At 37.6% G+C, this 220,000-nt stretch overlaps 3 protein-coding genes across 6 annotated transcripts; 2 read left to right on the top strand and 1 right to left on the bottom strand.

Annotated features, from left to right (window-relative positions):
- Positions 1-30,584: 30,584 nt before the first annotated feature.
- Positions 30,585-156,444, top strand: MARCHF1 (membrane associated ring-CH-type finger 1). Of its 3 annotated transcripts, XM_087724676.1 has the most exons (8): positions 30,585-31,396; positions 71,041-71,180; positions 94,100-94,150; positions 112,940-113,019; positions 113,270-114,004; positions 133,467-133,647; positions 150,349-150,496; positions 154,459-156,444. In XM_087724676.1, the coding sequence occupies exons 2-8, from the start codon at positions 71,079-71,081 to the stop codon at positions 154,755-154,757; spliced, it is 1,596 nt and encodes a 531-aa protein (XP_087580802.1). In that variant the 5' UTR covers positions 30,585-31,396; positions 71,041-71,078; the 3' UTR covers positions 154,758-156,444. The 3 variants fall into 3 exon arrangements, with proteins under 3 accessions (XP_087580802.1, XP_087580803.1, XP_087580804.1); XM_087724677.1 differs by lacking the exon at positions 71,041-71,180 and having other exon boundaries at positions 30,586-31,396; XM_087724678.1 differs by lacking the exon at positions 113,270-114,004 and having other exon boundaries at positions 30,712-31,396.
- Positions 156,445-157,431: 987 nt separating this feature from the next.
- On the bottom strand, positions 157,432-175,716 carry TMA16 (translation machinery associated 16 homolog). 2 transcript variants are annotated; one of them, XR_015697909.1, is made up of 8 exons: positions 175,573-175,716; positions 173,236-173,348; positions 170,001-170,038; positions 165,545-165,629; positions 164,710-164,858; positions 161,951-161,993; positions 160,478-161,200; positions 157,432-160,416 (listed from the first exon to the last, which is right to left on the bottom strand). XR_015697909.1 is itself a non-coding variant. In XM_087724675.1 (7 exons), the coding sequence occupies exons 1-7, from the start codon at positions 175,573-175,575 to the stop codon at positions 161,029-161,031; spliced, it is 603 nt and encodes a 200-aa protein (XP_087580801.1). In that variant the 5' UTR covers positions 175,576-175,716; the 3' UTR covers positions 157,432-161,028. The 2 variants fall into 2 exon arrangements, 1 of the variants encoding a protein (XP_087580801.1); XM_087724675.1 differs by having other exon boundaries at positions 157,432-161,200.
- Positions 175,717-193,958: 18,242 nt separating this feature from the next.
- On the top strand, positions 193,959-212,143 carry NPY1R (neuropeptide Y receptor Y1). The gene is made up of 3 exons (XM_087724674.1): positions 193,959-194,296; positions 207,971-208,819; positions 209,336-212,143. Exons 2-3 carry the CDS (start codon positions 208,124-208,126, stop codon positions 209,789-209,791), a joined length of 1,152 nt encoding a protein of 383 aa, XP_087580800.1. The 5' UTR covers positions 193,959-194,296; positions 207,971-208,123; the 3' UTR covers positions 209,792-212,143.
- The last annotated feature ends 7,857 nt before the right edge of the window (positions 212,144-220,000 follow it).

The raw sequence follows: 220,000 nt of genomic DNA, 5'->3' as shown, positions 1-220,000 counted from the left end.
TTTGAATTATTTTGAAAGTCAGAATAAAAAATAATAAAAATTGGAAAAAAAAGAATATTAAGTGTTATACCCATTTTAAAAAATAACATTTTTTTCTAGAGATCAAGAAACAATACGATATGGTTCCTTTGGCATAAATTTCATGATAATTTACAAAAGACTTTTTGTTCTTTGATCTGAAATTCTCATGTATTATTTCACATTTGAGAAATTGTTGTGATGTGTTTAGATACTTTATAATCTTTATCCATTTTGTTTTGTTTTTGTGGTTTATAATTATGGCATTTTAAAACTTTTGTTTATAGCTTAATTTTTGTAGGTTTTGTGCATTTTCAAAATTGTAATAGAATAAAGTAAAAAAAACTGTCTAGTTGTCATGGAATTCAGTTGAAATTCAGTTAAAATCATGAAGAACTATTTTAAAAATCCATCCCATTGGATTCAGTAGAAAATGTATCTCTATTTATGTATATTTGTACTTATTTAGAAATAGTTTTCTCTATAATAAACTTTGATAAATTAATTTAGCTTTGCAATTTGACTCATTGAATTAAGACCTTCGTGTTTTTACTAGTTTATATTGGTTTCTTTTAAATGAATGAGATTGAGAGGAAACATAACACTAAGTTTATGCTATGTGAATTAAAAGTGAAATTAATCCATCTTTTTGGTATCTACTGGGTACCGCCTACAATATTTCATAAAGAATGAACTAATTATTATTTGTGTTAGCATTTTAATAAACTAAAGGAAGTTTTATCTCATTTGTTATTGCCATGCCCTTCATTGTACCTGCTTTAAGTAATGTTTATATTTACAGAATCACTCAGAAAAAAAAATCTGTTTTAAAAAAACGTGTATATTGTATTGAATTATAGACTAACTACTTGGATTTAACATGCTTTACTCTATTACGTTTTTAAAAAATTGAATAAACTAAGGAAATTCATCCCAATTAAATAAATAAAGACAAATCATCAATCAGAATATGTTCAATTTTTGAAGACTTTGTTTATATTATTTTAAACTAAATAGTTTATTCTTAACTTCAATGTGGAACTCTATGGCAATTTTAATTTTCTTCTCTATATTCTACATACATCTTTGTGATCATAAGCTGGTATAAACCTGTCTAGCACATCAAAAAAAAAGTGAATTATTGTAAAGGTCTTCCATTTATTGCTTCATTATGTATTATACAGATTTTTATGCAGAATATAATGGGAATATAAAATGATATAAATAAATCAGTGACACTTGGAAATTCAACATCTGTCCCTGGTGTTCCTAAGTATAATTTAGTTTACTCAGAATATAATCTCATGCTTCATTAAAATACATGGAAATGATGACTTTCTGAAGGTGAAATGAGTGGATATGCTTCAATGGAGAAAACAATTTTTGTATACTTTAAGAACATTTGATCTTAACAGGAAGTGCATTTGAACGATGAGATATTGGAAAATTTTCTCTCCCTGAAATAATTATGGCTATTAAAATATAATATTTGTTGCAGCTCTCAGCTTCCAAAGTGTCCTTAATATGTTTAGAAATTCACTGAGCAACGATTCTTAGTACCTACAGAGACAGATTTCAACTGGGAGCAATGGGCCAAATTCAACAAAACTGAACAATTCTGCTAGGGGTTATTATCAAACATAATCCTGTTTGTATACTTGTAATATTAAATATTTGGGGATTATTTTGCTCTCCTTTATTGGATTCAGAAGAAAAGTTAGTATTTAGAGGAGAAAATACCAAGGAATTATGTGCTGCTTGTTAGAAAAAGAGGAGCACTTTTTATGCTTCTCTTATTTATCTCAGGGACATGCATAAGTAAGTAAGTAAGTAAATATAACCAAGGAAGAAAGCAGGGAAGTAAGTAAGGAAGCCTAGTTAATAGATACAAAATTGTGACTGTGAGGGCGGCATTTTTTAAAAATGGAAAGGGAGATATAATGGAGTATGAAGAATAAGGACATGATTAGCAAACTGAACTGGAATGTTATATATTAAAAGGTTGTGTTCCATTTGTCTTATGCCTAAAAGACACTGAGAAGAATTTATAGCTTTGTTTACATCTATCTTTTATTTCGCAGATATGGGCAATCTGACAGCAAAGGAAGAACCAACAATATTTTTACTTCAAATAAAGCAAAAGAAAAGAGAAGCAAGGTTCAAAATAATTATTTCTCAACCCAATTTATCTCATACGATTACTATTATAGAGATCAATTTGAGCTCAAAAATATGAGGAAATAGTTAAATAGAATAATACTAGTGAGTAATTCTAGAGGCAGACAAAGTCTTAATAGTAGACTTTGCCCTTAATGGGGCAGCCCTTGAAGAGCATTCGGAGACTTCAGCTTGTCCAGAATGCAGCCGCGCGAGCGATCGTGGGTGTATCTCAGTTCACCCACGTAACACCTATCCTCCACGAGCTGCACTGGCTGCCTATTGGTCTTCGGATACGCTTCAAGGCGCTAGTCGTCACTTATAAAGCCCTTCATGGTATTGGACCTGGGTACTTGAGAGACTGCCTGCTGCCAATTGCCTCCAATAGACCGATCAGATCCCACAGATTAGGCCTCCTCCAAATTCCATCCGCCGGCCAATGCCGACTGGCGACTACCCGGAGGAGAGCCTTCTCTGTGGCTGCTCCGACCCTCTGGAACGAGCTCCCCGTGGAGATTCGAACCCTCACCACCCTCCAGGCCTTCCGCAAAGCCCTTAAAACCTGGCTGTTCCGACAGGCCTGGGCTAAAGAGCTTTTGCCCCCCTCCTCGAATGGTATGGTTGTTGTGTGTTTTTAAATTGTGTATTGTTATGTTTGTCTTTTTAGCCCCTGTCTGTACCCCCTTCCCTGACCGAATTGTGAGCCGCCCTGAGTCCCCTTCGGGGAAAAGGGCGGCATATAAATGAAATAAATCCAATCCAATCCAGTATCTGCAAACAACCTCATATCCTATAGTAAAGGACTTAATAGCCCCACGTTCTATAGCATGCAGTCGGGAAGACCTAGTTTTCAGCCAGAAGATTGCAAAGTAACTGGATCAGAGCAGTGGTGGGATCCTACCAGTTTAACAACCAATTCAGTGATCACGCGCTTAACAGTCCGAACCGGTTGCAACCGATAGAATCCTACACCTGGATCAGGTTGAAGGAGACAAAGGAGAGGTTCTGCAGTGTACTATGCTCTAAGTTTAGATATATACCTTGCATTTCAATCCAAGCGTTTTTAGTTTTTTTTTTTTTTAAACATACTTTGGATAAGATTTGCATAATATAGCTGTAAATCAAATTGTAGGGTTTTCCATTTGGAAAAATAAGTGGGAAAGAACTATTGTAAAGCACTATGTTCAACAAAGCTGATATGTATCAGATAGGGGAGAAAATGAAATAACCTTGGCTGGATCCATGAGGTATATATTGAGCAGAATATATGTGTGCTGTAGGGCTAACAGAAGTATTTACAAACAGATGCTTAACATCCAAACAATCAAGCAAAGCTTATTAAGGATGTTACATGCTATTATCAAACTCTTGAGAGATTTATGTCCTTGTAATGAGAGATCACAACAATGAAACAAAGAAAAATTACAACAAAAACTGCAAAAGAGAAAAATGGCAAGCACAATAACTGAAGGACCTCACTCTCCCTCACTGAAGGCCTGAGTGAAGAGCCGAGACTTCACAGTTCTTGCAAACAACAAGTATAAACCAATGAATAATGGAGAATTATTAATAAATATCCCTAACTTATATGGTTGGTCTCAAAAGCTTTAAATGATAATGAAATGGGCTGTGGAAAGAAAAATATTGGCACCTGCTTTTTTAGTCTATTATTTTGGAATTGTGATTTGAAAAGATAAGGAACATAGTTGCATTTCTTTATTGGTTCTAATGATAGCAATCCATTTTGTATATAAAACTGTGCAGTGCAGATCATTTAAAAAATATTGAATCCATTTTACTGCCTAATTGGCCAGAGAAGCTTTCCATTATATCCAACTTTTCTATGCTTCAAATTTTTTGAACTCCATCCATTTAAAATACATAGAAAAAATTATGTTGGTTGGAAAATCTATCAATTTTGGTGATAGTGGGATATATTCATTGGTTTATTGAGAACATGTTTAAAGAAACCTATGATTTGAAATATTTTTTGTTATGCCTAATCAACAAATTAGTAAAAATCTAGCATTATGTCAAATAACATGATTTTTTTATGAAATAAGGAAATTAACTTCTTTTAGAGTAGTTGAAATAATCCTTAAAACCCAAATATTCTACTAAAAACAAAAATGGGATTATTTATTTTAGATGACATCTCAGACATGGGACTTTAAATAAATATAATTGAATTGAAATAAAATAGATATTTGGCTTCTTAGAAACAAACTGAAAAAGAGTATTTAAAGGAAAAGTTTCAAGAACAAATGCATGCCATCCCATTAAAGATACACAACAAAGCATGTTTCTGAAAGATCCACTCACTAAAAATAAAATTAAATGCCTACAGACAACATTAATATTTGGGCTTGGCTCACAAATGTTCCATCCAGGATTCGGGGATAGTGGCATCTAAATTGCTTTAACACAATGTTAAAGATATTTTAGAACCTTTTTAGTTGCTTTGGTTTAATTTCATGCATTACTTTTGGTGGTAGAAAACAAGTATTAAATATTGGTATACTAAACTTGACAAATCAGTAAGATATGCCAATTCTGATGGTTCAACTGAATAAGATTTTCAGATTGCTTATAGCAGAACTAGGACTGAGACTTGTAGGAGCATAGTAACTGTGAAATTAGCCTTAATGAATTTTTGGGTTAAATTAATCATCAAAACAATTGTGTTTTCAAAGATTTGGCTTTTATGTTTCCAAGTTGGCTTTTTTGTTCCAGTGTTGAAAATTGTATAAAATATAATACAATATGAAGTTAACAGAGATGTTTCCTACTTTTACTGGGAGAAATTAAACTGTGTTCATAGGTGCCTATATATGAAGTTTATATTCATTTCCATTTGCTTATTTGAACTTTGACATCATGATGATTAATTTTGGATTGTTATAATATTAAATGACAGCATACACATTTCATTTTTCTATATCCAAATAGAAAGTTGATTGTGTTCTCTGGAATAAGTGACATTTTATTGTTATTGATTTTGGCTTGCCTCTTTTCTTAGTAAATATGAAATAATCTGCACACACAGTTGCAGGAATATACATATATATTAAATCCTCTACACACACACACACAGACACATATATGTAGAGGATTATATATATAATATTATGTATATGTGTGTGTGTGTGTGTGTGTGTATGTATGTATGTATGTATATATATATATATATATATATATATATATATATATATATATATATATATATATATATATATAGAGAGAGAGAGAGAGAGAGAGAGAGAGAGAGAGAGAGAGAGAGAGAGAGAGAGAGAGAGAGAGAGAGAGAGAGAGAGAGAGAGAGAGAGAGGGAGAGAGGATGTCTAGATAAAACAGATACACATCAGATGAAGATGAAAGTCAGTATATATGAATTTATCATTCAAAATTTGACTCTAATTATTAGTATAAATTATTTTTAATAATATTTTATTATTTTAATTCATTAAGTAAGGTGCAAAATATTTACCATACTGTATAATCATTCTGTATCTTTTCTTCTCCATTTGTATTGTTTTCTTTTCTCTTTATTTTTCCCTATCCCTGTTTTTTTTTAAGAAGATAACCAGGCTGTGGTTTAGGGTGGGGTCAAACGGATCATTAGTCAAGAGTCCACCCATTCCTGAAAGGTAATTAAGTCCACCGCCCTCTTGAAGTCTGGTGAATCTTATCTGCTGCCAATTTGTCTTGATTATTAGATCAGATTTGTATAGGCTGCATCGAATAAACTTACAGGGCTTTTGAACTCTATAGTGGCTCCTGGCCAGACAGTTTTATGTTTTTGCTTTAAAAAATAAAGATGACCCTCACTCAATCCTAGGAATGCTCATCTCAAACAATCTGAGCCCCAGAGGTCACTGCAACAGCATTGACAAAAGGGCATTAAGAGTTAACCTAATTTTGAGAAGCTTCTTCTCTAGTAACATTTTACTGCAAATTAGGACATACAAAACTTTTGCCAGACCAATTTTAAAATATAGCTTGTCTGCCTGGAATCCACATTGTATTTCAGACAATCAAGCAAGTCCAGACATATTTCATGAGAAGAACATTCCAATCCTCTACTCACAATAGAATCCCTTATGCCATCAAGCTTGAAATTTTGGGCTTGGACAACCTAGAACTATGCCGACTAAGGTCTGACCTAAGTGTACTACACAAAATTGTCTACTACAATGTCCTACCTGTCAATGACTACTTCAGCTTCAACCGCAATAATACACGGGCAAACAAACTCAAAGAAAACTGCTCCAAACTCGATTGTAGAAAATACGACTTCAGCAACAGAGTGGTCAATTCCTGGAATGCTCTACCTGACTCTGTTGTTACATCCTCAAACCACCATAACTTGAACCTCAAACTGTCTAGTGTGGACCTCACCCTATTCCTAAGAGGTCTGTAAGGGGGCGTGCATAAGCACATCAACATGCCTGCAATCCCTGTCCTATTGTCCTGATTTATTCGTACCCATTTCCTTTGTTCATGTCCATGTTTATACTTATACCCGTCATCTCGTAGATGTTTGACATACTAAATAAATAAATAAAAACGTAATTGCTTCGCTTGCTTTCAAGAGCCAAGGTGGCGCAGTGGTTAAAATGCAGCACTGCAGGCTACTGCTAGATCAGCAGGTCAGCGGTTCAAATCTCACCGGCTCAGGGTTGACTCAGCCTTCCATCCTTCCGAGGTGGGTAAAATGAGGACCCAGATTGTTGGGGGCAATATGCTGACTCTCTGTAAACCGCTTAGAGAGGCCTGAAAGGCCTATGAAGCGGTATATAAGTCTACTGCTATTGCTATTGCTATTGCTATTGCTATTGCAATTGTTTAGATTGAAATTTATAAATCCTCTATTCAGTTGTTATCGCTGTTAATTTTACATACAACTTAGTATGAATTGTTAGAAAATGAGAAGAAATGGGATTAGTAAAGCACAGTTCAATTTATTCAAATCTTTTGGTTTACTAGCTTTTAGTAATGCTTTTAAACAATATCATGTGATCATTTTTGATTACACTTGCACTTTTGGTTTATAAAAATATGTGTTATAATGATCAAAATTAATGGTCAAAAACATGGTGATTATGGAGAGGAATACATACTTTCTGAACTAGTAAGAACAATTTCATAGTATAGCATTTGTCAGTTCCTTGTGTTTTGTCCTTTGTCCCAAATACTATCCTCTGAAATACAGGGTTATTCGTCCAATACTCCAGAAGTTACTTAAGAACTAGAATATGAGAGATACCTAGCTGTATATTATAAATGTAATATAGTGTGCAGTTTGATCATTTGTATTCTCATGCCCTGTACTGAATCTACGTGCCAGGACAGTTTATGGATCCTACTAAGTGGGAAGAGATATGTTCCTTAATTAAGCCTGAATTAATGTGGGCCTGCCTCTAATGTATGCTTTTTATCCTTTATATGTGGTTAGTTCGCCAATCCTGCATTTTGGTTTATAACAGAGTTACATATTTGTCTTTTCTTTCCCAATATTGGATTATTTTGGATTAGCAATGCTAAAGACTAACAAACAAATGGCAAAGCTACATAATTCCGTCCTAGGTTGGATCTCTGCCTAAAATGTGTGTGTGATGTTAAGCTATTGTGAAAAACTGAATGAAGGGCCAGAAGTGAAGTTTGAGATAGGGAATATAACTTTACTTTAAATGAATTTAGATCTTAAGGACTAAATGAGTTATAGCCCATGTTATGAAGGCTGATTCCTTAACCCATGGGTGTCAAATTCGCGGTGTCATGTTGCCATCATGTGCTATTTTGTGGCACTTTTATGGCACTTCATGGAAGTGGAATGGGTGTGGCCTGCAGGTGATGTATTTGGCTCGCAATTTGACACCCCTGCCCTAGCCAAACCATTATATATTATTTTTGAAAAATCCTTGAGAAACGTTGGAGTTCCAGATAACTGGGAGTGGGGATAGTTAGAGGAATGTTTTACCAAACTTCAAAATTGTAGAAAAGTACATCCAAAAAACTTTATGCCAACTAATCTGAGATTCACATTACTGTAGCAAAAAGTCTTCTTATGTCATCTTTGGATCTTAAATAGATTGTAGAAATACTGTAGGAAAACTATATATTGACCTCAGCAAAACGCATCAACAGACAACACTGATTGGCAAGCTAATGGTATATTGGTGGGATGGCATATGATTAAGTGGATGTATAGCTGACTTAAAACTGATTCCTTATTAATGATTCCTCCTGAACTGGAGAGAGGTCTTTGATCTTTTATTGATTTGGATGAATACAGGGAGGAAATGCTTATCAATTTGACAAACAATACAAAATTGGTTGTGATAGCTACTACCCTAGAAGCCACAGAATTAAAAAAAAAATTGTAATGGATTCAAGAAATGTGCTGAAGGCAACAGAAAGAAGATGTTAAACAACTGTTTATCTTTAATCTTGAAAAAAGATCTGAGTTACATATAATCCTGCAAGGCAGGTTTGAGACTTGTTCTTTGTTATTCCAAAATGTAAGACACAAAATAATGTATTTGAGATCTTAAATGATTGTTAGGTAAAATTTCTTAACATAAGAAAAGTTGGAGGTGTTACTCAGAAAGGCAGTGAGCTTTTCTTCCCTGAAAGTGTTCAAGTGGAAATTAGAATGTCAGCTTTTGGGGTTGCTTTAATTTTGATTCTTCGAGTCAGCAGGAAGTTGGACTTGATGGTTTGCACAGCCTCCTACAATTCTAAGATTCATAAAATCTGAATAGAAGTATGTTTGCGCAAACATATAGTATCCATTATATGAGCTTTGGTGAAAAGGGATAAATCATTACATAAAAATGCATGTCTGCCTCTAAGAGCCAAGGTGGCGCAGTGGTTAGAGTGCAGTACTGCAGGCCACTTCAGCTGACTGCTATCTGCAGTTCGGCAGTTCAAATCTCACCGGCTCAAGGTTGACTCAGCCTTCCATCCTTCCGAGGTGGGTGAAATGAGGACCCAGACTGTGGGGGCAATATGCCGACTCTGTAAACCGCTTAGAGAGGGCTATTGCTATTGCTATTGCTAAGTCATAACTTTATCCTTAATTTTGAATAAGGAAAGCATTCAAAGAGTATTACTGTTTATTGCTTTGATAACAGGCATAAAAAATAGCAGAAATAAAATGCCTCATGTTTACACAACAATCCACTGTAATCTAACTTGTCTGGTTGCTGTAGTGCTGAATGGATTGGGCCATTTAGAGATTTAGTTTAAAGATAAGAATTCTCAGCAACACTAACTTAGCTTAAGAGTTGAATCCTAGGGAAGGTGTTCAATAAGACACAAGGGAAGGAATGAAAAGTTCTCTTCTGAAGCATATAGCAGTGGCAAAGGTATCAGTGGAAGAAAGGGTCTACATCCTTACAGCTGCAGGCAGTGACCTCAAATCTCACAACTGATTGGATTCAGAATGAAGAGGCATCAAAACCATTCTTCCTCATTACTACCACAATGAAATCTAAAACAATGTTGCGTTCGTTGGCGTGAACCTTTGGCAGTGACATCTGAGTGAACCAAATAATGAATACCCAGCTCTGCTAGAAAAGTCACCACTATTTTTTGAGTGTGTCACAGCTGAATTATAGAAAAAAGCAAAATTGCAGTGTTTATTTGTCTGTAGTATTGTACTACCTGTAACTTTGAGATACATATAGAGAATTAATATAGAGATATGATACGCTGTGTTTTGACAAAGGCTAATCAATACTTCTTCTTTCCTGCTTTGGATTTCATTTTCTTTTGTATCATTTCCAATCTTTCTTACACAGTGTTTTTTCTCTCTCTAAAAATAACAGCCCAAAGACATTTTTATCTACTAGAACACTACTTTAGATTATTGCAGTGAGATAGGAAGAAAGCACTTCCCCCTTTCTTCTGCTTTTGTTATTGTTTAGCAGGGCAGTTTGAGGGGGAAAAAGTGACTCAAAAGCAATATTTAACACAGTAAAGCTACATGATATTTGATACAATTTGGGGAATGTTAATACAAAGCCGTGATGACTTAAATAAATAAAATACCTGAAGAAAACATGTGAGAAAATAATTTCCCCCCTTGTTTTCTTTTAATCAGGATTAATGGACCTACTTTGTTTTAGAGTGGTTTATATCAACACTGCAGTAATACTGGAGGAAAACAATCAAGTTCTTGAGAAATTGTTTAGCTGCAATAAGATTTCTAATACATAATGATGTCAACCATCATTAACTTATATACCAATAGATCAAACAATAAAAAAGACAGAGGGACAAAGAATGACAAAGCAGCTGTCAACTTCAAAATGACTTCGAAGCAGGGGTGCGTTTCAACTGGTTCACGGCGGTCCCCGTGAACCAGTTGGTCGGCAAACCCGGAAGTAAGTAATTTCTGGGAACGGTGAAGGGCCCACCCGCCTGCCCGCGCTCCTTACCGGTCTTTGAAGGCTTCTGCGCTTCTACGCAGGTGCATGACACATACAGCGCCTGCATGATTCTCCGCGAGCAGCTGGAGCATCGCGCAGGTGCTAAGACACATGCGTGAACTGCGCCCATGCATGAGGATGCCGCCAGCCTCATTCCAACGCAACCTCATTCCAACCGAACCTCGTTCCAACCCACCACTGCTTCGAAGCTATATTTTCTTCCTCTTCGTTTCTTAGTTGCCACTCTTGGGAGGAGGTGGGAAGTTAAAAAGGACTGGAATGTGATGATTGAGTCCACTAGACCAAACATCGACCAGCGATGTTCATGGCAACGAACATCTGCTGAGACGAGGGGGAGCTACTGCTGGACTGATTGGTTAATGTGACCCAAGACACCTGACGGGTGTATGGGAAGTTTCCATTATTTTTATTACTGTGAAGTGTGGGAATTACCTAGAGCTAGCTTCACCTTTCTAAGTGCCAATACAATGTACTCAATAAAGGTCCTTTCAAGCCTGAATGGAGCTTCTGAGTCCTGATTCAATTGGATTCATTGCTCAAAACCAGGACAGCAGCATGGGGAAAAAATGCTTGATTCTTTGCTGCAAATTTGACCTGACTGGTTTCAATTTTTTTTAGTAGGGCAGAAAACCTGCATCTTAAGCCCACCCAGATTTTTAAAAAGTCTGTTTCTAGAGTTACTGCATCTTTCAGGATTTTATAGCACCAACTGGGAAAAAAAGGAAATTCAATCTGCTTTAGTCAGCTTAGATCCTATATCCCTGTCCCTCGTTGGAAGGGACCATGCTTTATAATATCATTCTATCCCTAAAAACAGTGGTGGGCTGCTGAATGGTCGCGAAGTTCAGGCGAATCCTTAGCTTTGATCGCTGCCCTCACACACACCCTTGTGCTAAGCTATCCATTTTTAACTAACTTTCTAACTCGTTCCCTCCATCCTCTCTACCCAGCTGAGTTTCACGCCACCTCTGTTTTAGTCACCGGAGGTGCCTGAGTTGATTACCTGCTTCTTAGAAGCTGTGTTTCACTCCCAAAGGGGTGCGTCGAATGAAACTAAGCAAACTGCTTATGAACTTATATGCAGTCCACCTCTGCCTAAAAGGGCAGTTCAAAGACAAGGTTTTTCAGTCTCAAAATGAACCAACCTTCCTATCAGGCATTGCGAGGACATCTACAGTAGTCTTTGATCATGCTTTCAAGATTCTTATAGTTAACCTATTCCTATGTAACAGTTGTAGGCTGCAACAAGTAAGGTTTGTTTTGTAAGTACCCTTATATTATAAATGTTACCCATCCTGATTTCTTAATAAAGAAAAGGGATACTATCAACCTTTAATTTTATTTTATAGTCTTTCTCATTCCAAGTCTTTTAGCAGAGCTACAATGTTTTAGCTTCATAATTCAATGTGTTATTCTTTATTGTGTAAATGTAGTTAATCTTATTCTAAGGTCTTATTGTTCTTCACCATATCAAAGATACTGCCTAAGAAATTTAATGCTAATTTTTTCAAATTCAACCAACTTGCATTTTTTATTTAAGATCAGAGTACGTTGATTAAATATAATAGATAGTAGATAACATCAGCAGTTGTTTAAAAAGAAAAGGCACAGATTGCAGACCTAAATATATTTCCTTAGAAATAACTTTCTGTTATTAGGATTTGCATATTTTTAAATCATAGATAGACCTTAGGCAGCGCTTAACTTTTCAAGCTTTCTAACATGGCTCTATGTAGACTTAAATTTATTAAATGATTGTATCCTGGGGATGGAAGCATTACAAAAGAAAAAGAAAAAGCCCTCAAGGTGAGGTCAACTTCTGGTGATTTATGACTTGATTCTGGAGTCACCACCACCATCATCATGAGCCTTAGTGGTGCAGTTGTTAAACTGCAGTATTGCATGGTAACTCAGCCACATCTTGAAGTTCAATTCTGATGGGGCTCAAGGTTGACTCATCCTTTCATACTTTTGAGATTGGTAAAATGAGGACCCAGATTGTTGGGGGCAATATGTAAATAATAATGCTTCTACATTGTAAAACCACCTAAAGCACTATGGGGAAATATATGAGTCTAAAAGCTATTGCTATCATCATCATCACCATCATCATCATCATCATCATCATCAACAACAACAACAACATCAACATCAACATCATCATTATCTAGATTATGTCTATTTCATTTGAAAGACTGTGTATGGCTTACAGCACACAATAAACAATTTAAAATATAATAATAAAATATAATAATTCAGACAAAAACAGCTATAACAATAAAAAAATGACAGTAGCTCCACTAATGTCCTAATTCCAGACTTGGAGACAGTGCCAGGTCTTTCGATAACTTTAACAAGAATGGTGATAATTATGATGATGATGATGAATTCTAAGAAAATAAGTAGCATATTATTTATGGAAGGATGCTATGGAAATCTCCCCGGCACCTTACCAAAAATTTTAATGATCTAGACATCAGCCTGCAATTCTCAGGAAATCCCCCATTCAAATAGTTACTGGCTTCTGAAATTAGTAAAGGTCAAATAATCATATTGTTCAGATAAAGCAAGGAAACAGCAAATCACCAAAGGAATCCAAAATTCTTCATACTTCTGAAGTTTTTTATATATCAGCATGTGCAGGTGAGTCTGTTGATTAGAAGAAATTTGATTTATTAGTGCACAGGCCTGTGATGTTTGATTTGATTCATTTAATGCTTTCATTTTTTTGGGCCAATATCTCTACATGTGTTTTTCTGTAGCTGAGAAAATACATAATTTGGCCTTTGAGTCTTCTAAAAAAAACCAAATTAGGATATATGATATGGGGAGAGGTGTGGCTAGGCAGAAATTTAACCAATAAGAGTTTTCTCAAACATATGTCAGAGATGCTCGTGTTTTTAATGCAACATGGCTTCTTTTGTGACTACATACATTTACTTAACATTAAATACATGAGCACCTGTACTCATTTCTCCCAGTTTATTCAGTTACATTCAGTTTTAAAAGATTTAGGTATTGGACCTTCAAGAGGAAATATATAAAGAAGCTTTATAACATTCTCTTCTACTTTTCAATGAATTTTTCAATAACATATATCTTTTTTTTTTAAAATTTACTATTTATAATACATTCTTTTTCTTCGTATTATTATTCGTATTATTATTGCCATTATTCTTGGCTATATTAAGAACATTCTGAACTTTGCAAGAGGAAATTTAATATTCAATTATTCTTTGTCAAAATTCAATTAATATATGTCTACCCGGGAGCAAAGTTCCTGGAATGAGTGAAGTTTTCTACTGACTGTATGTGCATAGGCTGATTAGGGAATATTTTGCTACTACAATGGTCTTTCTAAATATACTATACCTCATCACTGTCATCATCTATGGTTTATTAATTATATCCCAGTGTCTCAGCTCAAGGGTGTCAAACTCACGTCCTCACGGCCGCATCACGTGACATCTCATGGCTTTTGTGCTAAACCGGGTGTGGGCGTGGACAGTGCATGATGCACCTGGGCCACAGGCTGCAAGTTTGACAGTCCTGTCAGATCATATATCACACTATATAGTATTCCATTTACCATTTAAATATAGTCTCTTTTATTTGTTAGAAATCATATTTTACTGATTTCAAAAATAGGTTAGAATAAGAATATATGCAAACTCTGTTTATTTTATGTTATCTTACACAGCTGGTAGGCTTGACTGAGGTGAATTGATTTGAATTTTTCAAACTAATCTTTATAGATATTTCATCCATAAATCCACTGCCGGAATTTATTATTGGAAATGTTATTCAACTGAACTGAGCGCTCAGGTTTTATTTATTTGCCAGAAGCAGTTTGAATATAATATTTGTAGATTCATTAAAGGCAGTAGAGTATCTTTTTTTTCACTCTTACATCATACTAACATTTGTTTTCTGTAGTTGAATCATAATGATTTATTTCTGAAGGGTTTTTAAAATCTATTTTTATCTCTTAGAAAAATAGTTCTCTGATGAATAATCAAATTATTATGCATGTTGTCCATAAAGTTGTTTTCCCAGTATTCAAGTTTTTATGGACACATCTATTAATTTAAGCAAGCTTTAATTTGAATACTTGTGCTATCTGACTTTTTTTCCGATTTGATGTTAATTCCTGATTATTTTGCACTTACATTACTTCCTTAGTTACCGTAGCTTGATTGGTCATTCAAGCAAAGCTGGAAGAAGGAAAGCAATTTATGTGTGGCATTTCAAAACATTAAGTCTCCTGATTGTTTTAATCTAACCAATATCTAGTGTAATCATGTTTTAATAGAAAGGAAACACCTGTTGCCTTTAATAGGATTAATGGGATGCATGTTCTCTTACATGAACTTTTCATATGTATATCGGATCACTGAAATCCTCTGACATGTTTAAACAATTCCTAAAATACCTTTCATTAAGCAAGGGAAGAAGCTGTGATTACCATTAACCTCTAGCACCTATGGGTCATCAATGATCTCAGTGCCTGTGACAGAAGATAAAGTTATATGTGGTGTCTATATATTATATGTGGTGTCTATAAATCATAGTAATGTCTCTTTCCCTCCTCAGTTTTTCTCTACCTGGACAAGATGTAAAGCGCTGGGAAAACAGGGTTCACCAGCAAATGCGCACCGACAAAACCGTGCCGACAAAACCGTGCCGTGATGAAACAAACAACATAGTGGGACGTGAAAACAACGTTATAACCCTAACCCTAACCCCTAAAGTTTCCGTGTCCCACTATGTTGTTTGTTTTGTCATGGCGCGGTTTTGTCAGCGTGGTTTTGTCGGCGCGCAATTGTCAGGCACACATTTGTCGGGTCACGGGAAAACAGGAGATTCAGCAATTCAAATGAGAATAAAGATTTAATGCAAACTTTAGCTTTCCACAAGAATCTGGCCAATGGACCATTAAAGAAAATACAGAAAAGATAAGATAGGCATTCAAGGTGGGCTGACCTTAGATTGCTTGTGGGCATGAAGGGACTCATGAATTATGATGCATTTGACCCCTCCTTTGGCCTCAGCCTGCCCATCTCTTGCACATGATGACAGAAAAAGAAATTTTCAACCGATGTACAGTATATACCTTATCTTATTCATTGCCTTTTGTCATAATGTATATTCCTGAATAAATTTCCCTAATGCATCGGTTGCTTAATTACTTATTTCTTTGGTTTATCTACTGAGTCTCTTACAATTTTAAATTATTATTATTAAAATATTAATATAAAATATTATTTAATATTTTAATTGTTTGGGGATAAAAATACATTATTAAATAGCAAATGAGTCATATTTCTGTCTTATTTTCTCTCATATTAATCCCTTTTCAGATCATTTTTTCTATATGGTGAAATAACAAGAGTATTTTGCATTTATTTATGTCAGGTGTCAACTATTTGGTTTTTTTAAAACCATAATATATTAATTTCCTTAACTGTACATTTCTGTTTACAGAAAACATTTTTCTTTTGCCATTAAAATTGAGAGTTTCACCACATTTTTTCCAAGAAGGAGCTGGAGTATGTGAGTGCACTTTAATTAATAAGATATGACATATTTTTTAAATATCACACCCCCACACACACACAAATATCATAAAATTGTTATAAAATGCAAGAATCATGCAACATTTGCATTTTATAGCAAAAGCCATGCTATAAAATTCACCATGAGACTACCTGTTCATACTGTATATATAATCAGTAAATTTGTATGTGAAAAATACAGCACTCAATAGAATGCAATAGGGATCCTGATTTATGTGATCTGTTAACAAATTAATTGATTTGCTTTTTGTTCACTTTAAATAGAAAATATTCATTTTTGCCCATTTGGACTGTTTTCCGTTAGTATTTATATATAGTGTAGATACAATACAATTAAATCACTAAATAATAAGGCTAGGGATAGTTTAAAAATAATTGTACCTCACATAATTGAAGATTATCTCTGCTATCCATTGAGTACCTGCAGGATAAAAGAATAACAGTGTTGAAAGGGACCTTCTAATCCAACCACCTGCTTAAGCAAGTGATCCTATACTAACGGTCCCCAACCTTTGTAGCTTGGTGGCCCATATGGGGGAGAGGGAAACTTGGCCACGCGAACAGTGGGCTGGTACTCATGTGCATGGCCACACACATATCCGCTTGTGCAAGTTGAGCTGCGCATGCACACAAGCGTGCACTCCATCCAATCAGTTGTGTGACCCAATTCTGAATAGGCCACAGCCAGGTAATGGGTCTCAGCCAAGGTATTGGGAATCCCTGCCGTCTACCATTCTAGACAAGAGACTGCACAGTCTCTTCTGAGAAGCCTCCAGGGTTTCCTGCTTCAACCAATATCAGTCTGAGTTTTTATTAAAAACAGCAATGCAGCCAAATTGCTCATTGACCCATATTTATGAGAGAATTGAAGGCTGAAGGTAGAAGACATTGTTTCTCTGTAGTAGTTAACACAGTGGAACAGCTTCTTGATAGAAATCAGGCAAGCCACATTCCTCACTGTCCCGTCCCCCCCCCCCGATATTGTTAACACTGATATTTCCAGAGGACATTCTCTTAGGCTTATAAATTATCTTTTTTCCCCTCCCCCCCTCTCTCTTGTAATTACTGTTTTACTTTGTTGTGAAACTTGCTTTCAATTTTTAATCACACACTGTAAGATTTAACTTGTTTTATATTCTATGCAAAGTACGAAGTGTAATTTGCATGTGGTGGAGGAGAAGTGTAATAAATAAATAAATATACCCTGATTTTTCCCTCCCGAGTTTCTGCAGAAGGATGAGAAAAGGGTGTTATGGATCTTAATGAAAAGATTCTCTAAGCAAAGGAAAGAGGATGAGCTACTTTAATTAACATCAGGGAGAAACTATGCCCATTCCCTTCAAGACTTGCTGTGTTGCCTAATAATGGCAGGGGAATAGGAGGTGTTTTCTGGGAGGATTAGTGAAGAAGCATGGCAGTATATGCCAAAGTATATAATTCCAGCAAGATCATCCAAGGTGTAATCCAGTGGTGGGTTTAATTTTTTTTTACTATCGGTTCTGTGGGCATGGCTTGTTGGGTGTGGTGTGGCTTGTAGGGTGTGGCAGGGGAAGGATACTGCAAAATCACCATTCCCTCCCCACCCCACTAACCTGCTTTCCAGCTCTATTCTCCTATTCAAGGCAACAAAAGAAGATCAGCTTGGAGGCAGCAGCCTATTTGTCAGTTCTCCAAACTACTCAAAATTTCCGCTACCAGTTCTCCAGAACCTTTCAGAACTGGTTGAATACCACCTCACCTTTCAGTTAAAGAAGGGGTATCCAACCTTGGCAACTTTAAGACACGTGGACTTTAATTCCCAGAATTATTCAGCCATGGGAAGTGAAAGGAGTAGCATAGAAAGACTATTGATGCTTTTAAACTTTGGTGTTGGAGAAGACCACCATATGTAAAATGGGCAGAAATATAATCTATTTAGGCCACAATTAAATAAATACAAAGAATTCTGGTCTCATGTATTACCATTATGTATCGGTGATAATACTGAACAGAGAATATTTATCACATTTTTGAATTGCTGCTCTCCCTCACAGATTATTTATCAATAATCAATTGATAAAAATATAATGAGAATATAGGTGCATTCCTAATTTTTGGGTAATATTTACTATGGATTGCAGTTCTATCTTGAAAAAGTGATGACCACACCTAGAATTTTAAAAGTGTACTAAAAATCATTACAAATCATTTGCTCTGGAAATTTGGCCTCTTCCATAACATATGCATACACATTAGTCTTTTGTTGGTTGCTTTTGACCTCTTGTCTTGTCTATTGTTTTTTCCTATGGTAGAGAAATTGTAAAGCACCTGGTTCATCTCTTAATTTTACCACTACATTTTCCCCTCCAAAGAGCCAAACTGATTGGCCTTACTACCCTGGAGGTATTTTGGAATTGTATATACAATACTGGAGAATCCTATCTGACCTTCAAGGTTCTGGTTGATCACTATTTTAATATGATGTTACCAAATCTCTTTTTCCCTCATCTTGTTTAGCTTTCCTTTTTTTTTGCCTTCCTTTTATTATCCATCAATTTCATAGCCAGGAAGCTCTTCCTTTTCTTGATTCAGTTTAAGCTAAAAGCAGAATTTCTACCTCTGTAGTCTTTTTTATTTTTTATAAATAATTCCTCTGGGCCTAAGTGAATCAGAGGCATTACAAAGAAAGGAAAGAGCCTGGGTTTTCAGGTCAAAGTTCTACAGAAATGTTTTAAAACTATAAGATATTTTAAATGTCACCAACAAATCAAACAAAGCATGATGTCTAGAGCCGAGGTGGCGCAGTGGTTAGGGTGCAGTACTGCAGGCCACTTCAGCTGACTGCAGTTCTGCAGTTCGGCGGTTCAAATCTCACTGGCTCAGGGTTGACTCAGTCTTCCATCCTTCCGAGGTGGGTAAAATGAGGACCCAGATTGTTGTTGGGGGCAATATGCCGACTCTGTAAACCGCTTAGAGAGGGCTGAAAGCCCTATGAAGCGGTATATAAGTCTAACTGCTATATTGCTATGTGACCATATGACTTATCATAGAGTTTAACAGGGACTGATAAAATTAAGCAGGAAGATCCTTTTAGAAACGCTGGTATTAAATTTTTAGAAGCCATCATCATTTGGAAGCGCTAATGTTCTCAGAGAACCTGACTGGTGTTAACTTTTAACTGTTAAATGTTTTGATCTTACTGCTTTTAAAATCTGGCAGGCAGGCGACAGCCAATTTAAACACCTACTGCTTAGATGGAATAGAGCCTAGCTTTGTTTTGTCAGTTGCCTACCTACTGTATCTAATCCCTGATCAAGTAAGGAAATATTGTTGACACATTTTTCATTTAAATATTTTTATTGAAGAATGACATGGCTGTATGTTAAGCTCTCTTGGTAGAAAGATTTTGCAAGACATTGCTGACACAATGCAATAAATATACTTTTAGGGATGTATTGATTTTTAGATTCAGATAGAAAGCTATTTTTCTTTCATAGGAAGGTCTCATGGTATATATTCCAAAGGCTGTTCCAATTTTATCTGAGACAGATGTATTCTCTACTCCCATTCCAGAGGTGGGTTCCTACCAGTTCGCACCAGTTCGGTAGAACCGGTTCGTCAAATCTACCGAACCGGTTAGAAGAGGTTCCACCAGTGGACCCGGAAAGCAGGCCACACCTACAGAAGAGGTTCCAAAACTTTTTGAAACCCATCACACACACACACACACAGACAGACAGACAGACTCACACAGAGAGAGAAAGAGAAAGAGAAAGGAAGGAAGAAAGAAAGAAAAAAGAAGAAAAGAAAGAAAAAGTGAGAGAGAGATAAAAGAAAAAAAGGAAAAAGGGACAGAGAGACAAAAGGAAGGAAAGAGAGAGAGAGAGAGAGAGAGAACACATGGCTGGCAAGCCACTCCCACCAGGTCACATGGGCAGCAAGCCACTCCCACAAAGGAGGACACACCCACAGAGTAGGTTCAAAATTTTTTTGAAACCCACCACTGTCCCATTTACTCAGGAATCTACTACATGAGATACCACATTTAAACATAAGCCTACTGGAGACAAATGTTCCTTTTTAGGTTGTTTGATATTAATTAATATGGTTTTTTAAAAAAAAATACATAACATGACCTAGGTGATAGCTAGATGCAATTGAATATATGCCCTACATAATACTAGAGAGCAGAAGTGTGCAAAGTCCACTGATTTACGGACCATGACAGGCTCTGGACAGGATGTCAGGTAGTAGAATACTGTTACTGTTACAGTATGGGCTGGGCAGGGGGGGATTGGGAGTGGGAGGGGACAAATGGATTTGAAATAGAAATATACAGTCCTGGAAATGAAATAGAATGTATTTTTATTCACCCCAAAAGTATGAAAGATATATGTCATTTCAAACTATTCAACCTCTCACTGGATGCATGTTGCGGCCTGTCCACTGCCAACCCTTCCAGCAACTGAATCAGAGGAGGAAGAGGAGGAGGCATGGGAATCAGGATCAGCATTAAAGCAACCTGAGAGCTCAGAGGGGGAAGAGGGAATGGAGCTGGCAAAGAGAGAGAGAGAGGGAGGGAGGGAGGGGGAGGGAGGGAGAGGGAGAGAGAAAGAGAGAGAGAGAGAGGCAGAGCCTGGGCTATCTGTCAGCCCTCAGATGGAGAGTCAACATCCCCCAGGTCTGGAGGTGACTGATGAGGAAGAGGAGGAACAGCTACGTCCAGTGCCTGATGTGTGGATGTGCAGAAGGCAGAGGAGAGGACATCATGGAAATCTGGGGATCAACCCTTGGGAAGGAAGAGCCATTGCTGCTATTGAAGCCCAACCCTAGTTCTGGTTATAAAAGATGGAGATTAATAGATATGGCAGACAACTATCCATCTTCCAGCCAGATGGACCTGTTAGCCTGTGTTGAGAGAAGGCCTTCCCTCATGAAAGCTGTGGGCTGGGGTACACTAGCCTCCCGCCACCACCCACCCCCTTTCGGCCATGCAGCATATGCCAGCTCATGGCTTTTGCGAAAGCCTGAAGGTCTTCCCTCATGGAAGACATGGGTTGGGATACACTAGCCTCCTGCTGCTGACGATACCCATCCCCTTTTGGCCACGAGGCATATGCCAGCCCACAGCTTTCGTGAGGGAAGGCCTGAAGGCCTTCCTTCGCAAAAGCCATGGGCTGGGGTACGCTAGCCTCCCACCACTGCCCACCCCCTTTCGGCCACATGGCGTATGTCAGCCCATGGCTTTTACGAAAGCCTGAAGGCCTTCCCTTGTGAAAGCCTGAAGGCCTTCCCTTGCAAAAGCCACAGGCTAGGGTATGCTAGCCTCCCACCACCCTCCATTCCCTTTCGGCCACGCAGCGTATGCCAGTCCACGGCTTTCATGAAAGCTGCGAGCTGGCCTATGCTAGCTTCCCGCCACCACTGCCATTGCCACTGCTCCCCTTTCAGCCACTAGCTGGCGTTCCCGCTGCTGCTGCCACCTCCCCCCTTTCGGCCATGTGGCATATGTCAGCCCATGGCTTTCGCTAGCCTCCCACCACTGCGCGCCTTTTGGCCATGTGGCATACGCCAGTCCATGGCTTTTGCTAGCCTACTGCCACCGCTGCCACACCCCTTTTGGCCATGCAGTGTATGCCAGCCCATGGTCTGAAGACTTTCCCTCGTGAAAGCCACTGGATGGCATACACTAGCCTCCCGCCGCCACCGCCAGCCCTCCTTGTGCTTAGTTGCTAACCGGAGGGAGGGAAGCAGCAAGCTGCTGGAAGGTGAAGCGAAGTGAAGGGAGGACCCGATCAGCAAGCCTGATGCAACAGCTGCTTGGGAACGAGAAAGACTCTTTAAAAAAAAGAAAGACTCATTTCAAAAGAGGAATGTTGACTGTTGGCGCCACGCTTTTAAATGGGTGTTAGAGGCAGGTCAACTCCAGCCCACTCACTGATTGGCTGTATTTCAGCCAATCAGTGAGTGCAGGCTGGGCTAGTTTAGTGTTGATGGACGGGGGAGCTAGCGAGCTGCAATGGAATAGGCGGGGCAAGCAAGCGGGCAACTTCCGGGTCTACTGGTGGAACCTCTTTTGATCGGTACGGTAGATTTGTGGAAGCTCTTCTTCTGAACCAGTTAGAACCAGCAGAAACCCACCCCTGAACAGAACCCAGCAACCATCGTAAGTATGAATTAGTTCACAAACATCTGACTTTTGATCACATTTTCATGGGGATGCTGCAAATGTCGCAACTCTGAAAAACGCTCATAAGTCATCTTTTTCACTGTTATAACTTTTGAATGGTCACTAAATGAAATGTTTAGTAACACTACTGGATATGAAATTTATGGATCTACTGTAACCTCAATGCTTTTGCCATCAAATGTTAAGTGAATTAGAGATGCTGGAAATCAGAAAAATCCTATTCACGAAGCACCTTGTTCAGAAGTATTTCAGTGGTAGTATCTTTACCATTTTAAAGCATGTAATTAAGTGTTATTTTTTCCTCTGCATAGTTGATCTGTTTCATTGGTGCTCCTGGAGCTGCTATTTGAAACTGTATGTCTTCAGATGTATTGGCATTAATTTATTAGATGATCTTTCTGTTATGCTGAATGTTTTATCATACATCCAATTAAAAAAATTAAATATATTGCTTTAAGTACTGATTTACTTTGTGAATAATAATATATCATATTTTTTCTATAATTTGTGTATTGATAGAATAAAATAATATTATATTAGTTGCTAATATTTATTATTTATAAAATACTCAAAAGAATCATTAACTAATCCATGATTTAATTTCAGAAAAAGGAGAAACCATGTCTTCAGGCAAATTAGGAACATAAAAACATATAGAAATAGAGAATAATCAGAAGAGCCAAAACAATTTTTCTATAACTAACTTTCTTTGAAGAATTCCTCTTTGTTAACTGCTTTGATATATTTTAAAAACAAACTTAAATGCAAATAAGATGTCATTTTCAAAATTTATTTTCAAGATAACGTACACATCCCAGTCCGACAAAATCTCAGTCCGACAAAAAAAAAGAGAGAGGCTATTTTAAGACATAAACAAACTGGGAACATCTTCATTTTCCACATGTTAAACACTAGTTTTAAACATGGCGCTTGATATCCTCATCTAAAATCACAGTCCAGTATATAATGGGATTTACTTAGGGCTGTTCAATGAATATATAAAATAATAGAATACTGTTTTTCATTAACTCAAACAGGCTGTTGATTTAAACCACCGCAAAAGAAGAAAACTGGTCTGTCTTTTTTTTTTTTTTCATTTTCCCCTTCAAAAGAAGCATTGATGTCATACATCAGGTACAAGCCAGTTATGAAGAGGATTTCTGTAGTTGTACAAAATATGTAAAATGTTCCTAACTCGTGTTACCTAAACAAAAATGAATAGAAGTTATTATAAACTTCTGCAGAAATGTTAATGTCTACAGGAACAAAAGGTATCACTGATGAAGTTCATTAGTATTTACAAAGTTGTATAGCCAAACAAATTGTGTTATGCTGATAAACAAAAGTAGAAAGCTTCTTGATATCATTGAAAACATTTGAAATTCTGAAAATGTTTCATGGTGGAGGGTTTGCCTAACCAGTACAAAACACAAATTATTTTTTAAAAAACCCCAACTTTTGAGACTGCTTGACTATCATTCTTCCATAATCCCTCTCCTGAATGTTCCCCACCATTTTCACATAACTTCATATTTTTTCTGGACAGTTGGAACACCCAATACCAAATATTTAAGTGCTGCTATCCACCCTTCTCATTATTAAAGAACGTATGTATGGCCAAGAAATATTATTATAAATTAAGTTATTATAAATAACTTTCCTGCTAGTGATTTACAGAGTCATCCAACCATCATTCCAAAATAACATTATAATGGAGGTTGTATTCAGAAGGTTCTGACCAGTTCTGGAGAACCGGTAGTAGTTCGGAGAACCAGTAAATACCACTTCTGACTGCCCCCACCCCCATCTATTCTCTGCCTCCCGAGTCCCAGCTGATCAGGAGGGAATGGTCCAGAATGCAGCCGCGCGAGCGATCGTGGGTGCACCTCGATTCACCCACGTAACACCTATCCTCCGCGAGCTGCACTGGCTGCCTGTTGATCTCCGGGTGCGCTTCAAGGTGCTACTTGTCACCTACAAAGTCCTTCATGGTATTGGATCTGGGTACTTGAAAGACCGCCTACTGCCAATTACTTCCACTAGACCGATAAGATCGCATAGATTAGGCCTCCTCCAAATTCCATCAGCCAGCCAGTGTAGACTGGCAACTACCCGGAGGAGAGCCTTCTCGGTGGCTGCTCCGACCCTCTGGAACGAACTCCCCGTGGAGATCCGGACCCTCACCACCCTCCAGACCTTCCACGCCGCACTTAAAATCTGGCTATCCCTGCTGGCCTGGGGTTAAAGACTCTAACCCCTACTCGAATTGTATGACTGTTGAGTTCTTAAATGATGTAGTGCTTTTATGTTGTAAATTGTTTGTCCTTCCCCCCCCCCTTTTGAACTGTGAGCCGCCCTGAGTCCCCCCAGGGAAAAGGGCGGCATACAAATAAAGTGGAAAAAAAAGGAAAAAAAAGAATGGTGATTTTACATTATCCTTCCCCTGAAGGAGACAGAATTGAGATTTTACAGTATCCTTCCCCTGCCACTCCCACCAAGCCACTCCCACCAAGCCACATTCACAGAACCAGTAATAAAAAAATTTGAATCCCACCACTGCATTATAAGGACTCACTTTTTATCTCCTCAATAATGTCTATGATGCTATTAACCATGAAATCACTTGAGCAAAGAGAGCCATTGTCCTCTGCCTACTAAAATATGTAAATAGAAATTCAGTTCAGGAGTGAGTAACATATTCTGGTGTGTGATTTAATTGCTAAAGCCAGACCTAGCTAGATTTAAGACTGTGCTATCATTATTGCCATACATGCATGGATTGGCTGTGATTATTCACTGTTCAGGAAAATACACATTTAGCATGTCCCAAAGCCCTTTCATTTGTGGAGTTCCACAATTCCATTTTTTAATTCTTTATTGTCCTAAGCAGTTCTTGAATTCCAAATTGTCTGAATTGTCAAAACATTTACAAGAACTGAATTACAATATGGAAATCAGCATCTAAAGAGCCTTATACTGAATAAAATGTAATGTTAATTAAAAAATGGCTGTAAATGGTCAGAGCTTTAGGCAATCCTAATTCCTGAATGCTGAATTCAGTTAACCACTGAACTCCAGAATCTATTTTCATTTGGGAACAGACCACTCTTTGGGGACAATGGTTCATTTTCTACATAAACAATGATATATCACTTGTTCCAATTTCTCTTTTTCTCTGGGCAATGCTACCTTTGCTGACTAGAGTATTTCTCCTAGAACTATACACTATCCTTTCCTTTTATGCATTGGTTGCCAGCATACCCAATTGGCTCAGTCATCCATTACAGCATCACTGGTTGAATATTGGACCAACCATCATAGCAATAAACTCTTGATACAAGAGAATCAAGACCAACAGGTCTGAATTTTTCTGCATTTTGCAACTGCAGTGAAGGAAAAGCAACAGGTTAGGGCATAAGTATAAGTGAGATCCTGGTGACTACTAAGATGTGATTGTGAAGAAAGCTGAGAATGGAAAGTGTTCTTTAATTTTTTTCCATTTAGTTGGAAGGTGTACAGCACATTTTTTTTCTCACAGGCTGATTATGGGGGAGCATGGAAGTTCCTTGGCTAACTCACAGCTACAACTGTTTGTATCCTATCTGAATACTTTTTCAATTTTCTTTTTTTTTTTTCAGAAGACTTTAAGAAGCTGCAAAATGGCAATATCACTAGCTACACTCCTAGCTTCCATTGAGTTCCAGCTGATCTTTGTCATGAGATTCTTGATATTGCCAGGAGTTGTGTTGTTGGGCTGGTCACGGATGAAAAAGTTGTATCAACAATAGATAGCAAAAATCCATTGCAATGTTAGGAAGCCATGAAAAGTGCCATACCACTGTTTCCACATCCAAATTGCAAGAAAAAAAATACTGAACAACTAATTCAAAATTCAAGATGGATATGAAGTAACCTAGGTGGGTGTAAGTTTGGTAGCTTCTTCTGACTTATATTCAGGAGAGGAATATGCCATGGTGCAACAGAGAAGAGTCAACATGCAAATGTTCAAGCACTCACAATCAGTTTCATTTGTCGAAAAATGGCTCTACTCCTCTCACGGAGGAAATGAGGCTGGCATCAATACCAACCACCAGAGAACTGCCACCATTTCAAAACCAGTAACAGTCAGGATGATGACCAGTCATCACTCTTTGAGCTACCGCCAAGGACTTGCTTCTGGCTGCAATTATTAGTATACTGAGAGCCTCAGTTGGCAATAGAGCAAGAGATGGAAGGCATGGTAGCAGCACTTGTATTCTGTCCTGCCAGGTGCAGGATTTTTGAACAGTCAAATCTTGGCATGAACATATTATGGCTGCATCCTGCATGGTATTGGATCCCTGCCAGTCTGTGGTGGTGGATATATCTGGCATAGAACTACTAGTAGAAAGAGGTGATGTTTAGGGTCAACAATGATTACTGTTGCCTTGCCAACTTCTAGAAGACACAGGCAGCTGTTTGAAACTGTTCAATACGTCAAAACTCTGTGACCATACCTTAACAGCAGGCTAAAATATTGCAGCCAGCAATACTTGTAGAGGAGTAGGTGTCCATCCCAGTTTGCTTTGGCAACATAGGCCAAAGATTGTGAATTTGTAATAGTACATTAATTCAGCCTAGGACTAACAATGGTAAGTGAGAGAGATTTTTTCGTGGCACGACATAACCGCGAACGTCAAAAGCGCGCCGACAACACTGCGGTGCTAAAACCGTGATGTCAAAAGCGCGCCGACAGAAGCGCGATTTAACTTAAGGTAAGGTTTAGGGTTAGGTTTAGGGTTAGGTTTAGGGTTAGGTTTAGGGTTATGTTACAGCGCGCTTCTGTCGGTGCGCTGTTGTCGGTGCGCTGTTGTCGCGCGGTTTTGACGGTGCGGTTCTGTCACCGCACTTTAGTCACATGCGCTTTAGTCTACCGCGGTTTTGTGGTGGAACCGATTTTTTACCTGGCTGTTGAGCACATTCTTACCCATGCAAAGATTGTTCTTGGAAATTACCACAAAGTAGGCCTAAGAATTAACTCTTTCTTGAACTTAATTGTAGCTATTGTGTGGTAGGGTAAGTCACCAATTCCTCACATAATGGTTGATTGGTAGTAATGGGCCACTGAAGAACATCATATCAGCTAAGATAGAGGGAGTTGCAAGTTGTACATATATCTTGTCATTCTTCAGGACTTGGCAAAACATGGACAGGACAGCTTTGTTGTTATGCCACTAATGAAGGAGGACAGAAAAAGGTCAGCTGGCTGTTCTGGGAATGGAAAATGAAAGGATGTTCAGTTAGTGGATATCTTTTGTGCCTGCTGAAAACATTGTGCAAGACTCAGTCTGCAGCAGTAGAAAGGTGATTCATGCACCAGAATGGGATTAAACACCTGGTCAAACATTCTGTCCTCATCCTGGCTTTAGCCAGATAGCAGCATGCCAGGAAAGAGACCAAATTAGCAACATAGCAAGTCCTAATGTTCCATGCATACCAGCAGCATCTTATATAGGGGCCATAGTGCAATATGAAAATAAAGACTAGGTAGGAACACCGCACTATGGGAATAAAAGGATGGGCAATAAAATAAAAGATTTCCATAAGCATCATGAATATGCTTGATGTTACATGGAACTATCGCATTACATAAAATACTTATTTTTTCTTCAAGTACAACTTTGTGGCTTTGGTTACACGAAATGCTGCTAAACGTTGAACTAAAATTTGGCCATGAAATAAAGTTCAGAGTTCAGCGATCTGGTCTTCCGTTGTTGGAGGAACTAAAGATGACAGCAGAGGGATGAAATGAACCATGAGCCCTCAGGTAGTGGGTGAGGTTTTCTGAATCTTATTTGGGCTGTCTTGAAGGAGATGGTAGTGCCAGGCAATGATTTCCAGGGCAGTGGGGTAGACCTGGGCAATCAGAGGTGACTACTAAAAGCCCGTGTCAAAATGGTGAACCAGATGGTAACTTGCAGTATTGAAGTAAGAGCATAAAACTTGTGCTTTGACCTGTAGGAACACTGTTTAGTTAGGTATGATTGCCTCCAGCACTCTGTGTGGAAGAACAAGCAGGCAGTACAGTAAGGGATATCTCTCTTATGTTCTCTTGTAAGTCTAAAGTAACCTATTTTGATCCTTTATATTTTTTTCCTCAGACCTGCTGCCTAGTTTCCACTAAGTCCTAATGAAAGACAATTGTCCACATTATGGCACAGCATATAAACTATTCCTGGAGATGGTGGGATACTGGTGGGAACTGGTATACCGTCCTTGTAATTAGAAGAGCAAACTAAATGTCTCTTTTTCTCTGCTTCCAGAAACTAACAACTTCTGCAACTCTTTGTCAGCGGTTTTGGAAACAGCAAGTTTCTCATAACAGCCAATAGCATTCACTAGATCAGGGGTGTCAAACTGGCAGCCTGCGGGCCTGGTGCATCACGTGCAGGCCACGCCCATCCCAGCTCTGCGAAGGCAAAAACCATCGTGGAACATCATGTGATGGTAACGTGACACCATGAGTTTGATACCTGTGCACTAGAGGATGGAAGAAACCATTTCAGGCCTTTGATGCTGTCTTCCACGGAAACCCAACAGCCAGTGGGAACCCTGCTTCCCCATACAAAGAAAGCTGTGGGATGGGGATCATAAAATAGGTGGCATTCTTTTCTGCATCACTTGAACAGTACATGTCTTCCCTCTGTAATCTTACTGAAGTTCCCACTAGTATGTGAAGGTAAAGCTCTAGCCATCTCCAGAAAGTGCAGGGATCTCTCAGTCTGTCTCCTGGTACTTGGCTTCAGTTCAGCTGCACCAGTATGAACCCAGTTGGAAGAGTTGTTGGAATCCAGAACAGCCTAGATCAGTGGTTCCCAAACTTGGCAACTTGAAGTCCACAAGTCTTAAAGTTGCCAAGTTTGGGAACCACTGGCCTAGATAGAATAACTTCCAAGGCACCATTTCCAGTTTGAAATTGTTTAAATTAGACACAGGAAGCTAAAAGAGGAAAAAAAAGTGATGAAAGAAATGTCCTTCTGGGTTCGGCTCCAAGTGGGGAAAAAGACACTGGAGACATGGAGGCTGCTTGGAAAGATAGTTTATTGTTGGACAGGGCCACATGGCTTGAGCCCTGAACAGAAAAGGTGATCACATGCTTGGTGGAGAAAAAGAGAAGGGCTGAGGGAGGGGCTTGCTAGGCTTTTTATAATCTATTCAGTCCCCTCTCTCTGTTTCCATTTCCTGTTCCTGTGTAAGAAATGTATTCTGATTGGTTGTCAGACTCCCATAGGGCCATGCAGGGGCAACTCTCTGGGCTGTGTTTTGAATCCAGGTTTAATTGAGTTCTCAGATGCCATGTGGTCAGTTGAGTAAAGGCCCAATATTATCATGCCTTTACTCCCATCCCCCGTGGAGCTGCAGTGGAGAAGTCTTTATTATGTAAAAGAGACTAGCTTGGCCTTCTTAATAGCCCATTGACAAAAGTGGGGATGAGCAGGAAGCTACAGGCAGCTATTCTGTCTTTTAAAACATGTTTCTTTCTTTTCATATCCAGAGAAATATTCTGCCCTTTCAATATTTCCTAGGATATTTCATTTTTCTGGGAGAGGGCTGGATGATAACCTCCCACAAAAGAAAGAAAGAAAGAAAGAAAGATTGATTCCACAGTGGGTATGGAAAGGGGAGAGGTGAGGTGGCATAGGTGATAGAAAGGTCTATCAAGGAACCAATGTGCCTTGCCCTAGCAAGGAAAAGCAATTGGCATTTCCCATCCCAGCATCAGTGGGATTTGAAATTTCACCAAGTTAGGATCCAATTCAGTCCACCACCACCACCACCCAAAAAAACCCCACAAACCCCAGGCACTAAGCTGCTCTATGGAAATTCCGGCTCAGTGTCCTGCCAGGTTCAGCAAGCGAGTTGCTGGTGAAACTGCACGGCTCCTGTTCTTTTGTTGCCATGGGCTCCCCTTTCCCAGAACTGTCCAGAAAGCGGCCAAGCGCCTCCTGTGTCCATTTAAATACTTTTGCTGAAGACGCGGAAGGAAAAGGGTTAAATGTTTTCCTACTGGTTGCCCCAGGGAGGCCCGTTTGCAATTGCTGCTCTTTTTCTGCCGGCACCACTTTTCTTATTTCAGGTTGAAGCATTCCTTTTTTTCCCCCCTTCGGGGCAGGTTCTTTGAACCCTAAGCAGATTACTGGAGGCGTGTGAAGGACAGGGCGAGGAGGTGCCTTCCGGGGAAGAGATTTGGCTCCAAAATAGGACGCTAAGCGCCTTTCGCCTGGGCCCTTAATTTGATTACCTAGGCAGCGCCAGCGCACCAGGCGGTACCAGCCGAGACGGGCTGCGGCTGGCTGCTCTCTCTCTCTCTTTCTCTCTCGGGAGGGGAGGCAGCAGCCGGGCGGCCAAACGAGGAGTCACCAAAGCGACTGTTGCAAAAATGGAAGCGCCCGCGAAGCCGTGAGAGGAAAAGGAACGCCTTTTTTTTAATCAAGACCCAGCTTTGCCTTCGTTTCCATGACAGTTATTAGGTAACAGAGACATTGAATTGTCTCCCACAATGCTCCGGAGAAACGACTGGGGGGTGGGGAAGAAGTTGCTCCTCCAGTGACAAAGCGGCGGAGTTCCGACTCCGGAGAGCAGGAACTCTGCCTCTTCAGAGAAATTACAAACTCCGGGAATATTCTGCCTTTTTTATCGGCCGCCTCTCCTGCGCTCTGCCTGAAAGTCACGGGCAGGGCTGCTGCTGCTGCTGGTGGTGGTGGTTGCTTTCCTTCCGCCCCCTCCCCTCGAAAGAAATCTTCAGAATCGCTGCGCTGCTTTTCGCAAGGCACCGGCTTCGGCGACGCGAGGGATATGAACAATTTTCCAGGTGGGCTACTGAGAGGGAGTGAAGCTGAAAGACGTCCAATCAGGCTTAGGCAACCCACAGCCTTGTCCAAATGCCTCTCCGGCGGATCTCGGTAATCCCAGCGCAGGAGACCACCAGCAATGGGAGAAGTTCCATAGGTAGAAACAAAGAGAAGAACAGGGAAGTCGAGGTAAGAGGAGGTTTTTGGTTTTGGTTGAAACAGGTTGACAAAGAATGGTTGGGAAGGGCGAGGGAGGAGGTGGGAATACCCCTGTTTACTCAACAGGAAGAATTGGGATGGGGAATATCCCTTCCTCTATCCAATATATGGTTGCAATGCTGAAATGCTGTCTTCGGGTGCTTTCCTAATAAGGGCTTCTCCTATGCAAGCTCCTTCCCCCCTCCCCACATTAAGGGGAGCAATAAGCACTTGTGTAGGGGACAACATTAAAAAAATGTGAACTGTCAAGCTTTGTTTGTACGTTTTGAAAGGACACTTTTGCAGGAAAAGGGGGGGGTTACAGAGGAAGAAACACAGACCGTTGGTTCTGCAAACAATAGAGACTGTTCTTTCTGTGTTTTCAGATGACATGCAAAAAGTCAACCGAGCATCTTCTTCATAGACGATAGGGGAAATGTCTCAAAAGAGGATTGTATCAAAATATCTTCATTGCAAGGATAGGCATTCAGACAATAATAGCATCAGTCTACCAAATTTTCTGAACCGCACAATTTATTATTTCTTCTGAGTTGCCCTTGTTTTTCATCCCATTGTTTCCTTTCTTTTAGAGGGGGGAAAAAGACACCCCCCTCCCCAATCCTGTCATTGTTTATTAGGACATTCTGGATATCTAAGTATCTAGCAGCCTATACATCATATTTGTAGAAAACATGTGTTGTAGCAATGATCTCGGTTCATCTAAGAAAAGTAAATTTTATAAAGGTGGTTCAGGCTGAAGGCTTTAATGCTATGTGGAGAAGAAGCTGCTTGCTTTTTTTTTAATTACACTGTCTTGTAAACATTCCTAATTGACCTTTAACATACATTTTCAATTGTGAATGAATGTGACTCAGAACAGAACAAATGGGGATATTTAATAGAAGAAGATTTCCTGCATTTTCTATTGGTGTCCTATTACAGCTCTTTTTCATAGTTTATATGATTTATTTCTCAATTCCAGAGAGCAATTTATGCACTAGTATAAAATAGCAGGTGATTTACTGACTCCTGACTTAAATTTTGTCATATGCCAGTTGGCTTGTTTCTAATATAGAGATTATGAGTCCCATTTTCAGCTACAAACATTCTTAGGTTTCTCACAAAAAAAAACCTGTTTTCCCCAGTTAGACCAGGTGTGGTCATGATATTAAAAAAGTACTGATGATTGTAAAGTATATTCGAGTTTCACTTACTGAGAATCAACTGAGAATCAACAAGGGAAAAGGTGTCTAAGAAAATAAAACAATTACACAGATCCTGATTGAATAAAAAGTTAATATCGTATCATACATTTACATAGATAATATGGAAGTACGAATTACATAAGTAATTTGATACCCATAAACTGTCTATAAGGTTCACAAAATTAGTATTGATCAACTTCCATTATTGAGCACTAGAACATTCCCCAAAAGTTTTTCCTTATTATTTTATTTTGAAAGGAACATTTAATTTGGAAATATTTATTTTGGGAAGCTTGAGATGCTTGTATACATATACAGTATAGCTATACTGTATCATCTCATGGTGGGACAACAGAAGTTATTCAGGAAGATTTAGAAATATAATGCAATAAAACATTGAAAATTAATTTTCTTCTTTTTTGTAGGAATGACAGGTTTTAATAAACTTCATCAATTAAAAAAATGTGTGGCAAGGCTGTCATATGGTATTTTGAATTTCTTGCCTGTTTACTTGCTGCACTACAACAATGTCTGTATAATATCAGTAAGAATAGAGAATTCTTTGTATTTTCAATCTAGAATTAAGTTTAGTTCAGGAATACAAAAAGCCTTTATACAACCTTTGTTTGAACAAATGCCACAATCTTGACTCCCACATTTTCCGAGAAGTAGCCCCTTTCTACCTTCAAAGACAAAGAAATAATCTTCAAGCTATATTATACTTTGCCTTACATAGTTTTCTAAGCTGCACCTCAGTTTATTCCTTGTGCTTGCAGGTTTAGAGTCTGTTTTTATGCTATCTCATACAAAGGAGTATATTTAACAAATCATTGCATTTTAACTGCATTAGAGAATGCTTAAATAAAATCATGTGCTTTTATTTTAATATAGGACTGTAACTGAAAATTGATGAGTTGCTTCTGCATTCTTACCCCTCAAACTCTTATCAGATTATGCTTGAGGCTATGTAGTTCAAGATCCATTTTCTTCACTGTCCCAAAGGTGCTTTTTCAAAAGGCAACTGGACTTTCTTGGTTTTTTCCCCCCTTGAAGATAGTCAACATCCAAGACGTTTCTTTAGTTCTGATTGAATGGTGGAGGATAGAAGATTTATGTTCCTTATTTATAAATCCTTCCATCCTCCACCATTCAGTCAAAACTGAAGAAGTGATGAGAAGCGAAATGTTTTCAAGGGAAAACAAAAAAGTCCAGATGCCTTTTGAAAAAGCATCTTTGGAACCACTGTGACCTGGTTAACTGAGAATCTCCATAGACATTTTTTTCAATGTCTTTATTTGGATGACATCAGTAGATTCCAGCTTGACCAATTTAAAACACTATTTTTTCATCGGTATAAATGATCTCATAGTCATCTTTCCGTTTCACGTTTTCATACTTTTAAAATATATATCATAATAAGGGTTCCTGTCTTTAAGTGAAAGCCTAATCTAGATTTTTTGCTTTCTAATGGATCTTAAACTTTTATCATCAGGAAATTCTTTCCATATAAATTTGTCTTCCAAAGAAATCTTTTACACTGAAAATTCTTAGATTATGCTCTAAACTGCTTTCTCTAATTTGGTGTCAACAAAATATATTAAACTCTCAAAAATCCCAGTCAGCAGAGATTTGGATTATGAAAATTGTACAGTAGAGGAACTCAAGCCTGGGGAAATGCCATGTCCCCAAATCAAAGAGATTTGCTTACTTTCTGGAGAATGTTGGAAAGCCTAATGGAACTTACTCTGATCTGAAGAAATTTCGAATAAAAATTATAATTTGTGTTTTCGTGAAGGATAGATTGCTTTCTTAGAAAATTTTTGTCTGAAATTAAAAATCTTTTCTTTGGGAAGTTTCCTTCAAGTCTCTCTATGAAACCTTCCTCCACTAGTTTTCTTCTACTTATTGTAAACATAACCATTTTAACAATTTGAAACTCAAAATACTTGTGCTTAACTTATGTAAGGAACACTTAAGTTTTGTTGCATATTCTCTCTCTCTTGGTCCTTTAGCTTCTTCTTGGATCTCAATCCCCTCCCCGCACCCCATGTGTTTGTGTGTGTTTATATATGCATGCTGTTTTATTATTCTTGCAAAATGTAGAACATTCTTTGATGGAGCTGAAGTAAGAAAATATTAATTGCTGCTCTTTAGTTTATGATGAACTGTAGCTTTTTCCCCCTAACTGCTTGGCTTACTAATGAGACCCAACATCAGTTACTGTAGATTGAATATTTTAAAGTGCCTTTTGAAAAGTAAATGATATATATTCCAGTACATGAATATTAACAAAATTCACCAATGATGTAGTTTGAATATAAAATACTGTTTGGAAAGTTTGTAAGTCTTACTAGAAGGCTATGCAAGACCTATTTGGCCAAATGTTTCCCTCAAAACTATGGCTGCTTATTTATATTTTGCAATTGGAACTTGGTGACTGAAAATCAAATTTCTCAAAATTTAGCAGAAGAGATTATACTTCAAGAATTCTGTAATTTACCTACCTAGCATGGAGAAAGAAATGATAAAAAGTCATAAAATGGGTTGAGAGTCATTGTCTCTCATCTTAACTTGCCAGATGGAATTACATTAAATGGAGTCAAGTATTAGTACTCAAAAGGTTACATAATGTAGGAGAAATTACATTTAAGGTGCATGATCAATGGTTTATTTAGCTTTCCCAGCATACACCATTTAAGATTTGTATCCCTTTACAACTGTTACTGAAAGTATGGGGAAAAAGTTTGAGACTTAAAAAGAAAGTACATGTCTGAAATATTTTGGGTGATATAATAAAATACTGATAAAACATTTGGAAAATAATCTTACCTTTTTCATTTGATAGAACGTTGGGTAGAATAATTCTGAAGGAATCATATAAGATATCAATTGATTTGAAGAACAGCAAACTTTAAGTGAAATATGTAGCTTAATTTACATCAAAAGAATTTGAAATTTATCTAATCTAGAAATAAATATATTGAATTGTTTATTTAAAAGTTTAGCTTTTAAAATCAGTAATATTAAATTTTTCATAACTTACTACCTGAGCACACCAATATGAATAATTTCAGCACATTGGACAGCTATCATGGTTTACTATGTATTGCAGTGATGTATATTGCGTTGTAATATTTCGAGCTTATAATATTTAAAATTTTGGTAAGCTTTTATTTATGAAGAAACCATATGTGAAAAAGATGGAAAAGGGCAGAAGGAACATTTCAAATTACTACAATTATTGAGAAAAGTATTTCATGAAAGTAGTTTATTGCAGAGCACAATTTGGAAAATAATTGTTTTTAAGGGAGGAAATTGGGAGTGATTTGACTATATGTTACATCCCTCTTCAAATATAACAATAGATGCTCAGCATTTTTTGATAATTGTATAAAATTTGAGAAACTTTCTTAAAGTTCCATCAAGGTGGTGATCAATGCTAGAGAGCTTCCAAAAAGATATATTTCTGTTCCATGCACTTCTGAGGAAGTGGGGTGGGGGGAGATTCAGTCAACATAAAAAATAGAATTTATAGTCTTGACTTTTGACTGTAGTAGATATTATATGTCCTCATAAGTCTATTAGGCTTTTTGCCTCTTAAGTTTTAGGATAAAGAACATCGATTCTATTTACACTTAGGTCTTTGTGTCTTATATTTAATTGGTGAATTTGTTCCAGTGCAATAACTGTTATGCAAAATATGGTAGAACAGAAACAGTATGACATTCATTTTTGCTAATGTCCTTTTTAGGTAATTTGAGCTGATGCAGATGATTAAAACTAGCACTAATAATTACAGTGCTTTTTTTTGTAGATTCTTGGTAGCTCATCTTTACATTGGATACTTTAGTGCATGTACTTAGTCTCTTCATAAAGAAATCAACATCTGTGTTCATTTTGTATAAGTTTATTGTAAGGTTTAAACAGTCAGTAAAACTACTATATAAAAATTAATGCAATTTTGCAGTCAACTGCACAACTTGTATAGAAGGAAAAGGAAACATCCATCCATTCCACCATTATATTATCCCAAGCAATATAAAGCAAAACAATTTATTCATAAATGTTCACACAAGGAAGCCCAGAGAGAATATACAGAGTCTTCAGTGAACATCTAAAGGACACTGGTTTAAAAGGGGTAAATATTCCAGACAGAAAGGAAGTAGTCACAAGGACTATCAATTTTTAAAATCCATGGAAATTGAACATCTGCATTGATACAATTCTTATGAGAATTTATAATCATTTGTTTTTAAAAACTAAAGAAATAGTTTTTGGCCAAGTGGTTGTAGGTTATGTTCATAGAAAAAGTTGTACATTGGTGTAGATATTAGCTATAAAAACTGCATATTTGGACACATATGTCTCCAAAACTGCATTTTGATAAACAAAATAGATAGAGGGAATATTACAGACTCAATTTACAGGTCCCTGGGTTAAGATGCTGTTGTAGAAACTAGGAGACTTGAGCTCTAGACCTCCCTTAGGTATGAAAACCAGCTGGGTGACTTTGGCCAAGTTATAAGAGGTTAATAATGTGGAAAAAATATTCACAATGCTGAATGATGACTGCAGAATATATTAGATCCATGATGGTGAACCTATGGCATGTGTGCCACAGGTGACACGCAGAGCCATTTATCCGGGCACGCTGGCCAGCTGAGTTTGGCCTTCTTGTGAGGCCATTTTTTTGCCCTCCAGAGGCTTCAGGAGCTTCCAGGGCAAACCGGAAGTTTAGGAACGTACTGCTGGTTTGCTTGTAGGGCCGCTTTTAGCCCTCCATAGCCTTCAAGAGGCTTTCCTGAGGGCTCCGGAGGGCAAAAAAATGACCCTACAAGCAAACTGGATGTCACTTCCTGGTTGCTCATAGGGCCAGTTTTAGCCCTCCGAAGCCTTCAGGAGGCTTCCTTGAAGGCTCTGGAGGGCAAAAAATGACTCTACGAGCAACCAGGAAGTGACATCCAGTTTGCTTGTAGGGTCATTTTTTTGCCCTCCGGAGTTCCGGTTTGCTCGTAGAGTCCTTTTTCTCCTCTGGAACCTTCAGGGAAACCTCTGGAAGGCCCCTATAGGCTCTGGAGGACGAAAAAGGGCCCTGCCCTCCGGAGCCTTCAGGAAGGCCTCCTGAAGACCTCTGAAGGCTTCAGAGGGCTAAAATTGGAAGCAAACCTACATAGCAAACCGGAAGTCTGTTCCTGAACTTCCATTGGGGCATTTTTTCACTCTCCGGAGGCTTCAGGGAAGCTCCTGACGCCTCTGGAGAGCCTCCGGATGGGGGCGGGAAGGCTGTTTTCGCCCTCCCCAGGCTCCTATAAAGCCTCTGGAGCCTGGAGGGCGCGAAAAAAGCACACCAAAAATGGGGCTGGAGTGCTGGCCATGCGCGCATGCGCACTGGGGTTGTGTGCATAGCATTATGGGTGTGGCACACCGGTGCACGACCCTTCTGGGCTTCCTCCACTTTTGGCTCATGGCTAGAAAAGGTTCACTATCACTGTATTAGATGATTATAATGGTGAATAAAAATTGTAATGGTAATCATGTGACAAACTGTTGGCTTTTTTTGTGTTTTCAAATATTTTCAGATTCTTATTTTAGACTGTCAATCAGAGTACATGTAGCAGATCGAAGGCTCTTAGCAAATATTGCTGGTCTATACTAGAGACAGAATGTGTCGGTGTTCTGGTCCCAGATTTCTTTGAGGCTTATGTCATCTTCTTATCTTCTTTATCTTCTTTCACAATTTACAACCTTCTATATCCTTGAAGGCTGTCTACATACATAGGGACTCCATAAATATATTCTGAATTGATGGATAGTCCCATTGGTATAGATATTTTCCACTGGACACACTCACCTTTTTAAAATGGAGAACCATATGGGGAGAATAAACTTCACAGATTGCCTGAACATGATTGAAAATCCTAAACATAATTACTTGAGGGGTTTTACTCAAGAGGGTGTTCATGAGGTCTCTTGTCCTTGTAGAACCATAGGCTTATAGGATGATCTACATACTAAACCTGTTTAATACAGCAGCATCTGATAGTAATAACACTTAGACTTATATACCGCTTCACAGTGCTTTACAGTCCTCCTATAAAGCCCTACATGGCATCGGACCTGGGTACCTGAGAGACCGCCTCCTGCCGATTACCTCCCATAGACCGTTCAGATCTCACAGGTTAGGTCTCCTCCGGATTCCATCCGCCAGCCAATGTCGGCTGGCGACCCCCCGGGGGAGAGCCTTCTCTGTTGCAGCTCCAGCCCTCTGGAATGATCTCCCTGTCGAGATCCGGACCCTTATGACCCTCCCGGCTTTCCGCAAAGCCACCAAGTCCTGGCTGCTCCAGCAGGCCGGGGGGCCTGTGAAACATCCAGCCCCGCGGAAATTGTGAATGTTGCGGTTTTGTTTTTAAAGTGTTGTCTTTGTCTAGTCTTCCCCCTTCCCTTGTCTATTGTGAGCCGCCCGGAGTCCTTCGGGAGTGGGTGGCATACAAGACAAATAAATACAATACAATACAATACTCTCTAAGCATATTGCCCCCAACAATCTGAGTCCTCATTTTGCCTGGTTTTGTCTTTTTTGCCACAGTCGGTGGCTGTGAACTATTTTTGCTTCCAAGAAGTGAATGAGAAGGTACATAGAAACATTAGTTTGATAAACACAAACACTGAGATAATCAAAGTCTAGAATTAGACTTTGTATCAGTATTAGACATTGTTAAGAACAGATTCTTTTCTTCTAGGGTCATCATCCTTTCTTTTTTTTCCCTTACTCATGTTTGTGTTATCAAACAATAGAGCTTGGAGCCTTTTAATGTACTTTTAAACTACTTTTTGGTTACTGTCTGAATGGATTTGCTTTTTAAAAAAATAAATAATACCTTTTGGGCAGGGTATTAATTTTTTCCATTGACGTGCAATATTTTATCTATGAAGAATTTTTGAAACAGACTTTTAAAAACCTTCAATTTTAAATCCACATCAGACAAAGTAGAGCTTTAATCTTAATATGTTAAATTTAATAATTAAATTAATTCCGTAGTTGCTTATCTTCCCAATAAACACTGTATTGTTGGCTAACTTACATAGAATGTGGTGGCTAACAGTTGAAATACTTTGATGGCACGTGATCATCACCATTAGCCGAGGTGGCGCAGTGGTTAGGGTGCAGTACTGCAGGCCACTTCAGCTGACTGTTATCTGCAGTTCAGCGGTTCTAATCTCACCAGCTCAAGGTTGACTCAGCCTTCCATCCTTCCGAGGTGGGTGAAATGAGGACCCAGACTGTGGGGGTGATATGCTGACTCTGTAAACCGCTTAGAGAGGGCTGAAAGCCCTATGAAGCGGTATATAAGTCTAACTGTTATTGCTATTGCTATTATATAAGAATCTCTTGACAATATAGCACTATAATTTGCTTATTTTGACATTGTACGGCAGCTGTCCCCAACCTTTTGGGCACTAGGGATTGGTGGTGAGCAGATACATTTTTCTGCAGACCGAAGGAGCTGTCATTTTGTATGCTGCCTGCATCCCACGAATGGGGCGTTGCTTGTTCGTGTGGCCTGGTTTCTGGAATGTCATGGACCAGTGCTGGTCTATGGACTGGGGATTGGGGACTCCTGTTGTACAGTCAATAATTTAGCATTAAAAAAAAATTGGAAACTTTTTACTATTCAATATTTAAATAAAATGTCAGTGAAATATCATCAACTCTATTGCATGTTTATGAGATTAATGCTTCAATCCTATTAAGTCATCTTAATAATAATAGTGTTGGAAAATTAATGTTATACATAAAAATGTCAAGGAAAGGGAAAATCAGTGCACAGCAATTACACTTGACTTCTACATTATTATTTCAGTTAATAACTGGAAATTGTTGCTTTAACCCTGGCTTCTTTGAATTTTCTGAACTTTGGATAGCAAAACATCTCTCATCCTCAATCACAGGAATTTTTTAAATAGTTTGAAGTTCCAAGTGAAAGTTCTCAAACGGAGGTGCAAAATGTTCTTAAGGTGATACATCTTTGTTACTTTTAAAGTGAGAATGATTCTGCACAGTCTTTTTCCCACATTGTTTTTCTTAAAAAGAAAAGCTTTATATTATGCAGTAAGATTACTCAGTTGCTATTTCAATGAGAATTGGTTTGCGTTCTGTTATTGCATCTGAAGCCAAGGCTGCATAAAGCAAATGGTTTTTTGTATATAGACTTATCATAAAAGCAATGTTTAGCAAGAGAAAGTGTTAAAAGAAGACCATGGGAGATTAAAATATCATAACTGTTTCTTCAAATAAGTGTGACTGTCGACTATGCTATGTTCAGCAATGGATTTCTTAGTCCACAAAGGTAGAGAAATAGCAGAGTGGGCATTGTAACTGGACACATTCAAGATACAATTGGTTAACAAATTTAATAAGCCATAGTTTTAACATATAGCCAGTGGTGGGTTTCAAATTTTTTTAGAACCTCTTCTATAGGTGTGGCCTGCTTTGTGGGAGTGGCTTGCCAACCATGTGACTGGGTAGGAGTGGCTTGCCAGCCATGTGACTGAGTAGGAGTGGCTTGGCGATCATGTGACTGGGTGGGCGTGGCCAACCTGTAAAATGTGGTGAAAGTCACTTAACAACGCTCTTGCTTAGCAACCAAAATGTTGGCTCAGAAACTCATTTGAAGCACGCTAGTCTTAAAGCTGTCAAGTTACAAGACCCTTGCACCCCTAATCCTTTAGAAAAAAACCCCAGGGGTGGGGTTCAAACTTGATAGCTTTAAGACTTGGGGACTTCAACTCCCAGAATTCCTCCTCTCGCTCTTCATCTTGGTTTGGTTGGTTTGGTTTGGTTTATTGGATTTATATGCCGCCCTTCTCCCAAGGACTCAGGCGGCGTATAACATTAAAAAAAAAAACATATTGCAAAAGTTTTTAAAAAAATTAGATAGAATATTCAAAAAACAAACCTGATTAAGATTAACAATATTTTTTTAAAAAAATGATTAAAATTAACAATAATCAATCATTTATTTTATTTTGAGGAGCCAAGGTGGCGCAGTGGTTAAATGCAGCACTGCAGGCTACTTCAGCTGACTGCAGTTCTGCAGTTCGGCTGTTCAAATCTCACTGGCTCAGGGTTGACTCAGCCTTCCATCCTTCCGAGGTGGGTAAAATGAGGACCCAGATTGTTGTTGGGGGCAATATGCTAACTCTGTAAACCGCTTAGAGAGGGCTGAAAGCCGTATGAAGTGGTATATAAGTCTAACTGCTATTGCTATTGCTATTTGTTCAGGCCAAGCCAGCTTGCTGGAAAAGCCAACTTTTTAGGGCATGTCGGAAGGACCGGAGGTCGGGGATTATACGAAGCTCCGGGGGCAGCTCATTCCAGAGGGAAGGCGCTCCCACAGAGAAGGCTCTCCCCCTGGGGGTTGCTAGCCGACACTGTCTGGCTGACGGCACCCTGAGGAGGCCAACTTTGTGGGATCGCCCTGGACAGTGGGAGGCTACCGGCTACTTGATGATGTGCGGACGGGCAGGGGGAGGGGAGCTGGAACCAGTTCTAAACGGCACTGTAGATTTGTGGAACCTCTTCTATAGAAGAGGTTAGAACTGGCAGGAACCCACACCTGTATATAGCCATTACTCAATAAATTATAGTGAACTTTTTCAACGTGAGAATTGATTGCCAGATACAAAGAGATTGTAAAAATGGTGCCACAAAAACAAGGATAAGTAGAACTGTCTAATTATAATACTGGAAATGCTTATACACTGGACACCTTTGAAGCCTCTGCTTGCTCATTTAAATGGATAAATTTCAGTTATTCCTGTGCAAGGATTAAGTATACAGGGATAAGTAACAGAGAACATACTTGTTTGATATTTGTCCACAGTGACTTGTAAAATATTCCTTGGATTCTCATTTGTAATCAAAATAGTTTTGAGTTGTGTGGCTCTGTCAAAACAACTGTAACATCCCAGGGAAAGGTGCAGCTGCTGCATGGAGTTGCTGAGAGGTAACATGTACACCCTCTGTAGGCCCCAAAGCACCTTTTCTTCTTTGAAGCAGAAGTGCTGCGTAAGCTCTAAAATACACAAGAATAAGATCAGTGGTGGATTAAGGCTCACTGGTGTCCTAAGCACTGACAAATCTTGGTGCCTCCATCTTTTGTACATACTGTACAAATCTTCATTGGTTTTTCTTTCTCAACTTTGTGGTGCCTAGTGCCCTAAGCATGTGCTTAGTCTGCTTAATGGTTAATCCACCAATGAATAAGATGAGATGAATCCCCTTAAATATCCTTTTTTCAAGCTACTGTACATAGTCTCTATCCCACCACACATCTTTAGTTGGAATTTCATGTTGCTTTGAGAATAAAGTGTGTGTGGGGGGGGGGGAGGGAATCCTGTAACAGACTCAAAATAGGTATATCTTAGTTAAGAAGTAAAGAATACTCTCTTAAAGCTTTTCCTAAACTTTTAGTCCATCAGTTACATAATACAGAATAATTTGCTTTGGTGGTATTCAAATCCTCAAAAATGTTAAGTGTAGTCCTTGGCTATTAAACAGTGACTTATTATATTATTGGGATGCAGTGGCTCAGTGGCTAAGATGCTGAGCTTGTCGATCAGAAAGTTTGGTAGTTCAGCGGTTCAAATCCCTAGTGTCGCGTAACCAGTGGTGGGATTCAGCCAGTTCACACCACTTCGGGAGAACTGGTTGTTAACTTTCTGAACCATTTGGTGAACTGGTTGTTGGAAGAAATCATTAGGGCAGAGAACCAGTTGTTAAATTATTTGAATCCCACCACTGCATATAACTGAGTGAGTTCCCATTACTTGTCCCAGCTTTTGCCAAACTAGCAGTTCGAAAGCATGTAAAAATGCAAGTAGAAAAGTAGGAACCACCTTTGGTGGGAAGGTAACAGTGTTCTGTGCGCCTTTGGCATTTAGTCATGCCAGCCACATGACCATGGAAAGCGCTGGCTCTTCAGCTTTGAAACAGAGATGAGCACCGCCCCCTAGAGCCGGGAATGACTAGCACATATGTGCAAGGAGACCATTTATCTTACTCATTATGTTAAAAATAGAATTTGTTTTTGAACCAGTTGATTTGTTAGGATTATGTTTAAGGTGAGATGATCAGGCAAAGAAATATGGTAGCAATTTATGGTTCCCTGGAAAAGTTCTTTTCTCACATTTGAAAAAAACATGGGATGTCTGAACAATGCTAATCTCTTCCCTGTTGCTCATTATTCTACACTGTTGCTGTTATAATTCATCATGCATTCCTGCCTTATTTAAAATACTTAGCAGAACCATGCTTCCTTTCTACCTGGCAGGGTTGATCCTCTTTAAACTGCAATACTGCACTAATTTTCATCAGTTTGAACTGATCATACTATTCAAATAGATGAATAATTGATGGACCATCTTTGGATGATCCATGATTCATTTTCTTTATTCAGACTTATTCTGTGTTCTATTCTGTGACTGTGATCCTGAATTTATATTTTTATACTGTCTCCTGGGTTTGTCTCTGGATTGCATGCCCCTCTGCATCAGTCTGTGTATTGGAGACACCCCTTCTTAATGCAACCTTGTGAACCCACTAATTGGAGCAGAGAGACATCCACATCTTTCAAAAGCTTGACTCTGACACTGATCCTTTTTCTTGGTCTTCTCAGTATGAAAATACATGTACCCAAGGCATTACTGCCTTGATTTCCTTTGATCCAATGGCATTCATGCTCAAGTAAAAAAAAACAACCCAGTAAATTACTGTGAAGCAGCCAAGCTCATCCTTTGAAAATTGTGGCTGCCTCAAAGCTCTGAGTTATCATTTTAAAGAAATGCTTTGAATGTTTTTCAAAAACCAACATTAAATACTGTATCTTTTGTTTCTACTATTTGCCATGGTCTCCATCCATGATGGACTGGACATGTTTTACATGTTACATTTGTATATCTGCAGTTCAGATAGCCATCCTTAACAAAAAGTAAATCACTTTGATTTCATGTTTCTTTTGGCTCAATGTTAAAAACAAGACAGATGATTACACTAAAATGTTTAATTAGCTACAGTGGTGTAAAATTATGCACAGCATACAAGCTGAGACCTTCCAAATTATAGCTTCCTTATAAAGTGTAAGATACACAGTGTATATTTATAAATTAAGAATTCTGTCATTGTGGTATAATTTGTAATTAACCATTTAAAAACTAGCATGAATTGTGACACATGATTTTTTTGTTCTTTTTGTTCGTTTGAAGTCATCTGCTTTGCTTTATATAATCTGTTGTTTTGAAGTGCTTTATAAACTATACAATTATAAATTGCATGCCTTTCTATAAATGTTTTACTATAGTGAGTAGTTACAATAAAAGAACCTAAAATACTGGTTTAGGTAGTCTTCAACTTACAATAGTTTGTTCAAAGTTACAATAGCACTGAAAAAAGTGACAATGACCATTTCTCGCTTATGAACAGCAGCATCCCATGATCATGTGGTCAAAATTCAGAGTTTGGCAACTGACTCATATATGATGGTTGCGGTGCCCAGGGCCATGTGTCCATCTTTTGCAACCTTCTCACAAGCAAAGTCAATGGGGAAATCATTTACTTCACAACTAATTTAACATCTGCAGTGATTCATTTAAGAACTGTTGGAAGTAGGAGCTGACGTCACGATGACACGATGTGCGATCTTAGAGCCGCCAGATGGTCCTGGATGGTCCTTTTGGACCTAAACCATCCCGTAGAGACAATGATAGAGTAGAGTACGTCCTGCTGATCTCAGGGACACCGCAAAGTCCCTGATTGATCCAGGAGAAGCTCTTATTTCCGACGACAGAAACATAGCCATTGAAGCTGCTAAAGTTAGGACAGCTCCGGAATGGAAAGAAAGTGGAAAGAGAAAGTGCGTCAAATTGGTGAGAAAATTTTATTATCAGAAAAGGAACTACCTTTATCTTTTTTTTTCTTTTTCTTTTTATGGATAGATATTTTGCAAATGTTTCCTATTTTTTAAACTGAATGGATTAGTTTTTCTTTTTATATTTTTATTCTTTTTTATACCTATGGTTTAATTATTTTTTTTACAATGCTTGATTGGATTGTTTTTTTTCTCCATTTAAGAATCTTTTTTCTTTCAGTTTGGAACATAATTTTTTTTTTCATTTTTTTTTTTTTTCATTTTATTGAAAATTTATATGCCGCCCTTTTCCCTGAGGGGACTCAGGGCGGCTTACAACAGTGAAGGGAAGGGAGTGCAAGACAAGACTTAAAAAAGGAATCGTGATTAAAAGAAAATTGATCGTAAAACACAACATTCACTCAACATTCGGGCGGGGTGAGAGTAATCCTATCCCCAGGCCTGACGGGATAGCCAGTTCTTAACGGCTGTGCGGAAGGCCTGGACTGTGGTGAGGGTACGGATCTCCACGGGGAGGTTGTTCCATAATGTCGGAGCAGCAACTGAGAAGGCTCTCCTCCGCGTAGTCGCCAGTCGGCACTGACTGGCGGATGGAATTCGGAGGAGGCCTACTCTGTGCGATCTGATGGGACGCAGGGAGGTGATTGGCAGGAGGCGGTCTCTCAAATAGTCAGATCCACTACCATGGAGCGCTTTATAGGTGGTAAGTAAAACCTTGAAGTGCACCCGACGATCAACAGGTAGCCAGCGCAGCTCACGGAGGATTGGTGTTATATGGGCGAACCGTGGTGCGCCCATGATCACTCGCGCGGCCGCGTTCTGGACTAGCTGAAGTCGCCGGATGCTCCTCAAGGGCAGCCCCATGTAGAGCACATTGCAGTATTCCAGCCTAGAGATCACAAGGGCTCGAGTGACTGTTGTGAGAGCCTCCCGGTTCAGGTAGGGCCGCAACTGGCGCACCAGGCGAACCTGGGCAAATGCCCCCCTGGTCACAGCCGACAAGTGGTGGTCAAAACTCAGCTGTGGATCCAGGAGGACTCCCAAGTTGCGGACCCTATCTGAGGGGGATAAGTTTTGCCCCCCCAGCCTGATTGGTGGAACGTTAGCCAAATTTTTGGGAGGAAAACACAACAGCCACTCGGTCTTTTCCGGGTTGAGTACCAGTTTGTTAGCTCTCATCCAGTCTTTAACAGCCTCAAGGCCCCGGCTCATCACGTCCACCGCTTCATTGAGTTGGTACGGGGCGGACAGATACAACTGAGTATCGTCCGCATACTGGTGGTATTTTATCCCGTGCCTTCGAATGATCTCGCCCAGCGGTTTCATGTATATGTTAAACAGCAGGGGGGACAGAACCGAACCCTGCGGCACCCCATAGGTTAGGGGCCTCGGGGACGATCTCTCCCTCCCCACCAACACCGACTGCGACCTGTCCGAGAGGTAGGAGGAGAACCACTGTAAAACAGTGCCGCCCACCCCCACCTCCCGCAGTCGTCGCAGAAGGATACCATGGTCGATGGTATCGAAAGCCGCTGAGAGGTCGAGGAGAACCAGGATGGACGCATAGCCTCCATCTCTGGCTCTCCAGAGATCATCGGTCAATGCGACCAAAGCGGTTTCAGTGCTGTAACCGGGCCTGAAGCCAGACTGGAAGGGGTCAAGGTAGTTAGCTTCCTCCAAGGTACGCTGAAGCTGTAAGGCCACCACCTTCTCAACAACCTTCCCCAGAAAGGGGAGGTTGGAGACTGGACGATAGTTGTTAAGAACTGCTGGATCCAAGGACGGTTTCTTCAGGAGGGGCCTCACCACCGCCGCCTTCAGCGCGGTGGGGAGGTGTCCCTCCCGAAGAGAGGCGGTAACAACCGCCTGGATCCAGCCTCGTGTCACCTCTCTGCTGTTGGCAGTCAGCCAAGAGGGACACGGGTCCAGTACGCAGGTGGAGGAACTCACAGCTCGCATAGCCTTGTCCACATCCCCGGAGGCAACATCCTGAAACTCAACCCAGAGATGGTCTACCAAGTTATTCCCCTGTGTCCCGGCTGGATCTGCAGGGGTGGAGTCCAGTTCCGATCGAAACCGAGCAATTTTGTCCGCCAAGAACTGACTATATTCCTCAGCCTTACCCTGCAGGGGGTTCCCCGTCTCCCTCCTATTTAGGAGGGAGCGGGTTATCCTGAACAGGGCGGCTGGGCGAGACTCGGCGGACGCTACCAAGGAGGCAATGTGTGATCTTTTGGCGGTTCTCAATGCCCAAATATACTCCTTGGTGCAAGCTGTCAACAGTGCTCGGTTCGATACGGACCTATCGGATCTCCACCGGTGCTCTAGGCGTCTCCTCCGGCGCTTTATCTCGCGGAGCTCCTCGGTGAACCAAGGGGGTCTCCGCGAGCCGCTGACCCGGAGGGGCCGTAGTGGCGCAATTCGGTCTAGAGACTCTGATGCCGCCGAGTGCCAGGCCGCAGCAATAGTCTCCGCCGAACTGTGGGCGAGAGCATCTGGAATGACCCCAAGCTCCGTCTGGAACCTAACAGGGTCCATCAGTCGCCTGGGGCGGAACCACCTGGTCGGTTCCTCCTCCCTACGGTGGGGGTTTGGCCTCCGGAAGTCTAGCCTCAGTAGGTAGTGGTCTGACCACGACAGGGGAATGATCTCATTTCCCCTCAGACCAAGATCATAACTCCACTGCTCCGAGAGGAATACGAGGTCGAGTGTATGTCCTGCCAAGTGGGTAGGGCCTCGAATTACCTGGGTCAGGCCCATGGCTGTCATGGAGGCCATGAACTCCTGCGCTCCATCAGAGTGTTCACCGAGCGAAGGCAGATTGAAGTCCCCCAGAACCATCAGTCTAGGGAACTCAACTGCTAGCTCGGCTATTGACTCGAGGAGCGCAGGGAGGGCCGCTGCAACGCAGTTGGGAGGCAGGTACGTTAGCAGCAAACCCGCTTGACCCTTGAGGTCCAACTTCACTAGCAAGGACTCACACCCGACAAGCTCCGGAGCAGGGATCCTACGAGGAGCTAAAGACTCCCGGACTACAATAGCCACACCGCCACCCCTTCCCTGGGCTCTCGGCTGATGAAGCACCTGAAACCCGTCTGGGCACAGCTCTACGAGGGGGACTCCTCCCTCCGTGCCCAGCCATGTTTCAGTAATACATGCCAGGTCTGCCCCCTCGTCTACAATCAAGTCCCGGACGAGGGGAGCCTTATGGATAACAGACCTGGCATTTAGCGACAGCAGCCTGAGACCAGGGTAAAGATATAAAGAGGAATACAAAGAGGGTAGTAACAACAGAGGGAAAAGAAGTAACACTGCCACTTAGAGGCTGGAGACTTGGAAACGTTGTTGTTTTTTCTCTTTGATCATTTGACACTTCAAGGCTTTTCAGCTTGTTTATTGAGAGTGATAATCGGAAGAACACAGGTTGTTTATACATGTGTTCTTCGGGAGTTTTATCAGTAACTGGATTAGAGGGAAGACAAAGCCTTGACTTGAAAGATTATAATGAATTTGCTTGAAATCTAATAAAAAGCCTTGAATGCTATAGTGGCAGTGTTTACAAGTTGGAAGAATGATGCAACAGGAAAAAGAAATTTTAACATTGCAAATGATTATATTTGAAATTCAAAAATTATTAGTAGTAACAGAGAAAATTGAGAAGAGATTGGAGAATATAGAACACAAAACAGAAAAATTTGATGGAAAAATTGAGGCTGTTTATCAAATGAAGAAAGTGGAGGACAGAGTTCTAAAAATTGAGGGAAAATGATCAAAGAGATAAGAAAACCATGGATACTGACCGCAAACTTAGTGTAGTTGGAATTGGCAAGAGCGGAATATGGAAAGGGGAGAGAGAAGGACTGGAACTCTACCCCAGATGGAGGTAAGGAGAGAAACTTAACAGAAGCACCAGTGATAACCAAAGACAAGTTGATGGAAGGAACAGATGGAGGGTTTTGAGTTTTCATAAGATATGAAATGAACAACAAATTGCGAAGAAAAGTACATACAAGACTTACCAAGAAAGTAATCAGAATATTAATGCTACAAATGGCAAGAGACGTAAGACTGCACTATTACTGGAAAGATATAGGATGATGTAATGAAAGTGTATAATAAAAATTAAGTTAAACTTAGTTAAATTTAGAGTATTATGTATAAAATGAAGTGATAATAGTTATAGTTAAATAAATGATTAATGATTATACACACACACACACACATATGTGTGTGTGTGTGTGTGTGTGTATTAGTTTGATAATATGACATTTTATATAAACTATAAATGGAGACTATGAGAGGAGATTTAAAAGCTTTAATAACAAATATAACCAATTTTTATTTAGAATATGTTATAAAGATGTAATGTGATTGGATGATTTTAGCAGGATCTATTGGAATGCCATTATATAGTTTTACTTTAAATTTAGAATATTTCATGTAAAAGGATGTAAAAACAATCACAGTCAAATGAAGGTTGAGGTACAATAATATATATATTAAAAATATGCGATTTGATATGAATTGTAAGTGATGACTATGGAAGGGATGCATAGAAATTTTGTAACCAAATGACACACTTTCTATAATTTGTAATGGAAGATTGTTTTAAATGTTTTTTTGTTTTTTGTTGTGTCCGTTTGTGCTTGTTTAAAAAATAAAAAAAGAACTGTTGCAAAAAAGTTGTATAATTGGGCAAAATTCACTTAAATGTCTCACTTATCAACATAGATTTTGGGCTCAATTGTGGTATTAAGTTGAGGACTACCAGTACTTCATTCCCACAGTAGCAAATAACGTGGATATATGGGGAGTAATAGAAATTGAAGAAATGACCTGGACTTTTTCAATCTCATTCTTGTAGCTGTCATTTTTAAATTCACTTTCAGGTCAGAAAGTCTCAGATAAAGCTTATTTCTCTTTTATAACATTTTTGAAACCCAATATATCTGTAGAGGCAGACACTCTTAAAAATTAACTTCTAAGTCCATTCTTAAAAAATATTCTTCAATATGTCCAATGTTAAAAAAATTTTTAAATTCTGTATTAGTTAATGAAAGGTGTTCTCCTTTAATTGCTTCTGGTTCCTTCTAGAGGCCTTAAATGTCTCATTCTATTATTTTTAAGAGAATTCAAAACAAAAACAGGAAGGATTTTTCCACAGGAAGGGTTCTTGTGGATATTAAATCCAAAATGTTATTTCAATCCATCTGGACCTTTAGCCCATTTGTAACTACCTGAAATAAAAGTTCTAATATCTCTTTTGCTGTATATTCCAAAGGATTTTTTGCTTAGTCCTTAAATTTGTATTCAAAATTTCTTCTGCTAAGGATTTAAGGAAACTTACCAGTGCTCCAAAACATATTGACCCCAAACCACTTCATAACTGAAAATCAGTTAACAAGAAATTACTAATTACAAAGGGACATATTTGAAGCAAACATACTTTTGAAAATGCCAGCTGTGGTTTGAACAAAAGATGGTTATTCCCATGTCTCCCATACCTAAACTCAATGTATACCGCAGCCTTGTGGTCTCCTTGTGAGCAAAAACTTTATGGTGTATTTGTGGGTTGTCTTAATTCCTTTCTTTGTCTGAAAAGGAATTAGATACTTGCTGGATCTTCATTCTGCTGTGATTGTTGGATTCGCTTTTAACCATTTCTTCTCCATAAATTCCAATGCTACACTTGACATGCCAAAAAACAATCAATAAAAAAAAAAACAACTCAATGTCTTAATAATTAAATGGGATATAAAAATAAGAAACCAAGAAATGACTTGGAAATTTTCCTATATTGAGTTTACAAAAGAAATTTCTTCAAGCTTTGAAGAATTTTCTGAGGTGGGACAAAGAAAAAGAAAGAAAGAAAGTTACTTGAAGACAATAAAGATTAGGATTGTTAAAAGTAAAAGGAAGGAATATAAAGCAGTTTTATTTGATCGAGGTTAAAATAGATATGTAAAAAATGTGAATTCTCCTGTGCGTTGCTTGGAGAGTCCAAGCATGTGTTAAATTAGTTGGTTGCCCAAGGACTGAGTTCAATTTTCTTAACCATGCCTCCTGTTCTTCCTTAAAGCCTGTTTTCCAACTCAGTTTGGCCCATCAGGACACAGTTGAGTGAGCTCCAGCTAATTAATTCAGGCTTGGACTCTCCAATCTCACACAATTTATTATTTTATTATCAAGGTCTGACAGGTTTTCTGTAACCATTTTTTTTGCTTATTTAAAGTTTTATTTGTAGTCTGTTTTTTATATTTTGATAGGTTGGGCTATAATTTATTTTTGTGTGAAGACTGATGCAAAGAATGAATTAAGCGTCTTTATTTTTTCTGTTCTGCCTGCTACTTCCTTGCCATCTTCTCTTTTTAATGGACCGTTTCCTTGACTTTTTTCTTGTTATTTATATGTTGAAAGAAAGGTTTTTTAAAAAATTATTATCTTTGACCTTTGTTGCAAGTCTTTGTTCATTCTGAGTCTTTGCTTTCCTGACTTCATCTTTGCAGATTCAGGCTATCTGCTGATATTCTGCCTTAATTATGTGTCCCTCTTTCCATCTTTTGTACTTATGCCCTTTGTCTTTCAGTTTATCAAAGAGATATTTGTGCAGTCATACTGGTTTCTTCTTGGATTTCTTGTTTTTCTTTTATCAGTAAGGACTGTAAAAGAAAACTTGTAGACTGTTTAGAAAACTTGCAGGTACTTGTGCGGTATCCCCCGCCCTCCCATTTGAGCCTTTTCCTAAATAAGGCACAGCAGAGTTGCCAATAAAGTCTCAACTTTTAAACAGGAGTAGAAGGAAACAGGAAACCCATGTTTTGAAAGCTCTGCAGCCATCAGCAAACATAGATGAATAAGAGAAGCAGATGAATAAAGGAAAGTATTTTTTTTTTCTTCAAAGGGAAACAACACCCAGAATCCCAGAGGGGGAAAAAATGTTTGCTTTTTCCAATTTACCCAATATGTCAGCCTTCTAAAAGATAATTTGTCAACTAGCTTGGGGATTCCCTGGTTAAGTAGAGCCTGTTAGATGGTTGAATGGAATGCACTCTGTATGTTTTCCTGCTTTTTTATTCATTTCTTTTAATTTAAATTGGTTGCTTAATGGTTTTTATATATTCTTGATTATAACATGTATGCCACTTAGTAACTGTATGATTGATGGCTATACAGATGTGATTGATTAAATACATGAGGTCTTTTGGCATTGAGTTTGACCTCTGGCTAGCCCTGTAGATTTCTACAATGCTACTATTATGTATAAAAATGAATTGCAAAGAAGTAATTGTAATAGGTGGCACATGAAAAAAATATTTTGGGTGGATCGATAAAATACAGTTACTGACTTAAGTATTTCCTTCCTTGTTCTCCAGAACTTTTGAGTTGCTGCTGACGAATTCTGGCAGCAAACAGCTTAGAAATGGCCCTGCAGTTTCCTGCTTTTTCTTTTTGTTCAGGCAAAAAGTCCAAACCAAATGTGTAAACTTTCCTTTTGTTATTACAAATGAAGAGAATATGCATATCTCAGAGTGGACTCTGCGGTTGTTTAGTTATTGCACACCAAAAATATTCAATTAAATACACATTTCAGCTAAAAGAATGCAAATGACCAGCTCTCTCCAAGGAATATAAATCCTTCCATTCCCCACCATCTAGTCAGAGCTGAAGAAGCTTCTTGGATGAGAAGTGAAACATCTTCAAAGAGAAACAAGAAAGTCCAGTTGCCTCTTGAAAAGGCATCTGTGACTGTGAATCTCCATAGACTTTCAGCTCAGAGTTTTTAAAAAGCTTATCCTCCAATTGGCAAAAGGCAATTCAGGTTATCCATGTGGACAGTGTTTGATGTATTCTAGAGATTGAACATGGGTCATGCAGGATTGACAGCAGGTACTGCTAGTTAATACTGTGCATGCCATCTCCCAAAAAGTTTCATTGCATACTACAACGACATAGGTTTTGTGAAGGCATAAATTGCTTTGGAATGTCAAATACACTACAGTGGTCTCTTCCTAATTGAGCTTTAAGTCTTGGAAACCAACATCAGTAGGCTTGAATGAGTTACTTGGCTTCCTTTCTGTTGGAGCAATAGTTTTTCTAAGACAAAATGAAGTTTAGATTTATTTCTCCTTTAATTACAAGGAAACAAAATAATTCTGCGCATTTGAGTCGAGAGGAAAAATATATAACATAAATCTGGCTCTAATTATAGAAGGTTATTTTTAATACTAGCATCTTCATCACAGCATGGGGATTGAGCAGAGCTGTTACCACTTTATCTTCAAGCAAACTAATGTGTAAATATATATTTTTAGGATGCTTGGGAACCTGGTTATTCTTAAAAGGGGAGAGCTGTTATAATTGGTTTTTCAGTAACCTATTTACTGGAAATTAGATTACATGTAATTATCCCAGGGTGAAGTAACTCTTCATCCCCATTAATATACTTATCTAATACGCATTTTAATGCCATCTCTCAGTAATGTACTTTTGCATTCATTGGAAATATAGGAACACCTGTTACTGCTTTTGTATTTGCTGGCTAAACTGGCCTGAAGGCATGTGGCTTGCTGTAGTAAGAAGAATGAAAATCATGTCACTTTGTGTCAGCAGAATAAAATATGGGATGGAGTATGGATGCAATAAATCATATGCCAGCAGCCATAACCTAAATAAAAGACAACATAAAATTTGTGTAGCAGTGAAGAAGAAATCAAGCATCTGTAGAGGGTAGAACAGATAAGAATCTTATAACTACTTGTAACATAGTTAACTTCATAACATTCTTACTGTAGTTTTTGCTAGATTTCACGCTTTTTCTGAAAATGTTGGCACCTCTGATCAGAAAGTAGTTTATTCCACAGTAGACTCTTAAGATACAATTCACTTAAAGTGGACTGTGTTACAAATAGGAATGAATACCTATACACAAATAAAATTTTGATAATTTTAGATGGATGCTTACATATTTGAAGAGATATTTAAGCGTGTTTGTGTGTATGTATGTATTTCATGTACACACACACACACACACACACACACACATCAATCAGTGGTGGGTTCCGGATCCTGTTGCAATCGGTACAGTTGCAATGGGGCCCGGCATCCTCCACATGAACGCGCGCAGCACATACACTCAGCGCGTGCATGTGTCTTACCACCCAGTGATGCCTCTGCAAGCCTCTGCGATGCTCCAGCTGCTCGCCGGAGCATCGTGCAGGTGCTGTACGCACCATGCATGTGCGTGGAAGCGCCAAAGGGTTTAAAGACAGGTAAGGAGTGCGGGCGGGCCGGTGGGCCCTCCAGAGCACCATACCAGAACGGTACTCGGTGCTCCGGGCAGGCTCCGGTACGCCTGTATCAGAGCGTACTATCTGCAACCCACCATCTTTTCAGCTCACATTCTTCTAGTTGGGAATGGTGAAATTCTATTTCCAGGTACAAATTGTCTTCCTCAATAATACATGTAAGGTAAATCAGTAGGGCATTATTTTGCTATATGTTTGAATTTTTATTATACATGAATACACACATACACACAGTATCTATGCATATTTTGTATGGCATTGTGTGTGAATGTGGGGATGAGTAGGAGACCTTTTTTACTGGTTTCATTGTGATAAATACATAATTAAAATTTGAAAATTGAAAGCTGAAGTGTCTTCCTAGGTTTTTCCTTGTTGTATGTGGCATCTACCTAACTCAGAGATTCCACACATTAAAATGCAAACCTGAATATTTCTATACTGAAATTCTGTCTGGTATGACATTTAAGCCTAAGAGTACCAACCATATATATTAGAAATAAATTCATGAAGTGAAATAGGAATTATTCAGTTTAATTACATTTACAGTAGGACTTGAAGACTTGTGGCAAATATTTTGCTCCTTAGCAGAAAATTTAAAAATTAATCAATTTATACAATAGTGTTATCCTCACTTTGGAGATAGAATTAAATTCAGAAAAAAATGTTGAACAATTTGAGCTACAGACTATATAATTAAATTGCTTGTATTATTATTACTAACTCACATATTTTTTTAATTCCCACAATTGATTTTTCCTACGATCCGTCTACTTTTGTTTTCACTATGTTCTTCAAATTCAGGGAGAGTAGTTTATAGCAGCTTTCTTGTTCTCCTATATTTTCATTTCATGATTCTTCGATAAGACATATTCATGTATGATGCTCTTCATATAGAGCTTTCCCATTTTATCATTTGTTCTTTCATGATTTCCTCTTCCATTTTATGCTTCAGGAGAAATTTAGACACGCCCAGCTTTGGTACGTCCCATGCATGACCTCTGTCTCCACCAACATTGGAAAAAGGGGTGTTGGTTCTTACCTGATATGCCCCTTCTTGAGGCAGATGGAGACAGCGGTCATCCCCACCCTTTGGTTCCTGGCCTAGTTCGCAGAGCGAGTTCTGGGAGCTAGGCTGGAGTTTCGGAGGATTGAAAGTAGTCAACTAACGCACAGCAGTCTCCTTTGTCACAAAAGTGGGAGGACACTCCTATGAAGCAATGACATCACTTTGGTAGACTCAGTTCTATTGGTTACTGACTGAGTTAACCCATGCATGACCGCTGTCTCCACCTGCCTCGAGAAGGGGCGTATCAGGTAAGAACCAATGCCCCATTCCGTCCATGATTCAGGCATTACTATGTTCTTCAAATTCAAGTAGAGTAATTTATAGCAGCTTTCTTGTTCTCCTATATTTTCATTTCATGATTCTTCGATAAGACATATTCATGTATAATGCTCTTCATATAGAGTTTTCCACCATTTTTCTAGGTTTGTGGTAATAAAATACACTCATTTTCATCATTAGCTTTATTCTTTATTCTAAGGATTAAACCATTTGCATTGAAATTCTCTTTTTGTAGTAGAGCATTTGTAGAGATTCATGAAAGTTGACTTACTTAAACGTTGGTCTTTTCTGTTGCATAATGTTTAATTTATTTAAACTTATTAGATTTTAAATCTTCCTTAGAAAACTTATACATGCATAAAGGCTAGATGAATAACAACAATAACAATTTCAATTCTATGTAAAAAATACAAAACTGTTTTATAAGTTACACAAAGTTTATAAAAATTAAATGCAAAATCATTCATATTAACTACTGAATACCTTACTTACTTTTAAATACTTAAAAATCTAAGGAAAAATATGCTTTGTGTAAATAATCTTAAGAGTTAAGGGTTTTAGCACCTAATTCTTATATACATTGCTTAAAAGTAATTCTTGCTCTCAAAACTCTTTTCTATGCTTCTGAAATAATTTGCATAAATATCAATTTTAGAAGCCAAGAATACTTTTATTAATTGGAAATTGTTTCTCATTAATTCAGTGTGCTTATAATGTAAACTTTATGAAAAATGAACAAATACTAAAAGTGTTGTTTCTAACTGTGTTGTCATAGGGTGAACATAATATTTAAATTCTGTATATTTGCTATAATTTTAATCTGAATACTGTATTTTGGAAGTCCTTTTTTCTGGAAGAGGGAGAAAATTCATTAATTTTTATATCACATTGGTACTAAGAAAAGTCTTTCTTAATGAGATAGGCCAGCTTTTTCCATAACACCAGCCTAATTATCCTGTTTTGATATATGTGCATGCAGTATAATGATATCACTGAAACTTGTAATTATCTGACTTGGATCACAAATTTTCTTAGCTTGTAAGCTTGGAAACAATTGAATTCAACATTATTTTTCTCAAAGTTGCTAACACAGCTTAAAAAGCAAAATGAGATTTAGTACATAACACAGATAGGAAAGTGGGTGCTTTTTATATTTATTTTTAGTACAATTTCTATACCTAAGTAGTCCCAAAGGAAAGTTTTCAAGGGATTAGTGGACAAACTCAATAAGATTCAACAAGCCCTTTCTAAATAATTTTCTAAGCCAAAGAATGAATAAATTAAATGAAGTATACTGCAGATTCTATTTATATGCTACATTTTGGCTTATAGTGAGAGGAAAGATTTTCTTAGAAATCTGTTGTCATAAGTGCAAATCCTAGCATTCAGTGACCTATTTTTAGAATAAGCTAAGGGAATTCAACTGTACCAAAGAACAAAAAGCCTTCTCATAGATAAAACTTTCTATTTTTCTCAATATTTTTAAAAAAGAAAAATGAAAGTCCCAAGGCATGTTTTTGCACAAGACCCAAGGGGAACTATCAAATCATTTAATTATGAAGCTAATTAGATTATATGGGCCAATGACATCCTCTCTCTCTTGAATCTTTTACATATATGTTATAAAAAGAATCCCTAATATTCAGAGGAAAACAATATAATGAAATAAGTTAATCATTTTTTAAAATGGCTTTCCAAATTTGTGCTTTGTTGGTAGCGTAAGTAAATATTCAGTGGGGTGCGCATTAAATGGAAAAAAATGGCTCATCCCAGAATGACATACTTTATCTAGAACAATTAATCAGTGGAACAACTTGCCTACAGAAGTTGTGAATGTTGAAACACTGGAAGTTTTTAAGAAGAGCTTGGACAACCTTTTGTCTGAAATGGTATAGGGTTTCCTGCCTGAGCAGAGGCTTAGACTAAAAGACCCCTAAGGTCCCTTCCAACTCTGTTATTCTATTCCATGTCGTATAGAGCTGCATTTTTATTTATTTTTATTTTTGAGCTGCCAAAGGACAGAAAAAATCAGCAACGAAGAAGCCAAACCAACCGCATTTTCACACACAATCAGATTCTGTTAGCAGGCACTGCAGCTGCTGGTACTACACTGTGCCTGTCAGATTGCCCTTCAGTTTGACCCACTATCCATGATCATGAAACCATCTTGGTTAAGATGCTGTGCTTATTAGTGGTATGGATGTCTAAAGTGAATGCAATTTAAATTGAGCACCCTGCTACTTAGAGCAAACATTTGTTCCCTGAGTAACCTATACAGTTAGATTGTTGTCAGCTTCATAAGGATGGTAGTACTAGAAATATGGTAGCAGTAACATCTGAAGACACCCAAAGTGTGAAGGAGTAAAACCATCCCTGTGCTATTGCAATGAAAGCCCACATTAATTGTAGATGTGACATTGCACACATGCCCAAAGAGATGGACTCTGCAGAATGGCTTTGTAAGCTAATTTGTAAGCTATATTTGTAACCTATTTTGCAATCTTGTATCCTTCACCATGAAGAAGGATTGGTTGTGGAAAGCCATCATCTGCATCACAGGTGACTTCAAGTCTTCACCGACAACCAGTCCTTGAAAGCTGCTTTATGCATATGAAACAAGACCTATATGGTTTGAAGTGATTATATGTTATACTACCTCCAGGCTTGCAGTGTGTTCTGATTCATGAAAATAAGCAGTCTGCTGGAATCTTTGGCTTATACCACCACCAGCAGCAATGATGGCCTTAAAGTTGTCCTGCACACTTCAGTTTTAAGCTGTATTTATATGTTTAATCAACTTTTAATTCATGGAAACCATGCAAAATTAGTACTTTGATGAACATTTCTGTAGTCGGATTGAGATGCATAATTTTCATTAATATAACCAAAGTCTTTGAGTGAGTTTATGTGCTAAAACAAACATAACTTGAATTTTCGAGAATCCAAAGTAGCCCATCATCAGCAAGCTTTGGCTGACCAATCAAAATGCACAGAGGCTAAATCTATGAGCCAATCAATGTTTTCATACTCTCCGACTATAAATAGGCATGAAAAGCGTCGAGAAATTTAATTTAGCTCTGGCTGCGGGCAAGGATGAAGGCCTTTGCTTTCACCAGTGCTGAGCAGCGGCATCCCATCATTGTGCTTCATGAAGAGGGTTACTTCTGTACAGAAATAGCCAAGAGAGTGGAATGCCAATGCATCACATTGAGCAGAGTGGTTGAAAAATACCAAATAACTGGTTCAGTTGATGACAGGCTCCGCTCTGGAAGACCACGAAAGTCAACAAAATGGCAAGATCGGGCTCCGCAACACATTTTGATGGCTGACAGGAAGCTCACCTCATCTCAGATTATAAGAATTTGGGGTGAAACATGTGATGTAAAAGTGTGCACAAGCACAGTGCGTCGCAGACTGCTTTCCAGAGGGCTCAAAGGTGCAGGGCTTGAAGATTCTCACAGCTCACAGATGCTCATCACTCTCATCGATGAGTGTGGGCCAAGAAGTATGCCAAGTGGGCCAATGAACAGTGGGCCGAGGTCATCTTCAGTGATGAAAGCAATTTCTACTTGAGTGGGAATCAGTGCAATAAGTGTGTCAAAAGATGTCCAGCTGAAGAATTTAGGCCGTACTGCCTGAATCTATCTGTGAAGCATCCATTGGACGTGATGATCTGGGGCTGTATCACTGCTTCTGGTATTCTGAGTCTGATACAAATCATGCAGGAAATCAAGAAATCCAAGCGGTATGTTGAAGTCTTGGAAAAAAACATGCTTCCTTCAGCTAAACAACTTGTAGGGAAGGACTTTTACTTCCAGGATGATAACGGTCGTCATCAGGCCAAGTCCGTCCAGCAATGGATGAAGAAGCATGATCTTCGACTCCTGGATTGGCCAGCTCAGAGCCCAGATTTGAACCCAATTGAGAATTTGTGGACCAAGATTGGTTACAAAATAAGCAAGAAGCATCTGAACACCAAGCAGGAGCTGATTGAATCCATTATTGCAGCTTGGCACCACATTGTCACCAAAGATCACGTGCAAAGGCTTATATAGTCTATGCCAAAGTGATGCCGCCTGGTGATAAGCAATAAGGGCTGGCCAATTTCATATTAGTAACCATGTTTAGTTACCTAAATGGTCCTTTTCAGGGCCACAAACAATAAAAATGTTAATAAAACACTAGCATCGTCCTTAGTAATTGCAACACGCATGCCACTGGGTATGCATCAGTTAATCTGTTTTCATAGTCATTGTAAGTATGCATTGTAAGCATGCAAGAAAATTCACAATCCCCATCCAAACAGCACCAAATTGCAAAAAGCTTATGCATAGCAGTTAGCATAAAATATCATAAAATCAATGGCCTACCAAAAAATGTCGTAAAGCGTAAAGCATGCAGGACTTTTTCACAAAGCTGTAGATTCATAAAGGATCACTGTTCCTGATCTCAGTACCTTGGTGGTTAACGGAAGGAACTAGGTTGACTCAGCAAAGAGTTCAAAAGTCCCTTACACAGCATTGTGCCTTTTCTTATTCTCATCATAATGCCAGATGACTGCACAATTCGTGACTGCAGGTCCTATGTCATCTTTTCTGCCTCCATGACCAGTTTCATAAGCAGACAATGAGATATACACATGAGTTTAAGAAGCCACACAAGCATCGACAGTGAGTCCAAGTCCAGTCATAGCAATTCCCTGACTTTATTTCTAAGCCTTTCATCAACAGCTGCCAGATGTTCAGTCCTCCATTGCTATATTCCAGCCTCTAAGTAATTCTAGCAAGATAAGCATTAGCTGCATATCTTGAAGCTAATTTCTCTTGAAACATGTTTTATTCTCAAAATTGTTCTTACTTGAACCATTTGGCATCTCTGTTATTTGGCATATTTATTTTATATGTATACCATCTTTCTTCCTTCATAGCATAAATAAAAGTTTGAATCAATTCTTTATTTGGAATTAGATCAAACTCCACACCAGTTAAATTCAGTAAATCAATCCTATTTTATACTCTCCAGCCTTGTCTTACAGCCAGATATTAAACTGGTTAATATCTGTCTTCCTATTGTTCATATTTTAAAATTACTTAATCATTTGTCAGATCTGGTCAAATCTCTGGTCAAATGTAGAGATGTGAGTGCTGCTTACAATAGAAGACAGACATGTATTGACAGAGTTAGAGAAATTTCCTAAGAATAGCTATAATCGCTACTGGATATTTTTCTCTGAGATCCGATTATAATTTCAAGAGTCAATTGCCATATTTCAGAAAGCTGAAATACATTTTGTTCTTTCAGTCCTTTGGAGCTTGGCTAATTAAAATTTTAAGTTAAAATAATTCAGCTACTCGATGTTTTCCATATATTGTATAAGCTAACTTTAATGATTGACATACTTTTATAACAATTTCTGAACAATAGTTCTTTTACTGTATAGCAGCACAAGAAAATAAAAACCTTTATTTCAGTCATGGACCAACATAAAATACAATAAAAAGTTATACCCATTTTAATACAGGTGATCTCCAGGTTAAGAGCATTTTCTTTAATGAACGTTCGAAGTTATGTGATAAGTGTCCCCTAGCATTTATGAACAACTCCTGAAATTAGTTTAGTTTAGTTTAGTTTTATTGATCTTGTATGCCGCCCACTCCTGAAGGACTACGGGCGGCTTACAATAAAACAAGGGAAGGGGATAATACACAAAACAACATATTAAAATACACAACAGTCACAATTTCCGAGGGGCTGGATATTCAGCAGCCCCCCCCCCCCCCCCGCCTGCTGAATATTCCCAATTAGGAATATTGCCTCATCACAGCAGTGGTTCGCCCTTACAAATGACCGCAGAAGTTCTGCAACATTTGCCTTTCATATTCCCCTGTTCCCGGTTGCATCTTCACAGGCACTTTGTCTGTGGAAACTCACTCACTTTGCAAAGATCTCTCTGTCATGGTTTCTTTGCCTGCTTCACTGCTTCGCATTCTTGGTGCATTCACAGAGAACAGAGGCCTAAGGTTCCACGAGAGCATGCGAGATCAGTAGTGTGAGATCTCGTGCTACTGATCTCATACGATCTCTATTCTCTGTGAATTAATGCCTGGGCATTTGCAAACAGAGGGAAGCTTTAGTCCTTCAGTTTTCCCCTCTGTTTGCCGTTTCCTAGCCGAAGCCTGCAGGGAGATTGCGTTCCAGAAGGCTTTGGCAGCCGTTTGCAAAAAGCCTTTATTGGCACCAGTGGCACTTGCGAGGGGCAGACACCTTCCTCTGAAGCTCTGTTCCTATCAGCAAAGGATTTTTGAAAAGCGCTGCCGAAGCCTACAGGCTTGCAATCCTCAAGTACTTTGCCAGTGAGAAAGGAGGCCCAGAGATCCATTTGTAGCTCTCTGGGCCCCTTTTCTAACCTCCTTTTTTTTTGCCAGAAGCCTTGACAAACAAATCTCTGGCGAGCTATTGAAACATTAACATAACTCTATAAAATTCTTAATACCATTACTAATACTATGGACTAAAGACAGACACTATGGAAGTCACAAAAAGAATGTAAAAACAGAAAAAGATAAAAATTAAAGAGGACTTTGCTAACTTTAATTGCTGGCAGGCAAAATCTAATGATTATAAATAGTTCCTGACTAGTCTGAGAGGATAAAATCAACCAAAAATCTTTTCATTATGACCTATAATATATGTGTCAATAAAGGAAGGACAAAAGTTTATTTAATGACGCTGGTAAACAGGAAAAGAGTAAAAGCTTATGCATGATGGTCAATACCATTCATGTTACATTAACAGGTTTTTGTAGAAATGAGGACTTTGGTAAATTTCTCCTTAAGGTAAAAGATCAAGTCTGCCTCTGAAAAATTCTGTTTGCCATGCAGCCAAGATTGAAGTAATCAAGTATCTTCCCAGTTCCCAGGTGAAGAAGTTGTGAAAACTCTTTAACATAGTTTGAAATATGACTGACCTCATTCTGCAATTCTGCTTCAAAGACCCCCATCTTTAATTATTCTTTTGGCTGAGTGCTTTCCAAAATGATCAATTGTTCAAGCAGTAACTTTAGCCAAAATTGCATGTTGCCATGAAGATATAAATTGATGCCCCAAATCTATCAGTATAGATGGACAACAGTAGCATTTGAAATAATAGATAAATCTTAATAGCCGTGCTCTCAGCTTCATTTTTGTTTCACCTTTTCCTTTCTGAACATCACATCACAAAGACTTCCCAAAAACATGTAGGCACTTCTAAAGACTTCCCAAAAACTTTTTTATAGCTTCAAGTGGTTTGTAGTGAGGGATTTATTCAACTGAATGTCATATGTATAACATTTTGGCTCCACCCACCCACCCAGATGTCATCATGGGCGCTCTGCACATGCCCACACTCCTGGTTCCAAACCGGTAGTGAAAATAAGAGGATTTCATGCCTGGTGTACATCTATACCAGAGCATAAATTTCATAAGCAACAAACTGCTAATTCTTTCTGTGTTCCCTATGTTGTTATGATCAGAATTCAAGCAATCTATTGCCTGACAAAAGCCTACATTAATAGATTTTCAGTGTATAATAGCATAGTTTAATAATTACACAATACATATATTTTGACCCTAAATTTACTAGTATCCAAAACATTTTTGTTCCTTTATTCCAGATGGAGTCTTTCAAATCTCACCCACTTACCATGTTCCATTATATTTTTCTAGATACAAGCATGTTTAATTCTGGATTTGGATCAATATGACATTAGTTTTGAATAAACTAATGGACAAAAATACACTTTTGAATATTAAATTTAAACATCTTGGTTTCTTTCATGATGGTAATAATGTAAAGAACTTTTTTTTCCTAGGGCAATATAATTAGCTTTATGCTCTGTTTATTTCCATTGTTTCTATGGAGAGTACTTTCCAAGGTTAATGTACAATGTTTATAACATGTATAACATTATAATAAATATTTGAAATGCTGACATTTACAATAAATGCTAACACGTCCCTGTCAGTATTTGAATATCCTAAACAAAAGAACAATGAATATGATTATACATGAAAATGCCAGCATTCTCCAGAAATGTTGAATACTAGTGGAATACTGGAATTCATTATACTTTTTTTCTGGTTTGCTGTTTAACATCTTGTGTTCCACATTTCAATATCAAAAACCTCAAATTAGACTTCTAGCAGTTTAGACAGGTAACAAATTTATGTTAATTCATAAATTAATTGCACAGATTAAAATAATACCAACAAATATATAAACTTCAGCAACAGAGAAATAAGCCAGGTGTCATGCAATAACTGGAATGCCAAGACTAAGGAAGAGGTAAAGACAGTCAGAACTCAAATAGTACTATTAAGTAGCATTGTTAAGTAGCAAAAGTAGCAATATAAGGAAGTTCCATTACATTTCCCAATGTGTTAAGTTTCTGAAAGCACAGATGCACAGAGCAATGCTACAAATAAGGAATATTCATTTATTAACATAAATTAATCTTGGGAATGATAGGCAGGCAGGGAGGCAGATAGACAGAAGATGAAGAGATTGGAAAAGTCTTCATTGAGTATATCCAATTCCTGCTGATTCCTATTGATCGTAATTCCAGAAGCAGATGTTGCTGCCTGTGGGAGATTTTAGAGTAATCTGTAGGATGTGCTCAAAGCACTAAAACCTACAGTTCAGAGAAGCATTTCCTTCCTCATCCTCCCAGCAGCATTTCTGCATGTGGATAAGTCAAATGCCTTGCTCTGTTATACTCATTTCTCATAAATCCTTACTTGACTGGTGTTATAAATATCTGAGTAATAAGACTGAATAGTGTCAAGTAGAGAAACATACTTGGGAGGTAGCGAATTGAGGTCAGGCAGACATGGGCTGTTGAGGCGAATGAAGTCAGTGCTGTTGGCTTTGCAGAGCAACCATTTACTACATGAAAAGAATGAAGCTTATGTGCACCCAAGGGCTATTTCATTGAGTTCCAACCCAGAACTTGGAGAAGGGGGCTTATATAAGTAACCGTGGCTTTGGAAAGTGAGCTAGATGGGAGAAAGTCTCAAAAGTCATTCTGGTGTCCTTTGCCTTTTGCTAACCTGACTCCCATGTGGCAGAGCAAGAAGATAATTCGTATTTCCAAATCTTTTAAGATATATAAAATATATGCTAAAAGATGATAAGTAAAAAAAAAAGTGCGCTGTAATGATACACAACATGCTTTAATGTCTATCTTTATAGAAACATCCTTGGAAAAATGCTGTACTGTATGTTTCAATATATTAGTATACTTCTATCATGGGTGGGAGTACTGAGTAATATATGGGAATGGAAAATAATAAATATTGAGAAATACTATTAAAAGTAATAGGTAATCTAGAGAACATATGATCTTTTGCATATCGGAAAAATAGGGAAAGAACCTCTTGGGTGATACTACTCTAAAATTGGTCTCTCTGCATCTCTTTGATAGTTCAGGATTGGCTTACAAATCTAATATGGTGGTCAAATGCAAATTGCGGCTGGATTGTTCTTTTTGAAAGATATGCTAGAGCAGGGGTGTCAAACGCGATTTCATTGAGGGCTGCATCAGGGATGTATTTGACCTTGGGGGACCAGGCTGGGCGTGGCCAGTTTGACATCACTTGTGTCAGGGTGTGGTGACCCAAGCACTTGGCTAGTGAAAAGGGCCTCTTGAGCTTTGTTTTCGGATGTGATGGCATCCTTGCAACCCTCTGCCAGCAAAAACGGAACTTGGGAGGGCTGTGTGCTCTTTTTTCACTGCCAGAGGCATTGTGGGCCAGTCCTTTGATGTCCCATGGACCAGATCTAAGCACCCCATGCACTGGATCCAACCCCGGGCCTTGAGTTTGACACCCCTGTGTTAGAGGGAATGTAATTTTACATAACCTTATATACCCATATATCTAGCTAGGTGGCCTAATTTTCAAGTTACTTTCAACTCCTAGGATGGATGGATGGATGGATGGATGGATGGATGGATGGATGGATGGATGGACGGACAGATGATATAGATAGATAGATAGATAGATAGATAGATAGATGATAGATAGATAGATAGATAGATGATAGATGATGATAGATAGATAGATGATAGATGATAGATAGATGATAGACAACCCTGCGTAACAAAGAAGCTTAATAGCTGAATTTCCACTTTTTATTTTAAATTAAACTTTAATTACAGGGGAGAATAATAAAATTAGAATATAATTTAAGACATCTGATCTCCTTTGAAAACACATATTGATGAAAACATTGGCTATAGATTCTCTCATACCCCAGAATAGCATATTCATTTTCATGCCTACTTCTAATAGAAGTGTTCATTCCTTTTCCTTTCATTTGCTATGAATACATTGAGAAATGTTAAGAGCTGAGGAAAAGCAGAAATGACATTAGCCTGAAAAGACTTCCGATTTTTATGACTACAATTTTAATACTGTTGAAATAAGTGTTAGAATATGAACATTATTTTGATAGTGTTGTATTTTAAACATATGTGCACACACGTCTTCTAAAATTGAGAAGAGAATACTGAAAAACCTTTAAAATTAGAAACATAAACTTAGTAAAAAATTTAGTAATCTTACAGTGGCAAACGCAACTGTTCCCTAGTTTATTACAGTATACTGTAATTTGTCTCACTATTGATCCGAAATTCAGTTTCATTAGAAAAAAGGTAGACTATTTCGGTGATATAACCTTATTTACACATTTATACAGGTTAACTATAAAACAAGTTATCGCATTTCTGCTTTTTATCTGATTTCTAGAAAAGCCAATGCTGCTATAGGACTTTCTGTCACCTTTTCAAATGCAGCTTTAGCACAGTCCTCTTTCCAATTATTTTCCCAAGGCAACAGAGGCCATTTCTCTCCATTCCTATTCATTGCAGTGTCCATATGAGTAAAATGCCATTAGGTATCAACTTCTCTTTGTCAAACCATGAATATGTATTTTGTCAATGAATATATTACTCATTTAAGTTCTCTAACTTTTATTTGGTAATGAGCCAGTGAAATTGTTCCAGTCCACTATTCCTAGCTGAAAGTAAACTTGCTGAACTTTATAGGTATTATTTAATAGTAAATATATGTAAGACTCTCTTTTTACAACCAGGCAATTCCTTAATTTGGAGTAGAATTGGGGCAGCTGGATATAGCTAAGTATTTACTGGCTGGGTGCTTTTCCTGACGTATAGTTTGCAGCAGATATATTTTCTTCGTGTCCTAGGAGAAAAACATCTATCTAGGATTGAACTCTCAACCTTTTGAGTAGGAGGCGAGCGACTTCACCACTAGGCCACCATGCCGCTCAAAATAGTAAATACATGTAGGAATTTATTTATTTATTTAGCCTCCCCTTTCTCCAAAATGACTCTGGGTGACTAACAACAATGAGATAAAAGGATATAAATAGCACAGAACATAAAATGTAAAACTCCATATTAATAAAACCAAAGTTACAAACCTTTGGTGATGAGAGAGATAAAAAAAATGCTAAACAATAGAGCTACAACAGCAAGTCTTTAATGACCTGGGAACTCCAGGCTGGATAACTGATCTGGAGGTCCTTCCAGAATATCATTGGAGGAATGGATCTAATATAATTTTAGGGAAAAGGATGTTTCATAAGCCTGATACCATGGCAGAGAAGGCATGTTCCTTGGACTCACCAAATGTTAATCCCTAGCCAGTGGAACATGCAAAATTCTGTCTCTATCAGATCTAATGGAGTAGGCCGAGGAGACAACACCAAACCCTATGGCACCCCACATAGATGGGGCTGAGGGGAAGATCCCTCTTCCTCAATCATCGCCAAATGGATGAGGTGAAAAGGAGGCAAACTAGAACATCACTGTGCCACCATCCCTAAATCTCTTAGCAGATTGAGAAGGATACCATGTTTGATGGTATTGAAAGCTGCCTAGAGGTCAAGTAGATGTAATGTGTTCTCTGCTGTTGTTATAGAACTTATTTATTTATGTATTTATTTATTTAATTGGTTTGTATGCCGCCCACTCTCGAGAGACTCAGGGCGGCTTACAGGTAAAAAAAGGAAGGGGGGAAGGACATACAAAAAATAAAAAACAACATTAAAAATTCCACAACATTCATAACTTAGAATGGGGCTGGATAAATCAACATCAATCCCCCTACATTTTTATCTGAGAAATTCAGAACTAAATCCAGGACAGAGGTGGGTAACTTGACGCTATCCAGAAATATTGGATCACAATTCACAACATCTCTTGGCTACTGGGTTTCTGACTAGACATGATGAGGAGCCCAAATCCAAAATGTTGCTATTTTGTGTAGTTTTTCTTCAGTTTTATCTCCATTATAACCTGACTTTTTCTTCATCATAAGAAATATTTAATATCTGCAAATGAATTAAAATTTGGAATCTTCAAGCAAAAAAAAATCTAGAAATTTTAAAACCTACAGTTAAATTAATTTATAAATCATTCATTTGTTAATTAGTCTTTTGAGTTCAGAACCTGTTCAATAATGCTATACTGCATGGCATTCACTTAGCTGCTACATAGAACAAGGCTCAAAAGCAATAATCTTCTGTTAAAATAAATATAGTGGGAATTAATGACAGACGGGATCAAAAAATGAAGTGTGTTTTCAGGGAGTTATTATATTTTGACATGCGCTATAATTTTATAAGCATCTAGGAAATGAATTAGAGATGTGACAGTAGTTCAGGGGCTTTTCCAAACAGTATTTGTTCATAATTTTAAAAATAGCTGTCCTAGTCTTCACAGACCACAAAGGAGGACCAGATGCCATTATGAAAGGAAGGAATCTTCTTACTCCCCAAAGAAGAAATATAGTAGCATTTAGTGATTTCCTATTGGAAGGCAGCAAGTTGACCTTCCAATTGTAGCAAAAGGATTACATTTTCTTTTAGTGCAATTTTGTATCATATAAACTATTTTATCCAGCTGTGTATGTATTGTATTGTTGTGTATTTTATGAATTTTATGCCCTTATTGCTAGAGAAGTTTTAAGAACCACAGGCTACAACAGAATCATATTGGCATATGATTCCATTTAATTTTTTAAAAAAATCTTGGGTAGAATTTACATTTCTATTTGTAATACAATTAGAACTGTACCTGGCAAATATCATTTATCGTGTTACCACACTGAGCAGCTGGAAAAGATTATATAGCTTGATGAAACAGCTGCTTTTTCTTCATGACACTTGGAGTCCCATTTTGACAGCTTACCATAAACTCAGCCCCACCAGGTAGAACAGAGCAGAAAATCAACCCCCCAGGAAACTATAACTATCTTTATTGAGATCAGCTACAATAACAGAATCTTTTGATTATGCTGTACCACCTCCTCCTTATAGTTCATTAAGAATTAGGAAGTCATGTGAAGAGCCGAGGTGGCACAGTGGTTAAATGCAGCACTGCAGGCTACTTCAGCTGACTGCAGTTCTGCAGTTCAAATCTCACCGGCTCAGGGTTGACTCAGCCTTCCATCCTTCCGAGGTGGGTAAAATGAGGACCCGGATTGTTGTTGGGGGCAATATGCTGACTCTGTAAACCGCTTAGAGAGGGCTGAAAGCCCTATGAAGCGGTATATAAGTCTAATTGCTATTGCTACTTCTGAATATTACCTTATAGTTCTGGACTTTAAAATTACTTCAAACTCTTTTGCCTAGGTAATGAAGCATACATATAATTATCAAAGTTATCTTCTTTATGTTCTGTAAGATCTTAGCAGTAAATCTCAGACCCCTGAGTTATATGGCTGAGTTAAATAACTTAACTCAGGGATCCCCAAACTTGGCAACTTTAAGACTTGTGGACTTCAACTCCCAGAATTTTCCAGCCAGGAGAGCTGGCTGGAGAATTCTGGGAATTGAAGTCCACAAGTCTTAAAGTTGCCAAGTTTGAAGACCTCTGGCTTAACTAATTTGCTAGGCTTGAACTCAGCAAAACCTTTATCAGGCACATGAAAAAGTAGGCTACATAATTTTTTTCTTGCAAATGAAGATAAAGTCATATCAAAATGTTGGTTGCCCTGTTATCATGAGGTTGTAGTTCCTTATTATCTACAGCAAGTGCTATTGCTCCATGGCCTTGAAACTGATCAGCTGTTAATATAATTGGCTGTCAACATATCTCTCACAAGTCATGATGTTTTGTTTCCAAACATACACAAGAATATATATCTGAAGCTATATAATTTATAATACAAATATACCAAAAATATGTTATAATTTAAAGACACATACAGAAATGTTATACACATTTGAAACAAATAGACAGTAATCTTAGATTCAGGTTCAGTTACCTGGAAGTAAGTTTTTTTCTTTCTGAAAAAAAAATGTAAAATTAGACTTTCAGATAAGATAATATGACTATAACAGAATTTACTTCTAGCAAATGTAGATTAGATTTTACTAAGTGGTTTTCCTTGCTTAGACTGGTGTCCCAATTTAATCTGACATTTTCAATCAGCGGAAAGTTTATATTTAAATATAAGTGTATTATTGCAATGTTGCATGCACAGTTTTTTGCCTGAGTATTTTGTCTCCTGGGTGTACTTCAACTACCTTTAAAAAATTTAACTTCTATAAATAAGTAGCTTCCGTTTTTTGAACACTAGAAATATGAAGGAAGCTTCTGTATCGTTTATTGGGGGTCTCGTTTCTGAACTGAGCTGCTTATGACTGATATGAATTCTGTTCTTTCTTGAAAACAGCTAATTTATTTGTGCACAGTTCAAATAGATGTAACTGCATGCCCAAGCACATATTTGCAAAGAAACTAAAGATACCATTGTTTCAGGGATTGTAAATTATTTTTTAGAATTTCAGAATTTGAAAAGGGATAAGTGGAAGGAGAAAATGTTGGGCTGGTGCCAAGCGATAGCTCGTAATCCTCACAGATTCCCAAACAACACAAGAACTCCCGAAGTCACAGGTGATGCTTCACATATCTCTGCCTTGGTGAGTGGAAGTTCTATTTCATGATGATGGCTTGTACAAAAAAAACCCCTCTAAATTGAAAATTCCTAGTGCCATCCCCTCTGTCCAAGCAACAGTCTTACAGCTTGTACAGTATCTGCGTCTACTTTTACTTTATATTCTCCTTTGTGTTTTGCTTGGAATGCACTGCAGTGGTTGCATGTTCACATTTCTAAGGTTGCTATTTTTTGCTCATTTATTTTTGGTTTGCCTGTCTTTTATGTGATGGCTGTTAAAGTAATTGGGGGAGGGTTGTTTTGCAACGTGGTTTCTTAAGTTTGCCAGCTAATATTTCCTCCTTTTATCCCTTTAAGAATATTGACAACATATATAGCTTTCTGTATACCTTTGCAAGTCTTTTGTGCATGATATGATGAGGATGGTCTTATTTAAAGGGACTATTTTGCTTGATTTGTGAAGTTAGTTGTGGTATGAAGAAGAAAATTGAATTTAACAAATAACATGCCTTTTTCACATTTCCTGCATGGTGTGTAGAGATTGAGAATATAACAATACCTGTAAGTTAAATTACATTTTAGTTTTAAATAAAATTTGTTGGGCATTTTTCCAGATTGACAGATATTTGTTGAAATAATATTGTTTTGAAACTTAACACTACACTTATAGAATATATGTCAAAATAAAAATTATTACAATCTGAATCCTTAGATTAAAAATCTGAAGATTTTTAAATATTTTTCTTTTTGTTATTTTACAATCTAATTTACTTGATGGATACTTTGAATCTCTTAGCAGTCATTTATATGTAACAGAAAGAGAGCAATCCTTCAGTTCCATTTTAATATTTCCATGCCAGGTTTATTAGAATTTTCAGTACAAGAAATGGAACCAAATATCCTTGTATCATTATTATAAACTTCCAGAATTTCTGTATTTATATTCCAACCTTTAAAAAAGGCTTTTATATAAATTTATACTATCATGGCTTGAAGTTTTGAATTTCATATAAGTTTTGTCTTCTAATTTTCAAAAAAGATATTGTCTCCTAATGTTTTTTCAATGAAAATAAAAAATCGACCATAACAAAATGTTGGTATTTCATTTTTGATTATTATGATTATCTCTCTTATCTAGTTGCAACAACTTATTTAACGGGATATAAAATGAACTATTTAATCACCAGCACATATTTTCCTCTAAAAGTATTTAAACTAAGTTAATGGAAGGATGAGGAATGCTAAGAATCTCTGTTCTGTTGTTGTTATTATCCATTTAATTGGGTCTATTGGATTAATTAGGATTTTGAAGAAAACTTAGAAGTATTTCTTGAAGTTGTGTTCTGACTGTAATACTATCCTATAATGTAATATAACAGTTACTACTTAACTGTTTCAAAAGAAATGTTTGGATCCTTATACATAATCATGTAATTTAATTACTTTTCTTTAAAATAAAGTATCTGTTGTGTAGAAAAAAGATTTCTATTATTTTAAGATACATAGTAGGCTGATTATTTTGTGATATTTTACGATATGGAGAATGACTGAAGTGTATATCATTTAAGCATATTGGCTACTTACTTAGCATTTAATAAGTTTAGATCAACAATATTACCAAATTCTTACCAAAATTGTGATGTTAAAATAATGGAGAACTTCTGCTTCAATATTATGTCAATTTAATACTTCATTTTTTTAACCTTTGGAAATGTTTAACACAGTGTTTCTCAACCTTGGCAACTTGAAGATGCCTGGACTTCAACTCCCAGCATTCGCTGGCTGGGGAATTCTGGGAGTTGAAGTCCGGACATCTTCAAGTTGCCAAGGTTGAGAAACACTGGTTTAACATTTTTAGTGTTTTACATGAGGTTGACATATTAAATCATGCATTACTAAAGAGCTGTCAAGAAGAAACATTAGGAACACAAAAAAGGAAATAAAGGAACAGTCCTTCAGTTATGAAACATGGACCTGAAATGAAAAGAGAAGTGAATAATTGTTTAAAATAAGGTTTTCAGCTAAGCTCAGATATAATATAAGGAATGGAACAAAACAAAGCAAGCTTTTTAAATATATTCTAAATTCTTCTCCTTGTGAGAATTTAAAAAAAAAATCATCAGAAAATTTAACCAGCACACACTTTGAATGGAAGTTGGTCAATCTACTGTTTTCAGAAGTTGAAAAGTGATTTTCACCCCCACCTAAAGGCCAGACAAGGAATAATGGATGGAAACTGATCCAGGAGTGATTCAACTTAGAAATAAGGAGAAATTTTCTGACAGTGAGAACAATCAACCAATGGAACAGATTGCCTTCAAAAGTTGTGGGAACTTCATCACTGGAGGCTTTCAAGAATAGATTGGACTGCCATTTGTCAGAAATGGTGTAGGGTCTCCTGCTTGGGTGGGAAGTTGGACTAGATGACCTACAAGGTCCCTTCCAACTCTGTTAATCTAGTCTAATCCTAATCTAATCTAATCTGTGGTCAGGTCCATCTGTGTTGGCAAACTGTGCAAACAACAACAACAACAACAAGTAGCAATAATACATAGTAGTAGCAAACTAGTGAAGAAGTAAAGAACTCAATGAAATTAAAGCGCACTGAAAGCAGTAGTAAAACATTATTTCAGCGGCTCTTGAAAGAACATTGCCAAGAATTTTTTATATGGAGAGGGCATCTACTAATAACCAAGGGAATGGCCATCTGACTGAACTCTGCCCCTGTCCCCGTTTCCTCATATAATATGGTGGGAAGAAGAAACAGTAACTTTACTGGAAAACCAATCTAGGCAAAGATTGGTTAAAGAATATAAGTGTCCACAGGTGTGTCAGGCATATCTGATAATCATGAACCTTCATACAATAATAATAAACTACTTTCCTGCTAATAGAAAAGGCTGCTTCATAATTCAAATGCTTTGCACCTTCCTATTTCTTATTTCTATTATAGTGTCAAACCAATTTTACACTCAATGACTAAGCTGTTTATCATAGATGAACTGTAGAGCTCATAGCTCTAAAATTTTATATTCCTAAAAGTAAGCATATATTTCCCAATTATTTTGTCTTATAGGATAATTATGAAAGACAAGCATAGTACTTACCTAAAAAGATTGGTTTTTCCCCCCTCAATAATTGGCATCAAAATGGGAGAATTGAGTAATTCTTTCATTTGTTTCACACACAGCATGTTTCTAGAATCTGAATTATAAGAACTGTGTTATGATGAGGAAGGCCAAATTTTGTGGGTTTTATGTCCCAAATCAGCCTTTATTGTTTCATGAAGTCACAGAACAGTCTTAATTAATTTGACACTTGAACTGCTTGATCCAAACTGGCAATTGCATTTTCACACTTCCACATTACATGTTAGATTATTATTTTACTTATGAAATATAAAACAAGACCCAAATGTTGATGCTATTTTATCACCCAAACTCCATTTGTATATAAATTAGATCCGCACAAAATTTTTATTACATAGTGGCAAAAATTCAGAAAATGTAAAAAGGGTTGAATCATTTTTCCCCCAGAACTGAATTTTCTTATCTAACATAGTTGAGAAGTCATTGTTTAGAAAGAATGGCAAGTTGGTCAGAAAGTGAGCAAGCTAGGACATTTTGAAAAAAAAATATTTTCCTTGTAGAATTATATAGATTAGTTAAATTAGATCAAAACAAATCTGGATATAAATTTTTGCACTAGACTGAAGTAAATCCTGAATTAATTTTCAATCACCGTATTCTGCAAACCTTTTGTAATGGTCTGAATATAAGAATCAAGTGTCACACATAATTGACTTAAAGTAATCGCCCTCCAGTTTTATTTAAATATTTAAAAAGTGCTTAATCAGCTCAAACTATAAGTATTGACTCTGCATGAGCACTGGGTTTTCTTCTAGTAGTATAGTTATACAAAATGATTAAAAATAGACAACTGCTCATTTATAAGAAAGAGGTTAGCCTCCATCTGCCTCCATACTCATTTCTCAGCTTAATTTAGTCAACCGACACTTTTAATGTAGATTATTTGCTGGACAAAATAATCTTCCTTTTAATGAATACGCTACTTGTATTTCTGGACTGTTCCATAACAACGTTGACTGGAAATAATGCACAAGTTTCAGGAAAGCTGGAAGATCTTTTTTCACACCAAATTGTAAGACTGATTATTCTGTAAGGCTGAATTTTTTTCCCCTTCCAAATCAGCCTAGGCAGAGCTGTGTAAATATTTAAAGAAACTAAAATAGCATAATATACACCTGAGTGGCAAGGCATTGCCCTGTCAGCTGGCCAGCATGCATGTGCGCGCTGGCAGCTGAGTTCAGCCTTTTTTAAAGCCATTTTTCGCCCTCCCTAGGCTCCAGAGGTTTTATAGGAGCCTGGGGAGGGCAAAAACAGCCTCCCCTGCCCCTCCCGGAAGCTCTCTGGAGGCTTTCGGAGCTTCCCTGAAGCCTCAGGAGTGCAAATAACTGGCCCTATGGGCAAACCAGAACTTCAACGACAGGGAAGCCTCCTGAAGGTCCCTGAAGGCTTTGGAGGAATAAAAATGGCCCTACGGGCAAACTGGAAGTGTCTTCCAGTTTGCTTGTAGGGTCATTTTTCGTCCTCTGGAGCCTTCAGGGAAGCCTCCTGAAGGCTCCGGAGGGCTTAAACCGGCCCTAGGAGCAAACCGGAAGTCCATTCCCAAACTTCCAGTTTGCCCATAGGGATGGGTTTTTTTGCTCCGGAGGGCCTCCAGGGGGGTGGGGAAGGCTATTTTCGCCCTCCCCAGACTCCTATAAAGCTTCTGGAGGGCGAAAAAAGCATGCAAAAGGGGGGAGCGCTTGTCATGCACGCAAGTCCGCTGGGGGTGTTGCACATTGCATTATGGGTGTGGCATGCCCACGTACGACCCCCCTGCGCTCCCCCCGCTTATGGCATGCGAGTCAAAAAAGGTTCACCATCACTGGTATAGATCAATGAAGATGGGGTTAGGGAATCATATGTAGTCCCAAACGTATGAAGCAACCCTTTCCCAATAATTGACAGAATAATCAGATTATCTGAGGACTTTTGAAGATGTCTTCTCATGCCTAATGGTACTATTAATAATTTAATGGTTGTTGTTTTTTTACAAATAATGTATTTGTATTTTTAATATGTGTTTTGGTTTTTATTGTTGCAAATTGCCAGGAATCTTTTTTTAAAAATTTTTTTATTCATTTGTCCTCTAACATCTTTCTACCCTTGTTTCTTACCAGTTTTATCTTGTAATATTTGTCTGTAGTTCAATTATCTTCAAAGCTCTTTTTCCCCTTTTCCACAAAAGAAAAACACTACATCTTCAGTCCCTCCATTCAAAGACATTTTGGGATGTTTTCTACTTAGTCCCACTTCCATTCTTTATTTCTGCATTCACCGAATTAACTTGTTATCCTGAGATGGAGTAGTTGATTTACACTAAACTAATGGTTTTTCATCTCCAATACTACATAATATATATTTCAAATATTTTATATCATTTGTAAAGTGAATATTCTGCAAGTCAGTTTACAAACTATTTGTCTGAAACAATAAAATATAAAACTTTCAACCCCTTTTTTATCACTTTGTCTTGTCTTCTTTTCACAATGAACTACTGCTCTGCTTTTAGGCTGTTTGTTCCTTCATTACATGTTGCCCTTATTTATTCTTTTCCAGTAAGTCTACCCCTTGATACTGTGCAGGAAAGAAGCTGCTATATCTCCCAACAAATAGATGGCATTAAAGGGAAGCAACTACACTGAAGTATATAACAAAATATTCCTCTGAAAATGTAGCTCATTGGTGCATCTTGGTCTACTAGCTTACAAGCCTACAGTCATAGAACTAAGAAGAAAGATAGCCTGTATTTGAACTTAACTGAAATACAGTTTCTTTTGCCTTTAAAACTAATTCAGTTTTCATCATTAACATCTTCAGCTAGTTTCTACTGAATTCTAAGCATGTTTCTTCTTTCAGAACTGTTAAGTGTAATTTAGAGAGACGATCTCACAGATATTTTCTTGGTACCAGAGGAGAATAGTTTTGCAGTTACTGATCGTCCTTAGTTTTGATATTCTGTTATCAAGTGTGTAGGTCTTTCTCCCCTTTTTCTTCTTCCATGTGTTTCCAAAAGCTTAGAAGTAATTGTTAGCATCTGCTTCCACTGATTTTTGCATTTTTACTCCTTGCTTTTTACATGGTTACCCCTCAAGTCCCAGGCATTGTGTTAGAACTTGACTTTTATTACTCACTTAACAGAGATGACAGAAAGCAGAATGTAATTTGCTACCTGAGAACAAAGGGTACCTGCCAAGAGCCTGTGGGCAAAATGAACAATGTAATGCTTTCTGTCACTTCTTTTTAATTATTTGGGGATTTGGGGAAAAGTTAGATAAAAAATTCTGAGAACAAAGCAAAAAAAAACATTTAGGGAGAACTTTGAATTCATAGGTCATTTAAAATATTTAAAGATATTATTTATATTTAAACACTTAATAAACAGAAGGGGACAGGACTTTGAAAAACTGCTAATCAAGTATGTATAATCTGCAGGAGAGACCTTTGAGGCTATTGCTAGTTACTGTCTATCATGAGAAAGTTAAATGATGTTCCCAAGTTGTCTAATATACTGTATGCAGAGACATATCTTCATACATACCTGTTCTGACACCCTCCTCCATCCAGTAACGAATGCTGAGACAAGCTTAACTGGAATATACTTTAATTAGCAAAACACCAAAACCTCGGTGGATGAAAGCCAAGCATAACAAACAGATAAGGACCTTGGCAGCAACTCAGACAAACTCAGGCAGCAGTAAACACAGATAAGCAGCAATCCAGCCTGCCAAGCTCACAGTACTGTCCTCCGACATTCAATCCTGCGTTGACTTCTACAAAGAGGCCCGTGTGCACACGTAGCTTTTATAATCTGGAGAGGAGCCTAATGACCACCAGCTGAGTACAATCACCTCCTGTAATTGCATAATTGTTCCTGACACCTAGTAGCTCTTCGATGGCGTGCATCCAGGAACAACTCACTGCTGGCTTCTGGATCACTCTCCCTTGTATCCTCCCCACTGGTTCAAGGCTCAGGCGCCACCTGGTGGCCAACCAGTCTCTCTGCGCCCTGCTCAGAGTCGGAACTCTGTCCAGGGTCCTCCAGAGCCGACTCATAGGGCCCCTTGCTGTCGGAGTCTGGTGGCAGCTCCAACGGCTCCTGCTGAGCCACAACACATACCAGGGTTGGGTTGCTGCTGGCAGATTTGGTGCACAATTTTGTGCAATTTTGCTCTGCATGGATGCACATTTGCCCATAAATGCAATTACAATTCTACGCATGCACAGAATTGAAAAACAAGATGGTGGTGCCGCCCATGCTGCCTAGGAGAACCACTACTGCATAAGCAGCATTGGTTACCCCTTTGTTTCCATGTGCAAAAGTGCTGATAGTATCTTTAAAGCTGTAAATAGACGGAGACTGGTGGTATTTGAAGGATCACCTTTGTCCAAGAGTGTCTTCCCATCCAACTAGATTGAGCAGAATAGGCATCCTGAAGATCCCATCAGCAAAAAAGTTTGGGCTGTTGGGGACTAAAAGATGAGTTTTTTTTTAAGTGCCCCCTGTTCTATGGAACATTCTTCCTTTGGCAATTAGAAATACCCCCCCCCCCCAACCCTTTCATAAGGACTCAAATGCCTGGCTATGATCCTGTGCCTAAGTGCTGAATGTGTTAAAAGCCATGTTTCCTGTCTATGTTGCTAATTGGTCAATAATCTTGGCTGCTACATATATATAATTTGTATGTTTCTGTTATTTTGTATTGTTTAAAATGTTTTAGTATTTTGATTATAATATATTTTTAATTGTAAGCTACCCAGTGTCATCGATTAAGATGGGTGGCTATAGAAATTGATTAGATAGATAGATGGTAGATGGATGGATGGATGGATAAATAGATAGATGTCATTATTTTGTTTTCATTTTATTCATTAATTGGAGATGCTTAGCTGTTTTCGTCTTCATTCAAAACATTTGTTTACTTTTTATTTGTTTACAGTCTGAATTTTCTCATTCTGTGGTTCTCAATTGTGCCTGTAGGTTGGGTAAAACATGTAAACAAAGAAGTAAATATGCTGCATATGGCACTACAATCAAAGTCCTAACTCTATACATGCATTGATGTCACATGCAACGTGGCAAGACGTTGATCACATTTCTCCAACCAACATCTTGACCTTTTCTTGCATGCTCTGTGGAGACTGCTGTTATTGCTTGCTTTTTTTGACTACATTCTTTGCAATCTTTTCTCTCTGCATACAATGTATTCCTTTGATCCATTTTATGCAGCAGTCTTTATCACACGTACATTTTTTCTCATTCAAAACCTCTTTAACCTCATCATTTCTCTATAGATCCTATCTTGTATTTTCCACTGGCAAAACACATTCTTCTCTGCTTTCGCTTAAAAAAAGGAGTAAATTTGCACACTGATAAAGAGGATAGTAAGTATTACATAGACTTTGCCTCTATGTAAATTAATCACAGAGGAAAGAAAAGGTACTGCTTGGAATTCTTGCATTGTCATCTTTTCTTAATAAATCTAAATAATGAGATTGGTTTCCCTAGGTGTTCATTTCCAGATCATTTGTTGAGTTTTGACACATCCACTTTCCAGTAATCTATCTTAAAAAGAATGTTTTCATACAGAACTTGAATTATTTCTTCTTACAATTGTCTTTTTTATACTATATCCTTTTCTCTCCTTCCCATTCTGATATTAATACTTTCAGAACTTCTCATTAGTCTTTAATCAGTTATATCAATCTTTCATGTCAAACAATTAAACCATTTATAGAGCCGAGGTGGCGCAGTGGTTAGAGTGCAGCACTGCAGGCCACTTCAGCTGACTGCTATCTGCAGTTCAGCGGTTCAAAACTCACCGCCTCAAGGTTGACTCAGCCTTCCATCCTTCCGAGGTGGGTGAAATGAGGACCCAGACTGTGGGGGCGATATGCTGACTCTGTAAACCGCTTAGAGAGGGCTGAAAGCCCTATGAAGCGGTATATAAGTCTAACTGCTATTATAGTTTTCAAATCATTTATATATTCACATATTTACATTTACGCCACGTATTGAATAACAATAACGGAGTTGGGAGGGACCTTCGAGGTTTTCTAGTCCAACCCACTGCTCAAGCAGGAGACCATATACCAGGGATCCCAACCTTTGGGTTTCAGTCCACTATCAGGTCATGGCTATTTCCTACTGGCCCACATGCGCAATGGGTCGGTGTCGTGCAACCCCGCTTGGACAAGCAGTAGGTGCATATATCAGTTGCTCATACAAGTGAAGCTATACATGCGCCTGTCCCTCACACAAAAACATTCCCTTTTTCTCCCCTCTCCCCCATGCCAGGTTGCCAACCCCGAAAGGTTGGGGAACACTGCCATCTTCCATTTTAGACAAATGGTTGCTAAACCATGGATACAAACAAATTTTTTGAAAAAGCATGTGTATGCTAAATAATCAATACTAATTCCAGAAAAATGGGAATAGTTCAGATGGGTATTCCTCAGAAGAGAACAAGAGAAAAACGACTGTTCAACTATTACTGAAAATATATAAGGTACACATTACATTACATTTTATTCAATTATACATTCAGTTACATCATACGTGTAAGAGATTGTTAATTGATATTTTGACTTACATTCAAAAATCTTGCAATCACTTTTATTGATATGTGTGTCTTTTATTCTGAAAGTGGAGTTCTGCCTATAATATGCAATTTGCACTTCATGTCTGTGGATCTTCCTGGCTATAGTTTCTTATTATTTCTGCTTTATTATTTCCAGTGCTTCCTTAATCTTCTTTGTTTTTATGTGATATTTCTCGATCAGGTGTTCTTTAGTCTTCAGCTTCTTTTATTTCATCTATTCAGCTTGCTTGCATCTCATTTTCCAGACTGATCTTCCATACTGGTAGTGCACTGCTTGGCTTTTTTCCTTCTTCGTTGATTTTGCGCCCCAGGTATTGAGTTATAACTGCAGCCATGCTATATATTAGTTGTTTCTTGCAATGAACTGATGCTTATATTTGATATTACAGCATTTGACTTATTTTGATATAAAATTGTTGTGGTTAAAGTGTTCCTAATAACAAAATTTATTCCCTTTATTATTAATATAAGAACTTACTGTGCAAGGTTCATTTGAAATCAGCTAGATCATTGTACTTGCTCTTTTCATATTATGGTGTTTTCAAGTGTGTCTAACTGGCTTATGGCTTTTGCCTCATTGAAATTCATAAAACCTGGAGGTTAAAGAACTTTCTTTGACTTGATGTTTTTGTGAGCAAGCAAATATCAAGAAATATTATGTGCTCCTAGCTTTAGGTTTGATAAGTATAACTGTGGATATGCTATTTTTGTTTTCCTCTATAAATGATGATTTCACTTCTACAGTCAATATTTTGCACCAATGCTTAATTAAGACTTTTATATTTTTTATGTTGAAATAATCTTTATCTTGTCCATAGAAATTTTTAGTAGAACTAAGAAAGTTTTTGGAGTTCAGAATGTCCCTTGATTCTGTAAAGTTTAAAGTTTCCCTGATAAAGAAGATGGATAAAGTGCAAACTTGCATTTTGGAGAGAAGTGTGGAAAAAAGTAATGCTGTAAAATAGAAAAGTGTGTTGATCAGGGTTAATGACAAAACTAAAGTGACAGAGTGGGTTGACAACCTTATTACCGATATAGAGCTGTCTCTTTTCTTCTTTATGCAAATACAAATATTTATTCACGATTATTACAACAGAACAGATGGGATTATTACTTTTCGACTGCTCTCATTGTTGCCTGCCTGCACTACTGGATTCCATTGCTGGGCTAGTGGTTGAGACCAGAGATTTCAGTTTCCCACTTGTCAATCTTGAGTCTGAACAACTTAGGAATTTGTGGTAATCACATAAATCATGGATTTTTTCCAGGTGTTTGGGTCTTGATACAAATTGGAGGTCGCACATGAAACCTTGTTCTCATGGCAGCTGAAATGTGATTTTGAAGGATATAAATAGTTGCTTAAGTCATTTTCTGATTGCTTTTCCACCTACTATTGCCACTCTTGTTAATTTGGCCCATATGACCGTGTAGTAATAAAGACAGGGTCTTTTTTCTTTTGCCCGAAATAAGCACTTGGCCTTATTTTTGGGGAGGTCTTATTATTTTTGAAGTGTGAGAGGCAGCGAGCATGGTCACCCCATGGCTGTTTCTATGTTGCAACATTTTCTGGCAGGGCTTATTTTCAGGCAGGGCTTATTTTCAGGGGAAGGTTAATTTTAGCATATGCGCTCAAAGCCCAATTGGGCTTATTATCTGGGAAGCTCTTATTTTGGGGAAAAAAGGGTAGACAATTGCCGGAGTTGGTTGGGTTTAGTGAAAATTTGGGGTTTTCACTGAGATCAGGTGAACAATTCTGAAATCTCATTGCATCCTGCAATGGGTATACAGATTGCCCCAATACCCTAGAACAGTGGTTCCCAAACTTGGCAACTTTAAGACTTGTGGACTTCAACTCCCAGAATTCTCCAGCTAGCTCTTCTGGCTGGAGAACTCTGGGAGTTGAAGTCCACAAGTCTTAAAGTTGTCAAGTTTGGGAACCACTGCCCTAGAGTGTATGTTAATTTTATGAGTAGTTCTGAGAAATTGAGCCCAAGAAGAGTGTTCTGGAGCTCCATTAGAGAAAAGCAATCAAGCACAAGTCATAACCCATATTAGAGATTGCATTGTAATGATAAGGGTAGCAAAAAATATCTATTGTTCTGCATTGATTGGGATTTTTCATAGCCACCAGGCAGTTCTAGTTTGGATATATAATTGCTATATTTCTAGAAAATACACTTAAAGAAATGTGTAAGTTATTGCCTAAAAGCTTGGATTAGCCATTCCAATGGGTACAGGCTTTGGGGAAAAACAAAATAGTTCTGAGAATTCTCCATTTGCTCATCCTAATATAACATATTTCTTCCTTTAATAGAAAACATCTACCATTTCTTCAGTGATGCACCGGAAGATTAGTGACAAGCAGTAGCAATAGCACTTAGACTTATATGCCACTTCTCAGTGCTTTATAGCCCTCTTTAAGTGGTTTACAGAACCCCAACAATCTGGGTCCTCATTTTACCCACCTTGAAAGGATGGAAGGCTTAGTCAACCTTGAGACGCTGAGATTCGAACTGCCAAATTGCAGATAGCCAGCAGTCAGCAGAAGTAGCCTGCAGTACTGCATTCTAACCACTGCGCGACCCGACTCAAGCATAAATAGATTCACACTACTAGAATACCTGTTTGCTTTGCTCATATGGTCTCCAATCAAGTGAGAAGAAATTAGAAAATTGTGATCATAGGGAAAATGCAGGTTGTTGTTGCACCTTTTCATACCATATTGAATGATGTATCACTGGTATATGACACTGGACAAATAGCCAAAAATGTATAAGGAAATTTCAAATATTTCTTGGAAATATAACTAAATTGAAGGTATTTTTTTCCATCTTTCGTAGACATTCAAGGAATCAATATGTATTTTGATACAAAAGATTTTAAAAGTAAATATACAATTGAAACCAATTGAAACATTTGTTTTGGGTTTAACTGACAAACAGATGCATCTTGTGAAACTTTCCTTTTATATGTGACTAGCCGATAACCCGGCGTTGTCTGGGTATTTATTTATAGGGACAAAAATGTCTGGACTAAATGTAATTTCTAATGTTGGATTTTCCCCCTTACCAGAGGGAGCCCCCTTGTGGAATACTGTGAAGCTATTACCATGGTAACTCCACTGATCTGTACAGTAGAAGCCAGTATGGCAGTATGGCATAACAGGCATTATCTTAACAGAGCACACACCCTCACAGCATTTTTCTCCAGAGAGTAAGTAATCTGTGTACCAAGTTTGGTTGAAATTGCTTATACTGGAACATATATATATATATATATATATATGTATATATATATATATATATGTATATATATATATGTCTAATATATATATATATATTAGATTTTACAACCCCCGGTATGCCCAAATATGGGAGGAAGATCACTACTTCCATTCTCTGTCCTTCGGCTCGTCACAAGAGACCATCCAGGCAGAAACCCAATATTTTTACTGTTGCCTTTTTGTTACATTTGTTATATTTGTGCTGATAAATAAATAGATAAATAAATAGATAAATAAATAAATAAATAAATAAATAGATCTATACTAGTCTCCCTTTATTTATTTATCAGCACAAATATAACATACATACATACATACATACATACATACATACATACATAGATACATATTCAGCAGAAATACTTTTATATGCACAAAGGTTGAAAGATGCACAAATACTACAGTGGAAGAATGGATGGTGAAGCTCATGGAATTGGTGGATATGTCAAAATTGTTAGCCTCGATTAAAGAAAAGACTTTAATGTTGTTTCTATTTGGAAAACACTTGGAATTTTTGCAACAAAAAGAAATGAAATGTTGATTTTCATATCTGATTAGAATTATATGGGAATATAGAACCAATGTAGTGATGATGATGATGTCATGTCTGTATTTTAGCAATTCTATGGCCAGGGGTCCATATTTTCCAATATTTCACTATTTCTTTGATGTTTTCCTATGCTCTGTCTGGTGCCACCTTTGATGTTATCCTACCACCATGTTCTTTGGTGGCCTGGTTTCCTTTTACTGCAGACTCTTCCAAACATGATTACTATCTCCAGTGAATGCCAAGAAGTTTTATGTATGTTACTTATACATATCTGAAGCAAAAAAAGGTCAGATATCATTCTTTTTCTTTACTTTTTATTCCTTTTTGTACATCTATTTCCTTTCTTTATTATTTCTTCTTCTTTCTGTTTATCTTTTAATTTTGTGTTTTTGAAAATGGGTAATGTTAAAAAAGAATTTACTAATACTTAACAGTATGTATTACTGAGATTAGAGTTTATCTATTAGAAAGATTTTAATTTAATTATATTCCCTTGACTGCAAAGATTGAGATTATCAGGAAGAATCAAACTACAATGATGTACTATTACATTTTCTGTAATTGAGTGTCCTAATCTTTCATTTAATGACATTTCAAGCTGTAGACATCTTGTTATTAAAGCTAATCTCACAACGAATTGCTAATCATTGAAGTTTTAAGCCTTTATTTACATTTATTCCAACTGTACAGATGGAATAACCTTGGATTTAGTAGTTATATTGGCAGAGTCTATAACCTGGTTGCCATGGAGATCAGCATGCAGTTTGATTATGTGACTCATTTGCTGAAATAGCTCAGTAAATGCAGCATCTTAATGGAAAGTCAGGTCAATGTTTGATCATAATAAATAGCTTTCACAAGCCATGAATGGGGAAGATAAGCTTTATTTGCATTTACCCTTCATCATACACTTTAGATGATAGAGACTGGAGGGGGGAGTGGGTGATGATGATATTGTACAAAAATGCATATAAGGTGTCAATCCTTGAATGGTTTTTAATTTGCCTATGCTATTTTCAAAATATTTATGGTAGGTAGGCAGCTTGTCAACCAATGGAGAAACATTACCAATGCCAGAAAATTCCTGGAAGCGTGGCACTAATCAGCCATTAACAGGCAGTAAGCCCGTGATGGACAACATATTGCACACGTGCTCGAAGTGGCACTTGGAGCCATGTTGCCTGGCACACGGGCATGAAGTGCTCCTTTTTTGCCACTTGGTGCCGAAAAGGTTTGCCATCACTTCACTAAGGCAAACTATATTCACATACCATTCAAAAGATTCAATCAGCAAGATAAAAAGGGAACAGAATGACCTAAACCTCACCAGCAATCCAAATGAGTAGAGATTAGCACCAAGATTGACTTTAGACTAACAATCAAGAAGCAAATCATGCCCCAATCAATGAACTTCCAAACAAGCTAACAGTAAAAAGTCAACCAAAGAACCACCAATATCACTCCCACTAACACAGGACAAGCCATTAGAATATATATTGAGAGCAAATCCCACTCTACTAGCACTGATGATGTTACTTAGTTTAGTAATGAAACATCTGCAAGAAAACCACTAAGTTCAGAGAACACCAAAGATCCCACAGCTTAACCCTGAGCTTCAAATAATATCTTCTAAAGAAAGATATAGAAGATAAGTCACTTCTGATTTTCTCACTATAAGAACATTCTCATTTTAACCTATCTCACTTATTGAGTTCTATAGAAATGAAATAAATAAATACTTTTCAAGCTTTCTTGTACATTCACCAAACATGATAAAATAATACCTCTTATTTGTCACCTTTTCAATAAAAAATATAAAGTATATTTTACTTAATTTTTCTGGTGTTATTTACCAACAGTACATTGTTTTATATATTTTTTAAAAAAATCTTAAATCAGTTTTCTTCATCAGTTCAGTTTGATCCTTCATTTTAATATTTTTGTTAACATTTTCATCTTTTGATGATCAATCTTAAAATTTTCTAGCATTTCTTGCTTCTGGTCTTTAGCATTCTTTCTGAGAGTTGTTGGGGCCACTTGGAGGTTTATCTCTGTCCTCAGGGTCACCTGAATAGTACAAATTGGTATGGAACATTTTTGAAACTGCTGAAAGGATTGCATTGTAAACAGGAGAAAAGGTGGTGTCATTTCCCTCCCCCTCTATTAAGGCAGGGCTGTTCAATTTTAATATAGATAGCCTCTTTGAGAAGTGAAACATCTTCAAGGAAAAACAGAGAAATTCCAGTTGACTCTTGAAAAAGGAACTTTGGGCCAACCATGACCTGGATGACTAAGAATCTTGATAGACAAAAAAATAGTGTGGTTGTTGTTGCTTGTTGGATGTGGAAGGTGTTTATGGATTTCTCACTTTGTATAATTTTAATGTGTAAGCCTCCTGGAGGTGAATTGTGTAGCCATATAAATTTCTTAAATACATTAATATATGGCAGCCCTTCCATATCTGGTGCCCCCAAATATGTTGTGCTACAACCATCACAATGTTTACCTTGCATGATCAATACATTGGTGAGAATGCTGGCATTGATTGTGCAATTCAGCAGAGGCATCAATTTCAATAAGAATTCTTCCTGGTTAGAAATCAAGTACTTCCAACGCTGTCATACAAAACATAGTAAACAATTTAATACCAAATTAATATTTGTTGATTTATTTTTATTTAAAAACTTTATAGATTGCCTACCTTACTTCAAGGTTTATAATGCTAAAAGAAAAAAACTATATGAACTAATAACATAAATAAATTAATACAAAATCTGATTAAGAGAAGGTGGGAGTGGGAGCCGGATGGGGGTGGAGGTGGAATCTCTTATTAATCGATCAAATACTTCCAATGTGATGCCCCCCCCAACTCCATTGGGGACCCAAACTGGCAGATCTAGGTCTTTAAGCTCTTAGGTAGGTCAGGAGGGTTTGGACCAACCATTGGTATCAAATATGGGGACATTTGAGATATAACTTACTTAAAACATGATGAAGACATACAAGGTCATGGGTACTTTTTAATTATTATGCTTACTGTATTTATTTATTTTATTAAAAATGAGGAAATGAGTTAAATAAAATTTATATACATTTGTCTGAAAGGAAGTCCAATAGAACTCAATAGAATAGAAATACTAAGAAGTAGAAATACCAAAGCTTTTTACTCAGTAACTGCTGGGAAGATATTCTGGTTTTTCATTACTAAAGGAATAATAGTCATATGAGTGCAAGCAAAAACATTAGCAGTAGTGATAGCACTTAGACTCATATACTGCTTTACAGTGCTTTACAGCCCTCTCTAAATGGTTTACAGAATCAGAATATTGCCCCCAACAACCTGAGTCCTTATTTTACCGACCTCGGAAGGATGGAAAGCTGAGTCAACCTTGAGCCGGTGAGACTAGAACTGCCAAACTGCAAGCAGGCAGCATAAGTAGCCTGTAGTACCACCACCATCTCTCAATAAATTAAATTAAATTAAAATGTTGATTCAGAGTTGCATATACATAAGATCGCCAAGACTGTGATTTTTACCTCCTTCTTTTTAGAATAAACATTCCTTCTAAGCCAATAGAAACATGTTCCAATGCTTATTTGGAATGAATATATAATCATGGAATGCATGGTACTTGCTCATTTTAAAAACTAAGTCCCACCATCCTCTGCCATTAAACAGACAAGCAAATTAAATTTAAAATGTGGGCAAAATTTTTACAAGCACAGTATATACTCATCAAAAAAGAGTAGAACAGATTGGATTATACCAATTTACATATCATTCTAGAATTTTCCATACTTCTCGTTACTATATGACTGGTGGCATGTCCCAATGAAGATTCTTTTCATATTTATATAACTACAGTGCAGATTGCAAAAAGCTAAATATGAATATTTAGATACCAGACTTTTAAAAACTGTTACAAACAATAATGCTTCACTATTTTGAAATTTGGAAGAATTTTATTGCCAGTCTCTAAGCCAGACAGAGAGAAGCCAAATAGATACAGATGGCATTGGGAAGATCTAGTATTAAATCAGTGCACATAACAAAAAATATAATGCTTTTTTTAAAAATATGTGCACAGGGTCACTACAAATGCAAAAGGTTCCTTGTCTTATTTCTTCTGACACCAGCTATTTTTGCTGCCAACTGCTCCTCTTCCCATTTGTTATAAATGAAATCAGTCTTCACATTTGGCTGGCTTTCTATGGAACCATTGGTTGCTAGAATAAAAAAAAAAGTGTATTCATGCTAAAGTCGTCAGACTAACTCCGCCAATGTTATTTTTGCATGGATATTTCTCTTTTGAACTTTCTTTTTACAATGCTAGCTTTCATAGAGTTTTCTTCCCCATGCTTTTCTGAAATAAATATGGTTCTTTTGATACTTCCAGAATTTGGAAGTAGGGATGCAGGAGATGCTGACCAGTAAGAATAGAAATAATTAAAGAAAAGAATGGTGAATTACTTTCTACAAATATTTTGTTAACAGGTGACAAGCATACAATTATTTATTTGTTTGGCGTATGGCATATCATACATTAACTTTCAATATACGTTGACATTTCACATAGATTAATAAAATACAAAGTATGTAGATAGATAGATAGATAGATAGATAGATAGATAGATAGATAGATAGATAGATAGATAGATAGATATAAAATTATATACTGGACTGGTATTTGCCATCAGCTTGTCAGTCACAATGTGATCTACGGTTTGACATGGGACTCCTGCAGTGACACTGAGCGGAGAATAATATGTCCCATTTATATACTGAATCCTGGCAGATGCTTTGTGAGGTGAGAGTAAAACAGGAAACTGTTTTATTTCAGGTGGTACTAAGAAACCACTGTTCTGACTTTATGTTCCACGGAGTTCTGTTTTATCTCCTGTGCAGTTTAACACTGATGTGAAATTACCGGAGAAGGTCATTCAGGACTTTGGAGTAGAAATCTATCAGTATACAGATTACATCCGGCTCTACTGCTTTCTACCCTCTATGTCTAAGAAAGAAATCAATACATTTGACCCTTCCCTAATCTCACTTTTGATGTTCAGGAAACTAATTAAGCCCTAGGTTTTGCAAGGAACATTTTGGAACTGAGAAATTTAAAGAATAAATAATACTTGGGAGAATTACATGTAATGTACATATCATTTTATATCGCATTAGGTTTTGATTTGATAAAATTTTAATCTGTATTTTATTAAAGTTTATATCAATAATGTTTTTATGTTGATGATCCAGTAAGCACCTTAGATTAAATTGGATGAAGTGGCATAAAAATATCTGTAATAAATCAAGAACAAATTAATTTAATCATTGTTTTTCTGTAGACAACTAACACAGATTCCTTTCCCTTTTCAATTGCTATCTATTTTTTTTTATTTCTAGTAAGTGCAGTACTTAATACTCAGGGAATCTGATGTAAAATAGATAATTTTTAAAGAATTGTTTTGGAAAGAGGATTTACTGAAATAAAATATCTCAAAAATTGAATTTAAACATTTTTTTAAAAAAGCATAGATGAAACATTTATAAATACTAAGTAGAAATATCTGTTTGAAATGGAAAATAATGAAAAGACTGAGTTTATTTTAAAAAAAACCCATGGAATTACATAAACACTTAATAAATTTTCATTGTCTAAAAGCCAAATATTATTATAGTTCTGGGAGAAAACATTAGTTGCCACTGTTTTAGTCCAGCCCTTGCGGCTTTGGGATGGAAGTACAGAGAGACATATTTATTCAGTCTCTACTCCTTGACTTTCTGATGTCAACTTAATCTTGGAATCATTTACTAGATATATACTTCTTCCCTGCAACCTTGAGGAAATACCATGCTGCTGAATAATTTAAGACTACAAGTGGCTTTCTTTCTCAACGAGAAAAAAATTGCTTTTCCTGTTATCTTTCTAATCTGTAATTATTGAAGGAATTTATTATTGCCTATAGTCAAGTTTTTTCAATGCCTTTATTGTCGTTGTACATCGTCTATACAACAAAATTGGTTTTGCCTCAACTGGTGCAGTCCTGTTTTGACCCAGTCTTAGCAGAACCAATAAACAGACTCCTTGTTCTGAAAAAACCCTCTTTGTTTAGCTACTGTGAATTAATGGCATTCACATACCAAAAAGTCCAGGCAATAATCCTTCAAAAGGTTAACTGCAGTAACAGATCTTATCAGTTCCTTGAGATAATTGCCAGGCCGGGAACTTCCAGTCACACTATGACCAAATCTTCCCAAAAAAATCCGAATGGTTGTCTCCTCCCCTTTCCTTCTATTTATTGCCCAGCTAGGGAGGGGCCATTAAGCATCACTGTGTGCCTGCCTTTCTTCCCAAATTGGCTCCTTGACCCCAGTTATTCTCCTTTCCTAACAGCTCTGCACATGTGGACATCTGGAAGAGGGTCCAGCTGTTCTTCCTCCCCATTTATCTCCGTCTCCGAAGGCAGCTGGGAAGTGTCAGATGGCTCTGTCTCTATCTCTGCTTCTGAAACAGAGTATCCATTAGAGCCTTCCCCAGACTCCAGGACTGGCCCAAGTTCCTCTCCAACCTCCTTATCATCTGAGTCTGCCACCAGTTCCATTGGCAGCTGGTGGGCCACAACAAGTCCATACAAGAATACAAGACAACATGAATAATATAAAGAATAATCCATAGACAAGTAGTTAGGGGAAAAAAAACTAGTCATACATTTCCATATGTAAGTCATATTTTGTGCAACATGTATGTTACTTAGGTGTATAATCTTATATCATGGTATATACATATTACACACTACGCTGGCACCAGTGAAATTCATCAATCCAGGACGAACTCCCTTGTCTCCTCCTCACTGCTCCAATGCATGATGTCAGAATCACACTCCCTTGTCTCCTCCCCACTGCTCCAAGGCTTGACTTCGGTAGCACGCTCCCTTTGGCTCTCACTGCTGCTCCAGGCCTCAGGTGCCTCCTGGTGGCCAACAAGCCTCTCTGCGCCCTGCTCGAGTCGGAACCCTGTCCAGGGTCCTCCACATCTTCCAGAGCCGACTCATAGGGCCCCTCACTGTCGGAATCTGGTGGCAGCTCCAATGGCTCCTGCTGGGCCAAAACACTTCTGTGTCTTCTGCCCGATGGTGAAAGTGAAAAGATACACTGGCCAGAGTGTGAATCATCCTTAAGTATCTTCCTTACTCTGCTGAAACAGCGAGTCCTGGTGAATCTCATCCACTGGTATTAGAGGGCAACCAATGGTTTCTTGTGCCAAATTAATCACTCTCTGTAGTGCCTTCCTGTTCTCAGTTGTTAAACCAGCATACCATACTGTTAAACAATATGTGAGGACACTTTCTATCGTGGATCGTAATAGTATGCCATCTTTTTTTTTTTACTGCCATCATTGGTATTTTTGGTTTGGTTTTTTTTGTATTTTATTAAGATTTATAGGCCGCCCTTTTCCCTGAGGGGACTCAGGGCGGCTTACAACCATTAGGGAGGGGGTACAATACAAAATAAACAATATATAAACAAAATAAGTAGTAAAAACACAACATGCATTCTACATTCAACACTCGAGTGGGGCAAATTAAGGACTTATCCCCAGGCCTGTTGGGAGAGCCAGGTCTTGAGGGCTGCGCGGAAGGCCTGGATGGTGGTGAGGGTGCGTATCTCAACGGGGAGATCGTTCCACAGGGTCGGAGCTGCAACAGAAAAGGCTCTCCTCCGTGTAGTCGCCAGTCGACATTGACTGGCGGATGGAATTCGGAGGAGGCCCAGTCTGTGCGATCTTATCAGTCGGAGGGAGGTAATCGGCAGAAGGCGGTCTCTCAAGTACTCAGATCCACTACCATGAAGGGCTTTAAAGGTGCTCAACAGCACCCTGAAGCGCACCCGGAGATCAACAGGTAGCCAGTGCAGCTCGTGGAGGATGGGTGTTATGTGGGCGAACCGCGGTGCGCCCACTATCACTCGCGTGGTAGCATTTTCTCCTCCCTTTGCGAATCTTCTTGAATTTCTTGACATTCTTGACCAGTCCAGGTAGACTAGACATGAGTTAGTATTGCTGATCCTGCTGGTGAAGATACTTTAGCAGGTAGTTCATCCATTCACCTGATTGAAAGTATGTAGTGGAATAACCTTGAGAAAAAAATAAGAGGAGGAAGAGCTGCAACCAACAACACTCAGATAAAAAAATCTTACTCTGTGACAGTTCTGTATATGAATCTCAGACAAGACCCTCCCTAGTTCTCATGAAGATAATGTGTGTGTGTGTGGGGGGGGGGGGAAATGTGTTCAGATTTGTTGTCAGTCCTCCAAAGTAGACCAGACTAGGAAGCAAAAAGTTATACATGCGAATCCCTCTTTTATTATAAGGTTATAGTAACCTAGGCTTTAACTAGTTTCATCTTTATTGGAACTCAGGTACATATTAGTTATTATAATTAGTGTTAAGTTTATGATGTGGGATAACTTCTATTCATAAGGCTGCTTAGATCATCTTCTCAGTTTAGGGTAATAATCCAACTATGATTTTATTTCTTCCTGTTTCAATGTCATCTACAGGTGTTTTATATAACTTCAATGAAAATAAGAGCTACCTTTTGTAACTAGCTTTTATTACTGTAGACCAGGCCAATTACATCTTTCACACAAAGAGTTTGTGCCAAAAAGACTTTCCTTTCAGTGGAACAGAACGCAAAACATCAAAAACTAGAAAACTGATATATGGAGGAAATTAGTTCTTACCTTATCTTGGACTATGTTTTGGGAAAGCCTTGATATACATTTAAGAAATCATATTTTATGAACATTAATGCAATATTTTCCCCCCTAAATGTGTTCTGTACAAAAGGCTTAATTTGGCATGAGTCCATGAATGGTTAAAGTAATCCTTCAACTGTGATATCTGTATGAGATTTTAGTCTGAATATGCTTTCTCTTCTTTGACATGCCCAGTGTAAAAGCTACATGTTCTTTATTTCTAGTTTGGGTATTTTTACCTGTTTATGTTGACTTTTTGTATCATTTACCTCAATTGTTAAGTCTGTTAAATAATAACAAGGTTCCAAAGAAATGCATAATTAATTTCATTGAACAAAGGAACCTTTTATTTGGTTTTCTTGGGCAGTAGCTCTCCATACCATGAGATGCCACTTCTGAACTGCAGAAACTTTCAAAAATAAGTTTAGAATGTAGTATAAAGATTTATTGTTAAAAGAGTGCAAAAGTAGGAACACTTGTGCTCTTCAGCATGCTGAAAGTATGTCATTGAATTCCAGTCAACAATCTATTAACAAACAAATTATATGAACTTCACAATGAAGAAATAATAATACTTGTAAGTTTTTTAAAGTCCAAACTAAACAAATCTTTTTTTTTTTTAACAGAATGAAAAATCTCCAGGCCGCTCAACAAGTCGATCAAGTAACATTTCAAAGGTAAGTTGTAAATCATTGTCAGGGAGTTTTGTTGCAACATGCATACCATCTTGATTAAACTGTAAGTACACATGAATTCTGTTGGATATAAATGGGGTGTAGTTCTGACTAAAGACTAAAGATGCATGAACATATGTTTTGATTCTACAAGAATAACCACATTTTTATAAGTTTTCTTGGCAAAATTTTCAGAAGGTTTGTGCCTCAGTTGAATTGCCTATTTTTAGTGTGGTGTCTTAACATCTACAGCAAACTAGCTTTCATTTAGTATCCGGAAAAATAATAAAACTTTAAATGGGAAATTTTAGTGCCATGTCTTTCAGTTTGTAATCTTGTTTATAATCTTGCATATGGCCTAGGTCTGTACAATTCAGTCACCAATTTGTGGGCTTAACCTGGCCTTACCTCTCAATGGCCGATAAGATCCCACAGATTAGGCCTCCTTCGGATGCCGTCAGCCAGTCAGTGTCGGCTGGCGGGCCCCCGGAGGAGAACTTTCTCTGTGGCTGCTCCGACCCTCTGGAATCAGCTTCCCCCAGAGGTCCAGGCCTTGCCCACTCTCATGGCCTTCAGGAAAGCTGTTAAAACCTGGCTGTTCCGGCAGGCCTGGGGCTGTTGACCTTATTGTTAATGGTCCAGCCCCGTTTAGAATGAATGTGTGTTGTGAATTTTAAACTATTCTTTTTATTTTTCCTTTTATTTTTTTTTCTTCCTTCCTTCTTTGTAAGCCGCCCGGAGTCCTTCGGGATTGGGCGGCCTATAAATTCAATAATAAATAAATAAATAAATAAATAAATAAATAAATAAATAAATAAATAAATAAATAAATAAATAAATAAATAAATAAATAAATAAATAATAAAATAATAAAATAATAAAATAATAAAATAAAATAAAATAGTAAAATAAAATAGTAAAATAAAATAATAAAATAAAATAATAAAATAAAATAATAAAATAAAATAAAATAAAATAAAATAAATAAAATAATAAAATAAAATAATAAAATAAAATAATAAAATAAAATAATAAAATAAAATAAATAAAATATAAAATAAATAAAATAAATAAAATAAATAAAATAAATAAAATAAATAAAATAAATAAAATAAATAAAATAAATAAAATAAATAAATAAAATAAATAAAATAAATAAAATAAATAAAATAAATAAAATAAATAAAATAAATAAAATAAATAAAATAAATAATAAAATTAATAAAATAAATAAATAAATAATAAGTAAATAAATAGTGTTATTCTTTTATTAGTAGAAGGGTACAGCATTTCCTTCATTTAGCCTTAATCTGTTTCTTTCTATTGGTTTTTGATATTAGATCAAGCTAAAAGAAGGAAATGCTGCCATTTTCTACCAATTAAAAAAAAACCCACAAGGGCAGTGATTTAATAGCAAAAACCACTAGTGAAAGTAGTGATTGTGATATTCACTCCAGAGTGTCCAGATTGGGTGCAACAGGCCCAGTAAAAATATTCCTTATAGAAACAAAGCTTTCATTTTCTTCCTTGTAGTTTTTCAGCAGCTGCATGTCAGAGAAAGGCCTTATTTTAATCAAAGGAAGGGGTAGCTGAAGTAGCATTCTGTCTTTTTTGTCCCCCATTCTCTTCTTTTTTTATGTTATCCATATCTCCATATTTTCTCAGCATAAATGGAAAAGTTACAAAATGTACACTGGGAATAAGTACTGGGGGAAAATGGCAAACACATTGTAACATAAATTATTGTTAATCTAGAGCACATGTATATATAAAATACAAAAACAGGTGTTACAATACGTTGTTCATAAATTATTGTATGCAATATTCCTTTCAAAATTATTTTTGTTTTAAATATATTTTAAGTTGCCTTTCCAGTGAGTTTTCTTCCTTGTAGTTTTCAGAAATGTTTGCTACTTGTTTTGCCATCTTTTGTAACTGATTAATGACCATTTATTCTCTTGCCTAGAAATCGTTAACTTTGCTCTGTGTGAACAGCTTGGTGACATTGTTAATGGGCAATTTATTATACTGATTTTGTTACAATAAGACAGTTACAATATTAAAGTTAGGAATATATTCAATTACTTTTCAGTAGTGCAAGACTGACAAAGATATATACTTATTGAAATCCAGACTGTTTAGGTTTCGTTATTGAATTTGGATTTACTCCAGATTGTACTTGCTATTGACTATTTCAAAAGTAAATGTTTCAGGTGTTGAATTATTGCATGAAGAAAAATGCTGGCATCTGTGATTGAAGAAATTGAGTAATAACTATAAAGGGGCTGACTATGCTCATAAGAGAGATTTTGACCATGCCCAGGGACACTGCTGTGAGGATATCAGCATATGGCATCTATTTGTGATACTGTATTGTAGAAAAAGAAACTTGTTTGTGTGCACACCAATCTCTTGTCCAGTAGGTTCCTCTCTGCTGTATATATCGTTGGGATTAGTAGTGGAGCACTATGCATTGTGGTGCTGAGTCACTTCAATTTGACAGCCTCTAGGACTTACCGTATTTTCACCCATATAACCCGTGGGTTATATGCGGTTTTTACATGCACAGCGCCCCCCTGCGGGTTATATGCGTGGGCGGGGTATACGGAAGATATTTTACACGATCGGAGGCTTGCACAGGCTTCTTTCTCCGTTTCTTCCCCCACCCCGATCTCAGCTGTTTCCTTCTCCTCCGTTCCTTTCCTCTTCCCCAGCTTGCGCAGGCTTGTTTCTCCGTTTCTTCCCCCACCCCGATCTCAGCTGTTTCCTTCTCCTCCGTTCCTTTCCTCTTCCCCAGCTTGCGCAGGCTTGTTTCTCCGTTTCTTCCCCCACCCCGATCTCAGCTGTTTCCTTCTCCTCCGTTCCTTTCCTCTTCCCCAGCTTGCGCAGGCTTGTTTCTCCGTTTCTTCCCCCACCCCGATCTCAGCTGTTTCCTTCTCCTCCGTTCCTTTCCTCTTCCCCAGCTTGCGCAGGCTTGTTTCTCCGTTTCTTCCCCCACCCCGATCTCAGCTGTTTCCTTCTCCTCCGTTCCTTTCCTCTTCCCCAGCTTGCGCAGGCTTGTTTCTCCGTTTCTTCCCCCCCCATCTCAGCTGTTTCCCTTCTCTCTTACTCGTCGCGGGTTATATGCGTGGGCGGGGTATACGGAAAATATTTTACACGATCCGGAAAACCCGCGGGTTATTTGCGTGGGCGGGTTATTTGCGTGGGCGGGTTATATGGGTGAAAATACGGTACATGGATAAAAGTTGAGTTCATGTTTTCCATAGCAGCCCTCGCTTGTGTCAGGTCATCTTGGCTTCAACACATGTTGGTGTTCATATTTTGGATCTCATTTTTTGTCTCAAAGCAATAGTTGATGGAAGTGAAAGGAATTTCCATCATCCTTTTGCCATGGTTAATCATGCTCTGGTCCAGTTGCATTTGGTAGCCATTAAGTGATGGGACTGATCAGTATAGTTTGTCCCTAAATGACCATCTGGTTTTTAGAGAGGGCTTTGGGTTTTCTCAGCTCTCTAGCGAGCAGTTTTACTCAGCATCTTGTAAGTGGCTGACATCAGTGGTGTCCAGGCATTATAAATTATTTCTCTCAAGTAGCTTGTTTCCAAGGCCCAGTTCTCGGTGGTAACAAGGTTTATGGAGGCCTTTTGGAAGGAAACCACACATCAAGTGGCTATGTAAGAAGTCTAGAACCAAATCAAATCAACCTGGATACATGCCCATATTTAACCTAGACCTTGCCATGAAGATGAAGTGTTTTGTTTTATTATTTTGATTCCCTTATTACATCAGATAACTGTTGTCCAGTAGTTTTCATCTCCCTTTTGGGGGTGAATTATTTCTGACATCTGCCACTGAGGTACTGTAATCAGTTTCTGTAGCATTTTGATAACGTCACTTGGATTTACTGCAGCCTTTTTTCTGCATAGACTTTTGTGTGTGTGTGATTGGCATACTGTTATTTGTGTCTGTCCTGGTCAAATTTTATACAAAGCTTGACTTTCATCTACATAAAATACTAAAATAACATTATTAGTAATAGTACGAAGTAGAAACTGACCCAGATGCAAGGCAGACGTTTGAGCTTACTGCTAGTTGCCAACTAAACTTGAATTCTTTTTACAATAGTGAAAAGGTAAATCATTAACTCCCTACCTCACGATCAATACCTAGCTCAGGGGTCAGCAACTTTAGGTTTGTTTTTTTTTGTTTTTTTTTATAGGCCGCCCTTTTCCCTGAGGGGACTCAGGGCGGCTTACAAAATATAGGGGAGGGGATACAAAACAGTACAGGTTTAGGTTTAAGTTTAGGTTTATTAGATTTATATGCCGCCCTTCTCCCAAGGACTCAGGGCGGTGTACAACATTAAAAGAAACACATAATACAAAAGTTAAAAAAAATTAAATAGAACATCCCAAACAAACCCAATTAGAATTAACAATAACATTTAAACAAAGATTGAATTAAAATTAACAATGATCAATAATTTATTTTATTCTTTTCAGGCAGGCTGGCTTGCTGGAAAAGCCAACTTTTTAGGGTGCGTTGGAAGGACCGGAGGTTGGGGATTATACGAAGCCTGGGGGCAGCTCATTCCAGAGGGAATGCACTCCCACAGAGAAGGCTCTCCCCCTGGGGGTCGCTAGCCGACACTGTCTGGCCGAAAGCACCCTGAGGAGGCCAACTCTGTGGGATCGCACTGGGTGGTGGGAGGCTACCGGTGGCAGTAGGTGGTCTCGCAGGTATCCTGGGCCTTGAGGCTCTGGAGCTGCATGTGGCTCTTTCATCCCTCTGCTGAGGCTCCCTGTCGCCAGTCAGCTCCACAATTGATAAGGCTTTCAGTTAGGACAGATAGAGAAAAAAGGACACCGCGCTAGGACAAGACTATGGTGGGGGAACTTGTGTTCCGATCGGCTTCAGAATTGAACAGGGAGCTTCTGGTTAGGACCTTTGTGGCTCTTTGAGTGTTTAAGTTTGCCAATCCCTGACCCAGCGGAATAATGTTTTGTTTTAAGAAATGAAATTGAAGATAGAAATAGCAAAAGAGGGGAACCAAGTAGGAAGAAATTTAATAAAGAAGCTAGAAGTCTTCATTTCTGAAAAGTTATATTTGTCCATTGTAAACAGGCTTTGGCAAGAATTCAACTGGCTATGTAGTGTGTTTTTAAAAGCTGTTCATGTTCTTTCATTCTTGATCCCTCTGAATCACATCTCACAGAGTTTTCAGAATTATAGCAAAAACAATGTAGAATGCCATTTAAATCAAACGAGGTGCTAAATAAAAATAATACTGGAATTTTATAGAGTTTTGTATATAAACTATAGGCAGTTAAAAGTTTATACACTAGAGGTAAAGCCAGTGCTGTGTAGGTAATGGTTATACCTTATATCAGAGTAGAGTTATAGAAGAGTCAGTGGTTGATGTTTCAACTGAAGGGTCCTTCAAGGTCTATGAGCTTTCCATGATTATCCAAACATACTGCCTCTGATGCCAAGCCAATGTTTGCCATTTTGGAAACATGCCACCATTACTAAATTCAAGAGCAAAAAGACAATTAATTTTATTGAATCTGATATTATCTAAATGTACACAACTCTCAAACCATCTTGTTCATATACAAGTTGGCTATATGATTTAATATGGCTCATTTGAATATTCTTAACAGACTGCTTTATGTATGCTGATATTGCTAGCTAGCTAGCTGATCATAGACAGACAGATAGACTCTGTCTGTCAGCTCATATAGCAGAAATCTCTGTATTAGGCACAGTGGTGGGATTCAAATATTTTTACTACTGGTTTTGTGGGTGTGGCATGCTTGGTGAGCGTGGTAAAGGAAAGATACTGTAAAATCTCCACTCCCTCCCAATCAGCTGGAACTCAAGAGGCAGAGACTAAATGGGGCGGGGCCAGTCAGAGGTGGTATTTGAGTAGTTTTCTGAACTACTCAAAATTTCCGCTACTGGTTCTTCTCAGAACTGGTCAGAACCTGCTGAATACCACCTCTGGTACTAGAGGTACAGGTACAGGAGATAAGAAGACTCATAGTAATAATCATTGGAGTCTTACGCTCAAGATGAAAATGGAATTGACCTTGGAAGAAGGAGGTGAACCACTGAAAAACTGTGCCACCCAACCCAGTCCAACTGGACACCAAGGACGATGGCATAAAAACTACTGAGACATCAAGGAGAGCATGGATGGATGTACTAATCCTGTGAAATACAGTGTCAGTCCCATATTTGACCCTAAAACCTGCCTCTAAATGGTCTAGATAATCCATTTCCACCAGGGTCCTTCTGAAGCTGCAATGTCACCACTGTCAGCAGTCCAAATATCATCCAATCTCTCTTTCCCTTTGTAGGAAAGTGAATGTAAGAAAAACGTCAGCGTTCCAAATATCATCCAAAATTAAATCAGAATCCAAGACAGAACTTTCTTCAAAATTCCAATTTATTAAGAGAGACATGTTGGCACCTCTGTGGAAAACCCGAATCTGAAAGCTTCCTGGGTTTTCCACCCAGTTGAAAGTTCATGATCTTGGCCCCACACCTACAAGTCCATCACATGGTCCGATCTTTCACTGCCACGCTGGCAGTTCCAACTATCCAGTTCCGGTCAGGCTCAGAGGTGCAGAGACAAAGCATGACCTTGGTCTTTTTTATTCCTTATTTGTACACACCCCCCCCCCCTTGACTTGGATTGTGAGCCGCCCTGAGTCCCCTTTGGGGAAAAGGGCGGCATAGAAATATAATAAATTCAATTCAATTCAATTCTCGGAAGGAATTTTTAATTTTGACAACACACATTCTACTCCTTACTATTCCCCCTCCCAATTCCCCACTAATGAAAAAGGACAGTAAAATAAAAGAGATTGTGGCAGGCCAAAGATCCTAAATTTTCAATTGGGTGGAAAACCCAAGAAGCTTTCTGATTCAGGTTTCAACAGATGTGCCAACATGTCTTTCTTAATAAATTGGAAGTTTGAGGAAAGTTCTGCCTTGGATTCTGATTTAATTTTGGATGATATTTGGAACGCTGACATTTTTCTTACATTCACTTTCCTACAAAGGGAAAGAGAGAGATTGGACAAAAACTTATTTAGCTTAGCTTAATTAGCTTTTTGCTGTTTGTTTCAAAATCTTTACATTCTTAAGCCTGTAATTAATTTTTCTTTTGTTTATACAGTGGGGCAAAAAAGCATTTAGTCAGCCACCAATTGTGCACGTTCACCCACTTAAAAAGATGAGAGAGGCCTGTAGTTGACATCATAGGTAGACCTCAACTATGAGAGACAAAATGAGAAAACAAATCCAGACAAGCACATTGTCTGATTTGGAAAGAATTTATTTACAAATTATGGTGTAAAATAAGTATTTGATCACCTACAAACAAGCTCTCACAGACCTGTAACTTCTTCTTTAAGAGGCTCCTCTGTCCTCCACTCATTACCTGTATTAATGGCACCTGTTTGAACTTGTTAGCAGTATAAAAGACACCTGTCCACAACCTCAAACAGTCACACTCCAAACTCCACTATGGTGAAGACCAAAGAGCTGTCGAAGGACACCAGAAACAAAATTGTAGACCTGCACCAGGCTGGGAAGACTGAATCTGCAATAGGCAAGCAGCTTGGTGTGAAGAAATCAACTGTGGGATCAATAATTAGAAAATGGAAGACATACAAGACCACTGATAATCTCCCTCGATCTGGGGCTCCATGCAAGATCTCACCCCGTGGGGTCAAAATGATCACAAGAATGGTTAGCAAAAATCCCAGAACCACACGGGGGGACCTAGTGAATGACCTGCAGAGAACTGGGACCAACATAAGAAAGGCTACCATCAGTAACACACTACGCCGCCAGGGACTCAGATTCTGCAGTGCCAAACGTGTCCCCCTGCTTAAGCCAGCCCATCTGAAGTTTGCTAGAGAGCATTTGGATGATCCAGAAGAGGATTGGGAGAATGTCATATGGTCAGATGAAACCAAAGTAGAACTGTTTGGCAGAAACACAATTCATTGTGTTTGGAGGAGAGAGAATGCTGAGTTGCATCCAAAAAACACCATATCTACTGTGAAGCATGGGGGTGGCAACATCATGCTTTGGGGCTGTTTCTTTGCAAAGAGACCAGGACGACTGATCCATGTACAGGAAAGAATGAATGGGGCCATGTATCATGAGATTTTGAGTGCAAACCTCCTTCCATCAGCAAGGGCAATGAAGATGAAACATGGCTGGGTCTTTCAGCAGGACAATGATCCCAAACACACTGCCCGGGCAACAAAGTAATGGCTTCGTAAGAAGCATTTCAAGGTTCTGGAATGGCTTAGCCAGTCTCCAGATCTCAACCCCATAGAAAACCTTTGGAGGGAGTAGAAAGTCCGTATTGCCCAGTGACAGCCCCAAAACATCACTGCTCTAGAGGAGATCTGCATGGAGGAATGGGCCAACATACCAGCAACAGTGTGTGCCAACCTTGTGAGACTTGCAGAAAACGTTTGACCTCTGTCATTGCCAACAAAGGATATATAACAAAGTATTGACATTTGATAACTTTTGATATTGACCAAATACTTATTTTCCACCATAATTTGCAAAACAATTCTTTCCAAATCAGACAATGTGATTGTCTGGATTTGTTTTCTCATTTTGTCTCTCATAGTTGAGGTCTACCTATGATGTCAATTACAGGCCTCTCTCATCTTTTTAAATGGGAGAACTTGCACAATTGGCTGACTAAATACTTTTTTGCCCCACTGTAGTTGAAGATAAAACTCATCTGATGCGGGCTTTTCATAACTGTAGTTCTGAAGATCTCTAGTACCTTTGGAACAGTTAAAAGGGAATTTCTGAAAGTGATTAGAAAATGAAGTTTGCAAACTTAGTACCCTATAAAAGGCTCCAACTTATGTTGTGGATTTATATACTGTCATCAAGATAGGATGACATTAAAATTGTTTGTGCATCCTTCTTTGAACAATGCTTCCATTATATAAATGATTATCCAGAAGAGCACATGGGGAACAGTTTTACAATTGCTCGTCTAGATTGATATGTTTATTTTAAAATGCTGCTAGTGATTGCCATGTGGCCAGGTGTAATAACTTATTGACAAGTTATCCTGGGATATAGTGTTCATCAGCCCCATATTTTTTTTCCATGGCTTAGTCAGGGATGTTTTATAACAACAAAGAATAAGTGATTTGTTTATTTCAAACTATTTTTTCACTTGTATAAAGTTGTTATAATCTCTGTTAATTGGGAGTGAGTGGTCCAGCCCATGGCGGGATGCCATAGGGCTCAACACTCTCTGCTTCTCTTTAACATCCACATGAAACTGCTGGGTGAGATCATCCATCATCTAGAGGTACTGAACACTCTTTCTCAGTGACAGGATACCTGGATGGGGAACAACAGGCTTCAATTGAACCCTATTAAAATGTGGGTGGGCCCCTTTGTGTCCCGGAAGTTTTGGTCCTGGATGGGATTGCAGTACCCAAAACAGATCTGGTGCATCACTTGGGGATCTTCTTGGATTCAGTAATGGACACTGGAGTAATTAAGGATTTTAAACAGAAAAAGATTACAAAGCCTGATGCTGTGAAATATCAGGACATACTGAATGAAACAAATCATTTATGATTTTAGGAATATTAAAGAAGATCTTTGAAAAATGGAGCCAAAGCTAGTAACTATACTATCAACCCTGTCAAGTAATGATGTCTGTTTCTTTGGACTGTCTAAAAGATATCAATAAAGGAATAAAAGATGTGGAACAAATTTTATCTGACAAGATAAAGTACAGAATGTAGAACTACAAATGAGAGGCTAAGAAAATGATTTATTGGATATACAAAAGAAACTGACTGAAGTTTTAAAATTTAAACAGGAAAAACAAGTTATAAACCAGGAGAATTATTGGTTTTGTAGCTCCTATAAGAAAATATTTTGAAGATCATTTTTTTCCATTTTTCTTTATTCCATCAGATTTTTTCATCTGTCTGATGGGATAAAGAAGAACGGAAGGAAAATCCAATCTTACAACAATATTTGATTGAATTAAAAATTAAGACTGTTATAAGTAAAAGAAAGGAAAATAAAATTGGTTTATTTAATCAAGATTAAAATAAGATTTTTTTGCAATGTTCTTTTTGCTGACATCAAAATTGAAAAGATGTTTTATTGGTTTGCTTATATTACGTCTATAAATGGCATATGGAATAAAAATATATATTTTATTCTTATGGAGGTGAATAGTTATTAAATTTATTCTAACTTATGAAGGTTGGAGGATAGTTCATTATATATTTGTTTTCTTTTTTATTATATTTTTCTTTTTCTTTATTGTTTCCCTTTTTTGCACTTTCTTCTTTCTTTAAATTTTCTTTTCTTACTCTAACTTTATGTCTATGGAGATTCTCAGTCATCCAAGTCATGGTTGTCCGAAAGGTGCTTTTTTCAAGAGGTAACTGGATTTTCTGTCTTTTCTTTGAAGACGTTTTGCTTCTCATCCAAGAAACTTCTTCAGCTCTGAAGAACTTCTCTGAAGAAGCTTCTTGGATGAGAAGAGAAACGTCTTCAAAGAAAAAACAGAAAGTTCAGTTGCCTCTTGAAAAAAGCACCTTTGGGATACTCTAACTTTACTTTATATTAGTTTTTATTGTTGTAATTAAAATTCTTAACAAAATTATATTTTTTTAAAAACCCTCAAAAGTTAAATAGTGCCTTAAATCTTGTTGCTTGCTGACCCAGAAATATAGTCTAATTATGACTGATAGTTTGTAGATAGGAAACAACTGGGAGTAAAACTAAAACTGCAGATAAGATTTTCATTTCAGAATTTAGGACCCACAAAATGAAGTGGCAGGATGCATTTTAACTCAGAAAAGGAGGGCAATGATATGTTAGCAAACATGATATTGGAGTGTTCAGATTTCTAAATAAATTAAAGTTCCTGAGTGATTCAAGATCACCAAAGATTAGTTGGCATTGGGTAGTATAATGCAGAGAGAAAAACAATACAATGTGAGTTTAATTTACTTGCTGGAGATGCTCAGACCGAAGAGGATTCAAGGCCCAAGAAGAAGACAGAACTACTGTTAGCCATGAAAGCATGAAACAGGCTAGATTCTACTAAAAATCCTTAATTAACTCTTTAGGGAATTTAATAACAGCTGCACATTTAACAATAGCTTAAAATAGACATACTGACATAGTAGCAGAAGTATAAAGAAAAATAGTATTTTTTTTTTCTGGACAGTGAGAATTTTGAACAGCTTATAAATATAGTAGTGGTTTGGCTAGACTGGAGCTTGTTGCTATGACAATAAATGCCATAGTAGATCCCACAAACTTTGCCTGCAACAGCAGCTAAATTTAATCTCACAATTTTCAGATAAAGCTGTAAAATCACAAAATCTCTCTCTCTCTCTCTCTCTCTCTCTCTCTCTCTCTCTCTCTCTCTCTCTCTCTCTCTCTGTGTGTGTGTGTGTGTGTGTGTGTGTAGCACATATAATACTTGAATAAACTCACTCTCCTGGTATAAATCTTTTATAGTAACCTGTTCTGACCCCCCCCCCGTTCCACACCAAAGGACACTCCGAGCCAGAGATAAATTACAGCATTTAATTAACAGACAAACAGGTCCTTGGCAGCGACCCAGCACAGACAAGCTTGGGCAGCAATAAACACAGATAAGGCTTGGCAGCAATCCAGCCTGCCAAGCTCCTACAAAGTTCTCCGACATTCGATTCTGTGTTGACTTCTGCAAAGAGGGGCATGTGCACAAGTAGCTTTTTATAGTCTGGAGAGGAGCCTAATGACCACCAGCTGAGCACAATTACCTCCTGTAATTGCGTAATTGTTCCTGACACCTAGTACCTCTTTGATGGCATGCATCCAGGAACAACTCATTCTCCGGCTCACTCTCCCTTGTCTCCTCTCCACTCCAAGGCTCAGATTCATAAAATCCTCCACTTATGACCGGGAGACCAGCAACAGTCTAGGCTGCGCCCTAATTGGCTGAGGCGCAGCATAGCCTGTTGCTAGCCAGCCGAGCCAACCTGATTGGCCAGGGTACTGCGTCAGCAGTTGCTAGACGCTACCAGGCCTCCCATTGGTTCCCCTGTTAACTAAAGCTAATATAAATACCTTGGCGCGGAATTGTTACTTTTGAATCGCTGTCAGCTCTCGCTTCTTGAATAAACTGTTCTTGTTTGGAAGTCCTGGCTGTTGCATCGTTCCTGCCTCGATCCTTTAAACCTCCTGGTGGCCAACCAGCCTCTCTGCACCCTGCTCGGAGTCGGAACCCTGTCCAGGGTCCTCCACATCCTCCAGAGCCGAAGCATAGGGCCCCTTGCTGTCGGAGTCTGGTGGCAGCTCCAACGGCTCCTGTTGGGCCACAACAGTAACCACAGGTTAGGGAGATGGCCAGCACATTGAAAGACCCGGAGTCCCATTTCCTTTAACTAATTTTTAATATTTGTTGCCTCTTTTAAATTTTATATATTGTTTTTCTGCTTTTAATATTTTATTGTACACTACCTAGCACCACCCAGACTCCCTCTGTGTGAGAGATAATTGGTTGTTAAATGTGATAAAATTAATAATAAAATAAAGAAGATCACCTCAATTTCAAACCTCTGGTAAAATATATGGTATTCAAAATATTTAATTTCCTGAACATGTCATTAAAACAATAGTGTAGGGGTGTCAAATGCCGATCCGGCCCACGTAGTGCTTAGATCTCGCTCGTAAGCCCACCCTGCAAACAATGAATGACCAGCCCATGGTGCCTTTCCCAGTGAAAATGGAGCTCAGGAGAGCTTCCCGGGCTCCGTTTTCAGTCGCAATGCTCCCCTGCAACTGTCTTCCAGTTGAATAGGGGCCTGTTATTAGTGTAATTTATCTACTTCAACTGCTGAAAAACCAAAATAGTTTTGATGTGCATTGTGTTTAGTAGAGCTATTATAATATATGCCCAGATACTTAATTTGACTAAGTCCAATTTCTGTTTGTGATAAAAGTACTATATCATCTGTTACAACAGGGATGCAATATATCTATTAGCTAATTTTAGGGAATAGTGCTTCTCCCCTTGATTTGTTTCCAACCATTGTTTCTTGTGCCTTCTGGTGCTTTGGAAAATAAGTTGACCCCCTCTTCTTTGTGGCAGCCCCTCAAATACTGGATTACTGCTACATTTTCACTCCTAATTCTTCTTTTCTCCAGTCAAGCCATACCCACTTCCTGCAAGTGTTCCTCATATGTTTTAGACTCCTGACTTTTAATCATCTTAGTTGCTCTTTGCACTTTTTCCAAAGTCTTTTTTGTAATGTGATCAAAACTGAAGGGAGAATTCCAGGTGTGGTCTTACTAACGTTTTATAAAGTAGTACTTATACTTCACATGATTTTGATGCTATGTCTCTGTTTATACAATCAAGGTTTTATTCGCTTTTTTGGCTGCTACCGCACACTACTGTATCATTTTTAAGGGCTCATCCATTAGGACTCCATGTTTCCTCTCACAGTTACTGTTTTTGAGTCAGGTTTCACCTAATCTGTACTTGTACCTTTGATTTTCCCTGCCTAAATGTGAAACCTTGCTTTTCTCCACATTAAATTTCATTTTTTTTGGATAGGGCCCATTGTTCAAGTCTATTAAGAGCTTTCTGGATCCTACCTTTCTCTGGGAACTAGATAAAATGTGGATCTGAAATCAATAAATGTAGTATATAATGATCAATGGCCAGCTGGTCTTAGGGTTTTTGCTGCGCATGCACGGGAGTGGAGCACATGCATGGGGCCACTCATGCATTGCATTTGGGGGGTTTGGGTGTGCACATGTGCATTTGCACACACACACACACACTTTGGACACTTGGTCCGCAAAAGATTAGTCATCACTATTCTAAGTCAATCCAATTGATTAATTTATTGGATAAATGTCTATCATAGAACTTACTTATTATATTTAAGACGCTAATCGGCCAATAGTTAGTGGAGCAGGTATTTTGTAAATAGGCACAATAATGTCAAGGCTCCACTTGTCTGGAATTTGTGCAAGTACGATCAATAAACAAATCTAAACAAAAAACAGTAATAGGGATCCATCATTCCAGATTATTTTGTAGTATTTCAGGTGTGATTAAATCATTGTCTTCAGCAATTATAGGACCCAATTATAACTGGGACCTGAATTTGTGTGCAGGTTGGTGCTGAGATCTAAATCGAAGTCTAGAAAATCTTCTTGTGAATATAAGGCTCTAAAATGTTCTTCCTATACAGAGGTAGGTAATGGGTGGGTGTTGTGGCCCAGCAGGAGCCGTTGGAGCTGCCACCAGACTCCGACAGTGAGGGGCCCTATGAGTCGGCTCTGGAAGATGTGGAGGACCCTGGACAGGGTTCTGACTCCGAGCCAGGCACAGAGAGGCTGGTTGGCCACCAGGAGGCGCCTGAGCCTTGGACCAGTGGGTAGGAGACAGGGGAGTGTGATCGGACATCATGCATTGGAGCAGTGGGGAGGCGCCAAGGGAGTTGTTCCTGGATGCTTGGCACTGAAGAGCTAATAGGCATAAGGAACAGTTGCACAGTTACAGGAGATAATTGCACTCAGCTGGTGGTAATTAGGCTCCTCTCAAGACTATAAAAGGAATGATTGTGCACATGCCCTTTTGCAGGAGTCAACGTATTCACTAAAGTGGGAGAACTTTTGTGGTCGTCTTGTCTGTGCTGGATTGCTGGCAACGTCTTGTCTGTGCTGGATTGCTGCCAAGGATTGGACTGTGCTGGATTGCTTGCAACATCTTGTCTGTGCTGGATTGCTGCCAAGGGCCTGTCTGTCTGTTAATAAAGTCCTTGAAGTATCTTTGTTCTCGGCGTGGTTTGGTGTAGGACGTGGGGGGTCAGAATAGGTGGGAGATTACGAGGTGCCAAAATTAGAGTAGAAGTCACTTGGTAGATAACAGTTTGGCATCCTGTTATCAATCACTGTCAGGAAATTCTAGAAATTTTGTAGAAGTTGTTTGCATTGTTTCTTCAGGAGCATAAGATTCAGAATAAATATTTGAAAATTTAAATAATAAAATTCAGATAATTTTTCTGAATTTTATGCTTTGCTGATCTCTTTCATAAGTTTAACAACTTTTAAGCAAAGGCAAGAACAGTCAGATTACTTAGTTTGTCATGTACATTTAGCATTCAGTACAAACTGTAAGTATAAAAACTTTGAAAATAAGAAGTGTATTATTTTCAATACTTTTCAAAATACTAGAACTAAGCTTGTAAAAGTGTGTTGTATCTGAAACTATATTGTGTCCCACAAAAAATAAGATAACTGGCTAATAAGTTAGTTTTTGTTAAACATAATTTTGTATCATTGACCACCTCTGATAAAATCCTCTTGATAAATTTTCAGAAATTAATATGTGGTGCAACTTCCTTTCATGTAAATGTCACTTTGAATACTGTTTTGAATATATTTAGAATTCTTTATCCTGTTAAATGAGCTGCCAATCAAGGAATCATAATATGGAAAATAGATTGTGTCAAATCCTCTTTGTATTGATTTTTTATTTTTGTGTTATGTTTCTACAGATTCTATTCATTTTTAATTGATATGATAATTGCCTATGGTATATTTTTAACTCTTTGGCATTTAACGAATGGCTATTATAGATTTTTTAAAGAACAGAAAATTTATTCCAAATTAAAAAGAAGTGAACAGGAACAGGAGCAAATACAATCCTTTGTCCTGGTGTCAGGTCAGATGCTTCTGCTGATTTACCTTAGCTGTCTTAAACTGATCTATCTCAAATTGGAAAACTTTAATTGTTCCCCATATATTACCTATAAATGTCGAGGTTTAGCTGGGCATAACTTACGTTTGTTTTCAGTAGTTATAAAGCTTAATCAATGCTAAATGTCTTTTATCCTCGGCTCAACTATGGTTTATTTCCAGAATTTACCCTAGTGAAATTAAACGGAATAGATTTCAATCTCTGCTTGCTGAAAATAGTGACATAATGTTTAATTGGAAAATTACTTATAAATTTTAAAACAACCTTGCAGTAGGATATCCTATGCTAGATTGGGACTAGCTTTCAGTGGACAAGATCCCCACAGGTGTTTGTATCATCTCAATGAAGCGTGTTTTACTCATGAAACTAAAAGCAAGCATTCAAACCAATCTATTGATGCTATTTTTTTTACCAATTATTCCATATCTTCATCTTGACTGAATGTATTATTGTTTGGAGACATTTTAGGTTTGTGTTACAGAACAAAATGCATATTAATAATAGGAAGGGCAAGCAGCATTTTTGTATATTAGGTTATTTTAAGTATCTACCTTTTGAAGAAGAAAATAAAACTTGTGGAAAGATGGATAAGAAAACATTATGTAGCTTGGAAAGAAAAATAGAATAGAATGTTCATTTTAAAGGAAATCATTTTGAGCAAAATAAACCAAATTATAACCAGTGGGACTTCTAGCAAACAATAGCAATAATTTAGTGAAAACATTTTCATCATTTTAGGAAAGAAATTATGTGTCTGTGATGTTGATGATTTACCCTAGTTCACATATGTACCATATAATGAGCTATATAGTATATTAAATTATAACTTGCAATAACAATCAGCAGAAGAATATCAACAATTAAATACACCCATGATAAAACTACAATGAAGACAAAGTGTATTTATATCTAGATACACTTAATTACTGTCATTTCCTTGTAAAATATTAAATTCCTAAATATTGAGAGGAATCAAAATAGCATGCTCACAATGTGTACAGCATTTTCTTATTGTCTTAAGCTTTTCTTATTATTTATTATTAAGCATTTATCTGAAATGTTTACATTTAGACCAGAACTAGGAGCAGGAAAGGATTCTTCAGCACCCATCTCATCTCTATCTGATTCCATGGTATACTGATTACACTTTAATATGATGAATCTTGTTAACAATGTGCAATGTATTTGGTCTGTGAATAAGTAATAGCAGCAAAAGCAACAGACTTGGAAGGGACATTGAAGGCCTTCTACTCCTGCTCAGCTAGGAGACCCCATATGATTTCAGACAAATGGATGTCTCTTCTTAAAACGCTTCAGTGATAGAATATCCACAATTTCTGAAGACTGGTTGATTGATTCCACTGGTTGATTGTTTCTGTCAGGAATTTTTTCCTTAATTGTAGGTTGCTTGTCTCCTTGGTTAGTTTCAATTCATTGCTTGTTTTGCCTTCTGGTGCTTTGGAAAATAAGTTGGCCTCCTCTTCTTTATGGAAGCCCTTTAAATAGTGGAACACTGCTATCATGTCTAAAGTGACCAGATTTTAAGATGGGTAAAGCGGGACACCATTGACAGGAGGGGGGCTTGGAGCACCTGGGCTGTAAAAGAAAAAAAAATAGAGGGCTTTTACAGCCCTCTTTGAACAGTTTACAGGATGGAAAAGGGAGGGAGGCGAAGGAAGAAAGGAAGGAGAGAAGGGAGGGAAGGAAAGAGGGGAGGGAGGCAAAAGGGAGGAAGGGAAGAGAAGGGAGGGAGGAAGAACCTGGCTTTCCCGAGAATGGTCTGCTCCGGGCCGGGGAGGTGAACCAAGAAGTTTAGATAGGACTTCGCTGGCAGTTGCAAAGCAGCCTTCCCCCGATTGCCTTCCCCCAATGCCCCCAACCCTTTCAAAAGCCACCCCCATCACCAGCTTCTCCCAACCGGATCCCCGCCTGCTTCCCCTCGGCTCACCCGGACCAGGTTGCGGACGATGGCTTGCACGGCATGGCTGCAGGGAGAGTGGTGCCCGAGAGAAGCGGGCAAAAAAAACCCTTCCGACGGCTGAGCCGCTTGGCCCGGGACCGAGCCTCCTCCTCGCCACGCTGCCGCCACCAGAAAGCCCCCAACTCGAGGCAGCCGGATGGCTGTCGCAAAAATATCACGCATCGGCACGCACAGAGGGGAGGGACCTTCGCCCCTCATCGGGCGCTGTGAGCAAGCCGAGCGGAGGGCGGGAAACCATTGCCCTCTAAAGTCCACATCAAGAATGACACTTCAGAGAAATAAAAACTTTTTTTTAATGGCGTCCTTTTTAAAATTGATGATTCGGCATCTTTTCTTTCTTTTGGAAAAATCAGGACTTTTTGAACATGCCACGCGACAAATTTTGAAAAACCGTGACTGTCCCACCAAAAGCGGGACATCTTGTCACCTTAGTCATGTCACCCCTGGTCCTTTTCACTAGACTAGAAATACCCAGTCACTATTGCTATATCACTATAGAAGGGGAAATATGAATGCAATAAATACAGACAATCATATAATTTATATATTTTCAAGAAACAATCTGAATTTCAAATAATCTCAAAATGCTGACAATTATATTTGAACTATAGGATATATATTTTTCTTTCTCATTTTTTTCATTGTATTTTTTTAAATACAGGAATCAGTTAGAACAATACTAGTGCCTGTTTGTCTTAATTTTTAAAAAGTAACATTTTAAAAAACTTTAACAGCTGGTTTTTATTTACACATTCACAACTGAAGCCAAATGAGAACAGTTTCTGAAAGCTTGTTCCTCAAAAATGAAAGAAAATATTCATGTGATTTGTAGCGTTGACTTCCTCAAAAGGGTTTTGTTTTAATAACAATTTCCTTATTTTACAAGCCATGCCTCTGTGAAAGCAGAGTGAAGAGCTCGAAATATATACAAATCATGTGGAAAAGTAATAAAATATCTATGTTTTATTTTGTGGACAAAGAATCCAATTTATGTAACTTCTTCCAACAGGCAAGTAGTCCTACTACAGGGACAGCTCCCGGGAGCCAATCACGGTTATCTGTCTGCCCTTCTACTCAGGACATCTGTAGGTATGTGCTAAATTAATATTCCTAATCTGTTTAGTACATGTTCTCTTTGTCAAATGAGCTATGGATATTACTTTTGTCTAATTACTTTCATGTATTTTCACCCATCTGTTTTTTTTATCATTTTCAATATCATGTTCATTTTCCATTTGACTCTTTTACTTTATTTATGTTCTCTCTCTTTCTCTCTCTGTCTCCCCTTCCCCTCTCTTTTTTATCACTATCCATCTCCTTGTCCTCTTGTTCTGTTTAGATCTTCCACTTTACATGACCTATCAGAGGATACATTTGAAACATCCATCCATGTCATGGGGCTGAGTTCTGCTAGGAAAAATCATGTTAAAAAGGTGAAACAAGGTGTTAGGCAGAGAAAGAAGGCCGAGGAGAATTCTGATGATATAGTAAAGCAAAGAAAAGACAAGGATGTCAAGTCACATCCCAAGATCACAAATCCTCGATGGAACGCCTTTTGTAAAACAACATCCGATTCTTCAACTTCAGATGAAAATTATTGGGCCCAAGTTAGAAAAAAAGATAGAGCCAAAATGCTTAGGAAAACGAGAAGACAGAACCCTCCAAATGTTTCTACAGATGAGCGTTGCAATAAGAACACTATTGAACTTGCCACTATGGGAATAAGTAAGGAAAAGAAGTCAGATCTTGAAAGCTATAATCTAAATAATAGGAAGACAATTAGAAGGTATAAAGAAAACTCCCTCTCGTTATCTTCTGTGTCCTCTGTGGAACCCAACTCCTTGAGACGGTCTGGAAAACACCAGAATAGCCATCAAGATTCAGAACCTTCCGCTTACATTAGGCAAGGTAGCACAAGCAAGGAGGACAGTAGTTCGGAGGAAAGCATAGGCAGAGATCTTTTTACAGTTACAGGAAATGGAACACCTGCTGAGACAGGGGCTTCTGTGACAGTGGCTGCTCGGAAACGTCCTGTGATTTATGATGACTTATCTGAGGAATTTGACGTATGCAGGTTTGTCTCATAAAACAAAAGGAATTGCTAGCTAGCTATCATAGATTACGCAAAAAGATGGGGTTATGTTTTCTTTTCTATAAATCATGTTCCTTTTTGGAGTTTATATAAGTATGATTACATGCTTGCCAACTAAACAGTTCGAATGGTGTATAAACTTTAATTATGAAATTGTAAAAAAGCTTTTGAGACATAATATCGAACCATCTCAGATTAATAATAACAGATGCACAGCACATTTCTCTTTTAAAATAACACATTCTTCTTCCTTTTCATTCTTTTTTATTTTTAACTAAATTGTGCAACAACAATTCAGTGAAAATCTTTGTTGTTATTATTTGTAAGAACATCTTTCCAATTCGCAAACTGTCATGTTTACAGACCTTCAGTTAAGTCTTTATAAATATATTCTTTGCCTGACCTAAATTTAAATGTTCCATAATTTATGCTGTCTATTTTGACATCCCATTTGGGGTCAAACCAAAATGCCCTTTATTAATATTTGTGGTAACCATCTCTGAAGAATTATAGCTGCAAGAGCAGGGTGTTAGAATTTATGGTGCTGAATATAATATAAACATTAATGATGTATTTCAATGATATTATTCTAGTGACAGCACTCATTAATGGGTACCATAAGTATATTTGAAATTTTATTATTCTAGATATATAGATATATAAATATTATTATATAAAGATAAATAGATATTTTCAAATTAATTAACACATTGTAGTGCCTGTGGAAATAAATATATTTTTTCAGTCTGATATCAAAACATTAAATCAACAAACAGCTCATCTCTAGAAATCAATGCTCTACAAATTTCCCCCAATGAAATCAATGATAATTGTAGCTTAAAGGCTTCAGGAGAAAACTAAGATCATTAGAAAACTGCTAGTATATTATGCCTGACAAATAAAGTTAAATACCGAAAATTAGTTTATTATTGGGTTTTCCAAAATGGGCATTGCTTTAGATCTTTCTATTTTTTTGTGACACTCTATAAGAATTCTGAAATTATTAATTATATCACTTTGGGATGAATAATCAATATAGTTTATGAATCTCTAGACATAATATGTCTCATAAAGTGATTTTATTATAGTCATATCCTTTCCTATGACTAGAAAAAATATGGCCTTATACTCTGAAAATGGAAATGATTTAAATGCAGTTGTTTTTGTTTTTTTTGTTTTTTTGGCATAACATCTTTGACACATTGGGAATTCATTTTGAAAAATGTGTAAAAGGCAACATTTTTATCCACATCCATCTAATTATTTTAACCATCATTTAAATTGTGGACAAGAATTATCATATAAAGATTTTTTGCTTGAAACAGCCACCAAGGGATTAGAGTGCATATGGATTCTTACATGTTTTGTCATATTTTCCCATTTATGGCCTAATAAATATTTCTATTTTAGTACGGTCAGTTACTCAGAAAACCAGGAAACTGACATGCTTCTATGAGGACATTTGGGAAAGATTAAAACAATGATAGATTATGCTGTCATCACAGAATTTGTGGCATTAGTCCTTGTGAATTGGGCTCCTCTCCTTTCCCCGTTTTTCGGATACATACATATTTCTTTTCATAAGTCCAATGTGTATAAAGTACATTTTAAAAACATGCTGCAAAATCTGTTGTTACTTTCTACCAACAATAAATTGCAGCTAAACAAGCTGAAAAAAACATTAGGAAAAAGATTTATAATACAGTAATCCTGAATCAGCCAAAAGTCAGCTTCCTTTTTTTATACTGAAAAAAAAAAAAAAAAAAGTTGCAATGCTCCAGTAAATTAAAGCCAATTTTGGTCTGTTTTTGGTTAGTCAGTTTCTTTAGAAAAGGGTCCTTGGTGTTTTCTGAGCTTGTTGTTTCCTTGCAGATGTTTCATTACCCAAATTGGCTCACATCATCAGTGCTAGTAAGGAGTGCTGTTTGCTGTCAATTTATATTCTCACAACTTGCCTTTCAATTTTGGTGAGAGTGGCCTTAGAGATTCTTTGATTAGGCTGTTTGCTGTTGATTTCTTTGGCAGTTTCCTGATTGTTTACTTGATTGTTGGTCTGATATTATCCTTGGAGTTAATCTACCCTGAACTGGGTGCTAACAGACTGGGGCATAGTCTATTTTGTATAGTAGTTTGTAAATGTTGTTAATATCTATCTGTCTATTGATTTGTCAGAGTTCCAGACATCTAGAAATTCCCTGCCATTTTTGGATTTGGCTTGGTTTATGATGGCCACTGTTAGGGGTATCTCCGTTGGGAGACAGAAAGTAGTGCAGTGGAATGTTGCAGCTAGAGAGAAAGAATGTTGCTAGTAGAAACACACGAATAGAGTTTCAGACACTGCTAGTAAAAACAAGTAGCTTTACTACTGATAATTGCTTCCCAAGCAGTGATAGTAGATAGTAGATATTAGTCCAAACACAATTCAAAGAACAAACAATAGCTTGCAGTCACAGTTCGCATTCCAGTCATCAAGTCATCAAGCATAGGACAAGCAGAGAGAGAGAGAGAGTGAGCTCTCTTGACTCCTTCTTATAGTAAAGTTAATTACACCTGATAAGTACATCCATTCATTTAAAGCAACAACGACCATTTGTTGTTGTACATACATACATACATACATACATACATACATCATATACATATATACATATATACATATATACATATATACATATATACATATATACATATATACATATATACATATATACATATACACACACACACACACACACACACACACACACACACACACACACACACACATATATATATATATATATATATATATATATATATATATATATATATATATCCTACCCAACTCTAGGAGTATACTCCCAACAGTCACATTTCCCTAATATATATAGCAATAGCAATAGCAGTTAGACTTATATACCGCTTCATAGGGCTTTCAGCCCTCTCTAAGCGGTTTACAGAGTCAGCATATCGCCCTCACAGTCTGGGTCCTCATTTCACCCACCTCGGAAGGATGGAAGGCTGAGTCAGCCTTGAGCCGGTGAGATTAGAACTGTTGAACTGCAGATAACAGTCAGCTGAAGTGGCCTGCAGTACTGCACCCTAACCACTGCGCCACCTCGGCTCTTCATATGTTATGAAATTAAAGAATTTTCATCATGTCTTCTGACAGCAAACAGCACTCTTTACTGGCGCTCATCTAGTTTGGGTAATAGAACTTCTGCCAAGAAACAAGGAAGCTCATGTCAACCCTGAGCTACAGATATTCTCCTTTATTGGTTTCTCCAGGAAGAATAAAAAATGTAATAAAATATTTAAAAAGACATGACAATAAGTAGTAAACAGACTCATTTGAATTTAACATGATTTACACTTGTATTCCCCATCTCAACAACTGCATCTAAAAGGCCTTAAAATAAAGTACATTTCACTATTTTAAATTGTCAGCTAGGTATTAAAATACTATTCATAAAAAAGCTAATCAAAGACGCTGTGTTCCAAACATTGGACAACAACAGGTTGATGATCCTTTATTCTCAGTACAATTCTGTTTGCTGAATTTGTCTGTAGTTTACAGAATCCAAGTTAGAAAATTATGTATTTCTTTATAAGCTCCAGTAATCATTTTAGTGTTTCAAGTAAGTATAGTATACTCTTAATAGCAGCCATGAACTTCATCCATACACTTATCACAAAGAAACAGCGGATAAATTAGAACTACATTTTAGGATACTGAAGATTATTAATTCTATTCTGTACTATGTGTTGCTGGTTTATACAAAATAAAGCAGAACTGTTTTGTACTATATAGTTTTTAGAGGAAGTGTATCATGTTTACACTTCATTTGCATATCCTGTTTGATTTTATTTTTAAGTCTCAAAGCTTCGTGAGGCTGCAAAACAGCGTATACTTTAAAACATCTACCCCCCCAAATACACCTTCCTTATATGTGCAGACCCTCAAGTTTTCTTTGTCAAACAGCATTTCCTATCCCAAAATTTCATAAAGGTTTCCATTCTCTAATGAAGGGTTAATGCTTTAATAATTATAAAATGTTTAACTTGAACTGTTAAAACTAACTTTTTATACAATATGGAAACTTGGTAGTTTTCAGAGAAAACTCTGAAAGAGTTTTTTCTAGAGAAAGAGCTTGAATCTGGGTGCAAATATAACTGAAATGTTTTTATTCGTCATTACTTTCTCATTAGTTTAATTGTTCTCTGTGGGAGGAGCAACCAAGCATGGCTGATTGCTTAGTTTCCCCCCCCCCCCACTTACACAGCATTTCCTAATCTTTACTGGAGGTAATCACAATCAGGATTATGGTAAATATAATATTTTCCTGGTCCTTCTGGCTTTTGAGGGAACTTCTTCATCCTGACAGGGTCCTTAATCCCTTAGAACAGAGGTCTCCAACCTTGGCAACTTTCAGCCTGGAATAAAGCTGGCTGGGGAATTCTGGGAGTTGAAGTCCTCCAGGCTTAAAGTTGCCAAGGTTGGAGACCCCTGCTTTAGAAGTCAGTTGTGCCCATTTTTAAATACTGAGAACAGAAAATGTCGTGAGGCAATCAGCCTTATCTCCAGTTGAGCAATAGAAGTATGCACAAAAAAGCATGATTCTGAACTTTTGCAGCTCCTTGAGTAATGGAACTTCTCTCCTACTTCCCCTCCTCCCCCCCCTCAAAGAAAATGCATGTTTGTGTTCATTTTTCTATTTGCAAAAAAATTTTTTTTTTAAAATGGTGACATGTGGATAGCCTAGCTGGTTAAAAATACATCATCCCTTCTGCAATTTAAAAGCTATTCGGAGACCAAATAAATCCTATGTTGGCATTTTTGTACCAGGTGCATTTTACAGTAAATTCTAATTATGACTTAGTTGTAGCAGAAGCAGGAAACAGCTAGAATTTAACAGGCTGTTTGTTTGCAGATTTTTGTCTCTTCACACTTATAACCCCGAGAGATTATATTAAAAAGATTTCTGTGGTTTCCTATTGTCTTTAGCCGGGGATCAACTAGCATTAAGGCACTAATCTATTACTTTTTTTTTTCCTCACCCCAAGTAATTTTCTTGATGTTATGTTTTAGTCCCTGCTTGAAATCTCTAAAGAAGAATCTAAAACCTAACTGTACTCAAGCAATTAAATATGAATACTAGGGCATGTTGGCTGCATTTTAGATAGAAAACTTTGTTCCTTGCTGCTGTTTAGTATTAAATGATACAATAATAAGACACATGTTCTTAATTATGGTTATTATCCTCACACTAGACCAACATCTTCAACCTACTTCAAACCATGGTTTGCAATTCTGCTTGGTCCAAAGCTGATAACCATAATTTTTCACTTTAGTTAAATGGAAAAATATAGTTAATTAGAAACTTGGTAACTTATTACAAAGAATTCAGGGAAGATGCCACATACAGAAAGAAAGAAAAAAATAGATACCCCCCCCCCCATTTACTGAAAGATTGTTGTCTAAAATGATCCAATGTTCTAGAGAAGGGGTGTCAAATTCATGTTTGTTTGTTTGTTTATTGGATTTATATGCCGCCCTTCTCCCAAAGGACTTAGGGCGGCGTACAACATTTTAAAAAAACACATATTACAAAAGTTAAAAAGGAAATTAGATAGAGTATCCAAAAACAAACCCAAATAATATTAACAATAACATTTTAAAAAATAGATTAAAGTTAACAATTAAATCAATCACTTATTTTATTTTGTTCAGGCCAGGCCGGCTTGCTGGAAAAGCCAACTTTTCATGTCATCACGGTGGTGTCATGTAACGTATCGGGATTTTTCCCCCTTCGCTAAACCAGGCATGGCCAATGCATGACGCATCTGGCCCGTGGGCCATGAGTTTGACACCCCTGTTCTAGAATAATTTCTCTATTTTATCATCTCCCTCTTTTAAATTCTATATTAGGTATGTTGTTACTATTTTTTCCATTTAAAATTTTACAGTTTTTCATTTATAAGAAATTCTAAGAGAACATGCACATAATTGTAACACATATGCATGCACATCAGAACAATAAACCGCATTAATACTACTATCTATATAGTACAGCTACCAGAAATTGCCAGGTAAAATCAAACAGGATCCAAACTAACAACAATCTACCTCTTTGGGAAGCCAGAATACTGGGAAAGCTAATTACATATTTGTGTATGTGTTCTGCAGAACCATTTGTGGAAGAATTCGCAAAAATGAAAGTTGTTTCTTATTCCTGATCATGGAAATGGAGAGAACTATTGTCATGACATGTGGAATGTGCCATGTTTGTTTTTGAAGACAACAAGAACTTTGCCACATCTATCTACCTTCCAATTTATCAGGGAGGATGTTGAATTATTTATCAGACACAGGAAGTTTTTGTAGATAGTCAACAAACTTGATGAGTTTTCCAGAAGATAAAAAAAAGACTAGCAAAGGATATAGCAGAAAAGGAAGAAGCCTGTCAAGATCTCTTTTTCTTTGGAGCTTCAGAAGGGAGTGTTGATTGTTCCACACGCAGGGGGTTTCTAGACTTCTGGAAGAGGTATAGTTGCACAGACTTGAGAAACTGAGGAACAAAACTTTTATAGGACCTGCAGATGAAAAGATCCTATGTTTATAGGATCTGTCACTCCTAAAAAAGAGGAATGACAGGCAATGGTGAAAAACTGAAGCAACATTCTGTTGACATGATAGATTGTTAAGAAAAATGTGCTGCCTTCCTGGGCTCACATTCAGGATGTGATGGAAGGACTCCCAATATACTTTTAAACAATTACCTTTTTCCACTGATCCACATCGGAACAAATGTCATAGCCAAAGACTTGAAAGAATCTACTACAAAGAGTTTTGTAGAAAGAGCTTGGAATGCGTGTTTGCAACTATAACCTTAAACTTTAAGTTACCTTATTAGGAAGGATAAAAGGAAAAATAGTGCAACAGCAATGTATATTAATGGAATAATCTGAAGGCACTTAATGAGCTGGTAAATATGGGAGGAAATAGGACAAGTAATAGAGTCCAAAGTTTGCCGGGTCCGCAGAAAAATGCACTGAATATGAGAATCAAGCAAATAGCCTTAATGTAAAAGAAATATGGGTATCATTAAACATGATGGGGTGAATTTCATGAATATCCTAAATGAATATGCCAGGCAAAACAGGCATGTCATTATATGTAAAGGAAGTGCAGACATATAGCTGTCCAGAATTTGAACAGGAGGATCTAAGTGAATACTACTTGGGATAAGAAAGAAGAAAAAGTAGAAAAAAATTGTGGTATAGATTATCAGGCCAGACAAAATATCTAGATAATAATCTCATGGATAAAATTACATAATGTTCAAGGTGAAAAGTTATAGTAATAATAGCAGACGTCTTTGTAAATCCAAGTTTATAAAGTTTGCTACATCCTCAAAATTTCTTGCAAATAATCCTGCTGACTGTTTTATTTTCCAGAAGGCTGGAGAAGCATCATAGAGATTAGCTTTCCTAGATCTATTTCTAATCAGTTCTAAAGAACTGTTTTAACTGGTAACAACTGGCTGTGTTGGGAGGAAACAATGATTTCATTGTGGATTTTAAGATACAACAGCAAGAAAGATTGCAGCGTAATCATACATGCATATTAGATTTTTTAAAAAGGCGAATTTAACAAGCATAGAGGCAGATTACCCTGTACAAACTTTGTGGGTTAAAATGACCACCACAGGACGGTGAGGAACTTCTTAGAAATGCGCTCCCAGAAGTAAAATCGCACATGATTTAAATGAAAAGAAATGAAACTTGAAGCTGCCGTGGCACAAGAGTTAAAAGAAACATGCCAAAAAAGAAGAAGAAATCAGAAAGGCAAACCCTAAAGTGTGAAAGGAACTGAAGCTTGCAAAACTAAAAGCAACCCCCATCTCAAAAAAAAAAAAAAAACCTTTTGAGGATAGTAAACAATGTGAAGGAGAGGATAGAACTCCCCAACTCCTACTGTGCTTTGATCTTCCACACAGAAGGGAATTGTATTCAGACAGTACTAAATAGAACAATTGACACAAGAAAGAAATGGGAACCCAAAGAAAATAAAGGGTTAGGGAGCTTCTGGCTAGGGTTTTGAATGGGTTTGTCTCCGGAACTCAGTCAGTTAGATCTGAGAGTATTGAAGAATATCAGAAATGTTGTTTTGGAGTCTCTTTCTGTAATTTTTGAGAAAACATAGTGCTAGAGGGTTGGAAAAGATCTTTCTGTCTTCAAAAAACATATAATTAAGAACCATTATCTTGAAGTTGATACCGGACAAAACTCTGAAATAGATTATTAAATTTATCAAAAATGAAATGATACTAACAGAATAACAGAATTGGAAGGGACTTTGGAGGTCTTCTAGTCCTATCCCCTGCTCAGGCAGGAAACCTTATAACATTTCAGGCAAATAGCTGTCCAGTCTCTTTTTAAAAACTTCCAGTGGCAAGCTATATCCAAGTGTCAGGAAATTTCTCCTTAGTTCTAGGTTGCTTCCCCCCTTGATTAGTTTCCATCCATTGCTTCTTGTCCTGTTTTCAGGTGCTTTGGAGAATAGGTTGACTCCCTCTTGTTTATGGCAACCCCTTTGATATTGGAACACTGCTATGATGTCATCCCTAATACATCTTTTCATTAAACTAGACATATCCAATTCCAGCAATCGTCCTTTATATGTTTTAGCCTCCAGTCCCCTAATAACCTTTGTTGCTATTCTCTGTACTCTTTCTAGCATCACAACATCTTTTTACATCATGGCAACCAATGCAGTATTCCAAGTGTGGCCTTATCAAGGCATTATGGAATGGTATTAGCACTTTATGTGATCTTGATTCTATCCCATTGGAGTGCATTGGCTTTTTTAGCAGCTGCAGAACACTGCTGGCTCATATTTAAGTGATTGTCCACTAGGACTCCCAAGATCCCTCTCAATTGCTACTGTTGTGCAAAGTACTACCTATACTATACCTGTGCATTTGTTTTTCTGGCCTAAATGTAAAACTTTCCTTTTTTTTACCACTGAATTTCATTTTCTTAAATAGTGGCCTGTTCTGACCCGCTCCTCTGTCCAGTAACGAATGCTGAGACAAGCTTAACTGGAATCTATTTTAATAGCAAGACACCAAAACCTCTGTGTCTGAAAGCCAAGCAGAACAAACAGATAAGGACCTTGGCAGCAACTCAGACAAACTCAGGCAGCAATAAACACAGATAAGGCTTGGCAGCAATCCAGCCTGCCAAGCTCCCAGTACTGTTCTCCGACATTCAATCCTGCGTTGACTTCTACAAAGAGGGCCGTGTGCACAAGTAGCTTTTTATAGTCTGGAGAGGAGCCTAATGACTATCAGCTGAGTACAATCGCCTCCTGTAATTGCGTAATTGTTCCTGATGCCAAGTAGCTCTTCGATGGCGTGCATCCAGGAACAACTCATTATTGGCCTCTGGCTCACTCTCCCTTGTCTCTTCCCCACTTGTCCAAGGCTCAGGTGTCTCCTGCTGGGCCAACCAGCCTCAGAGTCGGAACCCTGTCCAGGGTCCTCCACCTCCTCCAGAGCCGACTCAGAGGGCCCCTCGCTGTCAGAGTTTGGGGCAGATCCAACGGCACCTGCTGGGCCACAACAGTGGCCAATATTCAAGTCTGTCAAGATCCTAGTGTATCTTAAGCCTTCAGATATGTTGGCTATTCCTTCCAGCTTGATGTCATCTGCAAATACAATGAGTTTTCCCATCTATCCTCTGCTCTAATTCATTGATGATGATATTGAAGAGTACTAGGCCTAAAGTAGATCAACCACTCCTTCTTTTTGTTAAAAATGCCAGTTTCATTGATTGCAGGATTGCAACTGACATAATGTGCCTGGACTTCAGCAAAACATTTAATAAAGTACGTCATGCCAACTTCTAGAATGTATGGCTGCATTAAACCATGCTACATTAATTAGATACAGAACTGGTTGAACAATTATATCCAGCATGGCTAGAAGAGGATGTCTACTTTTATGCAACGGAATATGGTTCTGTATTGTTCAACATAGTTATATAAATGACTTGGAGTTATAAAATATTCTTGTCAAATTTGCAGATGATACAAAGATAGGATGGAAAAATTTAGAGGAATGATAGAAAATAACAAAATTTCAAAAAGGAAAATGCAAAGTATTTTACTTGAATATGAAAAATACAAAGAATCAATACAGCTTGATGAATATTACACATGCTTTACATCTAGCAGTAGATGTAATATAGTTCTAAGAATCTTGGTAGATAATAAGCTGGTAGATCATAAGATGAACATTAGTCAACAGTGTGTTCCAACTGCAAAAAAAAATGAAAAACAACACTAGTCTAAATAAAAAAAAATATGGTGTCAAGATGAAAATAAGCAATATCCCTTTTTATTCTGTACTGAGAAACCATGCCTAGAACATCGAGTTCTGGACCTTGTATTTTAGTAAAGATTTTTGAAGGATTCTTTCCAGAGGACAACAACCAGGATCTTAAGAGACCTGGAAGGACCAAAGAGGGAATGGTTAAAGAGGTGTTTGAATGGTTAGCCTGTGAAGAGTATACTGTGGACAAATGTGGTAGCTGAAGAATTCTTATATAGAAGGTAGGATGCATATTTGAGTGTTGTTTCAAAAGACAAGACAAAGTTTAAATGATAAGGAAACCAAGGTGGCGCAGTGGTTAGGGTGCAGTACTGCAGGCCACTTCAGCTGACTGTTATCTGCAGTTCACCGGTTCTAATCTCACCGGCTCAAGGTTGACTCAGCCTTCCATCCTTCCGAGGTGGGTGAAATGAGGACCCGGATTGTTGGGGGCGATATGCTGACTCTGTAAACCACTTAGAGAGGGCTGAAAGGCCTATGAAGCGGTATATAAGTCTAACTGCTATTGCTATTGCTATCTTTAACATTTAATAAAGTATGTCATGCCAACCGCTAGACTGTATGGCTGCATTAAACCATGCTACAAACTGGGCAGACTTAGTAAGGCTACACTTGGAATACGGTATCCAGTTTTGGTCCTCACATTACAAAAAAGATGTTGAGACTTTGGAAAAAGTGCAAAGAAGAGCAACTAAGATGATTAAGCCTGTACACTAAAACCTATGAAGAACGGTTGCAAGATTTGGGTCTGGCTAGTCTAAAGAAAAGAAGAATTAGGGGTAACATGATAGCAGTATCCCAGTATTTCCAACGTTGCCAAAACAGGAGAGGATCACCACCTTATTTTCCAAAGCACCAGACGGCAGGACAATAAACAATGGATGGAAACTAATAAAGGAGAGAAGCAACCTGGAATTAAGGAGAAACTTCTAACAGTGAGGACAATTAACCAGTGGAATAGCTTGCTGTCAGAGGTTGAGCGTGCTTCATCACTCGAGGTTTTTAAGAAGATCACTTGTCCGAAATGGTATAGGACCGTGATGGCAAACCTACAGTATGGCACGCAGGCCACAGGTGGCACACGGAGCCATTTCTGAGGGTACACGAGGCATTGCCATGTCAGCTCCAGTGCACATGTCCGTGCTGGCTGGCTAATTTCCAGCCTTGATTTTTATCTGTTTTTCGCCCTCCAGAGGCTTCACTGAAGTCTCTGGAGGGTGAAAAACCGGCCAATGCGCAAACAAGAAGTTTAGGAACAGACTTCTGGTTTTGCACGTTGGGCTGTTTTTTGCCCTCCCCAGGCTTCTGGAGGCTTCACTGAAGCCTGGGTAGGATGAAAAACGGTCCAATGGGCCCCACCGGAAGTTTGGAAACGAACCTCTGGGTTGTTGGGCTGTTTTTCTCCCTCCTGAAGCTTCAGGAGGCTTTCTTGAATCCTGCACAAGGCAAAAAACAGCCCAACGCGTCTCCCAGAAGTCCAGAAGCTTCAGTGAGACCTGCGTGCATGCATGGGGGGGATTGTGCACACATGCGGGGGGGGGAGGGCATTGCATTATGGGTGTTGGCACGCACACGTGTTACCCCCCCCCCCCACACACACACACTTTCCTTGCTTTTGGCATGCCTGTACAAAAAGGTCTCCTGCGTGGGGGTTGGACGAGAAAACTTCCAAGGTCCCTTCCAGCTCTATTTTGATTGATTGACATTGGAATGATTTCCAAATGGTAATAGTTGTTCAATGGTGGAACAGATTACCTTGAGAGGTGGGGACTCTCCTTTGTTGGAAGTATTTGATAGTGATTGGATAGCCATTTGTTGGGATGCTGTAGGAGTGGATTTCTTTATTAGGTTATGGAGGGACTAGATGTTTTCCAAATTATCAGCCTTTACCTTCTGTGATTTTACGATAAATTGCAAGTTTTCTTTGATGTTTTATCAAAATACCAGTTTATATTTTGTGTTTTGTCTTCATTCTGTTTTTCTTTACCATGCCTTCTCATGTCACTGAATAACAATATGCTTTCTCAATCCTCTATATCCGGAAATACTTCTAATTATAGGAGTCATGATTGTTCCCACAAATTTTGAAATGTTTTACAGGAATGTTCAGTTGTTTTAACCTTAGTCATCAGATCTTAATTGATTTGTAAAAATGACAGGATTACCCTAAGATTAAGCTTTCTTGCCCAAAGGCCAGTTTTCATGCAAGATACTTTATTCACTTGTTAATGCAAAATATACCTTGTATGTCCTGGTATATGCTTTATTTATCCAATCAGTTGGTAACATTTTGGGGCTGTCTGTTCCTTGTGTGCATGATTTAATAGTTAATGTTAGTAAAATTAAGCTTTTTCTATAAATAAAAATAATAGTAGCATTACAATTATCTAGGGTTTTGCTTTCTTGTTGTAAGTAAGAACAGAGGAGTAGATTCCATGGTTTCCTAGTTTTTCCTAAATTAAAGTTTACGTATCTCTTTATATTGCCAATACTAGCTGGCCTGAACGTGGTTATACTTATAGTATAGTGAATAAGAGCCGAGATGGCGCAGTGGTTAGGGTGCAGTACTGCAGGCCACTTCAGCTGACTGTTATCTGCAGTTCAGTGGTTCTAATCTCACCAGATAGCAATAGCAATAGCAGTAGACTTATATACCGCTTCATAGGCCTTTCAGGCCTCTCTAAGCGGTTTACAGAGAGTCAGCATATTGCCCCCAACAATCTGGGTCCTCATTTTACCCACCTCGGAAGGATGGAAGGCTGAGTCAACCCTGAGCCAGTGAGATTTGAACCGCTGACCTGCTGATCTAGCAGTAGCCTGCAGTGCTGCATTTAACCACTGCGCCACCTTGGCTCTTCAAGATCAAGGTTGACAGCCTTCCATCCTTCCGAGGTGGGTGAAATGAGGACCCAGACTGTGGGGGCGATATGCTGACTCTGTAAACCGCTTAGAGAGGGCTGAAAGCCCTATGAAGCGGTATATAAGTCTAACTGCTATTGCTAATATGAAGCCCATAAATTCCTATATCAATTAACACACTGTTGATTTAGATCTCAGCCTGTAATTGTTCTCAACGTACATATTTTGGACAGTAAGAGAGAAATTATTACACCAACAGTTTATTAATAAAAAATTCTACCCACCCGCCTACCCCCTTTTTTATTTTGGCCATATTAAAAGGTCTATCTAAAAATATTGACGATCCTTTTACTGGCATTATTTTATTCGCCCTTTCTTGTCTTCAAAATATGTGACATATGCCAAAAGGGCACTGAAAACAACACAAGAGGTAAACTTTCAAATTGTAGTGGTCCTTGTACTATACCATTGTCCACCTACATTTACATAGCCTGCTTAAACAAAGAGACAGCTCTGTTTCTTATGCAATCTCAAGTATTTAGTTGTGAAGAAAGAACTAAGAAGGAAACTACAAAATAGTTCAACCTTTTCGTGCAGTTTTGCCTTTCTCTATGCCCTGTGCATAAATATTCATAGTCAATATCCTGAGGCAAACTCCAACATTCTCAACCAATGGTTTTACGGAGAAATAAATTACAAAATAAAGCACAAAGAAGCAGAAGACAAGAGCAGTTAGCACATTTAAATTTATTTTCAGAGTCATCAACAGCTTTTACTCTTGTCAGAGCATTCGGTATTTTCATTGAATGTTTTAAATTATAATTCAGCCAGTGGTTTCTATTAAGTGTTTCTACTGAGGAATTGGTACATCCCATTAAAAGTAGCTCGGTCAATTTTATTTGCCAATCCCAATGGAATTTAGGTTGATATTTTAGCTTTTAAAATAATTTAAAACAATTCTGACTGTACTTAAAAAGGACTCCTGAGTATTAATTTATTTGTCGAAAGACTAAATGGCTTAAATACTTAAATCTGTAAATTATATTATAGTAGAAATTAAAATGAACAAAGCCTTGTATTTCCCCTCTGGAAAATAAGTTTCATTTAAAAAAAAAAATGTTGCCAGCTTCTTGTAATATTTGATGCGGAATTCAAAATTATGCCTAGCTTGTCTTAACTGATATATTACTTCAAAAGAAATAATACAGTTAAGAAAATATTCAAAAGAATTTATTATGAATAGTTTTCTTTTATAGATAACTAACTAATCATAGCTGATTTCATGATGCTAAACAGGACCAGTCTTTATCAGTACTATGATGAGAGACCACAAGAAAACCCTTGGGCTAATTTGGAGGACTAATGATGATGATGATGATGATGATGCCATTAAGGCCAAAATCGAAAAATCCTCTGATGATGCCAAATGCAGACTTTGCAAAGAAGTTGATGAAACTGTACTCAGCTGCTGTAAAAAAATCACACAGACTGATTATAAATTGCGGCACAATTCAGTAGCACAAATGATCCATTGGAATTTGTGCAAAAATTATAATATTAAAACAACAACAAATTGGTGGGAACATAAGCCTGAAAAAGTCACCGAAAATCAGATGATCAAGATCTTATGGGATTTTCATATACAAACGGACAAAATACTGGCGCACAATACACCAGACATCACACTGGTTGAGAAAAATAAGGCTACAATCATAGACATCGCAATACCAGGTGATAGCAGGGTTGACGAGAAGGAACATGAAAAAATCACAAAATACTAGGATTTAAAAATAGAAATTCAACGATTATGGCACAAACCAGCAGTGGTTATTCCAGTGGTAATCGGCACACTGGGTGCTATTCCAAAAGCACTGGAATTACATTTAAAACAGTTAAAAATTGACAAAATTACCATCAGTCAAATGCAAAAAGCCACACTGCTTCAATCCGCACGCATATTATGAAAATACGTTATGATGTCTTAGGGCCCTGGGTGGGGCCTGACTAGTAATCAATGCCAAATCCAGCGAAACAACTGGCCTCTGTGATACAATTGTGATGATGATGATGATGATGATGATGATGATGATGATGATGATGATGATGATGATGATGATGATATGGGAAATTGTGGGGCATTCTGAACAAGAGAAGTTGGGAATGGGAAAGAGAAAGAATGAAAATAATCTGCTACCTAATAAGAATAGATGGGTAGAAATGAGAGGAGAGAGCATAGACAAAGTCACAGGAACAGTTGGAAATAAAAGGGTGGATGAAAATGATGACTTAGAAAAAACACACATGCAATCACAACCACGTAAAGAATTGATTCTCTCACTAATTAGAGAATTAATGAAAAATATGAGGATGATAAACAGTTCTAAATAGGGGATGGCAAACCATTTTTTGATCTTGTTAAGAGTGGTTCTTAACCCCCCCCCCCAAAAAAAAGGCTTAGAAAAAAGGAAAGAAATAAAAGAAATGGGTGTGGAAGTAGAAACCGTACAGGAACAGAAACTATCACTTATGAAAAAGTATTAGAAAAGTGGACTTAAGAAAAGAGGATGTAGAAACGGTTTGAATCAAAGTAAAAAGAATTATGTTGCAGAGCACCAAAGTTGAATTAGAGGAAGATTTAAGAAAAGATGTTTGATTGAAGTTGAACAATTATGGAATATTTGAATATGGAGCTGAACATTGCAAGTAGTAAGAATAGTTTATGATGGAATTAAAGTATGTGCAGAAATAAAGATACTGATTAGCTAATAGTTTAGCACTGAATCTATAATAAGAAAAGGATGTCTGCAATAGATATCCAAGGAATATTTATATTGATTTTAGGGGTATGGCGTTAGACACTCTTAAGTGTACTTTTGTATAAGATAATGTCATATTGGTAACTGAGAGCTCAAATGATTTGCAGTGAACGTTAGATGAATCACATGAGGAATATGGATCTGAAAATTAGTCTACAAAGGCCAGGTTAGTTGTGTTTAGTTTTAGGTTTAGTTTTATTGGATTTATATGTTGTGTTTGGGATGAACAATTATATATTGTAAATTAATGGTGGAAAATCAGATAATAATAGATGCATTTCTGTATATGTGCTATACGGACATTCTTCCCCGAAATAATGTTCAAAATGTTGATTTGTTTCTCTAATTGTTTTGTCTCAGAATGAATGAGAGTCTTAATCGTTGAGGGATGGATCTGAAAAAATGTGCTTCCTACCGATCTGTTTAATATATTATATGCTCTTTTTAGAAAATAATATATTTCATATGCTATAGTGATAACATATTGTAATCACATTAAAGAAAGATGTGTAAGCAGCGCATAATGCGTCATTCACAGAATAGGCTGAACTTGTCAGTGAACCTTGTCAAAACAAATGAGAAAAGAACATCCTCAAATGGCAGTTCAGCCTAGAAAATGATATCTTCAAAGGGCAGGTCGCTTCAATCTTAAGTCTGAGTTTCTTTTTTGTATATATAATGTTATTAAGAATTTTTATTATAATAAAATCAGATACAAAGTAAAATGAATGAAAGAAAAAGGAACAGAAAGGAGAAAAAATATATGAAAAAAATGTTTTTACTGATTTTATTATGATAATTTTACTGATGAGTAAAAAAAAAATCATTCTAAGAAGCTAATTCCCGTATTAGGGTTCTTCTTGCCCTGGGGGGGGGGGCAGTTGGGTGTGACTGGGGTGGTGTGTCAGGGGGGTGCCTGTGGTGGTCTGGCTGGGGCTGGGGAGATCCTGTTTTCTGGGATGGTGGCAGTCCCTTGCTGACTCCAGGGCAGCCCCACAGATCTAAGGCTGACTGCGTTCTGGCCCAGATTGCTTCCACGAAGTTTTAGATCACTGCCCGCCCAACCTGGGCCGGGACTGAGGCACCGAGATCTCGTCCTTCACTGTTTCCAGGGCAATCTTGCCGGCCAGATCTAACCATATCGCGGGTCGAATCTAGGCCCCGGGCCTTGAGATTGACACCAGAGGTGGGTTCCTGCAGGTATGGATTGGTACGGCCAAATAGGTAGTAGAAATTGTCCATACTTTAGCGTACCATTGGTGATGGTGGCCTGGCCACACCCCTGTACCAGTATCGTCCCCTGGTCTGGGCCCACTGGCTGCCCCTAGTCACTGCTCACTCTCTTGCTCTGTCCATCCACACCATGCTTGCCCCGCCCACCCACTTCCTTTGCCTGCCCAGCCAGTGGGAGTGGCAGTGGCACTGCAGAAATCATGGTAGCTGGAAAGGATACATTTGGCTTTCGGGGCTGTCACTCGGCTTGGTCCTGGGAGGGCTTAGCCGGTGGTGGCAGTGGTGGCTCCTCACATTGCTGGAGAGTGAAGTCATTGTGACCGAGTCTCAGAGACACCCCAGAGGTAGCTGAGTGGGCACTGTGTAAGAGGTGTAGAGCGCAGTTATCTCGGCTGCCTGAGAAGGGACAGGTGAAGTGGGCGCTATGTGAGAAGTGTAAGGCAAACCACTGCTTGGTCTCCCCCTTCTCCAGACAACCCAGGCAGAGGGTGTGGGAGACAGATCTGGCAAAGAGGAAAGAGAAGATGGAGAAGGAAGAGAAGGGCATGCTCTTTTTCCTCCCTATTCCAAAAACGAGGCATGCAGAATCAACCTATGACCGAAGCAGCAAAGGCGCAGGGGCTTGCTGGAATGGGAGATGGATCTGGCCAGAAGGAATGCACGCCCCATTTTTGCAATCAGGGAGGAAAAAGAGTGTTTCAGGTGATGGGCAGTTCCAAGCTACGGGGATACATCACAAGACTGCAACAGATCTCACTTCCACTGCAATTATTAAGCAAATCACGGGTGGTCATTAAGCAAGAAATCATGTCACTGCAACCTGTGACTTCACTGCCAGCTTCTTCATTAACTCTGCTTGTTGAAAGTCAGATGTGAAACACACAAATGTTGTGATGCAGTGGTGGGATTCAATTTTTTTTTTTACTACCGGTTATGTGGGCATGGTTTGGTGAGCGTGGCTTGATGGGTAGAGGAAGGTTACTGTAAAATCTCCATTCCCTCCCCACTCCAGGGAAAGGTTACTGCAAAATCCCCATTCCCTCCTGATCAGCTGGGACTTGGGAGGCAGAGAATGGATGGGGGCGGGGCCAGTCAGAGGTGGCATTTACTGGTTCTCTGAACTACTCAAAATTTCCGCTACCGGTTCTCCAGACCTGGTCAGAACCTACTGAATACCACCTTTGCTGTGATTGTCACGAACACCTGCTAGTTGCAAAGTGCCTGACTCTCAATCACTACTAACTATGGAGTTATGCAACAGACGTAATGTGAGGACCCGTTGTAAAGTTACTTTTTCAGTGCTGCTCTAACTTTGAGCAGTCACTAAATAAGCAAGGATTAGCTGTATATTCTTTCCAAGAATATAGCTCTCTGCTTGTTTTAGCCAGAGATATAAATTTACACCGTTAGTTTATTACTTCTACAATACTCACTGCTCTCTCTCCCCTTAGTGATTCCTTCTTTCTATTCTGCTTTGCAAAATAAATAAATAAAAATATAAAAAACATATTTCAACCAGGAAAACAATATTTATTTTACTTGTACCTTGCAGTTATTATTTTTACAAATAAGGCAGTGAACATATCTACCATACCGTCCTCCTGTTTTTTCCACAACAATCTTGGTGTATAAGTGTATAAGGCTGAGATACAAAATCACCAGTTGGACTTGAATTCACAGTTTCCCATTTTCTACTTGGTGCCTTAATTACTAGATCAAAATTGAATTATTTTTAGGGAAAGCAGAAGGCAGAGGACTTGTTCAAAGCAGAACACTCCTGAGAGTATATGAAGTTGTTTGGATTACTTTTAATTATTTCCTACTAAAATCAGTATGCAGAAAGTGCCTTAAAATTAAAAAAGGAAAGCTTTGATCAGACATGCCCGTTTATAGATGCTACATATTGTTAATATGTTCAGTATGAAGCAGTTTACTCACAGAATAGCGTAAAATATAGAAAAGCAGCCAGACCCTTTCGGAAATACTAAAAGTGAAAAGCTATTCCATGAAATAGAAAGCTACAAAATGGAAAAGGGATTAATTTATGGGTTCCAATCTCAAAGGGGATATACTTAGAATGTTTTAAATGTCAGCGGCCACCATGAAAGTGGGTCTAAATAAACTTCAGATCTTCTCACTCAGTTGCTGTCCTTCTATCAGGATCTGTCACTGTGAGGGAGACGATGAAAGTCCCCTCATCACGCCATGTCGCTGCACAGGGACCTTGCGTTTCGTTCATCAGGCCTGTCTACATCAATGGATTAAGAGCTCGGACACGCGTTGCTGTGAACTCTGCAAGTACGACTTCATCATGGAGACTAAACTTAAACCTCTGCGAAAGGTAAGATGAAAACAGTCCAAGAAACTGTAATCTGCCGTTACTTTTTCTTTTCTATGTTGTCTGGTTAGTAAGTGTAGATTTATATGTGTTGTTTGGTATTGTGCTAGCTGTTCATTGTATTATGTTTTGTAAAAGGAAGCCAGCTGTTACTTCCAGTAAGCTGATACCTTATCGGACAGCTGTGGCCGTGCGGTGGTTAGAATGCAGTTGTCAGGGCTGCTTCCCTCAGTAACCAAGAAAGAAAACACTCAACTCCATTTTGCAGAATTAAGAGTACTTTTACTGGTTATGAATAGATAGTAGCTAGGCAGAGCAAGATCTGAGGCAAAAGCACGCGTAATCATAGGTATCAATATGTGACCCAACCCCCTCCCCTTGGTAACCCCATCCCATAGTCCAATCCAAACACCCCACAGGTGTCATCTGGGAGATATCTTCAAAAATCATCATCAGGTTGGTATAGCAATAGCAGTTAGACTTATATACCGCTTCATAGGACTTTCAGCCCTCTTTAAGCGGTTTACAGAGTCAGCATATCGCCCCCACAGTCTGGGTCCTCATTTCACCTACCTCGGAAGGATGGAAGGCTGAGTTAACCTTGAGCCGGTGAGATTAGAACCGCTGAACTGCAGATAACAGTCAGCTGTAGTGGCCTTCAGTACTGCACCCTAACCACTGCGCTACCTCGGCTCTTGCCGGACAGTTGGCCTTGGCAGCAACTCCTCTCTCTGCAGCCTGCGCAGTAGGTGGTGAGAACAACTGCCTTTTTTCAGTCACTCCTGAACAGAATACTTCCCTCACGCAAATACCATCCCTCCCCCTCCCGTTTCAATGGCAGCCGAAAGCAAGCAGCAAAACAGAGGCTGACAGCAGTATTACAGGCTAACTCATTGTTCACTGCCAGGAGTTCAATTCTGACTCAGCCCTCCATCCTTCCCAGGTTGATAAAATGAAGACCCAGAATGTTGGGGACAATATGCTGACTCTGTAAAACACTTAAAGAAGGTTGTAAAGCATTATTATGAAGAAGTATATAAGTCTAGGTGCTTATTGCTATTGCAAAAGGATTACAAATCTGATCACATTCCATGCATACAGAGATTGGATTTCTAGACTGAGTGCCACTATTGGCCTTTGGGTAATATATTGGAGGTTGTTTACCCTATAGTGGGGAGAAGATAGGATAATCTTAAACTAAGTTTCATTTTATTGATATTTTAAATATAATTTCCATTTAATACAGTAATATGATTACTACCTAGTCATGTATTCAAGCCTTCTTCCCTTCTGTCCCATTAAACATCACACAGAGCAGTGGTGGGTTGCCAATTTTTTTACTACTGGTTCAGGCGCACTCGCAACACTTCTGCGCATGCGCAGAATTGTTCGGGCGGGTGGGCAGAGCCTCCCACCGCCACTACTACTGGTTCACCCGACCAAACCTGGAGCAACCTGACAAGGAGACAACTGGTGTCTAGGAGTTATATTCAAACATTCTGATTGGAGGAAACACAGCCCAAGGATCTCAGATTGTAGGCTATAATCTGCTACTGCTATAATCTAGTGCACTGATAACAGTATTATTTTAATAGCATTGATTATATGATTGCCTAGTAAATATGCTTTAGATATAAGCCCCAAACAAACCCCTTCTAACTCATTCCATGCCACATACGTTTCTGCAGATTTTCCAGGACTTTTATCTATAGCCATATTTGGTGAAATATTTGCTATTATGGGAGGGTTCTTACTGTTTCATTTGATCAAATTATTTGTTCAGCAATTTAGGAAAAAGAAGTGCAAATTCTTTCATATATTGCAAAACCTAATCATGTTGTATAATATATTTAAATCTGTATACATGCCATGATGCATAGAACTGCAGAAGAACAACAGATAATATTAATGAAAAATAAAAGCAATTATTTAAAAAGATATATCCCAATGGTTATTTACATTGTTTTAAAACATGTTTATGGTTTATTAAAATAATTTAAACCCTTCGAAAGGTATGAATATGGAGCTTTGCCAAGCATTTTATCTATAGGAGTGTTAGAAGCTTTCTCAATTACATTTGTTAAGAAGAAAAAAAACATAATTTTTGCAAAATGCAGCCATCACTTATACCAAACCATTATTAAGAGAGCAGGAAGTCCTAGCAGACATTGACAAAGAGTGTAATGCATTCTATAATAAAATTTCAGGTTATAATATATAACCAGCATATAAAATTCTATTTTTCCATGACAATATAGATTACTCTACTATATAATTTTATTTTTTCTGTAGTTATGGTATTTGCTTGCTTGTTTATTTACTTATCTGCTTATTTATTACAGTGTTGAAATAGTTCTAGTTAAAAATATTCATCAGATCATCTAGAATATTTATCTTGGTGAAACCCTAGGATGTTCATTTATAAACTTGATGCCTTGGCATTGCAGAGGTTGAAATTGTGGGGTTAATGAATTGATCACAGTTTTATAATTTTGCATCAGTAACTCCACATGCATTCATAATTGTGACAGTTATACAAGCTGAAATTGACACCTACATGAACTTTAGATGTTCCTGATTTATTTCACTAATCTTTCTAAACTGATTACTAATCCCATTCAGCCATTTGAGCATGTCAGAGCTATAAACTATTCTGTGCTTTCTCTTCCACTCCTTTCATAATGTATATATATATATATTTTCTGTACTATTTTTTGGATAGTAGTTAGGTACTGAGAAAAGCTTAAAAATATGTTCATACAGATATCAATAAAACTGCTTTTATACTAGTTATGTTAATCGCAAGAAAATATCTGGGCAATGCTTTCATTGGTTAATTCCACTTGCAGAATGATTATAGAAAAAGAGTATGTTTAGTTGCTTCCCCTTGTTTTATATGTTATTCTAATTCTTCTACAATATATCATCAGGACAAATATTTTGCAAGACATTGAATTTACTGTGATGACTAAAAACCTTAACAGTTTCCCTGGTCTCTGACACTTCACATACATTGTCATTATTCTAGCACAAAGTATCAGAGCTTTGAGAAAGAGGGAAGAGAGGAGGAGAAGGGAGGAGGCCAGGCAACCAAGTGTAGACTCATAGGAGCAACAAGCTGAACTTTGTGATTATGTAAATTGCAGTTCACATTATTATTTCATCAAGTGGCATTACTTTTTGGATTGACTTTTAAGTTACTTCAAAAGTCACCTCATAGATTTAGTTTCTTTTGGGTTTCCCCCCATTTTTTGGTGTGGCAACATTCATTGATTTATGTTAGACTTTTCTAATCAACATATTGATTGGATATGTAATATGTAATAATTGTTAAACAGAAGAAGGTTTAGGTCAAACAGTACAACTATTTGTGAGAATCAGAATTCTGAATAGAATGGCTCTTTTGTCATTCATATTTCCTGAGCACCCAGATGAAATCTAAAATTTGATCAGCCTGAATATACATACACAGAAGTTTTATTTAAAGCATTATACATGTTTCCATATATTTTATTATTTGCATTTGATTAATAGCCACATTAATATTTATTAATGTTAATCTTGTAACTCTAAATAAACAGTTATGCCTTATTTTCATTTAAAAAAAATGAAAGTACCTAACAAATACAGCAACCTACCTTCTAGAATGGCCAAATTTGTATAAATGGATGTGGGTGGGTCAGTGGTGGGTTTCAAAAATTGTTCGAACCTACTCTGTGGGTGTTGCCTCCTTTGTGGGAGTGGCTGGCCGCCCATGTGACCGGATGGGAGTGGCTTGCCGCCCATGTGACCGGATATGAAGATGCCGACAACACTTGTCAGAACCACCTTAAATTACCTCACACACAGCACTGGCACGCATAAGAATATGATGTAAACTTGTTTTTTAAAAGGCATCTTTGGTTTGCGTTAAAACAACTTCAACACACGCAATGTTCTGATTGCACCACAAATGCAGTAGTCATCCTTACCTTTCACAGAGGCACTGAGTTTTATAAATATGAGCATGATAGTGTAGAATAATCATATCCAAGGACCAGTGGTGGGTTTCAAAAATTTTTGGAACCTCTTCTGTAGGTGTGGCCTGTTTTCCGGGTCCACTGGTGGAACCTCTTCTAACCAGTTCGGTAGATTTGACGAACCGGTTCTACCGAATAGGTGCGAACTGGTAGGAACCCACCTCTGGGGTGGGTATATGGATAGATTTTGGTGTTGTGGAAAAGGCATATTTTTGACATAAATGTGACTTATTTTCTGTATTCAGTGAAATATCATATCTACCATGTCATATACGTAATAAGCAACTTCCTGAAAATAATGATAAGCATCCAAAAATTCCAAATTTGTTATTTTGACTGTAACTTAGTCTGACAGTAAGTAAGTACATGTCCATATTCTTAATCCTACAAGAGGACCTGTACCTCAATACCATGGTTAAACAATGTCTGCAATATCTTTTGCAGTGCTACAGTCATCAATCCCTTGTTCCAATTTAAGAACCAAGTTGCTCGTTAACCCAAACAAGAATTATTTAACAACAATTAAAACAAAGTATACCATATAAATTCCAAACTATTCAACTGGAACAGCATCAAGTATTTTTTTTCATGCCTGGCAAGTATAGTGTGAAACCTAGCAAATTTTTAGCTTCCTTGCTCAATGTGAATGCTACATCTCTCTAAGGCCTGAAGATTTTCTCTTGGGATTAATAATCATGAATGGGGATTTATAATTGTCCTATAGTCAAAGAGTTACAAATACTCTTCCGATGGGCTGGGAGACCAATTCTATAAGATATCTGAAGGACAACTTTGATGATTCAGTAAACAAGTGACTGCCAATGGTAACATCTTCCACCTATGATTGCTCAAATGTCAACTCAGAAATATAATGCTGACTTTTCGTTGTTAGTTCTAATTCTGGCCTAAGGTTAAAGAAATTTAATGGACCTGCTTAAAAAAAGGACTATCAGAGAAAATAAAGGTCAAGCTCATTTGTCAGGGTTTCTCAAGACTATGGTAATAATTATGGGAAGATATGGGTGGGAATAGAAAACACAACTATCTTTTCCATTCTCCTTTTCTTTTTATACTGGCACATCAGAGACTTTGAAAGTTTAAGCGACATGTTTGAGAAACAGCAGAATTCCACTGCCTGCTTGACGAAGATTGTGCACCAGGCCAAGTTTGAGTTATATAGTGAATCTGACTACTTCATTGAAGTAATACTTCAATGTCGAGTCCATTGGAGTTGGGTGGCTTATAATGCAAATAATACTACTAAAATCTTTATGGTACAGATCAGAAAATTAAAGTGCTTGTAAGCACATTATACATTATACATGTTCAAAGTTTTCCTCAAAGCTTCTTACCATGTTTTTAAAGTGCCTTTCTTATTTAATAATATTTGTTTAAAACATTTTTTTTCTTAAATGCATGTTGTATTTTTATTAGTGCTTTGGAGTGAATATCCTGATTTTCTTTCTGTTCCTAAAATGCTGGCATGGTCATATTGAAACATTGCTAATTGTTACGTGACAAGTGACAAGTGTTTTTTTTTTTTTTTTTTTTTGAATTCTAAAGAAGCTTTAGCTTCTTCATTTTCTATTACTTTGTCTATTTTGTGGTCACAAAATAGTTTTCTTCTTGGTATGCTCTTAGTGTGGTATTCCTTGCAGATATTTCAGTGCATTATTGTTGCTCTTTTCTATTTTTCTTTCTTTTTATAGTCAGCCTCTGTGATCTCACAGAAGTAACCTGTTGGCCCATCGTTTCTTCATCTTACTTGCAGGAGAAACATTTGTCTTCTCAATTCTGGGTCTGTATCAGTGGTGAAATCTAAATTGTTTTGCCACCTGTGGGCGTGGCTTGGTCATGTGACTTTGTGGGAGTGGCCAACTTTTTTTCACTTTTCAAAACATTTTTTCCTGCTGGTTCGGGTGAATAGGCAGGAAAAAGATGTTTTAAAAAGTGGAGATGGAAAGCTTCCAACGATCACGCGGATCAGCTGTGAGCTGCGTGATCTTCAGAAGCTTCCCACACGCACACTTTTTAAAGCATTTTTCCTGCCTGTTCACCCAAACTGGCAGGAAAAATGCTTTAAAAAGCAGAAAAAAAGCTTCCAACAATCGTGCAGCTCACAGCTGAGTCGCACGATCCTCAGAAGCTTTTTTTTTACTACTAGTTTGCAGAACCAACAGCAATGGTCCCTACAGGTTCGGCCGAACTGGGAGGATTTCACCCCTACTCTGTATGTTTTTTGTTCTTAAGGCTTAATCTTAGGATTTATTAGCCAGAATTACCTTCTCTGTCTTTCTTAAACTTTTATCCTCTTAAGCACTAAGAGGAAAACCATTTTAACCATGTTGTTATCAATTGGTCTACTATGGTAATTGTTTTTGTTTAGATTAGTCATGTAATACTTTACTTTGCTATGTCTCTTTTCTATTCTTTTGTTTTTGCTTACAGGCAAGTTTGGTATCTCCAGTATACAGTAAGCTTTCATGGTGTACTAGCTTCATTGCATTGTCTTAATTGTCCTTCAGATATTCTTCCAATGCCCTTTCTTCTTCAACTTTCAACTTTCTAGTCTCCTTGCAACATTCCATGCCTACTTAATGCTGCTTGGTAGTTAGAGTCTGTCAATATCTCTGCCTGAATGAAGAGCTTTGTCCTTATTTTTCTGGGCTTTTAGTTCTGCTTGAGTCCAGTCTACCATTTCAGCTGTGTAATGGAATGACCCAGCTGTTAATTGCCTTGATGGTATTTCATCCACTAAGTTTGGAATTTAAGATTTTCTTTACTGTCATTGTATACTTAATTTTAACCTTGAATTCGGTGCTTGTTGTTGTCAGCTTGAAAGATGCCCAGGTATTTGTAGTGATTGGCTTCATTCAGATTTTTAATGTCATTTCAAATAGGGCATCTTGATTCCTTCATTTTCACTATCCCATCTCCCCCCCCCCCCAGTTAATGGTAAGGGTGACAAATTCTCCAATCCAAACTACCTTGAAATGTCTTGGCTGTTTATAGAGATGGTATTTAGCAGTGATTCAATTTCAAATGGTATTTTTATGTACAGTTTCAGACTGTGCATGTGTGTTAGCCTGGCAGATGTTCTTGATGTTTGATAGCCATGGCTGACTTGTTTAGTATTGTTGACGGAGGAATCAATTCAATGACAAACAATAGTGGTGTTAATGAGTGTCCTTGACATATTTCTCTCTTGATATTGACTTTTCTCAGTCTATTCTCGTTGATCAACCACTGTGTCTTCCATTCAGCCACTGAACTTTGTGCAAAGCTGTTGCTACTGATTCCTCTTATTTCTAGACATATGATTTTCCAGGCATGTGTTATGGAGTAGAATGCCTTCTTGTAATCAGTCCATGCAACATTCAAGTTGGATTTCCTTCTCTCAAAGTTTGCCAAAACCATTTTGTCAATTAGGAGTTGATTCTTCTATATTCTTCTGCTGTTTGGGTAATTTTCTTTCTGCTTTAGCTGAAAACAAGCTTGGTTTCAGATAGATGTTGTTGGATTGAATCAGCTACCTAATATATTAGCAATTTGAGACATTGGTTAACAAGTATTTGGTGTGCATTGCTTAGTTGTTAAACTGCTTGGCACTGAATGAGTGCATACCAGTCAAATGTTTCAGTCAAAAACCATGCCTTTCATCTTCATTTAGTGCTGATCAGTTCTTGATTTTCCTTGCCATTTTCTCCATCATTTTTGTTGTTATTAGAAGTTCTTTCATTTCAGCTTCTTTTCTATTCTTATCCATGTCCTTTATCCAAGCTCTATTCTTGTTGTATTTCTTTGTCCCATAGAACTACACTGTTTCTTCTTTATCGTGTTGACTGGTTAATTGCATTCTCTCCCATTGATGCACTGGTAGAAACATTTCTGATTTTACTGAAGTGCAAAGTTCTGTCCTACAATCTAATCTTCATATCTGATGATCTTCTTGATGTAACTTATTTGTTGCTTTATTATTTCCCATTCTTCCTTGATCTTTATTGCTCTAGGTCAGAGGTCTTCAAACTTTGCCATTTTAAGACTTGTGGACTTGAACTCCCAGAATTCTCCAGCCAGCCATGCTGGCTGGAGAATTCTGGGAATTGAAGTCCACAAGTCTTAAAGGGACCAAGTTTGGGGACCCCTGTTCTAGGTAATACATCTTGGTCTTTGGTCTTTAATTTATTTTCATTCACCTGTTGTAGTTTGCTTGCATTTGAATTATTATTTGCTATAATGTGTTTTAAATGTTTTAATCGGCATGGAAATTGGCAATATTTTCAGTAGTGATTTGGCTTAAACTCCTGTTTTTTAATGGCTCAATAACCTATTAATTCTTTTTAAAGGCTTTTCTTCAAAATTGGAAAGAATCTTAGCTGTCATGAATTATTGCAATCTTTCTTTGTACCATCTTCTGCCCTTAGGTTTAGAGGGAGTAAAATATGAAATCTGACAAAGAGGTTTTGACATTTCCTAACAGACAGATCTAGATGATATAGCCAGTGGTAGGTTCCAAGTTGGAAACATTTCTGGGATGTGAAGCTCATTCCAACTTTATTATGATCCCTAGCCTTAAGGTAGAAATTTCTCAATTACTTCAGTTACAATAGCCTGCTAAAATACATTTAATTTGTATAGTCTTCTGTGAAAACATATAATACTAAAAACATGGTGATGCAGTGCTACAATAGCTTAACGATGCTGGAACTTCCAGCCAGAAATGGTCTGCACTCCAGTAGTTTGAGCCCAGTTCTGTGAGAGGGTCTGAGCTCCCACCATTTGCTCCCTTCCAGCAGTTCAAAAGCATGTAATATTGCGAGTAGATATTTGGTACCACTTTGGTGGAGAAAACAAACCTAGCTGCATTTGTGTACGCTGAGAGCAGAACTTGGCGCTGAACCTGGCTGGATGCAACATGAGGCAAGTCAGTTACGTAGATGACCCTACACAAAAGGTGCCAGGTTTTGATCTTTCATCTTTGGTCAAATCTGAACAGGATCCGCATCCAATATCGTGTCTACCAGGACTCATTGTTTGAATGGAGTCTTGTCTCTACCCCTCAGTGTGACTGTGGAGCTCCTCAACAAAATATCCATCACCTTGTGTCCGGATGTCCATCAAGAGCTTACACCAGCCCAATGTCTGATTTTTTCTTCAACATAGACCATCCTGTCCTTGAATGGTTGGGTGGTCTGGACATTAACATTTGAACTACTATAAGTCCATGTATTTGCCATACACTAAATAAAATAAATAAAATGAGGCTAGGGGAGCCAAGACTGGCGGACGAGCCTAGAAGAGCCAGCAACCCGAGTGTTACTAGTCAGATGGTGTACGCTAGTTTGTCCCCTGTGATGCTCCAAGGCACGCAAGGGCTGAACAGAATGAACAATCAATATAGGCTTTCAGGATTTCATTGTGTCTATCATTTGTAGGTTTTGTTAGGAATATAATCTAACGGTTGGGTTGGCAATGTATAAATCATGTAACAATGTTATACCTGTTTCTTTAAATCATACTGTAAAATGTGATTGGTTGCTGTTTTCCTCAATCAGCCATAAGAGGGAGCCAGAGCGACTGTTAGCTCTCTGTTTCGTTAGATGCTGGGCTGATCTGATCTGAGTGTTTTTGGAAGCTGGAAGTGCCGTGAGCTATTGTAAGTTTTGCAACTGTTAGCAAACTTAGAGTACTGAACTGATTATATGATACTGGACTATGTTATTTGGATTATCCCTTAATTGAAAGACATTGATGACTGACTGTCTTATCCGTGTATGACTTGGACTGTTTGATGGACTCTGATATCTCTATTTCCACGAAAGTAAAAGCCTATTTAAACTGCAGTGTCTCTGTAAGCTGGTTTGTGTGTTCTCCAACACAACTCTCACAACGCTTCGCTGAACGTACTCGCTCTCCCAACGGGGAGCTTACCTAACAGATTTCCCTGACGTTGTCATGCCATATGCTAAAAATAAATAAATAACTAAAAAACGTACTTTCAACCTCAAGAGAATTTTAACAAGGTATGTAAAAAAAAAAAAATCAGTTACAAATCTGTGCACGGTATCATTCTCCATTTGGAACTATGTTCATTTAATATGCTGGTATTTGTAATAAACAGCAAATATTTACTGCTAGTTTTGCTTCATGTGAGCTACTCTCATAATTTAAAATTATGCCAGGCTATATTGACTCTTGAAAGCAGGATTCCCTGTGGAGACAGCGGCTGTGGAGAAAGTAGGACTTCTTGGTGTTCCCCCCCCCCACCTCTGGTTCAGCACTTTAAGCCGTTCTTAGACCTGCAGGCGACCTGTATAATTTCTTCAGAGAAAAAGGAAACTTCTGAACAGTCTTGACTATAATACATTGCTAGTATTGTTCTACCTATTGCGTTGTGCAACTATAAATCTCTGTGCTTTCTCATCAGTTTTATAGTAAGAACCATGATTAAAAAAATGACAGGTAATTTTGTTTGGGATGGCTAACACTGATTTTCTCTGGAGCAATTTTATTTTTTAATCAAACTGGTAGCATCTTTGCTCTTCTTTGCCGTAACTGAGAGGTCTGTGTTTCCTTTACTTCTCAGTGCAGCTCGGAGACGTTGTCAAGGTAACCTGCCTCAGCGTTTTCTTTCCAACAATAAGCTGTGGTTGTGAGACTGTGACATGGCTAACCTTAAATCACTGTCATTCTTGGTCACTTGTAAGGTCAAATGCTTCACCAGTTAAGCACAAAGGCATGACGCTGATTTTGTTCTTTATTTTGTTCTCATGTCATTAAAGAAAACAACGTGGGGGAAGTACACAGATTAGGCATGTTAAAGCTAAAGTAATTTTATAACATTTATAGGCAATTCAGAAAAAAGTATGCAAAAACCAGGGTTCTTTGCTCAGAGCTATATTTGGCTTCTTTTTATGCGTTCTTTGTAGCCACCTAAGTAGCATGCAATGTAACAAACGAAAGCAACGCATAGAAACTAACGTCGCCCTTCCTCCATTAATAACATTAGAACATATGGCATTCCTGCAACTTCCTCCAATCCCAAACAATCAAAATCAAATATAAGTGAATTCTTTTAGAACAAAAAACCGGTTACTCTGCTGGTTCTATGGATGAGAGGGGAAGAAGAAAAAAATTTAAAATATGCCCATCCTTTTTAATAATTTACATAATGGAATAAAGAAGAAAGTCAAAGACATCAAAACAGTTAACTAAAGCTTTCTTATCAAAAAGCTTAGACAAAGAAAGAAATGGAAATGTTTTTATTCAGATGGGCCTCTGGAAAATAAGACTCAAACAATAATCAGACTTACTACACCCTCTTGTGGACATTTTCATATCTCCAACTAGACAATAACACTTATATTTTCTTACTTGCTTGCCATATATTTCCTTTATACCTAAATAATTTATTTAAGTACTGACTCATCTGTTTCATTTTCTTTGCTTGAAAGAAATCATATATGACATTTTAACGGGAAAAAAATTCAACAATCCATGTGTTGTCTTTTCTTTTTCCTTTAAGAAGAGAAATAATACAGTACGAAAGGACAAACACAAATATTTTATATTGGTGTTTTTTACATTCAAGTTCCATTGTACAGCCTAAAAATTGTCCAAGTACTATAAGGTATAATACACCCAGCAAGATAATTTTGCCATAAATTGTTAATTGATCGATAGTAGTTAATTCTTGCAGAAAGCTGTTTAAACTGATTAATTAGAGATGTTTTTGCAAGAAGATAGAATAGTAAAATATAATCAAGACAAATGAAAGTATAAGCAGAAAACTTTTTGTGAATGTGTTACCCTACAAATGATCACAAGAGAAGCCACTCTTTTGCAGTGAACTTGAAACAGCAATAGCATTTAGACTAGCCGTATTTTTTGGAGTATAAGATGCTCCGAAGTACAAGACGGGGAGGAAAACAAGAAAAAAAATCTGTCTCTGCCTCCCAGCAATTTGCCTCCTTGCAACAAACAGACTGTTTGTTTCCATTTAGCCTGATTAGCACAAGCAGCTGATTTTCGGTTGGATTGGCCTACCTATGATCCGCTGTTTCAGGATGCAGGGATTGCCATAGCTTATTGCCGCCTCCACGTGCCACATTTTCTGCCCATTGTGGGTGGCGGGGATTGGAATGGGCAGAAAATGGGGCATGGAAAGGCCAAAAATGGGGCGCACAGAGGCCAAAAATAGGATGCGGAGGCCAAAAATGGGGCGCGCAGAGGCGGCAATAGGCAATCCCTGCAGCCTGAAACAGCTGATGGTCGAGAGATGATCTAAGATCAAGAATCTTGTCTAAAATCTTGTCTTCAGGACAGAAATAAGAAGAAACTAAGTCATTAAGGAAATAAAGGGAAAATGTCACCTAAACCAAACAAAAGAAGTTGGGCATATGGGAAATCTCTCCCTAAACCCCATCAACAGCTACCAGATTGTAACAAGACTAGCTGCCAGTCTTGTGAACCAACAAAGCAATGACTTTGGGGGAATAAAAGGGATCCTCGAGCCTGCCCACCTTTTGAATCATGTTTGGATCCAGATTTGGTGGCGTCCGGTCCGTCCCTCTGGTTAGCGCTTGCCAGCCTGGCTGAGGACTTCGCTAAGTGTGGATGAGTATATGTGTCCCTGTGTGTAAGAGCAAATAGATGTACATTGTAACCAATAAAAGTTCTGCTGTTATTTTAAATTCACTGGGTCTCTGTGTATCCTAAAGAATCGTTTGTGCCTCAGTGTTTGGTTGAAAGTAATTTGAGTGTGGCTATTTTCCAAGTCTATGAGTGAATAACCATAAGCCTGGGAGTACACATGTAATATCTATATATCCCATTATTTTCAATTGTATTATTATTTTGTATTTTTTGTTTATATTGTGGACCTTTTAATAAAAAGTTTTGTCATTGATATTTTTACTAATGAGAATCTAGCAATTTCAGTAGAAACAAATCCAATAAATAATTCAACAAAGACATGAATCTGCCAGTAAATATGCAGATTTCATTCCCAAGTGATTAAATTTTTCATACTATTAATATATAGTTTTAAAGCTTCAAATTATATACTGGATTATTAGCCTAAATTACTGCATGGTAATTCTTCTAATTTAGCTGAAAGTTGTAAAGAAGACAGATTTCAGATTTAATGCTAATAAATAATGCATTGCACTAATTTTCAACCTTTCTAAATTAGGAGAAAATGCTTCCATGGTCCTAAGGGGATTTAAACAAACCTAATGCAAATAATTTAAGGCAATTTAATTATAGAATGCTTTGCAAACAGAAATTAAATCCTGGTATGCCTATTAAAAAGAGTCTCTATAGGATTGGCAGGAGAATTCTGGGAGTTGAAGTCCACAAGTCTTAAAAGTTGCCAAGGTTGGATGTTCCTGCTCTAAAGCAAAGTTGGGGAAAAATACTGTTCCCAGTTTTTGGAAAGTACACAGTTTTCTTTCTTTATGACAAACAAATAGCATAATGTCACATTTGTTTTTGCAAAAATTACTAAATTACAAGTAAAGTTATGCAGATTTTAAAAAAAATAGGTGGAAAAACTATGAAGATAGTATTTACTATGAAATATTGCTTGTAAGAGAAAACTTATTATTCTGAAAGATAGACTTCTAAACTGATTCCATATGTTTGGCAAGCATAATAAGCCACGTTTTGGAATATACAACATTGTTCTTACTACGGTCAAGATTTTTTAGCAAAAACCTCTTTAACAAAATATGGATATAGGAATGGCAGGAGGATTGTAACCCAATTAATTGATCGTGAACATGTAAAGACGACAAACTCACTGTGCTAGATAGATACAATAATATTTTACATGTTACAGTGCCGATATAATAAACTACGTTTTCTTCTAACTTAGTTTGCATAATAAATTATTGTGGTTAAATTTACAGTAGGCTAAATCTAAACAATCCACATTATCATTTATTATACTTACACACTAATATATTTCTGTGAACTTAAGAGAAACTGTATGCCCACCTCCCCAGTTTTATTCTAACAATACTTTAAAATGGGTTGAAATGACAAAGAAAACTGATACAAGCTTTTGTCAAGGGAAGTCTTGTGAGCAAAGAACAATACATTGTACCAAACTTTTCTGAGTGAGTCCACAATGCTTGTGAGAGAGAGAGAGAAATATGTTGGATTTTCATTTTAAAAATATTCTTGAAAATCATTTTTTAGGGCATTTGAACAACTACTGCCCATATGACTTAAAAAAGATAATCTAATTTCTGAAGTTAGACCTTCTGAAGGGAGATTATTCTATAATGTGGGGGCCACCACTAAAAAAAATGCTTGTGGATTGCATGCCCTCTGACCTCAGTGGCCGACGGGATCACTACCAGACAATCTTGTGAACTCTATACTGAATGGGTTAGACAAGCTAATTAGATAAGTAAGTATAATCTTTATTGTCATTACAACGAAATTGGTTGCATGGATATGGACGGGGGTGGGATTCAAAAATTTTAGCAACCGTTTCTCTGCCCAGTTGCTCGCTGGGCGTGGCCATGGCCTATTTGGCTTCCTGCATCATGGCGGGGAGAATGTTTTCTCCCTTCCCGGGTTCCGGAGGCTTTCTTTGAGCCTCTGGGAGGGCAAAAATGGCCTCCACCGGGCTCCAGAAGCCAGAAACGGACCTATTTTCAGAATTCCAGAACTTCCAGGAGGCCTATTTTTTGCCCTCCCCAGAGCCTCTGTGCAGGCCCTGCGCTTACTTGGCATCCAAAAGGGGCCATATGGGGGGGCAGTGCGGGGTAGCCATTCAGTCCTTGCAACCAACTACAGGTTCGGTGAACCAAATGTAAAATTTGGATCTGGTTCGCCCGAACCAGTCCAAACTGGCTGAATACCACTCCTGGATATGGAGGAGGTCATCCATAAAGAGTTTTATAGGTGGAAACCACTACTTTGGATTGATCCAGCAATCTATTTGGTTGTTCATGCAAGTGGTAAATGAAGGATAATGAAAAAAAACAAAAAACCTCTGATCCACCAATATAGAAGTAGATATCATACTTGATTCATTAAACTTTAATGAATAACAGAAGTTCTGTAGGTTATGTAGGCAAAATATTTTTCTATTAAGATTTTTAACTATACAGTCATAAGAGCTTTAACTTATTGTGTATAATATAACAATATAATGTCACAATTCAGTATTGTTTAAAAGAAAACCCAATTTTAAGTAGGCTTACAAGTGTTGACAGTATCTAGACAAACATTGTCTGACTTAGCTGCTTAGTGCTTTGATTAGTGTTTTGGTGACAGGTCTTCAGAAAATGCAGGATTACAAAATAGATTGGAAAGTTTAAAAAGAAAACTATCTGGAAGAATGCAATGCTGTGCCATTTCCATATTGTGCAAAAGAAAACTACACAAATTGGTCCATAAAACCACAAGAGTCAAACTTGACTTAGGGAAGATCACTAATTTAAGATTAGCAGCTCTTGCTCTTTATTTTCCATTCTTATTTACAGGGTTTTGTTTTTTTATTTCTGTGATGTTCCTGCTGCCTGAATTTATTTGAAAGTTTACCTAAATACTGCTTGAGATCTGATGTTCTGTATCACACATTGCAGGCAGATGGCAGTGTGGCACCATGCTCAACCAAAGAACTATTTTTATAAGATACAAAACTAATATTTCAAATTATAAACTTTTAACAGCACATTTTTTAAAGTAGTTTATTAAGGATAATGACATCTATTTTTATAGAAGAAAAATATAGCTAAATATTTTTGTTAATTATTGGCTAGATATCTGTTATTTGAACTTAATTAAACTTTAATTACATGACTGGTCCTGGTGTGCCTTTTTATAAACAAAAATCATGCTTAATTGCTTATAGCCATAGCAGAAATTAAAAAGTGGTCTTTCTCTCACCCACCTTTGCTTCTGAAGAAGAAAAAGAAGAAGAAAAACAATGTCATGATTTAAATCTAGATTTGAGCAAAATAACACTTCACTTTAGGATAATTGTATACAGTGCTGCTTATATAATCCAAATATATTTCCTTGAGTACATATTTATCCTGCCAATATCACTTAGCAATATTTGTTACAGTATTAGTTTTCTAAAACAAATTTGGAAATACTCTAAAACATTAGGCTACTAGAGTATTTTTTTTATTAGAAGAATCACCAAGGAAGAAACTGGAGCAGTAGTATATATCCCTGGAAATCAAGAATGGAGGACGGAATAATACACCATGAAAATCTAGCCATGGTTTTGCTGTTTTTATCTAGGCAATATAGTTTATACTATAAATTGTAAAAATGCAAATAAGAACAATTAGCATTGTAGTCTAATAACTCTTGAGGACATCAAATCAGAGACATTACTTTGAACAGTTCAAACTGATGCTATGTTCTACAGGAGAAATTTCTATGTTGACCCACAGAAATATATGAGTCCATGAAAATGTATTCGTCTTTGTTTTAACTCCCATAGTAGGAGATATCATGTTACTATAATATACTTTACAAATAGGTTATTCAACATTATTGTATATCAAATAAATTCTGAGTTGTGTGTTTTGAAAAAGAACACCTACAGTATGTACTAAGAATGACAGATTTCCAAGTTATTTTCAACTCATTGCAGAAAAAAATATGACCTACTTTCTTTGAAGTCCTGTAAACTCTTTTTTTCACTTTGCAGTGGGAGAAACTGCAGATGACGACAAGTGAAAGAAGAAAAATAATTTGCTCAGTCACATTCCACATTATTGCTATTACCTGTGTAGTTTGGTCATTGTACGTATTGATAGATCGGACTGCTGAGGAAATTAAGCAAGGCAATGACAATGGTGAGTATATTATTTTCTACTTTAACATTATGCTACTTGCAGAATCACTAATAATATACTTCACTAAGTACACACACTCAAAACACAATAGCATGTTTTATTTGCATATCTTTTCTACAAAGATTGATTACCTAGTATAATTAGTTCTTGAGCAACATAATTTTATAATTGTATAAACATTTCCTTATCATTCCCCTTTTCACAGAATCCAACACTTTAAGAATACCCTTTATATTTTCATGAAACCAAATCATTACCTCTTATAGACCAAATAAGTAGTTCCAAACAGGTATTTTAATGGTTATGATTCCCAAGGATGGCATTTCCATGGAATTACCTCTTGAATTCTCTGAATAGAAATAGTTTCCTTCAAGTTGATTTCCTGAACGTTTCATGCCCATAAAGTTTTTTTTTGGCAAGAGTTGGAAGTAATTTGCATTGACTTCTTCCAGGATTTGTTTTGTCCAAGACTTACTATTGCCTGGTGACTTCTCATCCAAGGCTAACCAGGCCTAACCTTCTGCACATTCATACAGACAACATCTGCCATCAGTTGAGATCAAGGATAGAAACTTGCAAAAGAAATCAAAATAGAAATAATAAATCAATGATCCTATGTAGTTCTCAATCGCAACTATAGTAGCAGAAGCATGCAATGCAAATAATATTATTCTGCGTGTTTCATGCAAACACTGAATCCAGAAAGAGTCTGTGCTTTCTGTACGTGTTGTATACTGTAACTATTTGCAGAATCAAATGTTATTGTTCCCCTATACCCAATATTTGCCACAGGAAAATATAGCTTCTATAGAAAACTCTCTAAATACTACTTAGGACAGTGTATGTGCCTGCCATTATTTGCTTTATTAAATAAAACACTCCTAGATATAGATATTCAATTAGTGAGAGATATACAACTTTTTTACATCAACTTGATTCTATCAAATGGTTAGGGTTAGGGTAGATATGTAGATATACGTAGAGGAATTGCGTGAACACAGCTTGTTTGATCTTTCAAATTGTGCAAAGATAGAAAATAGTCAATTTAGTGATCTTAAATAGATTGCACAAATTCAGCTATTACTTTCAAGTGTACATGTTTATTTATTTGTTAAATTCATTTGTCTCCTATCACCTTGGGGGCACTTTAGGTGGCTCACAATAATAAAAAGGGGGGGGGAAATGAAGGGAGTGTAAACAGAAGTAAAATAATAGAACAATAAAATAAACAATGGGAAAGGAATCCAACTAGAATAAATACATCAGTATGCTCCTCTGGATATAACTTAAATAGTTCAAATTATTCTGAAAAAACTTTCCTTTTTTTCTTGTTTTCCACCATGTTCTCATTTATACACTTTTCACTAATAAAGCCAAGTATATGATCTTCATTTTAAAAAGTGCATTATTTTATCCTTTAATGATCCATGTGACAAATAAATGGTGTGTGGCATTTTTGAAAATGTCAAAAAAAAATCCTTCAGCGATAGATTAACAATGACAATCTGACAATAGGCAAATCTGATCTCAAAATAATATTCTTGCTTATTGTCAGGAAATATCTTTTGATTCTAAAAGTCTATTAAAATTGCAAAATCATTTATAGGTGTATATAACAACCCCACACTGGCTTTCTACCACCACTAGAAATAATGCTGTTTGCTCTTTTGACTGCTTCAAACATGGAAACTTGTACATCTTCAGTTGACCTGATAACATGAAGTTTTCTTTTTTTCCCTCTTGATCCATTCATTTGTCCTTCATATATTTGTTTTGAAATTCAGGCAGCTCTCTATACAACAATCAAATCCACTCAAACCATTTGTTTTGCATCATTGAATCACTTTGTATTCAGTGTACATTCATTCTTAATTATTTTTATTACAACACTTAACATCCATTCCTGCTATAGATAGCCATCTTGCAGACTTCGCCTCTCCAGCTCTCATTTCCTTATAAGAACGTAGACATAAACATATGCAAACCATTTCATTGTAACAGACTATATACTACTTATTACTAGCCTTGGATTAAAATTTCTCATCTTGAGTAAGCATTCCACACGGTGCATAAATGCTTAAAAAAACCTAGAGCAACCTAGAGCCGAGGTGGCGCAGTGGTTAAATGCAGCACTGCAGGCTACTTCAGCTGACTGCAGTTCTGCAGTTCGGCTGTTCAAATCTCACCGGCTCAGGGTTGACTCAGCCTTCCATCCTTCCGAGGTGGGTAAAACGAGGACCCGGATTGTTGTTGGGGGCAATATGCTGACTCTGTAAACCGCTTAGAGAGGGCTGAAAGCCCCATGAAGCGGTATATAAGTCTAACTGCTATTGCTATTGCTAATTGCTAGAAGTAGAATATCTATATCATTTACATTCATCCAATTTTTCTTGTCAGCTTAGATTGCTTTGATAGATTGATAGCGAGACCCATGTTCCGTATTGTATCATACAATATAATATTCATTGTAAATTGTTTAGGTTCACGGCCTGCAACATGGAATCTTAGGAATGTAAAGATACAGGCACATTCACTGCAAGCATTCCGTATAAATTAATTCATAAAAAGTAGTAAACAGTCTAATGAACACTACACAAACCTTGACTTATACCTTGAACCATAACTAAGCGTATCATTTATTCTCAAGTATGCTTTGCTTCTATCATATAACAGTTCTACTGCATTCAGCAATTGACCTCCCATTCTATATCCATGTAAAACACTGTATTATTTAAGCCTACTAAATCTAACCAATCATAAATGTTTTTGCACAGTCAGACATTTTTCAGTGACTCCTAAAAAGCAAAAATCTGTGCATGAGCAGCCTCAAATAAAGCTTCACTGCACTTCCCAAATGTTGTTTCTCCTTGCTTCTTGTATTATTTCAGACAGAATTCTGCCAAACCCCTCGCCAGATAAACTTAAGAAATTGTGCATTCGTTCAAGTCAGGTATTTGTTTTGACAGGTGCATAGGCAGTTGTCACAGGCACTAAGCAAATCTAACAGACACACCATAAGCAGGCCACAGTCGAGCAGTTATACAGTGACAGTCCATTTCTGCAGACTTATCATTGTTCCATATTCTCAGCAGCCTTTCTTTGTCTCATATTATTCACCAATTTTCTCATTATTTCATCAGAAGCAATCAAACTGATGATGCTTTTAGATTTATATTGGATGGACAGACAATAGATAGATAGATAGATAGATAGATAGATAGATAGATAGATAGATAGATAGATAGATAGATAGATAGATAGATAGATAGATAGATAGATAGATAGATGATTGATTGATATATATTCACTTAAACCATGAAAAATGAAGAACAATTTTTTATAAGCAGGTTTTTCACAAAACAAACAGAATTCTTATTCATTCCTGGATCTCTATATTCTCTCATTGTGTTTTTGTCACTTAATAAAAAGGATATATTACATACCAGTAATTGGAACTTGATAGCCACTAATTGCTCCTTTAATATGCCTGAAACAACCACCTGGTTGCTAATTCAAATTGTTTAAGCTATATTTTAGGCCTTTTATCCATAACACATTATCCATCATTTTCCCATGCATATATTTGGTCATTCAGGGCAACAATAAAGCAGAGATGGGGGAGTGAGTGGGAGACGAGTGTGCTCAAGAGAAGCATGAGGCCCTTGCCTAACAATCAAAGCTGCAATTACCAGAACTGCCATTAAATGATGCAATCATAAGAACTTTCACCTAACTACCACTTAATTAGTAGTGGAAATTCGTGTCTTGAATGATGTCATTGAGGATTACTTGTAACTTTTGTCTTTTTATGAAAATAGTAGGAAGTGTGCTTCTGAACCACTCAGCAAATATAGTTGATAGTAAATATTAGAGAAAGCAACAGAAATAGTCCTGATCAATTTAACATTAATCTCTCTCTCCCTCCCTCTCTCTCTCCCTCCCTCCCTCTCTCTTATGGAAAGGAGTCCTAGAATGGCCATTTTGGACAAAATTGGTTGTGGTAGCCATTGGATTCACTGGAGGCCTTGTCTTCATGTATGTGCAATGTAAAGTCTACATTCAGTTATGGCGAAGGCTGAAGGCTTATAACCGTGTGATATTTGTTCAGAACTGTCCAGATACTGCCAAAAAACTGGAAGAGAAAAATTCTTCCACCATTCAGAACACTGAAATTAAAGATACAGTTGTGGTTCCGGTGTCACAGACAGATACAAACTGTCAGCAAACAGAAGAAACTGTTCCTGATGTCATGCCAGTTTGATGGAAGTAGCATTTCTTTGGGGAAACAAAGTGAAACGTTTCTGTTAGCTACAAGGAAAAAAAAAATCAAATCCACAGATTATATTTGAAAAAAGAACAAATATAAAAAATAGCAAGGAAAATTGATAAGATGCACATTACCTCTGAAATGTAACTGAGAAATGTTTTTTCACCTTTCTTGCTAAGTACAGTTAAAAGTGGAAGATAGAAAAGCAAAAACTTCTAACAGGCAAAGGACATGCCAACACTACTACTGATGGCTTACAAGAACTGCGTTTTCAGAACTTCTACTTACGTTCTGTTTACAAGAAAAAAAAGTTTATGTGTATTTGCTACTATGGTCTTTTTGCTAATTATTGTAAACTTGGGGGGGGGGGAGATCAAACAACTTTTTAAGGTTCTTATAAAGGTATGCATCGAAGCACAAATTATCTGTTTGATAATGTGATATTTAATGCTAAGGTGATTACCCTATAACATTTCTGTAAAAACAACCACACTTATCAAGTAATAATGGATTTTGAGTATTTGTAAAGTAGAGTATTAGAATATTTTTCTTGGTCAATCATAGACACAGAAATAATTAACAAGAAATTCCCTGACAAATTGCTACGTTCATCTGGAATAGCAATTTAGTTTGTAATTATTCTTATATAGTAGAACATTAAAAATTTCCGGGCCACTGTAAGATTACTCTTCCAAAGGACAATTCATTAAATCGGAGTATTAAGACAACAGAGTACTTTTGTTAACAAAAGGCTTTATAATTTCTATTATCTTTTTATTTGGGTGAGGTATTGTTTTAAAAATAGCCTTGAAAAAGTCTATGTGGACAGCATTCACATTATGACAATATTTCTTCAATGTGAACTTAATTGGCAATGTAAATGCAGAAACTTCTATATAAGAAAGAATTTAACAGTCAAGGATTCAGTAGTTCATTTGATACTATTATTTTAATATATTAATATAAAATGAGGTATGATTAAATGAGATGCTTAAATTCAAATCAGTGTAAGAATGCAGCCTGCAGGGGATCCAAAGAATAATTTGGCATCCCATTTCAGAAGTATTTACCCAGGAGGCTTAAAGAAAGTAAGATATTTACAGAAAAATAAGTATCTTATTTCTATCGCTGTTATGCTTGTTGATTGTATTGTGAGTTGTGCCCAAGTAATGTGAGTTAATACGAGAAAACAGTAATAAGGGGAGCTTATGATGAAAAACTGCAATTGGTTATTTCTAAAAGAATTATAATTCATGCTGCAAATTTTAAAAAATAGTAAACTGCCCTGATATATTTGTTTGTTCCATTGAGAAATTGCAAAAGCAGTTAACTTCATTAAGATAAATGGGTATTTTCTCACTTGATGTCAGTAAGTTAGAGTTGTTTGTATTATCAGAAATCTAGCTTGGTTGAAAACATATTAACTGTAAAGTTAATATTATACAATATGATGGATATGACAAGAATTATAATGCTGGAAAGCTTTCTGAAATGAAAACTGGATAACTGAACTGTAAACTAAGTATTTCAGATAAAAGAAAAAAAATGCCATTATAGTATTTTGTGGGGGTTCAGATGATCCCATAATTTAATACAGATAATGGGACAAATGGAAAAGAAGTCTGGCCACAAGCTGAAATAAAACTCAAGCTGAACGGTTTGCTTTTTTTTCCCTAAGTGACATATAGCAATAGCAGTTAGACTTATATACCGCTTCATAGGGCTTTCAGCCCTCTCTAAGCGGTTTACAGAGAGTCAGCATATTGCCCCCACAGTCTGGGTCCTCATTTCACCCACCTCGGAAGGATGGAAGGCTGAGTCAACCTTGAGCCAGTGAGATTTGAACCGCTGAACTGCAGATAACAGTCAGCTGAAGTGGCCTGCAGTACTGCACCCTAACCACTGCACCACCTCGGCTCTTAATAAAAGATATAAGGATATAGTTTGGGTTATATTTATAATTTGGAGTGATAACATATGCTTCTTCTCCGACTATAAATATTTATGATTTTACTATGCTTTGCATAGAAGATCACTATGGCATTAAAAACTGAAAACTGAACTTATATACAACAAAATGCACTTTCAGAATAATACTGCAATGTGAATTTCTTATCATTATACTAATGTTAATGTCAGTCCAAGCAGTTATTTTGCCCAACTGCATATTTTGCAGAGACCGTACAATGGCGCCCATACAGAGCAACGTTGCGTAAAAGGATTATCATGCATGTGACAAAAGGCAAATGGCTGGTTATTCATATATTCGGTGGCAGTAAAATATTACAGTAGATTCATAGAAATGTTGGCATGTTTATATAGCATGGATGCATTGGAAGAAAAAGTCTACATGATTCCCATACCAAGATCTAGAAACAACTTATCATTATGCCAGCAAGCGTTGTAAACAAGATTTGTTTTGGCTTAATTCCATGGAATTTAGGGAATTATGCTATTTTTAAAACCTGATTCACATGGAACCAGGCATGAAGGGACAGCTTTCAGTTCTGTTTGAAAATTATATTTGTACCACAATTTGCAATATGCCATCTTTTATGCTGTCGAGTACCAGTTAAAGAAAAAGTGTATTACAGATACCAGAAAAAATGTGGAATATATCGTCCTTTAAGGGGAAAAAACCAAATTTTTAAATTCCAGTATTTTTGGGTTGGTTGGTTGGTTTATTTTTAGGCAGCATTCAATTCCAAATTATCCTGGCTATAAATCTAAAATACTATTAGTATAATTGCTACAGGTGGAAAGCAATCAATAGAAAAGGTGAGTATTGCATTGTTGCACAGATCCCCATTTATCTGAAAGTTATCTCTCAATTTCTGAAAACTGCACTGCAATCTATGATGCAAATATTTTATTATATATAATCATTGGACTTGCAAGTTTGTTACTTGTTTTCCCAGTTCTCTTTGGGAAGAGCTTTTGTGGGTGATTTGTGTATTAAAAAGGTTCTTGGGGTGAGAAAAAAAACCTAATTGTTGTGGAACAAATTTGTATTTGTAATAAACAGATGACTCTTAAGTGGCTATAAATTATTTATTTTTTTAATAGAAACTAATCATGTTTGCATTATGTAGTTATATTATTTATTTTGTATTTCCAGTCTGAAGAACTTCAGAACTCGAGTCTTAAGTTTCAAACTTGAGGATATTGTTGCCTTGTCAAATGCCCTTAGAAGCGTATTTTAAATGAAAGCTCAGTCTATGTGCTTCAGATTACATTTGATTAAGTGAGGAATGGCCTAGTTAAAAACAAATGTAGTCGTCCTTTTCCTGAGCAACAGTTTAACTCAAGAACTTCTTTCCCCATTCTTCAGGAATGTGTGACCCGACAAACACGCGCACGACAAAAGCACACCGACAAAACCATGGTGAGAAAACCGCAATGTCATAAATGCGCCCACAACAACGCGCCCACAAAACCACGCCCACAAAAGCGCAATTTAAGTTAAGGTAACGGTTAGGTTCAGGGTTAGGTTTAGGGTTATTAGGTTGTTATTACTTGTTTGTTGAAGGCGTGCTTTTGTTGGTGCGCTGTTGTCGGCGTGCTTCTGCGCTCATTCGTTGGCGCGATTTCCTCACCACGGTTTCGTCGGTCGCGCTTTTGTCGAGCACGCATTTGTCGGTGAATCCAGGAATGTAGTTTAATGTCAGTTCAGTAGCATGAATATGTGCTTCAGAATCTGATTTATAAATCAATGTTAAGGAACTTTGTTTTAAAAAGAAATCAGTACCAAAGTAGAAAGCCCACTAGTAGATTCTCTGAAGCCAAACTGGTGATGTCAAGTTATTTGCTTGTCCAAAAATGAGTAATTTTGAATTATGAAAATATTACAAGATTGTCAGTTATCCAGGTCATGGTTGTCCCAAAGGTGCTTTTCAGGAGGCAGCTGAACTTTCTCATTTTTTTTTCCACTTCTCATCCAAGAAGCTGCTTCAGCTCTCCATTCCCCACTATCCTGTCAGAGCTGAAGAAACTTTTTGGATGAGAAGCAAAACATCACAAAAAAACAACAACAAAAGTCCAGTTACCTCCTGAAAAAGCACCTTTGGGAAAATATTACAAGTTACCACGTAGAATATTACAACTGAAGAACCCAAAGATCAAATCCAAGAAAGAAAGCTTAAATATACTGGTTAGTATACTTTCTTCAGTACTGTTTTATAGCCCATATTTTACTCTTTCCAATTTTATTTTATAGCCTATATTTTATTCTTTCCAACTCAAAACAATATTGTAAATAAATTAGATACTGGGACACACAATTATGTACCTATGTATGCTTAGCGGGAAAGCTCTTTTTTTGTAAAAAGAAAAGAGCTAAAGGTGGTGTGTTAAGAGAATGGCAAAACAGTTCCTCCCATTATGCATTTTTACAATTTGGAAGAGTTCAAGGGGAAATATAGAATCCTTAATAGTACAGGTGAAACTCGAGAAATTAGAATATCGTGCAAAAGTTCACCTATTTCAGTAATGCAACTTAAAAGGTGAAACTAATATATGAGACAGACTCATTACATGCAAAGCAAGATAGTTCAAGCCGTGATTTGTCATAATTGTGATTATTATAGCTTACAGCTCATGAAAACCCCAAATCCACAATCTCAGAAAATTAGAATATTGTGAAATGGTGCAATATTCTAGGCTCAAAGTGTCTCACTTTAATCAATTAATTAAGCCATAACATCTGCAAAAGGTTCCTGAGCCTTTAAATGGTCTCAGTCTGGTTCAGTAGGAATCACAATCATGGGAGACTGCTGACCTGACGGTTGTGCAGAAAACCATCATTGACACCCTCCATAAGGAGGGAAAGCCTCAATAGGTAATTGCAAAAGAAGTTGGATGTTCCCAAAGTGCTGTATCAAAGCACATTAATAGAAAGTTATGTGGCAGGGAAAAGTGTGGAAGAAAAAGGTGCACAAGCAGCAGGGATGATCGCAGCCTGGAGAGGATTGTCAGGAAAAGGCCATTCAAAAATGTTGGGGACTTTCACAAGGAGTGGACTGAGGCTGGAGTCGATGCATCAAGAGCCACTACACACAGAGGGATTGTGGACATGGGCTTCAAAAGTCCTCTTTCCTGATGAGAGCAACTTTTGCCTCTCATTTGGAAACCAAGGACCCAGAGTATAGAGGACGAATGGAGAGGCACAAACTGCAAGATGCTTGAAGTCCAGTGTGAAGTTTCCAGTCTGTGTTGATTTGGGGAGCCATGTCATCTACTGGTGTTGGTCCAGCAAACTCGCCTGACCTGAACCCCATAGAGAATCTATGAGGCATTGCCAAGAGAAAGATGAGAGACATGAGACCAAACAATACAGAGAGCTGAAGGCCGCTATTGAAGCCTCCTGGTCTTCCATAACACCTCAGCAGTACCACAGGCTGATAGCTTCCATGCCACACCGCATTGAGGCACTAATTGCTGCAAAAGGGGCCCAAAGCAAGTACTGAGTACATATGCATGCTTATACCTTTCAGAGGTCCGATATTGTTCTATGTACAATCCTTGTTTTATTGATTGCATGTAATATTCTAATTTTCTGAGATTGTGGATTTGAGGTTTTCATGAGCTGTAAGCCATAATCATCACAATTATGACAAATCACGGCTTGAACTATCTTGCTTTGCATGTAATGAGTCTATCTCATATATTAGTTTCACCTTTTAAGTTGCATTACTGAAATAAATGAACTTTTGCACAATATTCTAAGTTTTCGAGTTTCACCTGTACCTGCTGCAAAATTTAGACCACATTTTTTAATCCCAACCTCTCAAGTGATGTTATGCGCTATGCTTCCAATCTTCAGCTTCTTCAAGAAGGAATAATGCCAGAATGCACTATTAAAAAATGTTGCCACTCTTGGGGTATGGAAAGATGCATTTAAGTTCACCCCTAAAAATACTTTGCTCCTATTGTAATGACAATCAGATCAGTACTTTCTCTTGAAGAACAACAACTGCCGGAAGGTAGTAGGTGAGGTGCAACATTATAAATTGGACTTTTTCTTCATGACCTTTAAATGTTGTTGCATTTTATGACTAATTAGAATAATTATTTTAGACTAATCAGAATTGATTCTATCAATATAATATCAAGTATTTTTTATGAACCTTACCCACATTGCACTGTTTTTAAAAAAGGCAATGCAATATTATAAACTGCAGTATAAATTGTCATAGTGATCAGAACTGCAGGCTCTCTTGGTTGATTAAAAGGAAGGTTTCTTGCTGCCAGTTTAAACACTGGTTTGTCAATCTGTTTCACATATCCCAACAATTTCTTTTTCATCCACATCCTGTGCGACAGGCAGTTCATTTCCAGCTTCAATGTTTGCACTCTCCATTCTATTTTTAGATAGATCTTTACTGGATAACTTTCTCATTTTAATATTTGGTAGCTTCTTCAAGTCACCATCCCAGTCTCTGGTAGAAATGGAAAAAAAGGCAAGCATTAGTTGATGGAAACCCTTTAATATTTATGTTGGTGATCAATCATTGCTCCTATTTAAAAAGAAAAAACTTTGATTGGAAAGGTCTTTGTAAAATAACCCTGGAATAAACCCACCTAATTGAAGAGATGTTTTCAAGAGACTTTACTGAAATTCCTATGATGCAGGAAAGACAGGAAAACTACTATGTATATTCTAAAATAGGCTTACAATATTTAAATGAATATAACCCCACACCAAATTAAAGGAAAACAAAAATATTTTGGGTCCAATTTATATACAAAAGGCTCTACCTACTTTATTAACTGATCCTATCTATTGTAGCCAATTTATATCTAAATAGGATTTCCCCAGGCATTGTGTCAAGCAATTAAAATAACATCAATATTAACATTTTAATTTTTATAAAATTAAAAATAGAGAAAAAGGCAAAGATACAAATATATAAACCCTCAATTTTCACTTGTCAGTTTATTTCTGAGTTATAATACATAAATTCCCATTTTATAATGTAATACTCAGTATAACACAAGCAATAATACAATATGATGTTGAAAATGTTTTATTATTTGAAACTGATGCATGCCATTGTTGGAAAATAGACTGTTCATACTAGATTACTTTGGACTAAAAGACTGTGTCCTCTTTTAAAAATTAACAGAAATTATGCTGGAGTAATGTATCTCTGCCCGCCCCATTTGGGGGTAGTTAGAAAATAACTCACCTGAAATATCGAAGATGTTTACAGTTTACAATGTCAGGGATTTCTATGGAAAGAAATTGAATCTAGATCAATCCATAGAGTAAGAAAATAAAAAGATTACTGATCTCCCACTGTCTTATTTTGTTATTGTAGTTGAAAGAGACAAACTCATCAGTTTTATTTTGCTTACTTTAGAAATTAAAACTGATTCATCAAAATATCTTATTTCAAATTGCAAGATACCCCAAAGAATATGTTCAAAAGGATGGCTATTAGATTTACTTTGTTAGCAATGTACAAAAAATATGTACATGCATTATATGTACTTTCTCAGGAGAAAACTATTTGCAACAAAGAAAATAAAATTACATGCTGCCATATCAAGGATATTATTTTAGCCAATTAACCAACTTTATTCAATTGGGCTAATTTAGTTCTTAAATGTTTCACATCAAATTTGGAAAAGCGCCTAATTTTTCCAGACAAAACTATAATTGTCTGGTAAGAAAAACTAATGAATGGTGAATACTGGGAGAGAAAGAAAAGTCACACCACTGGTCATTTCTTCTCAGTAAAAGGCAATAGAAATATGCATTTTAAAAATTAGTCAATTTAACTTTTCATTTTAAACTACCATCTCTAATAACACTGCCTAGAAGTATAAATCATTTTTCTCAAATTAGAACCAGTTAATCAAGAAATATGCAAATGATTATTTCTTCTTAAATATTTCACAGTAAAAAATAAGTGAAGTAGACTTGGATAATTTGAATACAATGTGTGTTAAATTATACATAGATAAAAGATAAATGAATAGACTATAGAGAGAGACTTGAAATACATATAGCATATATACTGTTAATTTTAAGTTGTTGCTATGTCAAAATTGAAGAACATTTCAAGTTCTTATGGATATGAATTTTTCAAGTAAACTTGTCTAAACTTGTAGCAATTCATCAGGAACAAGGTTACACTGACCATCTATTTATTATTAAAAATATTTTGCATGCATCAAATTAACTACTACAATTTATCCACCTTGCATCTTTCTTCATTAAAACAAATTGAAACATTGAAAGACAAAAAGGATAAATATAAAAAGTGGAAAGGGGGACATAACTAAGGCAGAATATCAGCAAATAGCCCGAGCCTGTAAAGATGAAGCGAGGAAAGTTATGGCTCACAGTGACAAAAGGCTTGCCACAAAAGTAAAAAATAACAAAAAAAAAGCTTTTTCCAACATGTTAAAAACAAGAAAAAAGTTAAGGAAACAACTGGTCCATTGCTGGGAGAAAATGGCAAGAAGGTGACAAGCAATGGAGAAAGCAGAACTATTTAATTCATTTTTTGCATCTGTTTTTACACAAAGGGGAAAAAAACAGTCCAACCTACCAAAAATAGCCCCCAAAAATCAGGTTAGGAACACAAGTTAAAATAGGGAAGAAAATCATGAGCATCTGTCTAACCAAGATCAATGTTAATATAATCAGGTATTAATCAGTGTTAATACCACTTTATAATGCCTTGATAAGGCCACATTTAGAATACTGCATTCAGTTTTGGTTGTTACAATGTAAAAAAGATGTGGAGACTCTAGAAAGAGTGCAGAGAAGAGCAACAAAAATGATTAGAGGACTGGAGACTAAAACATATGAAGAACGGTAGCAGGAACTGGATATGTCTAGTTTAATGAAAAGAAAGACATGGGGAGACATGATAGCAGTGTTCTAATATCTCAGGGGTTGCCACAAAGAAGAGGAAGTCAAACTATTCTCCAAGGCACCTGAGGGCAGAACAAGAAGCAATGGGTGGAAACTAATCAAGGAGAGAAGCAACTTAGAACTGAGGAGAAATTTCCTGACAGTTAGAACAATTAATCAGTGGAACAGCTTGACTCCAGAAGTTGTGAATGCCCAACACTGGAAGTCTTTAAGAAGATGTTGGATAGCCATTTGTCTGAAATGGTATAGGGTTTCCTGCCTAGGCAGGGTGTTGGACTAGAAGACCTCCAAAGTCCCTTCCAGGTTGGTTTGGTGTGGTATTGTATTGTATGTGATTTGATATGCTGGTACATGAATGTCAAGTTCAAGTAAAGTCCAACACCATAGAGAATAAAATATGAATAAGATGTGAGAAAACAATTAACTTTTATTTACTTCGGAAGTACCGTATTTTTCAGAGTATAAGACGCACCTTTTTTCCTCAAAAAAAAGGCTGAAAATCTGGGTGGGTCTTATACACTGAATACAGCATTTTTGCCTCATGAAACTCCGCCCCTTCACAAAAATGGCCGTGCATAGCTTGTAGGAGGCTTTCAGAGAGCTCCTGGGGGGCTGGGGAGGGCAGAAATGAGCAAAAAACAGCCAGTTTTTTGCTCAATTCCCCCCCCCCCCAGGAGCACTCTATAAGCTTCCTAAAGGGTATCCATGTCCTTTTTTTGACAAAATGGGCCCGTTTTTTTTCAAAAAATGGTCTGTTTTTTGCTTGTTTTTTGAGGGGGAGGAAAATCCTGGAGCACTCTACTAGCCTCCTAAGGGCTATTCATGCCCTTTTTTTAAAAAAAAAATCAGGCCCGTTTTCATGAAAAATTGGCTTTTTGGAGGTCTGAAGAATGCAAAAACTTTTTTTTAATTTGCCTCTTCAAAACCTTGGTGCGTCTTATACTCCGATGCGTCTTATACTCTGAAAAATACGGTAGAACTCATGTTACTGCTCTTTTATTTAGAGTTCTTATATTTGGGGCACATTTTAATAACAGGTTACTTTTTAACACAGCATACCTATGCCATAGCTTTCATACTGCTGTCTTTCACGTTCCATGGTCTGCTTGATTACGGTTTCCCTGGAACTATGCTGTCTGGACTGTCGTCCTTTGATGCTGTTGTGCAGTTCAATCTGTTCCAACTCATCACGAAATCGCTGCAAATAACTAAAACACAGTATACTGCCGTTTTAGGAACATTGGGGTTTTTTTTAAAGCAATACTTGTCAATTATTTAGAAACATTAAATCATCTTGAATATTAAAGAATAAAGAATATATACAAAACCACTAATATTAAACTAAATATCAGAGGCAAGGTTGTTCTCTATCTATCTCAGCTATCCAGATTTTAAACAGCAATATGACAACAAAAGAATAGCATAGTTTTCTTTAGCCAGGAAAAGATTTTTAAAAAGCACAAACTACAGTATATATTTTATCAAACTATTTTGTGCATGTTTCAAACTAAAGTTGCTTTTTTAATTTCAGCTCATATTTAAAATAAATAAGTTTGTTTATTTACAAAATCCAGAAACAGGATATTTGAGACTAAAAGTGTAATAATTGCATACAAATAGTACACAACAGGTATATATTATTCCAGAAAAAAAATAGATTAGAAGAGTTAATTTAATTGTTTCTAATTACTTATAATAATTAACATATATGAAGTTAAAATTACACTGCATGGATAAATACTAAAGATGGCCTATACCAACAGATGTTCTAATGAACTACATAGAACAGGGTGTTTTTATTTTGAAAAACATACCAAGCAGTTAAAATTATGAACATCAACTCAACATTCTTGTTCCAAACACAGAAGACTTAGGTAGCTTGCTATAAACCTACTTTTCTACTAATTCAGAAGCTTCTTTTTTTGTGTATTCCATTTTGTCAGGATCAAGGTGACATTGAAACCACAGCAATTTTTCACCTACCAAAAAAAGAGAACAAAAATAATTTTTGAGATATTTGTAAAACCTACAAAAGTGTAAAAAATGTATTATACAGTTTAATAATTTCCTCTCCCATCTTTAAAGTTATTATTTTCATGTCTGCTTGCTTCTAATGCTAATAAAAATGTAAAACAATACTAAATTATTAATCCCATAATATAACTAAATCTACTTCCATTGAAATTTCCTTTCATATGCTCATGGTTACTGTCTAAAAACTAGCATCTGTTTCAATCAGTAATTTGCTATTACTGCCAAGTAAAAGGTCATATATCATTTATTCATTTTTCCAGGATATTTTATTAAGAAAGGGCTAATAAATCTAGAGCTCACATCCCTACAGAAATTATGAGGAAAGAGCACATGAACCATATTTATGCAATTTAAAATCAATTTATAGAATGGATAAGCTGATAGAAAAGAACTGAATTTCATTCTAGAAAAAAACACCATCATAGTCGGGGATAGTCAGATAATTCAAATGCTTGGCATATACTTTTTAAGGATTAAAGATAACCCAAGAGAAATGGGACAATAAGCAGTGCATGCAAATACTATATAGCACAGTTAGATGTAAAACTTTTGGAATCTCCTAATCTAATGATGTTTTCCAATGAATTTGTAAGTAAAGCAAAACTTCTACATGATACAAAATTAAACCCATCTTTCTGCAAATCTGAACACATACTGAATTTAAATTTTTAATGCCATTTGTTTACAAATTCAAAATAAGAGTAAATACACAAGATACAAAAGTTTTGACAGGATTTCAATCAGGATTTCACCCAAAAACAGCTTCAAAGGGCAGCTTCAAAGGGTATACCCTTATGGAGGCTTTCAGAGAGCTCCTGGGGGCTCAGGAGGGCGGAAATGAGTGAAAAATGGACCCTTTATGTCTCCTCCCAGTCCCCAGGAGCACTCTTTAAACCTCCATAAGGCTATGCATGCAATTTGTGTGACATAAAACACCCATTTTCTTAAAAAACGGACTGTTTTCTGCTCATTTTTTGGGGGGGGACCCCTTCCCAGGAGCACTCTGCAAGCCCCCCTCCAAGGCTATTCATGCCTTTTAAAAAAAAAAAAGGCCCATTTTCGTGAAAAACGGGCCGTTTTGGGGAGGTTTGCAGAGTGCAAATACTTTTTTTTCCTTTTGGAAAGCTCTTTAACTGATTGGTGAAAATTACATTGATCAAGTGCTGTGCCAGCAGAAACACCTACCTATCTACTGTATTTCTCTCTATCTCTATTTCTCTATCTCTATCCCTCTACCTACCTACTGACCTACCTACTCTCTCTTTTTCCCTACCTATTGTATTTCTTTCTCTCTCTCTCTATCCCTTTATCTATTTACCTACCTACCTAACTACCCTTTCTCCCTACCTATCTACTGTACTTCTCTCACTCTCTATTTCTCTCCCTATTTTTCTCTCTATCCTTCTACCTACTTACCTACCTACTCTCTCTCTTGACCTACCTACCTACTGGCCCTTCCTACCTACTCGCCCTACCTACCTTCTCTCTCTCTCTCTCTCTCTCTCTCTCTCTCTCTCTCTCTCTCTCTCTCTCTCTCTCTCTCTCTCTCTCTCTCTCTCTCTCTCTCTCTCTCTCTCTCTCTCTCTCTCTCTCTCTCTCTCTCTCTCTCTCTCTCTCTCTCTATATATATATATATATATATATATATATATATATATATATATATATATACATATATATATATATATATATACATATATATATATATATATATACATATATATATATATATATACATATATATATATGTATACATATATATATATATATATATACATATATATATATATATATATACATATATATATATATATATATATATATATATATATATATATATATATATATATATATATATATATATATATATATATATATATCCCTATCTACCTACCTACCTAACTACTCTTTCCCTATCATATATCTCTCTTTCTCTCTCTACCTACCAACTTACCTTCTCTCTCTCGCGTGCGCATGTGCGCTTTCTCTCTCTCTCTCTCTCTCTCCCTTTATCTATCTATCTACCTAACTACTCTCTCTCCCTCCCTCCCTCCCTCCTGTATTTCTCTTTCTCTCCCTCTCTATCCCTCTATACCCTACTTACTAGCCTTTTCAAAACCTTGGTGCGTCTTATACTCCGGTGCATCTTATACTCCGAAAAATACAGTAACTGTATGCTGAATGATCACAAAAAGTGTTGCTACAATTGTCAAAATGCTGAGAAAATTTGCAAAAGAGAATCCTGCTAAAATGTTTAACTGATACTAGAGTCTACATGTCCAACTTTAACAAGGTTTTTTTGTAGCTCAAATGTGGAAAAGTTATCCAGGTCACTCTTTTGGTTTGTTGTTTGTGTATTTCCTTTAAATTATTAAGTCACCAGGCAGTTTAATTTGTATATGCAGTGCAACAACTTTTTCCACACGATCCTTTTAGACCAGTGAATGCTAACCTTTTTGTTGTCTTGTGTCGTAAGTGCGCACGCCCCCGCGCTGCCCCATGCATGCACATGTGACCCCTCAGTCCCCCATGCATGTGTGCACATCTCCCGCATGCACCCCACACCCCGAGCATGCATTGTAGAGCTTAGCTGGGGCAACAGCTCATGTGCCCACAGAGACGGCTCTGCATGCCACCTGTGACACACATGCCATAGGTTTGCCATCACCATTTTATACTGTCATTTTTAAATCCACTTTAAATCAATCTCAGTCTTGTCCAATACAACGTCTCTTCCATACCCTCCTTTAAAAATAGTCTTATCTATAATGCAAGACACTTATGGGACCACAGTTTTAAAAATATCCTTCATCACATCCAATGTTAAAGTACTTTTTTATATTCTATTAATAAATCAAATATGTTCTGTTCTTTTAACTGTAATCTTTAATTCTTTCTGGTTCCCTCTAGTATCCAGCTTTCAAAGTCACGTCTTTTCATGTTTCTTTTTTTAAGAATTCAAAACAACGGCTTTTTCCCCATGGAAAAGATTCTTATAATTTATTTTGAAACTCCTACTTTAAAAGTTCATCTGGACCTTCAATCCATTTGTAATTTTTCAAAATTAATGTTTTAATCACCCTTTTGCTGTATATGTCTTCCTTTGCTAAGAATTGCATATTGCTATAAGATGTAAGTAAGAAAGATCTTTATTACGGTCAAAGACCAGCAATATACATTTGTTTTTACACTATATTAAAAAATACTAACATTAAAATATAATTATAAGTATTGACAATAAAAATGAATAATAACATAATGGGCCAAAGATTGTTAAAGGTATGTCCAGATAATTGATACAAGATGGTACTATACTTCTGTAGCCAATTTTTTTCTTATGGACATTGCAGCAGCACAGAACTTTGCCACTGCATACGTGGTAACCGGGTTAGTGTCCTGGAGGAGAAAGCCTAGATAAAAATTGTCTGCCCTCATACTCTGGTTTCTCTTCAGATCGTATAAATCTTTCACTATAAGATGTGTAATTGCTTTGGTTCCTAATGACTAGAAAGCAGCTAAAAAGCAATTTCCAAAAGTGATTAAATCTAGGTGAGCTTTGGGTACACATGGCATATATATATCAGCTAAGAGCTTTTAGTTAGAATTCATCAGTTCTTTGCTCCTTGATTCCTGAGCCAACCACAAAAAATTTGTTCCTGCAATTTACTCACAAGAAGCACCTGTGAGAAGTACAAATATTTTGTCAGCCAGAATTCACCATCTGGTTGATCATCTGGCCGTAATGTCAAGTTCACTTTTTTGGAGATGTCTAGTACACAATGAATCTTCACCAGAAGTCCTCCTATTTGAAATATTATTTTTTTTATTTTTTAAAAAACCAGCTAGTGTATTATCTATTGCCAGGCAAATGAAGAAAAAAATAAATCTGGTTATTTCTAAAAATAATTAAACATGTAAATGTAATAAATGATTTTATTTACTAATGTAGAATATTGATGTTAATTACAAAATGTATTTAGTTTCTCACATGCCCAATTTCCAAAAGATACGCTTTACAAAGATGAAAAATTAAGTTAAGTTAAAGTTAAAAACTGATTAAAATTCTCTTTTAAAGAAAGTTTATGAATTATGCAAAACTTCCAAATGTTATAGAAAACATTAATAAAAAATCAGAACTGTATAAAGGAACCAGTATTCCAAAATTCCAAGTAATAGTAGCGTAGGATCCCTAATGTTAAACCGAATACATAGTTGATATAAAAGTTTTTAAAAAAATATTAGCAGTGGCTAGAACTTCTTCCAAGGAAATACAACAAAGATTAATTTTACAAAATCTGAAAATATAAATTACTTACCCACAATGCTGAGCCGAAAGGCTTTTTCATTTTTCAATCTGCAAGAGGAAAAAAATACAATATATTTATTTAATAACTTTATATTCTGTTGCAATCTCAGGACATATTTAATAGTTACAATAGCACAATCTAACTTCTAAAATATGTATAGCCAATTAGATAAAGTATATAAATTGAAGAAACTATACAAGAATTAATTTTTTTAAAAAACTATATGTAAACACAGAAGCAGATGAACTATTTTGCTCTGAAAGAGAAGGAATCTGTTTAACGAAGAAAATACCTACTTTATTTACCATGTGAATTCTTATCCCTAAACGCCAAGCAGGTGGATAAAGATGTTTACAAAATATATTTTAATATCTGTTTTAACATTAGCTTTTCCCTATGGCACACAAAAACTCTGAAATTACAGAATCTCATCATAACAAATCTGAAAACACCCCAAGCAACCATCTAACTCACATTTTACCATGTTAAAAAGTGATTAAGAACCCTTTATGAACCCTTTGAATATTCTATATTCCTATATAAATATAACTTAAGCATGATCTATTTTCCATTCGCCGTAGATAAAGAGAACACAATTATATAAATAAGGTAAACATTGTACTTATGCATTTATTATATCTAGTTATAATGCTAATTATAATTAACAATGTTAATTAGTTAATTAACTTCTGCATTTAGTCATGCCAGCCACATGACCATGGCGATGTCTTCGGACAGCGCTGACTCTTCAGCTTTGAAACAGAGATGAGCACCGCCCCCTAGAGTCGGGAACAACTAGCACATATGTGCTAAGTGAATCTTTACTTTTACCTTATAATGCTAATTATATTATACCGGCATATTTCTATGGTACTATTTCCAACAATACCTAATTAACAAATGACTCATTAATTGTGCCTCGAAATATAAGAGTTGTGCAGAATTGGACAACTGACAAGATCAGAAAGTTAGTAGACTAATGAACAGTAGAAAACATTTTAGAAATACTGAGCAGATTATTTTACTAGGAAAATTATCCGTTCCTATCTGCTGTGTGAAGATACAGTGACTTGCTAAAAACCTCTTCTCAGAAAAGATGAGGGAGAACTCCTGAACGTCGACAAGATATTTTACTGAAATGACACAGGAACAGGAACAGAAAGTGTGTTCTCATTATACCATTGATGGGTTTTTTATGTTAAATGAAAAGAAAGCATATGGTGACATAGCAAATATTTTGGAAGTAAAGGAGAAAATCTGGAGCCCACTATGCATTAACTAAAGATTAAGTTCTACATATCTGCCTCTAAATATATTGCACCAAAGTCTCTGATAAATATAACGTATAGGACACCAATATCTCATTTTATCATAAACCAGAGATTTAATACTAATACATTTTAACATATAATAGTGGCTATCACTTTTATTTCTAAAACACCACAGCAAAATTGTTTAAATCACTTGTAAAAAGATAATCTAAAAAGCAGGATTCAAAGTTAAGGTTTTATAATATTGTATTGCATTGTGCTGTTAATACTAAGGATTATTTGCACAGAAATTGCATCAATGTCATAAAGAATTCTATTTCCATTGTAAATTCCTGGGCTGGGAGTTACATACATATTAACTTCTCCTTGTCACTGATCTTGATCAGGAATGCTGGAGAAAGTGACCTACTTACAGATTAGAGTTTTAAATTTTTAGTAGCAGTGTAAAATCGATTATCTAGTTTCTACTATCAGAGCCAGATCAGTTTTTGGCAGTTATTCAAGACAATATTAGGCCTCCTCCGAATTCCATCATCCAGCCAGTGCAGACTGGCAACTACCCGGAGGAGAGCCTTCTCGGTGGCTGCTCCGACCCTCTGGAACGAACTCCCCGTGGAGATTCGGACCCTCACCACCCTCCAGTCCTTCCGCACCGCTTTAAAGATCTGGCTGTCCCGGCTGGCCTGGGGTTAAGATTCTAACCCCACCCAAATTGTGTGACTGTTGTGTTTTCTTTTTAATATGTTGTATTGTCTTCATGTTGGAAAATTGTTTGTCCTTCCCCCCCCCCCCTCTTTTTGAACTGTGAGCCGCCCTGAGTCCCTCCAGGGAAAAGGGCGGCATACAAATAAAGGGAAAACTAAAACTAAACTAAACAATTCAGGAGCATGCACTATGCAAGTTTGAGGTCTATCACATGATCAAAATAAAATAATGAAATACCGCATTTCCCCAAAAATAAGTCCTACCCCAAAATTACTCCTAGCCTGATTTTTTAAAGTGTGCCCAATATAAGACCTACCCCAAAAATAAGTCCTAGTGAAGTGCGAGTGTGAGTGTGTGTGTCCCCAGCACAGGAGGCAACAAGCGTGTGCGAGCCAATGGTGTCCAGCAGCAGCAGCAGCCCAGGCAATGCAGGTGAGTTGATTACCTGTCAAAGCAGCAGGCAGAGGCAAAGGTGGGGGGAGGCATGTGACCTGGATGCATCATGCAGGCCATAAGAAAGCAGAGAGTTGGAACCAGAGTGGCGGGCAGCTGCAGGACGCTTGTCTTTGCACAGCAGCGGATGTAGGCAGAGGTTTTGGAGGAAAAGCAGGCGATCCGGACATGCCGTATAAGCTGCAGGAAAGCCAAGAGTTGGTGGGCCACAATGGATGGGTGGCTGCAGAAGGCTGATCTTTGTCTCTCTTGGCTGGCCTAAGGCTTATGTGGGTCGTCGGGATCGCCTGCCTTCTATTCCTGCGCTCTGACTGGGTCTTATTTTTGGGGAAAACACGGCAGTAAGATCAATCATGGTTTATATCACTGCAAATGATGAAAGATCTTAAAACTGGACAGTAATGGATTGCTATCATTTGTGCTTATATGTTTATCTCATTTTTAATACATCCTTAAATAAGATGTCAGACTAATAAGATAAAGGTAAAATTTTCCCCTGACAGTTGTATCTGACTCCAGGGGGCAGTGCTCATCTCCATTTATTAGTCGAGGGAACCAATGTTGTCCAAAAATACTTTCATGGTCAAATGACCAGCATGACTATATGTCAAGGCATATGGAACACTCTTACCTTCTCACCAAAGTGGTAGGTATTTATCTACTTGCATTTGAATGCTTTCAAACTGATGGGCGGGAGCTGGGGTAGCTTTGTAGCTGATAAGCTCAGCATCTTTAACCATTGAGCCATCAATATTTCTAAAGCAAAAATATTATCCCAGATACCATTCAACATTAGAAAATATGTAAACACTTACTTTTCCTTTTTAACCTGTTTGTGTGCTTCTTTTGTAAGTTGAGCCGCTTTTCTGCTGTAAGGATGGATGGCTTTCTTCTCCTGCTCCCCCCCTTTTGCTTTGGCAATTTTAGGCTGAAATAATGAGTCAAAATAATGAAAACATTTAATAGAACTACTTCAACTATCCTCATCTGAAGCATAACAAAATAATTTAACTTTCAAGCATCAGTCAGCATCTACCATGTATTCATAACACTTAACTATAGAAGATGGTTATAAGGATCTTGTTTATATATATCTGTACTTCTATTCAAAATAAAAAGAGGCCGTCTAAAAAATATATAGAAATCAATACTGTTTCTAAATTATTATCTGACTCTATACCGATAATCAACTGATGTATTCTTTCATTGTAAGCTCATAAAACTTTTTTTACTTCAGTTTTTTACTTTTGTATGTCTTTCCCATTGGCAACCTAGAAGTGGCTTTAGGAATCATTTTAGATTTACTCACCAACTACAAAAATAATGAAATATGAATGCATTCTAATCATAGAACTCAAAAAGAATACTTGAAGAAGTGATAAAATACACACAAGAAAAAATAAAATAATCAAATATTTTCAATATTTTCAATATATACGTAATTTAGGCTGATAAAATTACATATGTAAAAAATCAGTGATATTTAATATCACTGTTTAAATATTACGGGGGTGCAATGGCTGAGCAATTAAGACACTGGGCTAAATAATAATATATACTTTTTCCCCATGCCCTACTGCAAACATCCAGACTGTACACTCCTTTCTATAAAACTTTCTTTTCCAATACAAATCAGCATTTGACTGCTATAGACATCAGCAGGAATTATATCCAGAAAATGACACAACTTACATATTTGTGTCAGATGTCAGGACACAAGTAGATAAAAACTTTACATGATATCACCATATGCACATTTTCACCAACATATTGATGTCACCATTTGCACACTGTCATCAGCATTATTATTGACAGAATACTCCAAAATGATGATGATCTTGCCTGTTAGTTTCATGTAATGATTAAATATCAGGGGATTTAAAAAATGGCACTCCACACGGAAACAACTGCACAGACCTTTTCATCCCTACCCGCAAACCTGGAGCTGCCTATTAAGTATAGACCTGAAGCATTATAAAATGCTACCTTTAATTCTCAACTCTTGATGCCAGTCCAATCTACTAAGAGATTCAAAGGGTATGCAGAAACCAAGTCAAGTCAAGTCAAGTATGCAGAAGCATCTATCCAACCTTGACTAATCTTGAAAAAACTAAGAGGGAACCAGACTGGGCTAAATTTGAAAGAGAGGCCACCAAGAAATTTAAGGACTATATTTTTTAAAAAAATTCTGAAAGTTTGTTAAAGCAAATTATATGTTTTACTACAAGAAAATTACAAAAGATATGTCCATGTAACCACCAGATGCCAAAAGGGTTTTTACTCTATAACTGTTAAATGAAGTACATGCCCTAACAGAAAGCTTAAAACCATTTATATATGAATTATTAAACACTAAGTAAACCAAACACAATTTTAACATAACATAAATTTTGTATAATGTAGTGTAATAGATCTTAATTGTTCAGATTTTTAAATGTTCAAAGTTTATAGAAAATATGTTCCTAAAAAGGATTTCCTAAATCCCCCCCCCAAAAAATGAAGCCTCTGTGTCCAATACACCTCTTTGATTTCCCTGATTACAATCCATCAAAAATATAAGTTTTATGTTGCTAGTTTATATAGAACACAGAACTCCGAATTCTTTATAGCGACACTATAAAAATGTAATAAGAAAACATAATCTTTGAAGTGAGATGTGCAGCAAACAAATCTAATAAATAATCTCAACGGAAAAGCCAATTAATTTAGTGTCAATAAATAAACTTAGTGAGTTAATAAAGACCATACCTAGTACAAAATCTCCGTATCATGCAAGCAGTCTTTTTGCCAGGGCTATGATAAAACTAACTTATCAAATAAACACAGGCATGTTGTATGCAGTTTCAACGTGGAAGTAGAATTTAAGAATTTCCATGGCAATCTCTAGTATGTTTACTGTGAAATAAGAACAATTTAATTTCTTGTTCACCACAAATGCCCGCACAAACGCACAATGCTTGAAGTACGTTAAAAACTAAACAAATACATTTCAGCATGGCTAAAACTAAACAAATACGTTTCGGCATAAAAAGTGTGCTTATTTAAAAAGCCATCGAAACTCCATCGTATCTGTTGACGAGTCCACTGCAATGCATGATTATGTTTTTCAGTTCAATCCTCCCCTCTCCCCGCGTTGCACCGGCTAAACTCACCATATTCACGAAGCGAAAAGCAGGCGCGTCTCCTTAAAGGGCAAAAAGCGCCCATGTGCTTTTCTGAACCCAGGCGAGTCCCACACTTTAACCCTCCCGGCTGGATCCACGGACAGCCAGCTGCTCCGTTCCGTTCCGTTCAAATAGAAAATATTTATTAGATCGACTTTAGTAAATACGTTGGATTAATTCCTGTTCCTAATTCAGAAGGGAGCGTTTACGGGGCGTATAGAAATCACTTCTATAAACCCTGCTAGGTTAAAATAAGTCTGAGGATGTCGGTTTTTAAGCTGTGTCCTGCTGATTCCTTCCGCTGAAAAAGGGTAAAAATCGCGGATGTCTTCCGAGCGTCTCTGTTTAGCTAATGAGCTAAATTACTCTTTAGGAAAAGAATCAATTGATTCGGCCATTGAAAGGAATGGCGCCTATAAACGTGGACATAGAATGAGTGACAGCCATCCCACCAACAATAATTTTAACATTAACACGCTTCTGATGTCACATGAAGCATTAACACCCATTTGTTTTAAGGGTACAGATTTTTTTGGAAGTAAAGGATAATAGAAACATGGAGCAATAGAATTCGAATACTGTTTATTTCATGTATGCATGATAGCAGGAGGTCTGAATTACAGCATGTTTAAAAGTAGAAATGATGAAATTATAATAATAAAAATTAGGCTTTCAAGACTTGCTAGCTTTCTCTTTCAATGACTTTATATTATATATTACCGTATATACTCGAGTATAGGCCGACCCGAATATAAGCCGAGGCACCTAATTTTACCACAAAAAACTGGAAAAGTTATTGACTCAAGTATAAGCCTAGGGTGGGAAATGCAGCAGCTACCGGTAAATTTCAAAAATAAAAATAGATACCAATAATGTTTTTGAATATTTATTTCAAAGAAAAACAGTAAACTAGCGGTGTATTCAATGAAATACTTCACTCACCTCATGATGCTGATGTCCCGCTGTGATGATGATGTCCCGTGCAGCCGCGGGAGCGATGTCCCGCCTCCTATGACACACGGCACAGTGATTCCTATCATTGGATCACTGTACCAGAGGAGGTGGGACATCGCTATGTGGCTGCTTGCCATAACAAGGAGGAGGTGGGACATCGTTGCAGAGCGGCAGGAGGGGGAGGAAGGGGAATCGTAAGACAGCCCTGCATTACATTAGAACGTGAGGAGGGGGGATGGTGCGGTGCGCGCTGCGCGGCAAACTGACACAGAGGGAGGGGAAACTCACAGGGGCACCGGGCCATTCACGAGTGTCACCCAGCGGCATGGCCCCGCCCCTTTTTCTCCTCCATTCCGGGCAAATTTTTCACTGACTCGAGTATAAGCCGAGGCGGCTTTTTTCAGCCCAAAAAGTGGGCTGAAAAACTAGGCTTATACTCGAGTATATACAGTATTTGTTAGATGTACTTTTCTTCAGGAGGTCAAAGGGAAATTTTTCCTCATTTTTTCCACAGAACAACACCCTTGCGGGGACGGTTCAGCTGAGAGAGAATGAGTGTAAGTGGAATTGAACCTTAGACATGTGAGATGTAAAACCCAACTAGTTTAATTCTCAGAATACAGAAACAAGTCTGGTTAACAATTCAAAGATTTACTTAAGAAAAATGAAAACGTGGTTGCAAGCGCGACCCCCTATTCTCTTCCCAAGTTGGATTGAGACCAAGAAGAGCAAAGAACAGTTTTCAAGCTATACAATGTATAGTCCCTAAGCCAGTGGTTCTCAACCTTCCCAAGCCTTGACCCTTTAATACAGTTCCTCACGTTGTGGTGACCCCCAACCATAAAATTATTTTCATTGCGACTTCATAATTGTAATTTTGTTACTGTTATGAATCGTAATGTAAATATCTGATATGCAGGATGTATTTTCATTATTACAAATTGAACATAATTAAAGCATAGTGATTAATCACAAAAACAATATGTAATTATATATTGTGAAATGGTTTGCTAATGAAAATAATAAATATAATATAATATATAATATATAATATATAATATATAATATATAATATATAATATATAATATATAATATATAATATATAATATATAATATATAATATACAATATACAATATACAATATACAATATACAATATACAATATACAATATACAATATATAATATAATATAATTAATATAATTAATATAATATAATTAATATAATATAATATAATATAATATAATATAATATAATATAATATAATATAATATAATATAATATAATATAATATAATATAATATAATATAATATAATTAATATAATATAATATAATATAATATAATATAATATAATATAATATAATATAATATAATATAATATAATATAATATAATATAATATAACCTTGTTACAAAAAGTCCATGAAACATTTTAGTTGTTAACCAAATAAAAATAAAACAGAGAAGAAAGACAGTAAAAAAAATGGGTCAAAGAGAAGTACAGTACTAGGTTGGATATCCCCTCCTATTTTTCATCTTGTCCTACTGGTTCTTTATGATTTATCAATTATTGTTTGTAACTTATGATTTTAACTATTATTATGACCTATGACCTATTTTTGCTGTTTATATGTACACTGTGATTTGGTGCACTGGAGACAAATTCCTTGTGTGTCTTATTACACTTCACCAATAATCATTTCTATTTCTGTTTCATTGTATTCCTATTTCATTCTTTCTATTCTATTCTATTCCTATTTCATTCCTATTCCCATTCCCATTCCATTTTTCTATTCCATTCCATCTATTCTAAGCATGGAAGCTTAAAACTAAAAAGATGTAGTGCTTTATTTTTTTTCAAAGCGGCTGCTGAAGATGTTTTGTGACACCTACTTTTTCCCCCTCCACCCTAAACTCCTGGAATCCTCTCGCTCCCCTCGCAGCTGGGGCGCTCTCAGGCGCTGCCTCGCCGGGGCTTGCATGCTCCATTCTCCCCCCTCCCCTCCCCTCATCAAGCACAGCCATCTGATCCATCCGCCGGTGCCTTTCATATCGCAATTGGCTGAGCGCTAGATGTCCTCGCACTGCTGCTCCTGTCAGGTAGCTCCTCCCTTTCACAAGGCAGCGCCCACCCCTGCCCCCACTCCCGCCGCTGTTCCCCTGGCTCCAAACACTGGCACGCAGGTTTCTCGGTTCCTAAGACCATCGAAAATATGTGTTTTCTGATGGTCTTAGGCGACCCATGTGAAAGGGTCATTCGACCCCCAAAGGGGTCGCAAACCACAGGTTGAGAACCGCTGCCCTAAGCAATGTATGCCATGCCTAAGAAGTCCTCCCCTTTTCCTAAATTAATCTTTAAGTTATTTTGCACTACAAAAGGTCAACATGACCCTTCCTGCAGAAACCCAGTTGTCTTATCTGTGTCTCCGTGTTGTTTTGTCCTAGGCAGCGGATGTTCCTATCTCACCAAATGGTGGCCTTGCCTCAGGTGTATGTTTCTGTTTTCAAACGAAGTTAGTTTTCGCAAGTCATCACATACTGTTTTACTGAGCACATTTGATGTTTAATTTGCAACAGGAAGAACTCTATAGCTTATTGATACATTTAACACTTTTATAAAATAGTAACTTATTACTTATTTCCTTCAGACCTACTCAAGTACCTCAGTGATTAGATCAAGACAACTGTTGACTGTCTAAAGTAGACAGAGAAAAAGTGAATTCTGGCAACAATCCAACTTTACATTAGCAAGATCATGTCACTTGCAGACACACTGCTGAAGTCCCATCAGACCATGTTACTGCTTATCCTAGAGAAGACAGCTATTATTTTTCCTGGCAGGATGGGACCAAATTCTGAAAGAGTTCCAGCTTTGGATACACAAGCTGGTTTATAGTGGTTCACTGTCAGAACTATCAGTCTGCTTGAATAATCTGGCTGCTAGTTTTTAAACTAAAATCTGAAAACTAGTTCTGAAAGGGTTTTAGCTTTGAATGGTTAGGTCTCCTGGAAGGTGGGTGGGGATGATAGAAAGTTTTGGCACTCAAGGTCAAAGTTTGCAAACCCCATTTCTAGCCAATAATCTCCAAAAGAGAACAGGAGGCTAAATTCATTAGTGACTATGCAGAATATTTCTTCATATGTGCAGCACAAACAACACTTCTATAGGGACCTGTAAAAAAGTGGACAGGCTACTGGCGACAGCTTTCAAAGGAGATGGCTACTTAAATGTTTTAAGAAAAGCTGATATGCACACTTTGCAAACACCTCTTACAAATGTTTTTACAATTGCAGGTATTAGAATATGTCTATGTCTTCTGAGCCGAAAAAATGCTATAGCTATAAAATAAGGCTATCCTGATTGATGCTTCATTTAAAATCAAGAGTTTTGAAAAACACATTTTCTAAAGGGCATTATGGAAATGTAGAGAATGACACACAGATTTCATGACTTCAAGTGGAAATTACTTTTGATTTAGTCATGATTACAATAAGTGTCGTACCAATCATGGAACTCTGGCTGAGTTATAGAAGAATACATTTGCAATATTTATTTCAAAATTCCTTAGACTAACTTCACTTCATGCCAGTGGAGATTCAGTTTTGTTCTGTTTCTTTTTAAAGCAGGCTGGAATTAGAGCTAATGCCAGCTTTCCGATTGGAATACCAAAGGCTCTTCTCTACAATTGCATTGTGTCACTTTGGAATAATCTGTGGTCCTCCAGATCTCACAAAAGTTTAGGCACTGAGTCTCTTGATACTGGGATATGTAATATTTTTGGGTTATATTCAAATGAGAGTCAACCATTTTTCATGTCTTTTGAAATAGTTCCAGCTTTCAACAAAGCTCATCATGTAGTTTTTTCCCCCTGCTTTTTGAATAGTCACTTCAATGAAGTTCCACTGCTGCCAAGTTCTTTTTCCTAAAGAACGTTTTAAAAAAATAAGTGGGTCTTTCATATTGTTTTGTTTATGTTCCCTGCAATTGTTCCTGTATTACTGTTTCTTTTCTACTGCAGTTGATGCTCAGAGCCATGCAAAACTCTACCTGTTCTGGTGTAACCTATATGTCTATATACTTAGTAACTCACGCCCATTGAAGATTGTCATTTCAGGCGTTGCTCCATAAAGCTAGAAGGCTGCCATCTTCTGTTTTCCTTTGAAGTTTTCACCCACTAGAGAACATTGGATGCCTACCTGCTCAGAGCAGACCCCAATTCTTATCTCTTTTCCCCTCCTTTCATATTTATGGATTTTTAAAAATGTGGGCATAGCTGCCTACTGTTTTCTTCTGTATCTGCCTCTTATGGAAATAGGGCAGGGGTGTCAAACTCAAGGCACCGGGGCTGAATCCGGCCCACAGGATGCTTAGATCTGGTCTATGGGGCTACCCTGGAAGCATCAAAGGACTGGCCCATGGTGCCTGTGCCAGTGAAAATGGAGCACCTGAGAGCCGTGGGCAGTCCTTCTGAGCTGTTTTCACTGGCAGAAGGTTGCAGGGAGCTGTTGCAGCTGAAAACAGAGCTCAGGGCCCTTTTTGCTGACAGAGTGCTCAGGCTTCCCCAGGCCTCTCCATCACAAGTGACGTCAAGCTGGCCATGCCCACCGTAGCCACACCCACGCTGACCTCCCAAGATCAAACATAACTCTAATGCTGATTTTGGTACTGTTTGGATAATATGGGTAGCTACTCTCAATTCTGTTTTGGTTTTCAGTTACAAATTACACATACACAGTATATGTAGCTATGTATGTATGCATGTATGTATGTATGCATGCATGTGTGTGTGTGTATGTGTGTATGTATATGCATACTTTCCTTCTTACCTTTATGGATGGTCTAATATGAGAGGCCCAGGAAGCCTCTAAACAGAGGCTTCTACACAGGATCTTAGCGGCTTCTAACACTGCATTTTTTGGAAAAAGAGCTCTGATGTTGTTCCTGGGAGATGTTGAAACCACTCTCCCAGCTTAGGAATTGCAGCCTAATTGCTCCCATTGGGACCATTTTTTATTTTCTCTAGGTCATGAGAATATTTAGTCTCTCTCTCTCTCCCTCCCTCCCTCCCTCTCCCCCCATCTCTCTCTGAAAAATTACATATTTTTGTTTAGTAAATTGGATGTCCAAACAGAATTTTAAAGTAAACAGATTCATTGAGTCAAATACAACATATCAGGGGCCTCAAACCCTCAGGCGGCGGGCAAGTATTTAAAGCTTTATTTGTGCATGCATGGGATTAGGTTGAGCATGTGAAACCACCACTCCTTCGCCACTGCCATTGTTGCCACTGCCGGTCCATGGAGCCAAAAATGTTGGGTGACCACTGCTGTAGATCAGTGATTCCCAAACTTGGCAACTTTAAGACTTGTGGACTACAACTCCCAGAATTCTCCAGCTCAGAATTCTCCAGCTCTGCTGGCTGGAGAATTCTGGGAGTTGAAGTCCACAAGTCTTAAAGTTGCCAAGTTTGGGAACCACTGCTGTAGATGACTTCAATCAAATTATATTGGAAATTTTAACATCCTCTTGGATGTTTTGTGCACTTTTAGTCAATAACATTCACCCAATGGATTGAGAGGAGTTGTTATGCAATCTTTGTACAATTTCATGGAGAATAGTCATGAAGATAGTGTTACTGCAGGAACTGACAAGGCAATTGAAAACCTTTCGGTCTTAAAAGCTGATTTCTCTATAGGGTGCAATCCAACCAAGTATTTTTAATTCTCACTAGAACTGGGAATTAAAATGGAAATGGAAGAGAAGTTTAGATGTGCTTAGCTCCCACTAAATTTAAAGATTGTTAAATTTTGACCAAATCATACCAATAGGACCTTAATGTTTGTTCCCAAATTCCCATTAGAATTTAGCATTCTCATGGAGTCCAAATGTTTTGAAGATGACAAAATGGCCCAACATTTGTACACTAGTATAATTATTCTAAAAAGAACTCAAATGTAATTACTAATTAGATTAAATACTAACTCGTTTCATCCATAACTTTTAGACATAATGTGTTCTATTTGACTTTTATCTAAATTGTGTGTGAAGCCAGCTACTGACATTAATAAAGATTGGTTATGGTTGAGTGGCATGTATAAAACCAAGCATTATATATTTCTTGGCATAAGATAGCTTGGTATAATGCAACATTTATCAGGAAAAAGCAGAGGCAGATAAAAGCCAACATATGTCTTCATTATGTTTTTATAAGCAGTTTATTGGAAAATAGCTTCTGACAGCAAATGCTTTGGAAAGAAAGAAGAAATGTAGTTTAGTCACAAAACATTTATCTTTAGACAATATGGAAATAAATGAAGATATATAAGAATGAATTTATTGTAAGGCTAATCTCAAAAAAGCTGAGCAGGTTAAAGTTGACTGGGAGGCCACTAGGAAATCCCATGTCTGGACACTGGATTGAGAATTTGAAGAAAAACACCTGACAAGATGTGATATGTCACTCAACTTCCACAAAATTGCTAATAACACAGTAAGGATGTATCTATCAACTGATTTCAGTTAACAAGAGAGAAATTACATTTATCATACTTTGAATAACATGTATTTGCTGAAAGCTTGCCAGGCACAAAGAATCATGATTATTCTGTAAAGTTGTAGCATAAAAGATTTATTCAAGCCTATTCACAAGAATCTGGACAACTAAAATTCAGTCCTAAATTCGTGCCAGATGAGGGTCAATAGAATCCAGGAGAGGTTGGAGTGCCTGTGGGAGTACCTGTTTAGAATGATTCTAAACTGATGATGCACTTAACTCTGCCCCACTCCAGCTCTGTCTGCTCTTCTCCTACAAAGCCTGATTAAAGTAGAACTAACAAATGAAATAGTCTGGCATGCTGCTGATGCCTGGTACATATTCGCCAAACAAGGTCAGAAAACGTATCTGCAGAAATTGACAATACAACACTAGCAAAATTGGTTGCAAACCATTATTTTAAGCTCAAGGGGGCACAATCCAGCAGTTAAAGACATTGAACTTGTCAGTTGGAAAGCTGACAGCCCAGGTTTGAACACAAGTGCCAGGCAATGGAGTGAGCTCTCATTACTTGCCCCAATTCCTGCTGAACAATAAACCAGTGGAATGGCTTGCTTCCAGAAGTTGTGTGTGTTCCAACAATGGAGGTTTTAAGAAGAAATTAGACAACCATTTGTCTGAAATGATATAGTCTCCTGCTTGAGCAGGGAGTTGGTTTAGGAGACCTCCAATTTCCTTCCAACTCTATTATTCTATTGCTGTCCAACACTGTTGGACACAGCACCCTAGTAATCACCTGATCACAACAGATCTCAGAATGTTCTAATGCGGGAAGACAGTATCTCGCGAATCTGATAGTATCTATGCTGGTCCCATCCTTTCTTGTTAACTCAAGCATGCTTCCTCTTCCCAGTGATTTGAGCAGCTGGGGAACATTTATCAAACATTGTCATCTGACTGAAGTAGCCTTTTAAACTCAATAGTTCTCTACATCTTACGCTTTGTTTTGTTAAGATAATAAAAAATGGTCATACCACTAAAATGATAATAAACCCAAGACCTATTGATAAAACTCTGTTTTAGAAAAGGTTTTTCACACTCTTGATGTGATGAATAGATTGCTCAGTAGGGTGAAGAATACATTTTGTACTGTTTTCATTCATTCTCTTGGTACTGAAACTGGAAAACTGGCAAATAACATTGATAAATAGTGTCTATTCAAGCCTTGAGTTCCTGCAACTATTGTTGAAAATCCCCTAATATTTTTCCGGTAGGAACTGTCTATCATTTACTCAAACAATGCCCCAAGATCTAAGATAACATGTAAGAGGGTCATCTTAAAATATTTGGTTCCAATCTCCCTCCCATCTTATATTTAGATCAGAACGTTATTTCTCCACTACTTTATTTATCTTCTCTCATTTTTAATCGCATCTTTTCCTAATACTTTCTCCCTTGCGTCTACTAAGATAGAAATGGAATGTTCTTTTTCATCCAAGTCTGTAAACTTGAAGCCTGACATATTCTGCCCTAAATGCAGGAGATAGCTTGAACAAAAGTAAATGATGCATGGCTAATTGAATTAATGTTGACTAGAATCCATCATCAATACAACACTCCAAGAATATGCAAGTATATCATGTTTTCACTTCCTTCCTCTAACAAGCCTCCATAATTATGGGTCTCTTTTTTATTATTAATCATTCACATAATAAGAAAATAACTTAGAGTTCTTGGTGTTCTCTGAGCTTGGTTGTTGTTATCAAACTATGTTAACGTCATGAATGCTGGTTAAAGGAAGTTGGGTTTGATTTCGTTTTATACACCATTCCCACCAACACTGACAGCGTTGGTGGGAATGGTCTTGGTGGTTCCTTGATTAGGATATTATTTACTGTTATTTTGTTTGTCTGAGTTTATTGATCTTGGTGTTTCTCTCTGCTCATCTGGGTTTTGGGTGAGGAAATTACTCCTGTCAATGTACTGTGAAATTAAGGCAATTTCATCATGTTCATAAATGCGCTCTGCTAGTCTTCTGCTTGCTCTTCTGCCTAACAAGAATATAACTTGTTAGGAATGACATCAGCAATAGAATTAAAAAGCTCATTTTAAGAAAAATGTGCCCTATTACTCAAATATATATCTTCTAACTATTCAATGTGATGCTATGGTGTTTTGGCTGCGATCTTGCAATGATTTTGCAAACATTTCTTTCTTTATCAATTTTTTCTATTATCCATCTCACTTAAGTGAGTCTGGGTGTTTTACAAATAAAAATATGAAAATTGACATTGAAAACAATATTTCATAAGGCAAGAGTAACAGCAGAGAAGGTTCACTAGACTCTGCCAACTGAAGTTATTTAACCATAGAATTGGGGTCCATGGAATATTTTCCCTACTTGACTTGGTAGGATCAGTTGATGAAATACGGACAAGATGTCTGGGGTGTGACTACTATTTTGAGTTGGACCACGGATGCTAAACTTGAACTAAAAGAAAAGGTATGACTAGGTACTGTTGCGGCCCAGCAGGAGCCGGTGGAGCTGCAAACAGAATCCCACAGCGAGGGGCCCTATGAGTCAGTTCTGGAAGATGTGGGGGACCCTGGACATGGTTCAGACTCTGAGCAGGGACCAGAGAGGCTGGTTGGCCACTAGGAGGTGCCTGAGGTGTGGTGCAGTGGTGAAAGCCATAGGGAGTTGGTCCTGGACCCCAGGCAAAGGCAGGCAGATAAACGCAGAGAGCAACTACACAGATACATAAGATAATTGGACCCAGGTGGTTGTAATTAGGCTCCTCCCAAGAGAGTATATAAGGAGAGACTTTGGGAGGAGGCTGTTTGCAGGATTCAACTAATATACCAATTCTGGAGAAGCGCTCAGGGGTATTTCTTATCTTGGAAGTCTGGATTGCTGCCCAGGTCGTGTCAGTGTGTTAATTTACTGTGAATAAATTATCTAGCAGTAATCTTGTCTTGGAGTGCCTCGGCGTACGGAGGGGGGGTCAGAACAGGTACTAAGCTAGGTGAGACAAAAATATAGCATTATTCATGTTTTTAAATTTTGGAAAGAATAAAGGAGCATAATGGATGCCTTTAGCTTTGCATTATTTATTTAAAAAATAATAGGCACTAAATTTAAGGGGACTACTTAATACCATATATATATGCATAGGATTGGAGCTGTAAAGTAAACTCATGAAAGATCTAGGGGAAAATATGTATGACCTGAGACAGAAAAATGTCTAGCACCAAATAAATTATATATTTAAAAAACATAATCCCAATGGCTTGGTGTTGTTGTAGAATAGAGTGGAGTAGAAATACCATAACAGACTAAATACAAAACATTTTAAAATGTGAGTCACTCTACATTTTTAAACTTTGGCGGTTGTTTTTTCAGGGGGGTCTAATTCTTTTGTTCAGGAAGTTTGTTATGTATAAAAAGGTAAAAGTAAATGTTCCCTCGCACATATGTGCTAGTTGTTCCCGACTCTAGGGGGTGGTGCTCATCTCCGTTTCAAAGCCGAAGAGCCAGCACTGTCTGAATATGTCTCCGTGGTCATGTGGCTGGCATGACTAAATGCTGAAGGTGCACAGAACACTGTTATCTTCCCACCAAAGGTGGTTCCTATTTTTCTACTTGCATTTTTTACATGCTTTTGAACTGCTAGGTTGGCAGAAGCTGGGACAAGTAACAGGAACTCACTCCATTATGCGGCACTAGGGATTTGAACCGCCAAACTGCTGACCTTATGATCGACAAGTTCAGCATCTTAGCCACTGAGCCACCATATACCTGTGTTATGTACTGTATATGAGGTGTAAAAATGACTTAACAGAGTAAAGAAATGTTTTCTTCTTCTTGCATACCATTAGAACTTGAGTCACCCAGTGAAAAAGAAGCTTTCTTTATGTTATTTATTTTGGTATTTACATACCACCATATTCAGTTATTCTGATCATTTTCAAAGTGGAGATCATAAAATTAAAACCATCTATTCCTTCTGGAAGCAGGAAGGGAATATTTCTCAATACAAAATGATAGAAAACATGAATGGGAGAAAGTATTGGTCGGCTTCCCACCAGCATTATTTTGATAGCAAAATGCTGGCCCATCTGGCCCTTTGTTCTGATTTAGCAGGGCCATTCTTCTTTTCAAATGTTCAGCATGGCCTGCCCTCTGCTGCTTCAATGCATTCATGTTTTTTTTTTTTTTTTGTAAAGCTTGCAGCCAGAATAGGAAGATGTCTTCTTGAAAATGGCATATTCATGGCTGCAGCCTTATTCTCCTGGCATGCGCTATTGTGCAAGGAAATCATTTAAGTGTCTTAAACGGTGTGAGGCTGCCAAAAGGGCTGGGAAAGACTTCTTTCTAAACCTTAAAATAGCTGTTGATGTTGACAACAATATTGAGTAGGGTAAATCTACAAACTACCAGTGTAGGGGAACTGTATTTCTGCAGGATTCATTTATTCATTCATGCTGGGTTTCTAAAAGCAATAACACAACATAAATATATATTTTGACTTAATATTTTCCCCCTGATTCTAGTTAACACAAAATAGCAATAGCACTTAGACTTATATATATATAGCTTCATAGTTATTTTATAGGCCTCTCTAAGTGGTTTACAAAGTCAGCCTATAGCCTCCAATAATCTAGACCCTCATTTTACTGGCCTCAGAAGGATGGAAGGCTGAATCAACCTTGAGCTGGTCAGGATCAAACTATCGAACTGTTGGCAGACAGCAGTCAATAGAATTAGCTTGCAATACTGCATTCTAACCACTGCGCCACCATAGCTCAGTTTTAGTTTTTCCAAAGTGCTTAAGTAGATTATGTGAGTACAATGCTGACTCCTGATGACTATCTGAAATAGTTCCTCAGGTTACCCACCTGTTCTGACCCCCTCCTCCATCCAGTAATGAATGCCGGGACAAGCTTAACTGGAATTTCACAGCACTTTATTAACAGGAAACATAAACCTCGGTGGCTGAAAACCAAGCACAACAAACAGATAAGAACCTTGGCAGCAACTCAGACTTCAACAGAGACAGATAACAGCTTATCCAGCGTTAAGAATGAAGTTGAATCCTGCAAATCAGACTCGTCCCCGAGTCCCACCTTAAATACAATCTTGAGAGGAGCCTAATTACAACCAGCTGGGTCCAATTATCTTTTGTAACTGTGTAGCTGTTTTCTCTGTTGATCTGCCCGGTGTTGCCGAGCATCCAGGACCATCTCACTTGTCTCCTCATCACTGCTCCAAGGCCTGATGTCATGAGCACACTCCCTTCGGCTCTCACTGCTGCTCCATGCCTCAGGCACCTCCTGGTGGCCAACCAGCCTCTCTGCGCCCTGCTCGGAGTCGGAACCCTGTCCGGGGTCCTCCACCTCCTCCAGAGCCGACTCATAAGGCCTTCGCTGTCGGAGTCTGTTTGCAGCTCCAACAGCTCCTGCTGGGTTGATGCCTAATATGGGACTAGAACTCACAGTATTCTGAATGTCTAGGGAGATTCTCAGTCATCCAGGTCATGGTTGTCCCAAAAGTGGTTTTTCAAGAAGCAGCTGGACTTTTTGATTTTTCTTCAAAGAAAGGAGTAACAGTATTCTGATTTATAACCCGACACCTTAACCACTCCACCAAACTAGCTTTCTCAGGTAGGCTACAGTATTTATTTTAAGTTTTATGCTTTCATAAATTTATATAATTCTTAAAGCAATTATCTTCATACTAAGGTAGGTCCCAAAATTTCATAATTTCACTCAAAATCAAAAACAACTCTTCATAGCTACTGACAAGAATAGTTGCTTCTGCCCCTTATTCATCCACAGAAACACTGGATTAATTCACTTTTCCTGTGAAAATTGATTGCAGTGGTTTGTGGGAAAAGATGGAATCAATCACTACTATTTCCATCTTGAATCCCCTAATACATGGGTCTCAAACTCATTGAGTCACGTTGCTATCACATGACATTTCATCATATTGTTCCCATTTGCGGAGCTGGGATGGGCGTGGCCTGCATGTGATACATTCGCCCCATGTGCCACCAGTTTGACACCCCCTGCCGTAGTACGTGCCATAAATCTCAAGAAGGATTATTCTCTGATTTTGAAGGGTAGAGATTAGCGTAGTCAAACGTTAAACTCCACAATGTTAATCTATGTTCTATGGAATACCAGCATTTCCTGATTGCTTTGAAAGTATGTCAAGACCCAAGAAAGTGTATTTGATAGATTTAGAGCCATTTAAATTTACTAGCCACGTATTTCATTCTTGAATGAAGAGATGTTACATACATTTACTCAAATGATAACACTTAAACAATGAAAAAGAATTCCTAGATAAAAGTTTTGGAGGGAAGTTTACACAGGCTATGAGCTCATAAGTGGAAAAATATCCAGAGGTCAAAGTGGTTTTTCATCATTAGATTCAAGACCAGATAATTTGTCCACAATATTAATGTGATATTATCATTGGAATCAGAGAGCAAAAGCCTGCATATCAAAGATCTATCCATCCAGGTAGTTGTTACAAGATAGGTGAAATACTCATTTCTTTAAAAAAAAAAAAATACAGTCCAGCAATCCAGAAGTGACATTTTTTATTTCTCTTTGATGAAAGAAATGTCCTTCCGGGTTTGGGTCCAAGTGGGGAAAAAGACACTGGAGACATGGAGGCTGCTTGGAAAGATGGTTTATTGGTGGACAGGACCACATGGCTTGAGTCCTGAACAGAAAAGGTGATCACATGTTTCAATGGTGGTGGAGAAGAAGAGAAGGGCTGAGGGAGGGGCTTGCTAGGCTTTTTATAACCTGTTCAGTCCCACCTCTCTGTTTCCTGTTCCTGTGTAAGAAATGTATTCTGATTGGTTGTCAGACTCCCATGGGGCCATGCAGGGGCAACTCTCTAGGCTTTGAATCCAGGTTTGGTTGAGTTCTCAGATGCCATGTGGTGAGTTGGGTAAGGGGCCAATATTATCATGCCTTAATCCCATCCCCCTGGAGCTGAAAGGGAGAACTCTTTATTATATAAAGTGGACTAGCTTGGCCTTCTTTATGGCCCATTGACAAAGTGGGGATGGGCAGGAAGCTACGGGCAGCTATTCTATCTTTTAAAACATGTTTCTTCCTTTTCACATCCAGAGAAATATTCTGCCTTTTCAATATTTCCTAGGATATTTCATTTTTTTTCTGGGAGTGGGCTGGATGATAACTTCCTACATCTAGAACTGCAAGTTCAGAACTTCTGAACCATACAAGTAAGGGGATGACAGGAAGCTGATGGCAAGATGTTATGCTGTGCCCCAAATAAGCCTTTCCTTAATTAGGAAAGTGAGACATGTTAGATATTTAGCCAGCATGCCAGGTCTCCTTAGGGATTTCTCCAATGCAGGGATGATTAGAACTTCTATAATAATTTCACAGATACGTCAGCCTTGACCAAAGTAGTTGGTCAATATTCAGTTAAATGTATAGATAAGTTAAGCTTCATGGAAGCTATTTCTAATTCAGGACAAAGCACAAAAATCTTACCATGCTCTCCATCTGCCTCTTCAGCGTTAATACTGCAACTGCCATCAAATGGACGTTGCCTCTAATCCCCCCACCCCTATTATTGTTTCATCAGTCTTCCCACCAACACTGTGGCATATATTGGTCTAATGTGGCTTTGTCCCAAGTAGAATTGATAATTACGCACAGTATTAATCTGGTAATTAAATTTGACAGGATAGCTCTTGGCAGTAGACCCATAACAGCTAAAAGTGCTTTCTTGCCTTTCAAGGAATAATCTTCAATGTGCAAGTTCTCTTTGGCTTTCTGAAGGTATTAGTGTCTACCTTTTGAACACAAGCTAGAACAAAACATTTCAGAGAAGTCCTACATGGCTCCTACTAATAATCCGAGTAAGCCCATTCTTTTTGTCCATGCAGCCATTTCAGTGAGCATTAAAGGTCTGCTCGATTAACTTCTTAATCGGTGCTGTGCTAATTCCAATTTTGGCATTTTCTCCACGCCCTTCTTCTTCACTGCATAGCAAATTCATTTATTTATTTATTTTTGAAATCTTTCGTTTTAAAAAAAACACCTCTCAAAGAAGGGATTGTTCTTAAACCGACAGGGGTTATGTTGGTGTCTTGTCTTCAATTTTATATACATTCTGTGGAATTTGAAATCTAGCAGGTCTAAACCAGTGGTTCCCAAACTTGGCAACTTTAAGACTTGTGGACTTCAACTCCCAGAATTCTCCAGCCAGCAGACCTCTGCTGGCTGGAGAATTCTGGGAGTTGAAGTCCACATGTCTTAAAGTTGCCAAGTTTGGGAACCACTGGTCTAGACAGGAGCAAATTGGGAAAAGACTGGACTACGTGATCTGGCTGCTAACCATCATTGGCTTCTTCTAGTCTCACTTTCACTTGACAGCCTGCATCTCCATCAGTACAGCCACACACACACCCTTTCTATTCTGTTCCATGACAGACACCCAGAACTATTCTCCCTTCTCCACTTAAGCTTTCTTTTCTATAATATGCCAGCTCAATTCTCCAGGCCAGATCAGCTCGGTGTACCATCTCCATATTTGGCAGGTGAAAGTGTCAAGTATAGAATTACTGCCGTAAAGATGGCCGCGCCTTATACCCTTGTCACTGATGAGCCATTACTTCAGATAGGTGCATTTATCTCAAGCAAGATCTGTGCCAGCCTGGATACTAATCAATAGATCTGCTGTTTTTTTCTAGGGACACACAGCATAGCTATTTCTTCACTCTTTCTCAATTTCTGCTCTGAAACTGGTTCAGAAATGTAGCTAAAAATATAATTGTTAATATGACAGGAGAAATACAACATTAAATACATGGAAAATAATTGTATTTATGCAATCTAAATAGATAGACTGGAGAAGCTGGCATGCAGTAAAATAGTGATAAGTCTATATTTTGGGAGCGTATCGGTTGCGTGCACACTGTTGGGGTGATTTATACATTGAAATGGTGGTAATGAAAGTCTTTTATCAACACTGTAGTTTAATGGAGGTAGCATGTGGCTAGCACAATAGGTAGACTGAACTGATGTTTCTAGCCTTTTAAAAAAGGGTACATTTGATTTCTCCATGCAGCTTCCTGGCCATAGCTAGGATGTTTTATCAGTCTTTAGTTTGATATATCACAAAATATAGTAAGAGGTCCATAAAGGGGGAGTGCATAAGCACACCAACGTTGCTACCGTCCCTGTCTTACTGTCCCCATTTATCTGTATTTACTTCCTTTGTTCATGTTTTTGTCCATACCAGTGATGGGTTTCAAAAATTGTTCGAACCTACTCTGTGGGTGTGGCCTCCTTTGTGGGAGTGGCTTGCCACCCATGTGACCGGATGGGAGTGGCTTGCCGCCCATGTGACTGGATATGAAGATGCCGACGACACTTGTCAGAACCACCTTAAATTACCTCACGCACAGCACTGGCATGCATAAGAATATGATGTAAACTTGTTTTTTAAAAGGCATCTTTGGTTTGCGTTAAAACAACTTCAACACACGCAATGTTCTGATTGCACCACAAACGCAGTAGTCATCCTTACCTTTCACAGAGGCACTGAGTTTTATAAATATGAGCATGATAGTGAAGAATAATCATATCCAAGGACCAGTGGTGGGTTTCAAAAATTTTTGGAACCTCTTCTGTAGGTGTGGCCTGCGTTCCGGGTCCACTGGTGGAACCTCTTCTAACCGGTTCGGTAGATTTGACGAACCGGTTCTACCGAATAGGTGCGAACTGGTAGGAACCCACCTCTGGTCCATACATATACTTCTTTATGTTGTACATGTTTGACAAATAAATAAATAGTCTTCCAGCCACCTCAATAGGTCCAAGACCACTTACCTCCCAATCCTAGACAAGGTCATTCGCTGGTATATCTGGAAGATATTAAAGGAAGGCTGAATATGAGATTCCACCATTTTAATTATATTATTATCTGTCCATTTATCTGAACATAGAATTTTTTTAAAAAAATATTATTAAGAAATGAACAAGAAAGCGCAGAAAACTATTTACATTTTGAACTGGATCAGAAAGCTGAGCTTAACTAAGTCTAGATTATTTGCCACCTTACAGGTACTGTTGAAATTCCAACTTTCCAGCCAGAATGGACAGAGTGAAAGATTTTGAGGACCATAGGCAAGCAACATCTGGAACATCATAAGATGGAGAGTTAGCCCCACTGTTTCTATTTGTCTAGTGAACTGTACCACAGCCTTCTATCTACCCCCCCCCCCAATCTTAACAAAACCCTAGTAAGACCACACCTGAATACTGCAACCAATTTTGGACACCATTCTGCAAAAAAGATATTGAGACTTTGGAAAAAGTTCAGAGCAAGTAAGACGATTAAAGGCCTGGAGACTAAAACATACGAAGAATGGCTGCCGGTTTTGGGTCTGGCTGTCTAGTCTAAAGAAATGAATAAATAGAGGTGACATGATGGCAGTATTCCAGTATTTGAGGGGCTGCCCCAATGAAGAAGGGGGTCAAATTATTCTCCAAAGCACCAGAGGGAAACAATGGAAGGAAACTAATCAAAGAGAGAAGCAATTGAGGAAAAACTTCTTAATAGTGAGGATAATTAACCAGTGGAACAGCTTGCCTCCAGAAATTGTGGGCGGTCCATCACTGGAGGTTTTGAAGAAGAGTCTAGACAGTCACTTATCTAAAATAGTATAGGTTCTCCTGCTTGATCCGGGGGCTGGACTAGAAGACCTCCAAGGTCCCTTCCGGCTCTATTCTATTCTGTAATTATTACATTCCGAGATTGGTTTAGTAATGATGTGTTTGGCCACAAGGTGGCGCTCCCTCGCAAACCATGACGCCCAGTATCACCCGCGTTCAGAAACCACTCCCGAGAAGGCATCCTTTCCCCTCTGCCTCTCCTGCCATAGTCCCCAAGACTTAAGGACGTTTATTCCAGCAAGATTAGACAACCCACTTCTGAATGGGGGGTCTTCGGGTGACCTGCCGTGCGCGGGTGCTCTTCACCTTCAAATCACCGCCTATGATCTGACAGCCGGGCAAGAAGGTGTTCATCTTTAAGGTGGGGGGGTGGAGGAAGCCTCTTGGTCCCCCCACTCAGCTTCAGGATAGACAGCAGGCGAGTGCCAGCCCGACTGTCCCGGTCTGCCTTCGACAGGTCCCCCGCCATCTGTTTGCACCAGCCTCCCGGATGCTTTCAAAACAAGCGGAGCTGGGAAGGAAAAGTCAGGTAAGGCTCCTTTTTTTTTTAATGACTGCGTTTCTCCTCTCCGTCCTGAAATTCTGCAGCATCAGAATTTGCCCGTTCTTTCCATGCCGACTGGGGAGAACGAAGCGAGTCCCGTAAACTTGATGCGAGTTTCCATTCTATGTTCCACGCGTGCAGTTGTGGGGATGGAATCCACCGAGGTGGCGGTTAAGGATGCTCTGAATTGCCTGGAGTTTTCTGAAGCCAGTTCTTAGTCAGCCGCTGCAGCTCACAAGCTTTGGAACACTTCTTCTCCAGCCTCCAAACTTCCCGATCTTTGGGTAAAAGAAGAGGTTAGGAAGAGACAGGCGAAATTGAGGGCGAGAGTGGGGGGGGGGGATCGGTAGCTCCTGCCAATGTATCCCTTTCTCCGTCCAAGCCCCACCATCCCCACCCCGGCCAGAGTTCTGGTATTCGGCAGGTTCGAAGCTGGCGAGACGCTGCGAAGGAGCGCGTCTGTTGTGCCGTGGAACAGCTGAGAAAGAGAGACTAGTTTCTTCCCAGCTTCGTCCGCCTGGAAACCACGGGAAATCATAGCGCAGGAGATATGGGGGGAAATATTTTATCACTAAGTATCCTGCGCGTCTTTGATCACTGGAAGTACTGCTTGAGGTCTTGACCTGTTTGCCTGTTTCAAACATTAACCCCACAATGAACCAAGGTGGGGACGATTCCTCTGGATTAAGGAACTGGGGGGGGGGGAAGGTTGGAGTGTCACCTTTCTAATTGAATTGAAAAGTTTATTTATAGGCCGCCCTTTTCCCTGGGGGGACTCAGGGCGGCTTACAATTCATGGGGAGGGGAATACAAACAGTGAGACATAAAACAATACATAATTAAAAATAGAACACAACATTCATCATTCGGGTGGGGACGGATTACAATCTAACCCCAGGCCTGACTATATCTGGATAGCCAGAACTTAAGGGCTGTGCGGAAGGTCTGGAGGGTGGTGAGGCTACGATAATAAAGAGAGGGTCAGAATAACCAGGTTTTTTCGGAAAGGCTATCATGGGCAGGAGAGAAAAACCAAGGCTGAGTTCCACTTTTGGTGGAATGGAGAAAAAAAGCATTGTCTAAGTTAGTCTCTGAAGCCAAGGAGCATCACTCATTTGCTTTAAGTCCAATTTCCATCATGGGCCAAGGATAGTGGGAGTGAACATGGAAAATATCTGCCTGCCTCCTGATTTTCTTTAGGTCTCAGGATGTAAGGCAAGAAATCTGTTTACTTTGACCTTTTCTTTGCTAGAGAAAGGGAAGGATGGTATTTCAACCTCTCCCACTGTTCCTTAAGCATCCAGGTGTTCTGTAATTTTGGTTCATTCTGGGGTTAATGTTTAAAACAAGCCAAGACTTCAATTTTCTATATTGAGCTGAAGGAGGCAGATGGGCAGAGAGATGGAGTATGGGTGTGTCTCTGTCAAGTTGCTGTGAATGAACAAGGACACCAAAGAGGTCCCTGGAAGAGAAAGCATAGGAAGGAAGGGAATGAAAACTTGTGCCTGTAACAGTGACCGCTTCAAAAGACAAGAGAATAAGAAAACAGTTGAAAAACAAATTAAAGAAAATATGGAGTCATCATCACAAGTGATGGAAATCTAAATGAATTGGGTTGATTTGGAACAGTGAAGAAAGAGACAGAGACCACTAAAAATCCCAGGCTGTAGGCTAGACTGAAAAATCACAAAAACATGTATTGGAAAAAACAAAATGATAGTTTTTTTGGGGGGGAGGGAGGGCATTGCTACCAAGCATTATCTAGCTAGATCCATGATACCATAATCAATCAGTTTCTACTGTTAGCCTTCAGCCACAATATACCTATCTGGCACTCCCAAAAAACCTTGAATGCTTGATTTCTGGGACTTAAAATCTAATATATTTGGAGCATGACAACTTTGTAACCCTCGGAGTTTCCATGCTGGCTTTAATTTATATGCCTGTTCATTCCTACAGATTTATCCATGCATTCATGAACTCAGGGACAATATATTAATAAGGAGATACTTGTGCCAGAGCGCCTTGTAGACAGTAGTTTAAAAAATAAACTTCAAACTCTCACATATTTTTCTTTATCTTTTTCAACTATCCTAATACTAGACATGAGCATATCCTATGCACCCTGAGTTTCGGTTGGTTTGGCTCCCTACAAATGCATTGTGAGTTGTAGCTGTGCATCTTTTTGTCTACACTTTTATTAGAAATAAGTTACACTGTGATTAAAATAATATTGAGGACGATAGTACGAGTCTGTCTTGGAAATTCTACTATTAATATTACCAGTTCTAATGACAACAGTTGTTTTGTTTATTTACCGCCCATCTTCTCCAGAAGTGACATTCCAATGAATTAGACTGCATTTAATTATAGACTGTAGTGATCAGTGTAGTTCAGTTGTGCAGTTTAATATACAGCAATTTTACTTAGAAACAAGTCGTGCTGATTAGCTCCTACCAAAACTTTATTATACCAAACCCCAAATATATAAAATTGTAGCCAAATTCTCAAGCATTCCACATCTCTTCAGGAAATACGTTACAAAAGTGGGGAAGACAGACGGTCTTTCAAGGAAAAATAGAGACTTCCATGATACTGATATAATCAGTTTGCAGGCTCAGAAATTTAAAACAGATTGTTGGAAGAAAAAGAAGAAAAGATACAGGATTTAGATGGACCAGAGTCCATGAGTCACATATTCTTCTGGATAGCAATGGGCTCAGGAATTATTCCCGTTCCCCACAAACGGTATCTTCCGTTTTTAAAATAATTGACTGACACTTTATATTTTATTTTCTTGAATCACTTAAAATGTAACCCCAAGAGTTATTTCATTTTTTAAATATTTATCCACTGTATTTACTATGTCATTGACTTAGACCAATACACACAATAGAGAAAAAAAATAGAATGGAACAAGAGAGAATGAGAAGAAAGTGGTATTGGGAGGCTATTTTCTCTTGGGCGGCCCTTAAGGACAACAGGTGTCCTTAAATTGCTTAGGAATTATAATCAGGGACATATGAAGGGCATTTTGTTGGGATAAGCTAGAACAGGTCTGTGCAAATTTCAGGTTATGCTAAGACTAGATTCAAGTAATAGTTGACTCACCCTGTAGGTAGGTAGGTAGGTAGGTAGGTAGGTAGGTAGGTAGGTAGGTAGGTAGGTAGTTTTATTTATATGCCGCCCTTTTCCCTGGGGGGACTCAGGGCGGCTTACAGTTCAAAAGGAAGGGAGGACATACAAATTAAACACATAAGACAGTACATCGTTAAAAACACAACATTCATACAATTCGGGTGGGTTGAAGTCTTTAGTCCCAGGCCTGTCGGGACAGCCAGGTTTTGAGGGCTATGCGGAAGGTCTGAAGGGTGGTGAGGGTACGAATCTCCACTGGGAGATTACTTCTGAAAATACATAAAATGTTATGTATTAGCAAAAGGGAGATCAGGAATTATTCCCAGATAAGCATGCACACATAATTGCAGAACTAAGCCTTTCCCCCAATATATGGTGTGAATTGATTTTTGGATTGAGTTATGAATCACTTCCCCCATCTTCTTTCCTGGATCCTTTAATTAAGTGGACTAATTGATAAGCTGGCTAATGACTGTGATCTCCTTGGGCTGCAGCAAATACTCAGAAACTCAGCCACACCTGGTCGGAAATGAGCATCTGGTTATTAGCAGCTATTATTAGGCTGCTTTAGGAGAGAAAAAAAATATGCCTGTGTGGGTTTGACTTGTACTTGAAATGACTGTTAAGAGATATCTGTCCAGATTGGGCCCAGCAGGCAATTAAGGAAAGGTTTACTGGATGAAAACGAGGTAGGATATAAGCACTGCTAATCAACAATTGTATGTTTCTTGAACTGTATCTATGCCATTTGATATATAACATCTTTTATATAAAGCAGCAATTCTAAGTATAATCCTAAAATGTTTTAAAATGAGTGTCTTTCTCTCAGTGATTATACTGGATTAACTTTGAAGGAATAGATAGATTGCCTGTCCCTCATATATAAACATATTAACCTGTTTCTGGCATGACTTTAATTCCATTAATTGATCAGTTTAGTTTATGTTCATATATGTGCACCTGCAGAAGGGACGTAGTGGCTCAGTGGTGAAGACTCTGAATTGTTGATCAGAAAGTTTGGCAGTTCAGCGGTTTGAATCCCTAGCGCCACATAGGGATCGAGCTCCCATTAGTTGTCCCAGCTTCTGCCAACCTAGCAGTTCAAAATGCAAGTAGAAAAATAGGGACTACCTTTGGTGGGAAGATAACAGTGTTCAGTGAGCCTTCGGCATTTAGTCATGCCTGCCACATGACCACGAAGACATCTTTTAACAGTGTTGGCTCTTCAGCTTTGAAATGGAGATGAGCACCGCCCCCTAGAGTCGGGAAAGACTAGCACATATGTGCGAGGGGAACCTTACCACTTGTAGGTTAGTAGGTAAGTAGGTTAAAAAAGAGTGTTAAGCTTTGTTTGCTTTTAGAGCATGTGAGACTGTAAAGTATTCTAACAAATCGTGTCTCTTCCCCTTTAGGAGGAGAATGATTTTTTTATAATAAACAGCTTTTCATCTGCAATTTAAATACTGGTATATGTTTCAAACAATGATTAACTAAGGGAAACTTGTTATCTAACTGAAAGTGTTTCTTGAGTAATGTAATCAAATTAACCCTTAAGACTGCAGCATTACTTTTATATTAAGTATGCTGAGCATCATAGTGCATTCTTCCGAACAAAATGGAGAACCCTTTGTCTGATACTGATGATGACAATTCCAACAGACCAAACCAGACTTGCTGATGGAGGAGGATGCTGAATATCATCTTTCAGCAATGTTTGTAATGCCACAGTTTGCTGTTTATCTAAAATGAGGGATATAAAGCAGTGGTGGGTTTCAAAAAATTTTTGAACCTACTCTGTGGGTGTGGCCTCCTTTGTGGGAATGGCTTGCCGGCCATGTGACCTGGTGGGAGTGGCTTGCTGGCCATGTGTTCTCTCTCTCTCTCTCTCTCTCTCTCTCTCTCTCTCTCTCTCTCTCTCTCTCTCTCTCTCTCCTTCCTTTTGTCTCTCTGTCCCTTTTTCCTTTTTTTCTTCATCTCTCTCTCTTTTTTTCTTTTTTTCTTTTTTTCTTTTTTTCTTTATTTATTTATTTCTTCCTTTCTTTCTCTCTCTCTCTCTCTCTCTCTCTCTCTCTCTCTCTCTCTCTTTCTCTCTCTGTGTGTGTGTGTGTGGTGAGTTTCAAAAAATTTTGGAACCTCTTCTGTAGGTGTGGCCTGCTTTCCGGGTCCACTGGTGGAACCTCTTCTAACTGGTTCGGTAGATTTGACGAACCGGTTCTACCGAACAGGTGCGAACTGGTAGGAACCCACCTCTGATATAAAGTATTGCTGAAAGTATTCTTGCAGATATCTTGGCAATTCAAAGATGAATTCAAAAGCAGGAATAGTTACAGAGTGAAGCCATTTACAATAGCTTGCTTTAAGTCAATTGGAAGCTAATAATTTATTACGTTATATCAAAGAACACGTTTTCACCTCCAAAACGATTTCACTTTCAAATAATATAGGATAACTTTAGAAGAGCAGCAAGAATCCAGACTAATTGGAACAAAGACAACTCGGTTAAGTGCTGACTTCTTTGATTCTTGGGGTTTTGTTGTTTTGCGTCGTCTTTGTAAACCTAAAGTTTACTATACTGTAACTTTGTGTTTATAAATTATAAATATAATACACTGTTGTATAATACATAAGATTCTTCTCTATCTTTATTTAATTTGTATGATAAATATTGTTCTGCACTTTTCCCTTTAATTTCTCTATTCTGTTTATTTTTTTCCCTTAATCCCAGTGACTGACCTTTCCCCAGATGGCCGTTCCGACTGAGATTAAAGAAATCTCAGGGGTTATTTGTGTTTATACTCTTACTGTTTCTGCATCCCCAGAAGGAATATTAACTAGTAAAACAATTTTCTTGCAAGAACCCTGGGGACAGTGCAATACTAATGAGACCGTGCTTGTTCTTTTTCTCTCTCTGAAGCTTTGCTGAGGGAAGAAAAAATGGCAAAGTTAAAAAGAAACTTAACACTGAAATGAGATCATCATTAAGACCACAATCACAAACCATACAGGATCAACAGGTTCATCTTCCTCCTGCTTAAGGAGCAGGTTTATAGAGGATTTAGATAATTCTCACCAAATTGGGAGAAATGTATCTATTTGTAGTGGAAAAATTAGAATTCAGGCCACAGAATTCACAGGAGTTATTGGCATATCATTCAATGCATACATGCAATTATTGTTCCATTTACTCACTCAGATTTGCAGATCTGGTGCTCCACAAGAAAACTATAGTGTGCAAGGGGAAAAAAAGGTTTTACCTTTTGGAGGCTACAGCATCAGCGGTGGGTTTCAAAAATTGTTCGAACCTACTCTGTGGGTGTGGCCTCCTTTGTGGGAGTAGCTTGCCGCCCATGTGACTGGATATGAAGATGCCGACGACACTTGGCAGAACCACCTTAAATTACCTCACGCACAGCACTGGCATGCATAAGAATATGATGTAAACTTGTTTTTTAAAAGGCATCTTTGGTTTGCGTTAAAACAACTTCAACACACGCAATGTTCTGATTGCACCACAAACGCAGTAGTCATCCTTACCTTTCACAGAGGCACTGAGTTTTATAAATATGAGCATGATAGTATAGAATAATCATATCCAAGGACCAGTGGTGGGTTTCAAAAATTTTTGGAACCTCTTCTGTAGGTGTGGCCTGCTTTCCGGGTCCACTGGTGGAACCTCTTCTAACCGGTTCGGTAGATTTGACGAACTGGTTCTACCGAATAGGTGCGAACTGGTAGGAACCCACCTCTGTACAGCATGTAGCTGATTTCTAATCAACCTGTATAATAACACAATTTATTGTCATCCTGCAGAACCCAACTTTTAAAGTTTTCAAATTTATAAAGATAAGTTACGACTTCGCCTCAAGATAAATGCCAGCAGAAATAGAGCAGTAATGGAATATCTGTGCGAGGACAAGTTTTAATCTCCTTTCCATAAATCTCAAAGTGAAGATTTATGTTCACATAACATGTTGAATCAAGTCCACTCTGAATTTGAAAAAAGGTAGGTTAGTTCTATTTTGCATAGACCCCAATTATTTTTTAAAAAAACACCCTGAAAATATGAAATAAATATGAAAATACAACCGGCATGTCCTTCTCCCTGAAAAACAAAAGTAAATCACAACTTTATTTTTGTTTAAAGTTAAGAACTTTAGTCAGAACTGAGGAAGCTTCTTGGATGAGAAATGAAACATCTTCAAGGACAAAGTCCAGTTGCCTTTGGAAAAAGCATCTTTAGGTTTCTATGGATAAAGGTTCTTACAGGAATGAACCAAAGTGCCAATCTGCTCAGAGAAATTCTGAGGAAAATGTATAACGAAGACAAGTATAATGAAGGCACAAGAAGGCTTTCTACCAAATAATCACATTGATTGTTAACTGTTGTTTATTTGCTTGAAAAACCTATGCAGTTCTGTGTATACATGTAAAACATCTCTGACTTTCACAGCAGAAATGTTTCCGGCTCTTTTCTTATAGGAGGGGTGTCAAACTCAATTTAATTGAGGGCCACATCAGAGTTGTGACGTCAGGGGGCTGGGGTAAGCGTGGCCAGCATGGACATGGCCAGCTCAATGTCTCTCGGGTCAGGGGCAAGATTTCCCTCACTCATGACAACCTTCCTTCCTTCCTTCCTTCCTTCCTTCCTTCCTTCCTTCCTTCCTTTTTTCCTTCCTTCCTTCCTTCCTTCCTTCCTTCCTTCCTTCCTTCCTTCCTTCCTTCTCTTCTCTTCTCTTCTCTTCTTTTTTCTATCGCCTTCCTTCTGCTTTCTTGTTCCTTCCCCTCTTTTCTTATTTTTCCTTCCTTGGTCTCTTCCCATCTTTTCTCCTTTTCCTTTTCCTTTCCTTTTTCCCTTTCTCTTTCCCTGTCTCTTCTTGCATGCTCAAATACAAAAGAAGAAGCATTTCTCCTTTTAGTTTGTTTTGCTAGCCGTCTGCTATTGAAAACAGAGCTTGGGGGAGGAGGGACTCATGCGGCCCCATTTTCAGCTGCAACAGTCTCCAGCTGTCTGCCGAAGAAAATGGAGCTTCGAAGGGGATATATGCAGCTCTCGGGCCCTGTTTTTGCACGCAGTCCCCCCCACAAGCTCCATTTTCACTAGCAGAGGCACTGTGGCCCAACCTTTGCTGTTCCTAGTGTGGCCCCACAGACCAGATCTAAACACAGGCCAGATCTGGCCTATTGACCTTGAATTTGACACCCTTGTCTTAAAGGAATTACTCTTCCATCCTACTGCAATTCCTGAACAAATCCTACCCCAAAATAATAATAATTATAAAACCTAATATATCATCAAATAAAACAACCCAGAGATCTCACTTGAGGCACAAATGACCAGGCTCAAATTATCCTACTTTGGATACTTATGCAAAAACCTAGCTCTATAAAAAAGGCTCTGATGGTAAAGAAAGTTGGAAGAAAAGAGAAGAGAATGAACAGTTTCAAGGTGGAGAGTCTCAATCACAGGGGCAATGGGTGACCTGTTGGAACACCTAAAAGACCAGGTTAGGGTTACATGGAGGGGTTCACTGACAAATGTGCGCTCGACAAAAGCGCATTGACGAAACCGCGGCGAGAAAACTGCAAGGTTGAAATTGCGCCGACGAATGCACGCAGAAGAGCACCGACAACAGTGTGCCGACAAAAGCGTGCCTTCAACAAACAACTAATAACAACCTAATAACCCTAACCCTAACCCTTACCTCAACTTAAATCGCGCTTTTGTGGGCACGGTTTTGTCAGTGCGTTGTTGTGGGCGCGTTTATGATGTCGCGGTGTTCTCACCGCGGTTTTGTCAGCGCGCTTTGTCGTGCATGCATTTGTCGGGTCACGACATGGAGGAATCTACCTATATGGTTTCTAAGAGTCAACAATGGTGGCAAATGCTCTCATCAAATACAATCCTTCATTTCCTATATCATCTCCTCAAATGTTCAGTGCTGGGCAAATATGTTTTTTGACAGGATCCAGAAGCACTTCCTGCATGCTAAATTTCATGTTGTATGATGGTCATCTAAGAAGCGCATCCTAAAAAGGTGGAATGAACAGTTTTAAACATTTTAAACTACACAAGTTATTTCATTTCTTGTTTTCCCAGAAGTCAGACTTCAGGTGAGCTTAAAAGAGAAGGGTTGACTTTTTTTTCAGACTCTCATGGAAGTTTGAAAATGGTCAGGCAGCTTTAATAGTGAGCAGAAACATGATGTACCCCTGCAAGGCTTGGAGCACTTTGACCAAATTATTTTTGCAGCTCAGACCTAAAACCTAAGATGTATTTAAAAATGAAGCATAAATAAATAAGTTGATTATCATTAAAAATGCAGATGTTTTCATTTGTTTATAACCTATCTAGGAACTGTGGTGATCTTTTTACTTCTTCTTTTCTTACAAGTTACTAATGATATATTTTGTCAAACAAGAGGAATATTTTATAGAAGGGTTATTTAATGGCATTTAACCCAATTATTACATTATTATGAAGTAATTCAGGATAGCTTTTTTTTAAATTCAATTGCTGAGCATAATGCAGGGCAAGGCATGGCTCCATTTCATTATTTTCCTTCATACAAGGAGATTCCAAAGGCCAGGGAGAAAAGCAGAAAAATGTGCTTTACCAGCATTTAGAACTTTATTTGCCTTTAGCTGCTCCCTGCTGTAAATGTCAAAGAATAAGTCAAAAGGATAAAGTTATTTAAAAAAAAACCCAATAAAATTCCATAAATAATTCATAAAAGCCACACTCAGCAGTAGGTCTAGGCAGCACTGTTTTAGATCTGGAAGTAAAAAGATAAGTCCTGTGTGTATAGTAGCCAGAATGTAGCATCTATCCGAAGTTCCTTAAAGGAAGCAGTTCCTTAAAGAACGATCCCTTTCCCTGGGATCTCGGAAAAAGCTATGTTTAATTTGCTATGTTGCTGGCAGATGCTACTGCACACCTCGGAGCACTTTTAAATATTGCAGGATCCGATCTGACTAGAGGTTTGTTCTTCCAAGCTTTCAGACTTGTGCTGTAGCCCACCCTCAGGGAATTTCTCTCAATCTTCACATCCTGGAGATGGACAGGTTCCCTGAAGATGCCTCTAGTACAAGCCCAACAGCTGGAAAAAACTCTGGTCCCACACGCTGACTCAGATTGGATCCTAAAATATTATCCCAGGACACATATATTTTCCTTCATTCAGGAAGGAGAGAAGAAAGAGAAGAAAGGGGGTAGGAAGGAGGGAGGGAAGGAGGGAGGGAAGCAAGGAGGGAAGGAAGGAGGGAAGCAAGGAGGGAAGGAGAGAAGAAAGGAGGGAAGGAAGGAGGGAACGTAGGAGAGAAGGAAGGGGGGAAGGAAGGAGGAAAGGAAGGGGGAAAGGAAGGAGAGAAGGAAAAAAGAAAGGAGGGAAGGAAGGAAGGAGAGAAAGAGGGAAGGGGAAGGAGGGAGGGAAGGAAGGGGAGTAGGAGAGAAGAAACGAGGGAAGGAAAGAGGGAGGGAGGGAAGAAGAAGTAGGACCGTTGTAAGATAAGATGGATCTATGAGATGATAAAAAAGCAATCTTCAAGTATATTGTCAACAGTAGGGAAAATTGTTATAAATACATATTATTAATAACAGTTATGAGATTATATAATTGTGAATGTATATATGAAATTGATAAAACAAAAAAAAATTAAAAAAATATTTTCCTTCATTCACTTTTAATTACTTTTTGCCTTCCATTCCCAAGTGTTGCATAATGCTACAACGCAACAGAGTAATAGCACTGTTATATTTCTGTTTTGTTGGTCTAACTTTCACCATTTCCACCCGATGCAAACCTTTGCTTCCTTTGTTGTGATGAGACCGAAAATTCTTGTGGAGTATCAGAATGGGAAAATCACATGATCAGTATTTGGATGCTTGGCAACTCATTCATATTTATGAGGGTTGCAGCATCCTATGGCCATCTCTAACAAGCCAATTCAATGGGAGAGTTAAATTCATTTAATACCAGTGCTACATACTTAATGACTGCAGTGATTCAACTGTGGCAACGAATGCCCTACAATGGAGCAAAATTCACTTTTCACCTATCTTGCTTAACAACAGAAATTTTGAGCTCAATCTCTATCTGTCCATAAGGACAATAAAGAGTAATGAATAAAGCACACACAATAAAAAGCAACTTCTGGGTTAAAGAGTTAATTTTAACCATCCCGCCCAATCTTTGCAACACAAAACCGTTGTATTTGAATTTGGTAGGATTGTTACCAATAAACTTTTATAGAAGTGGATTAATCTTTGAAGATCCAGCTAGACCAGGGATGTTAAACTCAAGGTCTGCGGCCTGGATCCAGCCCACATGGTGATTAGATCTGGTCTTGGGGACCAGCCAGGAAACAACAAAGGACCGGCCCGTGGTGCCTCTGCCAGTAAAAATGGAACTCGGGGCAGTCCCCCTGTGTCCCATTTTTGCTGGCAGAAGGCTAGCAAAACAAACTAAAAACAAAACAAAAGTAGAAATGTTTTCCCTTTTGCATCTGAGCATGCAAGAAAGGACAGGAAAGGAGAAAGGGAAAGAGGAAAGACAAAGAAAAAGAAGAAAGATGGGAAGAGATCAAGGAAAAAAAATAAGGAAAGAGGAGAAGGAAGAGGGAAGGAGAATGAAGAGGGAAGGAAGGAAGGAAGGAAGGAAGGAAGGAAGGAAGATTATAATGAAAGTGAGAGAGGGTTTCAGGGAAGTCCTGCCTTAACCCACAACATAAATGACATTGAGTTGGCTGTGCCCATCATGGCCATGCCCACCCCAGCCACCCCCCTCCCAGCCCTCCGAGGTCAAACGCAACCCTGATACAGCCCTCAATGAAATTGAATTTGACTAGCAAAAATGTTTAAGGACAAATCAGCTAAATGTTCAAAGTGTTGCCAGGATCACACTACCATATAGCAATAGCAATAGCAGTTAGACTTATATACCGCTTCATAGGGCTTTCAGCCCTCTCTAAGCAGGAGTCAGCATATTGCCCCCAACAACAATCCGGGTCCATATGTGGTAGACGTGTAGGGATACAAGAAGCTATTGGGTTAAATACAAACATGGTTAGTGAAAATGTAACATCAACACGTAGAGTTGAGATCCAGAGGTATTTTTATTGGGTATCTTATCAGAGAAATATAGTAAATAAGATACATGTTTGATTATACACGTAATAATAGCAGCTAGAATTGTATTTGCACAGAACTGGAAAACAGACAAAATCCTGTCAGAAGGAGAGATAATAAAGAAAATATTGGACTGTGCAGAAATGAACAGGCTGACATTGATAATAAAGGACAAAGAGGAATTGGTGTTCTTCAGGACATGGGGGCGATTTTATGATTGGTTAGAAAAGGAATATAAATAAAAAAGAGAAGATTACAGAATAAGCAATCCAGATGACACATTATTAAATCAAGGGTGGGGGAGGAAAGCACTAAGCTAGAAATATACAGTTTAAAAGATGATACAAGTGGAATTATCATAGGGAAATAAAATGTGGAAGAGGAAATTTATTTTATGTAAATTTATTTTTATGTAAATATGAAGCCGGGATCACTGGAATTTCTGAAGTTTGTATTTTACCCCTGAAAATCCATCAGAGTGAAGAAAATAAGCAAGGGCAAAAACGGAAAGAGGGAGAACGAGAAGGGAAAAGAAGAAAGGGTAAAGGAGAGGAAGTAAGGAAGGGTAGTAAGAGTAGGAGAGAGGGTAAGAAAGAGAAGAAGAGAGGAGGAATGGGGGAGAGGGAGGTGAAGAAGAAAAGAGGAAGAAGAGGAGGAAAGAGGACGGCAGAGATCGGGAAGAAAGGAGTAAGGTTGTTGCAAAATAAGATGGATATGAGGGGTGGTAAGAAAGGGACCCCGATTGCGCTTTTTATATTTTTAAACAAATTGGGATAAATGTTAGAAGTCAACAGACAAATGTTAGTAGTTAGAGAATGTATATTGAGAATGTATATTTGTGAATATATATGGAAAGAAAAAATAAAACTTTTTTACAAGAAACACAAATGACATTGACCTAGCTGTGCCATGCCATCCCAGCCACGCCCCTCCCGGTCCTCTGAGGTGAAAACGCAACCCTGATGCAGCCCTCAATGAAATTGAGTTTGATACTCCTGAGCTAGACTATTGTTTTAAAATCCTAAGAGACTTTCCCTCAGGAGGATTTGCTGTTGTTGAATCTTAGTCTGGTAACACTTTCTGACTTTAGACATAATGAATTCTAATTAAGTACAATAACAACAATACGACTTTTTTCAGTCTTGATGCTTTAGGGAGAACAGAGTTGAACAAATTGAACAAATTTATTTAATGAAAATTAATACCATAATCCTATAATTGTCCATGATGTTAATTCATCTATTGTTCTTGGTGTTATTACTCTTTCATAACCGAAAATAATGACATATTGATATCAACAAAATACTCTAAGGGCAGTCTTCTGAGTAAATGCCTGCAGAATTATCTTTCGATATAACCTTAAAACATTATTATGTGAACTTTCCACTTTTTTGCAGATCCTTCAAGATTATCAATGGCAGGAACATTTCTGTTGCAGCTTTCGTTGCCGTGGTTTATGTAATGAGAAGAAAAAAATCAACTTCTTGAGAGAAGCCTTTTGAACAGCCTATTAGACTGTCGCTCAGAGTGATCTCAGAGAAGAATCCAATATGAATACATCACTCCTCTCCTTCACAGGAAATAATTCTATTCAAAACGTCTCCAATGAGGCTTCTGGTCGCTTACATTTCCAGGACGTTGACTGCCAGGTGCCCTTGGCAATAGTATTCACCTTGGCCTTGGCTTATGGAGTTGTTATCCTTCTTGGCATTTTTGGAAATCTGGCATTAATTATTATAATCTTGAAGCAAAAGGAAATGCACAATGTGACCAACATTCTCATTGTCAATCTGTCCTTTTCAGACCTCCTAATAACTATCATGTGTCTTCCTTTCACATTTGTATATACTCTAATGGACCACTGGGTTTTTGGGGAGACCATGTGCAAACTTAATCCTTTCGTGCAGTGTGTCTCTGTCACAGTCTCTGTTTTTTCCTTGGTCCTCATAGCTATTGAACGCCATCAGTTGATTATCAACCCTCGCGGCTGGAGGCCTAATAACAGACATGCTTATGTTGGAATTGCCACCACCTGGATCCTAGCAATAGCCTCATCTTTGCCTTTCCTCGTATACCATGTTTTAACTGATGAACCTTTCACTAATATAACCATAGAGGACTACAAGGGAAAATATGTATGCTTGGATTCATTTCCATGGGAGTCAGCCAGACTGTCCTACACTACTATTCTCTTGGTGATACAATACTTGGGGCCCCTTTGTTTTATATTCATCTGCTACTTAAAGGTAAGGAAGTGTATCTTTTGTCACATACTTTGCATGTTCTTTGTTTAAGGGTACTTGAGAGACCGCCTGCTGCCAATTACCTCCCAAAGACCCGTTAGATCTCACAGAGTCGGCCTCCTCCGGGTTCCGTCCACCAGCCAATGCCATCTGGCTACTACCCGGGGGAGGGCCTTCTCTGTAGCAGCTCCAGCCCTTTGGAATGAACTCCCCATGGAGATCCGGACCCTCACCTCTCTCCAGGCCTTCCGGAAAGCCGTCAAAACCTGGCTGTGCCAGCAGGCCTGTGGTTGATGAGTTCCCCTCCCCTCTCGACTGGTATGGCTGTGTGATTTTCGTGTATTTTAATTATGTGTATTGTGTTTATGTTCCCTTTCCCCCTTGAGTTGTTCGCCGCCCTGAGTCCCTCCTGGAGAAGGGCGGCATACAAATAAACCAAATAAACAATACAATACTTATCAAAATGGCACCTCTCGGATATGTCTTACATGGTTGTTACTGAATTCTTATTTTCCACAGATCTATATTCGCTTAAAAAGAAGAAGCAACATGGTGGATAAGATGAGGGATAATAAATACAGGTCTACCGAAACAAAAAGGATCAATATTATGCTGCTCTCGATTGTGGTGGCATTTGCCGTGTGCTGGCTACCACTCACCATCTTCAATACGGTCTTTGACTGGAATCATGAAATTCTCCCTGCAGCCTGCAGCCATAATCTGCTCTTTTTAATCTGTCACCTTACCGCTATGATCTCAACCTGTGTGAATCCCATCTTCTATGGATTCCTCAACAAGAACTTTCAACGGGATCTACAGATTTTCTTTCGTTTCTGTGATTTCCACACCAGAGTCGATGACTATGAAACAATAGCCATGTCTACAATGAACACAGATATTTCAAAGACTTCCCTGAAGCAAGCCAGCCCTCTCACTTTTAAAAAAATTAATGACCATGCCGATGAAAAAATATAGCTGCTGTGTCATGACTGACATGGTTTCATGAACAAACACCAGATTCTAAAGAGGCTTATTTTTCTTCCACCAATTCTGAAATGTCATTTTCATGTTTCTGCTGTTGCTGTTGTTTTGCATGTTTGCTATTTTTAAATGAAGAGTTCTTTCTAATATTATAGAGTAAATTGACACTTTTGCTGCCTGAAATGGAATCCCCCCCCAACTATTTGTGCTTTCATATATTTCTCTATCAATTCAGTATATTATTTAAGAGTATTCCTTTGTATAATTATATACATTCTCTATAATTAATATAGAATTTATATAATTAAAAATTCTAAGAAAGAAAGCTGTACAGTGTTCAATAAAGCCTTCTATTTAAATTTTATTTTCATACTGAACTAGGTCAATTTTAGTCATATATTCTAGGAGCATCATATTAAAATAAAATCAAACTGTAGGAGATGGACAGACTGAGCCTGAGGAGCAGTCAAATGTGTCATCAGTCTCCAGTCACTTCGCGCCTACAAGAGATTTAACTCCAGCCCACCTTGAATTCCATTGACTCTTATCTACCACCAATTTTCTTTGAACGTTAGTAGTTCAGATTCTTGGTGAGAGTTTAAGCTTGCAATAAACCTTTATATTTATTTGACCTGCCTGGATTTCCTGCTTTCTCACAATTGACACAAACAGGTTGGTATGCATTTCTTAAAGGTTTTTAGTATTCAAACCTAAAAACCTCTGTGCAATTAAATAAAATATAGAACGAATTGTAGAAACAGGTTAGGCTAACACTCATATTTTAAAACTATTTTTTTTTAGGACACTTGTGAAGAATCACTTCTCAGTGAACTAAATGACCCTGTTTTTCAAGTCATCATAATCATGGCATTGTGGTGTTTTTCTCTGGATGGGACATTTCAGCATTTACCTCAGTAGTAATTAAGGCATCCCATGGTCTTTCTAAATACTTATAATGCAACATTTTCATTGATGGTTGTGTTTGTAAATAGAGTTATGGATCAGAACAAACTATTCCTGTATGTTTTATCTTTGTAAAAATAATCGCCACTATATGGTTTTTAAGTGGAGAAAAAGTCAATATAGTTCCCTTATTATCATAAACCCACTGAGTTTCTTCTTTATGATACTTATTACACTTTTTAAAAAAGAGATCCAGTTGCAGTTCTCACGGTATCTCTCTGTGACTATGCCATAAGTATGTGGCCTGTGCAGCAGGGGTAAAATCCAGCAGGTTCTGGAGAACCGATAGTGGAAACTTTGAGTAGTTCAGAGAACCGGCAAATGCCACCTCTGGCTAGCCCCAGAGTGGGGTGGAAATGGAGATTTTGTAGTATCGTTCCCCTGCCATGCCCACAAAGCCACGCCCACGAAGCCACACCACGCCCACAGAATCGGTAGTAAAAAAGTTAATTTCATCACTGCTGCGCAGCCTTTTTAAGCCATTTAAAATGTGTATTTTGAAGCCTGCAGGAGTATGAATGATAGAGTCAGAAACTTTAATTTGAAATATAGTAAAAGAAAGAATGTTTTAAAAAATCATTTTAGCTTTAAGTAATTGCCTATAAAAGACATACACAACTATTTAAAATCTAAAAAAAAATCTAGCGGAAAAAATCTAACGGATTAACAGAGTTGAAAGAAACCTTGTAGGTTTTCTAGTCCAATCCTCCTTCCTAAGGAGACCCTGAACCATTTCTGATAGATGGCAGTCCAGTCTCTTCTTGAAAGCTTCCAGCAATGAATGTCCCACAGCTTCTGAAGGCAAGCTGTTCCATTGGTTGATTTTTCTCATTGTCAGAAGATTTCTCCTTATTTCCAGATTGAATCTCTCCTTGATCAGTTTCCATCCATTATTCCTTCTCTGGCCTTCAGGTGCTTTGAAAAGTAACTTGAAGCTTTCCTCTCTGTGGCAGCCCCTCAAATATTGGAACACTGCTATCATGTCTCCCCTGGTCCTTCTCTTCACTAGACTAGCCATGCCGTGTAATTACAACCATTCATTGTATGTTTTAGTCTCCAGTCCCCTAATCATCTTGGTTAAATTAGATGGCATTTCTGCTGCTAATACCTGACTTACAGATATGCCAATTTGCATGAAGCATCCCAGAACTGAGCTTTCATGGAAACAATAATTACAGAGACTATATTAGACTTTATAAAGAGACCCATAATATTGTATGCAATATTCATAGCTAAATTCATGTATTTCATTTCCATGGCTGCCGATTTTAACCCAGTAATTCTGGGCTTCATAGAGTTTTACAGTTTTAACTTATTCTTTCAGAGATAGCTATTTTTCCTGAAGGAGATTTCCATCTCAGTTCTTTTTGTACTATCCCCAGATCTGTGTGTGTGCGTGTGTGTGTGTAAAATATTCCTCATTTGTCTTCTCAGCCTTTACTCCAAACTTCAGTCTTGTTTTTAAAATACAACCCATTTTTATTTCTAGCAGAATTTTTTGTGCATGCCTGACACTATATAGGACCATGGCATGTAGCTCATGTTGAAATGGATTATCTCTGATTGTTGATGAGGATAATGAGGGAATTAATCTGCCCGTTCACTACAGGACTAATTCATGTGTGTGTGTGTTAATCTAATAAGCAGTTTTATCCGTATTTTGAAAGAAGTAGAAGATAATAAGATAGTGGTATTCACTCTCATAATCATAAATCAGTAACATAATTGCAATTTACAGTGATAATGAGAGTTCAGATTTCATGATTTATTTTGTTCTTAAACATATCTGGCACAGTGTTCATTATGATTTCTGCTTGAAAAATAATTCAGTTACTTAGAGCTCCTAATTGTCTAACTGCAGTGATATGTGACAGTGAGCAAAACTGTTCAAGGCTGTAACTGTAGGATTGTCAGAGCACAATCTGGAGGTCCAATCTGCCAAAACCCAAGTAAGAACATTTCAAAAGTTTTCTTGGCAATGGTTTTTCATTTATTATCAGTTATATTTATTATTTATAATGCAGTATTTTTAAATTGTTATTGTGAAATCTTTATGGCTGTAACTACCATACGTATTCCTTCCCACAATAAAAAATAAATCCAGTCCCTTGCCCCTAAATTTTTTATCATAAGAGAACTTAAAAGCACTTTTATTGGGGAAGATGTAAAGATGAAAATGCATGTTGATCACGCTCGGTTCCATTGCTCACATAAGCACACTTGATTTTACTTTCTAATTTGGACACGGGAAGTAAAATAGACCCTCTGTAAATATGCATGCATGCATACGTGGAGATTATATATATATATATATATATATATTATATATGTATATATATAATATATGTATATATTATATATATACATACATACACACACACACACACACACACATTCCCACTCATCATGTCATTTCTTTTCAAGGTAAATCATATTATGCAAAGGGCAGGAAAAGAGTGAGAGGCAGACAGTAAAATAAATTTAAAGCAGGAGAGGAAAGAAAAAGAAATTTAAGGACATCTAATTTAGATCAGCACAGTTCACTCTACCTTCTGTACCTCCTGACCTTGCAAATAATGTGGTTTCCATCATGTGCATATTTTGATTCATACATTTCTTTGGTTTTTTTGAACTTCTCACCTTCTTCTTTCTCCAACCACGTTTTTCTCAACCTTCCCTTTCTTCTTGACACTCTTCCTTTACATATTTGTTTTCTCACTTGATAGCTTTGTGATTCTCTATGGCCAAAAGAACAATCACACAAGGTGTTGGTGTTGTTACTACTACTACTATTATTTATTGCAGTAATTTATTTTTATCAATCTAATCTTTATTTATCAGTCGTTATTGAGCCATGGTGCCGTAGTAGTTAGAGTGCAGTACTGTAGACTACTTCTGCTGGCTGCCTGCAATTTGGCAGTTCAAATCTTACCAGGCTCAAGGTTGACTCCGTCTTCCATTCTTCCAAGGCTGATAAAATGAGGACCCAGGCTGTAAAGCACTGTAAAGCAGTATATAAGTCTAAGTGCTATTGCTATTATTCCTGAAAGCATTTCTTCTTTTAGCAAAGACTTTTCTTAAATACAGCTTGACTAATTCATTCAACTTTGTTTCTTCTGATATGAGCCATTTTCACTTTTCTATCATTAAGTGAAGAGAAGCACATAACCATTTCTGTTTATTTTAAAAGCATTTATTTCTTTAAATAACTTACATATTACCTATTATTTTTCTACTAGCTGTTGTATGCCTTAAACATTATACATCTATTTCCCATTCTTTAATAAACATTCATTACACCTGTTCATTTACTGGCTGTAAATTTTCAATATTACATATAAAATTTGCAATTAATCCCATCAATTTTCCTTTTTAAACACAACCATTTTGTTTTTTTAATTGCTCATTTTTTGCTCTGACTTTCTTACTACATCATATAATATATTTAACATTCACTGCATAATCTTTCAGGCTTTTGGGCCCAACATTACATTGTCTGAATCAGAGATGGGGATCAGCTGAACTGATAGTAGCGGTGGTGGGAGGCTCCATCCACCCATCTGGACGCTTCTGTGCATGCGCAGAAGCATCGCGCATGGGTACTCAAACCGGTAATAAAAAATTTAGCAACCCATTTCTCGTCTGAATATACAGTATGACCAGATATAGTTGCCCTGTAATTTCTAGAGTTTCTTCATTGCCATATCTTGTAACATTTGAATAAGAATTCTGCCAAAATTGTTTCCTTATATCTACTACTTGGTCCTTCATAAGACTAATAATCAAATTAATCATGTTTTAGATTAATTCATTTTCTAGGTATATATGCATGATTATTCTTAAACTGTATAGTTGAATGGTATTTCTTTTGAAAGAAATACAAATCATATTCACAAATTGTAAATACACATATACAATTCTATTTCATTTTTGGGATCTCTAAATAACTTGATTTCTTTTTTAAAAAATACTTTCATGTCCTATCCATCCACATATTTATATCATCTATAGAGTATTTTATCCAGATCACAATTATTCAGAAGATTATACATTTTTTTTCTTCTCAGAACTCATTGCTGTTCCTTCACTATTACTGTTTATTGGAGTGTAACATGCAACTATCCACAAGTTATTAATTCCTAATTTTATATGCATGCACAACATTCTAGAATACATCAATTCATATTTTGTGACATCTGTTTTAACCCTTTATTAATAATTGTATAACCTATAGTATAAAAATGAAGGCCAAAGTCAGCTGGCTAGTGCGCATGCACACTGGAGCTGACAGGGCAATGCCTTGCATGCCCTAAGAAATGGCTCCGTGTGCCACCTGTGGCATGCGTGCCATAGGTTCAACATCACAGTCCTATACCTTCACTTCCATTCATATTTCATCAATTGCATTCCACCAAATCAGCTGATTTTTATTCAGATTTATTACATCCTTCACTACACAATATTATTTATTTTCCTTTCTTTTATCTCATTTGTTAATTTATATTCCTTAACATTACTTTTGGTATAAGAAAGGCTTAGTACCAAAAAAGTGAGGCCTTTGAACTATGGTGCTGGAGAAAACTCCTGTGAACTGCAAGACGATCAATCCTAGAGAGGATCAACCCTGACTGCTCTTTAGAAGGCCAGATCCTGAAGATGAAACTCAAATACTTTGGCCACCTAATGAGAAGGAAGAAGGACTCACTGGAGAAGAACCTAATGCTGGGAAAATTGAGGGCAAAAGAAGAAGGGAATGATAGAGAATGAGTTAGCTGGATGTAATCACTGTAAGCTTAAATGGATTCCAGAGGATGGTAGAGGACAGGAAGGCCTGGAAGAACATTGTCCATGGGGTCGCGATGGGTCAGACATGACTTCACAACTAACAACAACAATAACAACATTATTTTGCTTACATTTCATGTTGCCATCTTTCATATCTAATGTCATCAGCAGCTTCCTCCTTGCACTTTGATTTTCATCACTTATCATGGCTTTGATCAACCAAATTTTTATTTAACCCTTTTTAATAAAATAAAACTAGTTTAGCTTTATCAGTTTTATGCAAACCTGTGCCACGTATAGCTTCTCTGCTAATAGTAAAGAATACAAGAAAACAGTTTTGCATATATTGTCAAGTTTGCAACAAAGACAAATTTTGCTCCAATAACTGCCCAGAATCCCTAATTTACTGAGATGATTGGTGCCTAAATTTGATAAATGAAGAGAATAAAAATGCCTACTCATGCTCCTGTCTGCAAGATGGAGTCTTTATTCTACATGTTGTCCAACCTTTTGACTTATGTGGGTTGCACTGGGTGAAAAGGAATTGTCTCAGGGTGCATATAAAATAATATGGTTAATCTATATAAATCACATAATAATGATAATCTCGTGGAGCCACATTACTAGCTGTCCTGGGACACATGCAGTCATAGGCTGTAGGATAGACATGCCTGTTCTAAATCCTATTTTGCACGATAACATACTGTTGTCTGCATTTTATCAACAGTACATTGTAGTGTCATAGAATACTGTGGCCTCTAAATGATAAAATATAATTCCAAAAGGCTCCAGATGTTATGATCATTAATGAGAGTTGGTTGCTGGGCACTGTAGTACAGCAACATCTATAGAAATATATGTTCTTTACCTCCATTCTACTCTCATGGCCAATTTGGTACCATTCATTGGGAGAACTAAGAAGCAGTAGACTCTGATTTTTTAAAAGTTCTATTTTTAAAATCATGGCATTAAAAATTTTAAAGCTGAAATCGGGACTCTTTTGATTTCTATATACTATTGATTATGATTACACTATCCCTTTCTGCCTTGGATTATGGGAAATTTATCAAAATATATGAATGACTTGCTTGTACTTTTAGTATATTGAGTCTCCCAAAGCAAGTGGAAAAATTGCAAAATGTGAAATATTGTTCTGCCTACTTTCTATGTGTGCAGAAAAAATGTTTACCTAAAAAATTCCTCAGATACTGGAATATATTCTAGTGGAATATATTGTGATACAAACTTCACAGCATTCTTTGAACATGGCAGAAGTTTGTAGAACAAGAAAAATCCTGGAGCTTTGCACAGCCTTCACCTTCACAGATAGATCAGACTACAAGGTTCTGGGTTCAAGGTTCCATCATTTCTGGGCCAAGAGAGGCAGTGTACATTGGATATTTGTGATAACTGCCCTGAACACTTCCCCAGATATTGTACCTCTCCAGATTTCAGCTCGAAGGAGGGTGAACCAGTTCCAGCAGATTTGGAAAGGAGTTAGTCAGTGCTCCAAGCAGCCATCTGTGAGGAAGTTGGCTGAAGCACAGCTGCATAGGACAGCCCTGAAACTTCAGGTGAGAAAAGCAGGCAGCTGCAGCCAGTCAGTGGTGAGGAAGAGGAACTGCCTTCTGCACCTGATCCAAGAACATGTAGGACAGAGAAAAGGCAGGAGCAGTGAAGGTCAGCCAGATTACTCACCCTTCTTGATGGGCTGCACCAGAAGCTAGCACAGCAGACAGACGGAGGTGATGCTGGTAACAACATATTTGTTTCCTTGCCATGCATTCTTGCCTTGAACTTTGGATTTTGTCTCTTTAGCTGTTGTCTTTGCTTGCCTTGTGTTTGCCTTTCTTTTGGAACTTGCCTTTGCCTTGGGAACTTGTTTTGCCTAGTGGATGGGACTTCCCTTTGCCTTGAGGATTAATGTTGGCTTCATATGAGTAGCCTCATATGAACTCATTGGGATTGAGTTGATGCCAGGACATGGAATTGCTGGGAAATACAAATTCAGGCTCAGAAGTTTTAATAAAGACTCCTTACACACTGTGTTTGTGTGTGTCAGTGGTGGGTTTCAAAAATTGTTCGAACCTACTCTGTGGGTGTGGCCTCCTTTGTGGGAGTGGCTTGCTGCCCATGTGACTGGACGGGAGTGGCTTGCTGCCCATGTGACTGGGCGGGAGTGGCTTGCTGCCCATGTGACCAGATATGAAGATGCCAACGACACTTGTCAGAACCACCTTAAACACACAGCACACACAGCACTGGCATGTATAAGAATATGATGTAAACTTGTTTTTTTTAAAGGCATCTTTGGTTTGCGTTAAAACAACTTCAACACATGCAATGTTCTGATTGCACCACAAACGCAGTAGTCATCCTTACCTTTCACAGAGGCACTGAGTTTTATAAATATGAGCATGATAGTGTAGAATAATCATATCCAAGGACCAGTGGCGGGTTTCAAAATTTTTTGGAATCTCTTGTGTAGGTGTGGCCTGTTTTCCGGGTCCACTGGTAGAACCTCTTCTAACCCGTTCAGTAGATTTGACGAACCGGTTCTACCGAATAGGTGCGAACTGGTAGGAACCCACCTCTGGTGTGTGTACATGTGCATGAATGAATGGGATAGCACAATATTATAGCAATTATAATCCAATTATAATACAACATATTTAAGAATATGTTGGAGAAGTCTGTTTCTTTTGTATAAGACCTGTATATATAATTGTCTTGTACAGTAGTAAGAAGTTGGAATATTTAATACAATGGTAACTTGATACTCATCTTTAATTGGTTTTGAGGGGCAAAATGAATATCAAAAATGGTAAGTACTAATAAAATTATTCCCATAAGGAATAATGCAGTAAGTTACAAGGCAGCCAACAACAATAGGTTCTAGCCTGTGCATTAAATACCAAATAAACCATGAGTATCTGGACAAATTTTTTGCATCAAAATGCGTTGAATACCAAATTTGATGAGTTTCAAAGCAGATGAGTACTAAGTTACCACTGTATATAAGAAGCTGCCAAGCTATAGTCAATATTGATAAAACTGTAATGAAGCAAACAACGATATTCCATTTTCTTATCAGTGTTGTTAAAATGAATATTTCCGGTTGGGTAACTCTTTATTCCAAGACTGAAAAAATTACATCAAGGCTTGTTGGATTTCATTATTAATATGTTTCAGCCAGATAGATTCCCTATCTCTAAAGATGACTGACTTTATATATTAACAAATTGCCAAGAAAGAAAGGATGTAGAAAGAAATACAAATACTTGATAATTTCTGAAAGTCTCGGAATGGTGCTGAGTGTATTAAATAATACAATGCATAGCATGAAAATGTGTTATTGTATATGTTATCTAGCCAGTTGTATTTTTTTATTTGATATCTTTTTTCTCATTTGCGTAATCTTCACTTCCTGAGAGGGGAAAATAAAGTGTGAACTGCATGCTTTAGCTATTGCTTGCTTCAAAGTTAATTTCTTCTACATGGCATCTGAAATTTTTAAAAACCCTAACTGTAACCCTTGAAATATTTGTCTCTGTACTAATGGTGTTCAAATACAATAAGGATGGAAGTTCTAACTGTTTTTTTTCTTATACTCAACTGACCAGAAGATCTGATCTACATTTATTGGAAAGCAAAAGCCTTTCAAACTTATTTTGGCATGATATCATCTTAAGTAAATATATGCAAGGTTGCTACCTTGTCACATATATTTAAGATGGCAGTACTATGCCGAGGTGATTTTCACCAATGGTATTTGTTCCAGATCTTCCCACTGAAAGCAATGGAGTTTAACTGTTTTTGCCTTTGATATAGTTAAGACCCATTTTCTTATCCTTTCAACATTGTTTAAGCATAGGTTATTGATATTACTGGATGTGCCCACTTTAGAAATTAAACATGGAGATGGTTTAAGTAGAGAGACACTTTATGTTTATAGGCAGAGAGTAAAAAAGGTGATGCACCAACCAGTTACTCAAATGCATGCTTGGATTCATACCTATTGCCATGGTATTTGTAATCCCTTTCTCTTTGTGACATATATGCATATAGGTGTATATCGTTTTTGTTTCTTAGTCAGAGAGTAGGAAAAAAGAAAGTTTTACTATATTAAAGAGTTTACATATTTAATTAACATATTAAACTTTAGTTTTGAGATTTCCCCTTAGAATAGAATAAAATAGAATAGAATGGAATGGAATAGAATAGGATAGGATAGGATAGGATAGGATAACAGAGTTGGAAGGGACCTTGGAGGTCTTCTAGTCCAAACCCCTGCTTAGGCAGGAAGCCCTATCCATTTCAGACAAATGGTTATCCAATTAGGTTCAAAGCAATTTGTTATTGCATTGCCAGGTGGCGATGGTATCCTGCTGCTTTAAAAGAATTGTAAAGCTTCTATAAATTCACATAATTAATTTGGTGTGTTTTTGAATCCTG

The sequence above is a fragment of the Thamnophis sirtalis genome, unplaced genomic scaffold, assembly GCF_051295495.1.
Source record: "Thamnophis sirtalis isolate CommonGarterSnake01/CBP01778 unplaced genomic scaffold, rThaSir2_p1.2 scaffold_10, whole genome shotgun sequence".
NCBI lineage: Eukaryota > Metazoa > Chordata > Lepidosauria > Squamata > Natricidae > Thamnophis > Thamnophis sirtalis.
The sequence above is the reverse complement of the archived record's forward strand: the minus strand, read 5'-3'. Positions and strand labels throughout refer to the sequence as shown.

What these genes read in the sequence shown, in the direction of transcription:
- MARCHF1 (XM_087724676.1), top strand. Translation starts at nt 71,079, where the DNA reads ATGTTGGGCTGGTGCCAAGCGATAGCTCGTAATCCTCACAGATTCCCA. An exon ending in CTTCACATATCTCTGCCTTG is followed by an intron (nt 71,181 to 94,099) that starts GTGAGTGGAAGT and finishes TTTTTTTAACAG; the next exon opens with AATGAAAAATCTCCAGGCCG. An exon ending in GAGGAATTTGACGTATGCAG is followed by an intron (nt 114,005 to 133,466) that starts GTTTGTCTCATA and finishes TCCTTCTATCAG; the next exon opens with GATCTGTCACTGTGAGGGAG.
- TMA16 (XM_087724675.1), bottom strand. An exon ending in GCTTCTGAATTAGTAGAAAA is followed by an intron (nt 164,859 to 165,544) that starts GTAGGTTTATAG and finishes ACTGTGTTTTAG; the next exon opens with TTATTTGCAGCGATTTCGTG. An exon ending in AAACATCTTCGATATTTCAG is followed by an intron (nt 161,201 to 161,950) that starts GTGAGTTATTTT and finishes CATTTCTACCAG; the next exon opens with AGACTGGGATGGTGACTTGA.
- NPY1R (XM_087724674.1), top strand. Translation starts at nt 208,124, where the DNA reads ATGAATACATCACTCCTCTCCTTCACAGGAAATAATTCTATTCAAAAC. An exon ending in TATTCATCTGCTACTTAAAG is followed by an intron (nt 208,820 to 209,335) that starts GTAAGGAAGTGT and finishes TATTTTCCACAG; the next exon opens with ATCTATATTCGCTTAAAAAG.